The sequence below is a fragment of the Heloderma suspectum genome, chromosome 2 (assembly GCF_057233095.1).
Source record: "Heloderma suspectum isolate Gila_16-S chromosome 2, 16-S_ref, whole genome shotgun sequence".
NCBI lineage: Eukaryota > Metazoa > Chordata > Lepidosauria > Squamata > Helodermatidae > Heloderma > Heloderma suspectum.
In genome coordinates, this window is record NC_139459.1 from 221,416,562 (window position 1) to 221,666,186 (window position 249,625).

At 44.2% G+C, this 249,625-nt stretch overlaps 3 protein-coding genes and 2 long non-coding RNA genes across 5 annotated transcripts; 1 reads left to right on the plus strand and 4 right to left on the minus strand.

Moving 5' to 3' along the window:
- Positions 1–27,388: 27,388 nt before the first annotated feature.
- Positions 27,389–45,896, minus strand: FOXJ1 (forkhead box J1). The gene is made up of 4 exons (XM_084832364.1): positions 45,817–45,896; positions 44,015–44,072; positions 42,072–42,645; positions 27,389–30,513 (listed from the first exon to the last, which is right to left on the minus strand). The coding sequence occupies exons 3-4, from the start codon at positions 42,591–42,593 to the stop codon at positions 29,692–29,694; spliced, it is 1,344 nt and encodes a 447-aa protein (XP_084688490.1). The 5' UTR covers positions 42,594–42,645; positions 44,015–44,072; positions 45,817–45,896; the 3' UTR covers positions 27,389–29,691.
- An 8,731-nt stretch (positions 45,897–54,627) lies between these two features.
- On the minus strand, positions 54,628–159,704 carry RNF157 (ring finger protein 157). Its single transcript, XM_084838180.1, has 19 exons — positions 158,999–159,704; positions 126,836–126,954; positions 107,816–107,904; positions 97,004–97,150; positions 92,735–92,852; positions 91,434–91,500; positions 90,659–90,702; positions 88,532–88,579; positions 87,989–88,060; positions 86,329–86,488; positions 85,823–85,935; positions 83,041–83,279; positions 81,790–81,898; positions 80,953–81,064; positions 79,112–79,296; positions 77,974–78,039; positions 76,755–76,803; positions 73,531–73,641; positions 54,628–57,929 (listed from the first exon to the last, which is right to left on the minus strand). The coding sequence occupies exons 1-19, from the start codon at positions 159,084–159,086 to the stop codon at positions 57,799–57,801; spliced, it is 2,067 nt and encodes a 688-aa protein (XP_084694306.1). The 5' UTR covers positions 159,087–159,704; the 3' UTR covers positions 54,628–57,798.
- Positions 159,705–171,183: 11,479 nt separating this feature from the next.
- LOC146354099 (uncharacterized) lies at positions 171,184–192,378 on the minus strand. Its single transcript, XR_014788304.1, has 4 exons — positions 192,155–192,378; positions 184,357–184,516; positions 183,595–183,754; positions 171,184–171,519 (listed from the first exon to the last, which is right to left on the minus strand). It is a non-coding gene; the product is annotated as an uncharacterized LOC146354099 (long non-coding RNA).
- UBALD2 (UBA like domain containing 2) lies at positions 192,098–222,252 on the plus strand. Its single transcript, XM_084838190.1, has 3 exons — positions 192,098–192,516; positions 194,172–194,234; positions 221,609–222,252. Exons 1-3 carry the CDS (start codon positions 192,397–192,399, stop codon positions 221,927–221,929), a joined length of 504 nt encoding a protein of 167 aa, XP_084694316.1. The 5' UTR covers positions 192,098–192,396; the 3' UTR covers positions 221,930–222,252.
- Positions 222,253–225,448: 3,196 nt separating this feature from the next.
- Positions 225,449–234,154, minus strand: LOC146354101 (uncharacterized). The gene is made up of 2 exons (XR_014788303.1): positions 234,069–234,154; positions 225,449–227,447 (listed from the first exon to the last, which is right to left on the minus strand). It is a non-coding gene; the product is annotated as an uncharacterized LOC146354101 (long non-coding RNA).
- Between the last annotated feature and the right edge of the window lie 15,471 nt (positions 234,155–249,625).

The window sequence follows — 249,625 nt, forward strand, 5'->3', positions numbered from 1 at the left end:
CCAGACTGGCTTACATGCAGTCATTAAAACAAGACGGCCCCTGCCTGCAGGCTTACAGTCTAAAAAGACACAACATGCAAGGAAAAAGAGATGGGAAGGGAAGAGGACAAAATTAAGTAGTCTTTCAACACAGCTGGTGGAATGGCCCTGCTTACCCCTCTCATCTGCCTCTGTACAGACTGCTGGAATGGCTGCTTTTAAAAATCTGAATAATTTTGGGCATCCAGGAGGGGGTACCCATTGTTACTAACAAAATAAGTGGAGCATGCCAAATGGACAGTGGTACTGGGGCAATTTGCAAAGCAAATGTAAAAGAGCATTACAGAGACCTGGAATTATGAGTGTGAGCAGATGTCACCCAGGAGATGGGATCCCTAGTTGTGCAGGACATTTTGGCCAGTGCAGCTTTTCTCATCCACTGCAGCACTATGACTTCCACAAATGCTGTTCTTAACTGCCTCTGCTCTGTAACTAAAGCAGTAATCACACATATTCATATACCCAGGAGACCCTCCACACAGTGTTGTGGAACCTGAATTCTTTTATGCAGTGGTCTGTGTTCTAACTTTAAAAGCCTGCCCCACCAAAACTCATTTTCAAAAGGAATATGAAAAGGGGTTGCCGATGTTGTGGTGGAGTGAGGGATCATGGAATGCCTATTCTGCTGCCTGAGCAGCTGGGATACGTGCCTGAGCGGGCTGCAGGACTAGGACCTAGCAAGGGGGCAGGAGTGGGGAAACAAGCCATGCACGGAGGGTTGTTTAGCTGATGGACTGTTGGGCACAACAACCACATACTGTGGGTTGTTCGCAAAACAACCTCCAAAGCGTGGCTAGTCACCCATCGTGGCTTAGCGTGTGGTTAAGTGTGATATGCCAAGTCATCAATTCCATTCATTGTGTGAACCATACAAGCTGGTTAGATCAGACAGCATTAAGGAGAGGCTGAAGTACCCCAGAGTGTTTCAGGGAGCCACGGTAACTAAGGCATGTGTGATGAATATCGGCATGTGCTACTGGTTCTTCTTTGGTTCTCAAGCAAGGAGCTGAGGTTTCATATGCCTCCATGAGAAGTGAGATGTAGGTGAGTGTATTTGCATGCCAGCACATCAGTACAATAACCTGTTTGTTGGTACAGTTTGGTCACAAGTATCATGTTGTGCAAGAAAGAAAATAATATTGTTGGGATGTTTACTGAGCAAAGTTAGGTATGATACTTTGTCATTTGTGGGAGATACTGTGTTCAAATCAGGATTGTGTGACAAGCCCCCAAAGTTCATGTATTGTCAAATGACAGGGGGTCTTTCTGGCTGATGCATTCACTTTGATCTTATTATGTGGGTAGAAATAGTCACAGTCATTTGATCCTCACATTTAGGATCCTTTTGTGTGTGTGTGCTCCAAAATGAAATAATTAGGGCTGGGAGATTTAATCAAGATAATTAGTAGATTCATCAAGTAAACCATATAATCACAGATTTAAAAAATCCCCCCCAGATAATTGACCAGGTTGAGATTGATGGGCATACAATGGTGCAGGTTGCACAGATATGTCAGCTCACTCCACCTAGCTGTGCCAAATTTGGTAATAAAGAACCTTAAAGATATTTTTCCTTCCCGTTAATGTCCAAAACTAGCAGGTATTTTGCATTTGAAGGTGAAACTACATTTCTCCTACCATTTGAAGGCTGGTATCTGAAGCTGGCAATATTCAGCTGAAATCAATATAAACACTGTAAATCTGTACAATGTACATTGTAAAGCTGAAATCAATGTAAATCTAGGCTTTCCACAATACTAATGGGATCTGAATGGCCAGGATTCTCTGCTCCTGGTAAGATGGCCACTATAGTACTCCTGTCCTGCTAGCACCTATGCAAGATAGTCAACAGGCTTTCTGAAGCCTGTCTGGTTGCCGTTCTCTGTGTCACTCTGCACATGGTTCTTTTGCGAAATAATACTGCTGAATTCTGCTCAAAGCAAAACTCAACAGCAGATTTGCTGTTCCATCCAACCAAAGCAGACTGAAAACTCCATTCTGTCAGGTTCCGTTGTAGGTCAGGAAGGCTTCTTTAACACTGCAGGCCACGTGGCACATGCGCATAAGCCTCCTGTGCAAGTGCAGCACAATAACGCAGGAGGCCTCTACACATACACGTCCTGGGAACTCTCTCTGCAGCCCAGCCCCTCCTTGTGTGACCTTACAATGCCTCCACAATGATACAACGCGTGAGAACAAACTCCTGAGTGCCACTTTCCCATCTCTCCACATGCAATCTAATCTTTTCCATCTCACCTCGGTCATCCCCTTTCAGGGCAATTACACTTTACCCAGAATATCAGGAGCTCAAGGTTTTCAAAACATTGGGGAATTTCAGTTCTTCTCTCCTATGTGGACAACTATAACATCATTCCTGCTAGAGAGGAGAGACAAAAGGCAGGACTCAGAGCTCAAAAGCCACATCAATATTACATACAGTTTTATCCCTATTAGTTTTTATTATATACTAGATTAAAAGTGCCTCAAACACTGAATAAGGCAGACAGTTTCTGTATTGCCCAGGCTGTCCTTCCCCAACCTGGTATCCTTCAGATGTGTTGGATTACAACCCCCACCATCCACAGCCAGCATAGTTATTGGTCACAATGGCTGGGGAGGATGCCAGGTTAGAGAAAGCTGGTCTGGGCTCCTGCTAATGCCTAGCAGAATGGGAGATAACACTGGTGGCACACTGTAGTCCAGGGATGGGCAACTTGTGGCCATCCAAATGTTTTGGCCTACAACTCCCAGCAGCCCTAGCCAGCATAGCCAATGGTGAGGGATGATGGGAGTTGTAGGCCAAAAATCTGAAGGGCCACAAGTTGCCCACCCCTGCTGTCGCCTATGTGTGCTGGAACGGTACTGTTTCTATTGCTTGTCCTCCAGGCTGTCATGGAGAAGTGGACTGAGCAGTTAAAAAATCTCTAGCTTATGTCTTCTCTGTTTTGCCCAAGGTGATTCAGAGTTAACCTTCGTAAATGGATGTTTGGGTATTCTTCTCAGCAAACCACCCGTCCATAGTGAAACTTCGTATGGACCACTTTTTCTGAATTAATGGATGATGTCATTACTTGACAATTGATAAGACTGTTAAGTGCGATCCCTGAATGCAATCTTTTCCACCATTTTTCACTGCCTACAACCCAAGTGCATGGTCAGATCTTCCATATATTGCTAATGGCGAAAGCAGCTGCTAATCCTATTCTGATACAGTGGCGCCAAGTGACCTTTGGATATTTATACATTCTTCCTTGTTAATGTGTCTCATAGTGAAAACTGCCACAGCAAAGCACTACCTCCTGCAAACCAAGCAAATGAGGCATGCATGCCTCCCAGATTCCTTTAGCTAATCCTACAGTGACCCTCTGTCGCACACTTGCCCTTCATTGACTTTCCTAACAAATAGAGGAATTGCTGTAAGAGACCCCACTTCAATCCTTTGTCTTAGAAGGTACAGATGGGGTGACATCTCATTGCTCAAGGTCTCCTTTATTCATAGAATCATAGTTAGAAGGGACCTTGGAAACCATGTAGTCCTATCCCCTACTCAATGCAGGGTCTGCAGTACAAGATGCAATTACAGCCTCTCTGACAGATGGCCATCCAGCCCCTGCTGGACTGTTCCACTGTCAAGCTGCTCTTACGATTAGGACATTTCTCCTAATGTTTATCTGAAATCTGCTTCCTTGCAATTTCCACCCATTAGTTCTGGTCTTACGTGTGAAGGTAGGTTTCCTTTAAGATAGCCTCCCCCAACCTGGTGAGCTCCAGATGGGTTGGATTACAACTCCCACCATCCCCAGCCAGGATGGAGGGCACCAGGCTGGGCAAGGCAGCTTTAAGAGATGGGCTGGAAGGGACAATCAGAAACAGAATAGGAGTGAAGGAATGTGGCCAGCTGCACTGGGGAAGTGAGACAAAACAACCTGGGAGGTTAATTGAGATGGAATATTCTTATACTAAAGTACTAAACATTTTATACTAAAGATGAAGTGGTTGTTGTGAGTGTACAATAGTTTGCAGCGTTGCTTCTTAAATCAAGGAACAACACATTGCCTTCTGGAGCAACAGAGAATAAGTTTGCTCCGTCTTCTGCATGACAGCCCTTCAGATATTTGAAGACTGTGATCACATCTTCCCTTAATCTTCTCTTCTCCAGGCTAAACAGGCCCAGCTCTTTCAACCATTCCTCATAGGACTTGCTTTCTGAACCTCTCACTGTCCACCCTCCTCTGGACACGCTCCAGTTTGTCAAGGTCCTTCTTTAACTGTGGCGCCCAGAACTGGACACAGTACTCCAGGTACATGCCAACCTGGAAAGAATAGAGTAGAACTATTACTTCTTATGATCTGGATGCTATGATTCTGTTAGAGCAGCCTATGATTGTATTAGCTCTTTTAGCAGCTGTGTCATAGCACTGGCTCATGTTCGACTTGTGATCAATTAAGACACCTAGATCCTTTTCATATGTACTGCTGCCAAGCCAGGTCTCCTCATCCTATACTGAGATTTCTCCATTTCCAGCTGAGCCACCCACTCCAAACTTCTCCTATAACAGTTCTTTAGTTATTTGCATGCTGCCATATAATATGAAGCATATATGAAAATATATGATGCTGCTTTGTACCCTCAGAGGGCTCCTTGTTCAAAGGGCAGTCCTGTCCAAGTCCATTTTAAAGATAAAGAACCATCAGAAAAGAGAGCAGCAGCCTTGAAGTTGCCCATTCACAGTTCGCATTCGAACAGCACACTGCACAGTCATACAGGACACCTGCTCACAATCTTCCCAAATGATGGTGAGATGTGTTACCTTTCTGTTTAAATTATAGCAATAATTTCTACAATTGCATCTATACTTATAAACTGGCATGTACATATGCAAATCGGTGTCCTTTTTATTGGTGATGCGTTTCCTCTTTTTTGGCAATGTGTAAGTGGCCACCCTAAGTTGTCTGAAACTCACCAGTGAGCTGAATGGCAGGCCTCTCTTGGGAGGGAGTTCCACAATCTAGGCAACACCACTAAGAAGGCCCTGTTTTGCCTTGCCACCCACCATGCTTCAGGTGCTGGAGGGAACACAAAGCGTGCCTTTGAAGATGACCTCTGTAGGCTAATTTTATTTGTATGAGAACCTTTCTATGTGAGGCTTTTATTGTATGCTCATGATTGCTCACTCATGGTAGTTTGTGGGTCCTTTGCACAACACCATCATCTTCCAGTGCTTTGCAAGCATCATCACAGTTTTTTTCCCTAACTTGGAAAGCCTAGTATTATTTAGAAATGGCAGAATGAGAGTGTTATGTAATTGCACCTTTCTGCTATACCACAGCACGATTTAGTGGCTGTATAATGAAACATAGAAAAGCAAAGAAAGACACCCCCCCCCCCCGAAAAAAGCATGTGTAAAGGAGCAGATCTTAATCATAGGAAGAATCTGGAAGAAGCAGCCTCGGTAAAAGGGGCAGGATAAAAGCCTCATGTAGAAATGCTTTCAGCTGCTAGACTTTCTATTATTTAGGTTCTTTCAGCCATTTCCCCTGGGTCTTTATAAGTTATGCCTCGGGGTGGGGTGGGGGAGAAATTAATCCAAAGATTTCTATCCTGCCCTTCTAATGCACTCATATTACTCGGAATGGCCTGCAACAATAACAATACCACAATCCATAGAAAAAGGAAACAATATAAAAAATGGGCTCAGCGGATAAAAAGCCTTACAAAAGGTTCACCATATAAAAGCTCATCTGCCTATCATGACAAAAGCTTGCCAGGACAGATAGGTTTTCAGCAATCAATAGTTTATATATAATGGAAATTATATACATCTTGACTTCACTGTGAATGCATATGGACACAAAATGGCAATGCACTCTTTCCCTTCTGTATCCTCTGTTACTACTTCCCCAGACAGCAAATAGTTCTGAATATTTTTGATCGTAATGAGTACAATCCGATCTGCTGCAAGATTAAACATTATATTAAACATTCTTAAGTGTGTCTGTATATGTTTAAAGAAACTTGCTTTGGAAGCCAATGCAGGACAGCTCTTGCAGATTAAATAAATGCAGCATACCATAAACCAGCCTTCCCCAACCTGGTGCCCTCCAGATATGCTGAACTGCAAGTCTGAGCATTCCCAGTTAGCATGGTCAATGGCCATGCTGGCTGGGAATGCTGGCAGTTGCAGTCTAACACATCTGGAGGGCTCCTGGTTGGGGAAGGCTGCCATAAACAGAGAAGGGCCTTCAGCAATGTGTAATTGGGCAGGGAGCTCCAGCAATAATCCTTGAAGTGAGTTACCAACAGACAAAAGTGCATCTATTTTCATCTTTGAGACAGTGGAGGGCAGAGGAGAAGGCATGTTTTCTCCCCATGTTAAGTGGACAAGCACATCATAGTGGGATAGTGTACCACAAACCTCCTTCCAGGGATGGAGCAAGAAGAACCAACAGTAAGCATACCTTTCCACCCTGAGATTCCTTCACCACCAGTTCCAAAGGAAGCCCATTGTTACACTTCCCATCAGAAGTCCATCTGTCAGACAGGCTGGAATTCTAAAGTAAACACTCCTAAGGATCTTGGGGATCCATGAGGAAGACCACCTGCACACATGTTATGAAGGATCTCACTCACTCCCACCCACGATGAAGTGATAGTGACTCAAGACGGAACATTAGAGGTGAGCTCACTACTGGGAGAAACATCACTTCCATGATCTGTCTCTGAAAAATGCAACATATACCAAATTAGGGGGCCATCTGTTGGATGAATGGCCATTTGTCCCAGCCACTAGCCAATTAATGCCAATTAATGCTGCCCATAGTGCCACCACCACAGCAACAACAAGGATCAATAAGAGAACGGAGTCATTGGTCAAGGTGCTGTCAGTCATAGCAGAATGGCTGGTATGTAACAAGTCTGAAGAGTAGTTGTAAAGAGGAAGGGAGGCACAGCCCTGGAGGAGGGTGGGAGGCACAGCCCTAGGCCCATACTGGATGCCCTAGGAGAGGGGTGCAGAACCTCAGACCCAGGGTTCCAACCTGACCCTCCAGGGGTCCCCAGAAGACCATAGACCCTTCCTCTGGCCCCAGCCCCTTTCTCCCAGCCACTGATTGTTTGGTGGTTTCCCAGCTTTTTGCATCTCTCCTAAGGCTTAGTTACTGGCAAGAAGAGCTTTAAGCTAAAACTTGCTGGTTTTTTTGTCCCCACCCCGCTTTTGCCTTCAGCCCCGCCCACCAAAATGGATTTCAGCCCTCAGGATGAAAGAGGTTCTGCACCCCTGCCCTGGGCCTTACACTCTACACCAGGGGTGCAGAACCTTAGACCCAGAAGCCAAATCCGGCCCTCTGGGTTCCCCAGAAAGCCATGCCCGCTTCCCCTCTCCCCAACCACCGATGGTTCGCTGGTTTCTCAGCTTTTGTGCAGTTTTTCCCATTCTAAAACATTGAAATGTCCCTCCCCTAAGGCTTAGTTATTAACAATAGGACTTTCAGCTAAAATATATGCTAGTAAGGGGGGGGGGGTCCTCACCCCTTTTGCCTTCAGCCTGCCTACCACTGAAATGCAGCCCTCAAGAGCGTCACCAAAATGGAATCTGTCCCTTGGGCTGAAAGTGGTTCTGCACCACTGCCCTAAACTCTAGAGTCTAGGGGTGGCTCCAAGCATACACCAGCTGCCACGTACACATACTGAGAAAACAGGTGCATGTGGCCGATCTTTGCACAAGAGATGTTCGCAACAACTGCGCCTACCAGGGTGTGGTCTGAAGGAGCTGGAATTGACAGGATTGTTCTCGGGGCAGGCTGGATGCGAAAGGGACAGGCTGCACCTGTGGGTTCAGGTCACTGGTAGCCTCATTCTCCCAAGCCCCTTCTTCCTTTCATGGGCATGCCCTGGCCTGCCAGCCTTATTGTGCCACATATTCGCCTCAGCTGAGAAGCACGTCAGCCAGTAACGGCTGGGTGCCATGGCTGTTGTTTATATTTGTTTATCTCTCTGGCCTCCCTAAGGTGCACGGAAGGAAGGAGGCAAAGTAATTATAGAGCTAGGCTAGAGTAAAGGGCTCCCTGGGGCAGGTCACTCTGCAGGACACACATTGCAGCGGCTGCCAAACATGCCAGCAAAGTACAATGATGTGGCAGAACCCCACCTAGCTGTCCATTCTCATACCACCTTGATTTTTGCAGCACTCAATGGAAAGCGAGTTCAAGTCATTTACCTACCAACATAGAGCCCTTTGCTTGCTCAGTCCAGGGTGCTTGCAAACAGACCAACAGCAAGGAAGGGTACAGTGGTGCTGGAGGGTTGGGGCGGGGATGTGCAGATGAAGGTGTGGGGGAGACAAGCAAACCTAGGAAGGAGGGGTATAAAAACATTGTGGGTTTTTATAGTTCTGCATTTTCCATCATAAAAACAATGTAATCATGGCTAATGCAGTAACTGATGCTTTTGCTGGTTTTCATAGAACTATGAGGGAAGAACTTAGGAAGAGTGTTGCGGATCAGCCCAAAGGCCCATCTAGTCCGGCATTCTGTTCACACAGTGGCCGACCTGCTACCTGTGGCAAGTCCACAAGTAGGATACAGGTACATTAGCACTTTCCCACTTGTGTTTCCCAGCAACTGGTATAGAGACATCCTGCCTCTGATACCAGATGTGGCATATAGCCATCATGACCAGTAGTCATTGATAGCCTATACTTCATGAATTTATCGAAACCCTTTTTAAAGCCATTTAAGATGGTGGCCATCAGTACATTTTGTAGAAGCTAATTCCATAGAGATATGCGCTTAGTTTCCAGCTCTGCCAATTCAGTCTCTGCGTGAGGATCTCAGAAAAGTACCTTATGGTGCAATCCTATGCAAGTTTAGACAGAAAAAAGTCCTACAACTACCAGCATTCCCCAGCCAGATGGGTGAGGGAATGCTGACTGGGGAATGCTGGGAGTTGTAGGACTTTTTTCTGTCTAAACATACATAGAATTGCTCCCTAAAATACAGATTAAATCCCAGATTAGGTTGTGACAGTGGTCAGCCTCCTCCACAGGCTTCCTTTCTCTTCCTCCCTCTGTTGAATAATATTAACAAAACCTTCCTAACGTGAGAGGTATTCTCCCATTTGCTAGTTCCATTTAAGATTAAATTATCTCTGTGTTGCAGCCTTTCTGTAGGGCCTGTTTAAAATGACAGAAAATCTTTAGTATAGCCACAATCCAACCTCACCCCGCACCCACCCCGCTTGCTTTAAATCACCTGCCAGCCCTATTTCATTCAGAGGCAAGCCATGTTCTAACCAGTAGTGTAGTGGAGCCCGGGGTGGAATGAATTTTCCCAGCAACAATATATTGTTGTGAGCTATTCTTCCTTGCAATGCAAAGTATTTGGGGGTAGCTTGGTCATGAATGGGCAATTAAGACCTATTTGCTTTACCAAAGGCCTGCTTGTGGTGGAGATTCTGAATTGTTTCTGCTCTCCCACACACACACACCCTGGTTTGGATGACACAGCAAGCCACGCCAGTGAGGGTGATTAGGGGAATTCAACCGGCATGCATGGCAGGGTTAATAAGCCACCATGGCTTATTTCCCTCACTGAGATCATACAAACCACCGCCAAAACTGCTAGAAATGGTTTGTTGACTTTGAGATAAACTTTTTTTTCCTGGTGCTGGGAAAAGAAACTCTTGAAAAATCTTGGACTGGTAGGCTTATCCTATCTGGGGGCATGTTGTGTCCTTCTCTTTCCCTTTCTCATGCAATCTCTGGTTTCTCCAGCACAAGTCCAACATGCAAACCACTACACTGCCCTTTGCCAACCCACTATTCTATGACTGCCAACTGATTATAGTAAATTGGGTATTATGCTACATATTGCTGCTCTTTGGTGTGTGTGTGTGTGTGTGTAGTGGTGGGGGGAATACATGCCCCGTAGGCTGGATGCTACCCCCTGAAATCAGAAGATTTTTTTTAAAAAATGGAGTCCATTCCAGCTACGGAGCACCCAAAGGGTCAAACTAGCTTGCTTGCAAGTTACATTTGACCCTTTTAACTACAAAGCATCAAAATGGTGAAATTTAGCTCGCAAACAAGCTAATTTTGACCCTTTGGGCACTCTGTATGGATGCCATTTTAATTTTTTAAAATATTTCGGGCTCTTGTGGGGAGGAATTTGGGGGGGGGGGTTAAATGGCCCCCAGACCTCCCACAGTTGCCCAACCCTGGTATATAAATATGGACCAACACAGCTGCCTGCATTTTTGGACTCTCCTTGGAGGCTTGGCTGTGGAGACTTGCACTTCAAAATGTACCACTACACCACTGGTCGTCACATGTTGTTAACCCCTGACTTGTAATTGTGACCTAGACCTCAAACAACAAGCCCCTGCACAAAAAGTATCATTATTTTCCAACATCATGGTACGTCTGAACGCTTGCGGCACACTCCACAACTGTCTTGTGCTCGTGTAATTTCATTTGCTTTAACTCTTCTAGTCAAAGGGGCTATGGCAGTTTAGGTTCAAGTGTACTTCAGAGCTGCAATTTGAGCAGCCTAATAAACTTGAGCGCAGCTATCATAGAGACAACCACTGCGATCTAAACATCGTTAGCTCTCAGCACTGTCTCCTGGGAGGGAGTTTCCAACCCATGGGATTCTGCACAGAACACACTGTGCCAGTGCCGGGATGCTTGGCTTTTTTGTCCCTGCAGAAAGCAACGATTTGGGTCAAAGTACATAGGAACATAGGAAACTGCCTTATTCTGAGTCAGACCATTGGTTCATCTAGCCCAGTATTGTCAACATGGATTGGCAGCAGCTTTCTAGGGGTTCAGGCAGGAGTTTTTCCTGCCCTACCTGGAGATTCCAAGGACTGAACCTGGGACCTTCTGCATACAAAGCAGGTGCTGTGCCACCAAGCCACAGCCCTGCCCCACCCCACAAGTAGCTGCAGGATGCCTAATTTTGTTCAATACATCTGAATCAGCTGTGACTTCAAACCTTATGACAGAAAAGAGGGCCTCGAAAGCAGGACAGTTATTCTGGCCTACTCTTGTGTGTTTATCAGCAACTTTATTTGCAGAAATCAGCACACAAGCGAAGCTTTACACAGCATGACGATGAGCACTATCACCTAATATCTGAAAAACATGTTGCTGCTAAAGACACAGACGAAAGGCCAGTAAAAAGTTGCCACCCCTACATGTGGGTGTGTGTGCTGTATTTTCCTCCTTTTAATAGAACCAAAACATTTCTCTGAGGTTGCAATACTACACACACTTACCTTGGGGTAAACCCCATTGGACTCAAGAAGACTGACTTCTGAGTAGACATGCATAGCATTGCACTGTCAGTCTCTCCCATTATTTGTGTTAAGTGTGAATATTGTTAGAGTAAGATGGCAGAACATAGACGTTAAATCAAATTACAATGCAGCCAAGGTTGACTATATAATTGCACAACAGATCAATTTAAGGGCCACTTTAATTTTTTAGGTGTATACCTAAGAGTACAATCCCCTGCATGTTTAGACAGAAAAAAAGTCATACAACTCTCAATATCCCTCTAGCTAGCCATGCTAGCTGGGAATTGTAGGACTTTTTTCTGTCTAAATATACATAAGACTATGCCCAAAGAAAGGTAAAGCAGCCCCATAAGGAAACCACCTTATACTGAGTCAAACTATTAGTCAACCTAGCCCATGGTTGTTGACACTGACTGGTAGTGGTTCTCCAAGTTTCAGGCAGGGTTTTTTCCCAGCCCTACCGGGAGATGCCGGGGATCAAACCTGGAACCTTCGGCATGCAAAGCAGGTGCTCTATCATGGCCCTTCCCCTAAGTTAAGATGCAGAATGTGAATACTGTACATGCAGATTTGCAAGTATGTTATCATATAGATGTACTTGTCAGGTTCCAGAGAATTTTGTTCACAGGTCCCTCTTGAGTGTACACTCAGTGGCAAACCTGACTTTGCTTCTGTATAATTTGCAAAATGGCCTTTAGCTTCACGTGTGAATGCAATTCTATCTAGCGAATCTTACCCATCTTCAGGGAGCAGGACTAGAATATCCAGTGGCATCCCAAATGGGATGAGGAAGAAAACTGGACAATGAAATCATTAAGCTTTAAAAATTCCCATTTGGTCCTGGATGAGAATTGGATCTCAAGATCCTTGCTGCCTTCCGCAACCTGATGCCCCCCAGGTGTGCCAGACTGCAACTCCCATGCTGGCTGGGGATGATGGGAGTTGCAGTCAACACATCTGGAGGTCACAAGATTGGGGAAGGCTGTTTAAGACTATCAAACTGAAGAGAACAAGCATAACTATTCCTCCCCACCCCCTAAAGAAGTCCATTCCCATTAAGTCTCTGGCCCTATTTTTCAGAGCAAAGGCGCATTAGAGCAACATATTTGAACTTCTGGATTCTTCTCCACATGGGAAGCTGCTGGATTCCTGAACTATGGAGTCTGGTTTCTTCATTACTATGCAACATGTGTCCAACCCTTCTGCTCCCCTGCTCCATTCCTAATTTTTTCCCACCCTAGCAAGTAACGTTAGAAGGGGCTGAATTTTGAGGTTGAGGAAAAAAAATTAAAAGGAGGGATAGGGGCTGGGGAACCATCAGCTGTGACCTGCTCAGAAGGCAAGGTGTCAAATCCACAGAAGGAAACAAAGGCTGGATAGATTAGCATTTCCAAACTGAGTAAAGACTGGGCCCCATTGCAGAGCTGTTTATTCTAGGCGTTGATTTTCAATATTTAGAATGATTAGCAAGTGAAAGCAGCTTGTTGCCAAGATGGATCTGTGCCAGCCCTATGCTCAATGGAAGAGAAAGAGCAACAAATAAAAGGACGGCAAGAAGCAGGGAGAAAAGAAGGGCTTATGTGTATATTTTCCCTCTGAACAGGAGAGTGGTTGGAGGTGTTGGTATTTGCCCAGTGAGAAAGGAAGATAGATTGCAGGACAGCTGGGCGAAATGTGGTAAACAAACAACAAAGTAATCATCGTGCTGATCCAAATGACTATTACATAGAACCTTTGCTCCTCAATAGTATGTTGCACAGCCATTGCTCTTGCTCATGATTTTACCAACAAGGAGCCAAATGCTGAACCACCTATGTCCAGCCATTGGCTCCAGCAAGAGTTACCGTGTTCAGTCAGCACCTGATTGGGAGAAATGAACTGGATCTTCGAAATGAACTTGGGGTGGCGGGCTGGATATTTTCTCTTATATACAACTGATTTATTTATTTATTCATTTCATTTCTATACTGCCCAATAGCCGAAGCTCTCTGTTAAAATCTGTTCAAATTTGTATTTCTCTTATATGTTAAGATCAATTTTAAAAAGACGTTCTACAGACACTCTCTTTATCCTCACAAAATCTCACTGAACAGGTCAGCTTCGCCATATATAACATATTCCAGATCGTGTTTAGTTGATCTTCTACATAAGGCCCTTCTGTAGATTTCCATTTACCAGCTAACTCTGTTCTTGCAGTTATAATTACGCTGGTAGGTGGTTGTTAGAAGGTTACTAATGAGATCATGCTAAGCATATGGATATCCAGATCAGGACAAGAAAGTGCCAAGTTTATCATTGATGTAATTCTACAGTACCAATGTAGAACCATGGAGTTAAGTCTAGAGAAGACCTGGATGTCATATAGACATATGGATAACAGCCCCCTTAGGGTTTAGGGGCAGGCAACCTGGTGTCCTCCAGATGTTTTGGATTACAGCTCCCAAAATCTGATCATTGGAATTTATGGAAGTTGTAGTCCAAAATATCTGGAGGGCACCAGGTTACCTACCCTACACTATACTATGTCACTGGTGTGCCAAAAGCAGTAAGCAGGAGGGGCAAAGGTGACCACTCCTGAGATGGCAACAGCGAAACAGCTTAAGCAGGTAGCCTTTCATCATAGACAGGGATAATCCAGTGTGAGGCTAAGCAGTCAAGTCTGAGAAAGGAATTTAGAGCCAGCTTTTGAACCAAACCCTGTAACTTCCTCTTTAACAGTGCCTTGATCTGTACCCATTAGGGCAGGGGTGGTCAGCTTGTGGCCCTCCCAAAGTTTTGGCCTGCAACTCCCATTGTCCTTCACCATTGGTTATGATGGCTAGAACTAATGGGAGTTGTAGGCCAAAATATCTGGAGGGCCAATTGCCCACCCCTCCATAGCAGGTGATCACATTAGGCTCCATGCCATGAAAACCTCACCTGCCAATTTCTGCATCTCAGACATCACTTTAATTGGCAGAGGAGTAGGCCAGATGATTGGCCATCATAGTCAGAGTCTGCCAGTCATGAGCAGCTTGGAACCAAACTGAGAGTAGGGTGGCTGCTTGCACATTGTCAAGTAAAAAGAGGAAATGCAGCAAGGGAAGAGAGACATTCTAGAAGGCTGCCATTAAGGGTGTTGCTACTTCCACCAGCCTTGCCTTGTCCCTCAGCTCCAGGAGCCTTCAAGAAGAAGCTGCTTCTGGAATGTTCTGCAATGGGAGAGAGACATTCTGATTACCATAAAACAGACAGTAAAGGTGCTCTCCCATTTAGTCCTTGGATGAGAAGTTTAATTGGCTGATATATTGAGCATGCCCTTGGGGTGACAAGGTGGGGCATGGTGCACAATGTTACTCCAGGTAATAAGATGAGGGGAGGAGAGTATCTTGCATGTGAGGTGGGTTGCCCAAACAGTTTCCTGGGGTTTTAACAACAACTGCTCCTGGGCTGATTGTTGATGGTGCCTTTTTATAGTAAGATTTTAACATCTCTGCAGAGATCTTGGTTTGATTTTTTTAATGAGCTGTTATTGAGACATTCTTGAAATGTTAATATTCTGTTTTAAATTTACTGTTCATATTGTTATTGAAATGCTTAGTGTATTTTTTATGTGTTGCTGTTACTGATTGCTGTTACATTGTATAACATGAGTCACCTTGAATCACCTTGAACACAATTTCCCTTGTGAATAGGTGGCATATACATTTAAGTCTAGTCTAATATAATCTCATAAAGGGGGCGGGGGCGGGGGCGGGAATGATACAGGCTTGCATAAATTAGCATGTGCAAATTATTCAAATGTATAAACAACGATAATATAAATAGAAATACAGGACATCCTACCACAGTGCGGAAGAGTATGACCAGGTGACCTGTCTCTCTGGTTTGCTGTCCAGGTGCTGTCAGCTGTGTATGCATTTAATAGCTAAATGGCAGGAAGACATCCAGAAGGTGATATTTCTCCTTTATATGCAGCACTATAATGAGAGATCAGACCTATAACGGACATGCCTGTGCCACATAGCTTGTAAAGAGGAATGCTGGGGCAATCACCCAGTAGCTGCAACCTCCAGAATCACTTTTCCAATATGTTTTACTCAATGCTTGGGGGTGGGGTGGGGGGAGAATGCTAATTCTATGGGAAAGACCCCTATTATTGGCCTCATCCACATGGCTGGGTCATGTAGACTGCAATTCTATTATCAAGCTTGAGCCATAGCAACTGTCCAAGAAGAGCCAGGAACCAGAAGGTCAGAACCAGGGCTGAGGCCAGACTTCTGGGTGCCCTTGGGCATGGTGCCCAAAGCCCCTGCTCCTCCTCCCTACTTTCGCCACTGCCACCTCCCCCCTCCGCTCGCCCCTTCCACTCACCTTCACTACCGGGCTCTGATGGGGTCTTCCCTTGGAGCCAGGCATTGTGGAGACTAGAGAGGTGTCCCAGGAGATCACCGGCACTAGGGGTGATCTCTTGGGACACCCCTCTTCCAGAGCAGCTGTCCATCCTCTGTTAGCTCTGGCTAAGCAGAGGATGTGTAGACCTGCTCCAGAGGACAGGCTGCTGCTCCTGAGGACAGATGTCCTGGGAGACCACAGCAAAGACGATCTCCTGGGACACTTCTCCAGACTCCACAGTGCCTGGCTCTGAGGAAAGACACCATTAATGCCAGACATTTGGGTCTGGTCAGCTTTCTGAAGAGCCGTGTCAGCAACTTCCTACTCCTGACACAGCTCTCCAGGGGACAAGTGGTGGCAGTGGTGAGTGCAGGGGTCAGCAGGGATGGGTTTTTCTGAGCTTGTGGGCCCTCGGCAGCTGCCCATCTTTCCTGATTTCTGACACTGGGCCTGGTCAGAACCAAGGAACTTATCAAGAGTCGGAGCCAAGGGCAAAGCAGGAATCAGCAGTAAGGAGCAATTGAGAAGTCGGAGCCAAAGACAAAAACCAAGACCAAAGACCAAGCCACACACACACACACACACCAGAGATCCTTCCAGATGGATGGCTCGTAGCTCTACCAATCAAAAGACATTATGCAACTACTCCGTCTTTCCCTCCTTAATGTTTTGAGTGTGTGTGTGTGTGGGGGGGGAGACAGAAGAAGCCATGGGAAAACACAGGAGGGTTACAAATGGAAGATGTTGGTGTCTGGCAGCCCCATGTAAAGTTCTGTGAACGAGGTGGGGCCTCATTCATCCCCAAAGCTCAAGAAGACCGTGTGGTTCAGGCCTAATTCAAACAAGAAGCCTCTTCAGAGGCCTTCTTGTCCAGAAGGGCCCAGCTGACATCCTGGGTGGCCAGTCTTAGTCCAGCTGCCTTAGGTTGCCTAGGCAGATATTCCAACCCACAATTCTGTGGTACACCACATGAGGTAGTTGTTAGGGTGGCCATGTGTCCTGCTTTACAGAGGACAATCCTCTGCTTGAAGGACTGTCCAGTCCAAGTCCAGTTTAAAGATAAAAGAACCATAAGAAGGGAGTGCAGCAGGCTTGAAGTTGCGCATCAAGTTAAATGAACATGGACAGCTGACCAAGCAGGCACACAGGTCACATGGTCAGCCTTCCCCACTATTGTACTGAATGTATGGAATGTGTATTTAAATTATAGTAATTATTTCAAAATTTGCATAAGGGGGAACGGTCCCTGTTTGCAGCTCAGTGGTAGAGTCCCTGCTTTGCATGCAGAAGGTCCCAGGTTCAATCCCCAGCAACTCCAGGTAGGGCTAGAAAGAATCCTGCCTGAAACCCTGTAGAGCTGCTGCCAGTCAGTGTCAACAATACTGGCCTAGATGGACCAAGGGTCTGACTCAGTATAAGGCAGCTTCCTATGTTCCTATGCGTCTATACATACAGATTAGCATGTGCAAATGTTATGCAAATTGGTGTCCTCTTCTGTCCTCTTTCTTGATCCTTTTCCTCTGTTTTTGATGATGCATAAGTGCACACAGATCCAAAGGCTCCCAGTTTGAGCCAATAGCTCCTGACACTATGCAGCCTTACTTGTAAGTAAGGCCCGTTGAATATAGTGGGACTTACTTCTAAGGGTTGAGCTGCGTGGTGTTCTCCCAGCCATGGTGCTGGGAGAACATTCTGTTGATTTGTTCATTCATTCATGTATATTTAAAATATATCGGCCACTTTTTGGCCCAAAATCACATAATCACAGAATAGTAGGGTTGGAAGGGACCTACAAGACCATTGAGTCCAACCCCATGCTTAATGTAGGAATCCAAGTCACAGCATCCCTGACAAATGGCTGTCCAGCCTCATCTTGAACGCCTCCAGTGTGGGAGAGCCCACTACCTCCCTAGGGAATTGGTTCCATTGTCGTATTGCTCTAACAGTCAGGACGTTTCTCCTGATGTTCAGCCGGAATCTGGCTTCCTGGAACTTGAGCCCGTGATGACGTGTCCTGCACTCTGGGATGATGGAGAAGAGATCCTGGCCTTCCTCTCTGTGACAACCTTTCAAGTACTTGAAGAGCGCTATCCTATCTCCCCTCAGTCTTCTCTTCTCAAGGATAAACATGCTCAGTTCTTTCAGTCTCTCTTCATAGGGCTTTGTTTCCAGTCCCCTGAACATCTTAGTTGCCCTCCTCTGAACCCTCTCCAGCTTGTCTGCTAAAGTGTGGTGCCCAGAACTGGACACAGTACTCCAGATGAGGCCTAACCAGTGCTGAGTAGAGGGGAACTAGTACTTCCCAGGATTTGGAAGCTATGCTCCCAAGATAGCATTTGCCTTTTTTGCAGCCACATCACATTGTTGGCTCATATTCAGCTTGTGATCGACAACAATGCCAAGATCCTTCTCGCTTGTAGTGTGGTTGAGCCACATATCCCCCATCTTGTAACTGTGCATTTGGTTTCTTTTTACTAGGTGCAGAACTTGGCATTTATCCCTATTAAATTTCCTTCTGCTGTTTTCTGCCCAGCGCTCCAGCCTATCAAGATCACTTTGAATTTTGTTTCTGTCTTCCACAGTATTAGCTATCCCACCCAATTTTGTGTCATCTGCAAATCTGATCAGCATTCCCTGCACCTCCTCCTCCAAGTCATTAATACAAATGTTGAAGAGCACTGGGCCCAGGACTGAGCTCTGCGGTACCCCACTCGTGACCTCTCCCCAGTTTGAGAAGGTCCCATTGATAAGCACTCTTTGAGTCCGATTCTGTAGCCAACTGTGGATCCACCGGATCGTTGTTTCATCTAGCCCACTTTGAGCTAGTTTGCTCATCAGGTTATCATGGGGCACTTTGTAGAAAGCTTTGCTGAAGTTGAGGTATATTATGTCCGCAGCATTCCCACAGTCCACAAAGGAGGTTACTTGATCAAAAATGAGATCAGATTCGTCTGGCAAGATTTGTTCTTGACAAAGTTCCCCCAAGTAGCATACAGCAATAATAAAATATAGTAAAAACAAATTAAAACAACAAAATAAAATTAAAATGGAACAGCTCTTTAAAAGGACCATTACATTCCATCCTGGCTCAAACCCAGAATTGTCAGAATCTTTTAGGATCTGCCCTGGCTTTGCCCATGCATATCCCTGGAGATGGGGGGAGGGGCAGAATTTTAAAAACAAAAATGTGAGAATCCATGTGTCTCCTGATATAGTAGAGCAGGGAATACTCAGATGCTACAACTTGAAGAATAAAGGCAGAGTTTATTGTTTCTTTAAAATCAAAATGGCACATAACATAGAGTAGGATGAAAGGATGGCATCACTCAAAGGGTACCACTGCACAGTTAGCTGTTTCAACTAACAGCTGTTTGGGGGCCTGGAGGCAGAGAAAGAATGGCATTTTTCTTGTCATAAAATATTGCCATTAACTGGAGTGGGTGGGATGCAATTGCCCCTCTCAATGTAAGCACTGGCCATGGGAACGTATTTCGATCCCCTACACAACAGAGTAAGGCCTGCCTCCTCCTCACGCAATCGACCCATTGTCTGGAAAGGGCCTGAACTTGCCTTCGCCGGGCCCACGTTGCCTTAAACGGAATTAACCGAGTCGTGGATCTAGCTGTTTAAGCGGATTTATGAGAAGGAAGCAAGCGGTGTGATTGCCATTGTGTTTCGTGCACTGCACCATTCTGTTTGATCAGGCCCGGCCAATGGCAATACACTAGCGCTGTGCACAAAACTCCCTTTCTTAACTATTCCTCCTCTGTTCCCTCCCACAGCTCTGAAGAATAGCTCTAAGCTCTTTGTGAAACTGACGGGGCTTAAACAAACAAACAGATTCCACAACACCCCCCCCCCCCGCCTCGCTCGTGGTTTTGCAGTTAGGAAACGCGCCACTTCCCCGGGAATGGAGGGAGGCAGCGAGGTCCGTGGCTGGGGAAGAGGCCGGCCCACAAGCTTTGGCGTTTAAAGTCATGCTTTTACCAGGCAAGCCTGGACAGGCCGAGTAACGAAGAGGCCGCGACCTGCCTTTCTCGTTGCTTTTTTCTCCCCGAGTACACACAGTGCTTTGTGAGAGGCAGTGGAGTCTCCCCAGCTCACATTGGAGGGCAAAGTTTACAACCCAGGGAGAAAGTTGATTGTCTCGCATTCTTTTGCTCAATCTCCTTCTTGGCTGTTGGAAAGCGTCACGCTTTGATGGAAGTAAAAGACCCCCTTCGCCCCTCTCCCTGGTTACTCCGCCATTGTTCCGGCTTACTCTTCCACCCGCCCCCAGTGTGAATGCATCTTCCAGGCTGTTGTTTTACAAAATATAAAGGGGGGGGGGGACGCGAACCCAAACCCTTACTAGTGGAAAAAAAATAATCACTTGGGAATTTGGTTTTGCGGGTTTTAAAATTTGGACAAAAGGGTTGTTTTCCCTTCCCTCCGCCCCCGCTTTCTTTCGTTTTCCAAGCCTCGTATGACGCTGCTTTTATTTGTTTCCCTCCCGGGGTCTGGCTGGCTCTTTCTGCTGCTTGAATCGTCAGAGGATATTTTTCATCTCTTTGCATGTTTCCCGGATACTTTTCTGTTTCAAGGGGTTTCCGTTTTGCATGGGGAGGAGGGCGGAATAGTAGGGTTTTAAAACCAGTATCTTGCGCAACAATTTCTGTCCATTCACAGGCCTAAACTACATGTTACATCTGATATCTATGACCGCATCTCCTAACGTATTTATCTGCACAGAGCTAATAATGCAATATCCCTTGCACTAGGCTGCTGCGTTTCACAAGTGGGAAACAACTGCACATTTAATGGAGGCAGGGGTAGGACCCTGAGGCCTTGAGATTGCACAGCTTAAGGTATCTCCTGCATCAGTCTTTTTATTATGTGAATGAAAACTTAAATTGACCAGAATATTCATTTGTGTACTATAAATGCTTTCCCTCCATTTTCTCTTCTGAGTTAAAAAAAAAGAAAAAAAGTTCAGATGTTCGCCTGAATAGCACAAGAGCGGCTCAAAGGCGATTTAAGCCTGACATGAAAATGCTTCAAGGCTGCAACCTGATGCACACTTACTTTACTGAGACCTAGGAACATGGGAAGCTGTCTTATGCCGAGTCAGACCGTTGGCCTTTTGTCACTCATTATTGTCTACCCCAGCCTTCCCCAACCAGGTGCTCTCCAGATGTGTTGCACTGCAACTCCCATCATCCCCCACCAGCATGACTGGCAGCGGCTCTCTAGGCTGGGGTCTTTCCCGCACTACCTGTAGGTGCTGGGGACTGAACCTGAGGCCTTCTGTCTGCAAAGCATGTGCCCTATGACTGAGCTACAGCCTTTCTTTTACTTCCAAGTAAAGATGCATTGGATTTCACTATATTGTGCATCTCCTTGTAATTGTGATTTTAAATGTGTCACGGAGGGGCCTTTTTATTTGTGCCTTGCAGGCTGTCCTGTCACTTTTCACGATGGCCCTGCCAATGGTAAAGTTTTCCAGAACCAATACGAATTCTCTAAGGTGGGTCCTGTTTTGGGAGATCTTTCTCATCTTGAAAGCTGCATGAAAGAACAGGGGTGTCTCCCATTTGAAAGCTGCCTTCCCACAATGAAACGGCAGCTCCACTGCATTGCATTCACTTGTGATGTTGACCTGGTTCCTCTACTGACACCTGCTCACCACATTGCTCTACAAGTATGTGGTGTTCTTTGCTGCTCATCAGGTACCTCTGTGCCACTGGAAGGTCATTAGGAGTTCACCCTCCCTAACCTTTCATGTTTTCCCTCTCCCTGCCTCCAACATCTTCACAGAGCCAATTGCTTCTGATCATAATTAGCCTCAAGTGGTTTCATCTGTTACCCTCTCCTTTGTGTGCCTTGCTGTAGTGCTTCATTCTACAGGTACCTGGGTCTTCTCTCCTCCTCCCTCAGCGCTCTGCACTGGAGAGAGCACAAGCCTTTTCTATGACATGTGCTCAATTCGCTTTTTTTTCGACAAAACTAGCGACCTTATACTCCTCAGTTCTGCTTCCTTCCATCCAGCTTCTCTCTCTAGAATGTGAAGTGCCCTCATAACCCTTTTCTATGCTGCCCAAAGAGGGAGGATATTATAGAGACCTTTTCCCCCAACTATGCTAAATGCCTATATGGGGGGGGGGGGGAAGTCCTGTAAACCTGTATCTGGAGCCCCACTATGGAAAAAGTGAAAGGGAGGAAAGGATTAAGCACCACTCTTTTACCCTCCCCAGGCCGTTTTTCCAGTCTTGATCGCATATTCCCAAAGCTGATTTTGGCTTTGGTTCTTTTAAAAGGCTGTCAAAGTAATTCTACATGCTTCTGCATATAACATCTAGTCTGGCCCTAAATCCAGGGTAGGCAACCTGGTACCCTCCAAATATTTTGGATTACAATTCCTGTCAGCCTTAGTCAGCATGGCCAGTGGTCAGGTATTATGGGAGCTATAGTCCAAAACATCTGGTGGGCCCCAGGTTGCTACCCCTGCAAAACACTGAGGTCCAAAATGTTGTTTGCTACCCATTTTCAGTCTTATTACAGTCATTGCCTAACAGTACACCTAGATTGCTTGCTTCTTAGGCTTTTTAGCACTACCCAGTGATTGCTTTTCTGCTGTCCGCTGCATGTCTGCCTCTTATCTTAGCCTGAGCTGTACAGCAATGGAGATTCTTGAGCTATATCAGCTGGTGCTGTTATTCTTTTGGCTGTTGAAGGTGACGATGTCTGAATACTGTAAAATTCCATGAATGAGGGAGGGCAATGATGTCATAAAAGCCTTTTCTGAAAGCATGCTAGCCCAAGACATATATGAGCAATTTTATCCTTTAAAGGGTTGGCAAGTATGTCACCACATGCCTCGGAGGGCTCCTTTCCCTTGCCGTTTGTACTAAGCTGTTGAAAAAGCTCCAGTACCAATAGGGATCAGAAAAACAACTGTAAGGCTGGAAATGAAAATTACAAAACAGCTGCACCAATTGAGTTCCTAACAGGTTTTAACACAAGTCTTTATCAAAGGAAAAAGTTTCATAGACTTTTCTGGAGAATTCCCCCTCCCTTACTTCTTACAAAGAAGAATCTTCCAGAAAAGTCTTTGAGAGATTTTCCCCTTGATAAAGACTTGTGCCGAAACGCATCGGGAATTCAATTGCTGCAGCTGTTCTTTTTGATTTTGATGTTGTTGAAAAAGCTCCAGTAGATGACATTCTGAGGATGCAATGGAAGCGAAGAATTCCATTTTAATCTTCTTGTTAATAGGCTGTTGCTGTGTAGGCTGGCAGGGGATTCAAGCTCCTCTTGGCTTAGGGAGGTTTGGAGCTTGTGGCTACATGTGACTGGTGGTGCTGTTCCCCTCTCCACTGCACTGTGGGGCTTGTACAGAGGGATGGGGTGGGAGTTGCATTGTGGGGTTGCCCTGGTTGCCTCCTTGTGTGTGTGTACATGTGTGGGAAGGTAGGGTAGGAACTGGGTAGGGTGGCATCATGCTGAGGGTGTTCCACTCTCACCTTGTGTTGATCAGTGCCTTTCAGGCTGTTGGTGTTAAGAACATAAGAAATTGCCTTCTACTGAGTCAGCCCCTTGGTCCATCTAGTCCAGTATTGACACTGACTGGTAGCTGCTCTCCAGGGTTTCAGGCAGGAGTTTTTCCAGCTTTACGTGAAGATGCTGGGGATTGAACCTGGGACCTTCTGCATGGAAAGCAGGAGCTGTACCACGTAGTCACAGTCCCTCCCATAGATAACTTAGGTGCTGCTAAGTTATCTATGGACAGACCTGACATAAGAAATTGCAACATTCAAAAAGCAGTGAGGGAACCTTTCAACCTCCCAGGGCACTGTGATCTTAAAGTGGCTATGCTTGAACAAAGGAAAGATTATGACATGAAACAGATGAACTGCAATTCATTGTGAGGGTCAGTTCTATCTTCTCTGGCTTAAATCAGGATGAAAGTGTTTCTTGGTTTTTAAATCACACTACTTGTGTTAATTAACATATTAATGCCAAGATGTCTGTGTCATCACTAACACTAACACTGCATGACCATTGTTAATAATGTAATTATCACTTTCTGTACTTTCTGCATTTCATTTCCCTCTAACCAAACATACATGTGTATAGTTGTGCTGCTTTACACCAGCCTCTCTCTCTTTCTGTGCGTGTCTCTCTCCATAAATACCTGTAACTCAGGATCACACTTCATGCATCTGATGGAAGTGGACTGCAGTCCATGAAAACCTATGCCATAATAAACTTATAAGTTATTTAAGGTGTCACAAGACTCTTCATTATTGTTTCTACTGGTATGGCTTTGCTTTCTACTTTGCAGCTGGGAGTGCATAGGATCTACATTATGCTGGCCTTAGCAGCTGCTAGCATAATGGGACCATAGGAATCCACTGTAACCTCTTGGCAGATCTAATCTAATGGCTTTGGCTGTATGTCCTTGAACTGAGCTGCCTCAGGGGGCTCCTATTTCAGCACAGCTGATTTGACGAGGAATCCTACAATTATGAATAGCATTTGCTACAGGTTGGATACTGAAGCAAGTTTGAAAAGTGAGCCAAGACCCAGGAAATTCCATCTAAGGAGAGACCATTGGTTCTGGTATTGTGCATTATACTGAACCAATAATTAACATATATCCTATATATGTGGCATATTATAACCCAATACTCTCCATGAGAACACTATACTATACTACCACCCATTTTATACTTTCTGCCCTTACATATTTTTCCTTCAGCAATTCCTACAGGGCACAGCTGAGAACAACAAAATGTTCTGAATACATTACAGAAGTGGGAAAGGCAGTTTACATTTTTTATTTTTTTTTTTAAATAGCGAACAGTTTTCCATAGAAAAGGTTAAATTGCACACATTTTTGCAGTTTTTCAGCATCAGTAGGAAACAAGCCCCCAACCAAGACATTAAAATGGATCAGAAATTGAAGTATTAATTTAAGAAGAAAAGCAAAACTCTTTGACAATGAGTAACTTTGTGATGGTTTTGAAAGCTGTGCAGCCTATATCTCCAAGTCTGGAAGGACAGCCAGTTCTTGGAGCACTTTCAGAAGAGAATATTGATCAACTGAAAGCACATCAGTTGTACAATTCTGAACCAATATGAAACTGGACTTGATTTGAGTTCTGCCCAACATTGCTATGTTACACCAACTATTGTGGACAGAACATAGCAGAATATATATGATCCCCCAAAAGAAACACAATGCCTGCCCAGAGCAGTCTGGAAGCTCGGTTGCAATTCTGTATGTAGCTTATAGTGGAAAAGCCATGAATGGATAGCACTTGACGCACTCCATGTGTAAGCAACCCATTTTCACTGTAGTGGTTTTCATTAAAGTATTTGTGGAACTATAGTTTTGGGAGTTTGCTGAGAAAACTTTGTGTCAGATTCCCTGACATTTATTGAACTACAATCCCCAGAGTTCCTTGGGTGGGAGTTTAATAGGGTTGACCATTACAGAGGCTTGAAACTGGTTTACATTTGTACTGTAGACCTGTTCAGAGAGGTCCCATCTTTGTTTCCTGTTGCAAATGAGCTTTGTAAGTAGATTGCTCCATATTGCTCCACTCATCTACTCCAGAGGTCCACATTTCTCATACATAAACTTTAAAGGAGCATAATATAGATATGTGGTAAGCCAACCAGGAGGTTACTTGGGATGATTCCATTCTCTCACAGGGTTCCCTTTTATGCACAGATGAGTAGTTGCTCCAGCCAACTGGACATATTAGTCTTATTTGAACTTCCATATGCTGATTGTCTTGCAGATCTGGGTATATTGTCTAGAACTGCTCTAGAATTACCCCCTGCTCCTGAAGGTGCCTGTATGGAGACTGGGACCAGAGTTTTAGCAACAGTCAATCCAGAAATTCAAACCAACTTCAGTAGAACTAAAACTGATCTGCACCTGTTGAGAAGAGCTGAAACAAATTCAGAATTCTAAATTTGTAAGACAAACATGAATTCAAATACCTAATTAGAAAAACATTCAAAATGGAATGTACAGCTGTCTGGGGACTTCTGGACTAAGTTGAAGTGAAGTTACCGAATTTGAATGGCACCCATTGAAATCAATGGCAAAATTCCCATTGATTTGAATTGTGAAGATTGCAAGCATTTTCGTTGTGAATCTGAATATATATGTGTGTGTGTGTTTTTCAGATGTATATTGGACCTTCAAATCCTCTGGCATTTCAGTTTTTTTGAGACTCCTAAGTACAGCATTTTGAAATGCCAAAATTCAAAAATATACAGCGCAAGCTTAACGCTTCCATTGAAATCAGTCAGATTTAAAACTGCTGAACTTTGTATGGCTCATGCCCATTAAAGGGTGATTTGAATGCACTGAATTATAATGTTCCCACAATGTTAAATGTGGCAAATTATTCCTCAGTTATTTGTTTCAGAACTGACTCTGAATACCCAGTTCATTTTGCATATGAATTCCCATTTCACTTTAATTCTGAACTCTATGGTCTTCCATCATTTAAAATAAGGGTTTTTCTTTTCCAGCAATTACCCAAACTATTTTTAAAAACACCCTTTTAAATAAGCGAGCAACCCCCCCCCCCAAAAAAAAACAGCTATGTACACATCTTCTGTCATGATTAAGGCTTCAAATATTGTTTCTAATAACAACAAAGCTAGTTTTCTATTTTTTCATCTAAACACACTCCCCCCTGCCACCCCACCAAATTCCCATATTCTAAGTAACTGTAAATTCACTACATTTCCAGCCTCAAAGGAGTAGGTTAGTATCTCAATTGCTCTAACTTGAATTCTAGGTCAGTTATCTCTCTCCCCCCCCCCCCATTATGTTTAGGCAATCCAAGTGATTCCCAGATACTCTTCCATATTCCCACTGCAATTCAGAGAGAGTGATGAATCTTGCTAGGCTCCAGGGAGCTCTGGTGTTTTTTAATAGCACTATTTATACCAGTTTGCCCCAGATTGTTATGAAATATGAATGTACTTTGCCTCCCATTACGGTGCTTTTCCAGGTGCACAGATGTACCCATAACTTTCAGCTCTGTGTGTGTGGCCTTGGAGGCCATGTGCTTTAGTGCCCAAATAATCATGGGTGGGTAGGTGGCAGCAAGATGCTCAAGCTTTAGTGCTCAAGGGAGCTAAGGCATCATTTCCCTTTAGGAATCTCATACTTGGAGGGGTGGAAAACTCTATGCTCGGGTGAGGTTTATTTTATTTCTGGGAGGATTTCTAACTTCTTGCAGATGCCTCAAAGTTGGTGCTGCAGGCAGAATAAATGGCATGTCCCTCCCGCTCCCCAAATATGGGGCTAACTTGGTGCTTCCCAGAACTGCAGGCTGGAAGAACCCATAGGTCTGCCTTCTCCAACCTGGTGCACTCTAGATGTGCTGGCTGAGGATGATGGGGGTTATAGTCCAGCACATCTGGAGGGCACCAGGTTGGCAAAGGCTGCCATACACACATAAAATAATCTCAGAGGTTGGATATGGTAGATAAGCTGCCTGTTCATGCCTTTCTAGACTGATAATGTGCACTCTGGGGGAAGTATTGCATTTCCACCAGACACAAAATATCATATTTAGAGTCACATGCTTGGAAAACGTGGCAGATTTCCACAGCAAAGTGCAGCCTCAGGAGAAGATGTATACACAAGGTACAACAAATCAGAACCAAATATACATTTATTGCGCACATACACACACCCTACCCCAGATCATTTGGAAAGGTGTTCAGTCTCCTGTCTAAAAAATGAGCTACTTTAGAGAAATGGTGTGAGGATGATTGTAAAGCACAGTGAATACTAAAAGTGCTATGAAACAGCAATAGTTCATCATCACATCTTGCACACTAATGTAAGCACAGAGCAGTAGCATTTGTGGCAAAATGCAAAGAACTAAATTTGGATTCTCTGTTCTTGAAGAAAGTAATTTAAGTAATTTAATTTATCCATGATGTGGATTGTTTTTGGCAACTCTGAACATGCAGAGTTTAGCACAAGAAATAACCATCTCGAAGTCAAATGATTGCCCCTGGAAACCTAATTCTTTCATTCCAGTAATCTAATGGACATGCATTTTTGATTTCACAAAGAAACTTGCCCAGATGCCTTTTCCTATTACTTCGTGCACACGTGGTTATAAGGATGCATGCATCACAGACTGATCATCGTATTTGCCGTTGAGAAAAATAGCTCTTGGGCTTTTGAACTGAGGGCAAGACCTCTCCACTAGTCTGATTAAGTGCATGAGAACATTACCATTTCAAGATGCATAAGGTAGCAGGGAGACGCAGGAGAGTAAGAAATTATATAAGTGTGTTTTGTGAAAGTTCTATTAGTTTCTCCATCTCCTAGATGGAGATATTACCCTTAAAGTGCAACTGTTGTATATCTCTTTAAACAGGTAACATATACAAAATATCATGATGTTGTTCCAGACAAGGCTACCATCTTTCCAGACAGAACTTCCATGACTATTGTGAATTTGCATATTTTACTTTATTTGGATGCATGCAAATTAACTATTGTCTCTGGGCTAAAAATACCTAGTTGGGTGGCAACCTTAGTTCTAGGAATAAAACAGAATAATAAGGCAGAGTGAAGCTTTAAATTCTTGTTTACCATTTTCATTGCATATACCGTCTTTGGCCTATAGTCCTCCACTTAAGTCTAGAGCCACGGAATAACATGAACATTAGGAGTTGTTTTGTTTAAAATAAGCCAACACTAAATTGTCAGTGGCTGGGGACTCACATGTAAGAAGGCATTAACTAAAGCAGATAAATATTTTAGCAGTCCCCATGGTTGTCTGACCAAAGGAGAGGAAAATATAGCCCTTCATAATTGATCAGCTGATTTGTCAACTGATTTGTCAGAGTCTGTCATGTGATCACACAAATTCCTTCATAGCTTCTGGTTAGAAAAGGGTACAGTGTTTTGTTAGTAGTCCATAACTTTAGAGGATCTGCCTGCCATGACTTCATGTTGAGGCTTTACAGTCAGTCAAGACTGCAAAACTGTAAAGAATTTGAGATACAAAAATAAGTAAAAAGGACCATCAAGAGAACATCTGGTCCCCATTTATGGATTTTTTAAAAAAATCCTCTCCTGGCAGGAATTCCCACTTGCATATTTTCATTACATTTCCCTCTGTATAACCAACACTTGGTACACTTAAATCTTAATTAACATTATTACAAACAATCTTCATCCCCACCCCTGCAATACTCTACTGATTGTGCCCTGTAGCTAAAAATATAGGTTTCGTTATAGATATATAATAGGCTCTATTTTAAAAGTCTTAAATTGTTGATTCATTTCTGAGTATACAGATTGCAACATCTAAACTAGTCCTAGTGTAGACAGGTGGTTGCGACTCCTAGAGTACAGGTGGGAATTGTATTTGCCTACTACTTAATTGACCCATGTTTTACCTAGACATTTTCCCTGGGTAGAAACAGTACAAACACACTCACACAAGAGAGAGAGAGAGAAGGAGAGAGAGAGAGAGAGAGAAGGAGAGAGAACAAATGGACCAGAGAAGGAAGAGGAAATTACAGATGATCTAGCATGTTCCTAGTCACTGGAAAAGGCTACCTCTTCCATCCTATTCAAATGTCCTCCCCTCCCCTACAAGGAACATATGCCCTTTTCAATCCCCTCCACCCAAAAAGTAGAAAAATCCATATTTGTTTAAAAGAACACAAAAATAAGTACTGTATTATTATTATTTGTTGTCTTTTGGGGGTACAGAGTTCCCCATATGTGTTGCGTTCAGATACATCCAGCCAAATTCTCCAGATCTCTCCCCCTCCCCCGCCACTTCTGTGATCCGCTTGGTCCCAATTCTAAAGATGTCTCATTTGTTAGAGGGTTCTTCTGTTTGTAAAGTCCTGCAGCACTGGGGAATATCTTGTTCATACAGCCGGTCAATCTGGGATGATCTTGAGCTTTCCAGACAGGGATCTGTCTCTCATTAAAGACACCCAGCATTGCTCCAGTCATTCATTTCTGTCTGCAAAGAAGGGTCGTTAAGTTCAAAGAGTGGATCCATGTTGACAGAACTCGAGAGGTAATCATTTCTCCCCTCATCCCAGGGATGCTGAAGAAAAGAAGTGGCAATGAAGGTTTCATCAAAGTCCAAGCTGTTCTGGTTGGATTCTGTTAGGACGTAATCCTGCCCCACTGGGCACCACTCCTGTGGGCAGTCAATATGTCTTCCATGCACAGTCAAGTCTACATCCCTGGTTATGGGGCTAATAGGAGGAGTGATCTCCAGATCCTCAAAGGTGGAGAAGTCACCATTTAAAGTGGTGTCGAAGATCGCCTCCCAGTCAAAGTCACCTTTCAGAGACCCAAGCTCTGTCTGTTCTTCCTGAGTAAGCATAGGGGAGCTGGCGAGGCGGGCTGTCTTGTACATCCGCTTTGGCAGCGGCTGCTTGCGCTTATGGCTCATTTTCCCATCCACTGGGTTCCAGTTCTGGTCGCTGGTAACTTCTTCAAATTCTTTGAGCAGCTGCTGAGACTCCATGTTGATTTTCAGGATGCTGTTGTTGTTCTTCCAAGAGGTTGCTGCCTGGAGAGCAGAAGAACTAGAACTGGCATCCTGTTGGATTCTTCCGGTGAAGGCTGGATGGATCTGGACTGGGGGCATCCTGCGTTTCTTGAAGGCGCCATTCATCAGCCTGTCAGCATACTGAGGATCAATCTTCCAGAAGCCACCTTTTCCTGGTTCATCCTTCTCTCGTGGCACCTTGATGAAACACTTATTCAAGGACAGGTTGTGCCTAATGGAGTTCTGAAATCAATTTTTTAAAAAACAGAGCATAATGTAAGTAATTTAGCAAATAACCCCATCTTGGTAGAACATATAGCATGAATGGAGCTGAAATGGCCATATGCAATTATGAAGGTCTTTCTAGACGGAAAGAAGGCTGAAAAGTTTGAAACAGTGAAACTAAAATACATCAAATCTGGAATATCACAAAAGTATGATGGCTACAGACAAATGGAGGGCCATCTTTATTCCAATCTGGCAAACTTCCTCAATCTGGTGTTCTCCAGATGTCTTGGACTACAGCTCCCATTGCTCTCAGCCAGCATGGCCATTGATGAGGGTGATGGGTATTGTAGTTCAACATTCCCAAGTTAGAGAAGGCTGCTGTTTACCTTGAAAAATATGGACTCCTCTCTCTCATCATGGCCTTTAAGATCAAACAAGGGCACTTTTCTGATTTTATCATGAGTGCATTCAATTCATTCAATAGTTACATTCTTGGTGGATGTCCTGCAAGTATGCACTTCTCTGAACTAGAGTATTTTCTGGAAGTATTGAGCAAGACCTTTCATTTGTGGTGGTTTTTAGATGCCACAATGGCAAGTGGGAAGGTGTACAAAGAGAGAGAGAGAGATGGTATGTTGGTACCCTGGTTTTTATCTGCTTTGTGTGGTATATGACTACATAGAGTTATTTTCATGGTTTGGTTCTCTTAAAATGTTATAATTTGCCCTGAGCTCTCAGAAAGAGAGGGACAGAAATCTTAGGCCATGCCTGTCTATACTACACATTTATAGCAGTTTCAGACCTATTTGTGTGTCCAAGGGGGTTTCTCCACAGCAGAAGGAGATGGAAGGAGAAGCCAATTGTGGCTTATCCAAATTTTTCAAGGAGCTGGCTTTGCTCTGTGCAGGGCTCCAGAAGGAAGTGTATCGCACCAGTAAAAGTTGCTTCACAGAACATACTTCCGGGTGGGGGGTGGGGTTGGAGTGAATGTCATCTGATGGGTAGGGGCTGCTCAACCAATCAGAGAGGTTCCCCCCTTCCAGGCTCTCCCTCCCTTTCTCCTTTGATAAAATCCCAGGAGGTTTCCTCCTGTGTCACTACATAAATCACTCTCCTTCTCTCTCTCTCTCTCTCTCTCTCTCTCTCTGTCTCCCCCCGCCCCACATATTATTTATCCTGTTAAAGAACAATCACTAAAAGAACACAATGTTCTTTCTGCCCTGATCAGCCAATGATGAGATCAATTGAAGCTTCGAAGCTTCAGAGTTTTGACATTAAAGCTCCTAAATGTGTTATTTCGATTCCTGGGAATCTAGTAACTCCGGGAGTGCACATTTTGGGGACAAGTTTCATTGACCACAATGGGAGTTACTTCTGAGTAGACTCCATCTATCTATCTATCTATCTATCTATCTATCTATCTATCTATCTATCTATCTATCTATTAAATTTCTTAATCACCCATCTGGCTGGTCACCTGGCCACTCTGGGCAATGTACAATAATACAAACAGTTTAAAAACAATAAAATTACACATTAAAACATCATTTTCTAAAATTTCCCTAAAAGGTAAAGGTGTCCCCAGTCAGTCGTGTCCGACTCTAGGGGGTGGTTCTCATCTCCTTTTCTAAGCCGAAGAGCCAGCGCTGGCCGAAGACGCTTCCGTGGCCATGTGGCTGGCACGGCTGAACACCGAGGTGCACTGAATGCTGTTACCTTTCCCGCCGAAGCGGTACCTATTTATCTACTTGCAATTTCTTGCTTTTGAACTGCTAGGTTGGCAGGAGCTGGGACTGGAGATGGGAGCTCACTCCGTCACGCAGCACTCGGGTCTCGAACTGCTGTCCTTCCGGTCTGCAGTTCAGCGTCTTAACCACTAAGCCGCCGCGGCCCCAAAACCGGTTTGCCACAGACCGCCTCTTGCTCGCTATGTTTGTGCTAGGAAAGACAGAGGGGAAACGAAGGGATGGGAAACCAGCCCCCTTTGTAACCCAATGCTGCGCAGGATCCAGTGACTGAAGGTGGCAGTAGTTATTTTTGAATGGCAATAAACCAAACAACAGAGACTTGCAGCTTTGGGAAAGCACTTTAGGGAATTAGTGCTTCAAAATCTGCTGTTTCAGTTGAGGGGAATCTCTGTAAATGCTGGTGTGCACATTCAGGGGACAAGCCTCACTAACCACAATGGGAGTTACTTCTGAGTAGATACTAACTGGTTTGTGCAGGGATGGGAAACGCACAGGAAACACCTCTTGACCAGGGTCACAGTGAAAGGCACACCCCTGGGCAGAGCTAGCAGACCCGAGGCCAAGGCGGGGGTTGGGGCACACAGCAACTATACCGAAGAGAACCTGACTTAAGGAAAAGAATTGAACTTTAAGCAGTTTCAGGAAATCCGGTTTTCCCTGATAAGCTCCAGGGTGGCTGCTGGATGGCCACGGTGTCATGTATCGCTAACAACCTCAACATGCAGTTGGTTTAGAGTAAATCGCTCATGGACACACACACACACTCACACGGCTCTCAAATTGCAGCTCTCTCAAGTGATCTCTAGAATACACAGGCATCCATTCTCACATTGTTCATATAGGCACATCTGTCCTAGTCTGCTCCCATCTTTCCAACACTCCCCCTAATAGTGAACTTTGATGATGAGCGCCAATGGAATTGGAGCCAAAACGGGGTCCACTGAGAAACAAGAAAGAAGTATCAATATGCTCGGAGGGACCCTGAGGTCTGTAGATCTTAGAGAAAAAAAAAGTTTCATAAAGATGGTAAAACACTCAGGCGATTAAAAATCCAAAAACAGACCAATGGTGGCCACTAAGCATGTTAAGTAGCCATGGAATATTAAGCGTCAGTTAGAAAAGGAAATTGAGGTGGATGGAATGGTGTATCCTGGAAAAGGGCCTGGATAGGTGGGTGACATCATGATAGGAGCACTCCTGTTGGGAAGTGAGGTTATATAACAACATTTTGTTGTAGGTCCCACTTGTTCAGTCACTAAAAGTGAAATCCTATGCTTGTTTGGACAGAAAAAAGTCCTACAGCTCCCAGCATTCTCCAGCCAGCCATGCTAGCTGGGGAATGGTGGGAGCTGTAGGGCTTTTTCTGTTTAAACAAGCATAGGATTGCACCTGAGTCAGACAAGCTAATATGTCTGATCCAGTCCAGTGGTGGCACCAGAAAAAAATGTTGATGTTGAAAAAGAAAGTGCAAAAAGAATACTGAGGGGGGAATATGTAAATTATTCAGAGAAAAACTGAAGTTTGTCAATAAACCATAGTCCCCATTAGCAGTGACGGCAGTGTTCTCTGCAGGTTGTGGTAAAGAAGGAGATTAGAAGTAGCTTTTAGGAAAGCACGTGTCCACTCTTGCTGTCCTGTAGTGCTGCTTCAGGAAAAGGTAGAAGTTTGTACTTCCATAAGCTCCAGCTCATGAAGAGTAATTAGAAGGGTATTCCTTTAATACAAGAAAAAGCTAATGCAGATGCCCTGAGTGTCACTCGTCATATGATCAAGATGCTACATTAATATTTCAGGAACTAGGAATGGCTTCTTTCAGGCTGACTCCCAGTCCTCAATAGGACTGCAGCCTAAATATACAAATATGCAAAGTGTTTCACATACCTTGTCTTGCACATCCTCAAAACAACCACACGATGTTTATTAAACTTATTCTGTAGATGGGGATATTCTGTAGATGCATTGGTAATAGCACACTATCTCATGGCTAGAGGACCAGGTCTTCAAAATCCAAATCCAGCACTTTAGGTCTGAACCAGAACTGGTTGTACTGCAGTGAAAGGTGTAAATGAGTAAAAGAAAGAACCAAAGTGACCCATGCATGGTACTGAGGGAATCAAGTTTTTAAAGACGTTGTAATGCAAAAGAAGCCTATAAACAGCCATTTTATTGCTAGGTAAGATTTTCCCACTCCAGTAGAATATCTTTGTTTTCACACTCCAGTCTTTGTGTTTCTATTTTTATAACCTTTGTAGCAGCAAGTGCTTCAGAAGCTGCCATCTTGAATAACAACAAAAATCCAGCCGGGACTTTGGAGATGTGAAAGAAGCCATCTTCACATATTGAGGTACCACCCTTTGATGCACCCTTGCCCCCAACCTGGTGCCCTCCTGATTTATTGGGCTGCAGCTCCCATCATTTCCAGCCAGCGTGGCCAATATATCTGGAAGGTACCAGGTTGAGGAAAGCTGCCTTGCCGTGTTGGGGCCTGCAACAGATTCATATATCCCCACCTGCCCTGCCAATGAAGCACCTCACAGTCAGATACAGACATAGTCCATGTTGGCTGCGTCTGAAAATAGGAGCTCCATGTCTCAAGCACAGTGAGGATACACTGAACTTCTGAGCAAGCCCTTTGGGTCACTTCAGCCAAGCGACTCAAGCGTCCACATTCATAGCTAGGGATACACTCAGAGGCTGGAGGCCACAGTGACCTACTGAAAAGATCATTTTGAGTTTTAAACATCACCTCATACTTCATCCCTTTGTAGGGACCAGGGCCTTGCTCAAAAACAACAGTGGTTTGATGCATGAAACAGGAACTGGAGGCCAATAGGGAAAAAAGGATTCAAGTTTATATTTTCTCTTAGTTTAGGGAAAAATAAACTCCAAGGCTCCCTGTCTTTTTGCTGATGGTCCCTATGTCCCCTTCTCTCTTCAGTGATGACCATGGAATACACACTTTCTGCTTCATTGATTTTAGGTAAAAGTATTCACAGCAACATCTGCAATGTGGAATGGAGAAGACAACCATTCCACATCCTCAAGTTCAGGAAAGAAATGAAAAACCCTTTCCAATACTTCACAGGCCAAAAAAGTAAACCCAGCATCTTACAACCATCCTGGCTTTTAAAATTCTATGCTAGCCAGAGAGCTGAAATTGTGACTACAGTTCATGGGTTATCTCAGAAACCACAGCTACCACAGTATGCAGTGGTACTAAGTACAACAGCAATACTCTATGAAATAACCACTTAATCTAGCACAGACAGGGAGGGAACACCACACAAACACCACTCACGCTGCACACTTGTTGGTCTGTTGGGTTATATTTGTGTGTGCGTGCGCACACATACATCTTTGTGCTGCCATGGATCATTCTAGGGTTGAATTGGGCTTTGTACAGAATCATCCTCTGAATCATCATAAAAAAAGAAAAATCATAGTAGCTCTGAGAACAGTGTGAAAGAGAGAGACCCAAAGAAGGGTTTCAACAGAACATTTTCTGTTCCCTTAGAGCTATTCTTAAAAAGAATGAATGTGTGTGTCTAGAGTGATGTGCACAATCAGAAAGCAAACTCCATGATTGGGTAAATAACACCCTCGTACAGAGCACAAAGCCAGGAGGGTGTTAAGAGATTGGATATGGTGGAGGATTGTGTGTGAGGGTGGTTGTTTTTTTTTTTAATGTTGCCTAGATATCTTTATGCTTATTCATCCATAATCCGTATTGCCAAAGAGCAAAAGCAAGGCTTGAATGCCTGGAGGGCTAAATAAAAACCCATTCCTCTAGGCTGAAACTCCCGGGGCATCTTGGCTCCTTTCCAAAGCACACAGCTCCCACAGGAATCTCTCTCCATCTCCTCCCTGATTATGGGTGGCATGACATTTTGACTCTGTGTCTGCACCTACAGGAACTGGGGTTGGCAAGGCGGGTGAGAACATGGACATGGCTGGAGAAAAGGAAAAAAGAAAGAAAAGGGGAGAAATTCCTGCGAATGGGCTGGTCTCCGATGAGTCAGGATTTACTGTTTAATGAAATCTTACAAGGGTCAGAGAATACTCCCCTCCTCTGTCTTAGAGTCAGTTTAAATCTGCTGGGCTTGTCTACAGTTGATTATTATCCAGCTAATTAGCATATTTATCATTTTTCCCTGCAACAATCCATTAAACCACCTGCATCGTTGCAAAGATAAACTGAATACTGTTAAAAATAAAGGAAAAAAGAACCTAACCTAACAGGAGTTTGTACACACAGACAAAAGCCCATCTCTTTCCTTTCTGCCCACTCCTTTATTAATTCTATAAAACATAAAAGATCGGATCCAGATTTATACTGGATCAACTGCACCCTCAAAAATGAACTTCCCCTCACCCTCCTCCCCATGATGGTAGCTCCTCCTGCCCCCTGAAAATGCTTTGGTATTTGGGGGAGGGGATCCCCCCAAATCAGGTGATCTTCTCACAGAAGGCTCCTTCCTCTCGCGGAAGGCAGATTCTGGATGCAACACATTGCATCTCAGCTCTAGAACAATCTCATGAGAAACCTAATGGATTTAAAAATTTGACGATGGGTTTGGAAACTTGGTATCAGATAAAGTTCACTACTTCCAACTACCTTTACTTCTTCTAAACTACCTGGTATCTGGCTGCAGTTGCCTATGTGTGAAAGCCAAATCTAAAGTGCTGGATTTGGATTCTGAAGACCTGGCCCTCTAGCCATGAAGCAGTGTGCTATTACCAATGCATCTACAGAATATCCCCATCTATAGAATAAGGTTCATAAATGTCATGTGGTTGCTTTGAGGACATGCAAACACTTTGTATATTTCTATATTTAGGCTGCAATCTTTTTCACTCTTACCTGGGAGTAAGCACCACTGATTTACTTCTGAGGATTGCAGAGGATTGCTTTAGAGGAGAAATTGCATACATTGCTTTAGAGGAGAAATTGCAATATGATTATTATTTTTAAAAATGCCTAGCTTCTAACATTCTGCCATTCTCCTAACCAGTTGGACACTTGTGTTACCCCAGCTGTTCTTCCAGTTTGAATATTCACTGTAATTGGCCCAGGAGTTGCTTGGCTTCTCCCAGAGATAACTGAGCCACCACAGTTACACACATACGAACTGGAGATGCTTCTGCTAATGTTCACTGGAATCATCCATCGTGGTTTCTTCATACAAGGCTCAGAGATACTACACAGGTTGACTTACTTCCCCTTTTGATACACTTATTTTGACTTTTAATCCAGCTGTTGCCATCAGTGAAATAATTTTTGAATAGCCTGATTACCCATTTTCTTTTTGCAGGTGCCTTAATGGTGATTCTTGTGCTGAAACTTATCATATTTAATTAGGAGCGCATAACATGATATAGCAAATGGAGCATCCAAAAGATGGGTCTTGTTTTAATTAAATTAAACATTTTGGTTTCATTTTAGAGTGTTTCTTACTTATGCTTTTTAAGGGTAGGATTATCTTGTGACTAGCACTGCTAGCTAAGAAGAAGATAGGCTAATTCCTGTAATTAACAAATTGGAGTGTGGTGGAAAATGCCTTTTGGCAATGAAGTCCTTGGAACATCCCAGCCTCTCATAGCTTTCTCTCTCTTCTCTTTCTTTTCTACCCTTCTTTCTCTTTTCTCTTTTTGTTAGAAGACTGCAGCAGAATTAATGTCATTTCAAAACAATATCCTCATGTCATCAGCAAAAAACCTGAACAAGTCACAAATGATTGAAAGTGTGTCTAGGAAGAGAAATGGGGTGGAGGAATAGAAGTGCAATGATTATATGTTAAATGCAAATGTTACGTGGATTATTGGAAGCTGTAACTTTATAAAATGGCCCCACGGAATATATTCCAGGTTTCCAACTATAAATATCCATGATTCCCTGGGATACATTGTGGTTGCTTTCCAGCAAGCTTTTGAAAAACCAAGTGATGTGACTCCAGTTACCTAACCCTGAGGTTTCTTCAGATTAATGTTTTTACCCAGTTGAGGGAGTCTTTAGCATTCAGATGAATGTAACACTTGCCCAAGAGGTTTGACATAGGACAGAGGTGGGGAACCTGTTGCCCTCCAGATCTTTGTTAGACTATAGCTCCCATCATCCCTGACCATTGGCCATGCTGATGGGAGTCATCCAATAACATCTGGAGGGCCACAGGTTCCTCACCCCTGACATAGGATGAAACACACACACACACACACACACATACATAGCAAGAGTGTATGGTTCACTTGGTAATGGTAAATTGAAGATTGAAAAGTGTCCCTTGGTGAGTGCATCTTGGTGAGCATTTTGGGACAAGAGTGCATCTTGGTGAGTGTTACTTAGACCTATTTAGATGAGAAATTACTGTGGCAGTCAGAGGAAGAAGATGGTAGGGAGGTGCTCCTGAATGTATGCGGATGTGAAAGAGCACATAATTGAATGAGGAGAAGGAAGAAGGTTCTTTTCTAAGTTAACTTTCCCAAAGAGTCAAAGATTCTCCCAGTGGGCCTAGAATAATGACCACCAGCCCCCACAGAGGATGAGGTTCTCGCTAAGTAGACAGGTAAAGTCCAGAACACACATTACAGTTATAGGTATATCTTCCAAAAAATGACCTCTCTGATACAGGAAGTGTTCCACAGTTGTTTCACTGAGAATTACTTACCATCTAGATCTCTGCCATCACCCACCCCGCACCAGTAGCCAGCAAGAGTATGAAGTAGAGATTCACAGCGTGATGGCAGAGTTAAGTGGTTCTCTGTGTTATGACACAGGTAGGAATCCCTCACTACCACAACACTGAGACCAGTTTCAGCAGCATTCTCATGGTGACATAACAGGAGCTCCAACCTTAAGCCATCTGTCCTGTGTCTCTCTCTTGTGGGCAGGAGCACCTTGCCTCAGCAGGCATGTCAGAGACCTAGCTGAGGACAAGATCTATCAGGAGGGTTGGGCACAAGCTCAGCTGATTGTGCTGGTAGCCTATTGACTGGCAATGAATTGACAATCATCATCTTTGATATCATCACCATTGTATCCAGCCATGTAGAACCTAAATGACTGACCAACAAATCACTTAGGAGAGAAGAAAATGTTATTGTCCAGTCCAGTCATGGTTGTCCAGCCCTGTCATAGGATTACAGTGGGTGCTTGGAATATGTTGGTTTTCACATCCACCATATCCATACTGTATGGATATGGAGGACATAATATTGATAGTGGAGATGTGAATTTCTGTTTTCCCTGGAGCTGTTCACATGACACAGCCTATGAGGTTGCGGTGCATGTGGGAAGCATGTGGCTGCCATTTTGAATATGGAACCCCCGCTTGGGGGTTGTCATGCTGTGTGAACTTGGTGAGCGTGGGTTATGTGAGGGTTAAATAACCCTTGCATAACCAATGGACTTGGTTTGCATGATCAGAACACCCACCATGGGTTGTTTAAGCTATGGTGAGCTGCAGCACGTGCATGTGTGTGCCAGCCAGCATTTTGCATATTCAACCCCTGACTGGAGATTGTCGTTGTGTCCAAACCTAGCCACTGTGGGTTATGCAAGGGTTAAACAACCCTCCCATAACCCATGATCACCAGGTTCACATGACATGACGAGCAGAGGTTGAATATGTAATCTGCAGCCCACAGGTGCCAGGCGCTGTGGCCCATCCAAACTGGGTCACTGTCTCACCAGGGCTATTTGAATTACAAATGATCTTAATGAGGCACATGGATGTTGCTACAGTAATACAGCCAGCGTCCAATATGCACTTTATAAAGCCCTGGTGAACAACCCTTACTTGGATTTCCCCAAAGGCAGTCTTTCCCCCTTTTTTCTTATCTAGGTTTTTACTTGTTCAGTCTTACAAACTGACTGTGGGCTTCTTCTCATGGCAGCCCTCAGCCCTGAGGTAAATTTCACTAAAGTCTGATGGGTTCACTAAGCCTCTTCTAGAGGAAAGTTGTAATATTTCTGGGTTGTTGTGTTTTGTTTTGTTTTACCCTTTTAGGTACTGAATACCACCAATTCTACTCTTAGACACTACTCCCTCCTGCCTAGTAACTTTTCTCACATATCTATTGCTCCTTCTTTCATATGCTTCCCGATCTTCAATCTTGTGAAGCATCCAGTGGCATGGATGAGGGACATCCATTTCTTTGGTTTCTGTGGCAAGTATTAACTAATCCAGCCAGCACCTTGGATTTCCATTCCCCCAAGTGCAGGAATTTGGGGGAAATAAGGTAATTTTTCCCTCAGGTAATATTATCTTTTTATACCCCTAAAAGTGTTTTCTTTCTCTCTCACTTTCTCCCTAGTAGTGTGTGAACCAGTTGCTTGTTTTGAATGCACTCCTAGTGTGATGCAAATTGGCCTAGTGCAGCCTTCCCCAACCTGGTGCCCTCCAGATGGATTGGACTACAGCTCCTGTCATCCCCAGTGTACCTCCTACTTGTGAGAAACCAAAGTCTGGATAATAGGAATTAATCTGATAGGGTCCAGGTACTAAACATGGAAGCTAGTTCCATATACAAGGGGATGGTTTTCAAAGCCATCCTAATAAGATTACTTTTCCAGATCTCAGTGGGAACAAAGACTTTTTCAGGGTGGGGCACAAGGTTCATGGCAAAGCTCGACAGACTACAGTTGGGGTATATTCAAAATTAAATTTCTAGAGAACAAGTATCCTAAGAGCATTTGTTATGGTTATATTTTTATACTCATAATAACCAGAGATATATAAGTGATACTTTTGAGGAATAATCACGTTATCCAAAATACAGGATGGGGAAGTCAGCTGCCACACTCCCTCTCTCCATGGCTCCTCCTGCCTCCCAGCCTTGTAGTTCTTTTACTCCAAATCCCCATTTGTGACTGACTGGATTAGCGGCCGTAGCTGTCAGAATAAGATTGAGGGAGAATCACCCCTGGTCAATGTTTTAAATATGTAATCAATCTCTGTCTTGGCCACTATATGTCATCTTCCCATCTTTACTTCTCTTTATCCCTCCACCTGTTTCCTTCTCTCTTACTCCTCTCTTTCCCCCTGTTGTCATTTCCACATTGACACATCCTTTACTCTGGAGTATCCTTGCAACATTATAGTTACTGTGGTTGTTGGAGTCACAGAAAAGGGACAATCATTCCCTCAGTTATCCACATCCATTTGTCCTGCAATGGAGACAGAATAGATCATCGCTACCTTTAAAAGGAGAAAATGCCTGTTTACATTGTTCTGCCTTCTCATTTACAACAACCTCTGTGTACTACTAAGTGCTTACTCCAGGCAAAACAGTTTGATAGGTAACATACCAAGCAACAGTAATTGTGCCCCGGGGAGAAGGAAGCAGAAAAAGGAGCTACAGCACGAATACTAGGAACACTTGGTTGCTTTTTAATGTAATCGGTAGGTTACCAAGAGATCTGCTCCTCTTCTTTTGCCAGAGAGTCCTCCAACCTCAGGGACGACGATCCAGGAAGTAGGGTGCTAGTATCTCAGGAATGTAGGAAAGGGTTTGCTGCTCTGTCACAGCTGTTTAGGGCCTTTGGACAAGTAGCTAAGATTCCCTCCTTCAAGACCTTAGGAATAAGCCTACTTTACATAGCATTTCCCTCACAGAAGAATTATGAGGTTTAAAAAACTATGTGAAATTGTCAGACACAGTCATAATAAGCCACAAAGGCACCTAGGATGGTAGCCTTGAGCCTCAGAGGAGAATCAACAGAACACTGGGACTACAAGTGCACTAGAACTTCACTCACATTATTGGGTGGCCTCTCTCCAAAGGTAGAGGCCCAAATGCAGAAGGACACAGACCGTCCTAGCCACCTACCTGCCATGTGGGGTCAGCATGCCGGAAGTAGCAGAAATTATCCGTAATCCATTTATAGATGTCTGAGAGGGTGATTTTGGTTTTCTTGCTTGCTTCCATTGCCATGCAGATGAGTGTGGCATAGGAATAAGGGGGCTTCACATGGGGATTGGTCTTGTAATCTATGTCTTCCAGGGGTTGGCCTTGCAGATGTGCAGTCCTGGATGTGGAGGAGGAGATTGGCTTGCCCGGGGTGTGGGGCATCCCCATGCAAGCTGGATCACCAGCCAGGGGGGAACATGGTGCAGCAGAGCCAGGGATTTTGTGATAACCATGAGGATCTGTGCTGCACGGGGAAGAGGATGACTTTCCCATGTTGGCGTTGATGATGGAGAATTCTTGAAGCCACTGTAGGCTGGTCAAGCTGTCATCGAGGTTGCCTGAATCCACCATGCTGCTTTCCTGACCTTTCTCTTCCTCTGACTGCGTGTTCAGCCAGCTGTCAGTCATGTCAGTGGAAGCCAAAATAGGCAGGTCCAACATTCAGGAATTGTGGAAGAACAGGAAGGGGGGTAGAGGGCAAGGGGTGACAATCCTGCAACAATAACATGAAGAAGTTCAAGGCCCCTAACAACTGGGCAGCTCTCAAACAAACACTTGGGCGGGTTGTTTTCCAGCCAAACACTAAAAGCAAAGGAGCCAAATATATCCTGGATGTAACCCCAGAGAATTGAGTCACACTTGGGTGTAGGAGCCCCTTCTCAAATCCTCCTCCTTGACTAGTCAGCTTTATGTAGGCTGTAGAAGTAAGATAGGTGGAATTCACCCAAATGTTTTTCCCCTTTTGTGGAAAGATTTTTCTCAAAACTGCCAAGAATCTAAGTAGCTGTGTTCCTCTTGAAACACCATTACAATCCAGAGAGAAACATGCAACTGAAATGAACTGTGGTACCTCCTTCTGGGTAATAAGAGTTTCTTCGGTTTCATAAATGCCAGTTACAAAACTGACGCCCTCCAGCCTTTACTAGATCAATCTGAGTGATATGGAGCGGTATATATTTTATCTAGTTCTCATTTGATTTCCCATTTAATGTGCAACATTGTCATCTTTTTAAAAAGCAGCAGAGATATGAACATGGATATCTAAGGCTACAATTCTTTACACTCTTACCTGGGAGTAAGCCCCATTAAACTCAATGGTGCTTACTCCTGAATATACTTGTATAGAGTTGTGCTGTAAAAAAGACTAGACGTGTTAAATATACACCTAGTTTTTGCCTTCAGAATTCATAGAGGGGATGTTTAATGTCTTTCCAGAATGCTAGGAATTTCCAAACCTACCCTAGGGATACACATTCAGTAAAAATGGAAAGTCTATCTGCAGCAACACAATCGATACACTGAAGCACTTTCATGTAAGGCAGTTGGCACCCTATATGGTATCTGATTATTCTATAGATTTCAGTGGAATTTAACCTCATATATTGGGTTTAGGGTTGAGTATTGCTTCCATTGGCTTCATATGGAGCTAGACTAGCTTCAACTTGAGCTAAGTAGGCTTATAGATAGGTTTAAATTTATACCTAGGCTACTTTTGCAGTCTTATTGAGCTTGTTTGCAATCTATATGACAAGAAGTTATTCAGGTTGTGGATTTGCTAAGAGATAGTGGCCAAGAACGGGCATTGAAGCCTGAAGTGCTATCTCTAAACCAAAACCCCAAACATATTACACAGAAATTACCGATTACCATGGGTAATTTCCTCCATCCCCCTTAAGTGAAAGCTTTGTTATATACATTGATTGATTCCTGGGACAGTCCTACATTAAGGTTTGGTGCTATAGAAGAATCGTGTGTTTAGGAAGGAGGGGGATATCGTCTTCACAATATAAGGTGATGTAGACATGCAACTAAACTCCCCTCTCTTCGCTGACCTACGAAATAAATAATTCCGTTTATCTTACCTGATCCTACGAAGAAAGCTCACTGCTGCCAGATGTTTACAACTAAACGGGGACTGTGCTGTGGGGTGAAGAAAAAGAAGGAAAAAAAGAAAGGGAAAGGGGGGGTAAATTTCAACTGTTCTCCCGTTGGTTAAATTATGACGCCCCTCGCTGCCAGAGCCCTTTTATTCCAGAGCCGCTGTGATTTGTAAGCAACAGAATGACTGTCAATAAGTAGCTGCTCCAAAAGGCTTCTGTGGATGCTATGGCGACGCTCCGCCTCCATAAACAGCTTCTGCCTTTCCCATTGGTCCTTGGATCTCCATGGAGAGCGCAATCACTTGACAGATACCCCCTCTTTCTTTCTTTCTTTCTTTCTTTCTTTCTTTCTTTCTTTCTTTCTTTCTTTCTTTCTTTCCCTCCGCAGTTCTGCTACTTTGCGCAAACTTTGTTTTGTCTCTCATCAATCTCGCCCGCCTCCCCCGCCTCCCAACCTCCACCTCCTTCTTTTGCCACCAGTTAGTTTTTAGTTACGGAGCGCAGGAACCCAGGAAAATGTGGGTTCTCCAAATACCTAATTTTACACAAATAATGGTGCGCGCGCGCGTGCAGAGAACAACTCCTCCGCCTTGCACTGCCTTGCTCAGGGAGGCCGATTGGTATGTGGTAGCTGCGCCGAGGGGGGCGCTTGGGAATTATTGCTGTGAGTTTCATTAAGACAAATTAAAGTCCACTTGAAACGGCTCCCAGATGCCCTTTATTCTTCGGGATGCGAGAGGGGGGGAGGGGAGTGGGGTGGGGGGACTCCTCTGCCAGGAACAAACAGCCCAGCAACCAGAAAGATCCATGCCTTGGAAAGAAAAAGGAACGATTTCAACCGCCTGCTCCTTCCTTTCACGAGGGCAAATCGTTGCCTTCGCGCCCTCTTTTCACTAGCCGTTGCTTGGCCCGGCCACAGCCACAGTGGTGATGCTTCCCCCGCCCCTTCGCCTTCCTTTGCGTGCGTGTGCGGGGGGGGGGGGGGACACAAAACATCGAGCAAGCATATAACCGCTGCTTTGAAGTTGTATTTGCGAGAAACCGCGGAAGAACCATCGCAGGAGGAGGAGGAGAGGGCATTCATGTGCAAAGGTCTTCGCTCTTCTTGAACCTTTGCCATCGCTCATTAACAGTTAGCCTTTCATGCTGCGAAGAATTTGGGGACCAAATGGATCCCACGCGGAGCTGCGGGGCAGTGAAGGGGCGTTTGCACCAGGGATGGGGCTGGGAGGACAGACAGCATCCGTTCTCCTCTATACCTGCCTCACTTCTGTCTGAAGCTGCCTTCATCTGACCTTTGGGTAACCCGACGTAATCTGATCGAGGGGTGGAAAGAAAGAGGGGTGGGGGAAGGGCAGACCCTCAATCAGAAAGATTGCTGGGTCTTTCCCCCCTTTTAATTAAGAGGCTACAGTCACAGACCTGAATAATAGGCTCTCACTCCCCCCCCCCCGAAAAGGATATTAGGCAATTATTGCATTTTAAACTGCATTTCCTTCAAAGAGCTCAGGCCAGCTTATATGGCTCTCTGCCATTTTATCCTCACAAGAACCCTGTGAGATAGATATGCCTGTGAGATAGATGACCCGGCCAAGAGCATTTTGTGGCTGAGTGGCAGTCCCAGCACTCTGTCCCATTGCACTCTCTTGCAAGTATGTTTTCTCCCCCACCCCTCACCCCTCATCTCTCTCTCTCTCTCTCTCACACACACACACACACACACCTTTCATACCAAGTATACTTCCACATGAGACATTGTCTTACAAACTGAAGTTTGAGCCTACCTCTTCTAGGCTAGCTGATGCTCTTAGGCGCATTTTGTTATGGAGAGTCTCTGTACTGCTTTGCTGTGCAGAGTTGGACTGTGGTGACATCATGACACCTGGCTAGTGGTGTCCAAACGTCTGTTAATCAGTCACCTCCTCTACAATCTTTGAAAACTGTCTGCAGTGGGAAAAGGGAAAGCATTATGTGAAAGTATAATGGAAATGTGGAACAACTCTTTCTCAAACTTGCATTTTGCTCTTGATCAACACCATCACAAAAGCTTCTTCATGATTAAAGGAGAGCCAGTGTTTTGCACCGATTAGATTGTTGAGCTGGGATATGGGAGACCTAGGTTCAGGCCCCCACTTGATCAGAAGCTCACTGAGTGACTTTGGACCAGTCACTAACTCTCAGCCTAACCTACCTCACAGGGTTGTTGTCATGAGGATGAAATGGGAAGAGGAGGACCATGTGAGCTGCCTTGGGCCCTTTGGAGGAAAAGCCTGAGTATGAATGTAGCAAATACAATTAAAATGCCTGCTTTGGATCAGGGCAGTGTGCTATGGTGGTTAGAGTGTCAGGCTATGGTTGGGGAGACCCAGTTTCAAATCCTATTAAGCTCACTGAGGTGACCTTGAGCAGGCTAACCTACCTCACAGGGTTGTTGTGAGGATAATTCAGGCGGAGGCAGAATCATGTACACTACCTTGCGCTATTTGGAGGAAAGGCAGAATATAAATGTAAGAAATAAATGCAGGGAGAGCTTCTTGCTAGTATTGCTTTGCATGCTTACACTCACACAGCCAACCTCCTACACTCAGATAATTAATCTCTAGTACATCTGACATTTACATACAACTGGCCTTACAAAAGCATCAGACAATGCCTCCCTAAGGCAGTTTACCCATTTGGGAGCCAGGCCCAGCATGAACAGTAGAGGTTGCAACATAACCAGTTGCTCACTCACAAAAAACTATGGTGCTTTCTACAGTTCACAGTTCTGCTCTGCCAGTCTCAAAATGGAAATTATATTGGTACAGTTCTTTCTCTAATAATTTCAAAGCCCCTTGTCTCCATCTGAACACATTATCTACTGTCACTAGTCCCACGGTTATAAACTAACCTGTTTCATGGCTGGTCCAAGACATTTTGCTGCTTGAGCCAAAGGACAAGATGGTGCCCTCCCCACATTCCATGTACAAAAGCCAACCAGACTGGTAGTTGAATCTGGCTCCAAGATTGGTGAGGGCATCCTTCACTGCACTTGAGAGCAGTGGGCTAGCTTACGGGGGTGTAGAGCAGGCCACGTGGCACACACAGGTCTGTCCTCACCACTGCTTCCCATTCCTCAGAATCTGCTGCCTGAGGTGGCCACCTCAACTCTGCCTAATGGTACGGTCACCCCTGCCCTGGTTCCTAATAAATGTTAAATTGTTGAGTGCTACTGCTCCAAAACTTTACTTCTTCACATAACGCACAGTTAAACTATGGAATTCACCACCACAAGATGCAATGGTGGCCTTCCACTCGGATGGCTGTAAAAAGGGCTTAGATACATTCACGGAGGATAAGGCTATCAGTGGCTACTAGTCCTTATGGCTATGTATTACCTCCACTATCAGAGGCAGGCAGCATCCCTCTGTATACCAGTTGCAAGAATACAAGCAGGAGGGTGTTGTTGCACTCATGTCCTACTTGTAGGCTTCCCAGCAGCAGCTGGTTGGCCTCCATGTCTAGATGGGTTTTGGTCTGATTCAGCAGGGCTCTTATGTAAAACTGAAACACTCTGTTTTCTTCCTAGCAAATAGGTAGTAAGGCATAGGTTTCAGGGCTGGCCCTACCAATAGGCAGAGTGAGGTGGCTGCCTCATGTAGAACATGCTGGGGAGCAGCATGCAGCAGCAGGGTGTTGGAGTACAGAGCGATTTGTGTCACATGGCCTTCCCTGTGTGCTCTAAGCTAGCCTGCTGCCCTCAGGTGCAACAGAAGACACTGAGCTTTTCTACATGAGGCTGTTAATCTGTGTATCTCCTCTCAGGTTTGTCACAGAACTGAGTTCTGAGCACTACACAAGGAGGGTTTCCTTTCCTGCTTTCCTGCTGCATATCCTCTGGCTGGCACTGTGGTATAGCAGAATGGTGCAAATACAGAAGAGGAAATCATGCTTTCTATCGCTTTCATGATTAAATGCCACATTTTCCCCGCTCTAATTTTTTTTTTTGCCAAAAGTGCTGGTTAGACACAGAAATGAAACTGGAGTGTCATGGCATCGTCTTAAGAACCTGTAAACAACTCTGAATAGGGAATAATGAGCCCATGATAAATGCCTCATATAGAAAAGCCCACTGTCCCCTCACCAGTGTTGAAGTAAGATTCAACTACCAGTCCTGTCAGCTTTTGTACATGGAATGGGAGGATGGGTGTCCTTTGCCTCAGACAGCAAAATGTCTTGAGCTGGGCCCCAACAGCTCTATTCACAAAGTTACCTTGTTGGCAGAGTAAGAGTTACGTGGTGAATATTGTTTAAATTTTCAGTCATGAATGGAATTGTTTCTAAATGTCAGAATGCGGAAGGGAATGGATGAAGAATTGTTGGGACTTGAAGGGATGGGAAGAACTTAATTCTAATTTTCCTGGTAAAGTTAATTTAAAAATGTGTATTATCTACCATAGGAATAAAGAAATGTTTTAGTCATGTGGCTTGTTTGCATAAAACAGAATTTGGCCTGTTCAATGACTATGCTCTTTTGTGTGTGTTGTGTTGTGTGCGCGTGTGTGTGGGGGGGGTACCTTGCTTGAGCCTCTAATAGTTTACAGTATGCCAGAGGAGATTAGGGTCAGTGGGATGTGCACCTTGAGGGGAAAACACCTCCTCCTCCTTTCCTTGTACTATATATAAAGGTTTCAGAAGGGAGAACTAGTAGTGCAACTATGTAATAGACTCTGGTCCTACAGGGCCTCCCCTCTTTAGATGGTAGTGCAGTGGAGGCTGGTGGCACTTATTTTGATGGGGCTGTTGATCCGCTCTGAGTTTCAGTCACAACCAGTCAGAATTCTAAACGAGATATCCAAGGTGCTGAGCACTATTCCCAAAATGGGTTCAGTGCCTTGGATAGCTCCTTTAGAGTTCTGACTGAAACCCAGAGTGAATTCACAACCCCACTGACATCTGAGCCACCAGCCTCCACTGTAGGAATGTGGATTACTTCAGTTACTTAAAAAATGTGGTAAGTCATCCCTGACGCACTAGGGGGATTGCCTCCAAAGTCCTGACCTGACACTGCACCCTCCATTTAGACTGTAAACCAGGGATAGGCAACGTGTGCCCCTAGACACTTTCCTTGGTGGGTGCAGAGGTGCCCTACCCCCTTTAAAAACCAACAAATGGGATCACTTTAAAACAGTGTGAGGCCCTCCATTTGCTGCCACCTTCATTTCCCATGAATGCCTCTGGGTCATGCATGGGGCTAAGAGATATTCTTAGGAAATGAAGACAGCAGGCTGCTGCTGGTGAATGCTTTCCTCTGCAGCATGTGCAGCCACCAAGAAAACGAAGGGGGAACAGAAAAAGGGATCCCTGTCACTGCTGCCTGGTAAGCTAGGAGTAGGGTGGAGCTAAGGAAATCAGGGGGGCCCAGAAGGTCATTGTAAGCCTGCTTGGGGGAGCGGTCAGGGAAAAGGGCAGGGGGGTGAGGTGAGCAGCATAAACCAAGTAGGAGCTGAGGTAACTGGTTGGGAGCAACGTGGAGACATGGGCAAGGTTGTGGACTTTTATGTCCAAATAAATGGGGGCTGTGTGTTTAAGAAATAGAAAAGGAGAGAGAAAGGATTTAGGGGATTTGGGGACTTGGAGAGAGTCTGAAGAGAGTAGTTGTTCTTGTGCTTGCAGTGAGAAGGAGGGAGAGCTGTATATGTATGCATGTACAGTATGTATGCATGAAGGATACATTGGGTGCGTTGGGGTGGGGGAGAAAGAGAATGGGTGATGATCCAGAGTGTGAGAGAGAAAGAGGGGGAAATGAATTGGCTGGCAGTGGGGATAGAAAAGAGTTTGCCTTCTGTGAAATAGGTTCCTGTTGGCGCTAAAAAACTGTGGTTTCAAAGAACTTGTTTAGTATGTTGGGGCTCAGAATCCACCTCTGCCTTGTACTCAAGTCTTTGGGGCAGGTTATTTGTTTTTATGATTAACTAGGCCTCTCATGGCAGCCATTCTGTGGTGGTGCCCAGGACAGTTTCTCAAATTGCCAGACATGCCCATTGGTCCAAAAGGTTGCCTACCTCTCTTATAAACCAATGAAGTACTCAGATTTTGGGCTGTCTGCCTACCTGCCTGACTGCGAGTCCTTAGCACAGGGGTGTGGAATTACTTTGGAGTGGGGAGCTGAAAGACCCTACCCAGCATTGTCAGTGAAACAACATCAGTGGGCATGGCTACACTCCCTGACATCAACAGGTCCCTGGCCAGAGTGCCAGCTGGTGTTTTTCCAGCTGGCAATTTAGCCAGGGAACTGGCTTCTCTTGTCTTCACTGTGGGGAAGTTGAAGGACAAGCAAAGTGGACCAAGCCAGTCCTTTCAGGTCCTGCAAGTACCAACTGAGTGCACAGTCTGGCTTAGTTTCTGCTTCTTGTTTCCCACACCAGTATGCAGACTGTGACCTGCAATCACCTACAACTGCACTACAGAATGTGGAGCCAAAATGGGGGTGGGGGGGAAGAGTATTCTCTCAAAAATTCTCCAAATTTTGGCAAGCAAATTCAATGTAGAACTTAAATTCTAAACTAATTTTTCAATATTCCCTGTTATGTGTTATTTGATATGGGGCATGGGGTGGGGCATGGGGGAGGAGAGAAACATGGTGTAAAATGGTTGAATTTGGCAGGACGATAATTAAATTGTGTTTGATTATGTACAGAAATAATAATAAGTTAAGGTTTATGTGAGTATATTTTTTTTAACAGTACCGCTCAAATTTGAATATTGGAAGTGCTAGCCTAATAAAGATGATGAATGCATATGAAGCAGCACTCTGGTGTGTCTGCTCTAGATATTGTTGTATTGTAGATGTGTAAACCTGCTTCTCCCCCATTCCTTTTTCTGCTATGCTTGTCTGGGAATAATAGAAGGACAAGTGTTGCTGAAGAAGAATGAACATGGCTTCTACACAAGTAATTCCTGTCTCACTTACCTTTTAGAGTTCCTTGAGAGTATCAATAAACATGTAGATAGGGGTAATATGAAGACATAGTTTACTTGGACTTTCAAAAAGCTTTTGACAAAATCCTTCACCAATGACTCCTGAGCAAACTTAGCTATCATGGAATAAAAGAAGCGGTGGTCTTATGGATCAGTAACAGAAACAGAACAGAAAGCAAAGAGTAGGAATTAATGGACAGTTCTTGCAATGGAGGGATGTAAACAGGGTCTGCCAATGATCTCTACTGGGACTTCACAAATAATCTGAGCTAGGGCTGTGCAGTGAGGTAGCCAAGTTTGCCGGCAATGCCAAATTATTTAGGGTAGTTAAAACAAAATGGGACAGTGAAGACCTCTAAAAGGCTTTCTTCAAACTGGAGGGAAGGGCTTTAAAATGGCAAATGTGATTGAATGTAAGCAAGTGTAAAGTCATGCATATGGGGGGAGGGAGAATCCAACTTTATATATACACTGATGGGGTCTGAGTTGGCAGTGACTGACCAGGAAAGGGATCCTGGAGCTAGCTGTAGCGGCTAGTTCAATGAGAACATCAATTAAGTGTGCGGCTGCTGTGAAAAAGATAAATCCATATTGTTGAACATTAGGAAAGGAATTGAAAATAAAACACATAAAAGGAAATACTTTACACAGCATGTAGTAAACTATGGAATTTGCTAACACAAGATGTAGAGATGGCCATGAACCTGGACGGCTTTAAAAGGGAATTAAGACAAATTCATAGAGAATAAGGCTGTCAATGGCTACTAGGCATGGTGGCTATATATTACCTCTTGTTATCGGAAGCAGCTTGCCTCTGACTTCCAGTAGTATGGAGTACATGAATGGGAAGGTCCTGTTATGCTCATGTCCTGCTTGTGGGCTTCCCATATCCATCTGGTTGGTCACTGTGGCCAGTTGGTCTGATCCAGTACAACTCTTTATGTTCTTCCATGTATTCTAATGAAATTACCTATAGATGTTACTATTTTGTAAGATGTTGCTAAAAGCAGTTGGGCAGGTGGGTTTCGCTTGGGAATTATTTGATATTGTTAAAAGTGCTGGTTCTTGCCTTATAAGTACCAGATGGTGTTGGGCTTATCTTTGTGGAACATTTCCTCCTGAATGAGCCTCCCCAGCTCAGTATCTCCAGATAAGAACTTGCTCTGAATTCCATCTTATAGGGAGGCCTCCACTAAGAGAAGAGCCTTCTCTGTTGCAGCCCCAGAGCTATGGAACTCTTTTCCAAAGGAGGTTTGTAGTATACTCACTGCCTGTTCCCTTTCTGTTGACAGGGTTTTGTTTTTAAAGCTCTATTCCAGTGGCCTTTGAAAAGTAAGTTGATTGCTGCAGCTTATATTTTATAGCTTTTGTTGTGCTGATCTTATTTTTGGGGGGGGGTCTATTTTGAAATAAGTCATTTTATTGTTTTTATTGTTGTATTTTAGATGTGTAAACCTCTGGTGTATTTTATGAAAAGTTATATAAAAATAATTATAATCAATGTAGGTCCACTGGAGCATGCTGCTCAGAAACAATATTTTAAACTGACAATTTAAGTCATGCATCTTTTGCAGTCATCATTGTATGTCCCATTAACACTGCCTCAGTAACAATGATTTAAAAAATGAAATAAAAGCAACATGTTTAGAATTCCCAATGGTCAACTCGTCTTAGACTAACCGGAGTCTTAGCCAAAATGTGCAATGTGTGCGAAGTGGTGTTTCAAGGAGCTCTGCTCTAAACAGGGACACAGTGGACGCTGGATGCCCCTGGCATGAATCCAATGGGCAAAGCTGTGCCAACAATGAGATGCCATTAATTTTGGAAGACTGAAAGTATTTTGCATGAACAGGGCTTTTGAATCAAACTGAGGAAGAGCCAATGACCAGTAATTAAATGTGTACGGTTTGAATTGGAAATAAAGCATTAACGTTTTGCCGATGGGAAGGGGGGCGGGGAGAGAAAGGACAAAGTCATTCTCAGCTCTTATTTTTACACTATGCTTATCACCCTACAATAGCTCTATCCCTGACATCATGGCCCTGAAGGGACACAGCCAGGGCAGCAGTTCAACTTTAAAGCTGAAATGAGTTAGTGCTGTGAATTTCAATTTGTAAAATCACAAGGCTGACATTTCAAATTCTACAATCAGTTATTAAAACAAACACACCCATGCACAACCTCAAATTCTGGTGATGAAATTCAAATTCAGGTGGCAAATTCTGGATTTCTGCAGACAGGCTAGAACGTAGCATTGACAGATGCCACCCTCTGCCCTCCAGCCACTTGCACTTCTCTTCAAAAGGCTTCTCATTCATGTAATTGCGACTTCTTTTGGAAGCTGCAAATCCCTTTCCCTGGGGTAATAGATGGTGTTTGGCTCTTGCATGCCATCTTCTGATTTTAAAGCCTCGCTACAGCTCTCAAATAGTTCAGCAGTGCCCAAGGCTGTTGTCATAAGTGATACTAAGAATAGTTCTGGATTTCCCCATATTTGTTATCCAGTTCCAGAAGACAAATAGATCAGAATGCAGCTTTGTCATTCTTTAGAAATGGCTTTTCTTTTGCCTGAACTGGCCCCTGACACACGGGTGCTACTTCTTCTACCATTTCCACGATGACAACACTACTTTTAGGAGCTACTGCTGCCACTGCAATCATACCTGACATGGCATGGGTGCGAGCTTTATAGCAGCCCCACTGGGCAATCCCAAGAGAACTGAGAAGGGCCCACTGTGGCATGAAAGTCGGTTCCAAATAACAATACAAAACATCTGTGGACAGAAATCCCACTTGAACTCAAGTATTTGACCATCACATTTACTGGCTAAATGGAGGCAATCTGTTCTTATGCTGTCCCACATCAGTGTGCCTGTTGCCTTTTGTCATGGCTGTCACTAACTTGCTTCAAACAGAACTATCCTTTTTGTAAAGGTTGAGGTTTTATCAGATGTATTATGTAGACTTTTCCTGGACCACCAATGCTGTCAGGGTCCCCTTTCCTGGTAGGATCTAGTAGCTGGTAGTTTCTCATGGAGTGCTCTCTGCTTAGAATAATATGAAACTGAGCTGTTATAAAAGGAAGGAGATAAGCAATATACCAGATATGCCCTAAGAAACATTGGAACACACCCTGAATCTAAGCTACAGCTGCTCACCAAAATTCATCTTTAAACCCAGGGGTGGGCAACATGTGGTCCCCTACAGGGGGTGTAATGGCCCCTGCTGGGTTCCCTTTTGCCATCACCATGGCTGCCACTGCTGCGCCACCAGATTTCCAGTGATTTTGCTGGGAAACAAGGCACATAGGGAGCATGCACCCTGTTTCCCAGCAGAATCACTGGGAATCTGGTGGCGCAGCCGCTGGTGGAAACTGTGTGTGTGTGTGTGTCAGGCCCATGGTGAGTTGCAGGGGGGAGGACAACAATGACAATGCAACCTGAGGTGGATTCCAGGGGGCAATGCATCTCCCCAACCCACAGAAGTTGCTCATCCATTTAAACCAATGTCCCTCTTTCCATTAACATAGCAATGAGCAGCTAACAGCAGCCCCTCCCAAATAGAACTAAACACAGTACGAAGGTAACACAACTCCTCCCCGCCCCCCCATAGGCAACCACACAGAGACAATTCCAGCCAGCAACTGTCTGTCCCTTGTAAACAGCTTTATTCACTCTTTTAAAGAGTCATGCAGTCATAAATACATATTGCATCATTGCCATTGAGGTGTAGACTAGTGTATCTAGAGGGTTCCATACCCCCATGTTGTGGCATATGCGTGTCAGAGCAAAGTCTGACTGCAGTCCTGAGTGGGGCTCAAACTGCTTCCCTGCTCCAATGGCCTGCTTGACAATGATATATTCTAGATGGACACCATTTTGCATCTGGCAATTTGTGTTTATGTAAAAACAAAAACTCTCAGAGGCAGGAAACTTGGCCTTTGCTACAGAGGGGGGGAAAGGATACAAGAGGAAATATTTTATGGCCTTGCCTGGAAGTACTTCCTAACTCCTCAGGAAGAGTCTCCAAAATTCCAGTCTGCATTAACAATTTTACAATCTTTTGAGGAATTCCTGGAACATTAAGAAACATCTCATGTTTCAGAGGGGTATTTATGAGTAAAACACACATACTGCCTAGGCCAGTCCCATTATTTTTGTCAATGCTTCTCCCTCTCTCAGGTCTCATCTCAAACAATGTTCTATGTGGATAAGCTACTGACATGCTACTTACTAAAAATGGTGAGGTAAACTTGAGAAAATGCACTTTATCCTAGAATAGGCTTTTTCACAGAGAGGTGTGAGATGAGAGTTTGAGTAGCTAAAGCTCATGGTATAACACATTTTTCTGGGGCTCAGCAACCTCACCAAACCTTGTGAAGTGTCCCGAGACCACACAGCCATTTCAAGAGACTCCATGCTGAAGGCTCCTCAGTGTGATCATTGGCAAGTTGAGGGCTGTATCCAAGGTTCTCCGGTTGTTTTTCAGTTTACCATGATGACCAGAGCCAGTTACAATAAGGCCAAAGCCACATGAAAGTTGTCTCACAGTAAAAGGTATGTACACTTATTCCGTTGTCTTTTGTAAACAGTTTGTGCAGAAAAACCTGCTGGACCAGCCCAGATGGTGGGACAAAATAAATACACACGGGAAGTGATGCTTCTTTCAAATCACATTCAGTTTGTAAACACTACCGATGTTCTCCAGCCCAGCAGTCCAGCATTTCTCATTTATCCTTCTGTTCCTGACTTCAAGGAAAGATAGGGAAATGGTAGTCTGGAGGCTGTGTAGTTTTGTGAGGAGGCAATACAACGATTGTTCTTGTTTGACCACACAAAGTAAGCTGATAGGAAGACCTGAGAGGATTTGAGTCTTTGCCCTTGAAGATAGGGGCCAGTTTATGCAGAACAAGGCAAGATGTGAGCTACCCCCTTTCTCTGGAGAATTGAGAGAGATCACGGAGAGCAACTTGGGAAGTTAACTTTATGCTCCCAGTGAAGACTTATTTTGCACAGTCTGGTTAGTGATATTATAGCCCCTAATCTTATTAAGGATGAACTAGAAGCAGGGATTCAAGCTAAAATGAAGCTCCCCACCACCACCATTATGTGATCTTTGACTGAATCATTCTCACTGAATTAGCACTTAGTAGCACAGACATATATTATTGCTCAGCTATAGTGCTACATTTGTTCTATAGTAGTATGGGACTAAAGGACTAGAAATTCAGGGCACTGATAGGAGAAAATAGTCCTGGCTTTTAAAAAAGGCAATCTAACCTTACAAGACCAGGTGGTTTTCCCCGCTCCCACATCCCCAACAGATGCAATTGCTCAAATGCCATTTATGTTCATGGTTCCTGAAATCTATTAGCAAATATCAACATTTGCACCCGTTTTAGTGCAGATATGCTCAAACAGCAGTCTCCGAGAAGGCTGTGTTTGTGATTCACCAGATTGCCAGTAACTAGCTAGCAAGGGGGGCTGACAATGCAGCACAAGAGATGATGAGAGTTAGATGCAACAGGTGAGTTCCAATCAAAGATAAAACAATATTCCTGGGACTGCATGTTAAAATGGTTGGGAACCACTGCTTCAGAATGACTTCCACACACTCATCACCAAGGAAACTATCTTAACATGACCATTAAACAAATGCATAACTCATGATCCCCTTAAAGAGGTTTTATCCATATAGATGGAGTTTGCACTTTTAAGTAATGCCATACATGAAGTTCAAGGGACAGTACCTTCTCTAAAACAAACAAACTTCACAAATACTGCACTTAGTAATTCTCTTACAACTTGTTACTTTGTGTCAATTCTTTTCCCAGCTACACCCTCATGCATAATTAACTTCAGGTCATCTTTCATTCATGGAAGTATCACAAATTCATAGGAACAGAGAGAGGGTGTCTGTGAGTGAATTTTCACACAAACAATCCCTTTGTAATTTTTTTGTTGGTCAGGTGGCTACCATCTCTCTCCTCCATTCCAAGACAGAGCTGCTAGATGCCCCTTATTTTAAAGGGAACATCCCTTGTACTAGACCTTTCCACCTCTATGAGCTAGTATTATGTCCCATAATTCAGAACAGTCCAGGTCTTGAAGAACTCTATAGAACAGACAGTCCATCTCCTACATTGATCCCCTAGTTGCAGTCCAGGGAGGTTTGAAAGACAGCTCAAAGACTAGAGGGTCAAGTTGAAATGGCTATAGTAATGATAATCTCATTTCTTCTGCTACCAGAACTGCAGGCATTAGGTGGTGTCAAATGCATCTTTTCCACTGTGTGGATGGGAGAGGGAGCTGTGTCAATGCATCAATTTGCATATGTGAATTTATATCCTACCTACATTACAGGTAGACATTCTACATGCACCTGCTAAGAATTGTGACACAATATTAAATTCATAGCTAATAAAGGGAGACTGGTGTTACAGTGATCACCAAGCAAGCCTTTGGTTACATCATAAAGATGAAGATCAGTAAAGAAAAGGGAATGCTGAGCTGACAAGATGATAATAAGGAGACAAAGAATGGAAGTTTATGGAGGCAACAGTCATCAAATCCAACTCAAGTCATTTAACCACTCCTACTGCGAGTTCAGTCTAACACTGAAAGCTATGTGGGGAATTTGGATCACTCATTAAGAATGTTAGATGTGTGTGTTTTCCAAAATCAATATCACATTATCTGCAGTATTCAACAGGGTTAATGCCTGCAGCTTTCCTGCTCTTTGCTTCTTATAGTGTTTTAGGGAAAACGTATTCATTGTTGTGATTTTCTGCTCCAAACAATGTGACATCATCGAGGACCCAGAGGTCCCAGCATGCACTGCATGTCTTCATCATACTCCAGGTTGATGGCGCTGGCAGAGAAGTGGTGCCTCAGTATCTGGCTGTGATTCAGAGAATTGTCAGCTGATGCCTGGATACCTATGTGAAGAAAAGCAATGGATAATACTGTTGGCAAGAGTTCAGTGGGCTATAGGAACTACTACACCAGTGCCAAAGGATGGAAAAACAAATCTCAGCAGATAACCAATCTAGTATACTACATAGGCAACAGTTCTGTAAAACTCATTCTTAATAATGACTAACAACTAGGGCCCTGACTACATGCACCGCTTTCACCCTTCACTCAGTCAACTGCACAGCATTTCAGCTTCAAATTAGCCTCTGCTGGGATACACCCACAATTTACTGCAGGCTTCCCTAACAGACTCCGCTGTGCCCTTTTTTTTGCCATTATATTTTAATGCGCAGCTGTGCAATCCCATGAGTGTGGGGGTGCAACACTTCAGTGGCTGTTTTGTATTTTAGGGGTTCTGTTGTTTCTTTCTGTCCCTCATTAGGTAAAAAGTGGGTGCTCTGTGCTCCTTCATTTCCACGTCATCTGTTTGTCAGTTCCCCAGTCTGAGACTCTCGTGATGGTTCTCACTCAGAAGCGTGAGCAGTACGTGCCTAGCCATCGCTCCGAAATGGTGGCCGGAGCAAAGTTGGTCCTCCCCCAAGACTCCCCCAGCCCTTGGGCACCGAGTCCAAAATGAACCATTGCGAAGATATGAAGCTGCAGAAATGTGCAAAAGTGTGATTAAATGAAAAAGCCTCTCTGTGCCTTTGTAACTGCACAGCTGTGACAGGACGGGGGGAGTAAAGGAGCGTCACACAGTGACGCAAGCATTATGCATGCTTACAACACGCCTGCTGCAAAATGTGAAGTCAGTTTGGGGAAGGGACAGATAGCTCGCAACCGTGGGAAATCCGTAGCAAACGAAAAACATCCCAGCAAAATGGCTCCTTGGAAATTTCCGGGAGAAAACCATGGATGGCTGCGAACTGGCGACTATGTCATCTGTCCTGAACGACCTCAACTCGCAGCCACCCCACAGTAAAAGGCTCATGTAGATGGGGCCTAGGTTGCAGTTTTTACAGAACTCATTTTAGGCCTCCAGTGAACCCTAAGTTCATCCTGTGATATTGGCACTTATTACAAGGTACACCTGAGGTTCAGTAAAACCATTAAAAATATATCTTTACATTTCACTACCTATACTAAAATATACCCATGGAACATTGCCATATATTTTCTTCTATCATTTATCATTAACATAAAAAAAAGAAAGCCCATCATGCTTTCAGGTCCTCCAGGTGGTCATGAAAAATTGGATAGGCCTGCCAACATAAAATAGTGTTGCTAGGATCTTTGTTGTACCTTGGGCAGATTACTTAGCTTATATGGGCTGGTGGTCATTCATATGGCGTGAATGTGGAAGCTGCTAATAGTATGAACAAAAATGTCTGCAAGTGCACAAGATGTTTGTGCAGAAGCATTCTGCATATTAGAACCTTCCTGGTTAAATTTGTGGATCCCAGCACTGCCATGACCAAGTTTGTTTGGTCAGATCTCCAAAGGTTGCTAGTTTTGGCAAGAGAAATGCCCTTAAGGCTCCTCATTTTAGGAACATGTTTATATCCTCCCTCTAGCTGAACAGCCCAGGAGCAGGAACATAACAATAGCTCTATGGGTCAGACAGACCAGACTTAGAAAGTTGTTAACAGAACAAGGTAATTTTAACAGAGTACACTATTCCCTATCATCCACCTACACCTTGTGTCTTAGGGTCAAACTACATGTTAAATAAGTAGCATGCAGCTGGCCCTCTTTCTTTCTTCGTCTAAAGCAAATGTATCATCCCCACGATCTGAATCAGGACCACGATCTGGATCAGGACCACCCCACATGGGTAAAGGAGTTTTAAACCTACTGCATACCACTTGTTTTCTGAATCCCCCCCCCCAGCATGTTTTTACTTTCATTAGCTATTGAGCTCCTCCGTAGGTCGTTTTATTGTAGGTTTTTCATTAGCATATCTGTTATAGACTAAGATTTATAACTAATGAATGCCTTTGTTTCTTTAGTGATTTTTATTTATTATTATGTACTTCTTTTTGTTGTCTTTATTTTGTTAACCTTATTTCTAAATAAAATAAAATGTCATGAGGGGGAAAAAAGGAGAAAAAGGAGACTCTTTTCCTTTTCTTTTTGAAGAATCCACACCAGGGGCAGGGGGGTGCATTTCAGAAATAAATGTCTGGGAGGGAGATTTAAACCACCCCAACCTGCGGGGCGGGGTCCCAATTTAGCCTGGGGCCCCAAATGCTTACTTTAGAGTATGAAAGGAAAAGATGGTCAGTTGCCTGGTATGTATTTAACGTACCATGTAGTTTGACCCAGAATTTAGAAATACCCTAAGCATGAAGATGGCTTTCTCATCTTTTTTACTCACTACATCTTTGAAGTAGTGAGTAAAAAAATAGATCCGTCAGCAGTATCCATTCCATGGCCGCATTAGCAACGCTGGATCCAACCCTAAGTGTTTGGTCTTGTATAAGCAAGATAATACTGTAATCCAGAGTAGGCCCCTTAACATCACTTGGAGTAGGTTCTCAGAGGGCACTATTCTAACATCATTTTGTGTGCCACCTCATGAGCAGCTTGGCTCAAAGGACTACATTTTGTCTGGAAAGATGAGTTAGTAAAGATCTAGCACAACTTGGACAAAGTGTACTTGAAAGATCCTGCGGAGACACTCTGTCACCTATAGATAAGCTATGGAGAGTCCTGAGATTTTGAGTGTCCTTCACGAAATGTACTTTAAATTCCACCTAAAGCCTAGACTCCTCTCCTTTGTTAAGCAGGAACAAGATGATTGTTGTTTTTTGTGAACCTGGAAATTGGCATTCTAGCACTACCCTACTCTTTTGTGAGTCTATTATTGCCACAGAACTCCTGAACTGAGTGTCCCATGTGTTCCTTTCGTAAGAAATGTCAGAAAAAGTCCTGCTACTAAGCTAGGATTCTGAAGCTCCTGGCTGACTGCCCATTTTATTAATTAATTTATTAAATGTCTTAATCGCCCATCTGGCCGGTCACCCAGCCACTCTGGGCAATGTACAACAGTACAATTTGAACAGTAAAATTATACATTAAAACATTATTTAAAAATACCCTAACCCACCCCAAATGCATGCCTGAATAACCAAGTTTTCACTGCGTGGCGGAAGCTCATTAAAGAGGGGGCATGGCAGAGTTCCCTAGAGAGGGAGTTCCTCAGAGTGGGGGCCACCACAGAGAAGGCCCTCTCCCTCATCTTCACAAGCCTAGCTATCCTGGCTGATGGGACAGAGAGAAGGCCATATGAGGCTGATCTTGTTAAGCGGCCTGTCTGGTGTTGCTGGAGGTGCTCCTTGAGATAGGTTGGGCCGGAACCATATAGGGTTTTAAAGGTCAAAACCAACACCTTGAATTTGGCCTGGAAAACAACTGGTAACCAGTGTAACTCCTTCAGCACTGGAGTGATGTGATCACACCGGTGGCTGCCTTTAATCAGGTGAGCCACCGCGTTCTGCACCAGCTGCAGCTTCCGAACTGTCTTCAAGGGTAACCCCACGTAGAGCGCATTACAGTAGTCTAGACAAGAGGAGACCAGGGCATGTACTACCGATGGGAGCAGATGGTTGGGAAGGTAGGGGCGCAGCCACCTTATCAGATGGAGTTGGTACAATGCTGTCCGGCTCATGGCTGACACCTGAGCCTCCATGGACAGCTAGGAGTCTAGAATGACCCCCAGGCTGCAGCCCTGGTTTTTCAAGGGTAGCTGTACCCCGTTCAACACTAGGTCAACATCCCCCAACCTACTCCCACCAAAAGTACCTCGGTCTTGTCAGGGTTCAACTTCAGCTTATTCCCATTCTTGGATCTCTGAACCCCTAAACTTCAGGTGATTCTGGTACAGTTCTTGCTGGGGTAAACCCAGCCTGATGGATCCTGGACTCCTACTTTGAGCCCTTGTTTTCTGCACTCTCACTTCTGGGGGACTCCACCTGTCCTTGGAGCGGCCAAGGGAAGTATCTTCTTCTTTTAGGGGAAGGGGATTTAACCTGACATTCCCCCATCCCTCCCTGTGTTTCAGACAGAGCATGAGGAAGAAAAGGTACAAGTCTGTCATACACACCCTCTCCTTTTTTCCAGCTTTTGATTCTCACTGCAATTTCCCTTCCTGCCTTCTCAACCTAGAAGTCGACACAATCAGCTGCTAGCCACGAAGACTGTGCAGTGACCTCACTTCTCACCCCACCTTCCTCATCTCTGGGTCAGCCTTCAATAGTTAACCACTAATTTGACATTTTGTGATACTTTTTCAATAAGACTCCATTTCTGAAAAAGTTCTTGTCTCATCTCTGTTGCTCCCTGAGTACCATATGTGAGCACTCTGCAACCTTGACTAAACCAGTCCTATGTTACTCACACTGTGTTCCTTTGTATTTGGAAAGCATGCTGCTTTCTGAGCCAGCTGTACTGGACAGACAGCAGCCTGTCCTCTGGCAGAACAGAGCCAGGATTGCAATGGGAAACAGTTTCCCTAGCACATTTGAACTACCCCCCGCCCGCTTCCCAGTCATTTGTGTTCTGAAAGTACTTATTCTCCAATCATAGCCAAGTAGTCTGCAGATGTTATAGCAGACATGTGTCCTGAGCAAGCATGGCAACAAGTGGTTAGAAAGTTACAACCAGTCACCACAATCCAGCTTGAGCAACAGTCCTTGGACCAGCCTTCTTGAACCTGGTGTCCTCCACATGTGTTGGACTATGCAGGCTGGGAATTATCGGAGGTGCAGTCCAACACATCTGGAGGGCACCAGGTAACAGGTGGCTGTCTTAGACTTAACCTGTTCTACTGGTTTGTGGATCGTGAACATAATTGTAAACAAAATATCCATATTTTCATTGCCTGACTTTTCCAAAGTCATGTACTTCACCGAGTACAAGGAAGGCCTTCCCTAGTTGTTTTTCTGTACAAGCAGTGAAAATAATTACTTGACCCTGCCAATATTTCATGTGCAAGACCAGAAGGTGATTATTTCTTCGTCAGAAAAGATGGGCCACTGTGTTCATCCAGAGAGGTCTTCAAAAGAAAAATTATACTGCAAAATGAAAGCTACATTTTTTAAAAGAAGTGAGCAACAGAGGACTTCATGTATCTCATACCTATTCCTCAATGCTTATGGGGCAGGACTCCGGAACTGCAGCTGTTTAGTAGAAAAGACCAAAGGCAAATGGTGAACAAGAGAAAAGACAGACAACACAAATGCATATGCATGCAATGTGGAGAGAAAGAAAAACAACAAAGAGGCCAAAACAAGGAACTTTTTCTACACTGTACCTCAGTGCTACCCTAGAAGAAGCCTTTGTGTTGCAACTCTTTGGAATCACATTCAAAGCCACCAATTCCATGAAAAGCTTCTGAAGTGGGCAGTGTGGCCTTATCTCTTGCATGGGTACTGATATTACAATATAACATCACTGTACATTCTATAGCAGGGAACTGCTAGCAGATCATAATAGAACCCTCATGACATGGCCTCCAAAAGCAGGGATGCAGTATTTTGAATGGGCTGGACTAGCTTCTCCCTGCTTTATGTCTTAGTTGGCGTGTAAGGCTCATACATAGGAGATTTGGAGCCAAAATATCTGCCACAACCTCAGATTTATTAAAATGCACACAACAAATTCCATAGGGATTTGGAAAGAGGCTTACATCAATGATAATAACAATACAAAATCAAAATGTTGAGGTTCAAAATTTAAAATTACTAAGCACTGGCTTTTGCACAAAAGCCAAAAACAAGTGAAAGCAGAAGCTAACTTGTGCCATATCTGTGAGCTATTTTTAGCTCAGCCTCCACATTTAAACACACAGGACAATTAAGCATAAAGAAGCAATAGCTAGTATGTCTGTCTGGTCATAATTAGAAACCACACAATAGCTTCTAGAATACAACAGAACTTAATATACCTTGATAACCATGTCTGAGGGATTTCCATGCCAGAGATCAATGCAAAGTCCCTCAGAGTATTCTGCTTACAACTTAGAGACAATGTTTCAGCAAAGCAAAATGCATAGGCGGAAACCACCTTCACGTTTCTGTGCTACCAGATGTGAAAGGAGCACTAATTGGCCCCTGTGATATTAAAATTGCCTGCCAACAGAAATACAGTCCCTTGAGACGGACCAAGATGGTCAGTACTAGTTATTTGCGGCCATCGAGCCATTTCCGTTTCAGTGGAACACCACTTCGCAAATTGCCACTTCACTTGGGGCCCCTGGTCACACTACTTTTTCTACTCAGGCACACAAAACATGCACAGATAATTTCAAATGTGAATGATACATGCATGCGCACATGCACACACATTTGCTGCTTTCCCTCCTCCCAAATACACATGAGTGGATGGTGGGAGTTATTGTGCCCCAGGTCATATTTGGAAGGGAAACCTGGCAAATAATACATGCATTAATATTTGACACCATCTCTCTGTGTTTTGTTCTTTGGCATGTGTACCTGAGAAAGAAATGGTCCTTATTCTAAAGAATAAATCTTTATTTATTTATCTGATTTGTACCCTGCCTTTCTACCAAAAAGGGTACTCAAGGTGGAAAATGCATAGCTTGAAACCACCTTCACATTTCTTTCCAAGTAAACCATCTCATCTGCAGAATTAATACTTGGCATGTTCATTAGCTGTACTTACCTTTGTACCTATTCACACTTTAAAAAGAGAAGAGAATCCAGAGACTAAAAGGCCCCAAAACAAAAGCAGCCGAGATGGGGTGGGATTACCTCTTAGATAATCTTAAATGGTGTACCTAGGGGAAGTTAATTAAAATAGGAGTTCAAACTTTGGAGTGAAGAAAATGGAGTGTGAGGGAAACTAGAGGACAACTTCAGAAATGCACCTCTACCATTAAAGCAGCCATATAGAGCATTACTCCAGCCATATGTCAAAGGGCTCAAGACCACATGCATCTATGGACAGGCAGCTCAAGAAGTCATCCCCCATTCTGCTCTAGATACAGCTTCTGTGCCAGGGAGGCGAATACATGCTACGTCCTGACTAGGTATAAAGCAAAAGTATGGGTATGCACAAGAATGCACTGCAGCCAGAGTGTGAGCATTTGGTCCTGCTTTGCACATATACAGTGTGGGGAATGGGGAATCTGCCGAAAGTTCCTGCAAGCAGCAAAGCCATCCATAGGGTATATAAGCCACAGAAAATAAAGCCACATCGTGTGACTGCATATTGCATCATCCAATTTATTCCACAGGGCTCCTAATGTCCAAATTCCACCCAATAAATATTGCAGGCAACATCAGGAAAACATTTCTCATGAGTATGCAGATACAGCTAGAACAGTGTGAGGTAAGGATGGGATCGTCCATCCAATGCCATTCCTGAGTTTAACACAGGTCTGATTTAGAATCATAGAATAGTAGTGTTGGAAGGGGTCTACAACGCCATCGAGTCCAACCCCCTGGTCAATGCATTTCACACCATGTCTACAACCAAGTACACAAAAGAATGGGTTTCCCTGTAACACTTCCAGAGAAATATGCCCCACTTCCACAGTTCAGTGAGGAAATAGGAGACAGGGGATAATTAGAATCACAGAATCACAGAATAGTAGGGTTGGAAGGGGCCTATAAGACCATTGAGTCCAACCCCCTGCTCAATGCAGGAATCTAACTCAAAGCATCCCTGACAGATCGCTGTCTGGCCTCATCTTGAACGCCTCCAGTATGGGAGAGCCTGCTACCTCCCGAGGTAATTGGTTCCATTGTCATATTGCTCTGTCAGGAAGTTTTTCCTGATGTTCAGCCGGAATCTGGCTTCCTGTCATTTGAGCCCATTATTCCATGTCCTGCACTCTGGGATGATGGAGAAGAGATCCTGGCCTTCCTCTCTGGGACAACCTTTCAAGTACTTGAAGAGCGCTATCATATCTCCCCTCAGTCTTCTCTTCTCAAGGCTAAACATGCCCACTTCTTTCAGTCTCTCTTCATAGGGCTTTGATTCCAGTCCCCTGATCATCTTTGTTGCCCTCCTCTGAACCCTCGCCAGATTGTCTACAACCTTCTTGAACTGTGGTGTCCAGAACTGGACACAGTACTCAAGATGAGGCCTAACCAGTGCTGAGTAGAGGGGAACTAGTACTTCCCGGGATTTGGAAGCTATGCTTCTATTAATGCAGCCCAAAATGGCATTTGCCTTTTTTGCAGCCACATCACATTGTTGGCTCATATTCAGCTTGTGATCGACAACAATTCCAAGATCCTTCTCGCTTGTGGTGTTGTTGAGCCACGTATCCCCCATCTTGTAACTGTGTGTCGAGGGCTCCTTGGAAGTCTCTCTCAGTCTAAACCAGTAGCCAAGTCCAGACACAGACAAAGGAATTCCTTTCAAAGCTTTATTCTTCTTTTACAACTTAACAACTATACCGATTGCAACTAGATCTGAGCAGCACAGTACCTATGCCCTAAGTTGGAACAGTTGGTCCCCATTTGAAAGGGAATTACTGGCAGACCCCTGAACTTAAGGACTAGGGAGAGTCCCTCCCCTTTTCCCTTGGAGCCTCTGGGCGCAGCCGTTGTTTGCGCGCCAACCTGGCACTTCGCCTCCTTTCCGCGCCCTCCATCTGGCACCGCTCTCTGCGTCTGCGTCACACATCCACTAAGTCTGCTATCTGTGCTTGGTCACTCCCTGGACTGCTAACTAAAGTAAGAATGCTGGTGGGAGGATTCTCCGTCAGCAGTTGGTCCTGGGAAAGAGGAGCGCACTCCTCTCCCAGGAGCAACTGCTCTTCCTCAGAATCAGAACTACTCTGGGATTCTATGGGCTCAGTGTCCACCCTGACAGTGTGCATTTGGTTTCTTTTTCCTAGGTGCAGAACTTGGCATTTATCCCTATTAAATGTTATTCTGTTGTTTTCTGCCCAGGGCTCCAGCCTATCAACATCACTTTGAATTTTGTTTCTGTCTTCCAAGGTATTAGCTATCCCACCTAATTTTGTGTCATCTACAAATTTGATCAGCATTCCCTGCACCACCTCCTCCAAGTCATTAATACAAATGTTGAAGAGCACTAGGCCCAGGACTGAGCCCTGCGGTACCCCGCTCGTTACCTCTCCCCAGTTTGAGAAGATCCCATTGATAAGCACTCTTTGAGTCAGTTTCTGTAGCCAACTGTGGATCCACCTGATCGTTGTTTCATCTCGCCCACTTTGAGCTAGTTTGCTCATCAGGATATCATGGGGCACTTTGTCGAAAGCTTTGCTGAAGTCGAGGTATATTGTGTCCACAGCATTCCTATAGTCCACAAGGGAGGTTATCTGATCAAAAAATGAGATCAGATTCGTCTGGCAGGATTTGTTCTTGACAAATCCATGTTGGCTTTGAGTAATCACTGCATTGTTTTCAAGGTGCTTATAGGTGGATTGCTTTATCATCTGCTCCAGAATTTTCCCAGGGATTGATGTCAGACTGACTGGTCTGTAGTTCCCAGGTTCCTCCCTCTTACCCTTTTTGAAGATAGGGACAACATTAGCCCTCCTCCAGTCATCTGGCACTTCCCCTGTCCTCCATGATTTCTCAAAGAGAATAGACAGAGGTTCTGAGAGTTCTTCTGCCAGTTCCTTTATGACTCTAGGATGCAGTTCATCTGGCCCTGGAGATTTGAACTCATTCAAAGTCATTAGGTGTTCCTTGCCCATATGCCTATCGATCTCAAGCTGCAATCCTGCTCCTTCAGCCTGTACTTTGCCTTTGCCAGGGGGCTCATAGACCCTCTTTTGGGAGAAGAATGAGCCAAAGTAGGAATTGAGCACCTCTGCCTTTTCTTTGTCATCTGTTATCATTTTGCCATCCTTATTTAATAGTTGAACCACCATTTCTTTCCTCTGCCTTTTACTATGCACGTATCTGAAGAAAGCCTTTTGGTTGCTTTTAGCATCCCTCGCTAACCTCAGCTCGTTCTCAGCTTTAGCCTTCCTGACGCCATCCCTGCAATTCTGTGCTACCTGCCTGTACTCTTCCTTTGTAGCTTGGCCTTCCTTCCACTTCTTGTATGTGTCCTTTTTTTGTTTTCAGGTCATCTCTAAGCTTTTTGTGAAGCCACATTGGCTTCTTCTGTTGTCTTCCACCTTTTTTTCTTGTTGGAATTGTTTGTAACTGTGCCTTTAGAATTTCCTTTTTTAAAAAGTCCCACCCATCTTGGACTCCTTTTCTTGTTAGAGTCACTTGCCATGGGACCTTACTGATCATTGTTCTGAGTTTATTAAAATCGGCTTTCCTAAAATCCAGGGCACACGTTTGGCTACACTCGGCTTTTGCTTCCTTTAGAACCAAGAACTTAAGTATAACGTGGTCGCTTTCCCCCACAGTTCCCGTAACTGCTACTTTATCCACTAAGTCATCTCTGTTGGTTAGGATCAAGTCAAGGAAAGCCGATATTCTAGTTCCTTCCTCTATCTTCTGTAGGAGGCAGTTATCAGCAACACAAGTCAAGAATCTCTTGGAGGGGCTATGTTTTGCAGAATTAGTTTCCCAACAAATATCGGGGAAATTGAAGTCCCCCATTACTACTACATCATGCTTCCTTGAAACCTTGGCAATTTGCTTTTCAAAAGTTTCATCCTCGTCTTCTCCTTGATTGGGTGGCCGGTAGTAGACTCCGACCACCATGTTCCTTTTATTCTTTGCTCCATTTATTTCAACCCAGATGCTCTTGATGGGGCTACCAAGCTCATCTTCCTGTATTTCTCTGCAGAGATATGTATTTTTAACATATAGTGCAACTCCACCTCCCTTTCTGTTCCTCCTGTTCTTTTTGAACAAGTTATATCCTTCAATTGCTGTATTCCAGTCATGGCAGTCATCCCACCAAGTTTCAGTTACACCTATCAAGTCATAATTTCCCTCCTGTATTAAGAGTTCAAGTTCATTCTGTTTGTTTCCCATACTCTGGGCATTAGTGTATAGACACTGAAGACCATGTGCTTCATAGTCTGGCTTTCTTCCTACATGTTTCTGAAGACTATTATTGGGCGCTATTAGAGCTGTTCTCTCCGTTGCAGTGCATGAGCCTTCATCCATTGTTACCCCCAACTTTACGTCTCCCTCCCCTGTAGGATTCAATTTAAAGCCCTCCTGATGAAGTTCTTCATGCTGTGGCCAAACACGTTCTTCCCAGCCTTTGTGAGGTGAAACCCATCCCTTGCCAACAGTCCATCTTCCAGGAAGTATAGCCCATGGTTCCAGAATCCAAACTCTCACACCAGCACTACCTTCATAGCCAGTCATTTACCCGGAGGATTTTTCTTTCCCTTTCTGTCCCTCTTCTAACTACAGGAAGGATGGATGAGAAAACTATCTGGGCCCCAAAGTTCTTGAGTTTCCTTCCCAAAGCTTCGAAGCCTTCAAATTAATGTAAACACACCCATAACATATTGAGTTGGTCAGTAGCAAGGTTATCATTAACCACTGCCAGTTCTCCCTGTATATGTATTATACTATGAGGAAGTAAATAAGAAGTTGATGCCACCAATTCATTTCTTCTTATATTCCCCACTGACAGAGAGAACACATAAGCCCACATATGCCCTTATCATTTTTGTGGATATTTTTGCTTTTCTGGAAAAAACATGACATCTAGTGTTAGGGATGCTTATCCATAATGACAGATAGTGAATTTCTTTGCAAGAGTTGGATTTTTTTATGTTTTACATATTAGTTCCCATATTAGTATTCATGTCCGTTGTTTTCCAATTTCAATGACAGCGATGCATTACGCACACATTGTACCCCTTGCTGAAAAAAGGAATTTTTTTTACCAGCTTGTTATGGCACAGAGTGTCAAGCTATTATTTACCAATTCTTGTCTGAAGTAGTGAGACTGACCAGCTTGCTATTGCACTGGTGTTAGGCTATGTGAAATAGGCTTAATTGCACAATATATTGTGCAAGTAGTCAATGTTTTTCACTTCAGACCCACCTACATGGGGCATTTACTCCAGTTCTACTCCACCCCCAAATGGATAGTGTCAGATGATGCATGCTGTTCTAGCTAGCCCAGCATTTCTTGCCCTAAATCTGGTTTTGTTTCAAACTCATTTTGTGTTGAATTTTCCTGTCATAGCGGCTTCAGTGCTGTTTGGGAGTCTGTATGACCTCAGCTGGCTTCGGCATGGGCTGGTGGAAGCAGAGCTAATTGGCGGAAGGGAAAGTAGTGTAGGGCGGGGGGAGAGCAGAGGGGTAAACATGTCTACTCGGGAGTAACACATTGCCTCCAGTTCCACTTTGCCAGCCCTGCTGTTTTAAAACTGTGCAGCTACGAAGGAGAACAGCTGAGAGACGCTGGCTCAGTTGCTGCCTCTCACTTTAAATAGTCATTGGGCTTGGCAGGGGGCGAGGATCCAGCCCTGCTGTTTTGAAGCTGTGCAGCTGCGAAAGAGCACAGGTGAGAAACGGTGGATGCCTGTTGATTCAAAGCAGCGCAGCTAAGAAAGAGTGATTGCCAGGGCGGCTGATTTTCATGAACATGTATTCAGAAGCACTTCATTGAGCCCACGTTTGTTTGGGGCAGGGGGGGAGCCTCTTAATTGGGCTGTTAATATACATCAAAGACAACATGCTAGTCGCTCTCCCCCCTCACTGGTTTCACGCTCTCTGCTCTCAGCAGCTCTCGCACTCCTGCTCAGTCTCTGGGCGGCAGCAGCGGCAGCTGCCCGTGTGCCTGCCCACCTCATAAATGTGTGTGTGAATGTGGGGTTTGTCATGAACGTCTACTCGTAAGCAAGTCCCCCATTGCACTTTGTTGAACATACGAGGGAGGGGGAGTAAGCCTCCGCTCATTGGCTGCCCTGCACCTACACAATTGCTGACGTTCATTTCTACTTGTGGCGGGACTTGCCCACCCCACCCCAACTAATGTGGCTTCGGTTCCCATATATACCGCAAAAGCGCAGGAATACAGCACTGTATGTACTGTGGAAAGAGCTAATTCGATTCTGTGAAAATGTGGATTTTGCCCAAATTGCTTCACAAAGCGTTTCCTTTTGGATTGGCCCCTCCTTTTGGTAGATCCATGATAAGCTGTTCGGGATCCTGTTGCTATATTTGGAATACTGATTTGCTCCTCCGAGTATGCAGTGCCCATCTTGGGAAATGATAATCAACTATATTCATTGCATTCATATAGGTGACTTTATTATATAAAAAGAGTAGCAGCACAGTCAGTTCTCTGGCTTCTAAGCATCAAGATCTCTGGAAAAAAAATGTTCCAAGGATTTATTCTATTGCCCTCTAATTTCAGTTTGTAGCCAACCTCTCTCAAGGGCTGTGTGGTAAATAGTACTAATGACTAACAACTGATCCTTATCTGCTGGACTAATGCAGAATTATAAGCATTTCCCAGTTTGAATGTTCACAATTGGAGGGGTCATGGATACACACTAAATTGTACTTAACGAGGCATTTGGTCAGAATTTTGCCCAGCTCTTGGCTTTTACACAGTCACATATCACCTGGAGGTACCAACATTACAAGGACAGAATATGGTGCCCTATTTTCACCTCGTAGCTTCAAATGACCTTGCCTGTGGCTGTGTTTAAATGATTCCTGCCCCAGAAGAAAGATGGCATTTGTTACCATTGTTATAGGGTCTCTTATCTGCTGGCACATATGCTGTTGCACAGCAAAGCCTGGATTAACTCTAGTATTTCCCAAGTGGAATAAATTATAAATAGGGACAGGATGACAGCGGAGGAAGAGGGTTAAGCTTGCTAGGAGCTATGTAAGAAAGCGGGAGGAGATTAAGAAAGCTCTCCCCCTCAATAGCAGTGAATTAGACCAACCAAGAAAAAATTCTTATAGGTATCTCACATTTACAGCCTTGAAGCTTTGGGGGAAGTTGAAGTAAGCAAGGGATGGGTTGCTATGGTTTTACAAAATGACAACAAATTTACTGACATGGATGGGAGGGTCTGATGCATCTCCATTTTGAAGGTTTGGGGCATAAGCCAGAGAAGGTCAGGCAAACTGAAGTTCCATTGAAATCAATGGAAGTTAAACATACACAAGGCTTGTGCAACAGAACTCTGGCATGTCAAATCATTTCTAGATGACACCCATGCATGCAATCTGCCGCGGACTGTTGCTGCACTAGCCCCATACATTTCAATGGGACTTACAAGGAATTGTGTGCATAGTTTCTAACATTAGACATCAAATTTATTTAATTTTCATTAATCCTGGACCAGTAATGCCAATTTGCACATCTATAAATAATGATTCTATTCCACCCACATTTCAGTTTCATCCAGACCCATAAAAGGACAGTCAGTAAAATTTTCGACCATTCAGCAACCTGGCGAAATGGAAGGAATGGAAGCATGGGTTAAGAAGAAAACAAAAACAAGAACTGTGTTGGCGTAGAGTGAACATGAACTTTCACACTGATGAAATCCAGTGGGGCAAAAAGATCAGTGAAAGAGCAAAGACACAAACGAAACGTACCCAAGGTTAGTAACAAAGTAAGGTGGGGATGAGATACCAGGATTAAGCCAAGGGATATTAAACATGGCTCTAACAAGAATGTGTTCATGCTTGTTCATTAACTTTGTCACTACTAGGCTAGCTACGTGTAAAGAAAGAATGAAATCTGAAGGGCTTTTTACATTAGAAATACAATGCAATTGGGGCAATAACTGGGTCTTATTTTGGTACAAAATTCCATGATTGGATGAAATAGATGCTATAAAATAGATCTTGTACCCAACAGAACTACCCAACACTTGAAGACTTTGTTCTGTATTTCTATAGGAGTTGTCAACTTATCGCACTACCCTTAATCCTGTTGGGAAGAAGCTCCATGAATCTGGGACTCAGATCTAAAAGTTAGCCACGTTTCTTATGCCATGTGTATGTGAACAAATCTAAAATATACCTTCAACTGCTTTCCCCATCATGGCTTTCCTCCAAGGAACCCTGGGAACTGTAGTTCTGTGAAGGGGTTATGGCCCTGGCCTTAATTGGTAGGTGGGAACTCCTAAGTTGGTTACAGGCCAACCTAAAGTGTGTCAGTAGTGCCATTTTTTTCTTGGCTTCAAAAAAGTTTTAAGAAGAGAAAGATTGTGGAGGGGAAGAGAGCAGAACACTGGGGGAGAAGGAAGAGGGTGGGGAAAAATAGAGATAAATGAAAATATATATAGTAAACATTAAAAGTGGATACCACATTACAGGCTGGATATGGCTCTCAGATCTGAAAAGGTTAAAGACTGATAGGCAAGGAACTTTTAATGGAGATGTTTCAGCACCCTCCAGAAACTACAATTCACAGAGTTCACTGGGGAAAGCCATTTAAAAAATGTGCCTTAAAGTTAGGAATCTTGAAATGTATTTCCACATTGTATGTGATGCAAGGCTGGGCAGGGCAGCAAACAGCATATGGATTTTAAATATTAGGAAAATGCCACAGCTGAGCACTATCCTTTTTACCTATTTCCTCATGTTGTACAACTGTATGTATACACAAATATTAATGCTCTGACAGCTGTCAGACAGGTGACAGGTGTTTAGGGTGGGCAGGATTCCCCTTCCACCTCCCCACAAAGTTCATGTTCAGCAGACTGCCACTCACCAGGTAAGCAGGCCTCAGAGCACAGCTTATTGTCCAGTGCTTTCACGCTTGCGTTGCCAATGTCATTGTTATTGTCACACTCCATACCTAGGTATGCGCCTGTCCTTTGGCCTGTAAGGGAGTTAATGAAGTTAGAGAGGGGATGGGGCTCAGTTTTAATTTTTTTCCTCCTTCTTAAAATAATGGAAAATACAACATTTTATATCAGAAATTGGAAGAAAAAGAGAAAACCTCAACCATTTTAGCCAATGGGGGTAGAGAGTGGACAATAAGGCATTAGATTGTGATGCATCTGCATTAGCCATCCTGAATGGCTTCCTCAACCACCTCCATTTTCATTCTTTTTTCAAGACAATTCTTGCCAATGAGGGAGAGTATATGGGATACAGGAGGATATTTAACCACGTCTGTCAAGGCACAGAAGCAGGTTATAGAGCAGCAGGGGAAACCTAAAGAAAACAGCTGTATAAGTCTATCACCAGTTCATGCTTTTGCAGGTCTCTGGCCTGTGTCTGAGCCCTCTGAAGGAAATTATTTGAATGATTAAAAATATATAAAATGTTGACTAATTTAAAGGCCTAATAAATTATTACCTTCCCAGCAAGTGCAACACCACAAAAAACCTCACTCTCCTGTGAAATGGAAGCATTGAACTGTAATATTGGAAGGACGTACTGCCCTGGGCACAACCCTCTCCCCAGGTAGCCATGGGAATGGTAGTTCTATGAGGAGGGATATTGGATTTCTAACAGAATTCTCACTGCATCTTCACAAAAACTATAGTTCCCAGGATTCCTTGAGGGATGCCATGAGAGTTGCACTGGTATAAAATTAGGGTAAGAGTCTATAGAACAGATCTGCCTGCTATGAGAAGCTTTGGACATGAACAGCTTCTTGTGGCAAGCTGAAGGTATGATTGCCTTGGGCTCCCTCAGTAATATCCAAAGCAAGTCTTCTCACACATTTCCTCAGGGGTTTATCATTTCATTGCATTTTCATTTCTAATAGTTATAGCTCCAGTTGCCAGTACATGCAAATTGCTACCTAGGCAGATCTTGAACTTCCCACCTTTCTAAATTGCACGAGAAATCTAATTGAACCAAATGTACATTTCAAAAGGCTGCTTCTCACGTTTCTGTAGCAGCCAACAACATTCAGGAGTGATCCATTCCAGACTGCACCGCTTGTGAAAATGCTTTGACCTAATCAACAGCGGCATCCGTTTTAACAAGCTGTGCACAAAGCAAGCCCATAATGCATTATTTTTCATTAAATTTAGAGACTGCCATTTCCAAAAAACACACAGCCATACATACATACATAATATATGGGAATTCTAGATACCCTCAGGAAAATGAATAGGAATTTTGCCATTAGACTCAAAAAGAGCAAAAACCTTAGCCAGATTTCACACTGCTCTTTGTAAAAGGAAAACTGAAAGTCATGAGCATCTTCCTCTAATAACTCCTCACGGAAACACTGAAAGAGAAGTATTCCAACAGGAGTGTTTTGGGTGAGCCTTTGCTTAATAAATGCACAAAAACTAGCGAGACGCAAGAACATCAAACCAGCACACCAGGACCTCCAAATATACCACACACACACACACACACACACACTTGTGCCATTTAAAAGGCTTTTCGTTATTTTAGAAGAAAACCTTATGGTGACAGAATCTCTCTGTTTAGTCGACTGCTAAGAAGCAAAACTGATGTACAGTCAAGTGCTCTGGCTGAATTGGTTTACGGAGTGGGCTGCTGAATATGTGTTGAAGTATTTTGCTGCATGATCGCTGTAGGAGGTAAGCATGCAAGCCCACTGAAATCTCAGAAGCACAGATGGCACTAAAGCAGAAGTTCCAGCCATGGGAGACAGAGGTGCAGGGAGAAAGAAAGGGAATGGCATCCGCCAACCCACGGAAAAGGCATCATGGTGTCTTGAGCCCTGCCATTATACCCTTATCTAAAAATGGGTTTGCTACCTGGTATCAGGTTACAGAGGGTGTAAATGCAAGAAAAAGAAAATGGTCACAGTCTCCCCATCACTATGAACAGGTCAGCATGACACAGAGTTTAGTGAAATTACAATTTGCTCCAGCTATTGCTTAATTTGGTCCAACTCCTGCTGAAGGTTTTAACCCCAATGTATACAACAACAACAAAAGGCAGCAGCAGCATGAAGCAGGATAAGCCTAAGGGCCACTCTGCAAGCATATCAGGAGGCAGAAGCCTGCAGCTAATTGGCATGTTTTACTTGCCACTGATTTGCATAGGCTTTGTGGATGCTAACATCTACAAATGTAATACATGTGGGTTTAACCTACTTATTAAGCATCCTGTTGTCATATTTTCAAGCTGCTACTGACCATGAGAACCTGAAACTCAACTTTTAAAAATGGAAGCTGAGATTCTCAGGGTTCTAAGAAGAGCCCATGAGCCAACTAGAAGCTTTTTGGAGGATACAAGCCACCTCTTCTTAGTGGTTTATAGGTCTTATGATGAACTTCTATAAAATGGAGAGTTTTACTTATTCTCTAATATGCCAAACACTGAGGAAGGGAGAGGAAGCTCATTTTAGCAGCTTTCACTACCTGCTACAGCGAGAGCTCCTCAATGGATTTTATGACAGTATCAAACCAAACTTAAGTGGGACCAAAAACCCTAACACCGAGTCAAGAGCACTAGACTGTTGTTGGAGGCACCTACCATATTTATGTCATCCAAGTGTCTGCGGAATCTCAGAATTACGAAAGAACATTTAGGCATGCATTAAGCACCCAAGGGAAATGTCATCCTGAAGATGTCTGCAACACCTCAGGAGGAAATGGCGTCTAAATAACTTTAGAGCGTTCACAGTCTTAGCTTTTGGACCCTGACCCGACCAATTCTCTAAATTGTAATCTTGGAATGAAGTAGATGATAGGAGGAGGAAGGGAGAAGAGAGGGTACTCACTCAAACTGCCTTTTTACTTGTTCTTTCTGAGCTGAAGACAGCTGCAGAAAGAACCCCATATTTTGATAGTGAAACAAACATACTGAAAATGTAGAGGAAAAGCTATCAAATCCCATTATGTTACTGTTCCCCACACACACGCCTCCAACCCTACCACACACACGTTCACCCTCCTCAGCCTTGCTCTTCTCTATGTTCCACAGTGAACACTGCCAGCAGGATGGGAAACAGAACCAAAATGGAACAAGAAATAAGGGTCCAGTCTCTGTTACCATCTTCCTGTGTGGGAGAGTCATCCTCTTCCTCCATGACATCATTCCCCTGCCACAAAAGAAGACAAAATATGAATATAAAAAGACAAAAGGGCTTGTCATGCATTGAGGAAGACAGAAACTGAGATACCAGAGCTGGGTTCCTTCCTTCAAGGGACGCTGGGGAAGCTATCTTCTATGTCAGGAGTGGGCAACTTGTGATGTTTTGGCCTACAACTCCCATCAGCCTTATAGGGAATGGTGAGGGATGATGGGAGTTGTAAGCGAAAACATCTCAAAGGCCACAAGTTGCCCATCCCTGTTCTATGTCATTTCTCTGCAAGGAATTGCCATGAATATAGCATACAGAGTTGAAACACACAGGAGAGTTGCTATATGATACAGCTCTTACTGGGCTGCACCATTACAGATTATAGGTGGGGGAATGCAGGTTTGAATGTTCCTCTATAGTCAAAACTCTTTGATCGATGTGCCATGCAATTCTATCTCAGGGTTAAGTTGTGGTCATTTAGGCCAAAAGCTGTAGTTACTCACACACACTCCTAGCAGTCATCAAGGAGAAGGGGTGGTTACAATAGAAGGGTCAAACACAAGAAGTTCTGGTCTAGGCTTGATGGCAGGCGCTCAGCTGGAGACTCTCTGTGAAACTCAGTGGGATGCGGCTTTGACCACCAGAAAGCCACCACTGGTGCCCATGGTCCTTGAAATTTGGATTGTTTGTTCCTAGTTCCAACCACACAGGAAAAAGGTCATTCTGCCAGGGCAAAAAGGAATGGGGCCCTAAAGAATATGCTCAGCTAACAACTCTGCTGACAAAGATCCAGATTAGTAATGCCAACGTGTTCCCTCACTGGTCCAGAATACTTCCTAGATCCCATTGTTTTGAGCTGCAAATTGCTTCACTGCGTGGTCCACAGTTCCTGCATCAACTCCCCCTTTATCACGTGACCCACCTGGGATCTTTCTCTTCATCCAATTACTGCTCCTTAGAACAAATCCTAGCTGCCCAATCCACAGCATTTTCTGACTGCAGCATTTTATGTTATCCCTTGGCCCCTCCCTGCTTTATGCTCGCTCTCTTTCTTTTGGATGCCTTAGTGTTCGGGGCCTCAAAACAAGAGTTTGCACAGAAAAGCTATAGCTGTTAACTTTTACCTCAAAGTCATCCATTCCCTTCAGACCCCATATGTTAAACAGACTTTCAGAGATGGAGCTTTACCTCTGCATCTCGCTCCTCTGCTGAGATACTGATGAAGTTTGCATCTGGAGATTCAACAGGGGTTGACTAAGAGAAGAGAAGAGACTTGGACTTACTGGTGAGTTTCCTATAGAGACAGGCTATGAGCATAGAATCATAGAATCATACAATAGTAGGGTTGGAAGGGGCCTACAAGGCCATCGAGTCCAACCCCCTGCTCAATGCAGGAATCCAAGTCAGAGCATCCCTGACAGATGGCTGTCCAGCTTCATCTTGAACGCCTCCAGTTTGGGAGAGCCCACCACCTCCCTAGGGAATTGGCTCCATTGTCATATTGCTCTAACAGTCAGGAAGTTTTTCCAGATTGGCATCTGGCCAATTGCACCAGTGGTATCAACCCCAACACCCTACACACTTCCTAATTTTTTAATCTAATCTCTCACTTGCTTTTCACCTCTTCTCTCAAATCGGTCTGTGAACAAGACATGGGTGACGATGCAGCCTGGCTATCACAGACCCATTCTCTGCCACTCCTAGGCTATGCATGCCTGGCCACATCCAACATGCTGGTAGCTACACACACATTTACTGCCATCTTGAATGTCAGATGTGTCACAGCAGCACTGGATTCCACCCAGCAAGCACAGATATGGCTTGAATTACTTCTTAAACACCAATGCGTGGGGAATTTTCAAAAATGTCAAGAGCTAAATGAAGTGCTTTGACTACCTTGGTATGAACATACCCTTATACCAGCCTTCAACAATCAGGTGCCCTCCAGATGTACTGGACTGCAACTCCCACCACTGCCAGCATGGCCATTGGGAATGATGGGAGTTGCAGTCCAATGCATCTGGAGGGCACCAGGTTGGGGGAGGCTGCCTCAGGCAATGATAACTTTAATCAAGGACATGAACGACGACCCTCGTCCCCATGCCCCAAGACATGGTCTGAAGGCACAGGAGGCAGCCACCTTGCTAAAGCTAAGCAGGTCTGGTCAGCGCTTGGAAGGGAAACCACCTGGGAACCACATGTAGCTACCTTGAGTTCCACCATGGAAGAAAGGTGGGATATACATATAATAATAAATAAATAAATAAATCCAAGCGTTTCCGCCACGTGCCACACTTGATCAGGTTATAGGGCTTGCCATACTTACGTCTCCTTCTGAAGGCATCCCGCTGGCAACAGGAGGGGATGGAATCATGTCTCCCTCTTCCTCCGTGCCAGGAGGTACATAGGAGCCTGACATGGAAGACATGGTGTCAGTGCTGATCTCAGAATGCTGGCTTTGGGAGGAGGCCATGGACATGACTGACTGTGCCAGACTGCTGCTAACGGGATCTAAGGAAAGAGGGGAGGGTGCAGGCAACACATGGTCAGGGAGACTGGTTATAAGAGAGCCAATTGCTGGTTGCTGGTACTGTTTGTATTTTAGTTTTAGCTGCCTTGAGCACCATTTGGTGGAAAGATGGGATACATTTTAAGAAACCAAGCCTTAAAGAGTTTCCAAGATCCAACCCAACCTTCTGTCCTGAACAATTAAGTTCCTTATTCTGTTGTGTGCTGAACTGAGCTATTATGTTACATGGCTTTTTTCTTCCTGCTGCTTTAATATTGCATCTGGCTTCTACTCATGTGTCCTTGGACAGTTTATGAACAGTCCCTGTAGCTCAAACTCTGATTAATCCACTTATCCATCTATTTGTGCTGCTGCTCAAACTTGTAGCAATGGGGGGGTGGGGGTTCACCATTAGTTAATTAGCACAATTTCAAGGAAAACAGGAGACCAAGGGGGTATCTCCACGAGCAATTTACTGCGAGGTTGCTGTGTTCGGAGGTCGTTTGGGGCACATGACATCGTGGCCATCTTGCAGCCACTCCGGAGTTTCCCACCGAAAGACCAGTTCTTCTGAGACTACTTTTAGTCTGATTGTTTTCTCTTAATTTGGCTTGTCTGCACTTCTGTTGTGGTGTGTACCACCTCCGCATTTACTCTGCCAGGTGTGTGTCTTTCACCTGGCCAGGACCTCACTGAGTCGGTCAAGGGGCGTTTCCCCGATGTTTCCGCCATTTCACAGCTGGCTGTCAGAGTTCTGAGTTACCTCACGGCATTTACTTCACCTTGCCTACTGCTAAACACTGGTGGCCATCCCCGCAAAGTATAGGTGTGCTCCGGGCAGCCTCTAACTTTTTTTTTTTTTTTAAAGTAAAGCATTAAAGCCAAATAGCAGTTTTGTCAGCAGTACCCACACCCCCATCTCACTATCGTGCATTTGCCAGCAATTCTTATACCCCCATCTCACTATCGTGCAATAGTGATGGTGAGATAGTGGGTATAGGAACTGCTGGAAAATGCGTGATAGTGAAGTAGTGAGATAGGGGGTAGTGCTTGCTAATGCAGTTTTAAAGGGAAAGAAATAAAAAAAATTGGCAGAAGCGGGCATAGGCTTGTTTCCTAAATATCGATGCTGTGTTTCTTTACTGTTTGCTTTGTTGCTGTAAGGAAGTAATTAATGTGAAGCTTCACTCCTTCGCATTACAGGAGCTTCAGGGGAAGGAGAAAGGGGGGGTAAAGCCTGGAAGCGGGAAGGAGCCTCTCTTATTGGCTGAGCAGCTCCTGCCAGTCTGATGACATTCACTCCAATTCCCCCACCCCACCCAGAAGTATGTTCCTGTGAAGCGACTTAGAATGGTGCGGTGCCCTCATTCGTGGAGCCCTGTGCAGACCAAAGCTGGTCCCTTGAAAAATCCAGGTAAGCTACCATCCGTTTCTCCTTCTGTTATTGTGGAGACATCCCCCAAGTCAACACATCTGCAAAAACATTTTTTTAAGAACAAGTATACACAGTGGATGTGCATTTGACCCTTGTCGTCTACTCTGCACCCAGCCTATGTAGACCTTCCCCTCTGCCAAGAAGGACAGTAAGGTGGTGGAGAAACCTCTCATTATGCTTGGCAAGGAGTCCCTCGGTGACGTGTGACCCTTTCCTATAGTACCTTCTGGGGAAGAGATAGTAGAGGAGAGAGGTGTCCCTGTACATGAAGACTGGTCTATTGCTCCTGAGGAGGATAAGGTGAGGTTTTCACTTTCTGGTGTCACACCACATTCCTGAAAAACATGGAAAAGGTTGTCATTTCCCATGAAGCAACTATTACTGTGAGCTGGGTGCTTGGTCTTGCCATTAGAGATGGGCAAAATCTCCGAAGCTTGTCTCAGATTAATTTAGGAAAGATCAGAGACTTTCCAAAAATAAAATCAAAAGCTCTTCAATAATTTCCTCAAGGCAATCCAAGGCCTGAAAAAGTTAGCATTTTAAAACTGGCCCTAAGCAATGTAACAGAGTGACCTATGTCCATCACATTGCATAGGGACACTTTTAAGAGAGTCGCGGGGGCTCGTGGCAGTGAAGCAATGCCAGTTTCAGCTGTAAAAACCCCCATGATTCCTGGCTAACAAAGGATTCCCCCTGCCTCTCCTGGCCTGGCAAAGCATTGAACCACCAGGGAAAGCCAACAATTCCTGTCTGGGTCTGGACTGTAATCTGAGACTGAGAGGAATTTCAGGCCTTGTCAAGATCACCTCTCCATCAGCTTTTATGAGCCTCTGAAGTTCTTGTCCGAGCCTGCCCTGGGAGAACTTCATCAGCATCCCCCTCAACTTTCCATGAGTGACTACCAAAACCATTGGGTTCAGCTCCCAGGATCTCTGAAGTGCAAATTGTACAATCTGCCCCTCCTAGTGTGTGTGCTATACAACTAGTCTGCAAGGGACAGGGGAATTGGGGAGAAGCAGAGGTGGTGACTGAATAAAGACCTTTCCAAACAAACAATCACCTCCTCATGAGGATGGGGAGACTTCCTTCTAGAAATCTTGATTTCAGATTCACTGCAGGTTTTCTCATCCTCCTCTTCACGTAGAACTGAGGAATTCTGAGAGATTGTCCTGGTGAAAAGAAACAACCTAATAGTGAATTTTCTTCTAGTATAAATGAAATGGGAGGAGGGGAAAGGGCCCTGAAGAGCTACAGGACACCACAGAAAATGTAATTGCCCATTTACAACTGGCTAGATGCATCGGAAAGGCAGTTAGTTACACCAGGGACAGGAGACAGAGAGCTTCTCTACACCAGGCTTTTATCCTGCCCCTTTTCTGGGGCTTCTGCTTCTGGATTCTTTGTGGGATTAAGATCAGCTCCTTTACATATGCTTACATGTGCTTTTGGGGGGGATTTTCTTTCTCTGCAAGTTCTATATGTTTCATTGTACAGCCACTAGATGGCACTGTGATATAGCAAGATCCCAGAAATTCATCAGCTGTTGGCATGCTTCAAAGCGCAATTAACATTTATTGCTGCATTTTCCCTCTCAAGAAAAAAAAATGGGATAAATGTTACAAACCATGGGAGAGGCCCTGGAGGTTGACGATGTCGTGTAAAGGTCCTGAAAACTTCTGTGAGCGACCAGTCATGAGAACACAATAAAAGCCTCATGAGGAGAAGCCCATAGACACTAGTACAGAATGCAGCAGCTCGGCTACTGACTGGGGTGGCCTTACTGCATACATATTAGGCTTGTGCTAAAGATGTACACTGGCTGCCAATCTGCTACAGAGCTAGGTTTAAAGTATTGGTATTAGTATGCAAAGCCCTATACAACCAGGACCAGGACACCTCAAGGAACATCTCCCCCTATACCAACCTCCCAGGCTACTATGATCTTCAGGAGAGGCTCTGTTGTCTATGACATGGCTGACAGATTTCCTTTTGGCGGTGACACAGAGATGGGCCTCCTGCCCTGTGGAATGATCTCTCCTCTGAGGTAAGTCAGGCCTCAATGCTGGCATGTTTTAAGCATTTACTGAAAATGTGTATGTTTACTTTGCCTTTTCTCCAACTGTGGGCTGTTTTGGAACCAGTCTCTAATATAATACTTTTGTTTGTTTATTTTTGTATTCCTTTGGAAATGGCTTTGGGATTTGTTCAATGACAAGCGGTATATAAACATCATTATCATCATCATCATCGGACAGGGATACCAGTCACCAGACTTTGCGGAGTGGGAGGGAGACTTCAGCAGGCCACTTACTTGGACAGGCTCTTCTTCAGCTTCAGTCCTTGGCTGCCACAATCCAACAAGTGGTCAAGGGGAGACAGTGTCCGGACAGGAGGCAGGTGGCTGTCACTGCCGTATGAGGGCAGTATGCTTGACGCATGGCTATCCCCAAGCACGTGGAGTGGAAGTGCCGCTGGGGACGGAGTGAGAGGCCCATTAAGAGCTTCCAGGAGGGAGACCACCTCATAGCCAGGAGGGATGTTCTCTGAAGACTAGAGGGACCAGAGATGCGGGTGAGAAGGGCACTCTCCTTAGTATCAAACACAGCTTTCACAAGGGAGCCCAAGGCAGAACAGAGAGCTTCAGACACCTCCAAAAGGAACCTGACTTGTACACAAGGGGAGCAAGAGAGACTGAGAGCATCTCTACACCATCCTAAAATCCTGCATTTAAAAGAGGCTTTCTGCTTCTGTTTTAAATGCAGGATCACAACGGACTCCCTTTACATGGGCTCCCTTTTCCCCCGCCCCTTTCTCCCTCCTTCTCCCACTTATCCAAGTCTTCCATATGTTTCACTGATCTAGCTGACTTGGATTCCTGCATTGAGCAGGGGGTTGGACTCGATGGCCTTGTAGGCCCCTTCCAACCCTACTATTCTATGATTCTAGTTCCCCTTCTTGCCGCTTTTCCTTTTTCACAGAGGGAACTCAAGTGGAATACAAGTGGGGTAATTTGATAGCTCATTATTTCCGATCTTTTAACAAATGGAATAAAGGTAATTTAGTGTGGGAGACGCTCTGGAGGTTCACGACATCATCTAAAGGGCCCGCAAACTTCCGCGAGTGTGCAATCTCAATAGCAGGATGAAGAAGCCCTGAGAACGCTGACAGAAGACTTGCTTATTTTACATAAAATTGCTTAATGTGCATGCTTTATTCTGCACTGGATAATTTGGATTTCTTAGCTTGGAAAGTTTTGGCTGGAAGAAGAGGTTGAGGTTGTATGGCTATAAGAGGGGTACAGGAACATCCTTGGGTGCCAGAGCTATGGAGAACACAGAAGCCCCCCACCCCCAGGAATCTTCCTGAACGCAACATTCAATTATTCAAATAAGCCTTCACAGTCATGAGGATACAGTGCATGCTCTTATCCTAAACATGAAAAAATCTGCCCTAGCTCACTCAGGGTGCTTCTAGATGAGGCTTTTCTAGAGCCATCATCTGGCCTCATTCACAGAATTTTACAGTGGATCCAGACGTTGTGTTCTTCTGCTAATAACCGTCTTTTGTTTTCCTACCACTTCTTCTGTCTATTTCCTTATCGCAGAAAATCCATTAAGAAGAAGAAGAAAAGAATAGCTGCACAATATTTTGCAGTTGGTAGCACTAGGGCCCTCTGTCTGGAAGCACCTTCATACTACAGAGGCAGCAGTAAATTTGTTCTTGGATCATATTTCTTCAGACTGTGTATGTGGGAGATTCACATTGTCGAATTATTTCCTCATGTGGGGAAACTCCATGCACACACAAAAAGTGACGTATCAGAGGAGAAGACTGGGCTTGAATTCTTCTCCCTAACATGTAGCTTTCTAAGCAGAAAGCTGTTTAAAAATAAAATCAGTACACGAGGAGGAGCATTTAATAATGCCATATTCCATCTGGAGGCTGAAATAATATTCCAAAAAATCTCATCTGCTCTTTGTATGAAGTAGGTCCTAGATGCCAAGAATCCCAGTTCTCCACTAGACTGATAGAAGATCTGCACTAAATTCTGGGCATGAAGAAGAATGGCAGCAGAGAAACATCCCAATCTATGAAGGTGCTGCTGGGACAGAAGAGACTTCTGTAGTGTACAAGCTACAGCCTTAAATGCCTCCACTGCCAAGAGGTGTTCTAGATCTCCAGTTCCTCTGTTCTCACCCATGGCTTCGGGTTCAAGGCCTTTATTTGCTTTATTTTTACCAGGATGCCAGAGTCATCTGAAGGAAAGATGGTCAACTGTTCTTTACTTCTTTCTCACTTGAAACCCATGTGTGTAAGTTACATTTTTAAATAAAAAAAACATATAAATGATGTATATATATTCTTTACAAAGTTCAGTGCTCGTTATAAATTTATGTAAATTGAATTGCTACAACAAATTAAACATAAGCCATATTTATAGATGTACATGCCTTATTTTGCCAATAATTGTGAAAGGAACTCCAGTCCTGAAAAACGTCACTACATTGTCTCTCTTTCATCCTAATACAATTTGTTTGGGTAAGATGGTATATTCATGTCATTAGTTTTCCATTTATTATGCAATGGAAGGTACCAAAAGCACTCTTCCTTCCCTACCATGCTGAGCATATACTTATAAGCATGTGGTGGACATGCACCAAGGAATATAGTCAATTAGTGCCCCCCCGCCACAAGCCCACCTATATTTACAAACACAGTCCTTCTTCATACTTCGCAGACACCAGTATAAACACTATAAACATGATTGTTGCATCACATGCAATTGGGTTCTGACTTGCCTTAGTACTTTTGGCCCCACCCCTTTTGTCTTTGGTCCCACCAACCACTGGGATGCAGTCAAGAGTTTCTCCGAAAAAGAATTTAGTCCTTGGGCTGAAATAGGTTCAACACCCCTGCACTAGCTGAACAACTGGCCTATAGCAGCCTCTCTGCAGCTATACTACAGGAGAGGTTTTTAATTCTGAAAGTTAAAAGAAAGCCTCTGAGGTCAACACTTCTGCAACAAACTATTTCACAGCCCAAAAGACCAGCTCAGCAAAGACAGGAAAGTCTGTTGGCACACCAATACTAACCGAATGTTCCTCCGAGTCTGACGTCTGGGAAGCGATGATAGGGTTGAAGCCAGTTGGGGAAAGGGGTCCAAGCTTTTTTCTCATTGCTCTGATCTGCAGCAAGGCCCGAAACGCTGCATGGCAAGAGACTGCGATCAGGGCAGGGCGGGGGGCAATGTAAGCAGCTTCCAAAAACATCCAAATTATGAGGTCAGAGCTTATTTTTAAAGGTTTTTTTTTATGAAACATTAACAGAACATTTTGTGCTATAGTGGGGCACGACCACTGGAACTACTAAAATAAGATACAAAGCAAGGATTGGCTGCAGTTCTTTATGCTCTGATGATAGTATGCTCTGACAAATGAGTCTTTACCACAAATGAAATACATTTAACACACTGAATGTGCATAACGTTAAATTTCCCAAAGTTAGAAGATCAAACAGGATAAGCTATTGATTTTCCAGAGAGAGTGAAGTGTACCAACTTTAGCCTCAAATCAAAATGTTAGTGAGCTCAGGAACTTACGCAACCTGCAGATGGGGCAGTTGTTGGCTTGGTAACGCAGGGTGTCAGCACAGGTATTGCAGAGGCAAAGATGGCGGCAAGGTAAGATCAAGGTATCCCGGACATCCGAGAGGCAGACCACACATTCTGCGCTATTGTCACTCACCTCATCCTCTGCCACCTGGATGGGAAAGCAGAGCAAACTAAAACCTTACTTGCCATAATGGGTGGGGACTGACATTCAAACTTTTCCATAATGAGCTTGAATAGAGTGTGAGTGCTGTTTAGGCATAAGAACATAAGAAGAGTCATGCTGGATTTACACAGGCATACTGGAGGTAGCACATAACCATCAGGACTAGTAGCCATTCATAGCCTTCTCCTCCAGGAATTTATCTAACCCCCTTTTAAAGCCATCCAAATTGGTGGCCATCACTACATCTTGTAGAAGTCAGAATCATGGAATCATAGAATAGTAGGGTTGAAAGGGGTCTACAAGGCCATCAAGTCCAACCCCCTGCTCAGTGCAGGAATCCAAGTCAGAGCATCCCTGACAGATGGCTTGAATGCCTCCAGTGCAGGAGAGCCCACTACCTCCCTAGGTAATTGGTTCCATTGTCGTATTGCTCTAACAGTCAGGAAGTTTTTCCTGATGTTCAGCCGGAATCTGGCTTCCTGGAACTTGAGCCCATTATTCTGTGTCCTGCACTCTGGGATGATCGAGAAGAGATGCTGGCCTTCCTCTCTGTGACAACCTTTCAAGTACTTGAAGAGCGCTATCCTATCTCCCCTCAGTCTTCTCTCCTCAAGGCTAAACATGCTCAGTTCTTTCAGTCTCTCCTCATAGGGCTTTATTTCCAGTCCCCTGATCATCTTTGTTGCCCTCCTCTGAACCCTCTCCAGCTTGTCTGCATCCTTCTTAAAGTGTGGTGCCCAGAACTGGACACAGTATTCCTGATGAGGCCTAACCAGTGCTGAGTAGAGGGGAACTAGTACTTCCCAGGATTTGGAAGCTATGCTTCTATTAATGCAGCCCAAAATGGCATTTGCCTTTTTTGCAGCCACATCACATTGTTGGCTCATATTCAGCTTGTGATCGACAACAATTCCAAGATCCTTCTCGCATGTAGTGTTGTTGAGCCATGTATCCCCCATCTTGTAACTGTGCATTTGGTTTCTTTTTCCTAGGTGCAGAAATTCCATAGTTTAACTATGCGCTGTGTGAAGAAGTACTTTTATCTGTCCTGAATCTCCCACCAATCAGCTTCATGGGATGACCCCAGGTTCTAGTATTGTGAGAGAGGGAGAAAAATGTCTCCCTGTCCACATTCTCCACACCACGCACAATTTTGTACACCTCTATCATGTCTCCCCTTACTCACTTTTTTTCCAAGCTAAACAATCCCAGGTGTTGTAACCTTCTCTCATAGGGGAGATGCCCCAGCCCTTTGATCATTTTAGTTGCCCTTTTCTGCACAGGCAGATTTACAAAGACATGGGAGAAAAATGGTAAAACCTGAACAGTAACCAACTGGATGCTAAAAGTGTTCGGCTGTAAATAAACAAATTACCTTTTCTGCCATAGCAGCATTCCAAGACTGGTTTTCATTTACAAAAACAAACAAAAGCCTGTTTGTGTGCAACATGTAAATGGCCCTGCATCTCCAGCTCCAATTCTCACCTTGGAATCTTGTGTATTGTATTTGTTTTCTATTCCATAGATCTCCTGAAGCAGGTAACTCACTCCATCCACCTAGAAAACACACACACAAGACACCCAATGCCACAGATGTTATGGGAAAAAGTAGGAGTTGGGAACTTCCAGAAACAAAGGCTGCAGGGTGCCGCACAGAGAAATGACTTCCTTCTATCCTATTTTTCCCCAATCAAAAGATGACCATCTGCTTCAGTGCATCTGAACACACCTTGCGAAGAAGCCATCTTCAATGCCTCTAGCCTACCCCAACTTTTTTTGGTTACAAGATCAAACTATCCAGGTTTCCCCCTTCCCTTTTATTTAAAAGCTTTCTGGAATAGGCACTGTTAGGAGATAGGATTGGGTTGGATGGCCCATACATCTTCAGTGCCCCCCAAGATACCTGTCTCAGGATAGTCCCTTCAATAGTTCTTCTAACCAGTATCCCAGACAGCTTCCCTGGAAAGGTAACTGGGGACATAGCTGTACTAAGAGGCCGCTGCCACTATATGTCAACCGCACACTCACCACTTGCTTCTGTTTGAGGGGCTTCACACAAAAGCTGCCATCAGCATGCTGAGAGAAAGACACAGATGATCAGATAGAACTTTGGCATCGCTGTGTGTTAAAAGAGGCTTTACAGAATACATTTGGGATGAAACAGCATTCACCCACTGAAGCGCAACTGTTTAAAAGAACTTGTTTGCCATGTAATAGAATGCAAAAGGAATGTATTCTATTCATGTTGTGCCATGTGCTTCAGAAATCCAAGTATCACTCCCCTTTTAGCTCAAGTCCCTTTTACTCTCCCAGGATAATTCATTACTATTCTAGTTCTCACAAAAGATTATAGTTCAAAACAGCCTTCAGTTCATTATATTTATTTCACTCTACAGATATAAATATTTTTTTACATTTGCTTGACCATGAATAGCTACTTGGGGTATACATGCAGGCTAATTAATTCACTGAAGAGATTCTTGGTTGTTATAAGTTTAGGATGTTTCCATCTGGGTTGTAACAGCTTGTTTTCAGATTATGCACCACTTTGAACATTCATGTCCTTTTCTTTGGGATTTGGATATACTGTATGCAGATAGAGCAGATGCAACACTACCACTGTGTAGCTAAGGGTGAAACAAGTGTTCAAAAATGCCACCTCCCTGATAAAATCCCGAGCTTGCAACACCTTCAGCTGCCAAGTACCCACACCATTTCTTGGTCACCTCCAATTCTGTGGAAATGCTCTGCTTTGGGGTGGGGTGGAAGGAGGGCTCCACCCCTTCTCTTCTTCTGCCAGAGGTCAACACTGTCCAGGGAAAAGGGCCACCTTTCAAACATTGCTCAAGTGATGTGGGAATGTGTGTGGCTTCCTAAGGCATTCTTCTGGTACTGGAACTGTCTTTCCAGATGGGGTGGTGAGTAGGAGATGGAGACGACTGCAGCTGCTGAGTTGACGGTGAGCTTCAAAGGCAGGGGTGGCCAACACATGGCACGTGAGCTGTATGAGGCGCTCCAGGGCCATTTTTGTGCACCCCTTTCTTAATTTGCCACCACGATTCTGCTTGAAAACAAGGCACAAACTTCCTTCATGCCTTGGTTCCTTGCAAAACCACCACTGCCAAATTTGGAGGCAGTAGGGGTGGAGTGCGGATGCCAGCAGGTTCTGGGGAAGACAATATGTCCCCCCCCACACACGCACTCCTGTTCTAAGGTGCAGACGTTTGCAATGGAGCAGTCCTGTCATACCCAGGGTCCTTGGAAAGTCGTTCTGGGTGAAGTCAGCCTTGCCTGCCAGTTCCCCAAGTAGCTCAATAGTCTTTCTATCCTGTTACCATGGTCTGCGCTCAGGGGATTTCTACACCAGCCTAAAATCCCGCATTTAACATGGGGCTTTCCACTTCCATTTTAAATGCAGGATCACAACTGATTCCCTTTACACGTGCTTCCTTCTCTGTAAATGGCCGCCCCCATACCGTTATGTTTCCGTGAAGAGGCATTACACACGCTCCAGGTTCAGCGATGCTTGCTCCTGGGTTCCTGCCCCTTTCCCTCCTCTTGCACATTACTGGTGGATGGGGACTGACAGGCTGACAGCCCCACCACTGATCTCCCTGGGCCCCGCCTCCCTCTTCCATGCTTTTGGCCAGTCCCTGCCGCTCAGCCCCTCTGCCACTCCTCCACTCTGCCGCTCCCCCTCTGCCACCATGTGCTGCCGCTCTGCTGCTCTGCAGGCTGAAAATGGCGAGAAGCCAAAATGGCTCAGGTGCAGGAAGGCTGAACACCCATCAGACCTTCGTCACTACCTTCAACATCATGATCACATCCCCAACAACCACACTCAGCGCTTCATTCACACTAGGGGAGAATTACATGGGGAGGACACTCCATTTGAACATATCTGGAAAAGTACCCCATTTTTTCCGTTTGAGGAAAACACGGGATAGGTGGGAAGAAATAGTGGAATAATGACTGGACAACAACAACATCATGTAATGGACCCGCACAATTCAGTGAGTGAGCAACCATGAATGCGCAATTAACTTGAGGTGTAGAGATCCCCTCAGAGTGAGTTCTTTACCCACATTTGGAAACCTGAACCCATGTACTATTCATAAAAGCTAGCTCGGACAAGGGATCAGCAGGGACACTCACCTTCTCAAAAGTTGCCAGTAGTACATGGCAATGACCCATATGCTCTGCAAGACAAGAACACAGGCAAGGGTGTTTGCGATTCACACCCATGCAGAAACCTGTATGCAGACAGCAATTCCCAACCCCCACTGCTGCCTGATTCTTTGACAGGGCTGGTTTAACTTGGCAAAAATTATGATGTTAATTGAGGGCACAATCCTGTGGCGATGCCCATAAGCCCCTGAACTCGGAGGCTTAGTGGGAGGAGCGGCGGAGGCAATCTTTGCCTCCGCACTCCTCCCACTCTCCATTTTGGTTAGGCAGGCTTTATTGCCTGTCTAGCTGGGACTCTGCGGAGAGGAAGGGAAGGAGGCTGTGGAGGCCTGGAAATATGTTGCATCCTGGTTTCCCCAGTCCCCTCCCTGCCCACCGGCACGCCCCCTTTGTGACCTCAGAGAGGCAGCCGGTGCAGTTTAGGAGCGTGGACTCCTGTGATCAGAGCACCGTCTCTGACCTCGGATCCAAGAATCCAAATTATCCTATGGCCCCCGCAGACTCTGTCTAAGGGCCATCGGATTGCTCCTAAATGTGCAGAAATAGCTTGTTACAGGCAGTTTTCAGAGTATATTTGTTTGCCAATCCTACTCAATAGGGCATCTAATACATACATGGAATGTGGTTACTTAATTAGAAGCTGTGTTATAAAAGCACAGGGACAACTTCCAAGATAAGCAATTTGGGAATCCATGTTAAATAAGCATTTTTAAGGTTTAAATTCATTTTGAACATCCCTTACCATCTCCTTCATCTACCACTGCAAGAACCACCATGGGATAGACTTCACGGTCCAGATCAAAGCCCAGCTGCAAAAAGCAAGAAGGAGCAAAACTGATGCAGTATTAGGCTAAAAGATCAGTTAGATCAGTAGAATTATTACTGTGATTCACATCTGCCAGATAAGTTGCCTACTGTGACAAGCAGAGATATCCAAAGACTCGAGATCAAAGAGCTTGTAATTCTGCAACTGCAAGCCCTCACAGAATTTGGCATTTAGAGAAAAATGTCTGGAGAAAATGTATGTTGGCCATAGAAGTTCAAGTTTGAAAGACAAATAGTTTGTTCCATCCAATAGTTGTCATGGTGGCATAGAAATGCAGGAGAGAGACTGTTTAAGAATTTAATGTACAACTTAAGAACTAGTGACTATGAGACTAAATACAAGTCACATTAAATACATAGTGTGCAGCTACCTTTGTTTTTGTTTTGCTTTTACTCAAAAGTAAGCACAGAGCTCAATTTGAACTGAGACTGCAGCACAAAGGGAGGGGAGAGTTTAATCCTTCCTTTCCCAGCTGTGACCCGCCCCTCCCTAAATCTTCCCTGTGCAGCAGTTCCCAATAGTAAAAATGGCACCAACAGTTTTTTGGTTTTTAAAAAATATTGATAACTGCCCTGGTGGGGGGATTTCGGGGGGGGGGGGTTCAGGCCTGGGGAGGGAAGAATAAAATCTCTCCTCCCCAACTGCTGATCTGTATTGGTTTTTACCTTTGAGTAAAGATAAAGACAGACAGAGGCGCTGTATGCTATGTATTTCACATAACATGTCATTTGGCCCTTAGTCCACGTCCACCGCAATCCTCTTGGAGGGCCCAAGCAATCTCTTCAAGGCAGTAAGTTGGAGTAAGAAGCTTGCTTCCCCTTCCCTCCTTCAGTGCTCTGTCTCCTCCAATACATTTAGCAGAAACTAAGCTTCTGTTGTTTTTGTCCCCATCATCCACACTGCCCATCCTAGTTGCTCTTGGAAAAAACCTATACCGTGTGCCACAAAACCACTTCCAAAGCCAGGATTGTATGGTGTCACCTCAACCTTTTCTTTGTAGACCATCTAAAGTTGCTAGGTCCTGCACTACAATAATTAAAAAAGAAAATACAAATCTGCATGATTTTCCTCATTAATATCTCCTGCTTTTAAAACAGATCCAAATTATGTGTAGAATTCCCAGACTCCTGTAGTGTGTGAGTATTAACAGGCTGATGGCTTACTAAGGACTATTTCTTTAACTCCCCTCTCTCGTTTTCAAGCCCACTTTGCCTTACCTCCTCTTCAGTCCACTCTGAGGGATCCACAGTATGGGAGGGGAGGCAGAACTGCTGGCACACCCCTCGCTTGTAATGGACAGTCTCAGACTGCAAACTGTTGTCTTTGGGGATGTAGCTACCACAAAAAGGAGGAGGATACAGAGTGAATAAACATGGAGTGTTTGCTTATTGTTCTTGCATCCCAGCATGTGGCCACCCCCCTATCCCACTGCTAGTTCCGTTATCTAGAATATCGAGCCTCCAATCAACATTCTCTAGGGCAGGGGTGGCAGAAGGTAGATCTCCAGATGTTTTGGACTTCAATTCCCAGCATTCCTGGCCATGGGCCATGCTGGCAGGGGCTTCTGGGAGCTGACATCCAAAAAATCTGGAGATCTACCTTGTGCCACCCCTGCCCTAGTGGTATCCTCAGGGCTTATTTTCAGGACAACCCAGCCTGCAGCAGTTCATACCAACTTCCAGCCATGTTGATCCATTGCAAGGCACTCATCCTCATCCTGGTGGCATCTGCATAATCCAGCTCAGAGTGGCTTTTGCAATGCTACTTTGATACTGCTTTCTGGAAAATCTGCATTGGCCCATCAAAAGCCATTCCATGCTGAATTCAGTGCATGCTGTCAAAAGCCACTCTGGGCTCAATTCGGCCTTGCCACAGCCTGACATGATCCTGAGACCCTATAGTTCAAATTGCTAAAAGTACTCTTGAGGTCATCTTTCAGAGTTGGACTGGCTATTAACCTGTGTCTACACGATTCCTTCTCCCAGCATGTTCAGTGAATCATCACAAGGCCTTTACAACAAGCCATTTTGTTTTCTTGTTGCTGTAACGTGCTTTGTGTTAAGGCCTTGTGATGATTCACTGAACATGCTGGGAGAAAGAATCAACTGCACAGGTTAATAGCCTACTTTGGGACCTAATGCCTGCTTTTGCTCTTGCCTTCTATTTCTCCGCTTACTTGTCCTTGCTGTTTCATGTGTTTCACACATGGTGATTCCCTGCCTGAACCTTTCATGCTTGCAGCCTCAGCTCTTCTGTACCCACTCACTTAGCCTTACTGTACCATGCACAGGAACTGCAAGCTCTGAAGATTAAAACATGGGATCGTATGCAGTATTAGTCTAACTTAAATCGCATTCATTTCAGTGGGTCTACTCCAAGTAGGGCTGACATTAGATACAATCCACACATTTGAACTGTATACCAGTGTTTGCAATCTTCCAGTAAAGGAGATAATTAACTTAGCAATGCCAGGATATTTCTGTTATCATCAATACTGGTTTGTGAATGATCACTGCTTATTTTACATATTAAGCTTTAATGTAATTGTCAGCTTGCATTTTTGCATTTTGTTTCCCTCTGACCTCAATGTTCACATTTTTCTCTCTATGCTCATGTGTATATATACCTCCCAATTGAGGATAACACTTCATGGACCAGATAAAGTGAAGTCTAGCTCATGAAAGCTTACACCATTAATTTGTTAATTCTTAAGGTGCCATAAAATTATTTGTTTCTGCTTATATCCTTAGTTTATCCTTATCCACCAAAATATCCTTACTTTAAAAAGGTAAAGGTGTCCCCAACCAGTTGTGTCCGACTCTAGGGTGCGGTGCTCATCCCCGTTTCTAAGCCGAAGAGCCAGCGCTGTCCAAAGACGCTTCCGTGGTCATGTGGCCGGCATGACTGTACACCGAGGGGCACGGAACGCTGTTACCTTTCCCGCCGAGGCGGTACCTATTTATCTACTTGCAATTTCTTGCTTTCGAACTGCTAGGTTGGAAGAAGCTGGGACTGAAGACAGGAGCTCACTCTGTCACGCAGCACTCGGGTCTCGAACTGCTGACCTGCCGACCTTCCAGTCTGCAGTTCAGCGTCTTAACCACTAAGCCACCGTGGCCCCTTTTTTCCTTAGTTTAGTTAATTCTAAAACTGGCCATTTTTTATCTCTCCATGCTCTGGCCATTGACAATTTTATTTATTTCACACAATGTGCAGTTGCTTGCCAAGTGTTAAAATATCTCAGAGAAATGCTCCTCCTGGAAGTGAAACACGATCTACAGTATTTTGTTGCTGGAAAAATTAAATTTCTTTCCCAGATAGTGCCATAATTGATCGTAAGTGCTGTGCTGAATATAGGGCACATATTGGAGACTGCTAGTGGTACACTTCCCCTATCTCCAACACCCTCCCATAATGGTGAGGCTAAAGGCACTGTTTGGTGTGCCTGGGCTCCCTTCTCTGGAGATCTGATATGGAATAGTCAACTGTGCTGCTGTTGAATGTTAAGCTGTTTACCTCCACCTATGCTCTGCTTGTATATTTGTAAATAAACTCAAACAATACAGAAATACCTTTAGTCTCAAGTTATTTCTCCTTCTAAAGGGAACCAAGCCTGCATAAGCATCCCTGGAACTTCTCAGTTGTGGGGAGCATGCAACATTATACAGTGAGCCTAATCCTTCCCAAAAAGCAAGGCTATCTTCCCCTTGCAACCGTTACTAGATACTAGATATACTGGATATAACCGCGGGCTAGATATAGGGCTTCACCACACCAGGGCTTTTAATCCACACCTTACTGGGGCTTCTGCTTCCGGATTCTTTGCGGGATTAAGATGGGCTCTTTACATGGGCTGACACGGGCTGTTTGTCTTTCTTGGCAAGTTCTCTGTGTTTCATTTTACAGCCACTAGATGGCACTGCTGTTATAGTGCCATTACGGAAGTACACAGCAAGTAAAGTGCTTCATGAGTGCTCCCTAGAGAAAAATTGGACTTTCACTGTGCTTTACAATAGTGGGATAAAGGTCATAAACCACAGGAGGGGCCTTGGAGGTTGATAAATGTTGTGTAAAGCAGGAGTCCCCAACCCCTGGGCCGTGGACCGGTACCGGTCTGTGGCCTGTTAGGGACCGGGCTGCAGTAGGGGTGTGGGAACCCCCCCTTACCTTGGGTCTGCGGGGGGGGGGAGGCGATCCGTCCCCCCCCCGGAATCCTTGCCGGCCCTGGCCGGCTCCACTCCATGGCGAGTCTGGGGAGCTGCCGGCCAGCTCTGGCCCTGTTCTTTGCAGTAATAGCCTATTACTGCAAAGAACAGGGACATAAATGGCGTCCGCATGGCGGACAACAGCAGCCGGAAGTCTGCTCCCGGCCAAAGCCTGTTCTTTGCAGTAATAGCCTATTACTACAATGAACAGGGACACAAATGGCATCCACGTCCAGCGGTTGGAAATCCTCCCCCGGGCGGAGCCGGCTGGCAGCTTTGCGGCGAGGCCAGGGCCGACGAGGATTCCGGGGGGGTGGGTGGGATGGATCGCCCCCCCCGCGGACCCAAGGTAAGGCAGGTTCCCACAGCCCTACTGCGGCCTGCTCCCATCCCCCCTCCCCCTCCGATCCGTGGAAAAATTGTCTTCCACAGACTGGTCCCTGGTCCCAAAAAGGTTGGGGACCGCTGGTGTAAAGGACCCATGAACTTTTGTGAGGAACCAATCTTGATCACACAATATAAGCCCCATGTGGAGAAGCCCATAATTTGCCTCTGTGAAAGACGTACAGGAATTTTATGCCAAGGGTTAAAATGTAAGAGAACAGCAATTAGCCCCCTCTCTCTTGGCTTTCAGAAAGGATGTAAAGATGCATCTTTTCAAATTAGCTTTTTAAAATGTGTAGTTTTAATGTTTTGCCATTTTTAATGTTCTTGTTTTAATTGTTTTACAGTTTGATTGTTTTAAAATATTGTATACCACCTTGATGGCTTTTTAGCAGATGAAGCGGTATATAAATGCAAGTAAATAAATAAATAAACGGATCCCTCTTTCTTTATGAGTGTTCAAATGGCCTCCTCCATGCATATGTCCAACACATGGAGGGGAGCAGGACACTGCACCCTCGATACTGCGCCCATTTCAAATGTCCACACATTCAGCGCGACGTTTGACAGAGGAGTATGTGCATGTGTGTTTTATATACACACACAGGAACCTTGATGGTGCAGGATTCCCAACTGTGTGGAGAGCCTACATGGGTACAGCTGTACGTGCATGTGAGTAGGTTCCCCTTTCAAATGTCACTCTGATGACATAGGTGTCAAGGGGTGGAGCCAGCAGGCTCGGCCCATCTGCCCTTCTCACACTGGATATATGTGTAGGGGGAGCTCATTTGAACACCCCTTTTGAATATGCAGAAAAAGCTTCAGACATACTAATATTAAGCCAACACACTCTCGACAGGGTTCTATGCTCCTCTCCCCAGCTTTGCTTTTATTTACCTCACTACTCCATTTTGGAAATCTTCAGTAGCTTGATAATAAATTGTTATAGCCACCCGTGCATCAGTGTCAAAAGTGAACTCCACATTGTAATGGACTTTTGCTTTGCTGACTTCCTCTCCCGGTGTCTTCACTTCCTCTGTGCACCTGGTGGATCAAGACACATTAAGATAAATTTATCTAGTACTAGAATTTCTAACAAAGGGGAGGGCCCAAGAAGTCCAAGTTGTGAGTTGTCATCTCTCTTCTGCTAAAGCTTACAGTAGATGTTTTCTTGCATTAAAAACAAAATAACAACCGCAGGCAAGAACTGGTGCTGACGTCATAAGGATTGCAGTCATCAGCTACAAGAGCGTCTGAATGAAAGTGTACTAGTACTTCCACAAGACAGCCAGGACAAAAGGTCCCCAAGCTATTTTAGAAGGTTTGATGCATCTGAGATACTATACAGTCTTTGAATGGGCTGAGCATGTGTTCTGCTTGTCTTTTCTAACCTCACTCCCTCTCTTCGATGGGGTTTCAGATCAGTTGGATTGATCTAGGGAGGAGCAGATGATATCAGAGATATAGGATAGATTGATCCGTTTATGGGTGGGGGTATAATTGTTTCTTAAACTTACAATATAAAGACAAAGTATTTACAAATAAGAAAACAAATGTTATATGAGGGTGTCTGCTCTCATGCAATTCTCAGCATATCATGCCGATGTTCAGCGTCTGATACTGCGTGTTTTCATCTTTACTTCCATGCATTTGACTGGCTGATCCCCTAAGCTCACTCAGCTTTTGGTGGAGTCTTGGTCATAGACTAGAAAGGACCAGAAGGTCATCAAGTCCAGCCCTCTGCCCCAAGACGGGATCTGCTACATTTCCTCCCAGCCCACAATAAACCACCACCAGTCTGTTTGCCAGCCCCTGTTGGGGCCCTCTTGATTTTGTTGTCCTGTCTCAGAACCACCTAATGGCACAATCCTAACCATGTTGATCCAGAATTATCTTACTGAATTCAATGGGACATTGTTGAGTAGATAGTTCTTGAACCCACTTCTTAAACTAGCACTGTTAAGGGCTTTTGCTAACACACGAGTTTATTTACCCAGACTTGATAGTTACCAAACGTCATCTCTAAGCATTCAACAGCCTTTCCAGATGACTTTTGATCATCATCACACAAGGAATGTGCAGTGGTGATTCAAGACATGACAGATGATGCTCCTTGAGGGAACGGCCATAAGTCAGGGGTAGAGCAGAAGCTTTACATGCAGAGGTTTCCGAGGTTCAATCCCTAGCATCTCCAGGAAGATCTGAGAAAGACTCCTAATGGATACCCTGGGGAGCTTCTGTCAGTCAGCACAGATAATACTGAGCTAGATGGACCAATGGTTTGTCTCAGTATAAGGCAGCTACTAATGCTCTAGCTCTTCCTATTGCTCTATCTCTATTGCTCTATTCCTAGATCCCTATTACTCTATCTCTAGGGCATCCATTCTTGGAAAATCACACTTTCGCCCACACTGAAACTACTGTTGATTTGCTAGGAAAATGTTATTTTTCACTCGCACTTTCACTGCTGCTGATCCCAGTGTACTTACTAGCTAGTATCCATGACTTTATGACAAAGCACCCACTCTTCTTATTGTCTCACCATTTTAGAGTTATTGTTTATTTATTTTTCTTACTTAAAAAGGCAGAGTACTCTTCAATGTACCACTATCACATAAACATTTATCTAACCTTTGACAATTTGGGGGAAAATCCTGGTGAACACCAGCAATTGCCTACTATTTTGCAAGCTTTTTGCATGTTTCCCTTCCTTTAGGACTAAACTCCTTTGTTCCTCCAATCCTGGACTACCCTGTGCATGAAGAAAAGAGTGCAGGGAAGAGCAGTGCATAAGCCATTTCTCCGAAACAGGTCTGTACCACCCTTCAGCAAGATTGCTCACACTGCTCCCATCCATTGCATGGGAATGGAATATGGTATTATGGGTGCCGAATCAGGGGCAGCGTGACAAGCAATTTAAAAAAAGACAAACATTGTCTGCAAAAGTACTCAAGTCCCAGGCTAATATCAAGCTCTAGCTACCCTATCCACCATCAGGAACAACAGTTATGCAGGATTATTGCAACAGTGTATTATGGGGATAAAAGGAGAGGGATATCAGCTGGGAAGAATTATTCCAGATTTGTAGCAAAGGAAGTGACAGAGTTCAGATTAACCACCTGACTTTTAATGAAAAAATGATAGAGTGCTGAATTGTTTCGGATGGAAAGAGAAAAGTACCAACTATGACCTTTCTTGAATACTTTGCTTCCTTGCCTATTGTTTGGATTCTCTGGAGAAAATCACAGGCTTGTGCCTTTATGAGCACGGAGAGATCCCAAAGGAATAATGCAAACATGTTCACACAATAGCACTTTAAGTGGCTTGCACTACAAGGACACCTGTTGTTTTTATAATAGCACTTTAATACATTTAATTCTAGAATACAATTGTATGCACGCAACCTACTGACCCACTCTTGACACATATCCTCATTGCTAAGTCTAGCAAAATGTCATTAAAAGAGTGCATGTAAGCCATATGGCTACCACAGTCTAAGCAGAATTAACAACATGTGACATAACGCAAGATGCCCCTCTCCTTCCAAACAAATGCACACGTATCAATGCTGCAACCTCAAGCATGTTGAAACAGAATTGGGGTATGGGCAGCTACACCCAACAGGATTCATTGCTGCACCTTTGGGTATGGGCTGAGCTGCATACTGAAGCTGCACCTTGGAAATAAAACCCAATATACGGGCTTCTCTACATTATAGAAAAATCCCACAGCCTTACCGGGGCTTTCTGCTTCCGTTTCCGTGGCGCGATTAGGATGGGCTCCTTTAGACAACTAACACCTGACGTGGAATTGAAAATGCGCTTTCTCGGCAGCCCTACTGGGGCTTTCTATATTTTCGATGAAACAGCACCTTCTAGTGGCTGCATTATAGTGCTGTGCCAATATTACATACTGACAATATCCCACTTCTTTAAAAATTCCAGCTTATCTCCAACCTTTCTGAAAGCAGGATAAATGGGGAAAAGTGAGGGAGATGTCCTGGAGGTTGACAACATTGTGTAAAGGACCCGCAAACTTCTGTGAGTGGCCAATCATGAGCGTACAATAAATCGCTCATGTAGAGTCGCCCTAAGTCTCTGTGGGGCTTTGATGCCAGTGTGAGGGAAGTCAGTGAGTGTGGGAAGAGGATATTCTGGCCTCATACTTCTTGCCTCCAATCAGTCTTGCAAGGTAAATCAGGATTCCAGACAGGTATTAGGTCATTTTGTTTAGAGGAGCAGGGTAAGAGACCGCAATGCTATCCCTCAGCTCTTGTTAGATCCCAACTCTCCATATAGCCACTGGCGATGGAGGGGGGATGACTGTCAAAGGGCTTCCCCTCACCCTTCTGTTCTCTGCCTTTGCATTCCTAACTTCCCACTCCTTAGTGACATCTCTCTGAAAATAGCTGAAAGTACAGGAGTACATTAAATCCAGGATGCAAGGACAGAAGGGCCAGAAAGGGGAATATTACTAGCCATACCCAGGGCATGTTAAACTGGTAGAGAACACTCCTTTAGCGAGGACTATTTATTACTGCTGCTGTGCTGTCCACAGTCTTTACAAGGTCCATTTTCTCCACTCCAGTCCTCAGCTCTAAACTGCTGGATTTTATTTGGCCCCAGTTCCAGCCCAGCAACAGGAGTGAGTTTAGCTCCAACTAAATCCTGTTGTCACCTGCAGTGACCCTGAAAGCTAAGCAGGGAAGATATAGATATAAAGGAGGCAAGTCGCCTTAGAGGACATCTGCATAACTCCTCCCTAAAACAGCCACACTTAATCTCCACACTAATCTTGAGGAGCTACACACGGATATCCCCTGCTGTACAGTAGCTGATGGATTGTTTCCAACAGGCTATTTCAAAACAAAGCCACCCAGAACTGGTAGCTAATTCACACTTTACTTTTTGAAGTCAAATTCAAAAAGTACCAGAGCTCTACAGAGCAAAATAGCACATGTCATTGTCAACTGTGGGATGACTGCATTTCCCAAGGATAAATACTGTGGGCAGGGCCCCTGATTCTTTCCTGCTTTCATGTTTAATTGGCGGGAGATGACGACGATGTGGTCATTTAAACACAAACTACAATAACAAAAGGATCAAATCTCCACTTCAGTATGTATTGAAGGGAAACCTAGCCAGTTACATACATATGATGCATCATTCGCAACTGACACTCCCACACATGCCTTCAGTTACCTAAACAGAAATTCTTTTTATGACCCCAGGTTCAAAAAGTAAAGTATCAGCTCTGAGACATCTAAATAGAGGGCACCTTTGGTCCATATGAATAACCAACAGCACTCCAAGGGTACAAACACTGGGCTATCCTACCAGACAAGTGTTCTTAGCCCAAGAATATATTTTTAAGAACTGCAAGGATTTAAATGTCCAGCTCGTAAGGTAAAGATATCTTTGGCACCTTAAGAATCAGTTATGCTGGCAGATGCTGGCAGGGGCAAAAGAACATGTGCTTTGCATTTGGAAAGGCCCTAGTTCAGTTCCGAGCATATCTACCCAAAAGGTTCTCAAGTAGCAGGACTAGAAATAACCAAGTCCTTGGAAAGCCAGTGCCAAATCATAGACAATCAACATTGGGACAGGTGGGCATAACAACTGCCTTGTACCGAGCCAGACCATTAGTACACTTAGCTCAGTATCGGCTACAGTGACTGATAGCAGCTCTTCAGAATTTCAGGCAGGGTTCTTTACCAATGCTACTTGGATGCTCAGGATTGAACCTGGAACCTTTTGCATGCAAAGCATGTGCTCTACCACTGAGCTATAGGCCCATGGACTGAGTCAGCATAAGGGGAAGTTGAGTGTGTTTTATGTGTTTTGACCTGTGGAGTCCAAATATGCCTGTACCTAAGCAACATACTTTAGTGTTGACCCTGTAACCAAGGATGGCAGCCAAGATGGCTGGCCAACTCCTTAACAGCATATACTTGCCTTTGGATCCATGCTGTTTAACCAATGTTGATAAATTTTGAGAACAAGCTAATATTTGACCTAATATTTATCCCAAAGCCTTTCAGGAGCCTAAGCTGAAAAATTACAAAATGGTGTCCAGATGAAATTTATTTTGGGCAACAATACAACATCTGCATAAAATGTGTTATGAAACCAAATGTGTTACTTATAGAGCATTAAATGACACATAGACCAGCCTTCTGTGACACTGTGTTGAAAAAACAGACATTTAAAAATAAAAAAAATGGCTGCTAAAATCACTGTATCAGAATTACAAGTGGTGCTGGGGGATTATTGCTCTGTGCCTTGGCAATTATGCCACAGGGTTCCACAGGGCTCTATTTTATCCCCTGTGCTGTTTAACATCTACATGAAACTGCTGGAGGAGGTTATCCGGAGGTGTGGGCTGAGGTGCCATCAATATGAGGATGACACCCAGCTCTAGCTCTCTTTTTTATCAAATCCAGGACCGTGTCTCCATGACAATGGAAGGAGAAGCAAATGGAGGAGTACCGGATTTTTTAAAAGAAAACAGTTTTGCTGCGCTTTGGTCCATGCAGGGCTCAACGAGCGAGTGCTGCACACCAGTAAAAATCACTTCACAGAACATACTTCCTGGTGGGGGTGGGGGTTGGAGTGAACATCATCTGACTGGCAGGGGCTGCTTGACCAATAAGAGAGGCTTCCTCCACCCCCCCACCCCGCTCTCCCTGCCTTTCTCCTTTCTCCTGAAAGTCCAGATGCACTGGCATTTCAGGAGCAAGCCTCACTGAGCACAATGGGAGTTACTTCTGAGAAGACACACATATGCTTGTGCTGGGAAAGACTGCCGGGAGGCGGGGGGGGGGGGGAGAACACAGGGTTGGGAAACCAGCCCCCTTTCTAACCAAACCAATACTGTGCAGGATCTCTATAAGGAAGCTGTGAAGTAGTTACTTCCTAAGGCAATAAACCAAACAATGGAGAGGAGAATCAGAGCCTCAAGATCGGGCTTTAGAGCATTTAGGGAATGTGCTTTAAACTGCCATTTCAACTGAGGGGGATCTCTGTGAATCCCGATGTGGGCCTTCAGGGGACAAGCCCTCATTGAGCACAATGGGAGTTACTTCTGAGTAGACACTAATTGATTTGTGCAGGGATGGGAAACACCCAGGAAACACCCCTGGACCGGGGTCACAGTGAAAGGCACACCCCTGGGCAGGGCTAGCAGACCCAAGGTCAATGCGGGGGTTGGGGCACACAGCAACTATACCACCGAGAACCCGACTTGAGGAAAAGAATCGGACTTTAAGCTGTCTCAGGAAATCTGGCTTTTCCGTGATAAGCTCCGGGGTAGCTGCTGAATGGTCATGACATCACATATCCCTAATGACCTCAACATGCAGCCAGCTCATAGTAAATCGCTAGTGGAGACACCCCCCAGGCAAGGCAGTGGCTGTTCTCAATCAGTGCCTGGGCACGGTAATGGACTGGATGAGGGCCAATAAACTGAGATTCAATCCAGACAAGGTGGAGGTACTCTTAGTGGGTGGCTCATCCTCCCAGCTAGGTGATGTTCAGCCTGTTCTGGAGGGGGTTGCACTCCACCTAAAGGATCAGGTTCATAGACTGGGGGTGCTCTTGGGCCCAGAACTGTCACTTGAGGCACAGGTGGACTCGGTAGCACGGAACACCTTTTATTAGCTTAGGCTGATATACCAACTACGCCTTTATCTGGACAGAGATAGCCTAGCTACAGTTATCCACACTCTGGTAACATCTGGATTACTGCAATGCATTATATGTGGTGCTGCTTTTGAAAACAGTCGAAACTTCAGCTGGTCCAAAACAGGGCAGCAAGATTGTTAACAGGAACTGGCCAACGAAATCACATTACGCCAGTACTTTTCCAGCTGCACTGGCTGCCAGTCTATGTTCAGGCCTGATTCAAAGTGCTGATATTAACATTCAAAGCCGTAAATGGCTTGGAACCAGTTTATCTGAAGGATTGCCTCCTCCCATATGCACCTGCCCGGATCCTAAGATTATCTTCAGGGGTCCTTCTCTGAGACCTCCTGCCAAAGAAAGTAAGGTGGGTCGCTACCAGAAAGAGGGCCTTTTCTGCTGTGGCACCCCAGCTGTGGAATGAGCTCCCTAGAGAGGTTCATCTGGCACTTACGTCGTACTCCTTTCGGCATCAGGTAAAGACCTTTTTATTTTTCCAGCATCTTAGCATTCTAGTCATTTAGCTGTGCTGTTTTAAATCTGTATTTTAAATCTCTGCATTGCTGCTAGATTTTATTCTGGTTGAACTTTTATATTGTAGTTTTAAGCATTCATATTTATACTGTTTTATGCTGTACTTTGTGGTTTTAATTTCTGTGAACTGCCCAGACAGCTTCAGCTATTGGACAGTATAGAAATGAAATTAATGAATAAATAAATAGATAAATGAAACATAGGCTTCATTTTGTGATCCGAACAATGAGCAGTTTACAACTTCAGAATAATTGGTCAAAGCTGGAAATAATGGCAATTGGACACTAGAGTATATTCTAGTGTATTAGCCAATTGGCAATTTTGACGGTGCCCAGAGTTATAGAATCATAGAATAGTAGGGTTGGAAGCGGCCTACAAGACCATCGAGTCCAACCCGCTGGTCAATGAAGGAATCCAAGTCAGAGCATCCCTGACAGGTGGCTGTCCAGCCTCATCTTGAATGCCTCCAGTGTGGGAGAGCCTGCTACTCCCTAGGTAATTTGTTCCATTCTCGTATTGCTCTAACAGTCAGGAAGTTTTTCCTGATGTTCAGCCGGAATGTGGCGTCCTGTAACTTGAGCCCATTATTCTGTGTCCTGCATTCTGGGATGATGGAGAATAGATCCTGGCCTTCCTCTCTGGGACAACCTTTCAAGTACTTGAAGAGTGCTATCATATCTCCCCTCAGTCTTCTCTTCTCAAGGCGAAACATGCCCAGTTCTTTCAGTCTCCCTTCATAGGGCTTTGTTTCTAGTCCCTTGATCATCTTTGTTGCCCTCCTCTGAACCCTCTCCTGCTTGTCTGCATCCTTCTTAAAGTGTGGTGCCCAGAACTGGACACGATACTCAAGATGATGCTTAACCAGTGCTGAGTAGAGAGGAACTAGTACTTCCCGGGATTTGGAAGCTATGCTTCTATTAATGCAGCCCAAAATGGCATTTGCCTTTTTTGCAGCCACATCACATTGTTGGCTCATATTCAGCTTGTGATCGACAACAATTCCAAGATCCTTCTCGCTTGTGGTGTTGTTGAGCCACGTATCCCCCATCTTGTGCATTTGGTTTCTTTTTCCTAGGTGCAGAACTTGGCATTTCTCCCTATTAAATGTCATTCTGTTGTTTTCTGCCCAGTGCTCCAGTCTATCAAGATCACTTTGAATTTTGTTTGTCTTCCAAGGTATTAGCTATCCTGCCCAATTTTGTGTCATCTGCAAATTTGATCAGCGTTCCCTACACCTCCTCCTCCAAGTCATTAATACAAATGTTGAAGAGCACTGGGCCCAGGACTGAGCCCTGTGGTACCCCGCTCATTACCTCTTCCCAGGAAGTTCATTACTTACTTATGAATAATTATCCCTAGAGATATCTCTCAAATGATTAGGTTAAATATAAAGTAGTTGATTAATTATATTTCACGAGATACAGATAGATGGGCATCTTTAAAGTTGAGTTTATGGGGTAAGCTGAATACACTTAAGATGAATACCATACTTCAAATTATTTATGTTATATGTTGGAACCCTATACTTATACCCAGCAAATATGTCCAAAAACGTATTACTTTGTTTCATAAATTCTTTGGGGGTTCCTTTCCACCAAGAATATCTTTGAAAAGGATGCAACTTCCAATTAATGAAGGCGGGTTCAGTTTTCCAGATCTAGTTATGTACCATTGGGCCTATTTGCTGACCTGTACTAAATTTTGGTCTTTTCCACTCAGATTTGATTTTCCACCTTGGTCAGTGTTGGAATCTTCTTGTCTGGAGCCTCTCTCTAAATGGATGGCATTATGTTCTCATCATATTAAGGCAGACAGAGCTCCTCCCACAATTTTGGCAGTTAGAGAAGTGTGGCATATAATGTCACGCCAAGTACATTTTGATCTATTTTCCCATGCTAAATTGACTTTATGGGGAAATCCAGATTTAAGAATTGGAAAGAAAATGTTTTTATGGCGGACCTGGACAGGTAAAATTATCTTCACCCTGGATCAATTAGTGGGGGTTGATGATGAGTTTTTGTTATTTTCAATTTTGCGAGATAAATTTGATTTGCCTGCTACAGCGGAATGGCAGTACTTGCAATTGAAACATTTATTATCTAGATTCAGTCCTGCTGCTTTTACTGCTTCGGAGTCCTTTGCTACTGGAAATACTCACTGAAGCTGATCAGATATATTGACCCACTATTCATGTTTATAAATATTTATCATCAATGAATAAATATGATACAAGTGGTCTACATCAGGAATGGAACAGGGAATTGGGATGTCCTATTTTGTTTAACCAATGGACTGCTGTTTTGGCGTCTGTATCAGACATCTCAATGGATCTTTGGTTATGCCTTATTCAGCAAAAACTTTTGTTTTGGGTCTATTGGATGCCACAACGTCTCTTTAATAAAGGCTTGTCAAACTCAGCTAATTGCTGGAGGTGTAATGTAGTCACTGCTTCTCTTAGTCATATGTTTTGGAAATGCTCAGTAGCTGCCTCTCTGGGAGGAAGTTTATTGTATGAATAAATTTTGTATTGGGAAGCTCTTTAATATTTACTGATGTAAATGTTCTTTTAAATTACTTACCTGCTTCTTGGAATGTAACACATGGTCAGCATAAATGGATCTTTCATGCCCTTTTGGTTGCTAAAAGACTGATACTGGAAGGATAAATGCTCACTGCCTATAATGCAATGGATTGAAGACTTAACAACGCTACCAACATTTGAAAGAGTGGTATTTAGGTGTAACTTTCAAATGGACTTATATTTGGATATCTGGTCTGCTTTTACTGAAGTCTATGTGTAACCTTTTTTTTCTTCCCCTCTTTTTTCTTCTTCCTAGAATATTGTAATATTTGAAGCTGAGGATTTTAGAATATGTTGTTATATTTTTATTTTTTCCTGTTTTTGTTATGTTTTTTGTTTGTATGTTTGTTTTGTTAAAATTCACAATAAAACATTGATTAAAAAAGCAAACGAAAACCATCAGAAATAGTACTTGATATTACCTTAGAACAGGGTTCCCCAATATTGTTGGGGCTGTGGGCACATCTGGATTCTTAAAAATGTGTTGCAGATGTGATCATAAAATGGCTGCTGGGGGTGGGGGTGAGGGTGGCAAGTCACAAAATTGGGGGAGCATAGCCTGCTCTTGCTCTCTGTGTATTTTCCAAGTAAACTCCCAAAACTGGTTGAATAGTGACTCCAAGGGAAAGTATATGCTGTTAAGGAGTTGGTATCAGCCATCTTGGCTGCCACCCTTGGTTTTAGGGTCAACACCAAAGTGTGTTGCTCTGGTACAGACAGATCTGGACTCAGCAGGTCAAAGTGTGCGTGCACGAGCGCACACACATACACACTCAAGCAAACAAATTCCCCTGGAAGAGTCTCAAAACTTGGGAAATCTCCCTGACTAAAACTGACTCTTATGCTTATTAATCTGTTTTCTGGCTTCCACTGAGAGTGAGGCTTAGGGCGCTTTAAACCTCTGGACAAACTTACTTGACCAGGCGCAATGTGTCCTTGCGGACGTTGATCAGGCTTCTCAACGTCTTCACTGGCTCCTGGGGTGGTGGGGCAGCATATGGAAACTAGACAGAGAAGAGGAAAGAAAGGGGATTGGACATCTGAGGTGTCATTCAGTCTATAAGGCCAACCTGCTGTGATTGGCACAGGGTTCATTCCTTGTAGGCATTTCTTCATTCATAAGACTAAGCAAAGATAAGACCTCAAAAGGATCACCAGAGCAGCGAGTTAAGGCCTAACACATTTTGAGTCATGGGACTTTTTCTTCATCAGGACAACTGAAAGAATCCTGCAACTCGAAATGCATTCAACCTTAAATTGTTCCTACAGCATGGTTGGGTCTGCCCTCTCCTCTGTGCCCATACTGGTGGTCTTCCCTTCTACCCATCTGCTTTGTTTCAGGGCTGCTGCCCTGAAAGGCAGCCTAGAAATATTTTAAATAAATAATAAATACAATTAAAAACAAATTTGGGGTTATATGGTTACAGACAGAGAAGCCATCTTGGTTCAGTGAAGGGCTGCCACCTCCTGATCTGAAATCAAGACCTGTATTTAAGGAGCAGAGAGATACATAGGTGTGTGTGTCTGTGTGTGTGTAGCTGCTCACAGCGGTTAAAGGAGGCACTAGCAAATACATGTGTACTTTTATGATGTGGCTGCGGAGAATCCTGGCACACTGGAGTGGGGGGAGGAGAGACATACAGGGAAAACTGGGAACCGCTCCTAATATGACTATTGTTATAGGGAGTTGTTAGTGGGAGTGTGGGGGGGGGGCGGGGGGAGAAAAAAGCTATTAAGGCCAATACCTACTACGGGCACAATGCACAAGAGGAGGTTCTGCACCTCTCTGCCACACTATTAAGGGGGACCCAGGAAAAAGTGGAAGTGACAAACAAAATGAGGACAAAGGGTAAGATTCTGAGGATAAGCCTTCTCCTTGGTCTCCAGCAACAAACAAGTATACCTAGTAGATAAGTTGAGGGGCATTTACTTCCTGTGAAGGGCCAGGCCAGGCCAGGCTTCTGAAAAGACAGATTTTTCAAATGGGCCTAGTTGAGAGATAGCTCCATGTGACACTCAAACAGGTACAGCTGTGGTTTCTCCCTCCCTTACTGGAAGAGGGCTTCTTTTTAAAAGATCCAAGTACATTTTTCTCCATGTCTGCTGTGACAGCAAAACCTCCCAAGTAGCAGCACAATATATTTCATGCGTGCACTGTGGGCACATTTCAGCTGCCTTGGGAACTTTTGTCCTAAGATATTTGTATGGCGGGGGTGGGGGGGAAGAGTGCACAAGTGCATACACAGGATGTTTCCGCTACAGACCTGAACAGATAGTAACGCAAGCCATATCTGTACCAAGATTCAACGTATTCAAGTGAAAAGATGGAAGCTGCTGACAGTACCTTTGCAGCCCCTTACCTATGCTTGCTTCTTCCCCCTTTCCAATTGCTCTTATAACAGTCTGATGTGCCCTGTGCAGTAAGAGAGGGTATTTTTCAGCCTCCTGATTTAGCAAAACGTTGATTTAGATCAGTAACTGATGGAGGGTATGGTGATTATCCTCAGCCTGCCTGTCACAGAATGAATACAGATTTGCCTATTTAACCAGCTGTGCTCAGGGGGTGGGATTATGCTAACTTGATATTGGTCACCAGCAGCGAAGTGTGACAAAAAGCAGGCGCAGGGCGGGGGGAGAAGAGAATTGGCTCAGGCAGACAGTTCGCCTAGAAGCAAAGGAAATGAGCAGGCCAGACAGTGAGCATGGCATGGCCCAACTCATGCACAACCAATGCTGTGAAAAAAACAGGGCTATGCAGAAGTACCCTGTACTGACCTTGAGTCATTAGTGTTGCTTGGCTGAAGCTCTCCCAATAATGCACGTTTCAACTTTAATTTAAGAACTGATATCCACCAAGGCAGAATTAAGTCTTCTCATGATTATTTCAAAAGGGGTTGATGGTATTCAGAGAATACATATCTTTTAATCATAGGCCCTCCCCAACTCTATTTCTGGCTTGCTGTGGTGTCTTCTGTCCAGCTGTAAAACCAAGACAAAGTCCACTCACATGATTCAAGTATGGTTTGCAATGCGTTTTTTTTCCTGATTGTGCAGAAAATGGAAACCATTTCACCAACACCACCCCCTGCTCCACTGTTGTGTTATCCTCCGTGTACTCTTGCATGGTGATGGAATTTAACCAAGATTAGGTGTTCAACCTGTCTTGGATTGGACTGCACTCCACCTAGAAGATTGGGTTGCACAGCTTGGGAGTGCTCCTAGACCCAGCCATGTTCTTAAAGACTCAGGTGGCAGAGATGGCCAAAAGTGTTTTAAACCAGCTTTGACTGGTACAAGCCAGCTGAATCCTTTCCTGGTAAGATCTGATCTGGCTATAGTCATGCATACCTTGGTTAGATTACTGCAATGAGTTCTATTTGGAGCTGCCTTTGGTTTGTGGGTTGGAAGCTTCAAATGGAAAAAACTAGAACTCGCAACAGAGAGCATAACACCCATATAATCACACCAACTTCACTGTCTCTTCATTTGCTTCTGGGCCCAATTGAAAATGCTGGTATTGACCTTGAACAGCACAATCCTATGCATGTTTGCTCAGAAATAAGTCCCAGTAAATTCAATGGGTCTTACTCCCAGGTAAGGGGTAATAGGATTGCCACCTAAAGCCCTAAATAGCCTAGGACTAGAGTGGCCTTCCCCAACCGGGTGCCCTCCAGATGTGTTGGACTACAACTCCCACAATCGCCAGCTAGCATGGCCCTACTCTACACCCACTCTACTTCAGATATTAGGTGAGTAGGTACATGGGACTGGGATGTGGCCATTGCACCCAGGCTCTGGAACTGTCTCCCACAGGATGTTTGCCAGGCCCCCTCATGTCTGGAGTTTCCAACTTGCCTTTCAAAACCCTTCCCCACACCCCCAGAGGACTTTGGAAGTAGTTTATCTGCTTTGCTATTTTGGCTCTGGGTTTGGGTATGTTTTGATTTGTTTTTAACCCAATGCTTTTTTAATTATTATTTTTACTGTATTTGATTTTGTCAGCACTTAATTATTTTCTGTTAGCCATTTTAGATGTTCATTTTTGAACAGTAAAGTGCAGTACAAATTTTTCAGAATAAAAAAAATGAAATAAAAATTTAAAATCACATTCATTATTCATCTCTCATTAACAATGTTACTTCAAGCAGCTAAGCAGGTATTTCATGGAACACACACATGATATGGTGGTCTACATAGCTGCCAGGATCTGCTGTTTCCCTGACTAGAATGAAGGTCTTATATGGAACATTATGCTGTGGTGAATAACAATAAACAATTAATCTACTATGATCAGCTTTGCCAAACACTTATAAAGCCAATGTGTCAGGAGTGTTTCTGAGTGCAGGGAGTGGGATAGTAGTTCAGATTCTGAAGAAGAACTGACAGACATGGGGGAGGTACTTTCCCAGGCTAGTCCAGACATGGCTAGGCAGGCTCCTCAGGTTTCAAAGGTCCAGCTGGAGGAGGAGGGTCCCTCTTCACCCCCCCCCCCAGTGAGAAATAGTGAATAGGGAGAGGCGGGGTTTGGAGAGTCTGCATTAACAGATGCCAGGTGCAGATGCAGAGCAAAGAGGTAGAAGGCCGGGGCGGAACTTAGATGGTCTACCCAATTGGCCTTGCATGAACAACTGCACCTAGAAACTTCACGAGAGAGACAGAGACCTTCCCTCACCCCTTAAGTTAGGCTAGTGAGACTGACTTCCTTTCAAAGGCGGGCAACTTTTCGTAGCTATCTTTTGAACCCCCTGAAGGCATTTCCTTGTAGACTGAGAGTCACTGAGAATTTGCATCTGTATGACCCTTTGAAGAAATGGATTAAAGGCCATAGATTGAAGCCTCTTGTCTCTGTTTGATTTGGTGTTTGAAGTTCAGTGGGGGCAAAAGGAATCCTGACACAATGTATTATGAACTGTGTGGGAATATACCTATACTGTGGGAATACACTTATAACAGTAATAGTATACAAATAAATCAAATATAAACCTTATAAATATATGCAAATATTAAATCGTACCCAACAATACATATGGATTTATATTATCCTGGATCTTGTTATTCCAAAAGGAAATAAACAGACTCAATTTTTCTATGAACTTATTTTCTTGTTGTCTCACTTCGCATACTCTAAGAACTTGCAGGCCTAGCCTTCTAAGAGGTCAACCACACTGGATTCATCCTTGAACAGAAAAATCTTATTAAACTCCAATTGGAATTGCCACATGTTGGAATTGTGGATTACTCATTCATACTCATCCCTCCCTCCTTGTCCCAAATCCTTCTATATAGCCTCAGGCTGATATATGTAACTACGATGCTTCATGAAGAACATACAAGAAGAGCAAGTTCTTAAACAGCCATTCTACTTCTACCAGATATGGCATGCAGGCATCATACCACCCTGACACAAATTATATGGAAATACAGCTTCAGTAGACAAAACCTCCCATCATGCAACAGCAGGGCTCAGTCCTCGAAGGGACATATTTCAGGATCTGGATCATGTGAAAGGTTCTTTTCTGGAGTCAGATGTTCTGAAGTACGAACACTGATTAACTTGTAGCACACACAAAACCAGCTCTATTTCTTTTTAACAGTTTCAGAATAGTAAAACAGAATATCTTCAGTTTTCCAACACAGCAGCCCCAAATTTGCCAGTTCATGAGAAAGTAACTGGCTGCTGTCCTACATACTGTGGGTTGGTGGAAACACAAGCATCCCTACATCAAGCCTTTAGTGCCACCTAGTGGTAAAATCTGATGTTACTTTAAATCTGATCCACAAAAAGGAATGAGGACAACTGTTAAACCAATTAAAATCAAGCTACAGCATGAACCCTCTCACTGAAGCCAATGGAAATGCACTTGTACCAAATCCTGTAGAAATAAATCCTGGATTTGTAGACAACAAGCTTTAATCTTCCCAATGCTCCCTATACTGCAAACCCTTACACCAAAAACGATGATTAGGAACAGTAATTTAATAACCCCTGGCATTAGTTCTTCTTAGCCTCTTATTCAGGGGCTCTGACACACTTCCCCTGCTAATTTCAGTTCCTTCAGTATTCATATGTGGCTGGGAAGAAAATAGGACTTGAATCTCAATTTTGGTTTCTCTCAGTTTCTGATTTTTCAAGTCTTAAATTTGATTCAGTCTGAATTTTGAGAATTTCCCCAATTCTCAGTTTGTCACGAACTGAATTTTTAAAAAACATTGACATGAAAATGTGCATGCATTATTGGGCCCATTTCTCCCAAAACATATTTTTTTGTGTGTAATTCTGCCTAACACACATTTTTGCAAGCAATTTCCCTAATATATGCATTTTTGAATGCTGCTTTCACCCTAATCTATGTATTTTTATACACATTTTTTGATCAGAGGACTCATTGCAAAATTTGGAGAAGTACGAATTTTGACAGATAACTAAGTTTTGGTTTGCATATTGGTTCAAAATTAGGTAGGTTCACATGAAAATGTGAAGTGAATATATTTCTCCGGAACCTTTAGTTAGGTTGTGTTTTGGAAGACAGGGCTCTTGCCCTTCTACCTTCTTATTTTAAATTAAGACTCCTCATAACAAAGGGGATGTATGTTGCTTCCACGCTAGGGTTCTTTAGTGTTGCTGAAGCACTGCATTTTTGCTACAAGCTGGAAACTTATGCCAATATATAATTATGTTAACCAGCAATGCCCAGCCCAAAGCCAATATTCTTCTATAATGTTTTCTCAGAAGTCCTGTATGGCAAAGATCCCTGGCAAGTTTAATTAGAAACTTTTTCCTTGGAGCTCCCGCCTCTAACTGCTTCCTGTTCACTATGGCATTGCAGATGTCAGTTAGTCCGTTCCTATTCCCTATGAGGAGGGGGGGTTAATTACTAGTTTTCCTATTATTTGTTTATATTATTATTATTATTACTACTACAAAAGCACTATATCAGGAATACAAGAGATTGGCAATGATGCTGTTATGAGGCTTCCCCCCAGTGAGTAATCAAAGGATGGCAATCCCAAACTAAATGGTTAGTGTGAAAACAAGAAAAAAGTGAGTTAGAAAAGTATTAGGTAGCAAATATTTGCCCTCAATGTTAGATAGATGTTTTATCGAGCAGAATATCATACATTCAGCATTCAACGAATAAGGTTAGGTACACATTCTGTGTTCAGTGAGCAAGGGGATCAAATGAATTTGTTGATAGAGCAAGGGTATCAAAGTCAGACAAAATAATAAAAATTGTAATGTCAAAGTGCAGCATTCCATATTTAATTTAGCTACCCAACATTATTAGTCAATGAAGGATTTCAAATACGCAAGCCTTGTTTAGAGCTGGGAGAGGGTGAGCATGCCAACATGTCTCTCCTCCTGTTCCTCCCTTCCAGTGAACGTATTTGCTCTGCCAATTAACTTCAAATTTTCTCTTTCATATTTTACAGTTAGCTTCTCAGCCCAGGACTATTTCATTAATGTTCCTGAGAGATAACCGTATCTTCGTGATGGTGTTTCATATATCAAGGTACAGCACAGGCAAAAAACCTACAAGCTCGTCTTGGACCAGAGTTTTCCTAAAGAAATATAGATCTGATGAGAGTTCTATAGGAGCTGGGGTTGCATATACAAAATGGCTGGCCAGCCAAACAAGCAAATCAGATCCCAAATTTCAAATCCTTGACACTACTGAGGGCTTCCTCTTCCTCTCCTCCCCCCTGCAGCTCCCTGCAAACCTCCAAAATCTTCTCCAGAGGGAAGGGTATCAGTTCCACCAGCATTATTCACTCTGCTGGGGGATGGAGACTGTTGGATACAACCCTAAGTGATTTTTAAAAACAGAATCATACATGGGTTTCAAGTAATGTTATCACAGCGTCCTTAAGCAGCATGGCTAGTACCAGACATTAGCAAGGATGCCAGGGACCAGACTCATCGAGAGACCCAGAGACTGAAATGACAACTTGGTTCTCACTTGACAGGGGGCCTGCCCGAGGCATGTTGGAGGTAGCTGTGAGGCCTCTGACTATCCTGCTCTAGATGGAACCTTGGCTATTTGCAAGCAAGGACAGGGAGTGATGCAACAGAGTAGTCAAGTTGGAAAGCAAATGATCAAGCACACAGGTTTCAGTCCAGGGAGGTTTAAGCTAAGGCAGGAGTGGTCAAAATCCAGGCAGAGGTCAGAACAGAGGCAGGCAGGCAACAAGGATCAGGCAGCAGCATGAGTGGTCAAAATAACAAGCAAGAGGTCAAACACAGTAAATCAGTCAGGTATGTTATGCAGTCCAGAAGCAGGGTCACTGAGCAGTCCAAAAGGTCAGGAAACACAGTATCAATCACAGGGCATGATTCAGGAGACAAGGTACACGGCAGAGGCTGGATAGACCAAGTTGTTCCAACAACTGGCTGTGTTTCTAGTGAAAGCTTTTAAGCCCAAAGCCAGCCAGACTTTCCCAGAGCTTAGCTGTAGCAATCAGAGCTCCCTTTCCAGAGCCTACTCCTGAGGAGTCCCTTTCTCCTGAGGAGACCTTTTCTGGAGGTGAGCAGTCCTTTGCACAGGAGCCCTGCTAGCCTGTCCCTTGAGGCAACGACGCTCCCGGGGATCAGGGGGTAGCTCAGCCTCTGCCTCAGAGGCAGAGTCCCTTTCTCTTGACAAGGATGGCCCTGCAGCCACTTCCCCAGAGGGTTCAGGCTCCTGTGGGTCTGGTGGCAGTCCCTGATCAGGGGTACCCTGGGCTTCTGGGGCCTCTAGCTCCTTCTCAGAGGAGGACTCTTCCAGTCAGGGCATGACACTGACCTAGCTAGCATCCAAGGGAAGTGAAAGCACACACAAAAAGGACTTTGTGATAACGCAAGGAATCATAAGCTGTGCTTTCAGTTGTGGAGAGGCAGTTTCATCAAGGGCTGTGCCTCTGTTCTCCCCCTTTCTTGGATGGTTGGCCCTCCTAAACATATCGCCCAAGCCTCCCCCGCAAAAAACTGGAACCAGTTCTGTTAAGGTTAGATTTGCCACATCACTAACCTCAGCTGAAACATATTTTTAGATGAGTCATGAGAAATAAAGTGGGAACCCTCTGGAACCACTAATTTTATCTGAAGCACAATTGTACGTAACTATGTGGGAGCTGTTCCGGATATGCTGCCACTTAAATTAAAAGCCTCTCCAAGCTTTCCTAATGGAGAAGCTGTTCTGCAGTTCATTTAACAATGACATTTGGCTACCTCTTAGTCTTAGCTCAGCCTCCCCCAGCCTAGTGCCCTTCAGATGTGTTGGACTGCAACTCCCATCATTCTCAGCCAGCATGACTATTGGCCATGAGACTGAGTTCTCAAAGCCACAGTGGATGAGTGAAGCCGATGACAAAGAACTCTTAAAACCTATGATTAGTGGGAGCACTGCTCAAAGAAATTATAACCACGAGCATGGGCAAGATCAGAAGTTCTCAGTCCTGCTGCGATCAATCAATCAATGGTTTAAAATGTTGGCAAAACTGCATCAAAATATATCGCCGTGCCTCTCAGATAGCCACAAACGGAGCTCTGCCCGTTTCCAGCATAGGTGGAACGACTGTCGAAAATAATGCTTCATACCTGCATTTGTGTGGGGGTCATATGCATCAGACTGATGTCGAAGCCTGTATGGTCTTGTGTCTACACAATTGACTCAAACCTTTCGTATCATCCCATCTACTCAAAGTACACAAAGGCTATAGTCCAGCTAGTCCTGGATAACATATCCATCATTTTCACCAGAATCTACTTGGAAGTGTAGGTTACTTGTACTTGAACCATAAAGCCTAAAATGGTCACTGGGCAGCCATTCCATCAGGTTTCAGCACAAGGAGAAATGGGAAGCAAGGCCATGCTATCAGCTCGGCTGACGGGCCAGCTCCATCAGGCAGCAACAATTCCACCAGGCTGCAACAGAGGGAGATGGAAAGTAGGACCATTTTCCTCCTCTCCCTAACTGTTTCCCATTCATTATAAGAACTACTAGCATGAATCACCAAATGCTTTCATTCTACGCAAGAGACCTTCATTCCTGTATTCCGTGCCAATTGACTACCTGAGTACAGTTTGTTCACCAAATACTGCACAACTTTCTGGCAAAGGCATTTTGACACTGGTTTTGGGCTGCTTGGTTTCTCTTGCTATGTTGTTTCATAGAATCATAGGATAGTAGGGTTGGAAGGGGCCTGCAAGACCATCGAGTCCAACCCCCTAGAAGTATAGCCTGTATGGAATGGGCTAGCCTTCTAGGGTTACTCAACATAGAGGATTCTGTCTCACTGAAGGGAGTTCTCCAGTCCTCCATGGCTTCCATGGCATTCTTTGTCTTATGCCAACCAAGCATTAAAAACAACAACCCAGAAATCAATTTTTCTGAAAATTTGGATTTTGTAAATAAAAATTAATCATGCAAAGTTGGTATATTAATGCATATTTACTTGATCCCCATTGTTATATACAGGAGTTATTTTCTGGATCTAGAACGGCCTATTTTTATATTGGGATTTTAGGATACATACACAAGGCAGCAAATGCATTGTTCCCACAGTTGTCCCCCAACCAACCCCCATATCAACAAAGTTTTAGGCATTATTCTAATTCAGATGAATGTCACCATGCACAGTCATACACCTCAGGAATTGAATTGTAAGTGCTTGTCCCCTGCTTAGATGGATCACAGTAGAACTTTCTACCGTACGTCATGCTGTGTCAGCAAAACACTGGAAAATTGCATTGATCATCAAGTACTGCCAAAGATAATTCAATAGGAAGGGCAAAAGCAGGGATCCATCTCAGTCCTACAAAAGGGAAAGATATCAAAGCCAAAAGGTTTCGACACAAAAACAAGATTATTGATGCTGTTGCCACAAATGCCACACTTGGATACACACTTGGATGGCCAGATTTGGGAAAGCACCCTCAAACTGCTTTATTAAAATCAGAATGTCAAACCATTGTTTTGGGTTCAGGTTCAGCTACAACTGGTTATTCTGGTGTTGTTCCAGTTCAGGCCAATCTATGTTCAGTACCCAGCTTAGCATACATAACCAACCAGTTCTCTTCCAGTTCACATGAGAAGATGTAAGCTTTCCCCCAACCTGGGTCCTGCCTGATGTTTTCGATCATAACTCCCATCAGCTCCAGCTAATGGTAAGGGATGATGGGAGTTATGGTCCAAAACAACTGGAGGGAACCATGTTGGAGAAGGCGGATTTATAATAATGGGATTGATGAGGAGAGCAAGCTAAAGGTCTAAAACTATTGCAACAAAGTGACAGCAGTAAGTACTATGAAGCATGCATGAAACAAAACATAAATTCTAAATACTTAACTTAAATACTTAACAAATACATGCTTACTTTATTTGCACTCTTTAATTTTAATTGTACCAACAGAAACATGTGTAATATATGAAGAAACACCACAATCAATTTTAAAGAGGAAGGAAAGGGTTTAGTAAATAATCACAGAATTGTTACTGTGATTAGATAACTTCAAGATTATATGTTTGTCAGCTAATTTAATAGTTGACTAAACCCCTATCACAATGGGGAAGTAGGCTTCTAGTTCAATCCCTTTCTAATGCTTCCCAGGTTCAGCCCTTAAAAAGAGTGCTAAGTATAAAATCTTACGGCTAGCACATGCTGCATGTGTGTATATGGGCCACGTGTTGCCCACCCCTGACCTAAATCTTCTCCTGATGTTTTTTATTTTATGTGCTCATTCTGATTCTGGTTTTGGTTTTACAGGAAGTGTACCACCACATTAGGTGTTTTGTTTTTTGTTGGAACCCTCTTTCTGAACCAGTAACCTGAGCCTTTCTTCCTGCTTCTGTTCCGATTCAGGTTCAACAGAGGCTTTCAGATAATGGTGCAGAGTCTGTTCCAATTCAGGAAAAAATAAAATAAAGGTTTGTTCTGGTTTGTGGATCAGACTCAGTTTGACTCTGCAATTAAAACAGTACAGTGCTGGCTGCTTATAAGCTGCGAGGCTATGCTGCTTTTAAACAGGGTTCTAGGGATTTAAAAAATGTTTACATATGAGCAGTGGCAAGGAACTCTAGATATTAGTGGGATGCCTGCGCTTCCAGCCTAGTGGAAAGGAGGACAGTGTTTCTGTATGCCTTAAAGCTTCCAGGGGCCCACTATGTGCTTTAGAAACCTCTGCACTAGATCTAGTGCTCATGAAAAGAGACAAATTAGTAGGTTTCTTGTCCACATCAGCAAATAAAAGGGATTAGCCCATCTCCCTCAGGGAACTGGAATCTGGATAAAGAGATGATATCCCCTTCACTTGAGAGAAAGCTCAGGCCAAGTGTGTTTTACTAGCAGAGTGTCATGTAAAGATGAAATTAAGCTGTATTACAGATAGGCTACTCTGCCTTTATATTTCTCTTGCCTAAAAGAGCCTCCCTGTGTCTCTGTACAGCTAGATAAGAGACATTTTGGCTTCCTGTAACATGGATGCTTCCAGATGAGGCTTTTATCATGCCATCAACCTGCCGGGAGTAGGGGGATGGGGAAAGAAGGGGTGACAGACAACATCTTCCATTTGTAACCCTCTCATATTTTCCCACCGCTTCTTCCATCTTTCTTCTTACCATGGAAAATCTATTGAGAAAAATATGGAATAGATGCACTATGCCTTCTGAACTGCAATGCTAGGAGCCCTCCATCTGCAACCCTAAAGCTACACAAGACTATTGTAGATAGCAGGCAAGTCCATTAGAGTGGTTTCTTGACAAGTGAGGATGTTGTTCCTACCACAAATAATCAAACCCTTTTGATCTGTACCTTCAGATTTGCAATATAAAGTTTCAAAATGACGACCAAACTTTATTAGGTCAACCAAAGATCACAAAAATGTGCAAGCTTTGAAGACCTACAGATCTCTTCATCAGGCAAGATGCTATAGAAAGCATATTTGGGGAGTGGAGGATCAGGAGGGAGAAAAAAAAGACTGACTTGATGTTGAAGTCATGGTACCTACATGATCGCAATCTTGAGATGGAATGGGGGAGGAAGGGTCTGCAAACATTCAAATAAAGCTCTAGCAGGTGATGTGATGGTAACAGGTTTCACTTGAAGCTGCTGGAGTTGCCCCTAGGGCTGATGGAAGCAAGAAAGACAGAAAAGTTTGATCCTCCATTTTTGAAAATATAAAATGCAGCTGTTACTCAGAAATGTCTCCATCTTAAGCAAAGCAAACAGGATCCTTTATCAGTAGAAAACAAAGGAAAACTATGCATGAAACTTTGTGTTAAAGAGGACTTCCACAGTTGACCTACCAAAAATGAATCTGCTTGCTTGTTAAATCACTGTTAGATGGGTCTCTAACAGACCAAAGACTAATTGTCTATGTTTTTCTCTCATGTGTTTACATGAACCATGAGGGTACATAAAAATGGATTAATATTACTGTTAACACATTCAGGGGAGAGTATTGACTGAATCAGGCCTTAGATGCAAGACAATGTATGCTAATTATAGCAGCCAGCTAGTATGCTTTTCAGGAAATATGAGTTAATAAATGGAAAACTTGGTTCAATACAACTGTTGTCTAAAGCTGTTTTAGACAACTTAAAATCACCAATTTTAAATCATTCCACCCAGGTTTATGGGGCTACTTACAAATCCAAAGCTATTCTTTAAAATGTTACATGAAGAGTTCATATTGGCAGAACTCCCAGAAGACGATTACATTAGGAATATGAAAAGCTTTGTTATCTAGGATTTATAAAACACTGATGGAAGTAGATGAAAGGAATAACTCCATAAAGAAAAACTGGGAAAGAGAATTCAGTGGGTTGGATTCCAGCATCTTTGTTCTACTAACAGAAGGATATTACTGGCAGAATGGGACTTCTGTGTCCTCTCCTCCACCATGAAGCCCCCCGTCCCCAGCATGCCCTCCAAACCTGCTCCAGAGGATGGGGGGCCTCCAGAGGAGATTTTGAGGGCACCGGGGGGGGGGAGTGTGTGTGGGGGAGAGGAGAGGACGCTGAAAGCCTGTTCCATTGACAATATTCTTCCGCTGGTGGAGTAAAGTTGCTGGATGTAAGCCAGTATTAATATACAAGATGCACAGTGGCCATACATTCATAAAGATTCAGTAAGATATCTACTGGATGCAACTTCCAACATATTATATAGATGGTTTCAAATTTCTGTTGGAGATATAGAAGAAGTAGGGAAACTGTAGTTATATAAAGAAGTACTAGGAAAATAGTATAATAGGATGCGAGATACAAATGGACCCTCGAACATTTCTATTGGGTTGAGTGAAGGACAATTAATAACAGAACATACAGTTATGGTTATCCATATATTAACAGCTGCACAGATACTGTAGGTATATGCAAAAGCATTGAGAAGAGGTCAACTTCCACCTATCGAACTTCGGAGGAGAAGAGTATGGAATATCGTGCTTGTGAACAAAATTACAAGTTATAAACATAGGTGTATAGGAAAGAATCAGAGTGCCCACCCCCCAAATGGGCCCCATTTATTCAATGATGAAATCAGCATAGACCTGAAGAACTAGCTGTATTGAATATATTAACTCTGAGGCAAAATTTGTTTAAATGTGAGGTAAACATATTTGTCAAGGCTGGCCTGCTTTGGAGTTCATATGATTTACAGTTATGTTTCTGTCTCTTTCTTTTGGTATTTTCAATGTATAAGATAAACGAGAGAAAAAAGATAATCAGAATAACCATGGGTTGGAGTACATTCTCTATGAGAAAAAGCTAAAGCATTTCTGACTTTTTAGGTTTTTTTGTGGGGATGGGGCCTGTCTTGAGGGGCAGGATAAGAGATCTGTAAAAAAAATATTCATGGTGTGTGAGAAGGAGAGAATTTTTTCTCCATCTCTCATAATACTGGCATTCAGGGTCACCCAGTGAAATAAGATTTGTAGTAGACTCAGGATAGACAAAAAACAAGTACTTCAACATGTGCAGTGATGCAGTTAAGTAATTTTAGACTATCGACTTAATGGCATATGACAATGGAACCAATTACCTAGGGAGGTAGTGGGCTCTCCCACACTGGAGACATTCAAGATGAAGCTGGACAGCCACCTCTCAGGGATGCTTTGATCTAGATTCCTGCATTGAGCAGGGATTGAACTCGATGGTCTTATAGGCCCCTTCCAACCCTACTATTCTATGATTCTATGTGGTAAGTCAGTACTTTTGTGTTTTGGGGTGCTGCTCATTCTGCTGAGTGGAGCCCTGGACTTCTACCCCAAAGTGCTGTCCAGATGGCGCCACTGAAGATGTGGAGTTGTCTTGATAACTCAGTGAAGGAACCTGTGTATGTTGTACTTTCTTTTGTCCAGTGATGTAATGTGGACATTGCATTTTTAGGGCTGTATCCAATGTCAGTCCTACTTAGAACAGACCCACTGAAATGAATGGCACTTAAGTTCCTTTAGTTCTGATTTATACCTTGGCTAATGGGGAAATGCAGCTCTTGGGCCTAAGGGGTTCTTAGCCCCACAGCAATATGAGGGAGCCCTCGCTCACCACCTTAAGAGAGGGAGGCCCTCAGCTGTGACACACCTCCAATAACACAGGAGGACTGGTCTATCAATGGGTGTTAGTCATGATAGCTAAATAAGAGTCTTCAGGCTCAGAGGCAGTATTCCTCCAAATACCAGCTCTTGGGGGGCAGGGGCACACATCAAGGGAGAGCAGTTGCGCTCATGCCCTGTTGTAGGATGGTTGCTCCTGTGGGAAACAGGATGCTCAGTTAGATAGATCTTTTGTCTGATCCAGCACGGCTTCTGTTCTTATAGTTCAGTCCTTTTCTACTTTTCTAATATTTTCTCAGTTGACAGAAGTCAACACCAATCCACTCACACCACAATGCATTTTCATGAGCGGGCTAAAAGAAAGCACACTTGTAACTTTAGCACCATTGATGCTGGCCGTTCAGAGCTAGAGAAAATCATTTTAAATCCTGTCCTGGGCTGTGATGAGATGCATCACAACAATGTGCTCAGCAAGCAATGCAATGGAGAACTTTTAGAATAGAAACAAGGAAGTGGTGCCTGACAGAGGTCCAGGACTCAGTATTTCTCTGCTTCTTTGATGTTTGTTTCTCCATCTCAGCAGCCCCTGGGAGAGTCCAGCCTGACACCATCTCAGAACCTGACAGCCTCATTTGAATGACTGAAGCTTCCTTCTGCTTTCCATCTTAAGACCGTCAGCCTTTCTACATGAGGCATTTATTGTATGCTCATGATTCCTCGCTCATGGTGGTTTGTGGCTGCTTTACATGACATCGTCATCCTCCAGGGCATCTCCCATTATTTACAACCATTTTAGCGGGGATTTTTCTATCACAGAATGGTATATCTTTGAATGGCAGCATGAAACCCTAGTTTATTTGCACAATTTCACTATACCACAGTGCCACTTAGAGGTTATGTAATGGAACATATAGAGAGGTAGAGAAGGAAAAACCCTGGAAAAAAACATGTGTAGAGGATCCAATCTTAATCCCACAAAGAATCCAGAAGCAGAAGCCTCAGTAAAGTGGCAGGTTAAAAGCCTCATATAGAAAAGCCCTGTAACCGGATCCAGGGTGCTTCCAGACAGAGAGGCCCTAGCACTAACCCTTAAAAGCCATTGCGCAACTATTTGGTCTTTTCTACCTCAGTGGATTTTCTGCGGCAAGAAGAAAGACAGAAGAAGTGGTGGGAAAACATGGGAGGGTTATGAGTGGAAGAGGTCTGGACCCCCCATAAAATTCTGTGAATGAGGCAAGGCAATGGTGTGATAAATGCTTCGTTTGGAAGCACCTCCATGGCCTGAACATTAGACACTCCCCCCCCACACACCTTTTCTTTGTTCATTATTTTGCCTTGTGATGTGATCTGGAGAAAGCTTGCACACTATTTTGCTACCTTTAGTTGGCTTAATAAAGGAGTTGCTCAAAATACCAGTAGATAATAAGTGGTACTAGAGGAGTATAGCCTCTAGTGGCCATTTCCCTGTGACAAAAAGAACCCTTCTGTATTCCACTGTATTCCAATCAATGAGCCAGCATCATGAAAGGGAAGAAGGAAAGAAGGAAGAGGAGAGCATGAATAAAAATGTACACAGTACAGTCACATGGAGCAACAGAACAAATAAGGCCAGAAGGTGGAGATGAACAACAAGGAAAGCACTAAACAGCAATGAAAGTACTCCATTGCTGTCTCTCTGGTATCCTGATGCCGACCATGAGCGGAGACATGAAAGTGGGCCTGACAGACTGTTTGTCTGACTGCATAATGCCATTGTCATGTCTCCCTCCTCTCCCTTACAGGCACTGGATTGTTATTTGTTCTCATTCCTGTTACTCGATTTGAAAGGATGTTCTGCTCCTCCCATTCCCCTTATATAGAACACTTCAGGACAACAGCTGAAACCCACCTTCCATCTCATTCTGTAAAAAACACTATGTTGCGAATGTGGCAAGGAAGAAGGAGAAAAGGCCCTCTGTCCATAATTAACATCTTGAACGTCCCAGAGGTCTGCAAACGTGTCTGACATTTAACGCTTTGCTGAGCTAACAGGCAATAAAGAAAGCTCCAGCTTGAGAGATGGGATCATGGACACTTCATGGCTGCTTTTTAAATAAACAAATCCAGACACACAGACCCAATGGAGGAATGAAGGGTTGGGGGAGAGCAAAAACCTGTCCAGAATGCTGTGCATCAAAATGTCAGGCTTCTCTTGCAAACAGTAGAAAGGAGGCTAAGAATTATCTACTTAGACACAGCAGTATATAGGTGGAGCTGAAGAGACATAGCCAAAGTGCTTGCCACCTCATACTCATCGGAGTATGTTCTGTTCCCAGATTCCTTCAAAATCAAGCTGCAAAGTGAGGACTTACGTTACAGCATATAGGTAGATTATCCCAGGAACTGCATCAGCCCAGCTACCAAGGGAATATTGCAAGTGAAGATGGTATACACTATAGAGAGAACCAGTTTTATGAATCAACTGGGTATTTGAATGATGACAGTCTACATTAGACCGATGAATTCACAAAAATGAAGACAACCAGATAATGGCACTTCCTGATAATCATCAAGTATTTGTAAAAGCACCTATTGCTGTATATAAATAAAACAAACACCAGTCCCTGTGTACAATAGGATTCATGCAAATTCCAACATGGAAGGGTTGTTTTAAGAGCAGTTTGTTTATTTTTAAGTATGCACACCCTCCCTCTACACTACTGACGTCTCCTTATTTTAGAAAATACCAAACAAATTATACAGTTCTGCCCACCTCCTAGCACAGCAACAAGCCAATTCTTCCTGTAGCACTGCTATTCTTCCTGTACTGTAGGAGTATCTCATAAAGGATAAATGTGGCTGAGGGATGCTTCAACCAACTGTCAAGTCCTTGCTCCTCCCTCTAAAACCCCTAATACTGCCTACTGCTGTACCCTCAGAGAAATGTTGGATTAAATGAGTCGTAGCAATTCATACATTTCTGAGTAGTTGGCAATTCATACTTGGCAACTGCACAAGTTGGCAGTGCATGTCACCAAAGTACTTCAGCACTTTTGAAACTGTTGCGTCCATCAGGAGATCAATGATCACCCTCAGCTATATTTGAGAGTAGTGAAGGGCTACCGTGTTTCCATGAAAACGGAAGGGCGAAGCAACCAAAGGAATACCAGAGTTTTCATTAAATCTGCATGGCTCCATGCATGGCTCCACGAAGGACTGCACTGTACTGTTATAAGTCGCTGACGGAAACGTACTTCCAGGTGGAATGGGGGGATTGGAAGTGAACATCATCAGATTGACAGGGGCTGCTCAGCCAATACAGGAGGCTCGCCGCTCCAGGCTCCACTCCCCTTGATGGCAATCTCGGGAACAAGCTTCATTGACCACAATGGGATTTACTTCTGAGTAGACTTCCAAGACCAATGCCCCATTCCGCCCATTTTCTTTCCTTTCCCTCTAAATACCAGGCTACTGCATTAGCAGGCACCCCTGAATAAATGCGTGTTAGTGCTATTTCGTGATAGAGCAATAGCAAGATACTGACAAAGAGGGTATGCATATTGATGGAAGATCTGCGTGATGGTGTTCTAATGAGACAGCGCCTTAGCATGTAATATACGGAAGTTGAACTATGAAGCTTGCGAAAGGGGACCAAAGGACACAAAGGAATATTACCTGTGGATCCTTCCCACATGTAATTGTGGGGAAGCAACCTGAGATAAAACTTATTTTCAGGCTATAGTGGGAGCACTTGCTTGCCCACGATAGCATGCTCATATGCACTAGTGATCTTGCGCTTATTTTCAATGTATTTTTAAAAGTTGGTCCCTTGGCATCCTGCTCTAAAACAGTGTTGAAGTTTCCAGAAAACAGGGAGGGAAAGGGTTGGGTCAGTGAAGTCGCAGACAGGTGAGTGACACACCCCCATGGGCAGGGCTACATGCCCCCATGGGCAGCACTACGATACCGATGTAAGTGCGGGTGACAGAACATACCCCAACAGAACCGTAACCGAGCCAAAGTAAAGAGGAAAAGTCGGACTATAACCAGTGTCAGAAGAACTGGTTTTTATGCGATAAACTCCGGGATGCCTGCAGGATAGCTATGACGTCATGTAAACCTCACAGGCTGGAGTAAATCGCTGGTGGAAACACACCTCTAGACACTTTATACAACCCTTATCATGTCATTAAGTTCTTGGTGCGTTCAGAAATAGGCCCAATATAAAAATGTCTTCCCGTCGGACTATACATTAGTTACATCTGGGGACTTAGCTGTAAACTGGGCATCAAGCAAGAAGAAGAATGCATACAAAAACACAAAACAAAATCCAAACTTCTAAAAAGGCACATTCATGTTCCACTGTGTCATATCCACCCCTGCCCTCCACAGCTACAAACCCAACTTTATTATATTTCTCCCCCTACCGCTACAGGTCTGTTCCCAAGGAAGTTGAGGTCGCTGTTCTCTCCAAAGAGGTAACCCTCAGGGTGTGTGGAATCAAACTTCTCACCTCCCATGATGAAGTGACTGGCAAAATAGCTTCCTGAAAGGGAAAGGAAAGCACAGAGGGTGTCAGAACTACGAGTCAATAACAGAGTTAAGTGTGCTATGGAGCAAGAGAAGCATCCCAAGGGATCTTACAATCTACAGGGTTATGAGCAGTACAATGGAGTATGGAATAACTCATGAAAATGAAGCCTTTAATTTTAAAAGCAGCAAATTTCCAGCCTTCACAGTTGTGGACAAATATTTTAGAAATGTTTTGGTCAGGACTCTGAAACCAGAAGGGGTGAGGAAAAAGCAAACATTTCACTTCCCTGTCCCTCCTTGCAGCTTGCTACTCCTACAAATATACTACTGACTCCAGTCATATGGAGTTTCTCCTGTACCACCCTCCATTTCCTGCCAAAAGTCTCCAAATTTGTAAACCCCCAGATTTTAAACTGGGAAAAAAAGTGGAAGTAATAATCAAAAGTACAATATAAATGATAGCTGTCCTGTGTTATGCATTTTACATAACTGTCTTTGTTGTTGTTCAGTCGTTCAGTCGTGTCTGACTCTTCGTGACCCCATGGACCATAGCACGCCAGGCCTTCCTGTCCTCTGCTCTCTCCCGGAGTGTGCTCAAGTTCATATTCATTGCATCGGTGATGCTATCTAGCCATCTCATCCTCTGCCGTCCCCTTCTCCTTTTGCCTTCAATCTTTCCCAGCATCAGGGTCTTTTCCAGTGAGTTTTCTCTTCGCATTAGGTGGCCAAAATATTTGAGCTTCAGCTTAACTGTCTTTATATAATTCTTACCACAACACTGTAAGATAGGTCAGTATTATTATCACCATATTGCAAGTGAGGGACTGAGATTGAGAGAGGGTGAGGCCGCCTGTTGACATCATGGCAGAAGCGGGATTTAAACTGGAGACTTCCTGAATTGTATCTTAGTCACTCTTATGCTCCAGTTTACATTATTGATTCTAACTACAGCATTTGAGCCACTGGTTATGATTGCTGCCGGTTCCAAACCACATTCCTTACAGCACCGCTTAACTCTCTGGCAAATCATACCCAACCCAGTAAAGCATTTCCCACTGATGTGCTCTCATATACATGTATCTTCCCTGTCCCAAATCATGTTTGCTAAAGAGAGAGACTAACAGCCCACAGACTAACACCCAAGGAGATTGCAACACTTGTAGGAATTATACAAGGTGTGTTCTTTGAGCTGTCTGACTAACAGATGGATTCTCCCAGTAGGATTTAGCCTTGCTGTTCAGGTTAATTATATATACTTGAAAGGGAAATCCCAGTGATTGGTTTTATTCCCTTCACCAGGCTGGCGATTCAGAAAGCAGACAAACCTGTGTTAAACGTATTTGAAGAGAAGAATGACAGGCCTTTTATTCCTTGAAAAAGGAAGAACTGTCACTTCAGCCCTCCCTCAGAAAAAGGCAAGGCATTTTCCAAGATCCCTCATACAACTCAAATGATATTCTGCGGCATGCACATACAAACAACAACGCTCAACCCAGAATGTAGCCCTTGGGGCAAATATGGAGACTTCACACAATATGTACCCTCAGGAATGCCAAACCGTTATCTTTTATCTCTTGTTTAATCTGTCTGACATAAAGTGCTCTCAAGGCTCTTTTGACACATTTCAGCACCGTGGATTGTGGCAAACAAGACAGCTGAAGAGTCTTTGGGATACCCAACAGGCAGCTTCATTTCTGAAGCATTCATAACTACAGCAATCCAAAGGGACAGTAGGTATCTTCTGAATAAGCTACCCCAAGCCGATCCAGAGATTCACACAAAGGGCTGTTCAACTTCTATAATTATACATCATGTCTGATGGAATTCCATTCAGAATTTGGTTTTGGCTTCCCTGGACTCTAGACTCAAAACAAGAAAGAGCCACCTAGGCCTCATGGTCATAATAAGTATCTGAAAACATGGGAGGAAGTATCAATAAAAGAAATCTAGTTCAAGGGATGAAGCGTTTGCCTAGGGTATACCTACTTATCCCTCAAAAGCCCCCCAGCCATGTTTTGTTGTTTTAGGTGCAAAATTTAAGCAAGGCACTAAAATTTAGAATTATAATATCAGAGGCAGTGATATAGGTTAAAGTGATGTAGGCTTTCTGGAAATTTTTGAATTTGAAAAATTTCCACTGCTCTAAATTGCTGGAGATCTGATTTGGAATATTGATTTGACTTACATTTAGTAAAGGAAAGTATGCCACATTAACTTTTCATAGTAGATAAATATCTGAGAAGGTTTTCCAACAGCCAGAAGTAGGTGAACTGAAATATCTGATTAGGAAAAGCAGTAAAGAGAGTGCACAATGTGGTTTAAATGTTATACTCAAATTCAGAGCTTTACTTGGAAATTATTTTTACTGGACTACTTATAAATCCACTATAAATATGATGGCTCAATAGCACAAACTTCCCCAACATAATTTAATTTTTAAGAAAACAATGAGAGCACTAAAAACTTAATATACTAATTTCAGAATGCCTGAAGAGTTGTGCACATAGATCAGCCTTCCCCAATCTGGTGCACTCCAGATGTTTTGGACTCCAACTCCTATCAGCCCCAGCCAACATGGCCAATGGTCGGGAATGCTGGGTGTTGTAGTCCAAAACACCTGGAGGGGAGCAGGTTGGGAAAGGCTGACACAGCTGTATATGCTTCCTATAGACAGTCACCTGAAAAACGTTTTAATTACAACTTTGATTTTCAATTGTACTGATATTCATACTGGTATTCATTTGAAAGGTTGCTAATAATTTTATGAAATAATGCATTTCTAGAAATGGAACATTTCCTGAAGAAAAATATGAATGTGGAAAATTTTCCACTCTACATTGGGAGGGGACCTGAAGGTCACCTAGGATGGCTCGGTGCCAGGTAGTATGCTCCATATTCAAATGGTACTCTGTAGGCAGTATCCAATGGAGCAGCTAGTGAGAACATCCACTAGCACAAGAGGTAGTTAGTGCTGGCTAGCCTAACCAGAAACTAGCTGAAAGTACCGCTTTCAGAATGGGACCAGTGGAAGGTCGCTCCACTGACTTGTCCTGTTCCAGAAGTGGTAGTTCAGGCTAGTTTCCTGGGTTGCGCTAGCCAGCGCTAGCTTCCTGTTGTGCTAGGTTGTTTCTGGGTTGCACTAGTAAGTCATAGTTTCCCGTTGCACTAGGAGATGTTCCCACTAGCGCAATGTGTTTAGAGCTGGCAAATTGCCAGCACTGGATACTAGCCTATGTATCTCTAAAAAGGCCAAGTTTGAGATACCACCAAAACAGAAATCACCGCTTTTGAATCAAAATGTAAACCTTGCAAGTATCCAGGATAGTCATACTCTGAATGCATCTTCAGATTTAGATCTACTTGTGTATGAGACCACCAGATAATACAAGACTCGCAATATAAAAGAAGATTTGGCTACACTTGGCAAATTCTAAATGGAATCTAATCAAGAGGGTACTAAGGTTCTCTCTCTACAGCTTACATCCTCCCTTCAAATTAACAGTCAATAAAAGTTATGTGAACATCTCCCAAGAGAACACCCTCATCCAAACACATACATGTTGTTTAAGGCATGACATACATTACCCTTACTTCTGACATCCGTGGCTTCTCAACCTCTAGTGCACTTTTAACCTGACTAAAGGGTTTAACAGGAAAGAGGTCATATGAATTTTTAACAACCTAGTCTAAATCACTGACAGGCTAGGGGCAGTAGACAGTCCTCTACTTTTCAAGACAGCAAAGATGGGAGCTTGTTTTCTGATAAGAGTTTCACTTCAGAGTAGCAGAAGGAAGGAGAGCAGAGAAGTAAAGCAATGAGGAACAAGACTCCCCACTCTTGGAGTGACTCAGATTCCAGTGTTAGGAAGCCATGCAGGAGCAGACCCACTTTCAGTTCCTCACCTCTCACCCATGTAATGGAACATAGATCATGCCAGAAGACAATATAAGTGGAGTCAAGGCAATAGCCAGCAGCCAGAATGTGAGACAGAGTGCTCAGATGATACATTGTGGGCCCCATCTGACAATGCATCACAGCTCGAGTCCCTGTGGTGCCATTTCCAGTAACATCAGATGTCCATGATCACACAGAAACAGCCCACAACATGGTTCCTTACGTCAGTATTCCCCACGTTTATTTATTTAAAATTATTTACAATTGTTCTATACAACATATCCAGGTGATGTACACCAATAAAATTACAATGTAAATATGTATTTATTTAATTAGTACTCAGCCTTTCCACCAAACAAAATGATGCTCAAGGTGGCTAACAGTAATAAAAACCAAAAATAAAATAAACTTAGTTAAAGCAAACTTACAAATAGATTAAAAGCACAATTAAAAAACATTATAGCTTACACAAAGTACAACTATATCAGTAGGCCATAAACTAAAAATTGTAACAGGCGTCATAAGTCAGTAAATGTTTCCAGAATGGGCAATGCTGACATGGGCAGGAGCTATGTCATGGCTCCTCCCACCTGACCTGGGTCTTCTGAAATTGCCAGAACAGAACAGGGCAGTGTTACCAAGGAGCTTGGCAATGCTGCCATTTTAAGTATACTAGGACCACTTTGACGCTAGGAACTTCCACATTGCTTAGGGAAGTGACGTAAAATTTTGGATACACAGGGCAGTAAGGCTGAGGCACAGGGGGCCGACTTCTTTTGGTGTACATGAAGAGGTCGGGTTTCCACTCCTCTGCAATGGGTGTGGGACCTCCAGAATATGCGGAGGCCTTCCTCCTTCCCTGTCTAGTCTAACCCAATCAGCCTTATTCAACAGGGAAAGTGCCATGCCAAGGTATTGTTTCTATTGATAAACACATGAACATTTGTTAGCGTGTGTTAAGGTTAGAGACCTACACCCAGAATTTGGGTGCACTCTGCATTTTTGTGCAAAACTTCTATGGCAGGAAATGTAAACCATCCCATCCCCATTTACTCCCCTATTTTCTTTGTTCTGAAGGGGGGACCCCTCCCACAAAACCCAAGTTTTAAGACTTAAAGTTCTGTTCAGTCTTGGGCTGCTCAACCTCCTACCTGTATCCAGTCTCCCTTCTTTCCCTCACCTCCCCATCTCCTCTTCCAGCTCCAGTTTTTGTACTCATACCGTTATGGCTCAGGGAGACCTGACATCATCACTTCTCTGTGCCCCAGACAGATTGTAGTTTGAGGTCTAGGATACTTAGCAATCCATAATTTGTGAGGAACTACAATCATAACGGGGCCGCGGTGGCTTAGTGGTTAAGATGCTGAACTGCAGACTGGAAGGTCGGCAGGTCAGCAGTTCGAGACCCGAGTGCTGCATGGCGGAGTGAGCTCCCGTCTTCAGTCCCAGCTCCTGCCAACCTAGCAGTTCGAAAGCAAGAAATTGCAAGTAGATAAATAGGTACCGCCTCGGCGGGGAAGGTAACAGCGTTCCGTGCACCTCGGTGTTCAGTCATGCCAGCCACATGACCATGGAAGCGTCTTTGGACAGCGCTGGCTCTTCGGCTTAGAAACGGGGATGAGCACCGCACCCTAGAGTCGGACACGACTGGTTGGGGACACCTTTACCTTTACCTTTTTACAATCATAACTCCTGGTTTCAGCACAGCAAACCCCTAACAGAGAGTCCCATTCTGCCTTTCTCTCATTGGAAAAGGTAATATCGGCACTCCAACCCTTCCCTTCTCTTTCTCTTCTCTCTCTCAGCCTCTCCCTTCCTCTCTAAGTTCAGAGCCACCACCCATGTCTCCATGGGGCAAGCATTTACATTCTTCCTCTCTCTCACCAAACCTTACTGGATTCTTATTGCTCTCCTCTTCCCTTTTTAGAAAGCAGCCTTCCCTCCTTCTTCCATGTGAAAACATTTGCACATCACCCCCATTTCTCTGTCCCCAGACCCCTCTATAGACTTAACCAATTAGCTGCTGTTCCTATCCAAATTTTGTGCATGTAATCATTACATTTCTCAAATAAACATGGGTTTGATTATTCTAACCTTCAGCTCTTGTCTCATTACGAATTCCCCAATTCCAAGGAAATAGCCCAGGCTCAAGGTGTAGTGCAGGCGTAAGCAATATGTTGCTGTTCAGATGTTTGGAACTATAATTTCCATAATCCCTGACCACTGGCCATGCTGGCTGGGGCTTATGGGAGTTGTATTCTAAAACATCTGGAGGCCAACAGTTTGATCTAGTGCTTGTTTTCTCTGCCAGGGCATATCAATTCATGCTGCTGTGCACCATGCCTCTAGGCTCAAGATCTTTGACATGTATCACTTGGGCACTACTAGACATGTGTAGACTAGGATATGTGGTAAGAGAGGGTGTGCTGCAAAGGCAATGTGAGAGAGGGCCCACAGCACAGGTTAGAAGTCAGGAAGGAGAGGGAGGCTGGTGTAAATAAAGTATACCAGCTGTGATCAAAGACATTTCTAGGTCAAATTTAGCCTCAGCCATGAGCTCACTAGGTGGCCTTAGACAAGCCACTGTCTCTTATCCTCAGCTCCCTGTCAGCAACATGGGAGTTATAAAGCCCTACAGGAATATTGTAAGCATTACAGAGGTCATGTATGTGATGAGCTTTGAACATTCTAAAGTGCTATATTTAAAAAACCAGCCATCTCCACCACCACCCGCCCTTGAGGAAGAAACTACAGCTCAGTGGTAGAGCGCATGTTTTGCACACAAGAAGTCCCACATTCAATCTCTGGCATCTCCACTTAAAAGGATCAGGTAGCAGGCAATATGAAAGGCCAAGGCCAGTCAGAATGGACAATGCAAGATGGACAAATAGTCTGAGCTGGTATAAGCAGCTTCCTAGGTGCCTCAGCTAAATAAAAGTGGCGTGGGACCAGAATCAAAACTGAATAGTCCTCCACATCACTTGAAACTATTACTGGATTACAACTTTATCTTCACTAGCCATGTCACAATAGATTTGTTAGCCTTGAAGGTACTGCATGGCACCGTTTTTGCTATAAAAGATGTTTACATGGCTACTCTTCTGGAACTGTGCAAATTATTCAAGATTTGCCTTCCCTCCCCTCCAAATGAGCAAAATAGGGGGCAAAATCTTATCACTACCTCTGCCATAGTGATATTTTCATAGACCAGGCAATTCAGGAGTAAAACTTACACACTCCTCTTTAAAGGGGGAGTATATACACATTCCTATTTCCCAAGCTATTTTCCAGTTGGATGGGTTTGAAGACTGTTATTAAAAACCACACACTCCAACAGTTAATTCAAAATGTGCTCACTTAACTCTGTTGCTGTCCTCAACTCAAAGAGAAGATTAATAGTAGGAATTTGAAAGTCAGGTGAATCATCACTTCATAGGTTACTGAAATGCGTAATGCCAATTACTCTAGTAATCGCTTCTGTAGCACATTTTCATCTGTAAGTAACTTTATTTTATTTATAACCCACTTTTCACTGTACAACTTTCAAGGTCACTTTACAGCAGTGGTGGGGAATGTGGAGTGCTCCGGATGTTGTTGGACTGCAACTTGCATCAGCACTTGCCAGCATAGCCAATGGTTAGAGATCATGGGACCTGCAACTCCTATCATCTCTCACCATTGGCTATGCTGGCAAATGCTGATGCAAGCTGCAGTCCAACAACATCTAGAGGGCCACATGTTCCCCACCATGGCTGTAAAGAGATCTGGAGAGTCACATATTCCCCACTCCTGCTTTACAGTCTATTACGTTTGGCCTCACAACCTCATTTCAGTAGGTTACTGTTGGCCCCAAATGTATAGCCGAGGAACCAAAGCTGAGATGCAGAGACGCAAGCTTGCACAAATCCACACAATGAATCCATATAGCAAAGCTGGGTCTCAAACCAGGTCTGACTCTCAACTACAGGGGTGGAGAACTTGTGGTCCTCCAGATGCCTTGGCCTACAACTCCCATCAACCTGAGCCAGCATAGCCAATAGTGAGGGTGATGGGAGTTGTATGCCAAAACATTTGGAGGGCCATAGGTTGCCTACCTCTGCTCTATAAATCAAACTAGCTCTTCAGTTCTCACAAAAACTTCATTTTTATGTGATTTGCATATATTGAACCGATCTAGCAAATACTCCAGCTGCATGTTTCACCACAGTCTACTTGTATTTTCTGGACAGCTATGGAATGCTCGCAAAAGTGATTTTATCCTTTGAGGTAAGCTGCTTCAGGTACTATCCACTGCAGAAAGGCGATATATGCATTTTAAAAATTAATAAATCCATGAGTCCAGTTCAGTATGTACAAAACACAGAATAGCCAACTAGAATTAACGTCAACAGATTACCAAAACATTTTTGTTGCTGTAATGGTTCACTTTATAACACATTTGGTGGTTTGGATTACTTTTTCCACTTGGGGAAAGAAAGTAATATTTAAGCAGAAAAGTTAATTAAAAAAAAAATCTTTTGAAAAACCTCCGACATCATCTTGCAAATATCAGTAACGCCAATACATAGCTAAGCAAAAACAAAAACAAAACACCAGATTCTTCAGACGCAAAGATGTAGTTCATCATTTAGGAAGATTCTGCAATCAATTATTGATGCCTGCTGCTTTCTGGCCCCATTTTTTTCCATGTGCATAATTTATAGGGAAACAGAGTTGCACATACAGAGAGAAGTTAGCATCTGACAGAACCCAACAAAGGCTCTCGGAGTTCACCAAAACTAATACAGCACATAACTGAGGGCTATGAGGAAGGGAATGAGGTTTGGCCAAAGAGTTACTGTGCTTCCAGACAGACAGCTCCTCGTGCTGCCAGTCAAAAGACATTGTGCTACTATTCTGCCTTTTCCTCCTTAATGGATTTTCAGTGGAAATAAAAAAGACAGAAGCAGCGCTGGGAAAAACATGGGAGGGTTACAAGTGGAGGAGGACGTCCGGACTCCGCAGTAAAATTCCATGAATGAGGCAGGGCAATTGCGCAATAAAATCCTCATCTCAAAGCACCTTTAATGCGTTATTTTAATACAACATAGAAAAACGTAATTCAATCTAAGAACACTTATGGACCATGGTATCTGAAGGATACTTCCATATGTATACGTTCTTGTACCATACCATGCCCTGAGATCATCATCAGAGACCCTACTCCAAGTGTCCCTTCATGGAGATTCGGTGAAGGGCTAGTTGTAAGTGGGCTTTTTCAGTGGTAATCTGGTAGTCCCCCACCCCTCCTCACAAACTGTGGAATGCCTTCACTAAAAAGGTCAACCTGGCACCTACTCTGTTGACTTTTTGGTGCCAGGCAAAGACCTTTTTATTCTCTCAGGCCTTTTAACTTACTGTGTCTTTCTGCCAGTTGTGTTTTAATATTGTTCTTTTTCTCAGTTTATATTTTTAGATCTTTAGAAATTGTTGCTGTTGATATTTGTCCTCTGCTTTGTAAATTATGACTTGCTGCTTTTAATCTTGTTTGTATTTAATTGTATTTTATTGATTTTATGGTGTTTTATGTTCCGTTTTTGTTATGTGTATCACCCTGAGAGCTTTGGCTGTAGGGTGATGCATTGGTTAAATGAATGAATGAAATAAGAATGCTCAGCTTAAAGATGGATACAGAATGGCTGCAAAACACACATTTAATCTGACTAGATGCTATGGAGGACAGGGGCTACATTTAACTGTCATGCAACCAGACGGGATTTTGGCAGGTGCAACACAGTGCTGCGGGGAGGTGGGGGTATGTGCAGGGTTGTTCTTATGCAAAACCCCTCTTCTACACATCTATTCAGTGGAGGTCCTATGAGTGGGGCAGGCGTGTGCAACCAGCAGCTCTCCAAATGTTGTTGGCCCAACTCCCAGCAGCCCCAGCCTGCAGGGCCAAATGTGGGAGCTGTAGCTCAACAATATCTAGAGGCTGCAGGTTATCCATCCCTGCTCTACCCATGTGGCCTCAATTATGGCCTCCAAAAGGCATGGGCGGGGGAGGCTAAATAGATACTGGACCTTATCAGATATTTAGATATTTTGCACATAGGGCTTCTTCACATGGAGCTTTTTCCCTGCTATTGAGGGTAACTCATGTTTGTGGGTGCTTTAGATGACATTGTGAACCTCCACGGCGTCTCCTGCACTAAATGACCTTTATTCCATTTTTTAAAAGATGGGAGATAATGAGCTATCAAATTACAGCACTTGAATTCCGCTTGAGTTCCTCTGTGAAAAGAGGAAAACCCGCATAAGAGGAGCTAGACCACAGCACCATCTAACGGCTGTATAATGAAACATATTGAAGACTCAGATGAGGGGGGAAAGGAGGGGGAAAGGGGGGAAGGAAGCATGTGTAAAGGGAGTCCACGGTGATCCTGTATTTAAAATGGAAGCAGAAAGCCCTGTTTTAAATGCGGGGTTTTAAGCTGGTGTACAGATGCGCATAGAGTAGACCCTTAGACCAAAAGGTCTGTGAAAGGGAGCATTTAGTGGCTGAAAAGAAGCCACATAGGGAGCTACTGCAGTTACGCAGACTGGTAAATTACGTTATGCAATCAGCTAAATGACTTTGGTCTCAAATGTGCTTTTCAGTGCTACCTCTACAGAGGAGTGAAGCTTTTGGTCTGCGAACTATATAGTTTCTTGCCTCTGCTTTCAATTAATTATATGAACTGTTACAGAGAAACTCAGCCACAACAGCTTTATGTACATGAATAGTACATCTATCGCTCTTTTTTTTTTGTCGGAATCATCCTAAGACAGCTGTTCCCAATGCTGTGCCCTCCAGATGGCTCCAACCATAATTCCCGTCATCCCTAACAATTGCTCATGTGGGCTGGGGCTGTAGCTCAAAACATCTGGAGGGCACCAGGTTGGGGGAGGCTCCCCTGGCACCTTGCCTAAAGCATCCATTTTGATCTGAGAAAGGCCGTAAAAGCAAGAGGCTTGAAGGCTGCAAGAAACAAGAGAGCGTCCTGGAAGGTAGCAAGGGAGCGACCACCTAACTACCTATGTGTGCCCTCTCCCGATTAAATTAAAAGTTGCCCCATGGGAATTCCAGATACATGCAAATGCCTTCCTGAGTACAAAGTCACCACCCCAGCCAGACAACCCACACAGGTACCTTCAATTTTGGCAGGGAACATTGGCCAATCCTAAAGTAAAGCCCCACCTGGGCACCACTTGTGGAATCCTTTTTCTTCTGTCTCTCTCTGCTTAACTGCTCTCAGACACATGGCTTTTGTAATGCTCACTCAGCTTGCTTTAATTCATTCAAGTAGACAGAAACCTCCTAGAGGTTCCCTTTCATTCACCAGAGTGAAGATATTGATCCCTTTGTTCTACCTCATCCTGAGTCTGGCCCATAGCCCTTTGGTACGCTTTGCTTTGAAGTCCATACCTGCCCTTGAGTTCAGGCATCCAGGCATTATTCAATCACAGGGCTCAGCGTGGACAGACTTGTCGCACAGCTCCATGGTCAGTCTGGAGTTTCCTCAGCTCACAAGCCCATTCCTCCTAACCCTCCTAGCTTTGTCCCTCTCCCACTCTGCTTAGCTTAGCCCACATTTCCAGGGCCAGAGCTCCTCTCTCCTTCTTCACCTTGTGTGCTCAGATGGGTCCACTGACTTGTATATCCAGACTGAGCTTCACTCCCTGGTGAAGCACCCATTGCAGTTCTCTAGCAGGCTTCCATCCACAGCATACCCTCTCTATACTTTGAGCTGAAAGCTATGCTCTACAGGAGGATGCTGTGCAGACATTGCTTACTCAGTGGCCTATCCATTCAGTGGACAAGCAACAGTCTATGGCACTGTATCAAGATTACCCCAGGGTCTTGAGTCAAACACAACTACCTACATACCCACGGTTTTGGCTAGTTTCCCTCCCTTGCCTCATTCCTTGAGTTCCCTTGCCTCTAACCATGTTTCTTATTTTTCCTCAGAGTAGTCAGGGTCCAAGGAGAGATCTTGGTTTTATTATTATTATTATTATTATTATTATTATTATTATTATTATTATTTTCTTTATTTAACACATTTGTATCCCGTCCTATATCATTAAGATCTCAGGGCGGCGTACAGATGAAATAAATTTAAACAGTATAAAATATAATATTTTAGGCTCTCAATTCCAAGTTCTATTTCTGCAACCAAATTGTTTTGGCTCCAAGGTCCCACAAAACAGCTTAGCCAGCCGTTCAGTCTTCCTATCATCACCTTGAGCCCAAGGATCCAGCCATTTGGCTATTTCCACAAAACTCTGTACTCAAGGGTATCTAGGCAGTGAGGGGGGTTACCCATTTTGAATTTGTGACCGGCAGCCTGCTGACCAGAATGTAACCTGAGCTCTCTGTGAGTTTCCAATTATCTAGTACCAACCAGGAAGTGGGGTCCTGTGAAACTAGACAGATATACCCATGTTGACTCCATTTCTCCTTCTTTCTCCTGATGTATCTCTGGATCTATCCATTCTGCCCCTTGTGTGGCCCGCCCTATGCCATCCAAGGTTGGGTTTCCTCCCAGACCCTGCACTGCCTTTCCCGTTCTGCTCCTTATTTGGTGAACACCAATTCCCTGCCTCTGTCTTTCTCTATCCCGTTATTGTTATTAGGAGTATTGTGCCGGTCCAAGTGCTAGGGGGCTGGTATACTAACCAAGCATTTTTCTTCTTCTGTAAAATACTCTGTAGTAAAAAAAACACCTCACACTGATTGACCCTGATGGTTTTTAGAGATAATTTCCCCCATGTTGTTCAGGTACAGCACATGATCTGTGCACATATACCACTGCTCTGGGAAAGATCCCTATATTTTGGGGTTCGGACATACGTGTACATGTGAGTTTGTGCATGTGTGAATGAGGACATGCAGTAACAGAACACAACTGCCCGGTGGTATAAAACTAGCACAGCCTTTAAAAAGTTAATATGCTCTCTGACAACCAGATGGCCTAACAAGATGCTCACTGGGACCCAGGAGCAAAATGCACAGCACCAAACAACTCTGTGAGAAGATTTTATATATATATATATATATATATATATATATATATATATATATATTTTAAAAGCAGCTAGTCAGCCAGCACATGGCTTACACAAATAGCAAGCTGGTGAGCATTAGCGTTATATTTGTCTTCTTCCAAAAGGAGATAATCTCAGGTGTTACCAGGCTGCCTTAATTATCAAGCCATCTCCCCAGAGCCCTGGTCTCCATTGCCTTTTGTACAGCAGGCGGTTATTAGAGAGACTTATCCCTCAAACATTTACATCACCCAAGCAGCAAGGCGGGCAAGGGTGGAGGGTACAGGAGGAATCAGGGAACACTGGGCTTTTGCTTGAATAAAAAATTTAACTGTATTACATGGAAACACACAAAGAATGAACCCTGGCCAGCCTTTGGTGACAAAATACTCCCTCCACCCCTGCTACAGTCTTAGAGGAAGCTGCCCTCTAAGAAACAGTGCAAGTTAATCTACATCCTGGCTCAGTGACAGAGGGCATCCTCAGCAGATTCAATCCCCGCATCTCCACTTAAAGAAGCCTTCCACCAACCTGGTGCTCTCCAGATGTGTTGGCCAATGGCTATGCTGGCTGGGGATGATGGGGGTTGTAGTCAAACACATCTGGAGGATTGAGGAAGGCTAACCTAAAGGTTCTCATGTAGCAGGACTGGGAAAAGACCTTGGCCTGAGTGCTTGGAGAGCTACTGCCAGAGTAGACAATACTGAGCTAAGTAGAGCAGCAGCCCAATTCAATGCCTCACTGTTTTTTATTTATTGAATTTATACCCTGCCTTTCTGCCAAAAATGGTGCTCAAGGCAGCTAACAAAAATAAAATACCGATGACAATACATCAATTAAAACATAATTAAAACATAACAATAAAAGTTATAAACAGCACCCAACCAGTTAAAACACCCTTCAGTAACAACTATGCTTTTCAGCAGTGCTGGATCTCACCCATTTCATGTCTCCTGTGGCCACTCTCCAAGTAAAAGCTCTGCAACAGTGTGCTCAGAAGGCCTGTGATGAGCCCTGGAGCCTTCAGGAACAGTTCCCCATACTAATCATTGCTAGCCTCTATGGCAGACCAAGTCTAAGATGGATTGCCACAATCCAAAACAGGGGCTCTAAAGCAATTCCTGTCCTCAACACACACAGGTATTTCTTCCTTGCAATACTTACCCAGGGATGCAAAATACTTCCACATGGTCAGGAGAATTTGGCTCCAGGACTCTGAATGTCACCTTGCATTTCCCAATGACTGGCAAAAGCAGATCACGCAAAATAAGCAAATATACGCAGGTTTGCTTAATGTGATCCAGCTTGTGATGGCACCAGCCCTAAGGCACAAATAAAACTGAGTTAAATAATCATGAAAAGGTGCTTCCAGACAAGGCTTTTATCATACCATTGTCCTGCCTTATTCATGGGGTCCACACAACATAATCTTTGGTTTGTAATCCTCCCATGTTTTCCCACTGATTCTTCAGTATTTTTTCTTACTGCAGAAAATCTGTTAAGGAGGAAAACATGGAATAGCTGCACACCTTTTAACTGGTAGCACTAGGAGCCCTTCATCTGGAAGCACCCTTGGGCACAAACCTAAAACCTATCCTGGGTAGATCTACTTACTAGTGCACCAAAAAGCATAGGATTTGCATATTAAAGCACCACATCTTAACCTCAGCTCTAGGTAAGCAGTAAAGTCTTACTACAGTCTTCCATATTGTGCTTGGTTGCCCCTTAGGCTCTATGCATCCTCACGTTCCCTTGATCTTTCAACCTCAATCTCCTTCGTCTGCTCCTCCTTCCTTGGAGTACGGGGGTCTAGATGCAAAAACGGACAAGGTCTCTGTACTTTTCATAGTTGTGCATAAGAGGGAATTTCAGCACGTAACGCTTGCATGACAAACTACACCTTTTGCATCTTTTTGGCAAATTTAAGGTATATATTTATCAGAAAAAATATCGGAAAGAACAAAACACACCCCTCAAGCCACAATTTTTAAACTGTTGTAACTCAGCCATTTTTCAACTGATATTTTGGGGGCGGGGGTGGGGGTGGGGGGGATCATCTGCTTGTACACCAAGGAGATCCCAGTTTTCAGACTCGCTGGTATTCCTCTAACAATTTTATAAAGAATAGAATGTTCATGTTTTGTAACATTAGAGCACTAAATGTTCACTCTGCCTTTCTCTACCCAAGAAGCAAATGTGGGTCTATAATAAGGCCAGCTTCCTTTCAAAGGGTGCTTTGAAACAGGAACAGCAAAGCAGATAAGCTGGAAAGAAAGTCATCTTAAAAATAAAAAAGGCATTGCTGAGACTTGTTTCTTTGTTGTAGTCAGTGGAGGATCTATAGAACAAATATTCTCTTGAAGGAAAATCTCTCTAAGGCAGGTAGTGCCTTCTACTTCAATTACTGCATACACATTCAGAGAGCAGCAACTTAACATGACACTCTTTGGATCAGTGAGCCTTTGAGATTTCCCTCCCCTCTTCAGGGTGACATAAAATATAGAGGAGGACTATTTGTGCCCTAGTAGCTATAATCTGAATGAAGTCAGCATCAGTTGTCTACCCACCATTGTGAAAAGTATGGCTGAAAGTCTTAATACATTAATCACTGATTAAAAAGAGATTTCAGTCTAATCAGATTTTGATCTGACCAGTGAGACATAGCATGGACAACAATATAATTTTCCATTTATAATTGAACATTTATAATTAATTCTCAATTTACAAGCCGGTCCTCCTGTCTGAAATGCCAACCACTGAAGAGCTGAGTAATACCTTATGGGCACAGAAAGAAAAACCTACAATGCAAGATCTAGTGGATTAAAATCCCACTCAGCACATTTCACCACTGGCACCGAATGGCAACTGAAATAATGAAAGTACAAGTGGGACCTGCAACAACATTTCCTGGTTCACATATAATGACAACCCAGAGCACAGGTTGAGTATGGGTTGGCATTGAATCATGGGCTGTTGTTACATGTGAACCCTACACTATGGTCTAACTAAGGGTGGTTAACCACACACAATGCAGAAAGAGAATCCATTGGTTTGTTGTTGGGTTGTGAACTCTGGGTTGTTCATAGTTAACAACCCATAGTTAAACTATAATGTAGGGTTTGCACATAACAGCAACCCATAATTCAACAAGAGCCCATACTCGACCCATACTCTGGGTTGTCATTATGTGCGAACCAGGCCAATATTCACATGTAATGAACTATGGAGTGTTCCAGCCAGCCAGGCAGTCCTTCTTGCAGGATACTCCATTCCATCACATCCCCACTGCCCCCACCTCTGTGTTTTCTATTCCCTCCCCAAAGTCAATCAGCATTGTGCCCATTGAGCTCACTCATTTCTCATTGGGCTGGGATTTATCCCCTGAGGCTTCCTCACTCTTGGGTGCAGATGGTGCCCTTTTGTCTACACAACGATCCACACTTGGGGAATGAATTCACAATTTGTATACAGGATGTAATGTTTTCCAGAGGGGTAGCCATGTTTATTCATTTGGTGCAACACAGGCTATGGATGCAATCCTATGCATGCTAAGACAGAAAAAAGCATGGCTGGCTGGGGAATGCTGGGAGTTGTAGGAGTTTTTTTTCCTGTCTAAACATGCATACGATTGTGCCTTAAGAGTGTAGTTACACCCTACAGATTATGTTTTTATTTGTTTTACCTTCTGAATTTTTTGTAAACTGTCTTGGTTGGTTTTAGAAAGGTGGTAGAGAAATGCGACAAATAAATAAATAAATAAATAGAAATAAAATCTAGATTGATACATTTATTATGGCATAAGTTTTCATGAATTCTAGTCAACAAAAGCTTAAGCCATAATAAATGTGTTAGCCTTTAATAAATGTGTTAGTTGGGGGGTGGGAGAGAATCAGAACAGGTTGTGTGCAGATACCGAGACACATTTAGGGCCAAACTAGACATGACATGAAGTTCATGAAGGCAATTAACATGCACATGTTTTCCTTATGTAAATAGCTACCACAAGCAAGGGGAATGAGCAGGATCAGGAATGCAGCACGTAGGGATCATGGTGCCAACAAAAATCCCCACCCCCATCCCCAAAAGCTATTACGTTGGCTTAGAGGCAGTGATGGAACAGCAGAAAGAACCACTCTCTAGGATAAGTGGGAGCCTAGTTGTATTGCAAAACAATGTCAATCTCCTGATTAAAGCCACTCATTTCGGATGATTTTCTGGAAGAATTACTTGTCTGCGTTATTTGTTATTCTGTCATTTGCCAATATTTGCAAAACATCATCCTGTTATTGAGATACTGCAATATTTGTTTGAAATTACTTAATTTATCTGATAACCAGAACAAGCACTGATCTATTAAAAACAAACACAAAAATCAATCCTTTGTTCAAACGATATTGACAACAATATTTATTTCCATTTGGAACTGGTCCAAGGCCAAGCCAAGACATTTTGCTGCCTGAATCTTCTTTCAATACTGGTGATGGGACAACATCCTCCTGAGGGCAGCAGGCTAGAGTAGGGGGTGCCAGGCAGTCTGCTTGTCCTAAAAACCTCTCTGCCTCCTCACTCTGGCTAAAGATGCAGCCAGCCTTGAGCTAGTCCTCTTGTTATCTTCAACAAAATAAAATGAATACTGTAGTGCCTGTCCCACATGCTAATGTGCTGGGTGCAGTATACAACAAATCCACAATACTTTTAAGCCCTTCTAAAAAGACAGTTTCAAATGGGGGGGGGGAATCTATGGAATGGCACAGCTGAGGGAAAACATGCAGTAGGGGAACCAATAGTAGAATATCCTAAAACTTTCCTAGAAAACAAAAAAGCTGGGACAGAGAAATTAAGTGAAAGACCATATTTCTTCTATGTAAGCCCAGCAGAAAGCCTCTTGGTATGACAGAACAGATTAAAGAGGCAAGTGGTAACTTGACAATATAATAGCATGTATGAAAGAGAAATTAAATGAGCTGTGCTTATCCAAGCATCCTTTCCGATAAGTAGCGCAGAGAGAGAGAGAGAGAGAGAGAGAGAGAGAGAGGAAGGAAGGAAGGAAGGAAGGAAGGAAGGAAGGGAGGGAACATAATCCAAGTGTTTACAGCCCACACAGGACTGCCACATAAAGAGTTCCATATAACGGTCTTCAGGAAGATCAGAGCTTAGAAACCCATAAAAATGCCACATGTAAAAAAAGAAAAGACCTGACTCTATGAAGAACACTCTCTTGGCCTGTTGCCTCCATTTACAATCTGCAGTTTAGCCTACCTTACAGGGTTATTGAGAAAATTTAAAAAACGGGATAGCACCATTTATGCTGCCCTGATCTTTTTGACAAAAGGACAAGATGCAAGTGTGATAAGCAGTTAGAGTCTTTTTTTTTTGTCTCTGCTGAAGAGGAAATGAAGGGCCTCTTCACAGGTTATAAAATGCCTATATAAATAATAAAACACATCAAAAGTCACTTCTGGGCATGAAATTATGCAACTCCTGTGCGCCCCACATCAGAATTCTACATACATACCAACTGCTTTATGGGGCGTGCATGCATTACAAGGCACTGCTTCCCAAAGTATGTGCCCACAGCTCTTTATACAAACATAGGATCAGTCAGCACATGTAGATAGTCACGTGTGATATTTGCACAATTTCCCACACAGAAGAGGCTTTGGTGGTTACAACTAGTGAGGTGACCCTAAACAAAAGTATCAGCCATTCTTGCTACCCTTGAAATCATACCAGCTGTAGCCAGTTGTTCATTTTCAGCCCTATCTTATCACGATACCTGCTCCTCCTTTGCTATCGACCTTTTGTTTCCAAATCCCCACAACTGATACAGCAGATTCCGCCTGCCCCTGCTTCTCAATTTCCATCTTACCCATCCAGTGCATGCTGTACGACCTCTGGCCAGAGCCAGTGTCACTTCTATGGTCTGTACAGGTACCTTGTAATGTACACGCCAGCAACACTTCTGTGGTCTAGTACTAGGGTCCCCAGTGTCGTACTTGTGGGCACTAATATGGCCGCAGACACCTCCCTTGGTGCCCGCCAGGCTCCCTGACCCTTCTGATTTTTAAAAAAGTTTCATCCTCTTAATTTAAAGATGTTTGCCTTCTGTGAAAGGGGTATTTTATTGTGCTTTGCAAGGGACAAATATGTGGTTTGGCATTTGAGCACAGACTCCACCTCTGCCTTGTACTCAGTTTATATCTCTGAGCCTCATTGGTTTGCTTTCTGTGGAATTGGTGTTGAAGCAGAAAACTGGGCACAGAAGCGTGGTTTTCTGTTTGGGAGCTCAGATCACCTCTCGGCCTTGTGCTTAGATTCTGGGGTAAGTTACTTCTCTTTTAACCTCATCACTTTGTCTTCTGGGAAATGGATGTTTTTTGACTGGCTATGCCCACCATAGCAACCATTTTGTGAAGAGCACCCATGACACTCAAAATTCCAGATGTGCCCACTGGCCGAATAAGGTTGGTGACCCCTACTCTCATATAATGATGGCTTTGGGAAGCCCATCCCCTGCCCAAGTAGATCACACCACCGCCGACAGTGTGTCACAGCAATGGCATCGCCTTTTAGAATTACTTTTACGCAAAAGACAATGGGAGGGTCAGCAGAGCTGAAGGAGGGCAGAGGCCTTCTGTTCCTTTAATGGCAGTGTCAAAAACAGAATTTCAGAATGTGAAGTTACAGGACAAGCTACTTTTAGTAAAATCCAACTGCGGCGCAGTTATTAAAGGTAGAGAAGCCCTGTCTCACCTGGATGCCCTAGAGAGAGAACGCAGGGAGATGGGTATGTATGATTTAAAAAAAGAAGAAGTGGGATCCCATGTTGCAAGTTGTAGCTAAAGGTCAGTTGTAGGTCTAAAAAGGTTGAAGACCACTATAGTAAGTGATCTTAGCCAGCCAGCACTCATCTATACAACGGGGGTAATGCTAGTCTGTGTTATAGCTTGCTGTTACAATTACTTAAGTCAGCCTTCCCCAACCTAGTGCCCTCCAGAGGTGTTGGATTACGACTCCTAGCATCCCAGACAGCTGCTGGTTGGGGATGCTAGGAGTTGCAGTCCAACACATCTGGAAGGCATCAGGTTGGAGAAGGCTGACTTAAGTAATGGATGTGAAGTATCAAAAAGCACCATATAAATGCTAATTAATGTATTATTGGCACAGAAATGGCATTAAGAACAGGGACAGTACCAGCATTTTTCCCCACTTCCAAAAGTCTTTGTCCCAGATGACATATGATTAGAAAGGAGAGGGAGACATCTAGCTCAAAACAATAAGCCAATTACAGCAGCTTGGCAGACATCTGCCCCAGGAGGCCTAAAACCTAATTAAAGACGGTTAAGCTATTGCAGGAGAGATGGTCCCTGAAGAAATCTACAACTTCTGAGGTCACAAGGAACACATAATGGGGTGGTGTGCGGGGAGAGAATGACCTGATTTGCACATGACAACAGAGTATGGGTTAACTATGGGTTCTGGGGTGTGATTCCACCAGTGATTTACTCCAGCCTGGTTGCATGTTGAGCTCGCACAGTTTACATGACGTCGTGCTCATCCAGCAGGCGTCCCGGAGTATATCACAGAAAAAACGTTTCTTCTGAGACTGGTTATAGTCTGACTTTTCCTCTTTACTTCAGCTCAGTTATGGACCTGTTGGGGTGTGTTCTGTCACCCACACTTGTGTCAGTATCATAGTCCTGCCCATGGGGGCATATAGCCCTGTTCATGGGGGGGGGGTCACTCACCTGCCTGTGACCTCACTGACCCAACCCTTTCCCTCCCTGTTTTCCAGAAGTTTCAATGCCGTTTTGGAGCAGGATGCCAAGGGACCAACTTTTAAAATCTACATTGAAAATAAGTGCAAGATCACTAGTGTATATAAGCGTGCTATTGTGGGCAAGCAAGTGCTCCCACTACAGCCTGAAAATACATTTTATCTCAGGTCACTTCCCCAGAACTATGCGTGGGAAGGATCCACGGCTAATATTCCTTTGTGTCCTTCGGTCCCCTTTTGCAAGCTGCATAGTTCAGCTTTCATATATTACATGCTAAGGCGCATACCCACCATGTCAGTATCTCACTATCGCATTTATTCAGGGCTGCCTGCTAATGCGGTAGCCTGGTATTTAGAGGGAAAGGAAAAAAATGGGCGGAATGGAGCATTGGTCTGGGAAGTCTACTCAGAAGTAAATCCTGTTGTGTCCAATGAGGCTTGTTCCTGAGTTTGCCATTAAGGGGAATAGAGCCTGGAGGTGGGAGCCTCTCCTATTGGTTGAGCAGCCCCTGCCAGTCTGGTGACGTTCACTTCCAATCCCCCTACTCCACCCAGAAGTATGTTTCCATCAGGGATTTATAATGGTACGGTGCAGTCCTTCATGGAGCCATGCTGATTTCATGAAAACTCCAGTATTCCTTCATTTGATTCGCCCTTCCATTGTTGTGGAAACATGGCCTTGTGGGTAGAGATGTCAGAGAATTCCGCCACGGATCTCGGGGAGGCTGAATGCCAGCGCATTCGGCCCCCCGAAATCGGTGGCGGAACGGTCTGCCCCCCCGTCCCCCCCCCCAGGACGAGACTTACCTGGGGCGGATCTTCCTGGCAGCGGAGGCTCCGGCAGCAGCTCCGGCAGCGGCGGCTCCCGGTCTTCCAACCAGCTGCCGCCGCTGCCATTTCCAGTTTAAACAAAAAAAAAGACGTGATAGGCTACGTAAAGATTTACGTAGCCTATCACCACTAGGTTTAAAAAAAAAACCATGATAGGCTACGTAAATGTTTATGTAGCCTATCACGTCTGACTTAAAAAACAACAACAATGCACGTACGCAAATGGCGGCGGCCATGGCCGCCGCCATTTGCGTACGCGCATTGTTTGTTTTTGTTGTTGTTGTTGTTTTTTAAGTCAGATGTGATAGGCTACGTAAACATTTACGTAGCCTATCACGGCTGACTGCAGGGACGCAAACGGCGGCAGCTACGGCCACCGCCATTTGCATCCCTGCTAGCCAGCGGCCGGATGTCCGGCTGCTGGCGGAGCCGGCCGCCGGCTCCGCAGAATCCCTGCAGAGCACAGCCAGATGCCCAGGATTCTGGGGGGGGGGGAACGGAGCGCCTCCCCCCCGTCCAGGATTCCGGGGGGGAGGGACGGAGCACCTCCCCCCCACCATCAACATAATCCACAAAAGTTAAGTGACTTTCGTACATCCCTACTTGTGGGTTGTTGTTAGATTTCAACCCTGCACTATGTTTTAACCGCAAACAACTCAGGAGGTTGGTTTGTTGTTGGGATGTGATCTCTGGGTTATTCATGGTTAACAACCCATAGTTAAATCGTAGTGCAGGGTTCATACATAACGTACATTCAACAACAGCCCACACTCACCAAAGTTAAAAAAAAAGTTTCAGATATTTAGGCTAATAATCCATACAAATAATAAGGACAAATCTTGCATGCCAACAGTCATGTTGCTGTCTAAGTGTGAGAGCAGCCACACTTTGCGCACTTGAATAGCTTGCATAGTTCATTTCTCATTTGATCCCGAAGATGCTTTCGTGGTTTCAGCATTGTGCTAAAGGCCCAGGAGGTGGCATGTCTAGAAAGGAGTCTTGACTGGGCCCTGTAGAGAGGAGCAGCCTCATTAACTGCCTACACTTGCTTGCTTTAAAAGTGTAGAGCTATGAAATTCTGATACCGATAGATAGTAGAGAAAATAAACGGCTTACGGATTGACAAGCGGCAGGTATTATTATCCAGGAGCCATTTGTGAATCAACAAGGAAACAGACAAGGGAGCTACTACTGGCAGTCCTAATAATCCACTTGTCCAGAAATCTTATTTCCCAAGAGAACATTTTGCTGTAGACCTGTCTCACTGTGCAGTCTGGAGCAGGCTTCCCCAACCTGGTGCCCTCCAGATGTGTTGGACTACAACTCCCAGCATTCTCAGCCAGCCTCACATTTTCTCCCCTGCCAGGATCCACAACAGTGGATACAACAACATTCATACTGAAGGTTACCCCATCTCTTTCCCACTGGATCTTGCCATGCCTTCAAACTGTTTCTCCTTCTGGCTAGATAATCCGTATTTCCAATTTTCTTGCATGTGCAGGAGAAAATGCCCCCTGCATTTGATAAAGGAACCACCACCACATTGGAGTAATTTTAGAACAAGTCCAAGGCAAGTAGTGAGATTAGCATATTTTTGACACTGAGGGAGGTGGCATGTGTCTGGAGGCTTATTCTGAGAAGTACTAAGCATAATGGTCAATAAACCCTGACTGTACTTCTTTTTCTCTATAGTAAGCAGCACATCTACTTCGATAGAGTAAGCATGCAAGCTTACGAGAAATAGCAGGCTCCTTCCTGGGGCTCCAGTACAAAATGGATTAGGGAAAATGTGTCTCTCGAGAATTCTCTGGCATTTCTATGAATTCAAGCCAGTTTGGCAAGTTCAGAATGTTCACAGCCAACAGGTATTTTATGGTTTTAATTGTTGCAAGCTGCCCACAGAGCTTCAGCTATTGGGTGGTATAGAAATGTAATAAATAAATAAATAGGCATTGCACACACTGCTAAGACATTATCAGTCCTACCCTGATGCTTAATTGCGGAGCTGAGCCCACCCATCTGTCTGGATCATATTTTTACCCAGTCCTACTCGACTAATAAAACAACCCTATTTCATTTTTTAAAGAACTTATTTTAAATGAGGCACTCCAGGGCACCATCTGCTAAGCACTGCTCATCTACAAACCTCATTCAACGAACTGAGGCTGTGCAAGAGCAGCACAACTGTGATCAATAGGTATTCTGGCACGGCCTTTCATATTCTGCTTCAATTGATTTTCTACGGTGCCGTTAGTAGACGAAGCTTTTGCATCCTTCTTATAAACAGAGAAAGACCCTGCATGCTACCTTACTATACAGGGCCAAATTCAGCTACCAAGAGCGCTCCCCTCCTCCATCCATGGGAAAGCCTAGCTGCCAAAACGTCTGCATTGTGACAATGCAGTACAGCCATAGCAAGAATACACCCACTATATTCAGGCCAGAAGTGCCATGGTTCACTCCAGCTACCCTGCCAGCAGCAGCTATCAGGGACATGGAACTGCATCATAAGACTCTCGCATTGTGATGGCAGAAATTCACACAGTATGAAGTCCTAAGCATTACAGCCAGTCAACACTTCCCACAAGATGACATTTTGGGGGTGGAGGTAGTATCCTTGTGGCGGTTGTAACATGTGCTCTGGCCTGAAGTTTTTTCCGGGGTATCAGAGCCTTCGGCTCAGGGACCCCTGTAAGCTATTATTGTATTAAAAAATCAACCTTTATGTAGTGCCCACAGTACATCAAGTGACATGATGATTCCCATGCAGAAGCCTACATTCTAACTAATGACCAGGTCTGAGCTGTAACTGGTGATCCAACTATAAAGCAATTATTCTTTGCATGGAGAAATGTTCTGCTAAAAAAATAAAATCATTTTTTAAAAAGTATATTCCACTAAGATCAGTCCTCCTGAATCATGCAGGTAGAGCTAGAAGGGCCTCTCTTTTTTCCTGTGTTGCTATGTAATTTGCTTGATCCCCTCCAAATTATTTATTTATTTATTTGTTTATTTATTTTATTGCATTTATACCCCACCTTTTTTCCTCTTGCAAGGAACCCAAGGCAGCTTACATTATCCTCCTCCTCTCCATTTTATTCTCACAACAACAACCCTGTGAGGTGGGTTGGGCTGAGAGTGTGTGACTGGCCCAAGGTCACCCAGTGAGCTTCCATGGCTGAGTGGAGACTAGAACCCGGATCTCCCAGCTCCTAGTCCAACACTCTTGCCACTACACCACACTGGCTCTGCAAATTCCTTACAGTGAGGAAGTAATGTATCCAAAATGACACAAACTAACTCATAGGCTAGAAGACAAGAGCCACAGTAACAACTGAGAACACAGCAGGACTTCTACCAGCACTGCTTCCAAGTCAATGCACTACTAGACCAAGAGGATTGCAGAAACCTTGCACCAAGATCACCAAGCTGCTGGTACCTGGGACAATGCTGAACTCATCAGTTTTATTTTTCAATTCATTGATGAAAACAGGTGTGTTCCAGGTAAAGGCTGTTCCCAGTTAAGGCAGCCTTTAAAAGAACATGAAACCAGATGGATACTACACAAAATCATACTAATATGAACTAAAGACCAACTTCAGATGGGGGGAGGACAAAATAAATGTTCCATGTGCAGTGCAGAAACCCTTCCCACACCATAATAATGCCACCCATCATATTTTAGATTTATAGCCAGCCCTATCCTGAAGGTTCAGGGTAGTTAACAAATACAAGGGTCAGCAAAATAGAATAAGATTTATTTAAGTCATTTAGATTTCCCCAACTTAACTCTGAGCCCTATAAATCAATGTGATAAAAAAGGAATGAGCCACAGACCCACCCATCTCCACCCCCCCACATAGCAAAGCCAAAAGTTACACTCTCTGATTAGAGTTACCATCCATCCTAGTCTAGTCCTTATTCCCCTCCCTTCCTTTATGACCTCTAACATGTTGAATCCATCCCATAACACCAGTCAAATCTCCAAGGCAACTCTTCAGCATAAGGTTAGTCCCTCTAGGCACCTATACCCAATCTATTTATGGACATTCTGGATGCTTCAAAAGCAGCAAGATTTAGTGTCCAGAAACCTACGAGCTTTTAAAGAATATCATTTTGAATCACAGAAAGCAACTACTGAACCATCAGATTAAGGACTCAGCTCATCACATGCTGGTTCTTGCCTATAAAGCCCTGAACGGCTTGGGACCAGGATATCTGCAATATGAACCTGCCCATAGTTTATGGTCTTCAGCCATGGCCCTACTGTATGCTCCACTGCCAAAAGAAGCTAGGTTTGTGTGCTTGCTAAACGGGGCCTTTTCTGTGACAGCACCTCAATTGTGGAACTCTCCCCCAGAGGGTTTGATTAACTCCTTCATTGCTCAGTTTCTGGAGGGCAGTAACAATATTCCTGTTCTGCTAGCATTGTATGATTTGTAATTAGGTCTAAAGCTGGTTTTACTCTTTTGAAGGGTTTTTGTTGTTTAAAATTATTTTAATGTTTGTGTTGCATGCCACCTTGAGGGCTTTATGCTGAACATCAGACTCTAAATATTTTAATAAATAAAAATGTTCGTATGACCACCATTCAGTTCACCTGGAAATAACAGGTGTCTGTTTTATCAATACAGTTGCCTGCATCTAAAGGCTTGCTGATTAAAACTCCCCCCCACCCCACCCCACCCCACCCCACCCCAGTTAGCAGAACAGTGACTCTGGCAGAAATGGCACTGCCAGCATTCCAACAGCCTTACAGCATAAGGAAACAATCTGGGTAGGACCCCCATAGAAAAATGATTCCATCTGCAAGGGACCAGAACTAGGCCACTGATTGACCAGAGACACTCAGTGCTTCGACAGAAAGAAGCTGGAGCCCGCAGAAGCTCAGTGCTGGCTGATCAGAGCTGCCTCATAAATTTCAGAGCTAACTAGTCTCCCCCTTACTCTGATGTCATCCTGCTTGCCCACTAAGAAAGTGCCACCAATTAACTGCACATCCATTTCCACCACAATTAGCAATGATTGCTTAAATACACTAGTTTCCCCCACACAGACGGGTGTTTCCAGTATTGTGAAATTGCCCTGCCTCATTCACGGATGTTTATGGGTGGTCCAGACAACAACATCTTCCACTTGTAACCCTCCCTTGTTTCCCCACTGTTTCTTCCAACTTTTTTCTTACCACAAAAAATCTGTTGAGGAGGAAAATATGGAATAGATGCACAATGCTTTTTGGCTGGTGGTGCCAGCTGCCCTCCGTCTGGAAGCACCCACCAATACTGTCAGCCACATGTGAGCTAATAGGTGATGGGCTCTCTGCCTGCTCAGAGTCAGTGTGAATGTAATGGTTGGTAACCCAATGGCCCCTTTAAATGGGGAATACATATTTCTGGTGAGTGAAGGAATCTTTCCCACAGGGGGGAAAAACCATTTTTGCTGATTTGGCGCAGGGAAAGGGTTAAGTACCCCGCCCTCCCATCACTTCTTTGCTCCCAAACACACCCCCAGCAGAAGTGCCTTTTAGGGCGCAATGCTATGCACATTTAGACAGAAATAAGTCCTGCAAATCCCAGCATACCCCAGGCAGCATGGCTGCCTGGGGGATGCTGGGAGTTGTAGGGCTTATTTCTGTCTAAACGTGCATAGGATTTTACCTTTAATCATCAAAAGGGGTCCTTAGGCTAGCATTGCATGCAGTTGTCTGCAAAATGTAGTTTGTGCCCACGTTTGTACGCTCAATGTTTTGTTAAACTACTACATATTGTAACATTTAAAAACATTAATAGAAAAAAGTTCAAATGCATCGAACTTCTATCAGGAAGATTAACCCTGAGATAACAGCTTTTTGTTTTACCTAGGTATCTTTACTTCTTTCTCTTGGCCTCCATCTACTACCACTCATACCACAATTAGTTTAGAGGGTCTCACAACATTATTCCTTTAAGAGGATGCACTGCATGCTTATCTCAATTTGCCATTTTTCAGAAACAAAGTCAACAGGCTTCACCACAGGAGGCTAAAATCCTGTATCCTTACCGGGGCTTCTGCTTCTGGATTCTTTGCAGGATTAAGATCAGCTCCTTTATACAGGCTGAGACAGGCTGTTTTTCTTAATTTCTTGGCAAGTTCTATATATTTCATTTTTACAGCCACTAGATGGCGCTGCTGTTCTAGCACTGTTAGGGAAGTACACCCTGCAAGTAAAGTGCTTCATAGCGCTTCCTAGAGAAAAATCAACTTTCCTCATGCTTTACAAAGGTGGGATAAAGGTCATAAGCCATAGTAGGGACCCTGGGGGTTGATGACATCGTGAAAAGGACCTGCAAACTTTCATGAGTAAGCAATCTTGACTGCATGATATAAGCCCCATATGGAGAAGCCCAAAGTAAGCTGAAAGCAAGTAGAAGCTGAACCCTGGGGATTTCCATGATTCCCACCTCTACGCTAATGATGGTCAATTCTTGAGCTGTCTCTCATCCTTCTTGCCCATCTCATGGGCCAACTATATACCTTTAGAACTTTGTGGGGTCGGGTAAGAATATTTGGAGGGGTGGTTTCGAGTAGGAAAATGACAGGCACATAACAATTTGTTTTATTTATTATTACATTTATATCCCGCCTTTTTTCCCCTCCAAGGGACCCAAGGTAGCTTACATGATCCTCCTCTTCTCCATTTTATCCTCACAACAACCCTGTGAGGTAGGTTAGGCTGAGAATTAGTGACTAGGACAAAGTCATCCAGTGAACTTAATGGGTGAGTGGGGACTAGAACCCAGATCTTCAGAGTCCCAGTCCAACACTCTAACCACTGCACCACAGTGGTTTAAGTAGGTTCTCCCTTCCCTATCACATATCCACTCTGATTTTGCCCTTTTGAAACATTTTTTCAGGGGGGGGACATATGTTTTTGGTGTAATGTCTAGTTAGCTAGCCCCAGAAATGGCCTCTGGGCAGGAACTGTATTAGGTGCTGTACAGCACACAGACATAACACACTGCATTATTGTTCTTTAGCATGTTTATGGGGTGTATGAATAAGGCCCCCCTACACCAAAGCTTCTTGCTTTCAAGCAGCAGCTTCTGATGAAAAGGTTTTTGTTATAACATAAGCAAGTCAAAACTAAAAAAGGCAACAGCAGTTAAAGAGATTAGTAACCCAAATGGAAAGGCAATTACCACTACTGAACCCACCAAGGACACTGCATAATTCCACAGAATGGGAAGGCATCATTCCATTGTATAACCAAAGAAAGGTGTGAGTTTTTTTAATTTAAAAAAGACAGGCATCATCTGTTTAAGATTACAGATAGCTTAGAAAACACCTTTTATCCCAATTGGTGGAAGAGAAGTTGCTACATGCCAGCAGCCAGGCAGATGTTAGCAAAACGATTCCAGCTGCTTTCCCTGCTGAAAAAATCAGGCATGTATTTTCAATACAGAAACTGAGTTTATCTTAGCAATGACTCTGCAAAGGTCTTTGCTGGTAATGACCAAGACATTTGGGAAACAGAGACATCATTAAGGGCCTTTTTTTTCTTTTAACTTAACTTGCTAGCCGCTTAACAAAATTATCACCCATCATTAGCAGTCTCCAGTGCCTTACAAATCATTCCCAAATAGAAACAAATGTTTTCATCTTCAAAATATTTTATTTTTCTAAGCACATTAAAATATAGCTTAGGACTTCCATGTTACCCTAATGGTAGAAAAATGTTCCTCATGAACATTAATGTGAACAGTGCTTCGCTATGAGTTACTACTAAGTAAACAGACAAAAAACTCCAGCTGCACAACCCAATCCTATGCATGTTTACTCATAAACAAATCTTATTATGTTCAATGCAGCTTACTCCCAGGCAAGTGTGCACAAGAAAGCAGCCTTCATGTTGTAATCAGAAGATGAAATGGAACTAGGATACCATTACACAAATGAATTCAAATTAAGCCTGCAACCCTATGCATGCTTATCTTGGAGTAAGCTCCCACTGAACACTGTAGGACTTATTTCTGAGTAAACATTCATAGGATTGCCCCGTACGTTAAGCATGTGTTTGCCACACCAGGAGAAACGTTTGTACAAGCGGAAGTCCCAACTTCTCCAGATGTTCACTCATACAGGGTTTCTCATATTCCAGGATATCACTTAGATTAACCAATGAAATGGTCGGGGGAGATAAGTATCATCCAGACAGACACTGACAGGTGAAGTCACTCAACAAATTCAGGCAGTGTGGGCTTCAGGCAGCCTTCCCCAACCTGGTGCCCTCCAGCTGTTTGGGACTTCAACTCCCATCAGCCCCAGCCAGCCTAGCCAATGGTCAGGAATTCTGGGAGTTGAAGTCCAAAACATCTGGAGGGCTCCAGGTTGGGGAAGGCTGGCTTAAGAAATAGTCACAATTAGGGCTCAGGATTGCCAGTCCTTAGACCTGTGCTCTGGACACTACATCAGCCCTTGCCTCCCCAGGCCCTCTGCACTACCATGTAAGTAAGACAGCTACCACCCATTCCTAGCAACACACCACTTAACTGAGGAGAGCTTAAACAAGAATGCTCAAGAGAATAAATTGCTTTGACTCCAAAGGATGCTCTCTAGTAACTAGAAACAAAAAGGTGATGTGCCCTTCTGAGTATCTTACGCCACAAAACCCTTTTGTTTTTAATTACACTATCCCAATGAGAATTTGCCTTCAAAACATGTGATTAAAAATAATTAATAGAAGCATGAACTTTATGCACATCTCCCTTTCTAAAATACCACAGTATCTCTTGAGAATTAAATATGCAAAGTAGCTTAGAAACCCTTCATAAACTATTATTATTTATCAGTAGTAAGGTATCAGTCATTTTCCTGCACCCCATTCTAAAACATATTTACTCTGAAGTAGGTCCATTGAAATTTGAGTTACCGCAAGTAATCAGGCAAAGGATATCAGACTTGCAGTACTACCCCATGCACATTTTACTCAAAACTGAGTCGCACTGAGTTCAGTGGGACTTATTTCTAGCATGCATACGATTGAAGCCATGAATACTGTTAGCAGCAGAAGAAATGGAACTGTACAGAGCTACGAAAATCAGCCATGTGAACATTATAAGTTAAGACTAACATACAGAGGACAGCATTACCACTGTTTTTACAAGCCTTGCTCCTCTGTGTTTACAAAGGAAGATGAGCTGCAGGTTTTCTGACTCCTGCACGACTAACACCACCTGCTCAAATACCCCTTTCTATACAGTAGCTCAGTTTACCTTTTTTCAGCAGCTTGATAAAAATTTAGCAGGAGATGCTTTTTCCAGCATGGAAGCTAAGCTGACCAGGAAAGCTCCATCTGCCCTAACTGCTGCATGCCAGCCTGTTGTTAAAGGCATAGGAGCAGAGTCAGTAAAAAGGTGGCAGCCCAATCAATACACAGGGTAGTATCCAATCTTAGTACCACAAAGAGTAGACCCATTGAAATGAATGAGACCTTAGCCACAGCTAACTTAAGTCCCATTCATTTCAATAGGTGTACTCTGCATAGGACTAACACTAGATACTACGCATAGTAAGTAAGCTACATTTTATCCCATTTAACCTGTATCCCTGAACTACCGTTATCCTTAGCTTCTCAAAAAAAGGGAAGAAGGGACAGAACCAAAAAGCTGACTGTGAAGCTATACACCTATACCTGTGGTGTGTGTTTTTAAGGATACATTGATCTTGTCCCACCAAATGCAAAATTTGTTGCAACCCAGTCTTTTCCCATCGATACCAGAGCACGTCTAACTAGCCATGGGAAAAAGGGTTACACAGCAGGACTGATGGGACATTTTCAGGCTGCAATTAGAACATGAACAAAAGTGTACAAACGTACATGCAAGTTCCAAAAATATCCCATTTTAAGAGGTGACACTCAGCAACTGAGAGTGAGAATTACATCTCCAGGCAAACTAGGTTCAGGACCACACAGTGGGAGTTTTGCTCAAATAAGGGGTAGGATGGGGGCTGGGGGGAGAACACAAGGGCTCTAGCCAAAAGAAACCGCAAACGTTTAATGAAAAGGCTCTTTACCAACAAGCATGATGCCATGAATGTTGCTCTTTTAATTCAGATGCCACCGTAACCCGTTAAAGGAGGAGGACCTGGGCGGAAGAAAACCGCATTCTCAGCAGCCAGACCTTTTGATCCACTTGCAGGGAGCTTCATCCTCCCGACACCCAAACTCCCCGAAAACTCATCAGCTGTCCAAAATGCCACCAGTGAAGCGGTTTGGCACACAACCCCCCCGCCCCCGACCCTCAGGGTCGGCCGGGGTGAAGAGGAGCGGGAGAGAAGGAGGAAGACAGCGGCAGCAGAAGCGTCCTGGTTTTTCTCCCCACCGCTGTGCAAAGCAGAGCCGGGATGAGAATGAGGGCTCGCTCGGGCTGGAGTTGAACTGCGCAGCCCTGGCTTGCTTGGTCACATTGCTTCCCACATTCCCCTGCTGCTGGCTCTTTTCAGCCTTACCGGATTCAGGAGGGTATCTGTAGATGGAATTAGACGGGATGTCCACCTCTTCCGCTCCGGCGTTCTGCCTGCTGGTGAGCGCTCCCATGCTTCAAGCGCGGCAGAGAGAGGCAGAGGGCATCCGGGGGCGATTCTGGGCTCGCACCTTTTCCGTGCCAAGGGCGAGGAGGGAGCGGCGGGGGCGAGCGGCAGGGCGCGGGTCAGCAGCTGGCTCGCCCGCCTCCGCTGCAGCTGCGCGGCTCCCTCACTGGAGAAGCTGCCGCATTGCCTTGCCTGCTGCTGCCCCCAGGGGGGCGGCGGCGGTGCCTGCTGCTCGCGAACAGCGGACAGAGGCAGCCATTCCCGCGCCTCTGCCCCTCCCTCCCTCCTCCGCTAGAGCGGAGGGACTCGAACTGGGGACGGCGTAGGCGCGCCGGGCTACCGGGAGCCCCTCACGGAGCGTGATAGCCGGGGTGGCGGAGGGGAGAGCGGGCTGCCCGCGCAGCCAGCGCTGGGCCGGCGGCCGCTGCCTGTCGCTGCTACCAGTGGAGGAGGCCACGGCGGCGGCGGCGGCGGCGGCATCTGCTCTCACTGCAGCAGCCTGGCGAGGAGCTGGGCGCCGCCTCGACGTTAGCGGCCGCTCTGTTCGCCAGCCAATGGAGGCGGCCAGGAGAGGAGGCTGCCGGCGGCGCCTCCTGCCTGCTGCTCGCGCGGCCCCAGCGACTCCCTGGCACAGGGCGGGCGCCACCGACGCCGCCTTCGGCCGGCTACCCAAGTTCACCTTGGGGCTAGAGAGCTCGCTGGAGAGAGGCGGCGCCGCGTCGAAACGCCTTCGGAAAGGAAGGAGAGCCCAGACCTTTCCCGCTCCAGACAGTAGAAGCAGCGGGGAAAGTTTTGCGACAAGAAGACTACTAACGTGCTATGCCTGGCCTCACGAGCCTCTGCTTCACTTTAATTCCTTCTTTCTTTTTAATGCGCCAGCAGTTGCGCTCAAGCCTGCTTGACTGGAAAGAAGCGACAGGCCCGCCAGCCTGCAGGCCCCGACCTCCAGTCTTACGGCCTGAATCTGACTAGGCTTGTTTTCCTCAGAAGTGAGAACCGCTTTGTTAAGGGGACTTCAGTAAACCTGCTTAGGATTTGCAGCCGAATGTGTGGTGGTTTCTCCCTAAACGGTGCAGCTGCCCTACGCGTGTTTATTCAAAAAGGCTCACACGTGGTTCAAGTTGACATGTGCCCTGTGGGCGGCATTAGGTGCTCAGCCTTTATTCTGGCAATGCTCCTACACCTTTAATAGCAGCGTGACAAGCAGAGGACACTTTTTGGGACACAGAAGAGAAAGAAATTAGCAACTTAGGGCAGAATCCTATGCATGTTTAGAAAGAGGAAAAGGCCTACAACTCCCAGCATTCCCCAGCCAGAGTTGTAGAACTTCTTTTAATGTCAAAACATGCACAGGATTGCTCCCATAGTGTTCACCCATGAGACTTGCTGCTTGAAGTACAACAGGGCCCTCTGGGTGCTGCTGGACTCCCAACTCCTTTGAATCCCACCCAGCATGGCCAGTAGTCAAGTATGATGGGACAACTTCTGGAGAGCCACAGGTCTGCCACCCCTGAGGTACAACCTTCATATATTCCAGCGTTGGTCTGACATTAAAAATAAGGGTCTACAGCCAAGTTCAAGTCTTGGGGCCAATCTACATTGTGCCCGCCATCGCACCGAAGTCGGGGTCCTGTCGGGTTAAACGCACTCGAATTAAAACGTGATTATCCACACTCACCCATTTTCCCCCTCGCGGTTCTTGATCGAATGCGCAAGCTCGGTTCACACTCAAGATCTATGCTGTTTTCCTGCTCTTAAAGATGATGGCTCTCATTGCAGGAGCAGAAACTCTTCCTGTTTCTGCTGATTCCCCACCCACCATCCCTGTCTTCCTCTATGTGTGTGTGTAGGGATGGCGCAAGCATCCTGTTGGGGCTCGAAGCCTGGTGAGAGCTTGTCCCTTGCTGCCACCGCTGTAGCATGTGGGGGTGGAGGGAAGAAAGAGGCACCTATCCTCCCCCCGCCCCGCTGGGTCCAGGGCGAGAGGCTGGGGTGTGTCTGCTGATGTTCTTTTCCCCGCGCCAGCCCTTTGCAGCAAGCGCGAGGAAGAGGGGCAGTGGCGATGGCACCCAGCGCTCACGTTTGGGGGGGGGGGGCTGCTAGCTGCTTCGAAGCTTTGCATCTTCGAAGACCGCCCTGTGTTTGTCCCCTGCTCCTGAGATGATGTTAAAATTGTCCATGGACATTTTTATCAATGTTAGTCTGTGGATACTGAGGACTGTCTGCCTGGATATGTCTGTGTTTTCTGTGCAGTGAGCATGGATGGGACTGTGAAAACATTTACGCTTGCCTGGGCAAGTTTGCAGAGCAATCAGACTGGAGAAGCTACGATTCTTCGAAGATTCGCTTCTTCAAAGATTCACTTCTTTGAAGAGTTGAAGATCTGAAGGTTTGAAGATAATGCCTTAATTTTTTTTAAAAAGCTAAAGCGGGGGATAGAGGGGGGTAAAACTTAGTCTCATTTGAAGGGATAGAACAACCCCTTGCTCAATGCAAGCAGCCTGATTCCCAGGCGGTCTCCTATCCAAGCACTGACCAGGACCGACCCTGCTGAGCTTCCAAGATCAGACAAGCACACACACATTCAGCCCTTTGCTTGTTGCTGAGGAAATGGGGAGTGTTGAGGAACCTATGCAAACAGTAGCTGGAAGATGACATGGGGCTGTCAAGAGCTGTGATTGGACAAGAGGGAAATACAAACACCGCCATATATGGACAGGCATGGGCGGGGACTACAACCAGATATGGTGATGAACACGGAAAATCAGAGCACATTAAGGGGAAATACCAGGATATCAGGGTGTTGAAAGTGGTAGCACAGAAGCGGGAAATTCCGGCTCCAATTCGTGGCGGGTACTATGTAGTGTGAAAGACGGGCAGTGAAACCTCATTGGAAGCGAAAAAAACCGTAAGTGTAGATTGGCCCTTGGTTCAAAGAGCCCTGTTTGCTACCAAAGGTCACACATCCAATATTGACTGGAATGAGGGTGGGAGTCTGACTGCCCCCTCCCAAGCAGGCCAAAGCTTTCCCCACCTCAATTCTTACCCCTCGCTCCTATCACTAACCTCAAAGAGATATGCTTGTTTTATCAACATGTTTCCACATGACAATGAGTGAGATTCTATGGGGTCTGGTGGCATCCTCCACCAGAGAAATATTGCCTTCAAAATGCCAGTGTCCATACCATGTGTATCGAGAATGTTCATAGTCACATCTAGATGACAGCCCTTTTTACATTTTGTTGCTGCAGTTATCACAATACATCCTGCTTCCCCACCACTATCACCCCAATCCCAGTCATCTTTATAGAGAGGTAAGTCCCATTGAATATGGTGGTACAGCTATGGCAGGACCTTAGGATCAAAGCCCAGGGGCCCCCCAGATGACCAGTGGTGGATGATGAGGGCATCAGCATAGCAGAAACAAACTCCATTTTATTCCTGCAGTCATGTGGGAGCTATGATTTACGTGACCTTAAAGTGCAAAACTGCATATGCTCAGAGTATTATTGCTTTTTAGCAGGACTGGCAAATATTCTAACATAAGGAATGTAGAAGCAGTTGTAAAGCATGGAATGGCAGTTTGAGGTGTTGTGGGGTGGGGGGAGAGAAAAGTTAGCTCAAGTAATACACAAGACCATGTAAAGGAACTCCCCGTAAGACCACTAAGTGCAGGATCTAAAATTACCTAGCTGCACCACTGATTGAATACGGTAGGACTCACTTCCTAGTAAGTAGGCTACAACTGTGGCCAAAGCCTGCAACCCTGTGCTAACCTGCCTGGGAAGTCCCACTGGGACTTCCTTCTGAGTAAACACTGGACTGGACTGCATGGCTATGCGTGTTTATTCAAAAAGGTTCACATTTAGTTCAAACTGACTTGTTCCCTAGGTGTACTGAAGAAAGGTGTGGCATAAGGTGCTCAACATTTATTCTGGCAATGCTCTTGCACCTGAACACACTTGCTTAGAGGAAAGTCCCATTGAGTAAAGATTTCCTTCTGAGTAAACAAAAGTCAACACATCCTAGCATGCTTGGAAGATATAATTCTCAAGTCAGACAGAGGAAGAAACAACCATTGGTTCATCTAGCTCAGTATTGTCACACTGACTGACAGCAGCTCTTTGGGGGTTTCAGACAGGAGTCTTTCTTAGCCCTACTTGGAGATGCCAGAAATTGAACCTGGGATCTTGTGCATGCAAAGCATGTGTTCTGCCACTGAGCTATGGCCCTCCTCATCTTGTGGCCACCAAACTATGGCATTTAATATATTTTTGCACTATTTTTCTTATGCAACTCAACGTGCTTTACAAAAATATTACAATAAAAATACAATATTTAAAAACACACACAGCAGAAGCTAACAATAGGCAAGATTGATGCATAAACTCTACTACTGACTGCCTAATCCTCAGCAGAGTTAGGCATGCATAACCACATAAAGTGGATTGTAAGTATACATCGTGCCACAACTCTGTATACACAATGAAAAAATAGGTATTTCCTAGTCAGTAAGCAGAGAATGAGAGTATTTATTGCATTTATTTTCCTGCCTACACCATGTTTTCTAGGCAGTTATGGTCTTCCATTATTTAAAGGTCAAGACATGCTATATGTCCAGCCAGAAACTGGGGCACCAGTGAAAATGCTCCAATTGTCAACCAAACCAGAAAACCGGGCGGTCCTAATTAGCATGCAAAGAATGGGTGATTCCTGTTTTAAATCAAGATTGGCTAAGAGCCTGGTGGTAATGAATAGAAATCAGGACTCAACTGTTGTGACCTTCTTTTAGGCAAAGGCTCCTGTGTCTTTAATTCAGGAGCGGGGAGCCTCTTTCAGCCCAAGGGCCAAATTCCACTCCAGAAAAGCTTTCTGGGACCACATTCCAGTGCTGGGTGGAGCCAAAGGCAAAGGGGGCAGGGCCAAAATACAATAAATACCAGCATATTGTAGTTTAAAGCTCTTACCACCAGTAAATAAGCCTTAGGGGAGGTGTTTCAACCTTTTAGAATGGGGGGAGGGGACTGCACAAAAGCTGGAACAATCGATGTTTGGGGAGAAGTGAGTGTAGCCATCTGGAGAACACTGGAGGGCTGGAGTGGGACCCTAGGCCCAAGGTTCTCCATCCCTGCCTTAATGGCTGCATGACAATTATAAAGCAATAGAGGCTTTTCTCTCTCTCCCATGACTGCATCTCAAGCCAGGGAAATATTCACAAGGTGAATTTCTGCCTGTCATGTACTCCTGAGAAACAAAGGAGTATATTTTTAATAATTTGCCTTACAAATAAAATATTACACAAACACAAAAAACTGCAAACTTTGTGTCATAATGCTGATTCCAATGTAGAATGAATTGTTCCCTTTTCTGTACCAAATTAGACTGGGGAAATCGTCTATTCGCTTCTAAAAGCTGTATCTTTAATGTGTCCATTTGTGCCACTCCAATCATTTTTAGTAGCTGTCCTTTTATGGTCTGTACAGCTTTGTGCCAATGTGCTTTTTGCTGCTGTAAGATTAACAAGTAACATTTTATTCATTTTGGATCACAAATCCATCCTCTAGGGTTATTAATGCATCAGATTTCATTGTCACCCTTATCATTTGATAGAAAATGTGAGACTATCCAGCAGCCATAAAGTTGAGTCTTAAGACAGATATACCAGCCAAACATGATAAAAATCTGCTTGGGGGCAGGGGGGACACAATACCCTTGACAGGGGGAGAAAAGTGTCAGCTTTCATTGTGGTCCTTCTACCACTCCCATCCCCACTTCTCCAGCTATATCTTACAATTGCTACCCATTCGAACTGCTGCTCATAGATCTCACAGAATCATAGGGTTGGAAAGAGCCTACAAGACCGTCGAGTCCAACCCTTGCTCAATGCAGGAAGCCTAAAGGTACAAGAGGACATGCTGCGTTGGGTTCATTTTTTTGCTTGACCGATTAGCAGGTCTCACAGACAGACTAGCGTGATGCCAGGAAGGTAGGATCTGCTTGTTACAGCAAGTGCACTGTTCTCAAGGGTAAAATAATCAGGTATTTATCATTTATTTTACTTCAGTCCTGCTGTTCTTTGTTCCTGGAAGTTCAGAGCAGCGTACAGCAGGGGCTGCTAGGCGGCGGCAGCAGTCCCGTCCCTAGACACACACTCACGACGCTGAGACTTGCTTTGCTTTAACAATGCAATATGATCATTTCTCTCTGGCCATGCTCATTCTTACAACTGGAAGTAAAGCTATTCTTTAAAGCAAATGAATGATCATACAGATTTGCTTTGCAGCTGAACGTATGCATGTTACTCAGAAGTAAATATGACTGAATTCGGTAGGACTTCGTCCCTTTGTGTGTGCATAAAACTGCAGGCTCTAGGCAATAATTGCATTGTGTACACATATTAAACCAGAGATAAAAATCAGCCAAATAGCTGACATATTTAAAGAAAAATATTCAGAAATTCTTTTTAAAGGTTCTCTCATTTCTCTCTGATCTTTTTTTTTTTAATTGAGCTTTTTGTTTCTTTAAGTTAGCATTCCCTCAACCTGGGCTACATCTACACGGGGCATTTACTCTAGTCTTACCGCATGCCGAAGACTATTGGGGCACATGACATATACCCCTCTCTGTAGCCAGCATGCTTTCTCCCTCCAGAAAACCCACTTTTATTCAAAGTCATTTTGTGCCGGATTTTCAGGTCATGCCAGCCTCAGTGCATTTTTGAAGTCCGTATGACCTCAACTAACAATACTGGCTTTGGTGCTGGCAGCAGGGAGCAGCACTGACAGGAGGAAGGAAAAGTGGTGCCATAACTGCTTTTCCGAAAGAGCAGACCTCTTTCCCTTCTCTACGCCTTTGGTTTAGGTGCTTTCTGTCTTTACTTGCCCATGTTCTAGGCATTGGTACTGCACTTAAGAATGGGGCTGAGACAGTGGGGAGGCTGGGAATTATGGGAGTTGCAGTCCAACACATCTGGAGGGCACCAGGATGAGGAAAGGGTACTTTAAGTTCCTCACATGATGTCGTCAGTTACTAAGGCATTATTGAAAGAACTACAATCTCTCCCCCGCCCCCCTGCCCCCAGAGAGAGAGAGAGAGACTCCCTTAAAGCACCAATGGAAGAAGATTGAACTTTTGTCATCCTTGAAGGAATCTGCCTCTAATGCCCTTTAAATTCTTGCTCTTGCTTAACTTTATGAGGAAATGTAGTCCCACTGACACTAGTAAGGCTACTTCTCTTACAAGCATGGCTATAATTCTAAAAGTTTGATTCAGGCTGCAATCCTAATCACACTTGCCTGTGAGTAAGATCCAAATGTAGAAATTCTTATAATTTAAATAGAAATACAGAACACTTCACCACATAGTGACTACCACTGTGACCAGGTGACCTGTGTGCCTGCTTGCTCAGGCTGCTGGCCAGGTGCTTTTGATGGACAATGTCAAGGCTCAGTTTTTCCTTTATCTTTAGAATCAGAGAATAGTAGGATTGGAAGGGGCCTAATAGACCATTGGGTTTAACCCCCTGCTCAATGCAGGAATCCAAGTTAAAACATTCTTGACAGATGGCTGTCCAGCTTAAATCAGGCTGGGACTAGACAACCCTTCAAACAGAGGATGCCTTCATAATAGATGACAGCCCCCTGGCAGCCCTTCACAGAGAGGATTGCCCTCTGTAACAGAGGATACCTATCCACTGAACTCAACAGGGTCCTCTGGAGGTTCCCTTCCTCTGCTGGTGGGCTTTCAGGGAAGGAGTGGTACTCCAAGCAGCAGTGGGTGATGCAAAGGTATGCTGCATTGTGGGAAATTAAACTGGCAACTATGGCTCTCTTCACACTTGAGTTTTTATTAGCAGGATCATTCTTCTTTAATCGCTGGTTTTCATGGGAGCTTTAGATGCTGCTGCTGCTCTCACAACTTCCACTCCCTCTTTCCGTGTTATCTGAGAACAGGGAAAACCCAGCATTTTCTGTGCTTGCGACTGAAATCGCATTTCCTCTCTGTTGTTTATTTCCCCTTTAGCGCTTTGTCCTGCTTTGTGTGGGCATGTGTTAGGGGGTGTTGCTGGGCAGTGTTGAATAACATTGTCATAACAAATTGGTGGGAAGAGGGGGCAGGTCACTGACCGGGCTTCCAGTAACTGTTTCTGCCTCTCTCCCATTCCACTACGGGATCCGAGATCCCCTTGAACATAGCAATGCTTACTTCTGAGTAAACTCATTGGCTGTAAGGCTCTCCTTTCCTGGGAGTAAGTGCCATTGAAATCTGTGTGGCTTGCTTCTGAGTAGGCATGCATAGGAGTGCATCCCCTTCAATGCATTTACTTGGAACTTCCCCTTCCTATTGACTTCACTGACTGCTTCTTCTCCCTTTTGCACTCCAGTCTGATGGGCTTTTTTTCTCCCAGGTGATGGGGACGTCTCCCTTCTCAGCCATGCAGGAGAAAGGCTTGACAGTTAGGATTTCAATGGGTATTAAAAGTGCCTTTTCTCCTCCCCTGAATAAATTCATCATGCAGAGCTTGTAATGGTCATTTTTAATACTTTCCTTTTGGGGTGTGGAGTTGTTTTAGATAAGGCAGTAATGCTGAGGTGGTTTTCCATAGTACTCCCTCCCACCTAGCCAGCCACTATCTCTTCTCCTAGCCCACCTTGCAGGGTCTTTGGGAAGCCAGAATAAGGGGGAAGAGCAACAACAGTGCAGTGGGGGGGCGGGGAAGTAAGCTAGGTCTAATGAAGAAAGTGTCCCCTGTGAAGCAGTCGCCTGGGGGGCGGGGGTGGGAGGGGCTTGCTGCTAGGGTTGGCTTGGTGCACTGACTGAATACAAGTCCATTCGTGGATTTCTTACTTCTGTAGTTGGGAACCCGGAAATCGGTATACCTGTCAAACTCAGTAGTGCAAGCAATATTTAATTCCCCCACACACTGACATATTTAGCAGAGAAGGACTAGCCGTGCCAGCAACCTCGGGGTAAGCCACCGAGAAGACTCTCTCTCCCTCGGAGGAAGGAGAGGATCAGCTCCCATAGCCCCCTATCCAGGCCACTAGAACTGCTTCCGACTTCCCTCCTGCTGTGGAGGAGTGGAGGGATGGGGCGGAGCCATCAGCCATGTTACAGAAACCAATGATCGGGGAGGGGAGTGGGCATGGAGCCAGCAGCCCCCTTCTGTCCTGATTGTTCCATGCAGCTTGGCCCAGCCATGAAAAGATATCATGCGGAGGGAAGCGCTATGAGAGATGCCTGTGTACAGGGCCAGTCTAAATCCCGGAAAGGATCTGGAATCAAAAGGAGTGGTTTGTAGTGGAATAAAATGCCAGGTGTGAAGAGAGCCAATATCCAGCTGTCTGGAGCACTGGGCAGGAAAAAAAATTAAAAGGGCCACAGGGCAGGCAACATTAGTAGGCCATGCCAAACTATTGGAGCCCTGGCAGCTGCCTATGTATGCCAGATGCTAATGCCAAACTTAAAACTTGATGGAGCTTACTTCTGAGTCGATATACATATGGGATTGACAACCAGTATTTCATATGAGCAGTGTGTAGGACTATCACATACTGAGATTAATGGGAAAGTATGCATTTGAAGAAACCACATATCATACATTCCTGGCTTCCTTCAAGCCTTCATGCTCGGCCTCCTCAGATGACCTGTTTCCTAAAAAGGCCTTGTCACTCAGATGATCATCAGAAGTTACCGCATGACAAGGAAAAAGTTGTGGAACCCATTTGCAAGAACAGGTTTTGTTGTGGCAGAGAAGGATTTAATAATATAAATTTAGTTTCCTCCCAAAGATTTAAATCAGACAGCAAAAAAGAAGAGTCCACCATGGCGATGCACCTCCCCTCACCCCTGCTTTTGGATCCTTAACAAGCGGTCCGCCTACCAAAATGTCAACCATGCAAAGAAGTCAAGTCTCATGAGTTGTAAATAGGGTGGCCATCTATGAATTGCCAAAAAAAGAGGAAATGCATCACCAAAAAAGAAGACAAAAGAACATAATATTAGTATAACATTTGTATATGCTGATTTATATGTATAGCTGCAAATTCAGAAATAATTGTTATACATTTAAATAGAAATACCATATATCTCATCCTAGTGTGGAAGACTGTGACCAGGTCACCTGTGTGGTCACCTGGTCACAGTGAGGTGGGGAGGTATTTCAGATGGGAAGGTTAAAAGAGATTTCAGATTTACAGCAAGGTTCAAAGGTCCATGCTTTGATAAATTCAATATCAAATTGTTAAAAGACATGTATTCTAAGAGCTATTTGTTATGGTTATTTCTATCGCCATCATAATTATAGCAAAGTTATCAGCACAAGTAAAACAGTCACCATTTCCTTTTTTGAGCAAAAGGATTTGAGCTGAGTATAGCCAAGTAAATGTTTATAGAAATAGCCTGCATACAGAATCGTTGAGTTCACCACACATAGGTGTACCTGAGGAATCATCCCATGGGGCCTGAAACCCTAAATTGTACTGGAAGTCCCTAAATTGTACCTCTGAATCAGTACAGCACCTTGAATGTAGGATGCTAAATAAGTGGTGACCATTGCAGTTCCACCCAACTGCAAAGCGACTGCTCCATAAAGGTTTTCTAAACCAGTACCCAAAGTTGTATAATTAAAGACGCTCCCTAAAAAAAAAAAAAAAAAATCTGTCCGCATGAACACGAGTGAGTGCACAAGAAAGTTATGCAAACAGCTTTGGAACAAATTGGGATTCAGATGTTTGAAATATCTCAAATTTTTAGCAACCATTTTTCACATTTTCCTTACCACGAGTGCTCAGCAAGCAACAGCTGCTGCCTAAAGGACCAGGAATTACATATTAGCAACATCTAACAATTGTGTCTGCTGGTTCCTATGCTGCCAAGCTGGAAACAGATGTCCAGGCCTTGCAGAGTTGGATTAAAGCACAAAGAGATCAGTGGTAATGTAGTTTGGATATAGGCTAATAACAGTGCAATTTCATTAGCTCAGCTATATTAGCTTAAGGCTGAAATCCTAAGCACACTTACCTGGGGAGTAAGTCTTGCTAAACTCATTGGGATTTACTTCCAAGTAGATAGGAAATCAACCCTGAGTGCTCATTGGAAGGACAGATACTGAAGCTGAAGCTCAAATATTTTGGCCACCTAATGCGAAGAGAAAACTCTCTGGAAAAGACCCTGATGCTGGGAAAGACTGAAGGCAAAAGGAGAAGGGGACGGCAGAGGATGGGATGGCTAGATAGCATCACTGATGCAATGAATATGGACTTGAGCACGCTCTGGGAGAGAGCGGAGGACAGGAAGGCCTGGCGTGCTATGGTCCATGGGGTCATGAAGATTCGGACACGACTGAACAACAACAACAAGATATGCATAAGATTGCGCTGTAAAAAGTACACTGGCAAAACTCCCAGAAACACAAGATGATATGTTTTATTAGCTCAACATTTACTGATACAAGATAGGTAGGCAAGATTTTGAGTTTTACAGAATCCTTCACCAAACAGTTGAAGTTTTTGTTCCTGTCTGATGAATTCTATGCAACTCAAAAACTTATATCCTCATATTTGGTGTGGAGGACTGTCCACATGGAATATCAGAGGACATGGGAGAGAGGAAAGACAGACAGTTTTCCCAAAGGAGGGAGAAGATCTCATTTCTTCTTCTTCCTCTTCTTCCTCTTCTTCGGGGATCAAGGCCGAAAAGGCCCCATAACTGCCACCTATTGGAAACCAGAAAAACCCACAATTAATTTATACAAGTGAGCATAAATGTCTGTAACTTTAACGAATGTTCGTAGCGAACTGAGGACTGCGCTTCTAAGAGTCATACATTGGAGAACAGATTCCAAAGAAAAGCCTTCAGCCCCCAAGCTCTGGAACTCATTAATAAGAAAATATCCATTTATACTAGTCTTATGTATTAAATGGTTGCTTAAGAGGTGGCAGCTGTATTTATTGCCTAGAGGTCTTATATCTTAACCAAACTTTTACACAGGCTAGACATGATTGGTCATTCAACTGTCTTTTACAGAGAGGATATTGGTACTGTTGCTTGAAGGCCAACCCCCAGAAAGCCTCTAGCAAAAAAAAAATCCAAAATCCAAATTAGTGCAATAGCTTTATTAGGCCAACCAAATGATCACAAAACAATATGCAAGCTTTTGATATCTCCAGATCTCTTCAGCAGGCAAGATGTTACAAAAAGCAGTTTGGTTTGGTGGGGTGGGGTGGGGTGGGGTGGGGTGGGGGTGGAGAATAGAGGAGGAAAAAAACTTGACTTGATGGTGAAGTCACGATATCTTCAGGCTTGGAGTCCCAAGATGAAGTGGGAGAGGAGCGATTTGCAGACATTCAAATTAGGCTCTGGTAGGTCATGTGCTGGTTACAGGTTGGACCTGCTGCTAGGGTTGCTGGGAAAAAGGGAGAAATCTTGGATCCCCATTTCTGAAAATATGAAAACAAGCTGTTAATCAGAACTGATTCTATCCTGCACAAAGCACACTCACTCCTTTTATGGACCATAGAGAGAAACTAGGGAGTCTTTATCTTAACTAGTATGGGATTGGTTTGCTTTCATTGAAGTTTATGTATCATTTTTAGAGAGCCATATTTTCAGGGAGAGAGATGGTGGTATAAAACGGCACAACAGCAAAGCAACAAAGAGGCTTTGGATCCACTGTGGATGCAACTGGTCTAAAGGTAAAATGTGTAAGAAAGATAGAAAGACTAACGATAGAGTATTAAAAAATATTTTAAGCTAAATGTTTCAGCTTCTGTCCCCATCAATAGCTGTGCTGTTAAATGGGTATCTGGAGTGGCAGTTTGGGATGCCTGGAGATGAAAGTTCCTTAGGAGAAAAAACAGAGGTATGATTGGTATAATGCTTAAGAATTGTCCTCCAGATTAAGGCCATTTGGACTAAGAATTTTGTCTGTAGATCCAGGAATTTTCCCTTTTGTCAAGCATGTCAGGGTCTTTGTTCGTTCTATTGGAAACAACTGTAAATCAGAGAGACTGCTATGTGAAGGTGAGTTGAAATGTCTTGTAACAGGCTGCTCCAGTTTTTTTGTTAGAATCGCAGATTCGTGGTTATGCAGTCTTGTTCTTAGGTCCTTCTGCCTACAAGCCTAGCATATGGTGGCATTACATAGATGGCTTTCATCATGTGGCACTATGAAAGGGATAGATAGCTTGGAGATTTTTACTAAGTTTATCAACACTATCCACCCAGTGATAAAATTTACCAGTAACACCACAACTGAAAACCCAAAATTACCTTTCCTGGATGTCCTCTTAACCACTGAGAACCATCAAATTGTCACAGACTTATATTGTAAACTTACAGATTCCCACCTGTACCTCAATTTCAAGTTATGTCATCTGAACCATCTAAAGAAGAACATTATATATAGTTTAGTGCTTGGGATTAAATTCATTTGTAATAGCAAAGAAAACATCTCAAGAAGATATAATGAAATTAAAGAACATCTCCAACATTGCAGATACCCTAGTTGCATTACTGACTACAACATCAATTGAGCAACATCAATTGAGTATTATCCAGGGATACTGTTCTTTATGAAGCAAAGGCTAACTCTTTAAAAGAAAATCACATTCCATTTGTTGTGGACTACCATCCTGTTGCCCCTAATTACCACAATATAATTACAGATCGTTACCCTATTATATCCTATTATGCTTGTTTAACAGAAGCTATTAATTCTTCACCCTGATTTGCATTCATAAAACCACCCAATCTGTGTAAATTGTTGGTTAAAGCTGCACTTAAACAAGATATTTGCAACCCAGGATCATACCATTGTAAATGAATGTGTTGTATTACCTGCAGTTACCTCCAAGAAACCACTTCTTTGAAGAACACAATTACTAACAAAACTTATTGCATTAGACAATCACTAACATGCACTTCTAGTTGTGTGGTTTACTTAACTGAATGTAAAAAAAAAAAAAAAAAAGGAAGTCGTATGCAATACATAGGGAAAGCTACAACGGACCTAAGAACAAGATTCCATAACCACAAATCTGTGATTCTAACCAAAAACCTGGAGCAGCCTGTTACAAGACATTTCAACTCACCTTCACATAGCAGTCTCTCTGATTTACAGTTGTTTCCAATAGAACAAACAAAGACCCTGACATGCTTGACAAAAGGGAAAATTCCTGGATCTACAGACAGAATTCTTAGTCCAAATGGCCTTAATCTGGAGGACAATTCTTAAGCGTTATACCAATCATACCTCTGTTTTTTCTCCTAAGGAACTTTCATCTCCAGGCATCCCAAACTGCTACTCCAGATACCCATTTAACAGCACAGCTACTGATGAGGGCAGAAGCTGAAACATTTAGCTTAAAATATACATATTAATACTTTGCTGTTAGTCTTTCTATCTTTCTCATACACACACGCACGCACACTTCATATGTATGCATTGAAAATTATATATTCAAAGTTATGTGGGTCCTTTTCTTCTTATGCTCTGTTTTGTTGAAATTTCATAATAAAAAATTAATTAAAACAATTAGCCAAGCTGGAGATAATTTTAGATGCGGTACTAGGTTAAACAAAAAGTAAATTGAAGCCAAATTCGGTAGCTTTACCTAGTAGTTGGAGAGGATGAAAGAGAAGAAATTCCTAGCTTCAGATGGTATACAATTCTATTCCTCCAGCTTCTGGGAAAAGAGACTCAAGTCAGAAGACTAGAAACTGGGAAGGAGGTCAGTGCAGGTGGCATGTAGAAAAATCCTCTTGTTTAGGCAGTAAGTTGTGTTCTATAAAATAAACATTATGTCTCCGCTACTGGTTCCTGGCCTAAAGGGAAATCCTATATTATTTATTTCATAAATAATAAAATATCCCTTCAACTGAGGGTAGGGTGAAAGGATGCAATAAAGGACATGGTTGTTGCACACTGAATAGCAGAAGAAGACATTTCAATATAAATGCAATCTCTCTCGCCTATAACTCTATGTCATGACAAGCTGCACCTGCCCAAATCCCTCTTCTATACAGCTCCTGAAAGTACAAGAGTTCTGCTCTCTGTGGTGGCATCCAATCATTCCAGCCTGTCTTAGGCTTCAGCCATGACAGTCAGGTCTGGTTTGGATGCAATGCTAAGCCAATTTAGCATTACAAGAATGAGCCTTGGGGTCACACACTCTCCCCTCCCTTTTCCTCCAGTGTGACTGTGAGCAGTGATGCAGCTAGGTAATTTTGGACCCTGGACTTAATGGTCTTTTGGGGGCTTTAGACAGTCTTGTGTATTACTTCAGTTGGGAAGCACACAGCTAACATTTCTCCTATCACTAGTGGACTAGTGTCTCTGATTTTGGTGAGGCTGTGAATCCATTCTGGGTTTCAGTCAGAACCAGCCAGAACTCTTAAGGAGATGATGTCCAAGGTGCTGAACCCTATCCCCAAAATAGGTTCAGTACCTTGGATAGATCCTTTAGAGTTCTGGCTGGTTCTGACTAAAACCCAGAATGGATTCACAGCTCCACTGAAATCAGAGACACCAGCCTGTACTGCTTCTCACCTTGCCGTCATTTCATGCTTCACAACTGGTTCTACATTCCTGATATGTTAGAGCAGAACAACAACAAAACTCTTTGCCAATCCTGATTTTAAAAAACAACTCTGAGCATGTGCAGTTTTGCATTTTAAACTCACTCAAATCATAGCACCATCATGACTACTGGTATAAAATGTTGTTTGCTTTTGATGTCCTCATCACCTACCGCTCTCTGGGTAGTCATTTGGGGGATGGGGGCAAGCTGCTGGGCTCTGGACTTTTGCTTCTAGGCCCTGGATTTTGGCACCCTAGCTACACCACCGGCTGCAAGGAGTAGATTGGCAGCTTCTGCTTCCATTTTAGATTAACTACAGTTCAGCATGTTGTCCGAAGCATAAACTGTGGCTAATCTTAATTATAGTTAGTGGAAACAAACTGGCTTCATAAACCATGGTTGGAAGTTGGCTGGTTATTACTAACCATAGTAAAGATTAATTGCAGTTTGTCATGTTCAGATGCCATGGTAAACTGCAGTTAACATACAATGGAAGCAAACACTTCCAAACTCCTCACAGATGTGTTGGTGGAATAGAGCATGTGAGCCTGGGCCTCACTGCAGTTCAGTCATATAATGGTAAACTATGGTTTAGCATTATGTCTGACCTAGTCACTGGCATTCATCTTTTGAAAAATCAAGCATCTAGTTCATATAGAGAAAAATATGCTTAAAGAAACTAAAAATGCAGTTAGGGAATGTCCTGTGTAGTTTAATCCTATGGAAATGTACAGAGCAATCCTATATGTGTCTACTCAGATGTAAGCCACATTGGCTTCAATGGGACTTACTCCCAGGTAACTGTGTATAGGACTGCAGCCTTAGGGCTTGATCAGACGAGGCTTTTAATGCGCTATCACCTTGCCCTGGTTGTGCAATTTTGTGAGCTGTCCACACAAAGTCATGGTCCAGCAGCTGTCTGTGAGTTTCCCCACTTTGCCCATATGTTTTCACAATGAAGAAAACCTGTTCATGTTTTCTGGCATACCCTGGTACCACAGAGAACCACTAGTGTAATCCCTATTTTTGTGACCTAGCAGCATATCTGTAGGGATGTGGCTGTGATGTTTACTGTAATGTTTCTCAGCGGGCATGTCTACATAGCACAATTTCACTCCACTTTATGTCATTTCATTTCCAATTGGCATATCAGAAACACGGCTGTTTTTCCTTTATTTTTTATTTTGAAGTGCAGTACTTCTGCACTTCTGGAGTTACCTCCTTTCGAAAATGCACATTTGCAAACTTCCACCATATTGGTCGTGTGGAATTCCTTCTCATTTGGGGGGGGGGAAGGGGTTATGAATGGTGGGGAAGGAGTGGGGAAGAGCTGGCAGTACGGGGAAGAAAGGTAGGTGCGCGTGAGATTGTGTTACATACTGGGGGGCAGGAGGAATAATTTGGCAGTGTGATAGATTCTGTGAAATTCTGCATTTAAAGAAAAAAACGGAACACAACGAGCTGTGCCTGTGGGAAGGCTACTGTGTGATCAAACTCTTAGTGTGTCTGTCTGAGACTGCTTAAAATCAACTGACTCTGCATAGGATTGGTGGCTTAATTCTCTTTATAAAGCTTAGTTTTTTCGCCTCTACCTATGCCTCTCCTCCCTCCACACCCTCTCCTGCTTGTGTTTGGCATTCCACATCTACATACACCAAAGATTATGCAATCAGAATAAATTATGCAAATTGAATTCCACATTTTGCATAATTTATTCTGAAATATTGAGGAGGGCAGAAAATACCTAGCTGCATCGCCTGGTAACACGGTAAGTTGATAAAACTCAACTAAATAGAAAATGGTGAATCAAGGGAGAAACAAAGCCAGCCTGTTTGGACAGAGTCGTTTATAAAATCAGGAAACTGGCTGCAGAATTCTAGAGCAGGCAATAATTCTTTGTTATGTCTGCGAATGCCTATAAAGCACAGGCCATTATGTGGAACGCTGGTGTTTTACAGTGCACTTGCTGCTGCAGTAGCAGAGTATTTTATATTGCCATACCGCAGTGGAGTGAGGCAGCATAACAAAAATGCTATAAAAGAAAAACCAGATCCTACCAGTATTTTTAAAGTGCAAAATGGAGACTCTGGATCTTCTTGTTCTCTTACAGAATGGCAGCACAATGTAATCTTCACAGGTCCCCAATAATAAAGACTGAGAGGATACAAAGGGCTGTGCGCAATCTGGCATGTTCGCTGCATAAATTATGGGAACAGATGCTGCTGGTTTTCAGAGCCCTGCAGTGGAGGCTAGTGGCTCTGATGTCAGTGGAGCGGTGAATCCGCTCCGGGTTTCAGTCAGTACTCTAAAGGAATTATCCAAGGCGCTACTGTGGAGAGCTCCTTTAGAGTTTTGACTGGTTCTGACTGAAACCTGGAGCGGATTTACCGCCTCACTGACATTGGAGGCACCAGCCTCCACTGGAAACTTGCCCTTTCCTCCAGTGACTTGAGTAGGGAGTTTCTTAAGGGCACAATAAAACTTTTGCCATACAGGGACTGTGTGTCACTTTTAATAGTTAACAATTAATGCCAATTTTAATGCTTTATAGCAGCAGCTTAGTGGATGGAAGCCCATGGCTGCAATCCTGTGTGCGATTACATGGCAGACTCCCACTGAAACCACTGGGACTTGGAGCCTTTGTACGTGAGGCATTTATTGTGTGCTTATGATTCCCCACTTATGGTAGTTTTGGGTTCTTTCCATGATGTTGTCATCCTCCAGGGCCTCTTCCGTGCTTTGCAACCATGGGGGGGGGGGGTTTCTAACAAGGAAAGTCTGGTATTATTTGTGAATGGCAGGATAAAGCCTAGTGTAATTGTGCAATTCCACTACAACACAGTGCCACCTAGTGCTTGTCTAATGGAACATAAAGAAAGGAAGAGAAAGAAAACCCCAGGGGGAAAAAAACCGTGTAAAGGAGTTGCGCTTAATCCTGCAAGGAATCTGGAAAGAGAAGCCTCAGTAAAGTAGCAGGTTAAAAGCCTCATGCAGAAAAGCCTTTGCTTCTGGGTAAACTGGGATAGGATCTGACTGCATGGCTGCAATTTCCCCTGATTTTTAATATAAACATCATTTAATACATACAAATAAACATAATGTAAATTATCACGATTATTCATATATATATATATATATATATATATAAAGCTCAAATCCCAAAGGTACTTTTCTGGGAGCAAGTCCCATTAAGCACAGTAGAACTTACTTCTGAGTAAACGTAACATAGGTTTGAGATATAATTGTATACCCACTTACCTGGGAGTAAGCCCCAGTGAACTCAGTTGGACTTACCTCTAAGTAAGCATGATGAGGATTGTACGGCATAGTTGCCTGACATGAGATGGCCACACACTTAAAAATTAGATAGATCCTCCTTCCATTCTTTGCTCCAGTGGGCCTGCTTCTTCACCAAAGCCTTCCTAACCCTAGCCTTATCTGAACTCAGCTGTAGCTCCACAGCCACCTTGCTTTCCCCTACCACAGGGCTGCAGAACCTCAGACTCAGGGTCCCAATCCACCTTCCAGCATTCCCCAGGTGGCCACATCCCTTTCCTCCAACCACCAATTGTTTGGTGGTTTCTTGGACTTTGTGCAGTTCTTTCCCTATTCAAAAAGGTGGGGATGCCTCTCCTAAGGCAGTTAAGAGCTTTAGGCGAAACTATGCTGGTATGTTTGGCCCCGCCCCTTTGGCCATCGTTCCCGCCCACCATTGGAATGTGGCCCCTGAGAGCTTCTCTGCAATGGAGCCTGGCCCTCAGGCTCAAAGAGATTCTGCACTCCTGCCCTACCACTTCTTGTGCCATCTAAATGTAGATAATTAGGGGCTGCATCATTTCTAGAGCCTGTATGTATAGTGCCTTGTACATCACTTAACAGAATCACAGGACTTGAAGGAACCCACAAGTCCAACCCAACCCTTGGCCTTTGCACAGTTCAAAAGTGTTCACACATCATGCACTTTCCCCTCTCCAAATGATCAAAAGCATCTTTACACCCGCCTTAAATCCCTCATTTAAAAGGGGGCTTTCTTCTTCTGTTTTAAATGCAGGATCACAATGGACTCCCTTTACATGCGCTCCCCTCTCCCCTTCCCCTTTCCCCCTCCTTCTCCCCCTTATCTGAGTCTTCCATATGTTTCATTGGTCCAGCTCCTCTTCTTGTGGCTTTTCCTTTTTCACAGACAGAACTCAAGCGGAATACAAGCAGGGTAATTTGATAGCTCATTATCTCCGATCTTGTAACAAATGGAATAAAGGCCATTTAGTGTGGGAGACACCCTGGAGGTTCACAACGTCATCTAACGGGCTTGCAAACTTCCATGAGTGAGCAATCTCAATAGCAAGATAAAAGCTCTGTGTGAAGAAGCCCCAATTCACATAGCTACATCATGCCACAAACAGAGAGCATCACATACCCTGTGCCCTGTTCTTTCAGGTTTATTAAGGCATAGGTTTCTTAGGGGTAGGGAGCTGTTAGGCATGCTGATTAAACGTGATTGACACCCACAGCCAGATGGGAAATATGTTTATCCCTACGCTAATGTCTACTAGTTCTGGGGGCACCATTTCCCCAACAGTGGAGATTCACATCACTGGTTTCCAGGGAAGGAGCTTTAGGTCACAGTGGTGGACAACCTGGTGTCCTCGAGATGTTTTAGACTACATGTAGACTAGATGTTTAGACTCCCACAATCCCTTACCACTGGCTATGTTAGCTAGGATTATGGGAATTGTAATCCAAAACATCTGGAGGAGAGCAGGCTGCCTATACCTGCTTTAGGAGGTGTTCAACCTTCACTGTACTTCCTCACTTTTTCTGCAACTGCCAGGTCACTTGTAGCATATAGCTGCAAACAAAAGCAATTTCCTTGACAGCTGTATCAATTAATCTCCCCTGCACCACCAGCTTCTAAGAGATCAATCCTATGGTTCCTGCGTGAGCATCTCAGGGACCATAGGACTGATCGGATTCCCCGTCCAGGGTCGGAGTCAGTGCTCTGACCTCAGAAGGGGGAGTTGGAGATCTGACCTCCTGACCCCAACACTTTGCAGCCAGCGTGGGGGGAACCACATCAGCTGCCTCTACAAGGGCAGAAAATTGACCTCGGAAAGGGGGAAAAAGGGGTGTTCTAGTGGGCAGGGAGGGGAGGAGATCAGAGAGGACAGGATACGATTTATCCTGAACCTCTTCCAGCTTTCTTCCCTCCCCCTCTGAGGCACTCTCATAACATTCATGTCCTTTTTCTCTCTCCTGGGACTGGGAGAGTATCCTCCATACCAAGGCTCAAATCATAGATCTTGCATCTGAACAGCAGCTATGAATTCCTCTTCATAGCGTGTGGGCCCCCAGCAGGGTGTGGGCCTCCAGCAGGTGCCTGCCCATGCCTACCCTTGACACCGGCCCTGCTTACATCTGCCCGTTTCTTTGCCTGTGCATCCTCTGTATCCTACACCTTGCTTTGCTCTGCCATTTTACCTTTGGATCAATTCCTTGGCAAACGACTTTAGATAGCTTGCATCTTGTTCCATCTTGTCTGGTGCTGGGAGAAACAGTTCTTCCCAGCACTGGCTGAGCTGGATACTTCAGTTGGTGAGAGAACACAAAAGAAGGCTCAGCCAGTGCTGGGAAGAGCAGCCACTCCTCCCGGCACTGTCCGAGTTCCTCATGGCCTGCATCCCTGCTGTTATCTCTGACCTGAAATAAGAGCAGGGAATCCCTGGTGTTCTGCTCTGCCTCCAAATTTGGAGGCCAAGCCCTGCCCCCTGGAGCGGGGCTGGCCCAAGAGATTTTGTTGTCTAATGCAGGGCAGCAAATGGCGCCCTTTCCCACCACCCACTCACTCACTCACTCACTCACCCAAGGTTCATAGTATCCAAAGCCAGCCAAGTTATTTTGGTACATGAGAGAGAACATCTCTGCATCCCTGGCAGTAGAAATACAATAATATCAAAGTAAATAACTAACAATTGGTTGTCCTTTTATGGCACCCAAAATCTGCTTCCTATAGGTGACTGTCTCACTCTGCCTCATGGACGCTCCGTGGGCTGAATGAGGAACTTCCTCAGGCCAGATTAGACCTGCGGGGTAGAGGTTCCACAGCTTTGCTTTAAAACATTATATAGATGCTTTAAAAATTGTTTTAAATGGGAATTATCTCTCTGATCAAAATAAAGTTGCAGTCCTATACACACTTACTTGGGAGATATTCTCTACAAAATCTTTGGGTCTTACTTCTGAGAAAACATAGATAGGATTATGCTATACATGGCTGTTCTAATTCAGTTCAGTCACTTGAAACTGATCTATGCTTATGTTTTCTTTTTCTTGGTGTATATATTGCCATTTATATGGACCGACCTTTTTTTACCATTGATAGTAAAACAATTGCATTCCAATTAGATTTCCCAAGTGTATCTATTGTGACAGCAAAAGCTATGCAAAAACACATTGATAATTCAGTTCATCCTTTTCTAAGGCATAATTTCATAATGTGTGACTTTGCCATTTGTATTTTCAGACCTAGGTAGCTGTTAGCATTGAGAAGACAAACACATATGGCCAGAATCAATGGCAAAATGAGCAGGCAATGGACCCAGAGTCCACAGTTTTCAAGGCCTGCTGTTGGCACTTTAGAACAGAGCATTGATAAGAAGATCCATCCCCTGCATTTAAATGTACTGCCAGAAGGGGGAGACAGCTGGCGGGGAATTTAAAAGCCAAAGGGCAGCAAAATTGGATTTATCACCCCCTAGATTCTGCAGGCCACAGTAGGAGGAAGGAAGTAATTCCAGCTGAGAGGAACTGCTGTGACAGACATAGTGGAGGGAACTATACATTATTCCCCATCATGTGGTGGGTTAGGAAGCACTGAACGTTCCATAGCACAGACTACTCCTTAGGACTGAAGGGAGACATGTGCCAGGGAGAGTGGAGAGAAGAAAGCGAGGTGGGGTTTCCACCTGCCCAGCCTTTTCCAGCTCACCCAAAATCTTGAAGCCAAACCTGAATTGGAAGTTAGAGTTGCCATATTTTTTCTGGCTGCATTTCCCCAATGCTGTGCCTCCATGCAGGGAGTAATTATACCCATCGGATTTCTTCTGTCATGCAGTTGTTAAAGGCCCAGGAGTTCTATCAGAAAAAAAGCTGGTAAAGGTTAAGAGTTACATCCAGGCCATTCAATATGCCTGGGGAATCTCTTTCAGCCTGAGGGCCAAATTCAATTCTAGAGAACCTTTCAGGGGCCACGTTCCAGTGGTGGGTGGGGCCTGAAAGCAAAAGGGGTGGGGCCAAGACACAAAGACTGCCAGTATATTTTCGGTTAACGTTCCTGCTGCCAGTAACTAAGCCTTAGGGGAGGCATTTTGATATTTTAGAATGGGAAAAAACTGCAAAAGCCAGGAAAACACCAGTTGGCGGTCGGGGAAACGAGAAGGGGATGAGGCCATCGGAGGAACTCTGGAGGTTCACCACCTCTGCAATATGGGATGAATAAGAATACAGTTTATGTAGTTACAGTGACGTAGGGCTGCATGGCGACTGAGGGAGGGGAGGGACAATGGATGGCAGAAGCTACTATATTTATTTGGATACCAGATGTTTGAAGGAAACAAAAGGAGAAGGAAGTAATTGATATCACTGCAAAACCCTAATTAAATATCATGAAGACATCATGAAGATTCATTGTACAAAGATCAAACCATACAGCTTAGGACCAGGGCAACTGCTCGAATTATGGGGCGGGGGGGGCAAGGTTGGGGGGCCTTTATGAAACCTACAAGCTCCTGATTCCCTCCCCATTTTGGCCAAATATTGCCTCCTGTACCCTTCTAAAAACAGTAGCAAAGAGGGACGTCACAAAAAAAGTAAGGGGGCGGGACAGGGCTAATATGGCCTCCTCTAATTTGAACACTGCTCTCTGTTCCCACCTAAACCTGACCATTTGTTAAGAGTTTCATCAGAGACTCTCCTCCAGAAGCCCCCACCTTCAGAGGTTAGGGGAGTGGTGATTGAAGATAGGGCCTTCTCTGTGGTGGCACACTGACCGTGGAATGCTCTTCCCAGAGACACTCAGATGGTGTCAGGAACAGCGTCAGCACCTAGAATCCTTTGGCCCACTGCTGATGCCTGCCCTGGGCCCCCCTTTATTATTTTTTTTCCTGGGCCAGCATTTTGAGCAGCATCAGGCAGTAGATCTAGCCATACTTTTAATTTCCTAGAATGCCCCTGACACCATGTCATTTGGGGATGGTGTGGGAAATTAAAAGGGTGGTTAGGCACAGAAGTCCTGCATTGCTTGGAGTGCTGCTCCCACAGCCAGATAAGGCACCCAAGGCCCACTGACACCAGAGGACACCTCAGTCCTGGAGCTGACACTGGATGGCACTGACTTTGTTAGCGTTCTTTTCCCTAGGTGATAATATGTTTTGGCTGTTTATCATTTTATTGCTGGTTTGTGGCTGAATGGCTTTATTGTTGGCCTCCTCTTAGCACTGTTTTAATTGGTTTTATGGATGCATTTGTTTTAAATTGATTATTTTAATATTTGCTGATAGCTGCCTTGGAAGTTGTTTTACTGAACATGGAGATAGAAATGCTTTAAACAAATAAGGGTGCAATCCTGGCTGGCTGGGGCATGCTGGGAGTTGTAGGACTTTTTCTGACTAAACATGCATAGGATTGCACCTTAAAATATGAATTTACTCAGTGGCAGATGAACAATGCAGTCCTATACATGTCTATTCAGAAGTACATCCCACTGAGTTCTATGAGACTTACTGCCCAGGTAAAGTAGGGCTGCAGCCTAAATTTTCTATACAGATTTTAATTAATTAATTAATTAAATTAGCCAACCTGGATGGGGAATGCTCCTATTTGTAGGACTTTTTTTCTGTCTTAACCTGCATAGGATTGGGCATTAAATGGATATCCCACCTTTCCACTAAAAATAGTCCTTGAGGCAGGAAGGTTACAAGGTCTGCACATTTGAAGCATGCCTGAGTTTACAGTCTATGGGTGCTTCCGGATGGATGGCTCCTGTCGCTACCAATAAGAAGGCATTGAGCAGTAATTCTCCTGTTCCTGAAAAGATTATCTGCGGTAAAGAAAAAGACAGAAGGACTGGTGGGAAAATAGGACGCTTACAAGTAGAAGACAATGTCATCTGGAAACACACACATCCCTGTTTAATTCTGAGAATGAGGCAAAGCAGTGGTGCGATAAAAGCCTCGTCTGGTTGCACCCTATATCCAACAAATGTGTAAAATTCATCATATTTGAAGTTCACTTCTGATATGCGGTTCAAGCCACATAATAAAAACAGTTTCTGAATGCTTGCATGGCTTTCCTCTTCCGTAGTACCTTGGGTTCCTCTAAATCAATTATTTTTCTCTGTTTGCAAACGCCATCAGTCTTAATATAGGCTTGTTTTGTCTTTTCATGTGGTTTTTAAAAATGTATAGCAGCTACTGCAAAGACAGGCCAAAAACTGTACAATGAGAGCAGGGGGAAAAGATAGAGGCAAGGGAAATTGGGTCATTTATGTTTCTTGCTGATTTAAGGACAGCAAATCAATTGTATTTTACACATTTCCCCCCCAAAACAAAATAAAGTCTAACCACATGAACACAGGCAAGCAAATTGGTTCTGCATTGTAATATAGAACTTTTGTGTCTCTTGTCTCATGGATTTGCTGACCTGGTTTTGTGGGAGGGAAGCACAAATGTCACAAATTGGATTGTGACATCTCCTGGAGAATTGAGGATGAAAGCAGGCAGATTGGCTGTATATAGTCATGACACACCAGGTGGGTACGCTGCGTTTTCCCCATGAGATACAGGGACATTCAGGATAAGAACTGTAGAGCAAAAGAACAATGTATTATTAACACCGTCAGGGGGTTTGAAACCTCTAATGTTAAAGCCCTCCACAAGGTACGCTTAGAGGCAGCAGTATGTTCTTTTTAAAGAAATGAATTTATAGAGCACTTTGGGAGCACAGAATGGCAAAAATTATCTCCTTCATTCTGGCAACTTTGTGAGGTAGGTCACTGCGGTTCCCTATAATATCGATGAGAAGAAAGGACAAAGGAGAAAGGGCAGCTTCCCAAGGCTTCCAGATGCCAGGGGCTGAGGCATCTCCCTTAGATCCAAGTCTATAATTCTATCCACTAGGGGGAAACACCAGTTTTCAATAGGATTGGAATGTGTTTTATTTAGAGTCCCTCTAACCTCTGTCCTCAAACACATTTTTTTGCTGTTCTCAGACAAAATCCTAAGAGGGAAACAAAGTGGCGGATGATTCCCTGACACTTCCAATGGGGGGTGGGGATGAGCAGCGACTTTGCCTTGCCTTTTCTTCCCAATGGTCAGAGCCAATTTTTAAAAATTTCTTCCACCCACCCCTATTGAAACCAATGAGGGGGGGATTAAGTATGCCAAGTCCAGACTGGTGTAGTTCAGAGACGTGATCCTAGAGTTTCTCAGGAACAGAGGGGCCTTGGATCCATTGACCCATCCACTTGTGACCCATTCCTAGCTCCAGAATGCCTAGTTTTGGGGCCTACACTGCCAGGATTAGATGTATACCTGTAGAGTTTTCCATGAGTATAACAAGAGCCTCTGGGGTGGATATGACCTTCTGGCAGCGGAGGTCCTCTCTGCTGGTAGAGGTGCCTCTACCACATCCCAAAGCCTGCCAGCTAGATTAGGGGTTAGGACTGGTCTGCTACTTTTTGCATTACCTTGCACCCTCACCTATCACTGTTTTAATGAGTACTTCTGTCAATTGTCTTCTCTTCTTAACAATTGATTGTAGTGGGATTCCTGAGTATAAGTAGGTGACTTCCTTAATCTACTTTAGATTAGTTTTAACTCTGGTTGAATATTTTTGGAACATTTCTTGCCCTTTACAATTTTGTATGCTGTTATTACCCCTTCATGGATCACTGCCTTGTTGTGGCGAAGGGGCTTGCGTAACTCAGTGAAGCCATAAGCTATGCCGTGCAGGGCCACCCAAGACGGACAGGTCATGGTGGAGAGTTCTGACAAAATGTGGTCCACTGGAGAAGGAAATGGCAACCCACTCCAGTATTCTTGCCAAGAAAACCCCATGGAACATATCACAAGGCTAAAGGATATGACGCCGGAAGATGAGCCCCTCAGGTCGGAAGGTGTCCAATATACTACTGGGGAAGAGCAGAGGGAATTTCCAAGTAGCGCGAGAAAGAGTGAAGCGGCTGGGCCAAGGACACTCAGCTGTGGATGTGTCTGGTGGTGAAAAGAAAATCCGATGCTGTAAAGAACAATATTGTTTAGGAATCTGGAATGTAAGATCAATAAATCAAAGTAAGCTGGAGGTGGTCAAACATGAGATGGCAAGATTGAACATCGACATCTTGGGAATCAGCGAACTAAAATGGACAGGCATGGGTGAATTTAATTCAGGTGACCATTATATCTACTACTGTGGGCAAGAATCCCTTAGAAGAAATGGAGTAGCACTCATAGTCAACAAAAGGGTGGGAAAAGCAGTACTGGGGTACAATCTCAAAAACGATAGAATGATCTCAGTACGAATCCAAGGCAAACCATTCAACATCACAGTAATTCAAGTCTGTGCCCCAACCACTGATGCCGAAGAAGCTGAGGTTGATCGGTTCTATGAAGACCTACAACACTTTCTAGAACTAACACCAAAAAAAGATGTCCTCTTCATCATAGGGGATTGGAATGCTAAAGTAGGAAGTCAAGAAATCACTGGGATAACAGGCAAGCATGGCCTTGGTGTACCAAATGAAGCAGGCCAAAGGCTAATAGAGTTTTGCCAAGAGCACACACTGATCATAGCAAACACTCTTTTCCAACAGCACAAGAGGCGACTCTACATATGGACATCACCAGATAGTCATTATCGAAATCAGATTGATTATGTACTTTGCAGCCAAAGATGGAGAAGCTCTATACAGTCAGTAAAAACAAGACCTGGAGCTGACTGTGGCTCAGATCATGAGCTTCTTATTGCAAAATTTCGGCTTAAATTGAAGAACGTAGGGAAAACCACTAAACTATTCAGGTATGACCTAAATCATATCCCTTATGAATATACAGTGGAGGTGAGGAATAGATTTCAGGGATTAGACCTGATAGACAGAGTGCCTGAGGAACTATGGACGGAGGTCCGTAACACTGTTCAGGAGGCAGCAACTCAATCCATCCCAAGGAAAAAGAAATGCAAGAAAGCCAAGTGGCTGTCTGATGAGGCTTTACAAGTAGCTGAGGAAAGAAGGGAAGCGAAAAGCAAGGGAGAAAGGGGAAGATATACCCAACTGAATGCAGATTTCCAGAGAATAGCAAGGAGAGACAAGAAGGCCTTCTTAAATGAACAATGCAAAGAAATCAAAGAAAACAATAGAATGGGAAAGACTAGAGATCTCTTCAAGAAAATTGGAGATATCAAGGGAACGTTTTGTGCAAAGACGGGCATGATAAAGGACAAAGAAGGCAGGGACCTAACAGAAGCAGATGAGATTAAGAAGAGGTGGAAAGAATACACAGAAGAACTATACAGGAAAGATCTTCATGTCCCTGATAGCCATGATAGTGCGGTCACTGAACCTGAGCCGCATATCCTAGAGAGTGAAGTCAAGTGGGCCTTAGGAAGCATTACTAACAACAAAGCTAGCGGAGATGACAGTATTCCAGCTGAGCTCTTTAAAATCCTAAAAGATGATGCTGTTAAAGTGCTGCATTCAATATGCCAACAAATTTGGAACACTCAACAGTGGCCACAAGACTGGAAAAGGTCAGTTTACATTCCCATTCCAAAGAAGGGCAATGCCAAAGGGTGTTCAAACTACCATACAATTGCGCTCATTTCACATGCCAGCAAGGTTATGCTCAAAATGCTACAAACTAGGCTTCAGCAGCATGTGAACCGAGAACTACCAGAAGTACAAGCTGGGTTTTGAAGAGGCAGAGAAACTAGAGATCAAATGGCCAACATTCGCTGGATCATGGAGAAAGCAAGAGAATTCCAGAAAAAGGTCTATTTCTGCTTCATTGACTACGCTAAAGCCTTTGATTGTGTGGATCACAACAAACTCTGGCCAATTCTTAAAGAGATGGGAGTACCAGACCACCTTACCTGTCTCCTGAGAAACCTGTACGAGGGTCAAGAAGCAACAGTAAGAACCAGACATGGAACAACCGATTGGTTCAAAATTGGGAAAGGAGTACAACAAGGCTGTATATTGTCGCCCTGCTGATTTAATTTATATGCAGAGTACATCATGAGAAACGCCGGGTTGGATGAATCACAGGTCGGAATTAAGATTGCCAGGAGAATTATCAACAACCTCAGATACGCAGATGATACCACCCTAATGGCAGAAAGCGAAGAGGATCTGAAGAGCCTCTTGTTGAGGGTGAAAGTGGAGAGTGCAAAAGCTGGTTTGAAACTCCACATTAAAAAAACGAAGATCATGGCATCTGGCCCCATCACTTCCTGGCATATAGAAGGGGAAGAAATGGAAGCAGTGACAGATTTTATTTTCTTGGGCTCCAAGATCACCGCAGATGGTGACTATAGCCATGAAATTAAAAGACGCTTGCTACTTGGGAGGAAAGCTATGGCAAACCTAGACAGCATAGTAAGAAGCAGAGACATCACCTTGCCGACAAAGGTTCATATAATCAAAGCTATGGTTTTCCCAGTAGCAACGTATGGCTGTGAGAGCTGGACTGTAAGGAAGGCTGAGCGCCGAAGAATCGATGCTTTCGAACTGTGGTGCTGGAGAAGACTCTTACGAGTCCCCTGAACTGCAAGGAGGTCAAATCAGTCAATCCTACAGGAAATCAACCCTGACTGCTCATTGGAAGGACAGATACTGAAGCTGAAGCTCAAATATTTTGGCCACCTAATGCGAAGAGAAAACTCCCTGGAAAAGACCCTGATGCTGGGAAAGATTGAAGGCAAAAGGAGAAGGGGATGGCAGAGGATGAGATGGCTGGATAGCATCACTGATGCAATGAATATGAACTTGAGCACACTCCGGGAGAGAGCGCAGGACAGGAAGGCCTGGCGTGCTATGGTCCATGGGGCCATGAAGAGTCGGACACGACTCAACGACTGAACAACAACAACGTGCTGTTATTAGCACTGTGTGTTTGGAATCATTAGGCACTCTAGTGGGAGTGGGACTTGAATCCTTCTTCTGGGAAACCTCTGGGTTGTACATACATGCTCCAGCTGCTGGAACATTGTAGGCCACTAATATAGGAGGCACTTCTGTCTACATGTGAGAACACACTTCTCTGTTGAGTTTGGGAGGGATGTATTTATGGTGTTTATTTTTAATTTGGATTATTGTGCTGATTATAGTTTATATTGATTTTGTTTTTGTTTTTCTGTTATATTAATTATGGATTCCTGTATTTGTATATGTGTGTGTGTTTAAGTCACTGCAAGCCTGCTTTTTGTGGTGGGAAACTGCATAAATTTAATAAATATTAATGTGTGCGTATTGGGTAGCATGACATAACCGTTGCATTCCAGCTGTCACTGCATGTTGATTGGTGCCTTCCATGCATGGCTAACATGTGTGTGTGGGGGTGTTATCAGTGAAAGGCACTGTGATTGCTGGGTGGCAGAGGAGTTTCCATTTCCAGGAATGCTTTGGGAACATCTATCAGTATTGCTATAATAGCTTTTGTTTCTATAGCTATTGTTCCGCTGGCTCTGCTGCTGGTTGGGCATAGGATTGCAATGACTTGATAGCAGCAGATTAGGCTGTTAATTGGGACTCAGGCTGTAAAAAAACATTGTACATGAGCACCTTCAAAGGACCAGCCATCCCAGCATGCCCTGATGGCAGATAAACCATTGATCTAGACCTGTGTGGTAGGACAGGATTGGGCGGAATTTCAGGCTTGTGGTTTCTATATGCACTGATGATTCTCTCCTTGGTGATGGGGGTGGGTGGGGTGGGGTGGCCTGGGGTAGACATGGCCTCCGAGAGAGACTGGCAAAACACGGACCAGATCAAAATGAACCTTATGGAATTTCCTATTCCTAGCCTCTGCCTTGTCAGTCCCAGTGGGCACCAGCAGCCAGTGGATGTAGGGGACAGTGTTGGGGCCAGAACAGCCCCAACAATGGAATCAGTTTTGGCCCCTGCAGCTATAGTGCTTTAACATTCCAGTGCGAAGAATAAACATTATATGGGCATTTTCACACATGAGGCTTAAATCGACTTGGCTACAACCCATATCTGATTTCTCTTTCACATCCTATTTAATTGGGTCATGATTTGGAGTCATGAGTAACAATGTGGAAATCAAGAGTGCAGATGACATCAAGTCATTTGGGAAGGTGAAACCACAGGCAGACTGAGAAAAGCTCCAAAAGGATTTCTCCAAACTGTGTGGCCCGACATGAAAATAACAGATGAGGTTCAATGCAAGTATAGATCAGTGCAAAGTGATGCATTGTTGGATAAAAAATAAAATAAATCCTAGCGGTTGTGTGGAAAACTCACTGAAAATAGAATTCCAGTGTGCTGCAGCAGTGCAAAAGGCAAACTCAGTTGCATCTGGCCAGCTGTGGCTGGACTCATGTGGCTGGACTAGATAGACAGATAGTTCTTAGTCTGATCTAGCAAAGCAGTTATGTTTTTATCCCAAACTAACATTCACACACGCGAAAAGAGAGGCTTAAAAATGGAGTTGAGCCCCACATATGAATACACCTAAGATGATTCTGAAACCAGCATGAAGAATCCATGAAATGGTTTCAGAACTGCAGCCAGAACAGAGTACCCATCCTCACAAAGCTGTTAGCGTGCAGCAGCTGCGGTTTTCAGTCCATCAGTGCAGACTTCCTGATATGGCTGCCATGTGTTGAGGAGGTTGTGTACATGTCAGTACCACTTGCAGTCTTCATTGGGGACTGCCTGTTGGAACAGCAGTGGAAAATAGCTTTTTAACCACTGGGGGGGGGAGGGAACTTCTACATATGACATCAACATGTGCATGATAGCCTAGAAGCAGAGATGGGGCCATGTCATTTTGGTGCAGGGGGCAGAAAATCTAAAGAGTGTCTTCTTTGGTGATGGGTATACAGACTATTGCCCAGAATGGGTATCAGAACATGGTTTCTGTGTACATTTTGTGGCTTATTGCATTCCTGCCATGGAGTTATGTGTGTCTGGTGAGTTTGGTTGATTTGGCTCATTCAGAAGTGTGTGTTCTGGGCCATTCTGTTCTGGATGTGTTCTGGGCATTATGGGGTTAATAGTAATACAATATTACAAGGGTTTTAGCCCTGAAATATTGTTCTCAAGTCTTTCTAACACATGCCACTATTTTTGGCATGCTTTTTTTAATATAAAGGGGCCGTTCCATCCTGGCTTTTACACCGTCCCAATCCGCTGTCTTTTAATGGCACACCAACATCTGCCATTCCATCTTGCATACTGGAAGGGCTAGCTCTACTAGGCACACGGCAGGAGAGCTAGGAGTCATCGCAGACTGACTGAAAGTGACTGCCTGAAGTCGGAAGAGGCTGTGAAGTCCCGAGCGAGTAATGTTCTTATCTTTTCATTCAAGGTCCTAGAAAAGTTAATTCATAAAAAAGAAAGAGCTGCATTCTGTATTTCTATGAGATCGCAGTTTTTCCAAGGGGAAGTTGTTATCAGCACTTTCTTCCACCATAAATTAGTAAAAGAAGCGATCTAAAATAAATTACAAGCAATAACATTTCCGCTGCCCGTTCTCTCTGACCAACGGAAGTTCTACGCGGCGTTGTTTCCAGCAGGGGCTCTGAGTCTCATCTATATCTTTTTCTATTGTGTGATAACTTTAGTTTTCAAGGATGGCCGGCCTTTTCAAAGGAAATGAATCACTGGAGGGGTTTCTTGTTCTTCCAGCTGAGCATGCTGGTTGCAGCGAAGCTCGTCAATGAACTACACTTTTTTTCTTCCCTTTTCTCTCTCTCTCTCTCTCTCTCTCTCTCCTCTCACAACAGTGGAAAAAAGAACGGGAGGGGGAGCGAAACAGCCAATCAACAAAGGGAGTAGAATTTCCAGTTCAGTTCAAACAAGAGCATCGTTTTACTCCCCCCTTACGAGAGAAAAAAGTAGACCAATAGCAGCCTCGTTCTCAGCCAAAACATAGCAGCTAACCAGTAAGCAAGGAGCCCGATGGCGTATTTCCTCCAATGAGGTACCAGCTACGGGGCTGGAGGGGGTGGGAGAAAGAGAGAGAAACAGATCCATCGCCTGGAAGATTCGAATCGAACGTTCATACACGCAGAGAACACCGCAGCGGCCAATCAGCGGTCGCGGAAAGCGTGGAATTGAACGTCGAGACACCCCCGGCATCCCCCCGCTCCGGCCCTCTCCACATGCTCCTCCCCTGAATGCTGTTGTTTGTGGTGCTCTAGCGGCCGAGGAGCTGCGAGAGGGGCGGGGGGGAGAGCGAGCGCGATATCAACATACCCTTGTTGGTGCCGATCGAAGCAAGAGGGGAGGCCGAGAGGCGACTCTGCTCGAATCCGGCAACGGCGAGCAGCTTCCAGCTTCGCATACAGACCAGCCGCTGGGTGTTTCGGGGTGGGAAAGGAGAAGGAGACGGATCCTTTGTAGATTTTTCCCCCCGCCCGAACACGTACCGCCGCCGCCACAGGGAGTGTGTTTAGCTCTCCGCCTCCCTTCCGTGTTGTGGTTTCGCTTCTCTCGCCATGTCGGTGAATATGGAGGAGCTCCGGCATCAAGTCATGATCAACCAGTTCGTGCTGGCTGCGGGCTGTGCGGCGGATCAAGCGAAGCAGCTGCTGCAGGCGGCACACTGGCAGTTCGAGGTGCGTTGCGACCCTCGCAGTGCCCCCCTCTCTTTCACGGCCTCGGCGATGCCCGAGCAGGAGAAGAGGCGAAAGGGGGGGATCGTGGCGACCCGCACCCCCATTTTTCCTGCTCACTCCCTGGAAGTAGTGGGAGGGGGTGGAAGTGGAGGAAATCGTGTGCTTGGGAATTTGCTTTCAATAATACTCCCCCCCCCCCGAAGCCCCCTGCACCCGATGTGTATCACGGGGGCGGGGGGAAGGGCGCATTTCTGCTGGCATCAGGCGTATAAACAACCTAGCCGAGGCATTTTCATAACTACAATCTCCTTCTACACAGTAACTGCCTTCCGGGGCTGGGAATGTGTTGGGCCTTTGCGTGTTGACTAATCTCTTGCTGCTGGTCGTGGGGAATAAAGAAAGGGGCGGGGGAGAGAAGGGGGACAGAAATTATATTCCTGAAATTGCCAAGCCGAGAGAGAGAGAGAGAGAGAGAGAGAGAGTGGTATGCACGGCCACTTCACATGTTTTGGGGAAAGCAGATTTGGACCGTCGCTTTGAATCACCATTTTCAGAACAAATATTTATCTCGAGTTTAGGGGAAACTCAACATCGCTCTAAAAATTGAAACCTTCGGCAGACCATGCGGTGATGGGGGTGGGGGGAGAAGCTTTCGGTTGCCTCTCTTTATCTCGTCTCCCCCAACCCCCAGCCCTTTCTTTCTTGAGTGGGGCGCCAGACTTGGTGGAAAAGAAGTGTCAAGGAGACGGTGGCATTTTCTCCTATTACTCGCCTGGGGGTGTGGGGAGGATCCGTTTTTGAACTAGGCCTGCTGGTATCATTCGCACCGTGTGTTGGGTAGTGTGAGCTTCCATACATAGAGAACAAACGGTTTGCCTGGTCAGATGTGGTAATAATCGTTGTCTTGAAAGAGCCTTTTGGTCCCGTTTACATAGTCGAGTCCAAACACACCGTTGTCAATGTATGTCCTTTGTTTTCGTTAATAAGGCTGGAGCAGAAAAAGATTGGTTTCAGCCAGCCGTTGGGCAACAACAGGAGATAAGTGTGTCTTTGTCCACTTCCAGTGGGTATTGTGTTAAACTCATGAAAGCTAGTGGATTCCCCCCCCTTACATCAGTCCAGTTAATGCATCTCATCTTGCCCCTCCCGTTTGTTTTTAAAACTAAACAAACACTTCCATTTCTGTCTTGATTGTTAAGCAAACCATCCCCAATTGCAGTTAGAAGTTCCCTTCTTGCATTTCTAAACCATCTTCTAGGCCTTTGCCTTGGGATGTGGGGTGTGAAAGCCTTCCCAGCCAAGGGCAATGTGAGGTATGTTTGTTTTGGATTGTTCTCTTGTGTTGTTTCTTTTTGTTGTGCCCTTTCTCTCTTTCTCCCCCCCCCAAAAAAAGAGGGGGGAAAGATAATTAGCATTTCAAAAGTGTCCCAGGTCAGTGCTGAAAAATGCAGAGATAAACAGGACACTGTATGTCAAGTTCGATCATTTGCTTATAATTGAAGTGTTGGGGGGTGAACATGTGACAAGATCTGTGTGCATGTTTTAAAAATTGCTCTAAAATCTTTCTGCTAATCCCTGCCCTCCAACGTGACTTTTCCCTTTGGGCTGTACCCCCTTGTTCTAATCATAGGCTCCTGTTTGTCTTTTAAACATAGACGGCGCTGAGTGCTTTTTTTCAAGAAACTAACATTCCCAACACCCACCACCACCATCAAATGGTAAGTAGCTCAAACTTCTCAGGTTCACGCTGTTCTTCGCAGTATGTTCATTTTTCGGGTGGGCTGAAGTGAAATTTACATTAGAGTGTGTTTGTGTTCCTCCCCTATTTTTTTTTACACCTTGGATATTCCTTGCTTCCATGAACAAATCAAAACTGCCTCTGTCTTCCTTCATAAGCTTGGAAAGTGCTTCTAAACGACAAATCAAAGACCACTCTGATTAGCCCCTTGAGTTGTCCAGCCCTGTAAATATGAGGAGGAGGAACTCCTTGTCTTGTATGTGCAACGTCTGCATAATTTTACACAACCTTTGATACTGGGAGGGGAACATGAGCCTGCAGCCAGCAATGGTTGTGCATTCAAAGCTGTCAGCTCTTCAGACAGCCATATTGCTCTGCAACAAGCGAAACACAGACTGCAAATGTAAACAAGAGCCAAAATGTCTGCCAGGAAACAGGGACTTCTTTTCCCCTCTCTCTTTTTTTTACATGGATCCATCTAGCTACTCCAAATCCAGCAGGGATGGAGGAAAAGAACAAATTCAGACAAGGATTGGGTTTTGTTTTGTTCTCCCTTGGCATGTTCTTCTAAACTTGAGCAAAACTTTACATGACCTTGGCTGAGGGCAAGTTTCTTTGGCAAGCAAAATACTTTTTTTAGGAAACTAAACCAGTGCTGTGTGTTAGTGTAATAGCAGATAGGGGTTACGCTCCAGCTTTTCTTTTCTTGTACTTGGCTCTTGTTAAAGCCCATGTCTAGTCTTGGAGGTGAGAAAAGGAAACTAGGGAAGAAAAATCACCTGGAATTTCAATGCAGGTTGATTGTTACTCAGTTGATATTATTTTTCTACCTGGAGAACAAATTAGTTTTTCCACTTGAATATAATGGATATTTTCAAAGTTTCTCTGCTAATGCATGCCCATATCTGTACATTTTAGCTATATATTTATATTATGGCTATGTAACAGGGTGATCCTAAATTGATTCAAATAGCCACAAATTGAGTTAAATAGCTCCCCTCTCCTTTAGACACACTTTTAAAAGAGAGATATCCTTATTTATGTTAACTCAAGGTGATCTCAAAATAGGATAAAATGAATAATGTGATGAAGTTAATGTAAATGTCAAAACATCTAGACAACCAAATTGATAAAGAACAAGCCCTAGCAGCAACATTAGCAAGCTATATAATCATACTTCCTAAAATGCCTATTTGCACACACCTTAATTATTTAACAATAAAGCCTTACCAAAAAATAATTAAAACAGCAGTAATTTATGAGGTATGCACCCTCTCTTGTAAAGGGTCTTACTCACATTTTTCAAACTTGCTGAGAAGCATGTTCTGCAACTTCAGGGCCGCTACCAAATAAACCCTCAAATACTAGGTTTTCACGTAGAGGGGACGCTGAGCAGGATATCTCTAGCTGATCGTAGTATGGAAACCAGAACATGGTTCTAGTGGGCAGTTTTATGCAGTGAATCAGTTTGGCCATAGAATCAGAGCTGCTTCATGCATGACAATGACATCGTTCCTACATGGGTGCAAGGGGGAAATAGTATATACTGCAGTATGTGAACCCCATGAAAATGTCTGTTTGCAACAAGTACATATAGAAAAATAGACATATGACTCTCACACATGACAGTGTACACATTTCCTCCACGTAGTAATGAGGGAAAAGAATACCATATATGAAATAGGTGAGCAGGATCCAAATGTCAGTCTGTTTATCAGTGTGCTGGGTTTACTTAGGCAGATCACAATCCTGTTACCATTTGTCTTTCTGTAGAATGGGCATAGTTAGCTTTACAGTGTCCTTTAGGAACATAGCAAGGTGCCATATACCAGATCAAACTGTTTGTCTGTCTGCTCCACTGTGGTCTACTTTGACTGGCGTGGCTCTTCAGAGTACCATCACCTGTTACTTGATTTTTTGATCTGGAGATAGCAGAGCTTGAAACTGGAACCTTCTGCATGCAAAGCATGTGCTCTACCATTTTTAGGAATAAATACAACTAGGGGTATAAAGCCCTTGCACAATTCAACATTTATGTAACACTAATACAAGCAGGAAATGTGTGCATTTTGAGGACTTGACTTTTCTTTGTTTGCTAAACAAAGATGGAGAATTGCCATGTTTTTAGAAGATCGTTTCCATTTGTTTTGGCCAAGGTTATAACTTTGGGTTAAAGATCTCTCTTGTTTTGATTCCTGTGAAACAGTCTATATTATATAAAATCTTTAACATTTTTTCTTCAAGCTGGAATTTACCAGCTCTCTGCTCTAAAGTAGCTTTCAGGGGAAACTGACCTGTTTATTGGATCCCCCCCAATATGCTACAGAATGTCCTAATCATTCTACATGTTTTGATTTATCATTTGTATTGTACAATTGTGTTATGAAATCCCGTTGTACAATTCCTTGTGTTAGCTGCTTTCTCCCCCTATAGTAGAATTCCATTAGGAACTATAGTTCCTAGTTCCCAAACCTATGGGACATCTAGTAGAGTCCCAGAGGGTTTGTTGTGCTGAAAAGGCAAGGAAATTCAAGATTTGGGATAAGAAACAGGTACAAAAGAGAAGTGGCCTGTATGAGGTTGCAGAACTGGAATCCTGATTGATAATCCACTGTCATGTTTGTTGGAACATGCTCCCTGCCTAGCCAGCAAGCTAATTTAAGCATGCTCTTTTAAACCTGAATGTGAAAGTAGATCTCTTGTGTTTGGGAGTTTGCTTGAAAACTTGTATGCAGTGTCCTCGAGTAGCTTCACATCTCACTTGCAAGGAATTCTAGCCTGTCCCCAACGTGAGGCCCACCAACTTCACTGAGACCTTGTTGACTTTCACATCTCCTTATAACTTCAAAGCCTCAGGGCTTGAAGTCAGGCAACTCTGGATTCTGCACTTGGGACTGCAGAAAGGGGTCCATGTCGAAGAGCTTAAGTATCTGCAAAACATCTGCTGAGACCCAGGAACAATCACCAGCAGGGATTCATATCAAGCGGGTATCTTGCATCTTTTGGGTAATCATAGGTGGGCAGTTTGTGGGCCTCCAGATGTTTTGACCTACAACTCCCATGATCCCTCACCACTGGCTATTTTGGGTATGGCTGATGGGAGATGTAGGCCAAAACGTATGGCGGACCACGTATGGCTTAGAGCCTCCATAGATCTAAGCCTTCTCCAAAGTTGGGAGCACCAGTAGCAGCCCCCTTATTACATTACTTCCCAGCCAGATGCTTTCCCTCAGAGAACCAGCACAGTCCTTGTTGCCCTTATGCATCTGCCCGAATCCATGGCTTTAAAAAGTCCAGCCTTGCAGCCAGAATTCTGGCTACTGATTTTCTTTGATTTGCACAATCTGAATGGATTTGTCATCTGAACGGACAAGCTCTGTGGTGTAGATAAGAGCACCCGCTTTGCATGCATGAACTCCCAGGTTCAACCCCCAGTACCTCTATTTAGGGCTGGGAAAGACCCCTGTCTGCAATCCTGGCAGTTAGTAAGATGGAGCTAGATGGGCCGATGATATGTGGCAACTTTGTATGGCCAGTAATTGGGGTGTCAGCATATTTCATTCAGTCAAGCTGCCTGCTATGTTTCCCGAGCTACACTGTTGTGGAAGAGGGCTTGTGTTTTGGAGGTCACGTTAAGAAGGGTGAAGGAGAGGTGAAGATGTCCTTTTGTATCATGGTGCTAGATCAGCCTTCCTTAAACCTGGTGCCTTCCTGATATGTTGGACTGCAACTGCCATCATCCCCAGCCAGCATGGTCCTGGCTGGGAATCATGGAAGTTGCAGTCTAACACATCTGGAGGGCACCTGGTTGGGGAAGGCTGTGTTAGATACAGTGAACACTAGGTGTCTTGGTGAATGATATCCCAACCCAGAGCCAGCCCAGAATAGTTCCTGTTCATCTTGTGCAGTCTGTCCTAGCTCAGCTAGGAGTCTATAAGAAGCAATAGGATTTCAGATTTGATTCAAGGTGTTTGAAATGCTTAGCACACAGCAGGGGAGGCTAGTTCAGTGCCTGACTGCTACAGGGAGCTTAGCTTGTTTAATCTGTTTTATATCCAGTCCTTGGTGCTGCGTGCCCTGCTGCACATATTGCCAGCAAATCCACTTCTGGCCTCCTTTCTTTGATCCCTGTGTATGTATGTATATGGTGCTTTTTTTTAAGTCACTGGTTTTGACTGGTAGTTGTGCACCACTTTTTAAAAATCAAAACAATAAAAGTAAACAAATTCAACAGGCAGAAGAAATCTCTTCTCCCGTCTGGCATTTTAAAAGCCCTGGTGTCCCTCATTAGCATGCAGACTGCAATTTGCCAGGGCTTTCCGTTTATTCATAAAACTGTTTCTGACATGCAGATTTAAGCCAAACGTAGCTGCATCATAACTGTAAGGAGACAGCAGGGCCCATTCTTACATGCTCTGGAATGTTTCTCCCAACTGCCAAGCATTACAGCGTTTACAGTTCCTGCATTCGCTAGGGGCACTTTAATAGAGATTGCAAACAAAGGATATCCTGTCTACTTTGGAAGGCTATCTTCAATTCCCCCCTCCCTCTGTCTCTTTACAACTGGTTATACATTAATCAGGAAACTAGTGTTCAAGTCATGATTTGCTGTGTGACTGTTCTCCTTTTACAAGCTATTATTCATCTACATTTCCCAGATCCTTCTCAGTCACCCATGTTGTATTTTTTGAGGGTGTTTTGTTTTCTGTTTCTGTTTCCTCCTTATGTCCTACTCCCCAATATTTCAGGGTTTCTGCTTAAGCCCAATGGAAAATTCCTACCTCTCTGAGAGAATGGAAATTAAGAGGGGTGGGGTAAAGAGAAACTTGGAGTGTGTGGGGGGCGGTGACAGTTAACTTAATGAGCATCTTCTTAGAGAGTCTTGGGTTGTTTGCATTACCTACCTCCTCACAATAGCCTACAAATAACGATGCCTTTTTTGGCACCTTTCTCCTTCACGCTGCCATAGTGACAATTTTGGTGTTGCTTATCCTTGTCCTCCTAGTTGCAGCAGGAAGCTAAGCACAGGAATGATTTACCACTCCCCTTGGACTCCAGAGCCCAAGGAGAGTGGGCCAGCATTTTTCATGCTGCTGTCCCATGTCAAACTGCATATGTAGCTGTTCTACTTCCTCTTGCTTTGAAGGACCAGTACTTCTTAAAGCGATGGCAAAGAGAAAGCAGATCAGGATCTACTGATAGATATTTGGGGGACTTGCGGTAGATGAGGTTGTCTGATTCCCCGTTGCTCGACAATAGCAGCAACATAAAGACCCCTCTCCCCCAAATTAAAGCACTAAAAGCTTGGCAGAAAACCAGGAGGGGATTTCTGGCTGAAATGATAGTAAGCTTGGTTCTGGTACTGAACACAAATTTCTGGACTGAGCATTTCATCAGAGGCACCCTGTTCCTGAATTGTAAACATTTGTCCGGCCCTGCAGCCACTACTTTGCACTTGGTTGTCGTTTGTGGCCCTTGGTGTTCTAATCATAATAAAAAGGGTCTATCCTGCAAGCCTGAAGTCTGTCCGTTGTTGTTGTTGTTGTTCAGTCGTTCAGTCGTGTCCGACTCTTCGTGACCCCATGGACCATAGCACGCCAGGCCTTCCTGTCCTGCGCTCTCTCCCGGAGCGTGCTCAAGTTCATATTCATTGCATCCGTGATGCTATCTAGCCATCTCATCCTCTGCCGTCCCCTTCTCCTTTTGCCTTCAGTCTTTCCCAGCATCAGGGTCTTTTCCAGGGAGTTTTCTCTTCGCATTAGGTGGCCAAAATATTGGAGCTTCAGCTTCATTATCTGTCCTTCGAAGTCTGTCCACCAGTGCTTTAAAGTGAAAGGTAGACCTCCCCAACATGGCGTTGCCTAGTTTTAGTGCTCCATCTCACTCTCTCAAACTGTGTGTGTGAGCTTGGCTTCTAGAGTGCAGAACGCTGTGTGCTAGGTGGGTGCTCAGTTAAGGGAAGTTGCTGTTTGCCCTAGGAAAATGTAAAAGTGTGCGCCTGACTTAACTGCTCATAGGCCTCACTTTTTCTCTTCTCTTCTTTTGGCCATAGATTGGCCTTGATGGGATGCCATGGTTAGGGCAGAGACTAGTGGCTGGGGGGATTCTGGGAGCTGTGGTCACAACATATTTGGAGAGCATCAGGTCGGGGAAAGGCTGAGTTAGGACATGTTCATGATCAAACACTTTGGGAATGGTATTAAGGCCCATGATAACAGTTCTGCTGCTTAAGCTCAGGGCGGAGTCAGGCATAATGTTTTAACTGGAAGTGGTTTGAAGACATAGACTCTGTTCTGAGCCCAGATGCCTTGGAATGTGATGAATGTGAGTTCAAGCCACCCATTTCTACTACACTTAAAACTCTTAGGCTGATTTCATGCTAGGTTTGGACCTGGACCTGAGTGCTGCCTGGATAGGAGATTGTGTGGGAACCACATGCAAGGTGCTTTGAGCAACAGGTAGGCAGAGTGGGGTGGCAAGCATGATTTTAAAAATGGTGGATTTTAAGCACTTTTAAATTAAGTTAGTCAAGATAGTTAAGGTATTGTAAGAGAATAGGGCACTCCTGCTTTCTCACATATGACCTAACGCTACTCACGTCAGACTGTCTCTTTTAACTCCTGTGAAATGGAAAATATATGTAATTGTATTGAACCAGTCGCCAACCAGAAATTCCATGCAGGTGAGTGAGCAGCCCAGCAAAATAGGGGTACAGTCACCTGCCTGGCTGGCTCCTGTACTGCACGTGGAGGATTCCTCTGCTCTCAGTACCGAAGCAGATCTGGCTGGCGAGGCAGCAAGGATGGCACCTCTGCTTCGCCAGCCCGGTTAGCTTCTATGCTGGACAAGCAGGAGGCGAAACCCCTTCCTGTGCATCCAGCATAGAAACCAAACGAGGTGGCAGAGGAGTGGATGGCAGGCAGTGTTCCACGCCCCCTCCGCTAGATTGCTGTGTTGACTAGTTTGCAGTGTTGTTGTTTTTCACTAGACTTTTTTAGGTGAGTAATCCCCACCACCCGCATAGTCATTTTGGTGGGCTTGATGCAACAAGGCTGGTATCGGTCATTAGTAGTGGTATAGCAGTAGTGGTGGTCTGAATATTGTGCAGCAAGTGGAGGAGTTCTTGTTGACATGATTTATTACACTTGTGCCCCTCCATTCCATCCATAGAGCTCAGGGCTGCTTCTGTGGGGTTCCTAGCTGCTCTCCCATCCAGGTTGCTTCCAGAGCCGGCTCTGAATCGCGATGAAAGGTCTCTGCCAGTGGAGTCGCATGCAGCAGCCTTTCTCCAGCTTGGTGCCCTCTGGATGTCCTGGGCTGCAACGCCTGTCAGCCTCAGCCAGCATGGCCAAAGGTGTTTGAAATTGTGGTCCAAAACATCTGGAGGGCATTGCATTGGGGACGGCTGATAGGCACGATCGATAAAGATGTCGTAGGCATGATCGATAAAGATGTCGTAGCACAGATGTTGTTCCTTTGCCTCCAGCCGGTCTACTTAGTTGTGTATATGATGGTTACAGAGGCAAAATACTGTGTAAAAATCAGGCTAGGCAACCTGGTGACCTCCAGATGTTTTGGACTATGACTCCCATACTTCCTGATTGTTGGCCATGCTGGCCAGGGCTGATGGGAGATGTAGTCCAAGACTAATTCCCATGAATGGTCCATTGATGCTGTACCATTGCTGAAGTGAAGTATATATAGTCCTGGGCAGTCCTCTGGGTTGGAGACCACTGAAATCCACATGTAAAAGTGGGATATCAGTATAACATTTTAGGGAGGGATCACAGCTCAGTGGTAGAGCTCATGCTTTGCATGCAGGAGAGCCCAAGTTCAATCCCTGGCATCTCCAGGTAAGGGAGTTTGGTAGCAAGGGATGGGAAAGGGTTTCTGTTTGGGATCTTGGATTGCTGAATCACTCAGAGTGGACAACACTGAGTTAGATGGATCAAGAATCTGACCTGGTATAAGACAAGTTCCTATGTATATAGAGCACTTATACCATCTGAAGATGGTAGAGAATAATTATATATTACGCACACACAGTTCATGTATGCAGTATATATCCATTCAGTTCTCGATAATACTTGATACAACTGTCAAAATGGACAGTAGTCCATGAAAGCTTATAATAATAAATGTTAGTGTCTAAGGTGCCACAAGACTTCGTTGTATTTGCTGCAACAAACTAACATGGCGACCTCTCTGGGAATTATTTTTGTATATAGGTAGATATAAAACATGACATTTTAAGGAAATACAAAGCTTATTTAATAAGTAACTGGCTCTTTACTTATGTCTTGGGATGGTAACTAGAAATTAATTACATAATCAAAACTCAGGAATTGTGTTTCATTTCACAAAATGGATCTCTGTTCCTTTCTCTCACCTACACATTCTGTTTAATCCACAGCAGTAAGCAAGGTGATTACTTGTAGACCAAGTACCCCAAAGTTCCCGGAACAAAAAGCTGGTAACTCCTGCGGGGACAAGTGTCAGATGGGAACTAAATTTGGTTGATAGTAAAAAGTTTTCATCATTGAAAAACAAAGCAAATTGCAGCATTCTGGTCAACCAGCTCTACAGTTGCTCACCTCTCAGATGATTTATTTTATTGACATCTATATACTGTCCTCAAGGCGGTGAATAATAATCTAAAACAATGAACACCGAAATGATTCATAAAATTATGATTCCTAATGACATAAAGGGCATAAAATGGGAGCTCAAGATCACTCATGTCGGCATGGGGGATTCAGGATGGCATTGGTCTCTTGGAGCAGAGGTTGGATCCCAGGGCTTGTGAACTTCTGTAAACCACCTAGAGAGTTTCGGCTATGTGGCAGTATAGAAATGCAATAAATGAATGAATTAATGAATGAATGGCCAGCTCCATGCTTCCATTACCAGACCAATAATACAGTACCTGAACTCTTGTGCCATATTTATAATGTTTGACCTCCAATGGCCAGTATTTTATTCATGGTTCATTCTTCACCTAGGAAGAATTCCTTAGCAGCTAAAGCAATCCTCCTTTTCATTTACGGCCCTGCAGGGTGGTGGTGGTGATCTCCTAGATGAGCCACTGCCACATCCATTGCCCTCTCATTTTGCTACAGGCAGGATGTGAGCAGGGGGAAGTTTTTCTTCATCCCCCCTTTACTTAATGAGAAGGAATTAATTTCACCAGCCCCAAGGTGGTGTAGCATCCTGATGTTTCTGTGGGCATGTTAGGGAAACAATGGGACTTTGGATATGGTGTCTTCATATCTGTCCTGTTGTCGGGAGGTCGCCCCTGCCACCTTCTGCAATCTTCAGGTAGCCAGAATCAACATGCAGACAATAGGGCTCTTTTCCAAGGCTTAATTCCCATTCAGCCGAATGACGCTTACAGATGCTAATTGCTTGATCCTACAAGTGAGACTTAAGAGAGCTGCCTACTCTGCGGTTCTAACCTTAGGAATCAGTTGATCTCCGTTTGGAGGGGAAGGCGGGAAACCTCTGTACTTAAGGGCTGGGAGGAGACAGTCCACCCTTTTCCTGTGGGGCATCGGGGCACCGCTGTTGCCGTCACGCCAAGCGGGCTGAGCGCCTCCTCTCAGCACCCGCCATCTCCTGCTTGACGCTGCTCCGGCGCCTAGAATCCAGAAACTGCTGTTGCTCCTCCCTCTCCCTGCCAGGGTCACTATCACTCTCAGGAATGTGTACTGGGAGGGGCTCTCCCCCTGGCTGCTCCTCTGAACAGCGCACGGGTTCCTCTCCCGCGGTTCTAACTCTTCCTCAGAATCAGAACTGCTTTGGGGTTCTCTGGGCTCCGATCCAACCCTGACACCTGCCTCCAACACGTCCCATTTTCCCCTGCCTCTCTGGCGGAATATCAGCAATGGGGCTTCCCACTGATGTCCTGGGGTACGTCCCAACAGTGAAAGGCTCATTCTGCTGGCATCTCTCCACCTGTGGATCAGCACTGTTGCTTCCTGGGGCCCCTCAGCCAGCTTCCAGTTGAAGTTAAGATTATTCCCTCAGTGTGCCTGAATCAATGAGCCAGTATCACTATTAAGAGAGTATAAGTTTAGACTGTGCTTTGACATGTTTATATTAAGTTCATACCTAGGTGATTAAAATACTACTATAGTTGAAATTGTAAAAAAAACTGATTATTTTTTTAATCCATGTTCATTTTTTTAAAAAAATCTACCCTGTTTTTGGTCAGTAACTCTGTATGAACCTGAAGGGTTGTGCCTTCTATTTCTCAGGCCCTTTCATCCATAGAATAATGATTCTACAGAAAGTGTGTGGCTCTCTGGTTAAGATAGACTTCCAGTGTTAGCATTTATAGAGTGATGGACGAGGGCCATGCTCAAATCCCCATTCATCCACAAAGCTTACTGGGTGGGTGGGCTTGGGCCAGTCACTACCTCTTGGCCTAACCTACCTCATAGGATTGTTCTGTGGAAGAAATGCAGGTGGGTGAGGAACCATGAATGCTGCCTTGAGCAACTTGGTGAAGGGTGAGATAAAACATAAAAAATACACTTTTAGGCTGTTTCACCTGTGGCTGAAAGTAAGGTGTAAACGTGCAGGCTTAAGTGGCTTATGGTCTTGGTGTTCCATGGCAAGGGTCTGACTTAGTTCACACGATCAAAGCAGTCTATCATGGCAGGATTTGTGTTTTCAGTGCCTGGCTGCAGCTTGTCATGTCATGTGAACCGGGACGGAGGGGCTTATGTGAGTGTTGAACAACGCTTACGTAATCCATGGTGTGCTGAATATTCAGCATGGGCACTGAATATTCAAAATGACTGGCTTCCCACACTTCAGCTCCCCAGCTTAAATCAATAAGCCACGATGGGCTGTTTAATCATGTGAACCGACCCATTGAGTCCAAGTGGCCAGGTATTACTGGAACTGCAGTTGGGGCCAAACTAAACATTCTTCTAATCACACATAATCAATGGAGGCTTCCCCCCGCCCCATGGGGGGTGGAATTTTGAGGGGAGCACACACCCCCGGACCACCGTGGTCCCTACCCAGGGCTGCACAATGTTTACATAGGAATAAGTAAAACTATCATGCATATACGTTATGCATGATTAGAAGAACATTTAGTTTGGATCTCAAGATTACAGTAATTTGGTGGAGTACCTGTAGTGGTTTTATGTTGGTTCTAACGTAACCAAGGTTAGCATTGAGGCAAGATCTAGTACATACAACAATAGAATTTCTATCCCCTGTTTTCAGGCAACCGAAGCCACAATCTTTTGACCTTTGGTGACTGCTCTTCAGGGTCCCGGCCCTACCCTCTTCACTCGTCTCTCTTTATGTGCTGCTTGGAAACCAGGGGTAACAAAACAGTCAAAGAAGGCAGGGACTCCCAGCCATTTCAGTCCTAAATATATCTTGGAGGTCAGGCCCGAGTGTATAGATATGGAGCAAATTCTAATTTCTTTCTGGGTTGCTCTGCATCCTGTTTTCTGGATCTGTTGCATCTGGGAAGAAAAAACAAATAACTGTTGATATCCCATTTTTCAGCCAATGTTATAGTTACTATATTGCCATAACCTCCTACCACCTAGCAACTTCTTGTATAAAGGCTCTTTGAAGCCCCTCAATTTGTTCTTAGGCTGGGGTGGATTGAATTTAAATCAGTTTAGTTTAATACCTTTCTAGTGTAGTTTCTCATCTGTAAAATGGTAATAGGAGAGTACTGGGTATGTGTCTGCGGTCTAATGAACTAGATGAGGGCTAATAAACTCAATTCACGCTAGAGATGTGAAGGTCTGGATACCCTCCTCCCATTGGGACTGGGGAAGTGGGGACAGAAATATTTTTTTAAAAAACCTTTTTTCCTTCTGGGATTTTTGGAAAATTTGGGGTGGGGGAATGTTTTTTTCCCTAAATGTTTCTGTTTTCTCCCCAGTTCCCCCCCCCCCCGCCTTCACATCTCTAATCCACACAAGATGGAGGTGGTGATATTGGGTGGTCTGTCTGACCCTGTGGTGGGGTTTAACCTATTCCAAATGCAGTTTCACTCCTCCTTAAGGATCATTTTGTAGTTTGGAAGTGCTGCTATGACCCAGCCCTTTGGACACCCAAGCGGCGTCCATGGCACAAAGCAATTTTCACTAGCTTAGGCTGCAGTGTAACCTGTCGTGGACAGAGGTAGCCTGTCCCCTGTTATCCATGCCCTGTTAACATCCAGACTTGATTACTGCAATGTGCTGTATGTGGGACTTCCTTTGAAAACCTGACTTGGTTCAAAATACAGCAGGTAGGCTACTGACTGGCATGGGTCATTAGGAACACATCTTGCTGTGCCTGTTCCTTGAGGTCGTCTGGGAGCTTTGTTCTTCTTAGCCGACTGAGATTAAGCGGGCGGGGACTGAGGCCTTCTTTGTGGTGCTGCCGTGGCCCTGAGTTGCCCCTCCCCAGCAGCTCCACATGCCTGATGCTTACCCTTACGAGTTTTAGAGTCTGTTTGCATGATCCAGCAGCCCACCACGGCATGTGCCAGATGCCATTATGAATATCCAAGCCATGGTTTGTGTCATCCAAACCTGGTGAGGGTGGGTTGTGCGAGGGTTAAACAACCCTTGCATAACCCCTTAACAGGCCATGGGGTTTTGCGTCAGACCCCAGCAGGATGGGTTGTGCTAGATTCAGACAGCCCACGCAGAACCCATGGCCTGTTTTAGGGTCACACAATGGTTGTTTAACCCTTGCACGACCCACCCCTGTCAAGTTCAGATGACACAAGCTGTGGTTGTGGCTTGCATTTTCAGGATGGGGCCTCCAGGTGCTGCAGCTTGTTGTGGCTTAAATAAGTCATGCTGACCCAGTCAAAAGCTCCAGGCGAAAGTGGGGTTGTTTTTAACCCAGGCCTTTTAATTCAGGTTACTATTTTTATGTTTTCCTTTTCATTTTATGATTGTTAGCTGCCTTGGGTGCCATATTGTGACAAGGCAGGATACAAAATTATTACTTATTAATCATAATAGAAATGTAAGATTTGTTTTTAATTTGCTACTGCCTTTAGCATCTTTTCCAGCTGGTTGACTTACTTCTCTGCTTCTGAGTGTACTCTGCCTTTTACTGCTTTGCTGTGCATTTAAAGCTTTGTTTTTGTTTTTGTTTTTTTAATTGTTTTTACTTCTGTAGGCTGCCTTAGGAATTATTTTACTGATAAGGTGGAGTAAAAATATATTTTAAATAAGTTACTTGTAGGGAGAAAGTAGTTGAGATCAGGAAACACTAGCAGCCTTATCCCTTGGAGTTGGGTTAGCCTAAAAATGTGAACAAGTGAGGCATTTGCAGATTGCTAACTATAGAAAGTATTTTTGTGCTATTGTGAGTCGAAAATGGCTGACTTATTGTCTATTTACTTTTTTTATTGAGTTCTGCACAACCTAGCTAGGCTACATTTGAATACAGTCAAGGCCAGCTGCTTAATTGGATATGGGAAAAAGAAACGGCATGTGTGTGTATTGGGGTGTGTGTGTTGTGGATTGCATCCTTCTACTACTGCTGTGTAATAAGGCTAGCTCTGTGTTGGGTGCTTCTGGAACAAACATCAGGTGCTTGTTTGGGGCGTAGTAGATCTCTAGTCATTGTAAGTTTTTTGCGTCCTTCAGTGCCATGACTGTTGGACAAGAAGTACACGTCTGTGTTCTTTGTGCTTTTACGATGGCCATATCAGATTTTCCTTGCTGTGGCAGTACTAGAATAAGTACCTAAGTTTACATCTGATTGCATTCTCTTGTTTTTACTGGCCTTCTCCTCTCTCCCCCCACCCCCTTTATTTCCTCAGTGTTGAAAGGTAGATTGTAAACTCCTTGGGGCAGGAACCTGGTGTCTGTGTTTTTTGTTCTTTGAAAAACGTACGTTGTAAAGTGCTATAAAAATAGAAAGCTGAAGTCAAAAGACCCTTTTCATGGCATTCTGTGTCAGGATGTGCATTATGGTAATGTTAGCGTTGGCAGTTGCTAACGTAATTAAGCGTCCCAGCTTCCCCCTGTAGTCCCTTCTCCCTCCAAGCGTTATTTTAAAACATCAGGGTCACTAAATACGTGTATTTGAGGTTGAAGGCTTTGTGCGCGCATGCCCAAATGAACAGCAAATCATGATGTGAGACTGTAGGGTACTAGGAGCCGGAAGTTATTGTGCATTCACAGCTCCCATCCTTTAAAGAATCAAATAATTAAAAATGATGAAAAACCAAGTAGAAGAACAAAATATCATAAGCAAACTGAGCATTACTGGGGAACAGGAATTTTGATTAGTATGTAATCATGAGGGATAGGAAAGGAGTGGCAAAAGCCAGATATGTGCTTGCATCAAGAGAGAAACTCCTCCTGCTCTCTGATGGGGCTGAGGAGGTGGACAAGGAGATAGTTGATAGTGTGCTATGACAGCAGAACATGAATGTGTGCAGACAGTCCGCTATAGCAGAACAACTCTAGAAGTGTGGAGGTGGGGGAGTGGAGGGTGTGTGTATGTGTGGAAAGAAGAGCTATGAGATAAGCCCATACTTTCTGAGGGCCAAAACAGAGGAGCCACAGAGGGAAACAGGGTGATCACATCTGACATTTAAATTCTAATTTGAAACTGCTTTGGGGGGCATGAGGAGAGCAGTTGGTCAGGGCAGTTATACAGTGTTAGGGTTTTTAATGTGCGATCTCTATAGCCCTACTCCCAAAGCTGCTGTTAGCCCTGTAGCTGGGAAAATATACAGGTATGTTTCAGGTTGTCTTCTACTGTGGGGTTAATAGTGGCTGGGTGGGGCAAATGAGATCAGGTGACGGGCTAACCTTTCCTAACCCAGTCCAGTTTCCTCGAGCCAATGTGGGGGCAGAAGGGGCAGGGCTGCTTTCAATGAAAAATACAAACATCCAGAGATCTTATTGCAAGTCTCGCCTGTTTTGGTCCTGGGATCTAGGAGATCTGGGGTGTGTTGGGACCAGGGGTCATCCCCCAGTGGATACATTGCAGTTCGGCCTTCCCCAGCCTGATACCCTCCAAAATGTTTGGGACCACAACTCCCTCCAGCCCCAGCCAGCATGGCCAATGGTCAGGAATGCAGGGAGTTGCAGTCCAAAGCATCTGGAGGGCACTGCTCTAGATGCAGTGGGTGCGGGAAGGAGTATTGGGGACGCCAGCCCTTGTCATGCAAAGCACATTTTGCATGAATTGCACATACATATGTACAGGAGTATCCCCTGGCCACACCATCCATCCACCCTTTATTTTTTGTAGTGGACTGGTCATGTGGCGGTATGTACTCCTGTTAATGTTTGCGCAAAGTCAAGGTTCATAACAAATGGTTCTGTGTACAATGCGATGGCGGGCGTGTGAGCCTGAGGCTTCCTCCTCTGCATGTAGAGCGTGAACACCAGGGGCATGTGCACCAGTTCTAATTCTGCTATAGTTGTATACACTTAGTGGAGCTACTTCAGGGTTTATATTGGGATTACTGAGCTCAGAATTGATGATGATCATCTCCAAGGAAGTGATGTGGGGGGTTTTTTGGAAAAATTATGAATTGGAATATTTTCTGGAACATTTTCCTGTGCCAAGGAGGCTGAATTTGGCTAAGTAGTAAACTAGGGTAATTTGCATCAGAACATTTTCTGATGCCCTAGAGAGTGATCTAATTTGATATGTTTATTCATATTTACTAGACAACAAGGCTAAAAGAGCACCCCATATTATTATTATTTTGTCCCAGTACACCACAAGTATTTGACCTGGAATATTTGAGGGGGAAAATTAAAGCACACTTAATGAGATTTAAATGTATGTTTTGTAGCTGTTAATATGCTATATTATTTTCCTGTGGGAAAATAAAACACTGGAAAAAATTCATTTGGGGGGGGGGGAATCCATCTAACATCACTGCTCCAAGATTATCCAAACTTTTTGGTAAATGGAAGAAATACATTTTATTATAAACATGTAGAATTAACAAAGATACACATCTATGATGCTTTGTAGGGTTATATCATGGGTGGGCAGAAGGTAGATCTTGATCTACTCTTAGATCTCTGGGTAATTTCCAGTAGATTGGCAAGGATTTCTGACTCCCAGTTGTTTAACAATAGCACCAACAAAATGTCTCTTTCCTCTCCCACTGCACACACCCTTAATTATCTTGCTGAAATGAAAAAAGCTTGAGGTAATCAGGAGTGGATTTGTGTGTGAAAGGACTGAGCTCCATTCATTTCTGGTACCCAGTACACATTCCTGGGCTCAGAGTTCTTTAATTCTCAGTGTATGTCATTTGTACCAGGCTCTGGTTGGTGGATCCAGAGGTTCTATTAAAAACAAAAACACAATAGATACCGCAAGCCTGAAGTTTGCCTCCCCTGAATTACACATCATCCCAGAAATTTAAATTCCGGTGCTTTACAAACACAATCCAACATTCTATAAATGTATTTGATCTTCCTCCTCTTTCTGTTTGTGGTGTGCTCTGTGTGTGTGTGGCTGTGGCTTGGAAACCTCCATCTTTGCTAGACTGGTATAAATGAATTTGGACAAATGCTTTATTTACTACAGTAATTTGTTTTTTTTTAAATAGTTGGAGGAAAAAAGCTTTAATTCTGTTTCTATGCTGCAGGTATAGTGGGCTTTGAATGGTAACAGTGCAGCACAACTACAATTCAGGGTGACCCACAAACCACTTAGGCAAGTCGTAGCACATTGAAATCTGGGGGGCTGAAGCAGTTTTAAGAGGTTTGTGGATTGTGGCCAAGGGCCATTAGATTGCTAAATAGGAAGTGGTGCAGGCTACAATGGATGATTTAATTTATATGTAGGAGCAGTGTTGAAATTTGTTCAGCAGTGCTTTATTTATTTATTTATTTATTTATTTTCATTGAGAGACTGCATAGCTATGCTTATTCTGGGATTCCATGCAGAAAAAGCCTGGAATGGAGCATCCTGCAGCCCAACCTGATTGATGCTGAATGAAAGCTTAGCAGCCAGAAGAGAGCTGAGGACAATTTGCAGAGGTCAGAGGAGGCAGGGCGTCAGGGGTCCTGCATGGCTTGTCATCCCTTCCATGACTGTCAAAAGCAAAATAAACTGTCCAAAATGGTAAAATTAATTTGAAACTCCTGTCCTGTTGGTGTAGAGTTAGCTCAAGGCTAGGTGGCACTGGTATTGCCTTTCCAGTCAAAAATCAAATCAAATCTGGGAACTACTCCTGGCCTTGTCCCCCAGCTTTGTAATACAGTGTTTGCCTTGTGTTTAGCTGTGACATCTCACACTTCAAGACATGCAAACCTCTGTGGTTCAGAGACAGCATGTTAAACAAGCATGTCACCTGATGATGGAGGTACTGCAGTCCTAAGCTGGCATGAAAAGAGCACGTTCCTTCCTATATGGCAAACAAGTTTGCCCCTTGTACTCTTGAGTGCTGATGAGTATGGTGTGTGAAGGGGAAAATGCATGTCTTTAAGCGTATTTGGAGGACATGCGTCAAGAAGCTCTGATTTGGCTGCGATTATTTGGTGTGTACCCATCACATTTTCAAAAGTTACCTGGATTTAACAGGAGGCATATGGTAGGCAAGTGGCACCCAGCCGCTGTGTAAAATATGAATCGCCACTCTTCTGAACTGTTAAAGCTACGTTCTAGTGAAAGTCTGTTCCTGTTGTTTTCCCATTTTGCAATGTGGCTAATCTAGATGTGAGTTTGTTGCATATAACTAACATTGTTGCCCTGTCCTGCGGGAGGTCATCCTATTCAAGTCCAAAGCCTGCATCTGAAATAGATCACGGCCCAGACTGTGTGCTCTGCCTGTGGGTTATATTCAGTGATGCCATATAAGGTCAGTCCACAACATTGCATAAACCTTCTGCCCCCCCTCCTTTGGGGGTGGTATCCATGAAGGCTTTTAAATTTTTTAATGAATTAACTATGCAGAGCATGCTGCAGGCACAAAAATGGTGCAGTTTTTGCACATGGCTGATGGTATCACTATTTGGGCTTACATCAAGCTGATTGCTGTCGATTAGCACTATCATTTTGGCATGTGTAAATGCAATCACAGATTTTTTTTCATAAAAACAACTACCCCCAAGGGTTACTGCGTCAGTATAAAGCTGGAAAATTCCCAGTGCAAGACCTGAAGATCTTTGTGGTAGTTGAGAAAATATATCTGAAACCACGCTAACATGGTTAGCTGAGATCGTACTGCATTGATGGTTAAAGCTGAATTGCTTGAAGTTCTAAAGGAGGCCGTACCCATGGGGGCAGTTAGACTTACCTATGCTAGGGAGAAGCCAAGGGCATCTTCTCTGAGTCTGCTGGCCAAGCCTTAGTTATTCTACAAATGCCTGCTAGGATTGTTATCGTCTGAACGGGGCAGGCAGGAAAGTTGAGACACGTATGTAGAAAGTTGGGCAAGCTTCCTCTCTGCTGAACCCCATTTGTTGGTACAGGCCATGCTTTTGCCTCTTCTGGGTCTGCTGCTCCGTCCAGGGTAAGCCACTAGATGGGAGGAAGGGGCTGGTGCAGCTCTGCTATGTACTCTGTTCTCCCCCCCACACACGCTACTTCCAACAGCAAATTCCTTATTGCGTGCCAAAAAAAGAAGTGAATTATCTAGGCAGTATGCTTGGTGTTGCTGGATCCTCACTTTCCAATCTGTATGGGCCAGTAGCATACCTTAATCATATGTTCTGAGAAATGAATGCTTGTTATTACGTAAAACTAACAATGATAAAAGAAACAATTTTCTTCTGCTGTTTTCCTCCCCTTCCCCTTTCATCTGTTGTTCCTCAGGCCTCTCCACACACTTTCCTCCAACCCTTCAGGCAGCTGCTGTTTCATAGCATGCACCCATTTTTCTTTTAGTCATTGTCTCCTCTTCCTTTCTGGTGTTTAGTAGACTTTTTTTTCTGTACACACCATGAACAGAGAATCATCCAGTTGTTTCTCTGGTGGGCTGGCCTCACCATTTCAAGTTTTCCCCACTTCTAGCTGTAGAGTGGGCGTGACATCAAGGATAAAAAAAAAACCCCGAATGTCCTGGTGCAGGGCATGCTCCTGAGTGGAAGGGCGCGTGTGTGAGTGTGAGAGAGAAGAGATGCTAAAATTAGAATGATTACACAGAATCCGTCACAGCTTACCAGGAAGTGAGAAGAAGCCAAGGAGGGGAGAGGCTTTTGTTTTGGCCTCTCCCAGGGGTTTATGGATGTTGCAAACTGCTGGTTAAATTAGTTTGTAGATAGGGAGGAAAAGCAGCCTGGCTCCCACTGGTTGGGATAGGTCTACATTGCAGAGCTGAAGCTGTTCTGGGTTTTATTGCCCTGGTTGCAAAATCCAAACCCCGCCCTTTTGCATCACATTATTGTAATGAAGGTTGCATTCTGCCCCAGCTCCATCCACATCCTCTTCCTCAAGTTTGCTGGTCCTGGGCGAGTTGCCAGTTGTAGTGTTGACTTATCAGAGCTGATTTTCAGATGCAAGAGCCCTATATGTGTTGACCTATCCACTTTTTGCATAACCCAGGCAGCTTAGATCGTTCCAAGTGTGCAAGAGATCATTTTGCTGTTGCAAATCCTTACGAGCAGAGACATTATGACCTCTGGCATTCGTCGTTGTTTTACTTCTGAAGATGCATATATGTGTGTTGGGCCTTCTTAACATACTTGAATTTTACAGTCTTCCAGATCTTGTGCAGTTTCCATGGCCATCAAAGCTCTCCCTTCATAACAGGAACTTTCCAACCTTTGTGTATATACTCATATTTAAAATATATTGGTTGGTTCTGCCGGAGCCCAGTAAATGGAATACCTGACTATATAAATGGTTCTTGATTTGTCTTTCTTTTCTGAATTGCATATTAACATTGAATTTTGCCATATGTGGTGTGCTATATATAATTTGTGTGAGTGTATACACGCACACGCATGTGTACTATCATGTATGGGCTTGGACTCGATGGTCTTATAGGCCCCTTCCAACCGTACTACTATTCTATGACACGTGTATGTATGTGGGTGGAGAGAAAGACAGATGAAAGTGCTTTAATTTGTAATTCAACAAAGTGATGATGTGGCTGTATGTTATGTTGTTTTTTATCACTCCAAACCATATATTTATGGAAGGGCACATGTTTCAGGGTAGAGCACATGCTTTGCGTGCAAAAGGTCCCAGGTTCAATCCCTAGCATTTCCAGGTAGGGTTGAGGAACACTCTGGTATAAAACCCTGCAGAACTGCTGCTTGTCAGCACCTTATGTGTGCCAGATGTTTTTGACTACTGCTGCCATCATCCCTGAGCACTGGCAAGGCTTACTCTAGTTGATTAGCATTTTAGTCCAAAACATCTGGAGGTCGCCAGTTTGGGAAAGGTTGGTAGACAATACTAAGTTAGATAGACCATTGATCATCTGGCTCAGTATAAGGCAGCTTCCTATGTTCCTAAGTATAAAAACTATTGATACATTTTTTTAAATTTTGTTTTGCATGTATGTTTATATACTTACAGGCTTTTTCTTGTGATATGTAGTGTCACTGGTATTTTTTTAGTTTGTGGGAGGAGGGACAAACACCTATGTTTCGTTCTTTTTGAAAAACTCGTCTGTTTTAAGTCGGTATTGGATTTCACCAAGTTGAGTTATGCCGTCTCAGAATGGGTGTCCTGGAGAGTGGGAAATGACTAGAGATCAGTTGCAACCCAGTCACAGCAAGAGGAGCCCCAACTTGGTCCTTTTGTAACTTTTCTGTTTGTTGTGGTAACGCTCCTGCTCTGTCACAGCAATGCCATTAAAGTGGGGCCCCGCCTTCTAGAGAGGGTGACCATGTTTCAAGTCTAAATAGACCAAACTGATGTTGGTTTCTCCCCCCCCCCCCCAGTCTATTCTGAGGTCTTTTATCAGGCACATAACTGCTCAGAGGGAAACGTCCATTTATCTTCAGGACAACAGTGTTCACTGGTATGTTTATGCCCATACACTGTGGAGTGACGCAGGGAACTGCCTTGTAGTAAACATGACAGTCACTTGATGTCTTGCACAGGAATTGAACCCATTCTCTTGTTGTTCGAGAAACAGGGCACAGCTCTGGATACCGCAAACAGTACTTCATGACAAAGACTTTCTAACTCCACTGAGAATTAATGTGTGTATGTTTGTGTGTGGTGTGTGTGTGTGTCTTACGGAATAAGAAATATCGAACAAGGAAGGAGACAATTTGATTAAGGCATAGCTAGAATTTGAAGTGGTCTGCACGCGCTTTTGAGTTGCACGGAACTCTTGTTTAGGCTTGGCATTGACTTTGCATTGTTAAGTCAGTCTGAAAACAGTTTGTTGGACTGCTCCCTCCACAATATTTGGAAAGGGCTTGAAATGGCAGAGGGCAACACACACTGGCAAGATGAAACAATGGGGTAGGGAAGAGAAATTCTGCAAGTTGACAGACTGCTGTACGCCCTCACTGCAGTGTCTTTTGCTGTTTGTGCCTTCAGCCCATGATGCTTTCACTTCCACCCTCGCCACTGCCGAGGACCAGACACTTTCTTTATATAAAAACTTTGCTCAAAAGTGGAGTGTTTCCATACTGTGTGGGGCATATTTAACTACATTGCCTTTGTAGAATCTAAAATGTGTTGGGCAGACTTACAGTAGGCCAACTGCTGCCTTGTTTTATATATTTGACTACCTTGGCTGAGATTGGATACAGGTTCTATTTATGTTTGTTTATGTTCTCTCAGTCTGATGTGCTGTGAAGTGATGGAGGAGACAGATAAATCTGGGTTTTTTAATGTGCTGAAATCTCATTTCTTTGAGATTGGTTAACTTGCTGCTTGGCTTGAGGTATATAGTGGAGGCAGAGAGCTTGGTCCTCTCCAATTTCTCACATTGGAATAGCTCTGAAAGTACAGGTATTGATGTGCTGTGAGGCAGAAAGGAATAAAATCTGGGGGATGTAAGAATAAATGTAAGACATTAGGAATTCAAATCATTTGTATGTGTGTTGTCATATAGAATTGAGATATTCAACCCAGATGCAAAAGCTGTTTTACTCTGGGTAAGTGACTTCTGCCCCATACCATGTTCTGCAGAAGGTCTGTACATGGCATTAATTACTTTCGCAGTGATATTTAAATAAAAGTTAGGTGCTAATTCCAGAATAAGGCCCTCAAAGAAAAAGCTGTACCGGGACGTGTTGGTTGTGACACAGGCTGCAAAACATAGAAGCTAGCAGTGTTCATCTGCTCATGACATATTCTTTGTGTGGTTTTCATGCTCCAGGTCAGGAGTTGGGGATGAGTGGCCATTTGGCTATCCGTGGTGCATATATCAGGGTAATCTTTTGTGAACCGCCCAGAGAGCTTTGGCTACGGGGCGGTATAGAAATATAAGAAATGAAATGAAACCATGAAATTACCCCCCGCCCCCCCTCTGACCTTTAAATACATGCAGGAAAGCAAGCTTAATAAATGAGTGGGTTTTATTTTTCAAGCAACATATTTTGCACCAGTCATTGTTACGGGCTCCTTTTCTACACATATATCACTTCCATGCAGGTAAAATAGTATGGTGTTGTATATCTCTTGTTTTTGTTTCCACATAGTGGGAAGCTGCAGTTATCTGGGAATTTCATCACATGAACATGAGGGAAAATATGCATGTGTGAGTCTTATCCCATGAAATTATTGGAAGGATTTATTGTATGAACTTGGAAAGAAGCAGGTGTGAGTTTTATCACAGAAGACGCATTGGAAGGATTCTTTGCGACACATTTGGAGAAAGATAAGCGGCCCCTGAGGAAGAAGGGTCCTTTCTGAAATGTGGTGGGCATAATAAAAGTTTTTTCAGGCACCTGAGAATAGTTTCTCTTCTGTTTTGGCTTCCAGATGTTTTGGCCTACAACTCCCATCACCCCTCATCAACATAGCCAATGGAGAGAGATGATGGGAGTTGTAGGCCAACACAAATTGTCCACCCCTGGTATATGGGCAATCTTCAGTCCCCTCTTTTTGTGAGAACAGTTGCAGGGATTGTTATGCACACCCTGTGGCACGCATTAAATCTTAGATGTGTTTATTTTGGCAGCGGGGATGAGCATACCTACTCCCGTTCCCTGCTGAATGCATATGATTACCAGATTGGTAAACTCAGAACTGGCATACTAGTTTGTTTTAAACTTCTATTATTTCATAGTAAACTTACAACAATGTACTGGCTACACTGTTTTTGATACATTTCCTGCTGATCTCTTCCCCCACTCCTATAGAACCCACCCTCGTGCGGTTTACTACATGAAGTGAAACTCTGGTTTCCTAAACGTCAACGTGGTGTCGGAGCTATTCTTAAAATTGTTTCTTTTACCTAGAAAACTTAGTTCCTCTTTTTAAAGGAAAAAAAGCACTGAGAGAATGTACTTTCTTTCTAAAAAAAATTATACAAAGCATCAATGTTGGGAAATGGAGGATGGGCGAGTCTGCATACACATAATAAAGAGCTTCATCGTCAAAACAAACATAATAGCCGAGCGTAGGGGTGGCATGTCTGAATTCCACCCCAAGGGAAAGTTGTATGCAAACGTTCAGAACACTCCAGGGCTTTACATAACATGCAGGTGATGGCAGGAGGCCTGTCTCTTGTTGGATGCTTGAAGTGGGTGCACCTCTTACAGACGCGAGTGCAGTTTTTGAGGACAGACAAAAAGGAGTGAGAATGTATTGCAGGATCTGAATGCTTCTCCAGGAGGCAGACGGCACCCAGGCTGTGCTGTCAAAAGAGCAAAATGTTCTCAGAGCAATTTGTAACTAAACAATTAGGATCTGCCTGCAAAAAGGAGACCCTTTTAAAGGCGTTCTGGGTCAGGCATCTAATACTGTGGGAGTGGAGGGGGTTGTCATTCTGGATGAAACTCTCTGAAGCAAGAGGAGACAAAAAGGGAATATTCATAACATGCTCTTATTCTGAGTTCATTGAACCAGAAAAACATACCATCCTTTGCTTCTGTTCTCGAGCATTAGCACACATGAGAATCTCAATTCCATAATTATACGGACTGTGTCTAGTTAACTCTTAACAGGCTTTGGCCACTTTCAGTTGCAGACATTATGCAGTGGGTTTTTGCCCCTTCTTTTCCTTTCAGTGAACTTGAATAGAAGTATATTGTTATGTACAATGGGTTTTATATTCCAGGATAACTAGCCCAGGATGGTCAGTCATTAGTGTAGCTTAGAGCTGCCATACCATCCTTCTTGGATGGTCAGGCAAAAGGTTACTGTTTATACCAGTCTCCCCCAACCTGGTCCCCTCCAGATGTGTTGAACTATAGTTCCCACTATGGGAGGTGCAGTCCCAAAACACCCGGTGAGCACCAGGTGTGGGGGGGCTAATTTTATACTCTGAGTTGTGTGATTGAAAGGACAGTTGGTTGGTTTTAGTGATACCGTAGATGCCTCTCAGTGGGCTGTCTTCCCACAATCCCTTTATCTCATTGGAAGGCCAGGCCAGGAGTTGAAATTTGCTTGGATGTTGAATACTTAAGGAGCTGAATGCATGCAGGGGACCATAGCTGGTACAGTTCAGTTAGCTAGAATTTATGTACCATAGATGAGATTTATGTAGAGCCATATTTGCTCTAGCAAGAGACTATCTTGTAGATGAAGCAAGGATGTCAGAGAAATTCAAATGAGTTTGGATTTCAATGAAGCTGACCTGTGGATTCCACAGCAAACCGGCTTTTTTGTGAGTCATGTGGATTCCATGGACTCGCAGACCATTTCTTTTTACTTTTTTTGGGGGGGGGGGATGTGCACAAATATACATTTGTGCCAGTGTCTGTTTGAGCTAATATGCATCAGCGGAAATGTGCATTTGCAAAAAGAATGAAGTTCTCATATATGGGTGGAGGACCAGACTTAATAAAGAAGTGTGCTTACTGCACGGGGGTGGCAGTGATATCACTGAGATAAGAGGGCAGTGGCAGGGCAAGTCTAGGAGTTCCCCAGAAAAGTTACCTTGATGCTTGATTAATGATGCAAGTCAAACATGACACCTGCCATCTTAGACTTTAAAAGAAGCAGTCTTCCATAATGGAAAATATAATTGTCTTGGACAGGGAGCTGTTACTCATCAAAGACAAGGCCTCCCGTGATCCCAAAAGTCCCCAGTTCTATTTGCTGGGACGGATGTAATATGTACACATTTCTGTGTGTTTGCATGCTTCATTTTGATGGCATAGCAGGGCTTTTCTGTGTGCACATCTTGTAATTGCGCAGCACTTTTCTGTGTGTGTGAGTGGCCTAATGAAACTTAACTTGCAATAGCAAAATGTGCCTATTTATCAATACTGCCTTTCTGCATGGTCAAGTTATACCAGTGTTTTGTGAACCTTAGAAGTTGCATCCATTCTCTCTCAATTGCAGAACAAACTAATCTGTGAGAGAGCAGGATCCACTGACCTGAGTTATTGGCTTGAGGGACAGCTGGATCATGCATGGTCTGGCAGCAGCAGTTAAATCCTCCAGTCTGTATTTCAGTTCTATATTGCTGACAAACTCTAGCATTATGTGTTGAGTGACTTTACAACACACACACACCCCTGCAAAAAAAAACCTATTCCGTCCGTAGTTAGAGGGTAATACCAGTGGTGCTCTTGTAGGTTCCAAGCCTTATCGGCTCCAACATTAGCTTTTTGTCATGCAAAGGAAATCAGAGCTGAGAAAAGGCCAGCTTCTTCCCTTTATAGACAAGTCATTTCTGTTACTTTAGACTTGTTGCTGATAAGAGCAGGTTGTTCCCATCTTCTTTACTGTCCCAAGAAAAGGGGTTAAGTATTTCTGTCAAGGGACCACAGTTTGGTGTCAGTCTATACGCTGCTTCCTGCAGGTTTGTGAAAAGGGAAATTGCATGGGGATTGAATCCAGTGTTAGTCCTACTTAGAGTTGACCCAGTGAAATGAATGGGTCTTGCGTTAGTCATGACTAACTCACGTCCCATTCATTTCACTGGGTCAACTCTAAGTAGGACTAACACTGGATACAACCTTTGGCTTCCTACTCTTATTGAATGGAAAGTTTTTAAAACCTTGATTAGCAACTAGACCTGCGATGAAGACAATAGAGGATGGTAGGCCAAGCTGTTATCCCTACATGTAAGCAGCTGCTTTCCCCTGTCACTAGTCCAATAGTAGCAGCTGTTTCCACATCTTCTAATTTCTTACCTCTTTTTCTCTCTCTCTCTCTCCACCCTCTGTCTGAAGCACTTTACGGGGGGGGGGGGGGCTTGGATTAATAAACTGGGAGCAAAGTGACAACAGTTAAAGCCAGACCTCCAGATTGTAGACTGCTGATCCTTGCTCCGGCTGTCGCCTTCCTCCAGCAGCACAGAGAAGGGCTATAGCTCAGTTGGTACAGTACCTTTGCATGCAGAAGGTCCCGGGTTCAATTTCTGGGATGCCAGGTAGGGCTGGAAAAACTGCCTGAAACCCTGGAGAGCCGCTGCCAGTCAGTGTTGGCAATACTGGGCTAGGTGGCCCAAGGTCTGACTTGGTATAAGGCCGCTTCCTATGTTCCTGTGTGTAATGACTAGCAAGAAGTGGCTGCCTGCTTTTGGGTACAACGTTGGGCAGGTGGTCTTCTGAAGAGCTGCAGACCCCATCTTATGCCGTGGGAAGAAGCTTGTTGGTGAGTTTGGAGTGTGGCCAGCGCAGAACTGAATGGGACATAGACAAGCTACAGTTGGATTTGTTACCCTTAAAAACATTTCTGTAAGCACTTGGATGTGTATAGACATCCATTCATAGTTACTAATGAACTTACGAAATATAATATATTTTTCTGCAGAAAAACAAAGCGCTGGAAATTTTTCCATCCCACATATCTTGGGTGGCCACCAATAACGTTATGGTGTGGGAAACGCTTCTACAGACTGTTCTCTGGGTTCTTACAGTCAGGATGGTTAAAGGCTAATGAAAATATAGATCTGACCTCACAGCCTTTCAGCGCATTCTTTGAAGTGATGTTGGGATGCTAATCCCTGGAATATATAAACTGGAGGGTGGTGGTTAATTTGGATTGACTTTAATGTGAGCCCTGTACACACGTTTTGGAAATTAGGTTGAGTTAGGCTATGCCTTATTCAGACTGCCCATTATGCGGCTTAGTTAGGGAGAGGAAATGATGCTGTGTGTGGACAAGTGGATGCTACTGAGTACGCGCGGGCAGGAAGTATTAGGAATGATTCTTCGTGCTGCACCTGATTGATAGCTGGTTACCTTGAAGGGGGAGGAAAAAAGCCTTGACAGCCATGGTGTCAGGACTTTGCTGACCAAATGAAGGCGATCTTAAGTTATAATCCTGTTTCTCTCTCTCTCTCTCCTTCAGATGTGCACACCCAGCAATACTCCAGCCACTCCACCCAACTTCCCAGACGCTCTTGCTATGTTTTCCAAGCTGCGGACTTCAGAGAATCTCCAGAGCAGCAACAGCCCCATCACATCCATGGCCTGTTCTCCTCCTGGTAGCTTCAGTCCATTCTGGGCTTCTTCGCCTCCCAACCACCAACCTGCCTGGATCCCTCCTTCATCACCCACCAGTCACAACCTCCACCATCACCTCCACCATCAGCAGCCCATGTGGCCTCCTGTGTCTCAGCAAGGTCCCCCCCAGCAGAAAGCCATGACGGCAATGGATGGCCAGAGATAAGACTTAACGTTTTTGGAATGGGGGAAGAAGGGGGGGGCAGCAGGGTATGGCAAATCTGGGGGGGGCACGGGAAATGTGGGGGTATTTTTTTTCCTGAAGATCGCACTGGAATATTTTATAGGTTTTTTTAAAAACAAACCAATACTGATGACATGTCATCAGTCATCCCCATGGTCCTTTTTTTCTTCTTTTCCTCCCCTATCCACTCTTCAGGGGAGTTAATAACTGGTCTTTTGTCTTTTTTAAAAGAAAAAAATATATAACTATAATATATAAATATATAAATATATCTAATGTATATACGTCACAAATGAAAGCAACAGAATTGCAAAGGTCCAGGTGGCATTCTGAGAACACTGCATGGAAGAGAAGGGTGGCTGCGTTGGATCCGGGGGATAGAGGTCTCTCCCTTGAAAACGTGTGTGTGTGGGGAGGTGGGGTGGGAGTTAAGAAGGGCTCAGAAGCTGGCCCTCCCTTGTTTTTGTTGCTCTCCTCTTGCTTTTCCTTTGGTTCCCAGTTGTGGGGAGACGCTCATAGCACCTGAGATGGTTGAAGGGCCTTGGGAAACCTCTCGCTGAAGGAAACCACAGGCCTCCAATTGCAGCTGCCTATGTGTGTGTATAGGTGTAGGAGTGATGTGGGGAGAAGTTCCTGCTGAAACACGGGTACTTCGGAGAACCTACCAGGCAGGGGTGCGACCTGCTGACGGAATCCAGCCACTACCCCCTGGCCTGTGTTGTGTCTGGGGTGGGGGATATTTCTTTTCCATTGTAGGGGCTGCTACACAGGGCTTTCCTGTAGGCCACAGAAGGAGCCTGGAAATAAATAATGGAATAGTGCAAAATGCCTCCACCGTTAGACATATTGTTGGGGCTCTCCTTTATGAGTAGTGTGTTGTGTTCTGCCCACAATTTTTGTACGTGCAAGGGATTGTGTACGTTGCCCTGCCATCCTGGAGAAGTGCCCATACGTACATAGGCACTCTGGCAAAACAATGTTGACAGCTAGCTCTTCCTGCCTACAGGTGTGCAAAGTGGAGGGTGTTTTTGGTGGTGGTGGGGCTCTCACTTGGGTTTATACCCTTCTCCCATCTCCCCAACATTGGCCTGTTGAAACTTCCTTGATGTCTGCAGCAAGTGTACCTCAAATAGCTGAAACTAACTGTGTGTTGTACCTTACCACAGACTTAAACTTTTCTTCTCGCCCTGCCTCTCCCGTCCCCCTCTTTGTTTTTGGGAATGGTTTCCCCCTTCAACTTTCAAGCTGTTCCCCTTTAAAAAGGACAATGTTTAAGCATTTGGGAGGCTGTGCCAGAAAGGAAGCTACTTACATTTTCAAGGTATACATACACACAAAGACATCAACCTCCCCAGAAGACGGATCTTTTGGCAGTGTGTTCCCTCACATCAAGTGGCAGGCGAGGAGTTGAGGTTCCTTCTTTTTTTAGGTTTTAAAATCAGATTCTTGCTTAAACAGGTTGAAGGTTTTTTATTAATTTAAAAATAAAAAAATCACTTTTTTAATCAGACTGGTACTTGTTTTCTTTCCCTCCCTCCTCCTTATTGCTGTGCACTTTAAATACAATGAAGTCCAGTGGGTATGAAGGACAGAAATAGGAACTGAGCAGAAAGCCAAATGCTTCCCCTTTACATGTGCAAGACTACAACTGCCAAGTCAATTCCTGGAAGCGTACCTGCCAGTGTTTTTAAAGAGAGCATATGAATGCATACACGCCTGTGTGACAACTTACTCTCCTCTTCCTTCCCTTCCCACCTTTTACCACGACTACATCTAGAAACCTATTCCACTCTTCCCTCCTGCCTATAGAGATGTGAAGTCCTGGAAAAAACAGAAAAGTGGTGTGGGGGGATGTTTTTTCTCCTTCCCCCTGGGTTTTTTTTGGAAAATTATCTCCCTGCCGGTCCCCCTCCCTCGCAAGCCTTCCCATCTCTACTCCTATCTCATCACTCATTGGCTCATGTGAAAAGTGAAATGAAGCTTAGTTACCAGTGTTAATATCTGCATTCATTCAGAAATGCTTTGTACAAATCCAGTTTTAAAAAAAACAAAACAATCCCCCCCCCCCCCCGACACTTCAGTGCCATATTTTTAAGGTTGTGACATTAGGAGCAAGTGCCAAGCACTTTCCTCTGCTTTCATCTCTGCCCTCACTCCCCATTGCCACACGGGGAAGTAAGTGAACACAAAGAGTGAGACCCTGCATTTCTTTGAACATTGGGTAATTGAGGGTGGGAGGGTTGGGAATTGGAGGGCAACAAAGTATAGTAATTTTTGTTCAGCAAAGAGAACTTAAAACACCTTGTGTTGGCTGTTCAATACCGTTTTTAAGTTATAGTTGGAGTTTTCATCTTTGCATTGTGAAATCTTGTCATTGCGACATCATGCTTAGTTAGGTGTTCCTTTGATCCCCAAGGGCAGTGGTAAGTCTTATTTCCCAAGAGAGACAAAAATGTGTTCTCCTGGTACGACATCTGGGAGCCCTTGCTTGGAGGTCTCTGCTCTAGTAGTGATTGGAGCTTGAGGAAAGGAGGCCAAGTGGCTTGCTTCTCAGTCCCGTTGTTTCTTATGCCGTGCAGACTGAAGTCTGTCACAGGCTTTCCTTCATGCTAATGAAGTTGTTAACAAGTGCAGTTTTAAGTGTCGATTTTTACACTTGCTCCAATGTCCCGTTTTCGCTTGTCAGGTAAGCACAGTACAGTAAGTACAGAGGTGGGGTCATAAATGACACTTCATTGCCAGAACCTTCTCCACAGACATGTGTGCACTTCCTTCTCTGCTGGCATGTAGTAATAGTCCTGCTTTAGGCCACAATGGTGCTGGTGAATCCAGTTTAGATGCTCCAGAATTCCCTTGCATTCAGCCAAATGATGTACAAAAGATCCACAAATGTACTATTTCTCTGGATCTTCCCTTATCCTGAACACATCACTTCTGGGGCTGCTTGAGTGATCAGGCACACTGACAACCTCCACGCTCACTCCAATCAAACCCAGCGCCCACTTGAGTCCAAACATGCAGGTGGGCGTTATGAAGAACCACTTCATAATTTTTTTAATGTCTGTTTATATGGTGGTAGCATTGCTGCTGCAATCCACCCCAAGTCAGGTTGCAGCCCAGTAGAGCAGGGGTGGGAGACTTGTACCCCTCCAACTCCAATCAACCCAAGCCCACGTGGCCAATTGTCAGGGATGATGGGAGCTGTAGTCCAACAACATCTGGAGGGCCACAGGTTCCCAACCCCTGCAGTAGTGGGTCCTGACCCACCTGTTGAAGACCAATGCTTTAAATTCCCACATCTGTACATTAGGAAGATGAATCCTACAGACTAAAATGACCCAAGTCAACCAGCCTTGGCAGGACCAGTGGCTGTTGGTCCAAGCTTTTCACCCTAGAATCATGTAAACAAAACCAAGATGGTTATCTCTGGTGGGCAGGTTGCCTGTCTGCAGAGTAGGGCTAGGTATCCCGTGCTCCTCCAGATGGTTTTTGGACTCCCAACTCCCATCAGTCCTGGTCAGCATGAGCCATGGTTGGGGACGATGGGAGTTTGTAGGCCAAAAACATTTGGGTGGCCACAGGTTCCCCAAGCTTGCTATAGAGGCATACCATGGGCCAGTTCAAACAGCAGCAAGCCACTGTGGGCTAATTTACTGGTGGAGCTTGTCATTGTGCGCTGGCTGCCAATTTTAAAATGCAAGGTGCAGCGGGGGGCCACACTGCACCCTGTTATGTCACGTGAACCCAGCCAGAGTGGGTTGTTAGTGTGGTTAACAAACCACCTACAATTCAGCTTGTGGGTTGCGGGTGGTTTGTTAACCATTCTGACAACATACCCTGGCTGAGTTCTCATGACATGACAAGCTGCAGTGTGCCTCTACTGTGGCTTGCATTTTAAAAATGGTGGCCAGAGTATGACAACTACCTCCATAGGTAAATTAACCTACGGTGGCTTGTTAAGTGCAAACCAGGTCAGTGCCTTGTCCATAGTTTAAAAAGGAGCTTTATGTTTCTAGTAAGTGTTTATTTCTTCATGTAAGCAGGGGTTCTTACCTCAGGGTGAAAAACTCAACTTCACATATGTAATGCTTGATGCTGGCAATAACCGAGCTCTTGGTTGAAATGACTTTAGGTGCTTAAGTGTGAGATTCACCACCTACTCCTCTTATATTCATGATCACACATTCTTATCCAAGCTAATTTGTTTCTAATTTTCTGGGACTCACTTCATCTGAGGCCCAGCAAATGAGCTGGCTGAGACAACAGCACACTTGGGAAGGCAGTGGAATTCTGGGTGGAAGACTGACCTGAACCTTACAGGTGCTTTAAGAAGTTTGGACAAACCAATTGCTGAAGGGTCTTTGGTGTCTTGTGTCCTCTTTTGCTGCCACAGAGAGTTTTTTCCTCCTGTTTCTAGGCCTTAAAATGGGTGTTGAACCTCTTTCAGGCTGGGGGCCAAATTCAATTTCAGAGAAGTTCCGGAGGGGGCACGTTCCAGTGGTGGCTGGGGTTGAAGGCAAAAAGGTAGGACCATAACACCAGCTTATTTTCGCTTAACACTCTTACTGCTGTAACTAAGCCTTATGAGAGGAATTTCAACCTTTTAGAATTGGGGGGGGGGGGGACTGCAAAAGCCAGGAAACCACCAAATGATTGGTGGTTGGGGAAAGAGTGGGGCCTTTTAACAATTGCTATCTCGTTCTATCCCTCGTGCAATTTGAATTGTACGAGGAGGAAGTGGAGATGTGCTGGCCGGCCTTACCCCCTCTCTAATGTTCCCGTTGCCCAGCCTGCCACCCACCATGTGTTGGAGCAGAAGGTTTGCAGTGGGGAGGCTGCTGTATGGGCTCCTCCCCACATCCCTTTTTAGAACCCCGATCATGCAGCGTTCTAAATTGTGCAGAGGACCCTGCATGAGTGCAGAAAGCTCCCGGTCACATCCCATTTTGAACTTCCTTGAATTTTGCAAGGACCCAAATCTTGAAATTGGAACGAACTGTGTGAAAGTAAACTTGCGCATCACTGGCTTAAATAACTTGAGTGCATAAATTGTGATATGAGGGGAAGATTGGATCCCATGTACAACTCATGACAGCTATAATTTTAGAGGCATTAACACTTCCATGCAGTGGTTCCCATTATTCAGCTAGTAGATTAGATTGACCTCTAAAGGGTGAGTGCTTTTGACCACTGGTTATCGCATTGCTTCCAAGGAAGCACCCACCCCTCTGTCTCCATGTTCAGGAGGCTGTTGAGAAATTACAGTGAAGCATTGCATGTAAACAAGGTTTAACTCCAGGCAGCTGCTGTTGATGCACCACTTACTACTTCCTGAAAGCAGCAATGACCAACTTGGCAGCTGTGGGGAAAATTGTTTCAACAGGGGAATGGAGTCTGCTGTTGCATTCTAGGAAGTTTGGCTTCTGTCTTTTGCTGCTCATCAGGGTGCTTTGTTTAACTCTGGACAGGGGCTGGAAAGCTTCAGGCATTAAGTTTTATGCTGCAAAAAAGTGAACATTAGATCTTTAAAAACAAAAGGTATAATAGCATTAGGAATTATGTACTACACATGATGCTTCATAAACATAGTAGAACATTGTAAACATGTGGGACCCGCAACAAAACGTAGTGTGGAGTGTTCCGCTTCACGATGCCTGCCAGCCATACCCTTTTCCAGATTACTCCATTCCATTCTCTGTTCTGATCCTGGTTTTCCATCGACCTCTCCCGCGAAGACACTCTGCATTCTGTGGCTATTGAACATTCTCAATCCTCGTTGGGCTGTTTTTGGGTGCCACCCCCACTTAGGGTTTTTTTCCTAACAATGTTTTGTACTGCTGCAAACTTCAGGGCTTCCCCAAGCCTGCTGATACCTCCCTCGAACATGGATGGTTCCGTTTGGCTACATAAGGATCTGTACTTGGGGAATGAGCTCACTATTAGTACATAGGATGTATGGCTCCCTGAATTTACTGCATTTAAATGATTCCGCCACATCCTTTTGTGTGCTTCTCTTGCTGTGATTGAATGAGAGAGAAACTAGGTATAGCATAAATATCCAGTGCCCCTAGTCATGATAATATTGGCCATGGACTGACTATTTTGGAGAGAGGCTTATTGGAGATTGGGGGAAGGATCCAGTGATGTCGTATCGCTACAACTATTGATGTTGTGCGAGCGGAAACTTAACACTTGCACAATGCCAATAATGCTAAGAACGTAAGAAGAATCATGCTGGATCAGGCCAAGGGTCCATCTAGTCCAGCATTCTCTTCATACAGTGGCCAACTATCTGCCCATGGGAAACCCACAAGCAGGACGTGAGTGCAACAGCACCCTGCTGCCCACGTTCCCTGGCAACTGGTGTACATAGGCATACTGCCTCTGATACTGGAGGTAGCATATAGCCATCAGGACTAGGAGCCATCGATAGCCTTATCCTCCATGAATTTGTCTAATCCTCTTTTAAAGCCATCCAAATTAGTGGCCATCACTACATCTTGTGGAAGTGAATTCCATGGTTTAACTATGCACTGCCTGAAGAAGTAATGCTTTTTATCTGTCCTGAATCTCCCACCAATCAGCTTCATGGGGTGACCTCTGGTTCTAGTATCATGGGAGAGAGAGAAGAATGTCTCCCTATCCACTTTCTCCACACCATGCATGATTTTGTACACCTCTGTCATGTCCCCCCTTACTCGCCTCTTTTCTGAGCTAAACAATCCCAGCTGTTTGTAACCTTTCCTCATAGGTGAGTCGCTCCAGCCCCTTGATCATTCCAGTTGCCCTTTTCTGCACTTTTTCCAACTCTACCTTTTTTAGGTGTGGTGACCAGAACTGTGTGAAGTATTCTAAGTGTGGTTGCACCATAGATTTGTTAAAACGGGAGTATGATCTTGGCTTCTCCAGGTCAGCAACCTTGGCTTCGAGGAAACAAACTTGTTCTCTGAGAGCCAGAAGCTCAGTAGGCTGAACGCACACCCATGACTTCTATCCAGCTGGCAGATAGTTAATACATGTGACACTCAGTGTAATACATTGGATAGCCCCCACACCCCTGCTGGCTTTCTCCCGTCCTTACTGTTTTGTTTTTAATTGCTATTATTGGGTTTGTTTACCTAGAAAAGTGCTAGTGTAGTGGGTATCTTGGGGAACTTGTGTTAACATGAGTTTCTGCTAGCACAACGTCAATGGTGCTAGCGCACCATTGGATCCTTCCCTAAACTGGAAACTCTCTAATTGCGGTTACGCAAAAATATCAGGCTGTTAAGTCTCACTGATTTCAGTGAGACTTATTTCCAGTTAAATGTGTTAAGGATGGCATCCTGTTAGCTCAGATTCTTGGAGTGTCAAAGGCGCTGATATGTGGAATAGAAGACTTAGTTACGTGATTGACATGGAACCTGTTGAGTGCCAAATGGTGATTATTGTGCCTATATGTAAGAGAGGGAATAAGTTGCCTAGGTAACCACAGACCTGTTAGTTTAACTTCAAAGGGAGGCAAGGCCTAGAGACCAGATAGAGTGAGAGAACTGTTAATGTGACAAGAAGGAGAATAGATGTTATATAAATGTGAATTGCTAGGTAATAGAATGTAGAATGGTCTCATTAAAGTCGGGTCCTGCCAGCCTAATCTGGTATCTCATTTTTAAAATGGCAGTTGGTTTCTCTTAATGAGAGAAATGTGGGTTGATCCAGTCTCCTCTGATTTCAGTACATCAAAGCTCATGCCCAGCATCTTGCACATCGGTTAAGCAAAAACCCTTGCCTCCCTAGTGCATCAAGCCATGGACCCAATAAGGCACGGAAAACTACTATTACTGTTTACTCTTGAAAAAGTGGACATTTTGTGCAGGTATTGTGCAAGGGTTAAGGAATTAGTAGAGCGAACAAAGCACTTTCATGTTACAGATAAGCAGCAAGTGGCATTCCTCAAGGGTTAGTCATGGGACCCATGTTAGGAAATCGTTTGGGGTAGTAACCTGGGTAATGGCAATAGGAGTGTTTTAATTAAGTTTGCTGGTGGCGCCACACTTGCAGGCATTGTCAATACTGATAAGGATCGGGCATGTTATGCAGCTTGACCTGGCTGATGTTATGAACTGCAACAAAGGTATAAAAAGTGTATGGTGTATGCTTTGGAATTCATAATCTGGGTTGACTCTATACTTTAAAAAAGAAATGTGCTTGCAACTAGAACTTGCAACAACAAAATGGCCAGTTTTCTTAATTCATTGCCCCTTGCTGTAGCAGGCACTTTTGGGGAAGATGGGCCTTGTGCCCGGTCGAAGAGCTAGTGCAGTACAGTGACTAACTGATTCAGTTATGAACAAGGACATTCCCAGTTCAGGCTTCTCTTTTGCCATGACTTCACTAGGTGTCTTTTAGCAAGCTACTCTCTCTCCATCTAATCCTCCCCGTCCCATTCCATCTGCAGGATAGGAATGATGATACTAACCTACCTTACAGGGTTGTTGTCAGGTTTCCCGCGAAGGTTTGAGACGTGCTTTAAAAGTTTTATAATGCTATATGGTTGCCGTGTTTGTTTTTATTCCCTTCCTGCTTTTTCTGTGTGGTACTGAGTTTTATTTAATTACTTACTTTTATTGTGTTTTAATCCACCCAATAATCATTTTTCTCTGAGCAGATTACAAAGTTAAAAGAATAAAATACCAATACAAACAGGGTTGTTGTTTTTTGCATGCTACTGCTGTGGAAGTGCTGTGTGGGTTATGTTGGTGTTGCACAAGCAGGTGATAAGAGATTATATTTGGAACACCTGAATATAGGCGCAGTTGGCTTAATAGCTTCCTCTTTTGGAGAAAAGCTTCTTCGTCAAACCTTGCTGTTTGTGAAGCTGTCTTGCATGCCATAATGTTATGAAAACCTTGGCTGTGTACTTGCTCAGTAACTCATGTACTAAGGGAGGGAGAGAAAGAAGCTGAAAAATAATAAGCTAGCATCTTGGCTGTGCTTTGGGAACAAGTCTGAAAATAGCCTTGCAGAATGTCAACCAATGAGAAGCTGGAGAGGTGTGAAGCAACCGGTGATTTAGACGATGGAGCTGGTGACACCTTCAACTCTTGTCACTAAATGCTATCCGCTTCCATAGGACCTCAAAACCCAGCCCTGGCTGGCTGGTGTAGCCCTGGGATCTGGTGTCACGCCTGCTTGAGAGTTTGGCAAGTGCTGCTGCCCATGCCTTTATATGGCTGAGAGCTGTCCAGCTGGATAAGCCTCCCGTTGGGTCGCTGCTGCTCTTCTCCTTGCTTCACGTGATGGATTCCAGGAAGTGCGTGTGAGTTTGCCTCCTTGCCATGAGACAAAGGGATCCTCGGTTTGAACTTCTATCCCAGACTATGCCATGGTGGATTCTGGGAAATCTGTGCAGAGCACAAAATCTTCACCTTCACTGAGCACTGCAAGGCATTTCAGTCTGCCTCCATGTTTTCAAGCTTGTCTTTGCAGCCATAAGGGCCTTTCAAAAAGAACAACTGGGAAAATTGTCAAGGTGAGGGCTGCCTCATTAAACAGAAGTCCCTGCTACTTCTAACTAATGGTCAAAGTAGAGACATCTCCTGCTCATTATGTTTACACCAGAAGTGCATGTTATGGGAAGGTAAGGCCAGTATACTGTGTTTCCACATGAGGTGAAAGGTGAGCAGCCTTTTACACTAAGGGCCGGAAGCAGCCATATGCTGAACGCTTAGCATGTAGCTGCTTCTTCTGTAACATGAAGTCAGCATAGGATTATTGGGAAGATGCATTTTGTGCCTGGTATCAGATTCTGCACTTTGCACAGTGCAGCCATGAAGATTCTGAATACACAAAGCCTTGAATGTAGGTTGTTTGTCTGTGTATTCCAGACTCCTTTCCTGAAGGAAAACCTGGTCTCTAGTCTGTGGTGATACAATTGCCTCTGTTATCTACATTTGTGGATGCTGTTGATTAGGATCCAAAATGTAGGTGTTCCCCCCGCCCCTTTGAACTTGGTTCATACGTGCAGGCATGTCACTGGGCAACTTACGTGTGCTGAATGAGCGCTAGTGACTCAAACGCCACAGGCAACACCCATATGTCCTCAAACACAATGCCTTGCAGTGAATTGGTACACACATTCAGCTGTAAGTCATCAACAGATCCAGTGATCTTCAGGCATGTGAGCATCATCCCCTGGCTTAATTGAAATCTGATGAGACTGTTTATCCTAAGAACATATTTCGATGGCTCAGCGTCACCAGACAACTGTCTGTCTTACACAGTCGCTGTGGACTTTGCAGTAGTCATAACTTGGCAAGTTTGGGCTTTATGTGTGAAGGGTTTTTAAACTAATTTTTTCAGAATCCCTACAACAGCAAAAAGAACGTTGATCCTTTGATGTCTAGCGTTGGGGCAGCTGGCAGGATCCATGTGACACTGAAACCCAGTGACCTCTTACACTGTTCCTGGCTCCTGCCTGTAAGGTCCCTGGTGCTTCATCTATTCTTGCATTTGCAAATACAGATACGGTACCGGCATGAATGGCGGCTCCCTCCCCACCACCCAACTCGGTATCAATGGGAACAGAGTAATATTTAGAATTAGAAAGCATGGCCCCACATTTTAAGAGCACCTGCGCCATTGCTAGCAGTGACATGGCTCTCTTCCTCCCCGCAAACACATTTTGCAACTTAGGGTGCTATCTATCCTATGCGTGTTGAGATAGAAAAAGCGTCCTATAATTCCCAGCATGCCACAGCCAGCATGGCTGGCTGGAGGGATGCTGGGAGTTGTAGGCCTTTTTTTTTTTCCTATCTAAACATGCGTAGGGTTGCACCCTTAAATGTTTTACTTCACTACTGTAGAAGTAAAGCTCACGTTCTGTCTGTACCACTATAGCACAGGAGCACTCATTTACTTATAGCATTTTTATCCTGCCCTTTAGCCAAAAAAAGCTCCCATGACAGCTTACAAAGATATTTCTTAAGACAGTCTCTACCCACAGGCTTACAGTCTACAAAACATGATACAAAAGAAAATGGGATTGGGAGGGATGAGGAAAAAAAGCAAATTCAGGCACTAGATTCTTAGCAGGTCATGGGCCCAGTGGAAGGGCTCTCCCTCTGGTGGCCTCAGCAATGATAATTGGTAGCAGGATGGAAGGAGACTCTCAGCTGGCGCTGTATCCAGACATGATGGAGAGGTGCCCGATTGCTGCTTTCTCTCCCTCTGATAGCCTCAGCTTACCCCTTACAGACACATTACAACCCCCTTTCCAGTACAGCAGCACCCTACCATTCACCAACCTTTCCCCTTTTTAATTTGTATTTTAGCTTTTTTCTTTTTTGAATCCATACATTTGCCTTCTTGCTAGCAATACATTCAGGGCATTTTATAAAACCAGTTCCCCTCATCCGAAAAAAACCCTCTCCCCCCACCCCTTCTAAAGATGACCTTTTCATCATTAAATAGAGAATTGGAGGTTTATGGCATGAATGCTGAAACCTGTTAGGGACATTGCATTCACTGGTTGTCTGCAAGGGCCCGTAGACTATAAACTAAGATGCTTGGAAATGCATCCACACTGCCAAGAATTGTTCATTCTCTCTCTCTCTCTCTCTCTCTCTCTCTCTCTCACACACACACACACACACACACACACACTCTCTCTCTCTCACACACACACATTCATATATATATATATACACGCACCCTCACTCTGGCACTCTCTCTCTCATACACACACAGGGGAGAGTTTGCCGCTTTCTTCATAAGGAGGTCGAACGGCTCTGGGGCTGCCTGCTGGCCTTCCAGTGGCTAGAATTTGTTTCGATTCTACGCTGCCTATTCTTTTCTCTTGCTTCAGGACTGGCGGTGCTCAGGTATTTAATGTACTGGCACTGTGGGGAATATGGAGGGCTGCAAGGAATAGGCCAGTTCACAGGGTTTCTTTGCCGCCTTTCCACCCTCAACATACTGAATGCTTTCTCTGTTCAGGGAGCAATGGAGGCTGACAGCAGGAAGAACCAAAATGCTCTGCTCATTCGTAAGTCGGGCATGTTTGACGACAGATTTACCCTGACACTGCTGATTCCATGCCTCACCCCCAGCCCCTTCCCTGAGGCCATTTCATTGGGCTTACCTTTTAATGGAGTTTGCTCCCTTATATTCTCAGCCCTGCTGCTGTTCTGAGAGCCACCTTTAGGTATGAAACACAAGAGCTGTGTGGGGTGGGTAACTAGAAATGAAAACTAGGAGGAGCCCCTAGCGGTTCTGGGAGCCTTTTTGCCTGAAGGGCAGGGTATAAATGCTGTTAATCAATAAACAGACATTCAGTTAGGATTAATTCACATCACTCTTATCAAGCCATGACACCCAAAATTCTTAGTCATCCTGTGCTGACTTTTAGCAGCACCGCCCACAGGCTGAGACCCTCTATGTGTCTGCCGACTGGAAGTTGCAGACTTGCAGTACTCTGTATGGATCAGAGTGTGGTAATAGATTGTTACTGCAGTTTTAATTGTGTAAAGTAGGGGTGCAAAAACAAGGACCAAATTCCATTTCAGAGAAGCTCTCAGGGGGCCCCTATTCCAGTGGTGGGCAGGGCTGATATACCAGTGTATTTTAGATTAAAATTCCTACCACCAGGAACTAAGCCTTAGGAGAGACATTTCAGCCTTTTAGCATGGATTTAGGAAATGACTGATGGTTGGGGAAAGGGGGGTGGGGAAGGGGTATGGCCTTCTGGGGAATCCTGGAGGGCCAGATTTGGCCCCTGGGCTTGAGTTTGCCCACCCCTGGGGTAAAGCATTAGATGCAGGCAGAGTTCAGTGACTACCTGCCTCTATGACTAAAAGTAAGCAGAGGTGGTCTAAACTATGGTTCTATTAAGGCGTGCAGCAGTCCTGTGAACAGGCTTTTACTGTTGAATTAAGGGAAAGCTTTCCAAGGGGGTCACGGGATTTTGGATGAGAGAGGGATTCTGCAATAATTTCGACAGGCTATTGGTGGTTTGAGCCCAGAACCTGGATGTGCATTACAGCTGGCGGTGAGGCAAATTGTCTGATGGCTCCATTATATGACCAGATCAAATTTCAGCCTTCAATGAGTGGTGTAGAAAAAAATTCCTCGTTACAAACTGAAAATCAGTCTGGTCATGCACTCTTTGGACACTTGAACTTTCCATTCAAGTTGACTTTTCTCCTGGTTAAAGCTGCATGTTGGCAACACAGCCAAGGAAAACATAGTAAACATTACAAAATCAATATAATTCTCTAAGGAACTCCAGTTGCAGGTTTAGTTCATGCTCCTTCACACACATGTGGAAGCCATGAGTTTACTTGATATGGTGTACATAATAGGGCCCCTTCATGGATCACTGCCTTGTTGTGGCGAAGGGGCTTGCGTAACTCAGTGAAGCCATAAGCTATGCCGTGCAGGGCCACCCAAGACGGACAGGTCATGGCAGAGAGTTCTGACAAAATGTGGTCCACTGGAGAAGGAAATGGCAACCCACTCCAGTATTCTTGCCAAGAAAACCCCATGGAACGTATCACAAGGCTAAAAGATATGACGCCGGAAGATGAGCCCCTCAGGTTGGAAGGTGTCCAATATGCTACTGGGGGAGAGCAGAGGGTATTTCCAAGTAGCGCCAGAAAGAGTGAAGCGGCTGGGCCAAACCCGAAAGGACACTCAGCTGTGGATGTGTCTGGCGGTGAAAAGAAAATCCGATGCTGTAAAGAACAATATTGTTTAGGAACCTGGAATGTCAGATCAATGAATCAAGGTAAGCTGGAGGTGGTCAAACATGAGATGGCAAGATTGAACATCGACATCTTGGGAATCAGCGAACTAAAATGGACAAGCATGGGCGAATTTAATTCAGGTGACCATCATATCTACTATTGTGGGCAAGAATCCCTTAGAAGAAATGGAGTAGCACTCATAGTCAACAAAAGGGTGGGAAAAGCAGTACTGGGGTACAATCTTAAAAACGATAGAATGATCTCAGTACGAATCCAAGGCAAACCATTCAACATCACAGTAATTAAAGTCTGTGCCCCAACCACTGATGCCGAAGAAGCTGAGGTTGATCGGTTCTAGGAAGACCTCCAACACCTTCTAGAACTAACACCAAAAAAAGATGTCCTCTTCATCATAGGGGATTGGAATGCTAAAGTAGGAAGTCAAGAAATCACCGGGATAACAGGCAGGCATGGCCTTGGTGTACAAAATGAAGCAGGACAAAAGCTAATAGAGTTTTACCAAGAGAACATGCTGATCATAGCAAACACTCTTTTCCAACAGCACAAGAGGCGACTCTACACATGGACGTCACCAGATGGTCAATATCGAAATCAGATTGATTATGTCCTTTGCAGGCAAAGATGGAGAAGCTCCATACAGTCAGTAAAAACAAGACCTGGAGCTGACTGTGGCTCAGATCATGAGCTGCTTCTTGCAAAATTTCGGCTTAAATTGAAGAACGTCGGGGAAACCACTAAACCGTTCAGGTATGACCTAAATCATATCCCTGATGAATATACAGTGGAGGTGAGGAATAGATTTCAGGGATTAGACCTGATAGACAGAGTGCCTGAGGAACTATGGACGGAGGTCCGTAACATTGTTCAGGAGGCAGCAACGAAATCCGTCCCAAAGAAAAAGAAATGCAAGAAAGCCAAGTGGCTGTCTGATGAGGCTTTACAAGTAGCTGAGGAAAGAAGGGAAGCGAAAAGCAAGGGAGAAAGGGGAAGATATACCCAACTGAATGCAGAGTTCCAGAGAATAGCAAGGAGAGACAAGAAGGCCTTCTTAAATGAACAATGCAAAGAAATCGAGGAAAACAACAGAATGGGAAAGACTAGAGATCTCTTCAAGAAAATTGGAGATCTCAAGGGAACGTTTTGTGCAAAGACGGGCATGATAAAGGACAAAGAAGGCAGGGACCTAACAGAAGCAGATGAGATTAAGAAGGGGTGGCAAGAATACACAGAAGAACTATACAGGAAAGATCTGAATGTCCCTGATAGCCATGATAGTGCGGTCACTGAACTTGAGCCGGACATCCTAGAGAGTGAAGTCAAGTGGGCCTTAGGAAGCATTAGTAACAACAAAGCTAGCGGAGATGACAGTATTCCAGCTGAGCTATTTAAAATCCTAAAAGATGATGCTGTTAAAGTGCTGCATTCAATATGCCAACAAATCTGGAACACTCAACAGTGGCCACAAGACTGGAAAAGGTCAGTTTGCATTCCAATTCCAAAGAAGGGCAACGCCAAAAAGGGCAACGCCAAACTACCGCACAATTGCGCTCATTTCACATGCCAGCAAGGTGATGCTCATAATCCTACAAGCTAGGCTTCAGCAGTATGCGAACCGAGAACTACCGGAAGTACAAGCTGGGTTTAGAAGAGGCAGAGGAACTAGAGATCAAATCGCCAACATTCGCTGCATCATGGAGAAAGCAAGAGAATTCCAGAAAAACGTCTATTTCTGCTTCATTGACTATGCTAAAGCCTTGGATTGTGTGGATCACAACAAACTGTGGCAAATTCTTAAAGTGATGGGAGTACCAGACCACCTTACCTGTCTCCTGAGAAACCTGTACGAGGGTCAAGAAGCAACAGTAAGAACCAGACATGGAACAACCGATTGGTTCAAAATTGGGAAAGGAGTACGACAAGGCTGCATATTGTCACCCTGCTTATTTAACTTATATGCAGAGTACATCATGAGAAATGCCGGGTTGGATGAATCAGAGGTCGGAATTAAGATTGCCGGGAGAATTATCAACAACCTCCAGTATGCAGACGATACCACCCTAATGGCAGAAAGCGAAGAGGATCTCAAGAGCCTCTTGTTGAGGGTGAAAGAGGAGAGTGCAAAAGCTCGTTTGAAACTCAACATTAAAAAAACTAAGATCGTGTCATCTGGCCCTATCACTTCCTGGCATATAGAAGGGGAAGAAATGGAAGCAGTGACAGATTTTACTTTCTTGGGCTCCAAGATCACCGCAGACGGTGACTGTAGCCATGAAATTAAAAGGCGCTTGCTCCTTGGGAGGAAAGCTATGGCCAACCTAGACAGCATAGTAAGAAGCAGAGACATCACCTTGCCGACAAAGGTCCGTCTAATCAAAGCTATGGTTTTCCCAGTAGTAATGTATGGCTGTGAGAGCTGGACTATAAGGAAGGCTGAGCGCCGAAGAATTGATGCTTTCGAACTGTGGTGCTGGAGAAGACTCTTACGAGTCCCCTGGACTGCAAGGAGGTCAAATCAGTCCATCCTAAAGGAAATCAACCCAGAGTGCTCATTGGAAGGACAGATAATGAAGCTGAAGCTCCAATATTTTGGCCACCTAATGCGAAGAGAAAACTCCCTGGAAAAGACCCTGATGCTGGGAAAGACTGAAGGCAAAAGGAAAAGGGGACGGCAGAGGATGAGATGGCTAGATAGCATCACGGATGCAATGAATATGAACTTGAGCACGCTCCGGGAGAGAGCGCAGGACAGGAAGGCCTGGCGTGCTATGGTCCATGGGGTCACAAAGAGTCGGACACGACTGAATGACTGAACAACAACAACAACAACAACAACAACATAATAGGGAGCTGTGGCCAAGCAGGAGCTAGGGATTCTGGGAGTTGTAGTCCAACACATCTATCTGGAGGGCACCAAGTTAGGGAAAACTGCTCCTATCTGTATCGCATGGTTTTGAGCACTACCTCTTTTGGTTTCAGTGTGTGAAGATTACATGTACATGCCGGAAATGTAACACACTCCTGTTTCCTTGTCTTCCTACTTATATCAGGATGGAAACTGAGAACGGTTAGGCAGCAAAATGGGAGTTAAAATCACTACATGAAAACTGCACATTGACTACTAGGTTATAAGAGCTCTCAGCATAGGACTGCAAGCACATTCTTGCTTCATCCAGGATTGAGGCCTTCTACACCCTTTAAACTTCCCCTCCAAAGGTCCTGGTGTGTATATACAAAAAAACACTGTTTTGCGATGCGTTATTTTAACAGCACTAAATCATGTTCTTGGACAGAGGCCAGTTAAAGGCAGGGAAGACATAGGGAGAGCCAATGCAATGTTCCTGTAAGTGTTACTCAGTGAGTGGCTTCAGGGAAGCTTCTTACCACCTTTCACCCACAAGGCAAGTAAGTGGTTTGGCTTCTGGAATGACTATCTGTCTCCATTTGACTCCGCTGCCTTTGTAGAAATTGTGGGTGAGAGGTGTTTCCTCATTATTGTCATACCCTGTCATACCTGTGCCCAGTCTTGGAACTCTTTTTGCATTGTTTAGGATTGAAAAATCAGGAGACACAAAGTATGGGGGCCTGCAGGAGGGAACAGAGAACATTGGCTCTGTATTGCCAGAAGGAGGATTAAAAGGAAGCACCTTTTTCCTGATAGCAGTTGCACAAAAAACAGCACAGCATAGTTGTCACAGGTCTCCAGTGTCCCAATTGCATTTGTTCATCATTTAATAAATAGCAGCAGCTGCGAAACACCAGAATGGTGTGCAAATTCATTCTCTCTGACCCATATTAAGCGGCCTTCCAATTCTCCGTCTCTAGGCAATCAACGACTGTTATTAAAGCGAGCTCCCTTTCTTCGTGTCTTTCATCTAAACCAGACTTCCCTAACCTGGCCATGCAGGCTGGGGATGATAGGAGGTATACTCCCAACATATCGGGAGGGCACCAAGCTGGGGAAGGGTGATATAAAATATTATCAAGTGATGTTTTTAGAAGAGATTGGTTTGCACCAATACAGCAAATCTTACAGCATGCACATCTGTCCTCTGAAGCTTCCCTAGTACCCTATTTTGACGTTCTGTGAAGGGATACAATTGCATGAACATTTTAATAGGTGCTGATTACCTTATTTCTCATTACTGTATCATTTCCTTCTATGTGCTGAACTTGTATGGGGCTAGATGCCAGCAAACCACAACCTCTTACTTGGGAAGAGGACTTGCTAGATGAGATCAAGGGTCTGTCTCGGTGTTGGGAACCTTTTTCCTGTCAAGGGTTACATTCACTTGGAGGTAGTCTGTCTGGATGCTGGCAGTGGGTGAGGCCACCCCTCTCTCTCTGCTACCCCCTTTCTCTTTTGGTCTCTCTCTCACTCTGCTATCCCCCTCCTGCTACCCCCTTCCTCTCTTTCTCTCCCACCCTGGCCAGTGAGTTGGGGAGGAAGGGGCAGGTCATTGCCCAGCATTCTGAACTTTTCAGCTGCAGAGGACTTTTGAAATTAAGCTGGGAACTGCACCCGGCTCTAGGGTCGCAGGTTGTCTACCCCAGACTATCTGTCCCAGTGTCTTGTTTCCAGCAATGAAATATCCAGCCAGATACTTCTGGGGATCCTACAGCAGGGCAGGAAGGCAACAGCTCTCTCAGCCACTAGTTTTTGGGCGAATACTGCCTCTAGGATAATGCCCATTGATATAGCCCCATCTTCCCTAAATTTGTCTATGTGTTTGACAAGTCTGGACTTCCCTTTGCAGAAGTCATGCTGATACTTTCTCAGCAAGGCTTGACCTTCTAAATGTTGATGAAGTCTAGCTTTAATGAATATCTTCTTTTGTTTGCTTTTCTTATCAATTTAACATTTGCTTTGCCAAGATTTGCTCTTTCATATTTTCCTCATTTGGAGGCAAGTGTTCCAATTTTTGAAGGAAGCATTCTTGCTTTTTCATAGCATCTTTGACTGAGCTCATTTCCACATTGGCATCCTCTTTTGAACTTTTTTGGTGGTACCTTTCCTCATCTGAGGTATACATTCTATTTGACTGAGCTTCTGTGATAATGGTTTTTAATAATCTCTAGGCATCTTGAAGAGATCTGACCCTTTGCTTCTCTTTTTAAACTTCGGTTGAACTACTCTTCTCAACTTTTGAGACATTTCCTCTTTTGAAGTTAAAGTGTGACTGTATTGGACTTTCCGGGAAACTTGCCATTCATATAAATGTTGCATTTGACAGCATTGTGTTCATTTTTTCCTAATCAGTTTGACAACAAAAACAGGGGTGTTTTTAGGCTCTTTAAAGATTAAAGGCCAGGCCCATTGGACACAAATCTGCATAAAATCTGTATATGTTATTTTATATCTACATGTGCGAATTTAGAAAAAATTACAAGGATTATTTAAATTTCACATGAGGGAAAGTGAGTTGATTTCTGATCCCAATAATCTGAAATAAAATAAATTATTCAGTTAATTTTCACCGTCCCCCAGATAATCTCAGACTAATGGAAAAAGTGTTATTCCCCCAAGTTTAATTGCCATGCAGGGGAAGGTGTGGGGGGGGGGGCGGCCCTGGAAGGAGAGTTAACCCTTTCCTCCCAGCTGCAAATCCCCCTTGAAAATTGCCCCCTTCATGGCCATTAAGCTGAGGGGAAAATGTGCTCTTTTGGCATCAATGTACACTCAGGACCCTGTGGAACAAATCCAGGGCCCTTTGAAATAGATTCGGGGCTGGGCACCCATGGGCCCAGGCTTAGCAACGCCCCTGCTTACAAGATGCATTGTACCATAAGCCAGTCCAGTTATTTTGGCAACCAAGGCAGAAAATCACACAAGTACCCCTCCCTGCTCTTGGAAGTAAAAATACAATCATAATAAATTAAATAACAGCTTGTTGCCCTTTCATGTCACCCACAATTTGCTGCTTGAGGCACCTGCCTCACTCTACCTAATGCTAGGGCCATCCTTGCCATCCTTGTTCTTTATGTAGACTTCATATCCAGGAAAGAAGGTAGCTCACTGGTTACCATTCCACCATATTTCAGATATGCACACTGTATAGATGTTCTCTTTTTAGTATCAAGTACGCCAATTCCCCCATCTTGCTGTTGCGGCTCCTAGCATTATTTCACAAGTTTGTGTACTGAATGTTGATATTCTAATAAGTTAGTGAGAAGTGTGGCAGTAAAATGTGTGAATTTGACATTAAAATGTTGTTTCTAGATTGGAAGGAAACTGGAAAGACAGGTGTATTGCAACCTGGCCTCCACAGTAACCACCAAGATTTTTGAAGGGTGCATATGTGCAAACATAAGGTACACCACATGTTGAGAAGCATGTTTACTGTATGTTTGAGATCCATGCAATCTTTATATTTCTATGTTCACAAAGCAAGACCCATGGCAGGTACTCTGCCAACAACCTCTCTTTTGTATCATCAAAAGTGGGCCTTACATTATATCCTGGCTTGTGATAGGGGCTTGGGAGTAGGAGATCTAATTCAATCCAGTCTATAATCAGGTTTTTTACGTTCTGTGTTCCAGGCAGTAGCGTAGTAGTACATTTTAAAGTGCGTGCACTCATCGTGACAGTCTCCAATAGCCATGCCCCCAAGGAGAGTCCAAACATTTAGGCAGCTGTGCAGGTTTTGTCTTCTCCAGAAACAGATTGTTTGTAAAGTTAGTGGGTCTTAGAGACGAAGCCACTCCAAAATATTTTGCACTACAACAGGGGTAGTTCATAACCATATATTTATGTTGCAGCGAACATATCTCCCCCAGCTGCCTCAGCTACTGTGGAGATTGCATTGCAGCTAAGCACTTTGACCCTGTGAGGCCTGACTCCACTTCACCACTGGTGACTGCTCACAATACAAGTTACCTACTTTCCCTTCCATCAACTGTTAGAAGATGCAACTGAAGCATTTTCACTGGCTCTCTTCTTTTGCAGGGTCTTCACTGTGAGAGACAGGGCAATGAGCATTAAGATGGCATTCTCTTCCATCTTCACATCCTTTCTAGAACTCTGTTACACATTGTGGAATGTGATGAAAGATGAAGCATGACATGACTTGTGCCTCACTATAACGTCTGTCATAGTTGACACCATATTGGACATGGCCCAGGGGGACTTGGGTTGAAATCCTTGTCCAGCCATACAGTTGACAGGGTAGCCTTGAGTAAGTCATGAAGTCTAACCCACAGGGGCATTTATGATCAACTGTGCTGGGGGGAGGGGGGGACATTCCAGGAGAGGGGGCTGGAGATGGGCAGGCACACACGGATAACACCAGGGGTGGCCTCCTGTTCCAGATGGACCCTCCCTGCCCCATGCAGGCCCATTTACCACCAGCCACCCTGTGGGAAGGAACCTGATTATTCTTATATGTTAATGTATTTGCTGTTACTTGCAAGCTGCCTTGGGAGGATTTGTATCCTGAAAGGCAGGATATAAATAATTCTGATAAATAAAGAATATATAACCTTAATTTACCTTGGGAACTGTTATGAGGACAGTATGATAACCCTATGTATTCCCCCCCCCCCGGCCCCTCATATTTTCAGTTATATTTATAGGTGGATACAAAGATAGGCACAATTTGCACTTTATTCCAGCTATGGTCAAAATGACAGAATGTTAAAGACAGATGCTGTAACTTATCCTGTGCCTGCCCATTTCTCGTGTCACCCTGAGGTCTTTGGAAGGAAGATGTGATGCATAGCAACATGCAAAGAGGGAACTGGTGTTCTCTCCCCCACAATTCCAGGTGTAGAATGAGCTCATACACCTTTCTGTGCAGGGTGGGGGGAGACGTGGGTTCCCCCCCCTTCACACATGCTTTAGATGCAAGCACGAGTTGCTTTTGCCACTTCCTGTAATGTGCGAAGGAGTCCAAATGTGTCTGCGGTTTCCCATCAGTAACATGGTGTTACAGTTTGAGTGTTGCAACAGCCCCTGATGTGCTCAAAAGACCTCTTTTGAAATGAGTGGAAGAGGTTCTGGGTGGGGTGTGTGGGGGCAGGAGGATGATATATAATTGATAGCAACAATAAGGCCTACCGGCACTATCTCCAGTCACCAGAGAACAGACCAAGGAGGGAGTCATGATGTTACTGTTTCCTGAGACAGGAAATAATGTTGAGAAAGGCAGCTGGTTCTGTAGGCCACAGGCCTGGTCAATAGGAAAAGACAGATAACGGCTCTTCTGAACGTGGAGGAGCTTCTGCTTATAGCTACCACAGCAGCGGGTGGGGCAGGGGAGTAGAGAGATTGCTTGCTGCATAAGGAGTAACTCTCCACTGAGAAAGCGGAGGGCTGTAGATCTGCGGCTTGAGAATAGCAAGAGGTGCTCCTGCTAGTTTCTCAGCTTTTCAGTTTGACCCTCTACAGCAGGACTGGGCGTGTGGCTCTCCAGAAGTTGTTGGGACTGCCGCTCTCAGCATCGCTCACCATTAGCTGTGCTGGCTAGGGCGAGCCAGGTCTGCTCGATGTACTGGTTTTGCTTTTGTCCGCTGTCACATCCAAAAACTGAACCTTGTATCCCAGCCCTGTGGAACATCGAATGCAGGCCTCTTATTTCAGGGCACTGCAGCTCCACTGGAGCATGTATGATGCCAAACCCCAGTCAAAGAAAGGTGCAGCCTGGTTCTACCCATGTTTCCTCAGAAGTCCTGCTGATTTAAATGTGTACAAGTGTACAAGTGTGTGTAATGAGTATGCAGCTCTGCTCTGGGCACGTTTGCTTGAAAGTAAGGCCCATGGGGTTAAGCGCAGCTTGCTCCCAATTAAATGTGCACAAAATTGCAGCCAAAGTCACCCGAGTCCGACTGAAACTGACAAAACTTAAGTTAGTTGCAAGTAACTTGTATAGCTGATTTTCTATAGGACTTCATTATGACCAACTTTCCCTGATCTGAAGGGACAGTTGGATTGGAGTCTAAATCTCTACAGTGGCCATTAAAATATGATGAAAAGTAAGCTGGCTACCACAATTTAAAGGTCGCATTATGTTCAGGCAAGTTACTTGAATATAAAATGGGAGATTCTTTGCTATATCAGGAGATGGGTGCAAATTAAACATGGCAATTTTATGTAAAATATGTCCTCCCCCTCCTTGTGATTCACTTCCCGAATCCCCAGGAGAGAGCAACTCACTTCAACATGCATGGCCGCCTGTGCTCTAGCATGGTCTGCCCTCATTGGGCCAGGTCATTTAGCTGGCCCCTCTTGACTGGAGTTGCTACTATGGGCTACGTTGTTTATTAAGGGGAGAGCATTTGTGACATCTCCTTGCTGTGGCATCTCGTGCTTTCTCTTTGGATAACACACTACTGCTATTAAGGCTGTTTCAAGCCTCTGCCTGTGGATTTGTCTCATCTCTTTGGGTGCATCAGCACTGAGGACTTGACACAATTTAGAAGTGGATTTACTGTACTGAGGCTGTGCTGAGTCCAGTATTGGCACCACTCATGTGGTCTGTACAAGTAGCTTTCCTCCAGGAGTGCCAAATCTAAACCACCAAACCAGTTATGCAGGAAGCTGCTCTCTCAATGTATTCTAAGTTTGTTTGCTTTTTGTGTGCGTCTGTGGTCATTTTAATTGAAAATGCTGCATAATATCTGCTGTTAGCTTAGCTTAGGATATAAAGTCAGTTGAGATAAACTTTGCTAGAGGTGAGCTGCTGATTATAAGCTTTTCATTTGGGATGATCTTTGCAAGAGGGCGGCTGCAAATCAAGGAAAGTTATTCCTTATATTATGTCTAGAGAGTAAGTATGGAACATACTTATTGAAACTTAAAATGCCATAATCAAGAAAAGAACCAAAATTGCCCCCAAACACATAGAAATGTGACCTCTCCTAAAGAAAGCAGTCATTCCTCATTTGCATGCCAATTTTTAGTCCATGCCCATTTAGATTTTCCCATTCTCAAATCCCCCTTCGAGCACTGGGGTGTGGAGAAGGTTATATTTTAAAACTTGACTATTCAGCCATTATAGTCAAAACAGTGGAGCTTATCATTGTCTTTTCTGTAGTGAGTTGCCCTCTCCCTCATCTGTACTAGATTCAGGAAGCTATCTGTAACTTTCCTTTTCTGGTTGTTTATGAACTCCTAGCTGAGCTTAGAAGACAGGTGGACTATGGGTTGGATCCAAAGTCTGCCAACGCACGGAACTTGCCTGTCCTCTCCTCCCCCCTGCAGCCCTGGGAACAACCTGAATCTGCTCTGGAGGGTCCCCCGATTCTCCAGAGCAGATTTGGGGGAGTTGTGCAGGGGGCTGCAGGGGAGAGGGGAAATTTGTTCCACCTTTCTGCTGTGGAATGGCACCATTAGATCCAACCCTATACGACGTACACCTTGAGTGTTCTCATTCCTCAGGGGCAGTAAGAAAGGAATATACGGCAAATAAAGTGTAGCTGTACCTGCAACACTGACAAACTCAATTCTTCATGTGCTTGCACAAGCAGTGGGGGGGGGGAGATGCATGCATGCACACACACATTCACTGGCAAACTTTATCAGAGCTTTCAAGCTATTCCTTGTAATCCTCGTTTTATGGACACCTTGACATGTGTGGAAGTGTGCAGAATCAACTACTTCCAATGGGTTTGCATCAGTAGTTTATTAGTTCACTGTGACTTTTAGAATTCTTGCTTACCCTGCAATAGCTGAGTTGCTCAGCACCAAGAATCGTTCTCAAGGGATCTGGGGCTAAAGCATGCTGCCCATGGAGCTGGAGCTTCATGTTGTTTACATGGGTCCTGGGCAGAAATGAGTGTGCAGAGTGGCCTGTTAGAACTGAGTATCTGCCAAACTACCATCAATGCAAGGGAAAATGGGAAAGCTGCTACTCTTTCCATAGCATGTGAGTGGAGAGGAATGCCAGTCATTTATTCCTCACCAAAGTGGCAGTGTGTACAGAAGTCATGTTCTCTGTTACTGCGGTTAATGCAGTTTGGGAGGACAGATGGAAGGTCCTATCCCCTAACCATTCGTCTGGTCTTGGAGTATTTTCCTGAGTGACTGTATGGATGGCGTTTTCTGCGTCTTCAGATTGAATGGAAAAGTTCAAAAGGTAAGCCTTGTTCACACCATTCAGAAATCATGCATTATAGAAACTGAAAGGCATCTTCAGCATCACAGGTGGAAAAGCCCTCTTGGAATTTTAACTGCTCTTCATCATCGAGAAGCTAAGAAGTAAAAAGGAAGGGCAATTTGACTGGCATAAATCGTGTGTGTCGGGGGCGGGGGAGAAAATGCTTTCAGATTCCAAAATTGCATTTCTGTAAATAAATCCCGAGGCTTTTAGAAGCTTTACAACATTCTAGGGCATCCAACCTTGCTATTGCAATAGTTTTTGACACTTTCCAAGGTTGGTGGAACACATATGTTGTGTGTTGCTATTCCTGTCACCGGCATGCACAATATTGTGAACTTGTGGGGGCCCTTGGTGATAATCCGCCTCCAAGCCAAAAGTAGCAAACGTGCCTAATCCTACAAGCCCCACAAGAGCCTTCGTGTGGCAAATATACACACAAACTTTGTGCCTGCTGCCATTCCTTTGCTCTCCTTTCCTCCGCTTGATCACAGCATTCCTTGCCCCACTTGGGCTGCAATCCATACTTACCTGGGAGTGTACCCCATGATCAGACATGCATGGGATTGCATTTCTAGGCTTCATTATTTCCTTCTACACCTCCATCAGCTGGGGGAGAAAATATGAGTGTTCACCTCTTTTCTTAATCATTGCAATGAAATGGATGTATTGGGGAAAGAGGGTTGCAGCGGGGATTTGTGTTGAGTGTAAGGGCATACGCAAGGAGAGTTTCCCCTGGGATACAGATCATGGAGGACCACGAATACCCTAGACATTTTGCCTCATTAACTCATTTCTGCAGGACCAAGGTGCAGTTCTGACCTGCTGTATGCTAGCTGGATGGACACCCACTCTACTTGACGAGCAGGGTGAATGGAACTGGGTGTGGCATATGATGAGCCTTTCTATGTGAGACATTTATTGTGCACTCATTGTTCCTCATGGTACTTTGTGGGTCCTTCACATGATGTTGTCATCCTCCAGGGCTTCTCCCATGCTTTGCAATTATTTTAGCGGGTTTTTTTCCTAAAAAGTAGAGTCGGGTATTATTTGTGAATGGCAAGATAAACCTAGTCTATTTGCACAGTTCTGCTATACCACAGTACCACTTAGGGATTGCGTAATGGAACATCAGGAAGAGAAAGAAAACCCCTGGGGGGGGGGGGAAACTTGTGTAAAGGAACCAATCTGAATCTTGCAAATATTAAGAAACAGAAGCCTCGGTAAAGGGGCGGGTTAAAAGCCTCATGTAGAAAAGCCCAATCTGAATCCAAAACTGTGCAGAGAGTGATACAGTACTCCCTTTGTCCCTCCCTTGTGGATTGTGAGGGCAGCACATGAACATAAGGAGTACTTGAGGGCATTTTTCAGTAGGGAAAAGCAAGCAGGATGCAACACTGTGGAAATGGGGAAATGTGAGGGGCTTGCGGGATGTGCAGGAAGCATTTTTCCAGAATTGAGATATGACAGTATGTCATGCATGTGCTGGCTGAATGGTGAAAATGCTATAAAGACTTCTATGTTTAAAATGCCTGTGAAAATCCTAAAATGCCTGCTTATAAAAAGAAGTTATAGTAGACTGAGAAGTGTAGTTTCCTATGATTTTCCAGTAAATTTTACCTGCTTTTACCAAACAATAAATCAAGTCTCAATGCAAACAACCGTTATCGGGGGGGAGGGGGGGCTGAAGTGGACATGATGTTTTTTGGGTCGAGAGTTCCAGGAATGGTAGCATGCAGTTCTTTTGTTGGTAACCAAATGCCAAAGATTTCTTGAATTACAAATGCGGCAGCATGGCCTCTGCTGGAAGACAAGGTGTCAACCCAAAAACTCTGTGTGGAAGGTACCTTCTTACCCAGGAACAAACTCACACGGGCAATGTTTTGATAGATTTGGCCAAAACAAAACCTGCTGGATAGGGGAGGATGTGTCAAACTGGAGCCAAGTACAGTTACTTGCAGGTAATGTTCCTTGAATACTCTTCCCCTCCCATGTTTACTGTAAAATTATATGGAAGACAGAGCACTTTAGAACAGGATCAGCTCAGAAGAATGCTTGCCTGACTTCGTGTTGATCGGATTGTGGCATTTTAATTGTTAGATTCCACAGCTTCAGCTAATGAGGCCCTATGGGTAGCTCTTGCTCAAGTTAGATACAATTTTGCTGTGTTTCTTCAAAAGTTCTTAAGTCAATTTTCCCCACAGGATGGTGGAAAGAGCTCATTGTACCATCCAGAATGATCCCATTACTTGGGATGCCACTTACTCTTTATTCTTTTGTCCAGCCTCTTGTGCCTTTAGCAATTGGATGACAAATGGCAAATTTGTCTAAGTTTGTAAAGCTATCTAAGCAAATGGCCATTACCCTATCTGTATTAGCAAATTCCACAAGTTACTTAGGTGTTGGGTGAAGAAATATTTTGTTGTTGCAAAATTCTGTTACTTAGGTGTTGGGTGAAGAAATATTTTGTTGCTGCAAAATTCTGGGAAAGTTCCTAAATATACTTGCCCTTGAAAATATCAAACTGTAGAACCCATTGAGTGCTACCCAAACCCTCCCCTTTATTCTCTGGTCCAATATATTATCCTCTTTTTACCTGTACATTCTTTATTTTTAAAACTGTGTTTTTAAAGCCACACAATTTCTTAGTTTTGCATATGGTAATGAAACTCCATCACACAAAATCCTGATTTCCCCCCAGAATTACTCTGGTGTTAGAACCGCCACATTTAGATTTTATGGGGGGTGGGGAGAGGATATGGGGCATTATTATGGTATACATTGCTGACAGCTTCTGATATGGTGCAAAGTGTGGGATAATAGCCATGTGAATATCAACTGCA

Excerpts from the sequence above, each read along its gene's own strand:
- UBALD2 (XM_084838190.1), top strand. The coding sequence starts at position 192,397 with ATGTCGGTGAATATGGAGGAGCTCCGGCATCAAGTCATGATCAACCAG. Across the intron at positions 192,517-194,171 it reads CGGCACACTGGCAGTTCGAG|ACGGCGCTGAGTGCTTTTTT; the intron begins GTGCGTTGCGAC and ends TTTTAAACATAG. Across the intron at positions 194,235-221,608 it reads CCCACCACCACCATCAAATG|ATGTGCACACCCAGCAATAC; the intron begins GTAAGTAGCTCA and ends TCTCTCCTTCAG.
- RNF157 (XM_084838180.1), bottom strand. The coding sequence starts at position 159,086 with ATGGGAGCGCTCACCAGCAGGCAGAACGCCGGAGCGGAAGAGGTGGAC. Across the intron at positions 88,061-88,531 it reads CCCTCAAACAGAAGCAAGTG|GTGGATGGAGTGAGTTACCT; the intron begins GTGAGTGTGCGG and ends TGTGTTTTCTAG. Across the intron at positions 86,489-87,988 it reads ACAATACACAAGATTCCAAG|GTGGCAGAGGATGAGGTGAG; the intron begins GTGAGAATTGGA and ends TTTCCCATCCAG.
- FOXJ1 (XM_084832364.1), bottom strand. The coding sequence starts at position 42,593 with ATGTTGGACCTGCCTATTTTGGCTTCCACTGACATGACTGACAGCTGG. Across the intron at positions 30,514-42,071 it reads ATGCTGACCCCACATGGCAG|AACTCCATTAGGCACAACCT; the intron begins GTAGGTGGCTAG and ends AATTGATTTCAG.